We start from the raw sequence: 288,358 nt of genomic DNA, 5'->3' as shown, positions 1-288,358 counted from the left end.
AAACAACATGCTGTGTCTATCTTTTTTGATCTTGAGAAGGCTTATGACACAACCTGGAAATATGGTATTTTAAGAGACTTACATGACTTCGGCTTGCGAGGTCGTTTGCCTCAATTTATTGCCAACTTTTTACATAACAGACAGTTTCAAGTTCGAGTGGGTTCTACCCTGTCTGATCATTACAATCAGGATCAGGGTGTTCCACAAGGCAGTATTCTGTCAGTCACACTTTTTAGCATCAAGATAAATAGTTTATTAAAAGTTTTAAACGATTCAATTGATGGATCGTTATTTGTGGATGATTTTAATATTTCTTGTCGTGGTAAAAATATGCATACTATTGAACGGCAATTGCAGTTGTGCTTAAATAAAATAAATAAATGGTGTCTTGAAAACGGCTTTAAATTTTCTAAATCCAAAACTAATTGTATACACTTTTATCGAAAATATAAACCGCATAAAGATCCTGAACTGTTTCTAAATGGATCTCCCATAAAAAGTTGTAAAGGAGGTCAAGTTCTTGGGAATAATTTTTGACTCGCATTTAACGTTTCTACCACATATCAAATCCCTCAAAAGTAAATGCCTGAAGGCACTTGACTTGTTGAAAGTCGTTTCAAATTCTAGGTGGGGAGGGGATCAAGCTACCCTCCTGCAGCTCTATCGATCACTGATCCGATCAAAGCTTGATTATGGCTCCAATGTGTATGGTGGGGCCTCTAGAAGCAACCTAAAACTTTTAGATTCTGTTCATCACCAAGGTCTAAGACTTTGTCTTGGCTCATTGCGAACTTCACCTGTTGACAGCCTGTACGTTGAGGCTGATGAGCCATCTCTTGAGCAGCGACGTGTAAAACTAGCTTTACAGTATGTAACAAAATTATATTCTAGTGAGTCAAACCCTGCATATAACTGTGTTTTCAGTTCTCTGTATGAGGATGTATACAAAAAGAAATCTTCTCTTGTTCCGCCTCTTGGTTTAAGAATTAAACCATTTCTTTCTTCAGCCGGCATTGAGCTGGAATATATAGCTCCTTCCCGTCTTCTTTCTTCTCCTCCTTGGCAATTGGTTCGACCACAGGTTGACCTAACATTAACCACATCAGAAACGAATGAATTACAGTATAAACAAGAATATAATCAATTGAAACATAAATATAACAACTATAAATCCTTATTTACAGATGGGTCCAAGGACGGTGGCGCAGTTGCTTGTGCTACTGTCATTGGATCCAGAACAATATCTTCTAGATTACCAAATAACAGCTCTATTTTTACAGCAGAAGCTAACGCCATATTAACAGCTCTTAAATATATTCAAAGGCACCCTAAACGTGAACTTTTAATTGAATTTATTGAATTGTATAATAATCTTGCTACTGCCCAATGCGACATCGTCTTATGTTGGTTACCCAGCCATGTAGTCATTTCAGGGAACACAATGGCCGATCTTGCTGCCAAGGCAGCACTCAACAAATCTGTGACACCACTTCTTATTCCATACTCAGATTACAAAGCGAATATTAGAACTTATATACGTGATCTGATGCAAAAGAAGTGGGACACCCAAGTAGGTATAAATAAATTACATGAAATAAAACCGTATATTGGTTACACCTACTTGAGCTGTCAGTCCAGATTTGAAGAGGTCATTATGCGACGTTGTCGTATTGGTCACACCAGATATACGCATAAATACCTTTTGAAAGGTGAGGATCCTCCATTTTGTATCCCTTGTGATGAAAGAATCACGGTCAAGCATATCCTGCTTGACTGTGTTGAATTCTCCATCATAAGGGATCAATATTTCAATGTCAGAACCGTTAAGGATCTTTTTACCAGCGTTAATTCTCATTTAATTAAAGGTTTTTTAAAAGAAATTGATTTGTTGGTTGAATTTTGAATAGTATGTTTCTGTAAATAGACGTATTTTAATGATTGGTAGTTTGAATTAGTAATTTGATTTGTTAGTGGCTGTACCGTACCCTCAAAGGGGGTTGAAGTATTGTAAAATTATTGTCCGCCTGAGAGGGTACGTCAGTCCACAAACATTCACAGTAAATTTAAGTCTACCAGGTTTTTAATCGTAGTATTGATGTTCTTTTGATTTTGGCTAACTTTTCGTACAATCGCCAGCAGCTGAAGGGATGGTGTAAATCCAACTAGGGTCCATGTAGGTAGCAAAGGTACTGTATGTGCCCATTGTCCCCAGTGTGGTATTATGCCATCTACCTTCTGTTGTTGGCGATCTATAGTCTGTTTTTATATTGTATTGTCTAAATAGTGATATTTGTTTTAACGTTATGCTCTGTGGCATTGTACGTAGTTTTACTGTACTTCGTTGACAGGTCTTTACAAAGTATGTGCTATTAAGTCATTTGCATTTTTATAATTCATCGGTCTTGATACAACATGGCTGCAATATTACCGATGTGACGATAAATATAAACGCACTCACTCGGTAAATATTAAATCACCCACTCAATATTAATTATGTATGCGCATGGTCATATGTGGATGTATTCTGTGAATTTCAGTTTTTTGTAAACCGTTGCTTCAGAGATTTGTAGGAAAATGGTTTCATCAAGGACATATCGGGCAGTGGCTTGGTGAACTCGGGATGTCATCTTCACAATAAACAAGAGGTTGTGTGGTAGCCTAATGATTCCAAGTGAGTGAGTTTGATGAGTGGCGCTTTTACCAATATTGTGCCATCGGCGTATAGTGCAGTAGCTTCTGCGGTAAAAGTAGATAGGAATGGGAACTGTTTAAGTAGAGTTCGGATTTTCAAAGGACGATGTTGACAAAATAACATCACGTGACTGATCAATACTGTAACATTTTTATTGATTGGATGATGAATCATATATTTTACAGCCAAACATAAACCATGCTTGTTTGATATCCTGAAAATATTAGCAATAGTCCGAATAGATCTCACATGTTGCAACATGTCAAGATTTTTGGTAATCAGCAACCAATCTGGGTGGATTTTAGTGCTCTTTTAATATTGGCAGCTATCGTGGAGATTGGAGAAAATAGACCCAGGTTTCGGACACATCCCTAAATTATGTATGGGTGTGACAATCGTGAACTAACATTATCTGATTGTAAATAAAAGTGAGTAACAATCTTAGGTCGTGACCGAGAGTAAAGATGCAAGAATTGCTTCAGGGTGAAGTTTCGGTTTTGGTTTCCCATTTCAATTAAATTTAATTCATTTTAAGCTCATGTTACATACTTCTTTTTCTTGTGGTGAAGGCACCCGTGAAAGGTCACTTCCTCATGGTGGGTGCTGGGTAACGCTGAGAGCTCTTCACATCGTTGTTGACACGGGGGGATATTTGGTCCACCAACCCGTTTGCCGTGGGTTGCGGCCCTGTGTTGGTGGAGGAGGGGATCCTGGTGGTTGAAGGAAATGGGAGTAAGACCAGGATATGTGTAAATATACATGTGCAGGCTATACATAACCAACAACTGAAGGTAGATCACCATACTACAGACCTTGGGGACTTACAGTACTTCTGCTACCTGCATGGTCCCTAGCTGGATTTATACCATCCGTCAGCTGCTGGCGTCTCTTTGCAAGATTAGCCACAGATTAAAATGACAGAAATACCACGGATTAAATAAGGAAGATTAAATATGACTTCAAATGTTTTGGGACTTATGTTCCCTCTCAGGAGGACAGTAATTTTACAATACTTCAACCCCCCTCCAGGACACAGCCACTAACAATCTCAGTTACTAATTTAACTTCCAATCATGCTAAGCCCTGTACATGTAAATGTTGTTCACAAATTTGAGAAAATATGTAATTTTTTGTCTTGGCTTCATGATGATTCATTTGTATTTCGATTGTACAATTCAAATTTCGTAACTTGCCTAGAGTCCTATGTCCAGAAGGCAGTGGCTCATGGGCCAATCAAGTGGAATAAATACTTTTGTGTTATTCTGCTTGAGTATACCATCCGGGTATCCTTGGTGCTGCAGGCAGGAAACCCGCCTGCTTTTAGCATTGTCCTTGTGATAATCCGTGGCGGGTGGGGAGCTCGGATGATGAAACAATATAAACTTACCATGGCTTACGAAACTCCCCTCAAAAAAACAAAACGTCCTCTTGATACTACTGATCCTGATGTTGAAGACCAAGGACTGTCCACATCCATTGACTACTGGCCACGGTTTATTGTAATTGAGACCACTGACAACACTCCGTTAAAGCTGAACCCTTTTGCGGTATCAAAAGGCATACAGGGCATTGCAGGTGATGTTAGAAACGTTAGACGTCTACGAACAGGTTCTTTGCTTGTTGAGTGTAATACGAGGCAACAGGCAACCAATCTCCTTTCAACAAAATCATTTGTAGGCATTCCAGTGTCAGTCTCTCCTCACCGTACTCTTAACACTAGTAAGGGTATTGTGAGAGACCGTGATAGACTATTTGCGGATATGCTGGAAGTTGACATTGCTGCAGAGATGAAGGACCAAGGTGTGTTATTTGTGAAACGTTTCACAACCCGAAGAAACAACCAGATCCAACAAACTAACACCTATTTATTTTCATTTTCCACTCCAACGGCTCCAAAATCAATAAAGGCCGGCTACTGTCACATCAAAGTGGAAACGTTTATTCCTAATCCACTCAGATGTTTCAAGTGTCAAAAGTATGGTCACGGTGTAAATTCCTGCACATTGTCTGTTGTGTGTGCTCACTGCGGTGAGAAGACCCACACAACAGAAGATTGTGACAGTAATTACAAGAAATGCACCAATTGTTCAGGAGACCATTCGTCTTTCTCAAAAGAGTGTCCGATTTGGAAGTACCAGATGGAAATAAACAAACTAAAATTTACTCAAAATATCAGCTTTGCCGAAGCGAAACAACTTGTTCAAAGATGCGATCCACAAGAAACATATGCTTCTAAAACAAAACCATCATCTGAACCATCCTCTAAGGCTTCTACGTCTTCTTCAGATGCTCAAACAAACTTGACGTGGGTGCACACTGATTCCCCAGAGGTTTTTTCACCCGCTATTTCCACTCAGACCGCTGAGCTACTTCCTCGCATGTCGAAAAGTCAATCAGGGCCAGCTTCGGATTCATCATCACAGTCACCTGCAAGGTCTCAATCTTTGTCAAATGTCCAACAAATTCCTAAAGGAAAAACTACACCTATGCCTGCTTCTTCAAAAAAGCAAAGTGGCAGAGCCCCAAAAGGGTCTGAAAACAGAATTAAGCTTTATAATAAATACGGATCACTTGAGGACATGGACGTGTCCGAAAACGTCCAATCAAGGGCACACAGCTTGTCGCCCTCAAAAAAAGTACGGGGTAGATCCCCAATCAACCCGCCCAAACGATAATCCATTGCAAAAATATTGTACAGTGGAACTGTAGAGGCCTAAGGACCAATTTCAACGAGTTACAGCTACTTGTCCAGGATTTTGCACCATCCGCTTTCTGTCTCCAGGAAACCTATCTGAAGGAGACAGACGCTTTTGATCTACGTCAGTTCACTTCATATAATTGTTTTTCACCTCCAGGTGATAGGGCCACTGGAGGGTCTTCAATTCTTGTAAAACAGGATGTTATCCATAGTACTGTAACACTCACAACTAGTCTCCAAGCTGTTGCAGTGAGACTAACTCTTCACGTTACCTTTACACTATGCTCTTTATATATTTCACCTTCTTCAGCACTCCAGCAGTCTGATCTTCAAGCTCTCTATGACCAACTTCCTAAACCTTGTATTTTAATGGGTGATCTCAATGGACATAACCCGATTTGGGGTGGTACAAACACAAACTCTAAAGGTAAAATACTGGAAGATTTTATAGCCAATAATGACTTGTGTATATACAATGATGATTCAAGCACTTATCTGCAACCTGCAACTGGCACCTACTCTTCTCTGGATCTGTCTCTTGTAGACCCTTCTCTACTAAATGAATTTGAGTGGTCAGTCCACAATGATCTCTGTGGAAGTGACCACTTTCCAACTATCTTAACAGCAACTAATCCATCTGATTCTCCATCTTATACAAGATGGAATTTTTCCAAGGCAGACTGGTCATTATTTGAAACGTTATGCACATCTAAACTACGGCCGCAGTGTTTCAGTGAAGTAACTGATCCTATTCGGCTTTTTTCTGACACTTTAAATGAAATAGCTGATGAGTGTATACCTAGGTCTTCTACTGCTCCACATGTACGGAAACCATGGTTCAATTCCGATTGTAGGCAAGCCAGAAAAGCGAGGAAAAAGGCGGAAAACTATTTCCGCTATCATCCAACTGTCCACAACTTGAATAAGTTTAAAATCCTCAATGCGAAAGCCCGTCGTACCTTCAAACACAACAAACGGCAATCTTGGAGGAACTACGTTTCCAGGATTAATTCGCGCACGCCAATGTCCAAGGTATGGAACATGGTTCAAAGAATTAAAGGTTCTAAATCTTCAGTTCACCATCTCAAAGATGGTGATAATTTAATTACTGACAAGTCTCATATTGCAAATAAAATTGGCGAAACACTTGCCAAAAATTCTTCATCGGCAAATTATGTCCCTGAGTTTCAGAGATATCAGAAACAACAGGAAAAGAAAAAACTTAATTTCGAATCAAATAATGGTGAAGATTATAATGAAGTTTTCTCATTACATGAGTTATATACAGCTCTTGACCAAGCTCATGACACTGCAGCAGGCGATGACAATATTCATTATCAGCTACTGAAACATTTGCCTGAACCATGTCTGGTCACACTTTTAGATATATTTGACAAAATATGGACGTCTGGAGCATTTCCTCCTTCGTGGCGTAATGCCATTGTAGTCCCAATACCAAAACGTGGCAGGGATCATACAGATCCGTCGAATTACAGACCGATATCTCTCACTAGCTGTGTCTGTAAAACCATGGAACGTATGGTGAATAATAGATTAGTTTGGTATCTTGAAACCAATAATCTCATTACAAATATTCAGTGTGGTTTCAGGAAAAATCGCAGTACCATTGATCATTTGGTACGCTTAGAATCCTTCGTGAAAAATGCAATCGTAAATAAACAACATGCTGCATCAATTTTCTTTGATCTTGAGAAAGCTTATGATACGACCTGGAAGCATGGTATTTTGAGGGATTTACATGAATTTGGATTGAGAGGTCGTTTGCCTCTTTTTATATCAGAGTTTTTAAAAGACAGGCAATTTCAAGTCCGAGTAGGTTCTACCCTGTCTGATCATTATAATCAGGATCAGGGTGTCCCTCAAGGCAGTATTTTGTCTGTCACTTTGTTTAGTATTAAGACCAACAGTTTATCCAAGGTTTTAAATGATTCAATTGATGGATCATTATTTGTGGATGATTTTAATATTTCTTGTCGTGGTAAAAATATGCACACTATTGAAAGACAACTGCAGTTATGTTTGAACAAAATAAATAAATGGTGTCTTGAAAATGGCTTCAAATTTTCTAAATCCAAAACTAATTGCATACATTTTTGTAGAAAATATAAGCCGCATAAGGACCCTGAACTATCTTTAAATGGCACTCCCATCAAGGATGTAAAGGAGGCCAAGTTCCTGGGTTTAATTTTCGATTCTCATTTAACCTTCTTGCCACACATTAAATCCCTTAAAGCTAAATGTCTGAAGGCACTAGATTTGTTAAAGATTGTTTCAAATTCAAAGTGGGGAGGGGGTCAAGTTACCCTCCTTCACTTATACAGATCATTGGTACGATCTAAACTTGATTATGGCTCCATTGTGTATGGTGGAGCCTGTAAAAGCAACCTCAAACTATTAGATTCTGTCCATCACCAAGGTCTAAGACTTTGTCTTGGATCTTTTAGAACCTCACCTGTTGCCAGTCTCTATGATGAGGCTGATGAATCATCTCTTTCACAACGCCGTAGAAAATTGTCTTTACAATACATTACTAAACTATATTCTAATAAATCTAACCCAGCCTATGACTGTGTGTTCAATCCGCTTTATGAAAATTTGTATGACAAGAGGTCTTCTCTTGTTCCACCTCTAGGACACAGAATTAAACCCTTTCTTTCTTCGGCCAGAATTGAGTTGGAAAACATAGCTCCCTCCCGTCTCCTTTCTTCTCCTCCTTGGCAGTTGGTTAGGCCACAAGTTGACCTAACATTAACTTCATTTAAAAAATCAGAAACTAATGAATTACAATATAAACAAGAATATAATCAATTAAAACATAAATATAGCAATTACAAACCCTTATTTACTGATGGATCCAAGGACGGTGGTGCAGTAGCTTGTGCCACTGTCATTGGATCGAGAACAATGTCTTCTAGACTTCCCGATAACAGCTCTATTTTTACTGCAGAAGCAAACGCCATATTAACTGCTCTTCAACATATTCAAAGACACCGTAAACATAAACAGTATATAATCTATTCCGACTCTCTCTCTTGCCTTCAGGCTATTAAAAATATTTCTTGTAAACATCCACTTTTGATAGAAATTATTGAATTGTACAATAATCTTGCTACTGGCCAGTGCGACATTGTTCTTTGTTGGTTACCTAGTCACGTTGGCATTTCTGGTAACACAATGGCCGATCTTGCTGCTAAAGCAGCACTCAGCAAATCTGTGACACCACTTCTTATTCCATACTCAGATTATAAAGCTGCAATAAGATCTTATATCCGTGATCTGATGCAGAAGAAGTGGGACACCCAAGTGGGTATAAATAAATTACATGAAATAAAACCTTATATCGGTTATACTTACTTGGGTTGTCAGTCCAGATTTGAAGAGGTCAGTATGCGACGATGTCGCATTGGCCATACGAGGTATACTCACGAGTATTTATTAAAAGGTGAAGATCCTCCGTTTTGTATCCCTTGTGATGAAAGAATCACAGTCAAGCATGTCCTGCTTGACTGTGTTGAATACTCCATCACAAGGGATAAATATTTTAATTCAGGAACTTTGAAGGATCTTTTTAATTCTGTTAGCTCTCATTTAATTATTGCATTTTTAAAAGAATTAGATTTGCTAAATGAATTGTAAATAGATGAATATTTTATGCTTGGAAGTTTGAATTAGTAACTTAGAGTGTTAGTGGCTGTATCCTCGAGGAGGGGGTGGGGGTGGGGGGTGGTAAAGCACTGTAAAATTATTGTCCTCCTGAGAGGATACGTAAGTCCCAAAACATTTGAAGTCAAATTTGATCTTCCATTTTGTCTTAGCCGTAGAATATGTCATTTTAATTTGTGGCTAATCTTGCTTACAATCACCATCAACTGAGGGGATGATGTAAATCCAGCTAGGGACCATGCAGGTAGCAGAAGTACTGTAAGTCCCCATGGCCCCTAGTATGGTGATCTACCTTCAGTTGTTGGTGATCTATATAGCCTGTTTTTATATTTTATTGTCTGAATAGGAATATTAGTTTTAACTTTTCACGCTAGTTTTATTTCTTATTGTGATATTCTAGTTGTTTTACTGTCCTTTGTCGACAGGTTTTTATCATATACATAGATTCCTTTTTTAAGAATGCTCTCGTCACGATATGGCTGCAATACTGCCGATGTGACGTTAATGTTAACTCACTCACTCACTCACTGTTTCAACTGTCAAAAGTATGGACACGGTGTCACTACCTGTAATAACTCGGTAACATGCGCTCATTGCAGTGAGAAAACTAATGTTACTGAGGATTGCAATTAAAAATGTGCAAACTGCTCTGGGACACATTCATCTTTCTCGAAACAATGTCCCATCTGGATTCAACAAATGGAAATAAACAAAATTAAATTCACGCAAAATATTAGTTTTGCTGATGCCAAGAAACTTGTTCTTTCCCCAACAGACCAGACCGCTTCTTATGCCTCAGTTACGAGACTACCACAAAGCCACAAAGCAACTGCATCCACTTCATCAATGGAGTGCCAAACTGATCTGACATGGGTGGATACAGAGAGACCTGAAATATACACACCGAACCAGTCGACCCAGACCGCTAAATCACTTCCAAAAACACTTGCTCCATTTCAATCACGGTCATCTTCTCAAGAACAATCGTCCTCATCATCACAGCCTATGTCTAAGCCTCAATCACAAAATAATGGGAAATATATTACCAAAAATAAAATCAAAATCAAAAATGACATACAAAATTGTCAAAGTAGCAGAACCTCCAAAGGTTCAAATGACACCGTCAAACTTTTTAATAAGTTTGCATCCTTAGAGGACATAGATGTGTCCGAAAACATCCAATTTAGGGCACATAGCTTATCGCCCTCAAGGAAATCAAGGGGTAGATCCCCAATAAATTCCCCCAAGAAATAGTTTCTTCATATATTATTCAGTGGAATTGCAGGGGCCTAACGACTAATCTTAACGAGCTTCATCTGTTAGTCCAAGACTTCACACCATCAACATTCTGCTTGCAAGCAACGTATCTAAAGCAGACAAATACTTTTAACGTACGTCAATATAATGCATATCATCGCTTTTCCCCACCTGGTGATAGAGCCACTGGAGGATCTTCAATTCTTGTAAGACTTGATTTTATTCACAGTCCTGTTAAACTCAAAACTAATCTTCAAGCAGTTGCTGTGCGAATGACTTTGAACATTACGCTCACTTATGTTCATTGTAGATTCCACCTTCATCAACTCTTTTGCAGGCTGATCTACAAACTCCCTACGATCAATTGCCCAAACCATGTGCACTCAAGGGTGATCTAAATGGGCACAACCTACTCTGAGGTGGTGTAGCCACGAATACAAAAGGTCAGCTTCTGGAGGATTTCATTTTGAATAATAATTTATGTATATATAATGATGGTACAAATACATATTTACATCCTGGCACAGGAACATATACAGGTCTTGATTTGTCATTAACTGACTCCAACTCACTAAATGAATTTGAATGGTCAGTCCACAATGACCTCTGGAAGTGATCATTTTCCTACTATACTAAAATCTGTAACACCATCAAGATGGAATTTTAAAAAGGCTAACTGGAATTTATATGAAACGTTGTGTGCTGCCAGGCTTCAACCTGAATATTTTATTGATGCTGCTGACGCTATCAAAAGGTTTTCTGATGAACTAAAATTTATAGCTTATGAATGTATACCAAAGTCCTCTGTAGTTCCACACCTAAGAAAACCATGGTTCAGCGATGAATGCTAACAAGCAAGGGAGGCAAGGAAAAAAGCAGAACATTATTTCCCTCGCCATCATATGGTGCATGATTTAAATGAATTTAACACTTTAAATGCTTTAAATGCGGCGTACTTTTAAACAGAACAAACGCCAATCTTGGAAACATTATGTATCGAAAATAAATTCTCGGACACCCATGTCCAAGGTATGGAATATGGTCCAGAAAATTAAAGGTAAAGGTACTAAATCTTCTGTCCATCATCTTAAATATGGAGAGCAATTACTTACTGATAAATCAGATATTGTGAACACACTGGGTGAAACTCTCGCTAAACATTCTTCCTCTTCTAATTATATACCTAAATTTCAGCAATATCAAAAACAACTATTAATTTCAATTCTGATAATGGGGAAGATTATAATGAAACGTTTTCTATTCATGAACTCCATACTGCTCTTGATCAAGCTCATGACACTGCTACAGGAGCTGATAACATACATTATCAACTCCTGAAACATTTACCAGAATCCTGTCTGGAAACTCTCCTAAATAATTTTGATGATAGTTCTACATAGGGTAACCTTCCTCCTTCATGGCGTGACACCTATACCTAAACCTGGACGTGATCATATGGATCCATCTAATTATCGTCCGATTTTGGGACCCGTGGCGAGCCATCTCCTCGTGGTGGGTGCTGTGTAATGCTAAGAGCTCGCAGACACCCCCGTAGTGGACCCTGGGGGATATTTGGTCCACCAACCCGTTTGCCCTGTGTTGGTGGAGGAGGGGATCCCGGTGGTTGAGGGCAATGGGAGCAGGACCAGTGTTCCTATTGCTCAGCACACCACTTCGGCCCTGTCTTCACCTAGACGAATGGTTGAATGGGCCCGGTTCAACCAATTGGCTGGTCATGCCAAGCCCTGTACATGGATTTTATGTCATTGCACAGAATTTTATTTGGAATTGTTTACATTTTAGTCTTGGCTCCTTTTGTTCATAGAATATTATTGGACTTGATTTTTGATTACATGAACCTTGCCTAGAGTCTTATGCCCAGAAGGCGGTGGCTCATGGGCCAATCTGGTGGAAGAATTAATCTTTGGGTTTTTCTGCTGGAGTATATCATCCGAGTATCCTTGGTGCTGCCAGTTGGAGACCCACTTGCGTTTAGCATTGTGTTCATGATACTCCTTGGAGGGTGGGGAGCTCGGATGATGAATCTTAAAACACTAAACATGGATTACGAAACTCCCGTAAAGAAAACAAAACGTCCTCTCGACACTGACCCTGATCATGATGACCACACTCATCCAAAATCAATTGACTACTGGCCACTTTTTTCAGAAATGGAGACTAAAGATAACACACGATTGATCGCTGACATGTCCGAACTTGATATTGTTTCGGAAATGAAAGACCAAGGAGTCATTTACGTCAAGCGTTTTACATCACCCAAAAAACCACGAAACCGTTCAGACGTATGCTTACCGGTTTTTTCCCTTCTCCTAATGCTCCCAGATCAATAAAGGCAGGATATTGTAAAATGACCGTTGACACATACATACCAAATCCCTTGAGGTGTTTCAAATGCCAGAAATTTGGTCATGGTGTTAGTACTTGTACATTGTCAGTTGTATGTGCTCACTGTAGTGAGAAGACACATACAACAGAAGATTGCGAGAGTACCTTTATGAAATGTAACAACTTCTCGGGTGCTCACTCATCTTTTTTCCAAAGCTTGTCTAGTTTGGAAACAGCATATGGAGATCAACAAGATCAAATGTACTCAAAACATTAGTTTCTCTGATGCAAAAAAGATTGTCTTAGGTTCTGAGATTAAGGAAACGTATATGCTTCCATTGCAAAAACAACCTCGGATAAACCCCCCACAGTAACCATGTCATCTGATAGCTGTCAAACGAACTTGACTTGGCTTAAAACCGAATCTCCTACGATGTTACCGCCTGTAATATCTACACAAACTGTGGAACCAACGTCCTGACACGCCCCAAACCCAATCAGAACCATCTTCTGCTTCTGATACATCTTCTCAGGCATCTCAAATGATTCTGTCTAAGAGAAATGTTCAATCAGTTCTCAAAAGCAAAACCAAACCGAAACCAGATTCTTTCAAAACGCAAAGGGGCAGGGCCCCAAAGGGGTCAGATGATAAAATCAGATTATTTAACAGATACGGATCCCTTGAGGACATGGACGTGTCTGAAAACGTCCATTCTAGGGCACATAGCTTGTCGCCCTCGAAAAGGGTATGGGGTATATCCCCTATTAATCCACCTAAAAGATAGGTCCATCTCAGCATATCGTGCAGTGGAACTGTAGAGGACTACGAACAAATCTACAGTTGTTAATCCAGGATTTAGCACCATCAGTGTTCTGTCTGCAAGAGACATATCTGAAACAGACAGATAACTTTAGTTCACGTCAGTTTGAACCGTATTATTTTTTTCCCCTGCAGCTGATAGGGCCACTGGAGGTTCCACTATCCTTATACGACGGGATGTTATTCACAGGCCTGTTACACTTAAAACTAATCTACAAGCTGTTGCTGTGCGACTGACTCTGGGAGTAGCATTTACACTATGCTCTCTGTATATTCCGCCTTCGTCAAAACTACAACAGACTGATCTTCAATCACTCTATGACCAACTCCCGAAGCCATGTGTTATTATCGGTGACCTAAACGGTCACAACCCACTATGGGGCAGTACTAACACTAATACTAAATGCAAAATACTTGAAGATTTCATTTCAAATAATGATCTATGCATATTTAATGATGATTCAAGCACCTATATGCACCCTGCAACTGGCACTTTTTCTTCTCTAGATTTATCTCTTGCAGATTCTAACATCCTCAATGAATTTGATTGGCCTGTTCATAATGGCCTTTGAGGAAGTGACCACTTCCCAACTATCCTCTCAGAAATTACTCCATCTGATTCTCCATCGTTTATGAGATGGAACTTTTAAAAGGCTAACTGGTCTTTAAATCAAACTATGTGTGAATCAAAACTTGGACCTGAGTGTTTTAGTGATATAACTGACTGAGTGAGTGAGTTAATATTTAACGTCACATCGACAATGTCTCAACTATATTGTGACGAGAGCATTTAATACTGAAATGAAATACATATATAGTATAAAAACCTGTCAGCGAAGGACAACTAGAATGTCACAAATGAGATTAAAACTAGTGTGGAAAGTTAAAAATAATATAACTATTCGGAAAATACAATATAAAACCAGGCTATAGATTGCCAGCAACTGAAGGTAGATAACCATACTAGGGAGCATGGGGACTTACAGTGCCTTTGCTACCTGCATGGACCCTAGCTGGGTTTACATCATCCCCTCAGCTGGTAGCAATTTAGACACATCTAGCCAAAAATTAAAAATACACATATACTACGACTAAGAACAGTGGAAAGTTTAAATTGACTGTGAATGTTTTTGGACTTACGTGCACCCTCTCAGGAGGACAATAATTTTACGATACTTCAACCCCATTTGAGGGTACAGCCACCAACAATTCAAGTTACCAATCCAAACTTCCAATAAATAAAATACATCTATTTACACAACATAATTTCAAAATTCAACCAAAAATTTCTTTTAAAAAATCAATAATTAAATGAGACCTAACGCTGGTAAAAAGATCCTTAATGGTTTTAACTGTAAAATACTTATCCCTTGTGATGGAGAATTCAACACAGTCAAACAGGATATGCTTGACCGTAACTCTCTCATCACAAGGGATACAAAATGGAGGATCCTCACCTTTCAAAAGGTATGCATGAGTATATCTAGTATGGCCAATGAGACATCGTCTTAAAATAACCTCTTCAAATCTGGACTGACAACCCAAGTAGGTGTAACCAATATACGGTTTTATTTCATGTAATTTATTTGTACCTACATGGGCGTCTCACTTCTTCTGCATCAGATCGCGGATATAAGTTCTAATGCAAGCTTTGTAATCAGTGTATGGAACGAGAAGTGGTGTCACCGATTTGTTGAGTGCTACCTTCGCAGCAAGATCGGCCATTGCGTTACCAGAAATGCCAACGTGGCTGGGTAACCAACAGAATACGATGTCGCATTGGCCAGTAGCAAGTTTATTATACAATTCAATAATTTCTATTAAAAGTGGATGTTTACAAGAAATATTTTTAATAGCCTGAAGGCAAGAAAGAGAGTCTGAAAAGATTATATACTGTTTATGTTTAGGGTGTCTTTCAATATATTTAAGAGCTGTTAGTATGGCGTTAGCTTCAGCTGTAAAAATAGTGAGAGAGTGAGTTAGTATTTAACGTCACATCGGCAATATTTCAGCCATATCGTGACGAGAACAGATTTGAAATTGAAATGGGATATGGCTATATGATAAAAATCTGTCATCAAAGGACAGTAAAACGACTAGAATATCACAGTTGCGGGTAACACTAGTGTGGAACGGTAAAACTGATATAACTATTGGGACAAGACAAGGTAAAACACGAGCTATATACGTCACCAGCAGCTGAATGTAGATCACTATGCGAGGGTCCATGGGGACTTACAGTGCCTTCGCTACCTGCATGGATCCTGGTTGGATTTACACCATCCCTACAGCCACTGGCGATGATATGAAGATTTAGCCAGAAGTTAAAAGAACAAAAATACTACGACTAAAAAGTATGGCTGGGCAAAATTGACTTTGAAATTTTTGAATTTTTTGAAATTGACTCCTCTCGGGAGGACAATAATTTTGCACTACTTCAACCCCCTTTGAGGGTACAGCCACTAACGATCGCAGATGCTATTTGACAATACCATGATTAAAATACATATTATCTATGTACAATACATATTCAGAATTTATGTAGCAATTCTATTTCCTTTAAAAATTCAATTATTAAATGATGATTAACATTATAAAAAAAATCCTTTATAGTTTTCACATTGAAATATTTGTCCCTTGTGATGGCAAAATCAACACAGTCAAGCAGGACATGCTTGACCTTCAGCGATATGTCTCCAAGAGACATATTTAAAACAAACAGATACATTTGACCTTCGTCATTTTAATGCATATCATTCTTTTTCACCCCCGGGTGATAGGGCCACTGGAGGATCATCCATTCTAGTCAGACAAAACGTTATTCAAAGCCCTGTTTCACTTAATACTAATATGCAGGCTGTTGCTGTGAGAATTACTTTACATGTAGCATTTACGCTATGCTCTCTTTATATTTCGCCGTCTTCGACGTTTGCTAAAACCGATCTCCAAGCTCTATATGACCAGCTCCCGAAGCCCTGTATTATAATGGGAGATTTAAATGGGCACAACCCACTCTGGGGTAGTGTAACTACAAACACTAAAGGTAAATTGTTGGAGGACTTTTGTTCCGACAATGATTTATGTATTTATAATGATGGTTCCAACACATATTTACACCCTGGTACAGGGACTTATTCTGCTCTTGACTTATCAAAATTCAATTAAGAAATCAATTTCCTTTAAAAAAACCAATAATTAAATGAGCGCTGACTGTGTTAAAAAGATCCTTAACAGTTTTTACAGTAAAATACTTATCCCTTATGATGGAGAATTCAACACAGTCAAGCAGGATATGCTTGACCGTGACTCTCTCATCACAAGGGATACAAAACGGAGGATCCTCACCTTTTAAAAGGTATGCATGAGTGTATCTTGTATGGCCAATACGACAACGTCGCAAAATGACTTCTTCAAATCTGGACTGACAACCCAAGTATGTATAAACAATGTAGGGTTTTATTTCATGTAGTTTATTTATACCTACTTGGGTGTCCCACTTCTTCTGCATCAGATCACGAGTGTAAGCTTTAATGCTAGCTCTGTAGTCAGAATAAGGAATAAGAAGTGGTGTCACAGATTTGTTGAGTGCTGCCTTAGCAGCAAGATCAGCCATTGCGTTACCAGAAATGCCAAAGTGGCTGGGTAACCAACAGAAGACGATGTCGTACTGGCCAGTTGCAAGATCATTATACAATTCAATAATTTCAATTAAAAGTGGATGTTTACAAGAAAGAGAGTCGGAATAGATTATATATTGTTTATGTTTATGGCGTCTTTGAATATGTTTAAGAGCTGTTAATATGACGTTAGCTTCAGCTGTAAAAATAGAACTATTATCGGGTAATCTAGAAGATATTGTTCTGGATCCAATGACAGTGGCACAAGCTACTACGCCACCGCCCTTGGACCCATCTGTAAATAAGGATTTATAACTGCTATATTTATGTTTCATTTGATAATATTCCTGTTTATGTTGTAATTCATTAGTTTCTGATTTTTTAAATGATGTTAATGTTAGGTCCACTTGGGGCCTAACCATCTGCCAAGAAGGAGAAGAAAGAAGACGAGAGGGAGCTATGCTTTCCAGCTGAATGCCGGCTGAAGAAAGAAATGGCTTAATTCTATGTCCTAGAGGTGGAACCAGAGAAGATTTCTCGTTGTATAAATCTTCATAAAGGGGATTGAAGACACAATCAAATGCAGGGTTAGATTCATTAGAGTACAATTTCAATTTAGTAATGTACTGCAAAGCTAATTTTATACGGCGCTGCTCAAGAGATGGTTCATCAGCCTCAACGTAGAGACTGTCAACAGGTGATGTTCTAAAAGACCCAAGACAAAGTCTTAGACCTTGGTGATGGGCAGAATCAAGAAGTATCAGGTAGCTTTTGCAAGCACCACCATATACGATGGAGCCATAATCGAGTGTTGAACGGACAAGTGATCGCTATAAATGTAGGAGAGTTGCTTGATCACCTCCCCATTTTGAGTTGGATACCACTTTTAGTAAATCGAGTGCCTTTAAGCATTTTGTTTTTAGTGATTTGATATGCGGCAAAAACGTTAAGTGGGAATCGAAAATTAGACCCAAGAACTTGGCTTCATTTACAACTTTGATGGGAGAACCATTTAAAAATAGTTCTGGGTCCTTATGCGGCTTATATTTTCTACAAAAGCGTATACAATTAGTTTTTTATTTAGAAAATTTAAAGCCGTTTTCACGACACCATTTATTTATTATGTTTAAACACAACTGCAATTGTCTCTCAATAGTATGCATATTTTTAACTCGACAAGAAATATTAAAATCATCCACAAAAAGTGATCCATCGATTGAATCATTTAAAACCTTGGATAAACTGTTTGTCTTGATACTAAAAAGTGTTACAGACAAAATACTGCCTTGTGGGACACCCTGATCCTGATTATAATGATCAGACAGGGTTGAGCCCACTCGGACTTGGAATTGTCTGTTATTTAAATACTTGGCTATAAATTCAGGCCAACGTCTTGCCTGTCTTTTAAAAACTGTGATATGAAAAGAGGTAAACGACCCCTTAAACCGAAGTCATGTAAATCCTTCAAAATGCCATGCTTCCAGGTGGTATCGTAAGCTTTCTCGAGATCAAAGAAAATCGATACTGCGTGTTGTTTATTTACTAGAACATTTTTAACAAAGGATTCTAGGCGTACCAGACAATCAATGGTACTACGATTTTTCCGGAAACCACATTGAATATTTGTGATAAGGTTATTGGTTTCAAGATGCCAAACTAATCTATTATTCACCATTCGTTCCATGGTTTTACAGACACAGCTAGTGAGAGATATTGGTCTGTAATTTGACGGATCTGTATGATCCCGGCCAGGCTTTGGTATTGGGACCACAATGGCATTACCCCAGGAAGGTGGGAAATTCCCTGATGTCCATAATTCGGGCAAATGCTTCAGGAGCTGATAGTGGATATCATCAGCCCCTGTTGCTGTATCATGCGCTTGCTCAAGGGCGGTATGTAGCTCATGTATTGAAAATAATTCATTATAATCATCACCATTGTCTGAGTTAAAATTTAATCTTTCTTCTCCTGTTGTTTCTGAAACTTTTGAAACTCAGGGACATAATTGGAAGAGGATGAATGCTTGGCGAGAGTTTCACCAAGTCTATTTCCAATGTCAGTTTTGTTAGTTAATAAATTATTACCATCCTTTAGGTGATTTCGAACCTTTGCCCTTTATTCTTTGGATCATGTTCCACACCTTTGTCATTGGCTTGCGTAAATTTATTTTACTAACGTAATTTCTCCACGACTGAATGTTGTTTGAATGCCCGTCTAGCTTTGGCATTTAAAATTTTTACTTTATCTAGATTATGTACAGTGGGGTGTCGGCGAAAATACGTTTCAGCTTTCCTTCTACACTTTCTTGCCTGTTTACATTCATTATTGAACCACGGTTTACGAATGTGAGGAACTGCAGAGGACTTAGGAACAGACTGGTCAGCAATTTCATTTAACTGAGCAGAAAACTACTCTATCGGGTCTGATATATAGATACAATTTTCTGGTATTAATTTTTCCAAACACAATGCTTCATATAAAGACCAATTGGCCTTCTTAAAATTCCACCGTGATAAAGGTGGGTCATCGTCAGGTTTGATAGCTTTTAGGACAGTTGGGAAGTGGTCACAAAGGTCGTCATGAACAGACCAGTCAAATTCGTTGTAAATATTCGAATCAGCAAGAGACAGATCAAGTATAGAATAGGTTCCAGTTCCAGGATGTAAATAGGTGTATGATTCGTCATTAAAAACACACAAGCTATTATCACATATAAAATCCTCAATAACCTTGCCTTTATTGCTTGTACTTGTACTTCCCCACAGAGGGTTGTGCGCATTCAAATCGCCCATGATAATATAGGGCTTTGGTAACTGATCATATAGATTCTGAAGATCAGTTTGTCGAAGAGCAAACGAGGGTGGAATGTACAAAGAGTGACCGCAATGTGCAAGCTGAGGCGAATAGCTACGGCATGGAGATTTGTATTCAGGTGAACAGCGCTATGAATGATATTCTGTCTAACTAATATAGTTGAACCTCCAGTCGCTTTATCCCCAGGAGGAGAAAATGAATGATAAGAACAATACTGCCTTAAATCAAATGCATCGGTATGTTTGAGATACGTCTCTTGGAGACATAGTGCTGACGGTTTAAAGTCTTGAACCAACAACTGTACTTCATTTAAGTTATTTTTAAGTCCTCTGCAATTCCATTGTAATAGATTAGGTGAATAACCCATTGTGGTTTAAATATCTAAGGAGCAGTAACAGGAGATACTGCTCTCTCTTTCTTTTTCGGTGAGTGACCACTTGGATGGCCACCAGGGCTCACATGGGTGGATACTTCAGTATCCATATCTTCAAGCAATCCGTATTTATTGTGAAGTAGCACAGTGTCTTTTACTGCCTTCGGCACTCTATCTGACTGACTCTGCTTTTTCTTAATATCTACTTTGGCACACTTTGACATTTTGATTTGATGGGATTCTGTTTGTGTAGATGATGTTGTTCCTGTTGGTTTTAACGATGGCTGTTTTGAATCTGAGGCTGCTTTTTGAATCAGTACTGTTTCGGAAAGGGATGTTGGATGGTCCGATGTTACCCGTGGCGAAGTTAAATCAGTTTGACACGGAACAGACGTGGTCACTTTTTTGGCTGCTGAAGCATAAGATCTCGGTTCAGCATTTTCATGTATAAGTAGTCGTGTTTGTTGTCTGGCATCAGAGTAACTGATTCGTTTCTCATATTTCAGTTTCTGCACACTGGCCTCATATTTCCAAATGGGACAGTCTTTTGATGATGCCATGTGATCGCCTTTGCAATGTAAGCACTTAATGGTGTTAGTGCACATCTTCCCATCATGATCAGATTCTCCACATCTGAAAAAAGTCAGTTTATTCTTACAAGAATTTTGCCCATGACCAAACTTCTGGCAATTGAAACAACGTGTAGGGCGTGGAATAAAAAGATCCACAGGCATAGAGAAACATCCAACCTTAATAGAACTTGGCAGTACTGGCGTGTCAAAAGTCAAAAGGTATGTATTTGACGGGTACACACGGTCATCTTTACGATAAGTAAACCGTTTGGCATCAATGACACCTTGACTTGTAAGCTCTGATACGATTCCTTCAATAGATTCATCAGCAAGGCTTCGGTCTCTATCATGGATAAGACCCTTAGAGAAATTAAGGGTTTTATGTTCAGAACAGGTAATTGAAATGTCTGCTAATTTGGTTGAAGTCATAAGATTAACAACATGTGATTTCCTCGCACATTCAACCAAAAGACCTCCAGAGCGTAATTTTGTAACATCTTTCAAGACACCAGATTTACCTTGTAGACCCTTTTCCAAAAGTAATGGTGAGTAGGAAGAAAGGGCACGCTCACCCTTTGCTTCCAGCATAAGAAAGCGTGGCCAAGTATCCCTTTCAGAATACAATAATATGGTAACGATTTCATCTTCATCAGAATCAAGATCAGAATCGGATTCTGAAAGTTGACGTTTTGGTTTTTTTGGATTGTGTTTACCCATGTTGAAATGTATATTGGTTCAGCAAACCTAATCCCTGCCCGCCATGGAGCACCAACAAGGGCGATGTCATACGGACTTCCAGCAAACTGACACCAAAGGGTTACAGGAATGGTATACTCCAGTTATTCCAGAGGAATAACCAGATTGGCCCATGAGCCACCGCCTTCTGGCACAGGACTCTAGGCAATATAATATCAGGAATAATTGTAATTTCAAAAAGCCAAGACCAAATAATATATCAAATTTGTGCAATAATAAATCACTATGCACAGGGCCTGGCATGACCAGCTGATTGGTAGAACCGGGCCCATTCTACCACCCGTCTAGGCGAAGTCAGGGCCAAAGTGGTGTGTTGGGCAAGAGGAACGCGGTTCCAGGAACCTATTGCCCTCAACCACCAGGATCCCCTCCTCCACCGACACAGGGCCGCAACCCACGGCAAACGGGTTGGTGGACCAAATATCCCCCCGGGTCCACAGCAGGGCTGTTGGTGAGCTCTTGGCGTTACCCAGCACCCACCACGAGGAGGTGGCTCGCCACAGGTGCCATGAACAAAGGGAGCCAAGACTAAAATGTAAACAATTCCAAATCAAATTCTGTGCAATGACATAAAATCCATGTACAAGGCTTGGCATAAAATCGATGTACAGGGCTTGGCATGACCAGCCGATTGGTTGAACCGGGCCCATTCAACCACCCGTCTAGGTGACGACAGGGCCGAAGTGGTGTGTTGAACAATAGGAACACTGGTCCTGCTCCGATTGCCCTCAACCACCAGGGTCTCAATAATCAAAAAACGTGGCCAGTGATTAATTTCTATAGAGGGTCGATGTTGATCATCGTTTTCCAGTTGACGTTTTGTTTTTTTGTTAGGGGTTTGGTAATCCATGCTTATTGGTATAATGGTTCGTCATCCAAGCTCCCCACCCGCCACTGTGTATCACAAGGACAATGCTAAAGCAAACAGGCCTCCAGCTTACAGCACCAAGGATACTCAGATGATATACTCCAGCAGAAATATTAAAAATATTAAAAGTCCCACCAGATTGGCCCATGAGCCACCGCCTTCTGGGCATAAGACTCTATGCAAAGTTCATGTAATCAAAAATCAAGTCAAATAATATTCTAAGAACAAAGGGAGCCAAGACTAAAATGTAAACAATTCCAAATTTATCTGTTTGTTTTAAATATGTTTCTGGGAGACATAACGCTGAAGGTGTAAAGTCTTGGACTAATAGCTGTAATTCATGTAAATTAGTCCTCAACCCTCTGTAGTTCCACTGCACAATATTATTTGAATAAACTACCGCTTGGGGGATTTATTGGGGATATACCCCGCACTCTTTTAGAGGGCGACAAGCTATGTGCCCTAGAATGGACGTTTTCAGAAACGTCCATGTCTTCAAGAGACCCGTGTTTATTAAACAGTTGTATTATAGTTTGTGACCCATTAGGAGCTATGCCACTTTGTTGTTTTGAAGCATCATGCTTTGGCTTCTGTTTACTTTTCACCATTTGGTCACTATCAGCTGTCAATTGTGACTTTGAGTATGACTGAGATGATGATGTGTGATCAGAAGACGACTTTGAGGTACAAGGAAGTGATTCTTCTGTCTGTGATGATATAGCAGAGTGCAAAAACTGTGGAGAATCGCAATTTACCCACGTCAAGGTAGTTTGGCACCCTGTGGTTGATGTTGTTTTAGAGCTAGCCCCCGATGATGTTTTTGCGACTGCAGTATAACTTTCTGGAAGATCAGAACTCTTTACCAGTTTTTTGGCCTCAGGAAAAGAGATATTTTGAGTGAATTTTATGTTATTGATCTCTATTTGCTCTTTCCAGATTGCACACTGTTTAGAAAATGAAGAATGATCGCCTGAGCAATTGCTGCATTTTTTATAATCACTGTCACAATCTTCTGTTGTGTGTGTCTTCTCACCACAGTGAGCACACACAACAGACAATGTGCAGGTATTTACACCGTGTCCATATTTCTGGCATTTGAAAGATTTGAGCGGGTTGGGGATGTAGGTATCAACTGGAATATTACAATAGGCTGCCTTCACTGATTTGGGAGCATTAGGACATGAAAAAGTAAACAAATACGTATTTGTCGTGATGGTTTCGTTGTTTCTCCGAGTTGAAAAGCGCTTGACATAGAGCATACCTTGTTGCTACATTTCAGATCCTATATCAAGTTCCGACATATCATCAAACAATCGATCCCCATCTCTCATGATACCTTTGCTTGTGTTCAAGGTTTTATGCGGAGAGACCGTGACCGGAATGCCCACGAAAGATTTGATGTTCATAAGGTTGGTTGATTGTTGTCTTTTTCAATTCAATTAACAGCGCACCCGAACGTAAGTGTCTGATGTTCTTTACGTCCCCAGCAATACCTTGAATACCCTTAGATACTGCGAAAGGGTTCATTTTTAATGGTGTATTGTCCGGAGTCTCAAGAAAACGTGGCCAATACTCAATTGATATAGACGGTCAGTGGTCAGTATCAACAGGATCAATTTCAAGTGGACGTTTTGTTTATCTAGGGGTTATGTCATAAGCCATGGTTAGTCTAATTTGGTTCATCATCCGAGCTGCCCACCCACCACTGTGTATCACAAGGACAATGCTAAAGAAAGCGGGCCTCCAGCTTGCAGCACCAAGGATGCCCGGATGATATACTTCAGTAGAAGAATTATAACTAATTAGTCTACCAGATTGGCCCATGAGCCATTGCCTTCTGGCACAAAACTCTAGACAAAGTTCACATCATCATAATTTGGATATTTCACAATCAAAAAAGTTACACATCAACAGTAGTGCCAAGAGCAAAATTCACAACAATTACAAATCAAATTTACATACATAGTCCATGCACAGGGCTTGGCATGACCAGCCGATTGGTTGAATCGGGCCCATTCAACCACCCGTTTGGTGAAGTTAGGGCCGGAGTGGTGTTTCGGGCAAATGGAATGCAGTTAAAAGCCCAAATGCTCTCAACCACCAGGATGCTGTCCTCCACCTACATGGGACGCAACCCACGGCAAAGAGGTTGCCCAATTTAGTCAAGTCAAATATTTTTTTTTTTATTCCGTACGTAGGCCACAGGCCCATATACAATATACACGCAATTGTTAAAAATATAAGTTAAATATTACAGGGTATACACATCAATGGTACATGTGGATTGTATTAACAGATTCTTGTCACTATAAATATAACATTGTGATATAAACATATATACACACAAATGTAAATATATGGTTAAAATGTACGAACCGGTGGTTTGAAGAAAAATTATTGAAGTTTGATTGTCCTGCTTTTATAAGCATGATAGATATATTTACATAAATTTCTTAAAGTTGTTTCATTGTTCGTTGATAACAGAGACTTAAATTTATAGTAGTTTGGTTGTTTCTGATATATACATGGCAAGTATTTTAATCTTAGTGCGTTATATTCAGTACATATAAAGATGAAATGGTACTCGTCTTCTACACCTAGATTACACAGAGGGCAACTACGTTCAGCAACCTCGACATTCAACCATCTACCTTCATTATACTTTAGCCTTAATAATCCACATCGGAATTTGGTCAAAATATTTCGAAACTTTTTGTCCAATATACATGATAAATATTTTTCTGGAGTTAACAGACTTTTAAACTCACGGTACATATGGTATCGTGAACTGTTATTCAATGTACTGTTCCATGATTGAAAAAATATATTGATTGCAACAGTCTTGAATCTACTTAAAAATAAAGCTGCGTCACCAACTGTCTGGGACATCCAGACGTAACCAAACCCATGTGCAAAAAGTATTTCTCTTATGTAAGAAGCATATGTCTTGTAGCCACAGTTATCGTAATACACTTGCATTTTGTACACTTTCAAGGGGATTCTATCTTCATGCATATGAATAACCTTTACCCAATATTTCAAAGTTTTACACAATGCGTTTATATAGAGAGGATATCTTCCACATTCGCCATATACAATAGCAGTAGGTGTTTGAGGGCTGACATTCAAGAAACGTTTGCAGGCTATTAAATGGACCTTTTCTATTTCATAAAATCTATGCATTCCCCAGATTTCTGCTCCGTACAGTAATATCGGCTGTATCTGGGTATAAAAAATTTTGAAGTACACACTGGGGTCTATTATTCCAATTCCATTTAAATTACTTATTACTTCCATTACGGCCCGCTTGCCCCTCAATGCTAAATCAGTGATGCAATTTCTCATCTTGAATGTTGACGAAAATACAACTCCCAGATATTTATAAGTACTTAATGTTGTTATTGGCTGGCCATTTAAAAACCACTTTTCATTCCTTGCTAAGCGCCCTCCCCTTCTAAAAACAACTATATTTGTCTTGTCTAAATTTACCTCTAGACTTGAATATTCAGAGTAATTGTGCAGTATATTAAGTTGATTCTGTAAGCCTGTAATTGTATCAGATATAAGAACAACATCATCTGCAAACATAAGTAACATTATTCCTAATAGGTCGGGAAATAACTGCACTCCATATTTGCCATATCTAGATATGTCATCTGATAATCCATTAATGAAAAAGGAAAACAATACGGGGCTAAGAACACAACCTTGCTTTAAACCAATTGGACAATCAAAATATTCAGTATACCCATTATAACCTCTAACACAAGCTGTTACTGAACTATATATACTCATGATAGCAGATAGCATTTTCCCCTGAAGACCAGATTTGAATAAGCACTTGTATAACTTAGGACGGTCAATTGAGTCAAAGGCTTTTCTAAAATCAATAAAAGCAACATATAACTTTTTCCTTTTCTTAATTAGACATTTTTCTATAACACCATGTAAAGTAAAAATATGATCAATCGTAGAGTACCCTTGTCTAAAACCAGCTTGTGTTTCGGGAATTTTACTCCTTATATTTGCCCAGGTTCTGATGCGGACATTTAAAATGGACGTATATAATTTACTTAACATGCACAGTATTGAAATCCCTCTGTAATTATCTGGGTTTTTGCGATCGCCCTTTTTATGTAAAGGAATAACTATTGCTTTCGTCCAAGCCATGGGAAAAACGCCTGTATCAAAAATCTTATTAAACAATACCTTTAAAAAGGGCATAATAACATGCTTAGATGATTTCAACAGCTCAGTAATTACACCATCACTACCCGCTGACTTGCCATTTTTCAGATGGGAAAGACATGAACATATTTCCTCATCAGTGATAGAGGACTCAAGAATATAGCTATCAATATCATTTAAAGGAATATTCACATCAGGACAGAAAACATCATTCTCAGTGGTATCGTCAGCTAGAATTCTAGGTGTGAACAACCCTTTAAAATGATTATACAGTAAAGATTTGTCTAGTGGACAACGTGGACTCTTTGTAGCATTCAGACTTCTCAGCTCTTTCCAGAACGCAGAAGTGTTATGGATGGAAGATTTTAACTTAGAACTTTTCTTACGACAAGCAATGGGGTGCTGTGGACACATTCTGTCCCGGGTCCACACGGGAGGAGAGCACTTAGCGTTACCCATTACCCACCACGAGGAGGTGGCTCTTCATGGGTGCCTGTATTCCAAAAGGTTTCAACTTTATTGTGGTGTCATCCTTTCTCTGAATCACGAGAAAACGTGGCCAGAGAACGTGGGCAGTCCTTTGTCGTTTCCATCTGGATCAGTGTCAAGTTATTCTTTGTAATAGGAGTTCCAGACGCCATAGTTAGTGAGGAATGGTACTTCATCCGAGCCCCCCATACTCCGTGGAGTATCATAAGGAGAATGCTTAACACAAGCGGGTCAGCTACAAAGCACCAAGGATACCCAGGTGATATACTCCGGCAGAAAATATAAAGAATCTAGCAGATTGACCCATGAGCCACCGTCTTCTGGGCATAGGGCTTGCCATGACCAGCCGATTGGTTGAACTGGGCCCATTCAACCAACCGTCTAGGTGGAGTTAGGGCTTAAGTGGTGTGTTGAACAAAGGGGAAGCGGTGCTCCCAGAGCCCTCAACCACCAGGATCCCGTCGTCCACCGACGCAGGGCCGCTACCCACGACAAACGTGTTGATGGACCAAATATGCCCCTGGGTCAACGTGGAGGTTGGCGAGCTAATAACGTTACCCAACACCCACCACGAGGAGGTGGCTTGTCAGGGGGCCCCGCTGTGGTGACAAGCATTAGGGCAATGACTAGGACAGTAAAGTGTGCACACTGCAGCGGTAACCATATTGCCTCTTCCAAGTCTTGTACAGTGTGGCAAAGTGAATCAGAGATCTTAAAGGTCAAACACAGAAAATGTCTCCTTTCACGAAGCTAAGAAGACGGTCGCCAGTTTAACTGCAACTCCTCCAACCATCTTCTACTCTTCTGCCGTTTCTCGTCTGCCTATGACTACTGCAAGTATCTCTTGCCAGACCGATCTGGCATGGGTCACATTTTCTCAGCCTATCTCAGCCGATAAAAACCTCTGATTCACAAACACCCGCACGAATGTCCATAGCATGAAACGGAAAAGAAAGAAAAGAAACTGCAGAAACTAAGGCAGATAGAGCAACTGCCAAATCCCAATCCTCGATCACCATTGGAAGAACCATGAATCCACAAAACATGATTGAACAGAACTGCAGAGGACTTCAGAATAATTTTAATAAACTGCAGTTATTCATCCAAGATTTTCCAAGAAATCTGCCAAAACGAAAAGAACCAATAAGTTCGACATCCATTGGTGCAGTTCCTACCACTCCTTTTACCCTTTCGGTGTTAAAGCTACAGACTTCTGTCCTGTTCAGGCAGGGCATCCCCCACAGCCCTGTTCCACCAACCTACAAACTTTAGCTGTGTGCATCACTCTGAACATAGCGTTTACTATGTTCACTCGATCTTCCTGTATCCTCAACTGACTGCCTATCAGATCTTCAAAACATACATATTTTTACAAAACTCTTTATAATCATGGACGACTTCAACGGTCATAAGCCCCTAGTGGCGTAGTACTGACACAATCAACAAGAGAAAGGTTCTGGAACTTACTCTGTTCTCGATCTATCACTTACTGATTCTAATCTTCTAAACGAGTCTGAATGGTGGGTCCATGATGACCTTTGTGGAAGCGACCACAACCCCACATATCAGCAGGTAAAATTGATCTCAACACAATAGCACCTTACTGGTTTTTATCTTCAACGCTCTGGCAGATGGATCGAACGATGATGGCCAGGTTGCCAATTTGTCATTGGATCCACTGTCTCCTGAAGAATCTCAGACAACAGTTCCATCTTCACTGCGAGGCCAAGGCTATATTCACAGCTTTGCCCTATATGAAACACCAGAACCATTCGAAAAATAATATCGTTTTAACAGACTCATTATCTTGCCGTCAAGCATTTCAGAATGTTACTCTGTCACCCTATCATCTTGGACGTTTTCTACTGGTTGCCAGGTCACGTCAGCATTGCAGCTAAAACGAAGACCGATGCTGCAGTTCTTGATAAGTACTTCTCTGCACTGCTGATGCCCTACACTGACTTCAAACCCACTGTCATAACTTATTCTCAGGACCCTAAGCAAAAAACGGTTACACACCCAGGTAGGAAGAAATACACTTCATGGACTGAAGTGAACAATTGGATATACTTACTTGGGTTGTCAGGCAAGACTTGATGAAATGTTTTTTGCGGCGATGTCGTACTGGCCACAGCCGATTTACTAAGGACTATCTGCTGAAAACGGATGGGGATGTATCTCCCATGAAGTGTTCACCATCACACATATGTTGCTTGACTGTGTAAACCTATCTGTTGCAAGTAAGTCCCATTAAGATGTGAGAAATCTGAAAGATCTGTTTTCCCTGTAAGTGCGTATCATAGATTACCTGAGGACAGTTGACCTGTATCATATGCTTGCTTGTGTATTTAGTGCTATGTCATTTCCTGTTTTTAAATGGTAGTGAAATGAAAGGGTATGTTTTTGAAATAGGGCACTTTTGGACCATGGACTTTGAATGGTAATTCATGCAAAATTGATCTCGTCACCATATGGCTGGACTGAAAGATGTGCCGTTAAGCCCAGCTCAACTCATTGCAAGGGATAAAAACGGAGGATCATCACCTTTTAACAAGTGTTCGCGTTTATATCGCGTATGGCCAAGCGACATCGTCGCACAATGAGCTTCTCAAATCTGGACTGACAACCCAAGTAGGTGTAACCAGTGCAGGGTTTTATTGCATGTAATGTATTGACACCTACTTCAGTGTCCCACTTCTTCTGTATCAGATATAACATCTACATTTGTTGAGTGCTGCCATCATGTTTTCAGAAATGCCATCTTGGCTGGGTAACCAATGAAAGACGACGTCACACTGGCCAGTAGCAAGATCATTATGTAATCATTACATTTGAGAGGAAACCAGCAAAGGACGATGACGTACTGGCCTGTAGTAGTGAGTGAGTTAATATTTAACGTCACATCGGCAATATTGCAGCCATATCGTGACGAGAACGAATAAAATACAAATGAGTTAATAACAGCACGGACATTGCAAAACCCTGTCAGCGAAGGACAGTAAAACTGACTAGAATATCACAGAATAGAATATAAAACTAGTGAATAGACCTAAAGCAATGTATCAAAGAGGACAGTACAATATAAAAATGAGCTATAGGTTGCCAACAACTGAAGGTAGATCACCATACTAAGGACCATGGGGACTTACAGTACATTTGCTTCCTGCATGGACCCTAGCTGGATTTACATCATCCCTTCAGCTATTAGCAATTTAGACAAATCTAGCCATAAAGTAAAAACACACTTATTCTACGACTAAAAGGCTGGAAAACTGAATTTACTTCGAATGAGTCTGGATTTACGTACCCTCTCAGGAGGACAATTGTTTGACGGTACTTCAACCCCCTTTGAGGGTACAGCCACTAACAATTTGAGTTACAAATTTAATCTTCCAATTTTAAAATATTTATCTATTTACAGTTCAGTTAACAAATTTAATTCCTTTAAAAATGCAATAATTAAATGAAAACTAACACTGTTAAAAAGATCCTTCATAGTTTGTGAATTAAAATACTGACCCCTTGTGATGAAATACTCAACACAGTCAAGCAAGATATGCTTGACTGATTCTTTCATCACAAGGGATGCAGAACGGAGGATCCTCACCTTTCAAAAGGTATTCATGTGTATATCTGGTGTGGCCAGTACGACATCGCCGCATAATGACCTCTTCAAATCTGGACTGTCAACCGAAGTAGGTGTAACCAATGTAGGGTTTTATTGCATGTACTTTATTTATACCCACTTGGGTGTCCCACTTCTTTTGCATCAGATCACGTATATAAGATCTAATAGTAGGTTTAAAATCTGAGTACGGAATACGAAGTGGTGTTACAGACTTGTTGAGTGCCGCCTTTGCAGCAAGATCGGCCATCACATTCCCAGAAATGCCTACATGGCTGGGTAACCAACAGAATACGATGTCGTATTGGCCAGTAGCAAGATTATTATACAATTCAATTATTTCTATTAAAAGTGGATGTTTACATGGCATGTTTTTAATTGCCTGGAGGCAAGAAAGAGAATCAGAATAGATAGTATACTGTTTATGTCGGGGATGTCTTTCAATATACTTAACAGATGTTAATATAGCGTTTGCTTCTGCTGTGAAAATAGAACTATTATCTGGTAATCTGGAAGATATTGTTCTGGATCCAATGACAGTGGCACAAGCCACTGCGCCACCATCCTTGGACCCATCTGTAAATAAAGATTTGTATGTATTATACTTACTTTTTAACTGATTATATTCTTGTTTATGTTGTAATTCATTTGTTTCTGATTTTTTAAATGCAGTTAATGTTAGGTCAACTTGTGGCCTAACCAACTGCCAAGGAGGAGAAGAAAGAAGACGGGAAGGCGATATACTTTCCTGCTCAATACCGGCAGCAGATATAAATGGTTTAATTATGTGCGCAAGGGGTGGAACAAGAGAAGACTTTTTGTTATACAAATCCTCATAAAGGGGATTGAACACACAGTTATAGGCAGGGTTAGATTCATTAGAATTTAAAACTTGTCAGTGTTAGGTCAACTTCGGGTCTAACAAACTCCCAGATGGAAGTAGACGGGGAGGAGATATATTGGCTAGCTCAATGCCGCAAGCAGACAGAAAAGGTTTCACTCTAAGTCCCAGAGGCGGAACAAGAGAAGACTTTTTTTGTACAGATCCTCATAAAGAGGATTAAAAACACAGTTAAATGCAGGATTGGCTTCATTAGAATATAGTTTTGTTATATACTGTTAGGAGAGTTTTATACGCCGTTGAGTAAGAGATGGCTCATCGGCCTCGACGTAAAGACTGTCAATAGGAGAAGTTCTAAATGACCCAAGACATAGTCTTAGACCTTGATGGTGGATAGAATCAAGTAGTTTGAGGTTGCTTTTACAGGCTCCACCATAAACGATGGAGCCGTAATCAAGTTTCGAACGGATGAGAGATCTGTATAAGTGGAGTAGGGTAATTTGGTCTCCACTTTGAATTGGAAACAACTTTTAACAGATCAAGTGCCTTTAGGCATTTAGTTTTAAGGGATTTAATGTGGGGTAGAAAAGTTAGATGTGAGTCGAAAATAAGACCCAAGAACTTGGCCTCCTTTACAACTTTGATGGGGGTGCCATTTAAAAATAGTTCTGGATCTTTATGCGGTTTATACTTTCTGCAGAAATGCAAACAATTTGTTTTTGTTATAGAAAATTTAAACCCGTTTTCAAGTGACCATTTTTCAATTTTATTCAGACAAATTTGTAATTGCCTCTCTATTGTATGCATATTTCTACCTCTACAAGAAACATTAAAATCATCCACAAATAGTGATCCATCTACTGAATCACTGAAAACCTTAGAAAGACTATTGATTTTAATACTAAATAAAGTCACAGACAAAATACTGCCTTGTGGAACACCCTGATCGTGAGGAAAATAGTCTGAGAGGGTTGATCCCACACGTACTTGAAACTGTCTGTCATTTAAAAAATTGGATATAAACTGAGGCAAGCGACTTCTCAACCCAAAAGAATATAAATCTTTCAAAATACCATGCTTCCAAGTAGTATCATATGCTTTTTCGAGATCAAAAAAGATTGATACTGCATGTTGTTTTCTAATGAAAGAAATTTTTACAAATGATTCCAACCGAACAAAGTGGTCAATTGTGCTTCGGTTTTTACGAAAACCACATTGTATATCATTAATCAGATTGTTGGTTTCCAAAAACCAAACTAAGCTATTATTTACCATTCGCTCCATGGTTTTGCAAATAGTTAAGGAAATAGGTCGGTAATTTGATGGATCTGTATGATCCCTCCCAGGCTTTGGAATAGGAACAACTATGGCTTTTTTTGGATGATAATTTGAGGAGGACGAATGTTTAGCCAAAGTTTCACCCAACTTGTTTGCAATATCAGATTTTGCAGTTAGTATGTTATTATCATTTTTGAGATGCTGAATACTACTGGATTTGGAACCCTTGCCTTTAATTTTTTGGATCATATTCCATACCCTTGACATAGGAGTACGGGAATTCATTTTGAAAACGTAATTTTTCCAAGTATGACGTTTTATGTGTTTAAACGTTCGTCGAGCTTTAGCGTCACTGATGTTTACATTATTTAAGTTATGAACAGTGGGATGAAGACGAAAATATTTCTCTGCTTTCTTCCTCTTTTTCCTAGCCTGTTTGCATTCATCATTAAACCATGGTTTACGGATGTGCGGATTTACAGAGGACTTAGGAATAGTTTCATCAGCTATATGTTTTAGTTTGTCTGAGAACATTTTAATTGGATCAGGGACATCCATGAAAAGGTTTGGTTTAAGTTCCATAAGGCAGGTGGCCTGAAATAATGGCCAATTGGCCTTTGAAAAATTCCATCTTGTCACAGGCGGATCATCGGAAGGGTTAACTGCTGTAAGTACTGTAGGAAAATGGTCATTACCACAAAGATCATTATGGACTGACCATTCAAACTCATTATAAACGTTTGAATCAGTGAGTGACAGGTCTAAAGACGAATATGTTCCCGTTGCAGGATGCAAATACGTGTCAGAACCATCATTAAATATACATAAATTATTATCAAATATAAACTCTTTCCCTTTACTGTTGGTATCAGGACTTCCCCATAATGGGTTATGTCCATTGAGATCACCCATTATGATACAGGGTTTTGGTAATTGGTCATACAAATCTTGAAGATCATTCTGATGGAGAATGGAAGAAGGGGAGATATACAAGGAACAAAGAGTGAGAGTTATATGTAAAGTAAGACGAACAGCAACAGCCTGAAGATTGGTTTTAAGAAGAACAGGGCTATGAATAGTACCATGTCTCACCAGTATGGAAGATCCACCCGTGGCTTTGTCACCAGGGGGTGAAAAAGAATGATAAGAATGGTATTAACGCAGTTCGAACTTATCAGTATGTTTCAAGTACGTTTCTTGAAAACTAAATGCTGATGGTCCATAATCCTGTGCTAGTAATTGTACTTCATTAAAATTGGTCGTAAGTCCTCTGCAATTCCATTGGATTAAGGAATTATTGTTCATTTGATAGCAGGTGGTAGTACTGGGGACCGACTTTTCCCCTTCCGAGGTGAACTGCTTCTGTTTCGCGCACGGGGATGAGGAGAGACGTCCATGTCTTCTAAAAGTTGAAACTTGTTATAGACTTGTACAGGATCACGTGATCCCTTTAGTACTCGATCAGATTTTTGTCTATAATCTACTTTATGACAAGGATTTTTCACTGCAGGAGATATTGTTTGTGATTCGGTCTGACAAGCTGATGTGGCATGATTCTTAGCACCAGCAGAATCTGATGTACTTAAAGTTTGTTTGTCAGCTTTAACCCAGGTGATATCTGTCTGACATGAAACAGACAGCACAGATTTAGCATGAGGGCGAGCAACGACAGCAGAGTATGTTATACTTGATGACTGAGGCAAGGCTGCATTTACTAAACGTTTTGCCTCATGATAGGTGACATTCTTTTGAGTTTTGATTTTGATAATTTCATATTCACGTTTCCAGATTTCACATGACTTTGATGAAGACATATGGTCTCCCAGGCAATTAACACATTTTGGAGAAGACAAACAGTCAGAACCTTCATGATCTTCTTCACCACATCTGTAGCATGTTGCACGATTCCTGCAAGATTGGGCACCGTGACCAAACTTTTGACAGTTGTAACAACGAAGTGGATTTGGAATATATTGCTCCACCTCGATATTACAATATCCAGCTTTGATATACTTTGGATGTTTCGGGTGTGAAAAAGAAATCAAATAAGTATTTGGATTGAAAGTTTCTCCATTTTTCTTAAAAGTGAATCGTTTGACATGAGTGACTCCTTGATTTTGTAGTTCAGTGGCGATTTCTGTTTCACTCATGTGGGCAAGCCACCGGTCTCTGTCTCTCAAGATGCCTTTGCTGCTGTTCAAAGACTTATGGGGAGAAACAGATACTGCAGTATTTGCAAGCTGTTTTGTACCTATGAGGGTAGCTGATTGTTTCGCTGTTTTACACACAATGAGGAGAAACCCAGATCTATTTTTTGTAACAGCTTGGACATCCCCAAGAAGTTCATAAATTGCTTTTGGTGTGGCAAATGGATTGAATTTTAGAGGTTCACCGTTAGTAGAAGATACAACCAAAAAACTACTCCATGTATCAGGTAATCTGTTTGTAGCACTGTCCTCGTCCGAGGACAAACACTCATCTAGTGCTCGTTTATGTTTTTTGGGTTGACCCATGATTAATAATAGAAAGTTCACCATCCCAGCTCCCCACCCTCCACCGAGTATCACATGGACAATGCTATATACCAGTGGCTTTCCGACTGGCAGCACCAAGGATACTGGAATGGTATACTCCAGCAGAAGACCAATTCAAAATTAATCGATCCACCAGACTGGCCCATGAGCCACCGCCTTCTGGGCATAAGACTCTAGGCAAAGTTCTTAACATCGGTTTTCAAATCTAAAAGTTTTATATGAATGAAAAAGCCAAGGCCAAAATTGAAACAGTACAAAATCAAATCTGTGCAATTACATAAATAATCCACGCACAGGGCTTGGCATGACCAGCCGATTGGTCGAACCGGGCCCATTCGACCACCCGTCTAGGCGATGTCAGGGCCAAAGTGGTGTATTGAGCAACAGGAACACGGTTACAGGTCCCTATTGCCCTCAACCACCAGGATCCCCTGGTAACCCACGGCAAACGGGTTGGTGGACCAAATATCCCCCCGGGTCCACTACGGGGGTGTCGGCGAGCTCTTGGCGTTACCCAGCACCCACCACGAGGAGGTGGCTCGCCACGGGTGCCACTGGCCTGTAGTGAGACCACTATGTAATTCAATAATTTCAGTTAAAAGTAGATGTTCATAAGAAAGATTTTTAATCGCCTGAAGGCAAGAAAGAAAGTCAGAAAAGGTTGTAAATTGGTTGTATTTAGACTGTTTTAGATATATTTGAGAACTGTTAATATGGCGTTTGCTTCTGCTGTAAAAAGTAGAGCTGTTATCTTCTAATCGAGAAGAAACTGTGTGCCATTACATGGGATAACTAATTTAAATCACGACCTAGGAACAATTTTTCAATAATATTAGTTTACATTTAGTTATTGCATTTTTAAAGAAACAGATTTTGTAACTAGATAACTATTTTAATATTTTAACTTTACATTAGTAACTTAACACTTGTTTACGTGCACCAACTTAAAGAAATAATTATACTCAAATTTTTGTACTCTTTTAACCATTGCATATGAAAGACTTGTGGTTTGCCATATGCGGAACACCAAACTCATACTTAAAATAAAAATTCTCGCTAATTCATACCAAGCGATTAAAAGTTGCCAAAAAAGCGGTCTGCTTCACTCTCGACCGCCAACGAAACCACACAGGTTACGTAACTCTGTAGCCAGAGCCAGAGTGACATTATATGAGGATTTTGCAGTTAGTTATATGGGAAATGTGTAGGAAGCTCATCATTTTGCTGATTTCTCGACGTCAACAATGCCGAATAGTTGAGTTCCCGTCAATTGCTCCTTGGGGTCAGGTGATGGTGTCGCCATGCACAGATTTTCAAAAATTGTGATGTCACCGACCAAAGTTCGTTAGAATTAATAAGATTGTTGTTTGTTTTCATCAAGTTGGACAATCAAAACTACTTTCTAAAATAGTTAGGAATAGTTAGGAATAGTTACAATACGCATTTGAGTCATGGTCAAGAGGATTTGCATGACACAACTTGTAACATAACTGTTCTTCCACGGAAGCGAGGTGGGGGTCGAAGTGACAATACTGCGCGATATATTTCTTCAGTTGCTAAATTCACTTGGTTTATACACGTTGACTCACGAGTATGTAGACATTAGTCACTTTAATCCACATAAAAGTAATTAATCAATCAGCATGTTATGGATCCCTTGATCGATACAGACACAGGAAATGCCAAAATGGGAACCTTTGAGGGGTAATCTATGTGGTGTTACCACTAATTATACCTGTTATAAATTCACTAACTGAATATCAAGTGAATGACAAATAGTGTGTAGGTTACAACCTAGCGACACCAAATGATATTGACAGAATCGTGTATGAAAACAAGGGTTGTAACTCGAAAACTAGAAAGAAGGAAACAAAACTAAATAATATTATATTGTGAACATATGGCTTTCATTTTCCCCAACAGCTGTCGCGAGTTCAGGTTTGGACAAACCTGTATACGAACGAAATATATTTAGTCTCCTGAAATGTAGATGTATTTTGCATAGGCCTTCATAGCTATAACTCCATACCTATATACCCCCCAACCAACCCCCACCCCCACCCCCCCACACACCTTGTGATCTTTAAGCCCTGTTTATATCCACTCCTTTTACCCCTATTGGTGTTTTGCCCCTGGGTAAATTTACCCATATAGGGAAGAGGTAAAATTGACTTCACATTACAGCGATGAAGATATACGTCCACAATTCAATTTTGAGTCTGGGTTCATTAGTACGCAGAGAACGCACTGTTTGGGTGAGGAGGGTGAGTTAATAATTATTGTCATATCGGCAATTACTCAGCCATATCGTAATCAAAACAATTTAAATGAGAAAATGAAAGCATTTAGAAGAGCATATGATTTCACGATGGACACTAAAAATACTAGGGCATCACAGATATAGATTAGCATGGCAAAGGAAAACATTCTAGTAATTAAATTAGACTTTACACGGATTATAGCTCGACAACAACTGAAGGCAGATCACCATACTAGGGACATTGCGGTAAATTCGAAAGAAAGTCTACCGAGTTTTTGAAAGTAGTATTCTTGTTATTCTAATTTTGACTACCATTTCTTAAACTCAGCAGCGGCTGAAGGGATGATGTAAATCAAGCTAGCGTCCATGCAGGAAGCAAATGTACTGTAAGTCCTCATGGTCCCTAGTATGGGGATCTACATTTAGTTGTTGGTAATATATAGCCCGTATTTTATATTGTCTTGTCTAAATAGTGATATTTAGTTTTAACTTCCCACACTCGTTTTAAAGTGTGATATTCTATTTTACTGCCCTTTGACGACAGGTTTTTATGATACACGTATACATTGCATTTCAGTATTAACTGTTCTCGTTACGATATGGCTGAAATATTGCCGATGTGACGTTAAATATTAACTGACTCACTCTTCTTAAGTGACACTGCCTATGGTTCTGACCATGACAAGGAAAATGGTTATTGGTGCAATGCAGTAAGTGGGGACAAGACTGGTTCGAGTTACTGATTCATGACAATGAGCATATGCTGGATCAACAGGACACCGAGGTACTGGTGGATATTGGATGGATCACGGCTTGGCATATGGTCGATGAGTGTCCGTCTTTCTTGTTTATCAAGTTTTCTAAGTTCTCTGTTTTCTTTCTCCTCAACGATGTTCCTCATTTGTATCTCAATTCGGTTCTTTTTCAACCTTTCTCTAGACAATCTCATCGTAGCTCCAAAGTTGTTTGATTCTTTTTTCCTTTTTCCGTTCTGTTTCTTCTGAATTTCCTATTTTGTTCCGTCTATTTTCATGTAATCAATTTCTTGGTCATTTGTAACATTTTAAACATATCCATTATCTCCGGGGCACCCGGGTCAAGCTCCCTCCTCGTGGTGGGTGCTAGGTAATGCTCAGAGATCGCCGACACCCCCGTATTGGACCCTGGGGGGATATTTGGTCCACCAATCCGTTTGCCGTGGGTTGCGGCCCTGCGTCGGTGGAGGAGGGGATCCCGGTGGTTGAGGGCAATGGGAGCAGGACCAGTGATCCTGTTGTTCAACACACCACTTCGGCCCTGACTTCACCTTGACAAGAGGTTGAATGGGCCCGGTTCAACCAATCGGCTGGTCACGCCAAGCCCTGAGCATGACTGTATGTAATGTTGCACATAATGTTGAGAATTGTAATATCTATATATTAGGTCTTGGCCGATATTTTTTTATCTTCTCAATTTCAATTTTCCTTGTTCATGTCTTTGCCTAGAGTCATATGCCCAGAGGGCAGTGGCTCATAGGCCAATCTGGTGGAATTATTAATGTTTTAATTCTTCTACTGGAGTATATCATCCGGTTATCCTTGGTGCTGTAAGCTGGAGGCCCGCTGGCTTTAGCATTGTCCTTGTGATACTCCGTAGTGGGTGGGGAGCTCGGATGATGAAGCATATGACACCAACCATGGCTTATGAAATACCTAACAAAAAACCAAAAAAACAAAACGTCCACTTGAAATTGATCCTGTTGATACTGACCATAGACCGTCTCTATCGATTGAGTATTGGCCACGTTTCTTCCTATTGAGACTCCGGACAAGACACCTTTAAAGCTGAACCCTTTCGCAGTATCTAAGGGTATTCAAGGTATTGCTCGGGATGTGAAGAACATTAGACGCTTTCGTTCGGGTGCACTGCCATTTGAGTGTGGCAAGAAACAGCAAGCAACCAATCGGATGAGCATTGAATCTTTTGTGGACATTCCGGTCATGGTCTCTGCTCACAAGACCTTGAACACAAGTAAAAGTATCGTCAGAGATCTTGATCGGTTGTTTGCTGACATGTCCGAACTTGATATAGCATGCGGAGTGAAAGATCAAGGTGTGCTGTATGTGAAGCGCTTTTCCACCCGAAAAAACAATGAAACATTCCAAACGAATACATATCTGTTTTCTTTTCAAATGCTACCAAATCAGTGAAGGCAGGTTGCTGCAATATCCAAGTTGAAGCCTACATCCCCAACCCGCTCAGGTGCTTTAAATGCCAGAAATGATCACGGTGTATCTACCTGCACATTGTCTGTTGCGTGTGCTCACTGTGGTGAGAAGACACACACAACAGAAGATGATGGCAGTGATTATAAAAAATGCACCAACTGCTCAGGCGACCATTCATCTTCGTCAAAACAGTGTCCAATAGGGAAAGAGCAAATGGCGATTAACAAAATAAAGTTCACCCAAAATATCTCTCTTTCTGAGGCAAAGAAACTGGTGAAGAGATCTGACCTTCCAGACAGTTATGCTACAGTAGCAAAATCATCATCTGAGTCCAGCTTTAAAGTAACAAAATCATCCACAGGAAAACGTCCATTCCAGGGCACATAGCTTGTCGCCCTCCAAAAGAGTGCGGAGTAGATCCCCAATAAATCCCCCCAAAAGATAGTTTATTCCAATAATGTTGTACAGTGGAGCTGCAGAGGATTGAGGACTAATTTACATGAAATACAGCTATTACACCTTCAGCGATATGTCTCCAAGAAACATATTTAAACAAACAGATACATTTTCCTACTGTATTCAAAGCTGTAACTTCATCCGATATTCCTCCATCATCAAGACGTAATTTTTAAAAGGCTAACTGGGCTTCATACGAAAGATTGTGTGCTGAAAAACTTAAACTCGAACGTTTTATTGACGTTTCTGATGCTATTAAATGCTTTTCTGATGAACTGAACTGCATAGCTGTATACCACATTCTTCTCCGGTTCCACACATAAGAAAACCATGGTTCAACAATGAGTGCAAACAAGCTAGGAAGGCAAGGAAAAAGCCAGAACATTATTTCCGTCGCCATCCCATGGTGCATAATTTAAATGAATTTTAAATTTTAAATGCTAAAGCGCAGCGTACTTTTAACCAGAACAAACTCCATTCTTGGCAACATTATGTATCCAAAATACATTCTCGGACACCCATGTCCAAAATATGGAACATGGTCCAGAAATTTACAGCTAAAGGTACTAACTCTACTGTCCATCATCTTAAACATGGAGATCAATTGCTTACTGATAAATCAGATATTGCTAATAAACTAGGTGAAACCCTTGCTAAACATTCTTCCTCTTTAAATTATGTACCAAAATTCCAGGACTATCAAAAACAACAAGAAAACTCTCCTAAATATGTTTAATGATATTTGGACATCGGGTAACTATCCTTCTTCATGGCGTGACGCCATAGTAGTACCGATACCTAAACCTGGACGTAATCATACCGATCCATCCAATTATCGTCCCATTTCGTTAACTAGCTATGTTTGCAAGACCATGGAACGCATGATAAATAATCAACTAGTTTCGTACTTGGAAACAAATAACCTTATAACTGATATACAATGTGGTTTCCGCAAAAACAGAAGAGTAGTATAGGGAATGATAGTCCGAAAACACTTTTCAAAACCCCCTCTAAAAAGCCTCATTTACTAAATGAGGCTTTGGTGGGACCCTTAGCTCTTGCTATTATTACCCCTACTACAAAGCCACGCCATCACGTTTACCGTGACTTGGCAGGCGGTAACACTGTGCCGTACGGTACGATCAATAATTCTTCTCTTACAAACCCCCTACCCGGCCCACCCCTCAAGTAGTACAAGTTAGGTTCGTCGGCTTTCATATCCACTTTATCTATGTTGTAAGTTTTGACTGACCATATAGGATCGGTGGCTCGCTTACGGCTATCGCCCTCGTGTTCCCCCGGCTGGTATAGATACCTAACTAAGGCCCTATCTGGTATCTGTTTCTCCTTTCCACGCAATGGAGCGGCCGACTCTGCAACTATTGATTTTAGTTTGATAGCGTCTGCCGGTTTCTTACCGGTGAGACGGGTGACTTCATGGTTGATTGCCGACACCACCTTGGGTAACCTCGTGACCCATTCAGTCGATCGTTTTCCAGGGGTGGCCATCTCCCTAGCATACTGATAGCCGAACAAGCGCTCAGCCAAAGTCCTATTAAATCTCTCAACTATGGCTTGGCTGCGATGGGCTCCGGCCGTGCCACGTCTGACCTTTGTATCGTGTTTGGCTAGCAGTTGTGAAACGGCACCCATGAACTCCCGTCCGGGATCAACTTGCAGCTCTGTTGGCCAAGTCAGCGGGCTGCGTTTGTATATGCGTTCTAATCCTTTGGCTACTTTGGCCGAATCTTTCGTGGTCAAGGGTTCGGCTTCCTTGTAACGACTGGCTACGTCCACTACGGTTAAGGCATACTTGTACCTCTTATCATGAGGTAGGAACAGTAGGTCTGCCTGGTGAATGCTATTAGGTATGTTAATTCCGAAACTCCTTCTAGGTACGTAGCGTGGCGCCGGCAAATAGATCTGCCACAGGGCTTGTTTTTCAAGCCACGCTTTGGCTTTCTCTGGTGATACTCGTGCCATTTTAGATAGCTTATCTACTGCGCTAGCTCCTTTCCAATATCCACGCGGGCTGTAATAAATAGCCTCAAATTTTTTCATGTCCATACGCGTATGTGTTTATACCATCAATAGCTATCCAACGTTTCGTGTCCATAGGCGATAGGGACGTCTTGTTTATAGTCAGTCCGTATATCTTATGTCCATCACTTCTAAGCGTGTTCATCTTATGTCTAAAGGTACGGGTCTTGAACAGAGCCTCCTTGAATCTGACGTGTTTGATGTGTTGTTTCACCACATACTTCTTAACCCCCTTAGCCTTCCGGATCTCACTATTGTCGGCTTTCAATATGGAGTACATCTTAGGTCTCAAACCTATGTACTCAGCTATTGGCGTGCCAGCACACTCGTCCTTCATCTTACCTAGGACCTTTTTATTTACCGTGCTGTGTATAGTATGGGTCTTAGGATAGTCGCTGGTGTCGTATAAATCGAGGTGTTTCCCCATGTCCTCGTACACGTCCTCGGTTCGAATCTCCATCAGCAGGGAATCAGTGTCAGTGTACAACACTTCGCACCTGTCGCCGTACTGTTTCTTGAGCTCGTTGTAGTAAAAGTCGTACATCAGGTGTTTGGATAAATCGAGGATACTCATCCCAACGTAAACAGGTCGGTTGAATTTTATGTGGCTTTTCTTCATGTGTATGGCAACTAGGTCGTCTGTGAATATTTTATTACGGTTGAATGCCGGACTGGCTATCAATTTCCTGAGCTTGTCTTCCTCACTAGATCTAACCAGTTTCACGGTTACACGTTTCCTCAGGTTTTCCATAGTCTTACCAAACACCGAGTTGTTCATGAGCTTGTAGAGATTTTTCTCAAAATCACTGGTGGCTTTTTTTCGTAGGTCTGTGTTCATTCTGATGTAGGGCTCCATCCATGGGCTCTGGTCGAACATGAGCACCCTGTGTATTTTGGTCAGCCTCATACCCAATGATAGGTACAGCTGTAGGTTGCGATAGTGAACTATGTACTTGGTCTTATTCATTAAGTTAGGCACGAGTTTCTCAACGTCCGCCACACGACCACCTGACAAGTTATGTTGGTACTCAGACATCCAGTCTGTGTTAACCTTCATACGTTCGGGCGCAAGGGGATAGCTGTTGTGCGATGTGTGTAATTCCTTGGGATACTCTAAGTCAACTTCGAGGATATACCCTTTGTTAGAATCTGATGCAATGCTCATAACATCAACGTTTGGTACCCATTCGAATCCTCCTGTAGGTAGATACTGGCTCATGGCCCAGCCGTACAGGTTATTTGCGTCGAGGTAGAGAATGTGATTGGTTGGTTTGTTAGGATCGTAACCTTTCACGTATTGATTATTTGCTTTAGCGTATCGTTTGGATGCCATGGAAATCCCACCTCGCAAGCCTTTCTCAATGAATAGGTGCATGTCGTAATCTGTAAGCAATTCTAAATTAACTCCTGTCTTTTTAAGCAAGGCGTCCCACGACAGACCTGGGCTGGTGTAATACCATGCGGGGTCGAGTTTATACTGCTTGAAACATGTTTGCCGAAACGTCTCGAACACGTCGGCTAACAGCAGTACATCTGTCCTCAAGTACAGATCGTGATAATCGCCAAGGTTCTTACAACCCAGTTTATTCCATACGTTAATCGCGTGCGAGTAATCGTCTCGTGAGACGGACGCCTCATTCAGCTTGCTATAAAAGCAGTCGATAGGAGGTAGTCTGGTCTCTGTGAACTTAGCCCAACTATCCATGTACTCATATGGGTATACGCCCTTCCTCATGAGCAGGTGTCTAGTCTCGGCGTCTGTGTATCGATCTGTGATAGGGAAGGTATTGTTGGCCTTGACCAGACTGTCGAGTGACGACAGGAGGAATTGAAACGAGTCAATGAACCTAAGTCCGTTTAAGCTGAAGGAGATGTATCTCTCCATGTTGTTTGGGATGCACGATATATTACCATCGATTTTCGCGATGGCCTGCATGATCAAGTGAGAGTCGTATCCTCTCAAGTTGTGAAAGACAACGGGGATGTTTATTGTCTTAGGGTTGATTTTAAGCTTGAGGTTGCACGCGTTGTGAGCGGCGCCTCTATACTTACCAGTTATGTGGCAGTGATCTCTCACCGAATCACCGTTAAGTGGTGAGTCGCACACGTGACAGTTAGTGCTACTGGCGTGAGCTAGCATGTCGGCTCTGGTCATACGCATTGGAGCGATTTTATACAATGCATTCCTAATAATTTTTTCTTCCTCCTGCAAGCACTTTAGAAACCTTTCAGCCGCGTCAGGACCCCTATACACTACCGGAGCTTTCGTTTCCCCGTCACAACGGACGACAATGTATCCAAACGAACAGGCTTTATGCTCTTGTGTTTTGTGTGTGAAACTCCCACTAGTGGATGATTCCCCTACAATTAAGGCTTCGAAGTCGGCGTATATAATATAAGGCACAGACATTTGATTCTTGTGATTGTCGAATTTTAGGATATTTTCACCTTCCTTAGGCATGTCGACTCGTATGGCCGTCTGCCCAACACCTTGGCAATCCTCCAGGTGGGATTCTAATAAATCAGCCCGACTGAAACAGTGTAGGCATCGTACACAAAAGTGTTTTTCCCCAACGTGTTTCGACTGGTCGTGCAACAACCGGCTGAGATGTTTTATCCACGTGTAGTGATACGTTTCACCTTTTTGAATCATGAATAAATTAATAACTTGACAATCCTTCACCGGGCTGACCCTGTGTATTATTGTTGTATTACCTTCGTGTCCAAAGACATTTATAGCCAGATTATTCTGTTTTTCTACTTTAGTGATCTGGGATATTGGGGTGGGTTCATCTATACCATCCCAGTTGAGCCCATCGTCCTGTGGATAATTAGAAGGCCTGTTCGGATTAGTGGCAGCTGGAAATAAGGCTGACCTGATAGATAACCTCAAGCAATTGTTTCCTCTATTCTTAACGTTTACTATGGCTTGTTTGTTCTTATAGTAGGGAGGCAAGGCTAGGTATGACCCACCTCTGAACGGCACGTAGTTAGCTATATCTAGATAGACGTTATCGATTTTATCTACAGCCCACCCGGACCCCAAGTGTGTGTAGCGTTCTAGGTATTCTCGTATCTGCTGAAAACTTGTATCGATTGATGCGTCAATGGTCTCTGCATGTGTGACGACCTCTTGTTTGCCTCGGAAGTAAGGTTGAAAATACTCAGTGGTACTCCCAACCTGCTTATCGAGCGACATTTTCACTGTGATCTGAAACTTGATACTTCCTAGATTATTTAGTTCCTGGTTGACCTTATCAGCTATCAGAGGCTTAATATCTGTAATGTCTATGTTTCTATCAATGTGCATGCGCCAACCTCTCAAATAATTGCCTACGGCGTGCTCAGTGCGCACGAACTGTAGGTCAATAGCTCTATTCTGTCGTAATAATTCTACAAGCTGTGGTTTTCTCATACGAGAATACCCGCCTAAACCCAAATCGTGTGCCTCGGCTTTCAGTTGTTTTACAGTGGGAGGTTTTGCTACAGGGGTATGTGATAACAATGTGGTTAACCCGGCTTTCCCCAGTTTTGAATAACCCGTGTATCCAAGCTGTTTCGCTTGAGCTTTTAACTGTTTTACCGTAGGAGGGACTTCTAAACCTAGTAATCTCAACAATGCTGGCTTCCGCATTCTAGAATACCCGATAACACCTCTCTGCTTTGCGGCCCGCTTGAGCTCGCGCACAGTAGCCATAGTGTTTACACCTAAGAGAATCAATGTCTAATTGGTCGGCAGTAACTCTTAAAAAATATTTTCTGGTGGCCGGGTACAATTCTAGACATTCTGTCAAATCGTCCCACGTACCTGGTAAAATATATAGTGTGGCTGTTTCAATCCAGTACTCACCTTGGTTATAGTATTCCTTGTATTCACTTATACTCGAAAAACGTTCTATATGGTATTGAGACGCGATATCCCGCTCCCATTCGAAGGGGTGAGTATACTTAACACCCTCTTTAATCCATACCACGTCCACTATTATCTTAAATCTGAAGCTGCCCCATAAGGCCAGTTCATATTTGAATATGTTTTCCACAGACATAGCTATACGTAGGTGTGTATAATCTCTAATTGGAGTCTATCTTGAGCAGTCGCCTACGTTCTTTTATGTAGCCTTTTTTATTCTCGTATATGAGTTGATGTCTGACTACGTTCGCTCCGTGAGCTTTACATAAACAGTAGTGCCCTTTAACCCCGATACCACACACAGAACACGTGTAGTTAGGACTTCCCATATGGAAACAACAGAACCCCTGATTCCTGCATTTCCTACCACAGGCCTCGGTCTTCCCCATAAGTATATATTCGCATCGGTATGGAGCGGGTCTCATGTTTACTTATATAGGTATTTTAGTTTAATTGCTTCGCAACCAACGCAGTAGCTGCTATACCCAACACTATGAAGCCCAGTTCACGATTCATTTGTCCCTTGGATGGTGTGTAGTACTGAGCGAGTGTGGGTTTATTGAGCGCTTCCAATCGTTTACCAGTTAGTAGGTAGTATTCTTTCATTGCTTCATCGACATCTTTGAATGTTTGAACGGCATGGTTTTCACGCGTGAGTTGTTCATTAATAAAATCGATCCTCTGGAGGCGTTTTTTAGCGTACTCGGCCTGTGCTCTTTGTAATTTCTCAGTAGCGAGATCGTGTCGCTTCCTTTCTTCCTGTATTTCAGCCGCGTGATCATCTCGTAGTTTCGAGAAGAGGAAATTACTCCCGGAAAATGCCAGGGCATTCACTAACGCCCCACCGACCATCATAGCTATCGTGGCCATCCCTATATTTATTTCATTATATTATCAGGTATGATCCCTTGTTTTACTAGGATGTCTTTTGTGGCCATCGCCATACCAAGGTTCATTATGAGCATACCCATATCCTGCAGGTTGAAATCTAGCTTGATAGTTGGTTGTTTAAGCACCATTTTAGTCAACCGAGCGTACCCTACTGCTAGACTGGCTACCACTGTGGCGTGGTATGCGTCGTTGACGAACGTTTTCCCCTCAGACATTATGTATATGATATAAAATATTTTAAATTATAACATGATATGCGGGTCTACCATGGGGGATACCCCCATACCCCCACTGTTGGGGGTTACCTCACTGTTGGGTTGTGGCTCACTGTGGGAGGTGTATAACCATGTTATAACCACGGCAGCAGTTACACCTACAGCCAACAACAGTCGGGTTGGGTTGGTCATTTTATGTTGGTTACACCACCGTTTTTTACCGGCAGCTACTCTCTTAGGATTCTTCTGTCTGGTTACTGTGGGGGGTACCACCACTGGGGTCTCCACCGTCACTGGTTCCTGTGAATCCACTGGGGTCTCCTCCTGTGCAGCATCCATCTATACTATTATTATTATTCTTTCTCTCAAATTGGCAATGTTTTGCCGTGATAATCGCCGCCGTCACTGGAGCCAACAACATACCATATTTGTGATACAGCCCGCAGCTGATAGAGCTCACGGCGTGTTCGATAAAAGGGTCTTTCTCGAGGTCCTCCCACAGGTAAAGTCGGCGCTCTGGTGGAATGGGAAGGAATTGTGATACAATACCGGTGTATATCTGGGTCATAGCAGATCCTATTGTTTTTGTCATTTCTGCTCCGAGCCGGGACTCGTATCTAGCGTACAGCTTATCGATTTCTTCGGCTGACATTTTGTTAATTTTATCTGGAGTGTAGTCTCCAAAGTAATGTTTGGCTTTGCCTCCAACAGCCAACGCCACCAGTTTCTCTCGCTTGTCATCAGTGGGGCCTGCGGGCGGCGTGGGGGAACCCTCCACAGACAATTGTTCGAGCAATTCCTCACACTCCATCTTATAATATAACAAGTAAGATTTAGTTTTAACTATATAATACCCGATACAGACAAAACACAGAGAAATGAAGGTTAAGTTGCACACGACAAATACTTCGAATATCATAGCTATATGCTTAGCTTTGCTTAGCTTTAGCTTAGCTTTAGCTTAGCTTTGCTTAGCTTTGCTTAGCTTTGCTTAGCATACTATATAAGCCACGGGTTGGTCGGTCTTTAGCACGAGCTTAGCGTGTTTAGTTTCAGCGAGCTGTTTCTTCACCCGTTCCCGTTCTAATTTACTCATCACATCGTTCTCTCTCAAACACTCCTCAAACGAATCCCTATCCTTGCAGTGAAATAAGGCCACCCATCGCGTCTGCTCCCTGAGGTCTTTCAACACCGAGTTGAACTTCTGCGTTAGCACCCAGACGCTGTGATTTGCATGACGGCCGGAGAAGGCCAGGTACGATAGCATGTCTCTCTTTTTTGTTATCTCACGATTAGCGCTGCAGTCGTCCAGTATAAACAGCGTCGGTTCCCCTTTAAATTTCTCGTGAAGAGCTTTCAACCAGTCCTGCAGACGTGTTCCAGGGTCGATTTTGTGTACGTCCGGGTCCGTCATCACCCAAGGTCGCGCGTACGTTTTATTCATGCTCAGAGTAGGGCACATGATAACGATGTTATCGAACACATCCTTGTAGTAACCCTCCAACATATCCAACATGAAAACGGTCTTCCCACAGCCAGTCTGCCCGCATATGATAGCGCAGTGTGGGTCAGTGGGTAGGTGGGGCAGTTTATTGTGGGGGGGTGTGGGGGGGTACCCCCCATCAGTAGATGGCTTGCACGAATCTCCCATTGTCTATATTAAGTTGCGCGTCCATAATAACGTACAGATATAATTTCAACTTACCAGCGGTTTGAGCCTTCTTAGTAATCTGGATGGTTATCCCTTCGCTACCGTTATCTATACGGCGCCCGCTACCGTGCAGTTTATCATCATCCGTGGATCGCATATCCAACCATAGGGCGTACTTGGTGGTCAGGTATTCACCGATCTGCACGGAGCCGAGGTCCAGGTCCTTTGTTATATAATCCCCCACTGGTAGCTTTTTTATCTCATCCCACTGCTGGTGTGGTCTCATACCATGACTGAACAGCTGGTTGGGCACGCCCTCGATGGTCACTTCCACCTTTTCAATCTCGGGGTTGAAAAACTTCTCGCTGTCCCTCCGGAATGGATCGTAATCCTCCACGGGGACGACCAAGATACCTTTCATCGATCTCGCCGGCACATTCAGGTTGATATTCCACACAGTGTCGCTCTTGTCTCGCACGACTGATCTATGCCTCAGTACGCGATCGTATAGTATAGCCATCTTCCCAGAGTACTGGCTTCGAACCTGCCTGGCCAGCTCCGGGCTAGTGACCATGTCGAACTCCAGAGAGATGTTGTCTATGGCATAACTGGCCTCATCACCGTTCGGCGTACGCACTACTTTGCTATAGTCGTTAAACGTGAGCTCGTATTCTAGCCTATCACCCAGCGCGGCCTGGTAAAACGGCGCGTGTCCCGTGAGCAACTCGAAGTCGAGCGGCACGCAGAATCGATTCCCGTATGCTAGAGCGATAGCCTTTTCACCATCCGATAGCTTGTCTTGCTGGTCTGTCGTGAAGACATACCCTATGCGCGCCCGGGTTGATTTGCTGATGCCCTGGTACACATCATTGACTCGTTCTCTCTCGCTTTTCCAGAGATCCTTGTAGCAGTGAAACACGTCGCTGTCGTCGATGCTCAGTACCTCGTTACCGCTGATCTTGACGGTCGTTTTCTTGATGATAGCTCGACCCACGTTCCGCACTAGCTCGCGTTTGTCGTTGTCGGAGGTCAACGTGATATTAAACGCCAGTCGAACAGTGCCTGGTACAATGAGGTCATTCTCACCAAGGTTTGGAAATCTAACCAGCAGAGTTTGATTCTGGTCTATCTTGCTGGGGTTGTTGGTGATGGTCACCGACTGTCGCACGGCTCTGGCACCTAATGGCTCTCTCAATTTTCTGAAAGGATCTAATTTTCTACCGTACATTGTTATATATAAATAAAATATATTTAAATACTAATGGATGAAGACATACCTATGGATGATATGCGGGGCGCTAGTGCCCAGGTATACGATGATGAGCAGGAGACCTCATTTACTAGTTTGCCATTGAGCCAACAACTTTTAGAAACAACGGTAAATGATTATTACGAAGGATTAAAAAGCGATAAAAACTACGTTGAACCAAAGGGTCGAGACTACAATAATTTTTTTATTGATAAAAAGGGTGTTCTACGTCTTAAGTCTGCCCCAGAGGTCAACCTCTTTAACAAGATCAATAAAAAACCACTGGCCTTGTCAACTCTAGCCAGCCGCAATGGTGGTGGCGAATTTATCCATGAACATCTAAACATGCCTGATTACGGTGGTGCAATACCTAAGACCGTTAAAGAAGATCTGCAAGCTACCAGATCCCACCTCACCACTATAGATGAAATGACGCCAGAGCGTGCTACAGAAGCCTCGGACAGCATAGAAAAACTGTTGAGCACCTACTGGGACAAACCGTTACCGGGGTTTGACTTTCCGGTAAGGGAACTGTACGGCTTAGACGAAGCCGTGAAACGCGTGCGTGGAGAACTTGTGAACAACATGGGGAAACTGAACGAAATCGACGAGCACATCGCTAGGGAAAAAACCAAACTCACCGAAACTGACGACGATGATATGAAGAATCGTATCAATGAACGAATACGTGATTTAGAAGACGAGAGACGTACACGATTGGAAGCCGCTTCCTCGAATCGTGAACATCTTCGATCCCAGATCAGTCGTATTCGGGAAACAATCGATAGAATACTGAACGAAGATACAACTTTAGCCAACAGGATTCGGATATTGTTCCGGGAGCAAGGGATCACCATCGCCAGCATTCTGACTGCATTGGGTTTCATCATATCAACCCTGGTGGTGTCACTGGTGGGGGGTGCCCCCACACCCCCAAGTGCCGGCGGTGGAACTCCAGGCGGTGGTGGTGGTGTTAAAGACTGGATCAAAAAACTCGGGGAAGGCCTAGCTAAACTGGCTGGTAAAGCCGCCGAAGCCCTTCCCGGCATACTGGGTAGCATCGTCTCGTGGTTGTTGAGCGCTCTGTCTAAAACTGCCATGTGGCTCAGTCAAAACCTGTGGGCAGCCATCGTCGCCGTGGCGGGTCTGGTGTACGTAGCGGCTAAGAAATCTTTAACCAAATAAGTCCCAAAGTTACCCCACCAATCACTAAGGCTGTTTTATTATCAATATGCTGTTGATAGGTGGTGGAAACCCCCACACCCCCAGGGGGTACCTCCACATGAATTTTAGGCTCCGGTGGTGGCGCAACTATACCCGTTTCACGTGGTTGGGTGTGTGGGATATGTGGGGTGTTAATATCGGGGTTGATACCCAACTTTTGGTCCGCCGTGGCTATAACTATTTTGTTGTTATAACCCACCACTTTTTTTATTCTCAGTTGCATATCACTCGGAGCCATGTAAAACCCCACGCCGAACACGTAATTGACTTTCGATCTGGCGTATTCTAACACGTTTTGGTAACGGTCGATGGCCCGCGGGAGATCAACTGGAGAATTGATAGCATCCTCAACGTTGGAAACGAATTGTGTCTGAGCGTCGTAAGCAGTTCCCTTACCGAGGATGTTAGAACGCGTCATCGACTGCGCACCCAACACCGCCCACACGTACGTTCGAATCGAGTCGTTCAAGCGTATTGTACCAGCACGAGTGAATCCTTTCGATGTTTTTGAGATCATTTTAATCCAGGCTGTGGCTGCATCAGGACTGGTTTGTTTTATACAACTGACATGGATCTTTTCATTCGTTGTGGGGCCTGTAAATGTATGCCGGTTTGGGTTGTATGAACCATCTTTAGAACCGGCATAATATTTTCCGGACCTGTAGAAGTATACGAGAACTATACCGAGACCATGGTTCACACCAGGAAGGCGAAAGTCTTTATTCGTTGGAATCTCAAACTCCCCACAAATACGTTCATAAGCGCGTCTATCATAGGGGTTATTCGTCATACTCCACGCTTTATCTTGGGGAAGAGGAGCACTTATTTCCTTCAATATTCGTCTCGTTTGATAATAAATATGAAACAAAACAACCGCCTTACTCAGTTCGTCTATACCGTAGTCTGGTGTCACACCCGACCCTGTCGTCGCACACCACACAGCAAAGTTGAGTTGGTTCTGCCAAAACTGCATTGGGTTTTGATTCCAGTTTACCACCGCCTGCGCGTTATTAACGGACACGACATACTTTTCAAAGATATCAATAAAGGTTGTTTTAAACCCCGTACCATCTGCATTCACCACGATTTTCAAGTGTGCTAAATCCATATTATAATATATAAATTATATAATATAATATGTACATAACACTTCCAGGAATAACTAGCGGTGAGGCCGTTCAGCTGACGCACGCGATCGATAACACGTCAGGTCAACTCGAAGTCGCACTCTGCGATATCACCTACCTACCGCAATGGACTAACATTAATATCAGCAACAATAAGCTGTTCGTCAGTGGAACTCGCAGTCAAATAACTGACGGCTACTACAGCGTGTGCTCGCTAAACGACGAGGTCTTCAAACCCCTGGGAGCCGAACTCAAGATGAACGACTCAAACGGCACAGTGGTGTTAATCAACAACGGAAGAACCTCCTTGAGGCTCGGCCGACCATTAGCGAGGATACTCGGTATGTCTCCTGATGAGATAAAACCAACAACAACCGTCACAGGCACGAAGTTACCCGAACTAGTACCGTACCGAGAGCTATACATTCATCTCGGTCAGGTGAGCACAACGTATAACATTCAAGGAGGCCACCCTTCCACTATACTGAGAGCAGTGCCGGTGAAAACTGAGAAATTCAACGACGGTAGAACCGAGTCATTTTCACCACGGCAGTATAAGAGATTAACCCAGGGCAACATACCTGAGCTGACAATATCGGTGTTAGATATAAATCATAATCCTGTAAATATAGGATACCTCAGCTTAACGCTTCACGTAACATGACCAGCGCACAAGGGCCCGGAGTGAAAAAATGCGTCAATATCGGGATCTCCGACCTCGGAGACACACGCGGTTTCGACGCTCCCGGAGTAGATGGTAAATCGTACGCCTTACAACTAAAAAACAACATTTACAAACGCGTTGAAATCCCCTCCGGTGGAGCCCTAAGTGATATGATAGATACCACAGGGGCAACAGCAAACACTAAGTACGCCCTCGTCAACACCGGTGATGACAACTGGAGAATATACCCATCATTCGGAGGTAAACTGTTCGACTTAGGCGATGTTGAGAGCACTACCGTCGTCAAAAACAAACCATATATGCTCGTCTTCACTGAAGATGACAAGTGGGTGTTGTTACCCGATAACAAATGGTTTCTCAATATTAGACTCGTCTCCCCTTACGTGTTCACGGATAACAAAGACAACCACCTAAACAAAGTTGTGAACAATGGAACCCTGCTCGTGGCTTACATCCCAACTCAGAGACGTAGCATAGTCGTCAGCCCAGTCAACACTATAGCAGCCCACATGCTATCGAGTAAACCAGCCATACAAAACGTGAAATTGCAGTTGGTGTCTGAATTCGAAGGCGTGGTTAAGATACTAGAGAGTCTACCGGCAAACTCAACACTGTTCATCAAAGTCTACCTAGGGGAACCATCGGGGAATGATGTCGAGATCGTGAAGGGGATCAAACTCGGGTGGGTGAAACGACACCAGTTTCAAGTTTGCAACGTTTACGTGCGGGTGGGTGTCGACTCCAAGACCAGTCTGCAGGGGGTCAACGTGATCGTGGAAAATAAGATATCACTAATCAATATCTTCCTGCCTGACAACATACACTTCATGGGTATAAAGTTAACCCCTGAATTATTATCAGAAAACCAGTTGGAAATTATATCATAATAGTATAATAATGACTAATCATCATCCCAACACTACACTTAACGACCTGGGAGATACGGATGGATTCGATCAGCCTGGTGAGGAAGATGAATTATACATCCTACACTTCAAAGACAACGTGTACAGACCGGTGCCGTTACCAGATTTTAAAAAACCTAAATGGCTGATCAACTTAACACCCACCTCACCTTATATCACAATAGACGAAAATAATTGGATCACTAAGATTAGGAACAACGGTATCTGGGCCGGGGATTTCATTCCGGAGAGGGGATTAGCACCCAGACAATCTGATGGTTACGACAAAAATGGGTTATCAACTTACTTCGAAAATAAATTAACATTTAGTAATCCTGAAATAATAACCCCCCCTTTCACACTCATCATAGAAGTCTTCTGTACGGATTCATTCGATGAAGACTTCCCAATAGTACACCAAATTTTACCCGGGGTGTCAATACGCTGGTCTTACAGAGACAAATGTTGTCGTATTGTTATACAACAGGATACCACGGGTCCTATAAACCACTTAATAAGCCCCAGTGGGGTTTTTATTAGAATAGAATATTTTATTAGCCTCTCACCTATTGCCCTGACTAGTAGTCTAGAACTTATAGGCTTCAAATACATTGATAGATTTTTAACTGAACCCCAATTAAAATATCTTTCAAAATATATATTATAGGATGGGTCTGTACCCAGTCGTAGAGGAAGTAGCTAAGACGTTAGAAACCGTAGATGGGTTCCGCTTGAGGCAGTTATGTGATGTAAAACGTCAACTAGAACAAGACCGTGACACGCGGAAAGCACTATGTAAGAAGTACAATAGAGCTTTCAATATCGTGGACGGGGCTGACACTACCCTTATGACAACCAGCATGGGACTAGGGGCGGCAGGAGTTGTGTTGTTAACCACCATCGTGGCTGCACCTATAGTTCTAGGTTTTGAAATAACAGCTGGTATAGCGGGGGTGTTAGGGTTGACGCTTAAGTTGGTATCACGCAGACTGCATCGTAAGGCATTGAAACACGATGAGATCAGGGTTCTGGCCGAAGCAAAGCTGAACACAGTTAGTGAGCGTATTTCCACGGCACTCTCTGACAGTAAGATCTCAGAAGAGGAGTTTCGTTCAATCCTCTCTGAACTCAAAAAATATAACGGAATGAAACAAGATATTCGATCCAAGTCTCGTAAGTCTGCTATCAGCGAGGACGAGAAAAAAAAGTACATAGAACAGGGAATACAAAAAGCCCAGCAAGCCTTTATTATGAACACCAAAGAGATCGTAGGCGGTTCACGTTAAACTGTTTCATCGATATAAACATAACATAGCCATAAGCGAGCCACCGATCCTATATGGTCAGTCAAAACTTACAACAAATTATTGATCGTACCGTACGGCACAGTGTTACCGCCTGCCAAGTCACGGTAAACGTGATGGCGTAGCTTTGTAGTAGGGGCAATAATAGCAAGAGCTAATGGTCCCACCAAAGCCTCATTTAGTAAATGAGGCTTTTTAGAGGGGTTTTTGAAAAGTGTTTTCGGACTATCATTCCCTATACTACTAGAAGTACCGTCGAAAACTTAGTGCGTTTAGAATCATTTGTTAAAAACGCACTAATTAATAAACAACATTGTGTGTCTATCTTTATTGATCTAGAAAAAGCATATGACACAACCTGGAAATACGGTATTTTAAGAGACTTACATGACTTCGGTTTGCGGGGCAGTTTACGTCAATTTATAGCCAACTTTTTAAATGACACTGTTTCAAGTTCGAGTGGGTTCTACCCTGTCTGATCATTAGAATCAGAATCAGGGTGTTCCGCAGGGCAGTATTTTTTCTGTCACACTTTTTAGCATCAAGATAAACGGTTTATCAAAAGTTTTAAACGATTCAGTTCATGGATCATTATTTGTGGATGATTTTAATATTTGTTGTCGTGAGGAAAAATATGCATACTATTGAACGGCAACTGCAGCCTTGTTTAAACAAAATAGGTAAATGGTGTCTTTAAAACGGCTTTAAATTTTCTAAACCAAAAACTAATTGTATACATTTCCTGCAGAAAATATCAGCCACATTGAAAGTTGAAGTTGAAAGTTGTTTCCAACTCAAAGTGGTGAGGGGATCAAGCAACCCTCTTACACCTATATCGATCACTGGTCCGTTCGAAACTCGATTATGGCTCCATGGTATTTGGTGGAGCCTGCAAAAGCAACCTTAAACTTCTTGATTCTGTCCGCCATCAAGGCTTAAGACTTTGTCTTGGGTCTTTCAGAACTTCAGCTATTGATAGTCTCTACCTTGATGCCGATGAAGCATCTCTTACTCAACGTCGTATAAAATTGTCTTTACAATACATTACTAAATTATATTCTAATGAATCACACCCTGACTATAACTGTGTGTTCAATCCGCATTATGGGGATTTGTTTCACAAAAAGGCTTCTCTTGTTCCGCCTCTTGGGCAAAGAATTAAAACCGCTTACATGTGGCATCGCCCTTGTTGGCGCTCCGTGGCGGGCAGGGAGCAGGAATGCTGAACCACAATACATATAACCATGGGAAAACTAAATCCAAAAAAACCAAAGCGGCAATTGTCTGACTCAGATTCAGAACTAGATTCCTCTGATGATGAAACAGTTACCAAATTACTTTATTCTGAGAGGGATACTTGGCCTCGGTTTCTAGTCATTGAAGCTAAGGGTGAACGTACCCTTACTTCTTATTCACCATTTCTTTTGGAAAAAGGACTTCAAGGTAAAGCTGGAGATTTAAAGGATGTGACAAAACTGCGTTCAGGAGGACTTTTGGTGGAATGTGCTAGGAAGTCTCAAGCAATTAATCTTATGACTTCAACAAGATTGGCTGATATTCCAATTACCTGCTCTGCTCACAAGACCTTAAATTTTTCAAAAGGTCTAATACGTGATAGAGACCGAAGCCTTGCCAATGAATCAATTGAAGATATTGTGTCCGAACTCAGATGTCAAGGTGTCATCGATGCAAAACGTTTCACCTTTCGAAAAGATGACCGTGTGTTTCCATCAAACACATATCTACTAACTTTTGATTCTCCAGTGCTACCTAGTTCTATTAAAGTAGGATGTTTTAATATGCGTGTGGAACTTTTCATCCCACGACCAACACGCTGCTTTAATTGTCAGAAGTTTGGTCATGGGCAAAATTCTTGCAGGAATAAGCTCACTTGCTACAGGTGTGGAGAATGTGATCATGATGGTAAAACATGCACTAACAAAGTCAAGTGTTTGCATTGTGATGGCGACCACATGGCTTCATCCAAGGAATGCTCAGTGTTTAAACATGAGGCAACTGTTCAGAAACTGAAATGTGAGAAAAGAATCAGCTATGGTGAGGCCCGAAAACAAGCACGTTTACTCACATCTGAAACCATCAGTCGTCCTTCTTATGCCGCTGTAGCTAAAAAGGTAACGGCATCAGTTCCTTGCCAAACAGATCTGACTTGGATAACGTCAGAACATCCAACAAATGTTTCTGCAGTGGTACCTAGTGCGTCACATTCAGAAAGTAGTTCCAATCATACATCACAGAGTAAACACAGAGAATCGGCATCATCGACGCAGACTGAATCAAAGATTAAGCCATCTACATCCACCAAAGTGGACTCTAAAAAACAACAAATTCAACCAGATCGTGTGCCAAAGGCCCTGAAAGATGTCGTGCAACTCCATAACAGATATGGGTTGCTTGAGGACATGGATATGGAGGTATCCGCCCATGTCAGCACCAACGTCCATACCAATGGCCACTCACCCAAAAAGAAAGGGAGAGCATTGTCACCTGTTACTGCCCCTTAAATGACTAACACATCCTTAATTCAGTGGAATTGCAGGGGACTACGGACTAATTTCAATGATTTACAGCTTTTAGTGCAAGATTTTACACCGTCAGCAATCTGTCTACAGGAGACATATCTCAAACAGTCTGATGTTTTTGACCTGCGTCATTTCAATGCCTATCACTCTTTTTCCCCTCCAGGTATGAGAGCGACTGGAGGATCTTCCATCCTTGTTAAGCAAAATGTTATTCACAGCCCTGTTACGCTCAGAACTAATCTCCAAGCTGTTGCAGTGCGGCTTACGTTGCACGTTACTTTCACGTTATGTTCTCTATATATACCACCCTCTTCTGCTCTTCAACCGAATGATCTACAAGCTCTTTATGATGAACTTCCTAAACCCTGCATTATTATGGGTGATCTAAATGGCCACAACCCGCTCTGGGGTGGTTCAGCTACAAACGATAAAGGCACAGTACTGGAAGCTTTCATTTTAAATAATGATTTGTGCATTTATAATGACGGTTCAAACACGTATTTACATCCCGGCACAGGAACATATTCAGCCCTCGATATTTCAATCACAGACCCAAACCTATTAAATGAATTTGAATGGTCAGTCCATGATGACCTCTGTGGTAGTGACCATTTTCCAACACTATTAAAACCTGTAACCCCGTCAGATGTTTCTTCATCATCCAGATGGAACTTCAAAAAGGCTAACTGGGCTTTATATGAAATGTTGTGTGCAGACAAGCTTAAACCTGAACTTTTTATCAATATTCCTGATGCTATACAACGTTTTTCTGATGAACTGAATATCATTGCTGACGAATGTATACCACAGTCCTCTGCTATTCCACATATTCGGAAACCATGGTTCAACAATAATTGCAAACAGGCCAGAAAGGATCGGAAAAAGGCGGAACACTATTTCCGTCGACACCCCATGGTGCATAATTTAAATAAATTTAAAATTTTAAATGCTAAAGCACGGCGTACTTTTAAACAAAGTAAACGCCAATCCTGGCAACATTATGTATCGAACATTAATTCGCGTACGCCAATGTCTAAAGTCTGGAACATGATCCAAAAAATCAAAGGTAAGGGCTCCAAATCTAGCATTCACCATCTTAAAGATGGAAACCAGTTGTTAACTAGTAAACCCGACATTGCAAATAAACTTGGTGAAACTTTAGCAAAACATTCTTCCTCGTCAAATTATGAACCTAAGTTCCAAAAATACAAACTACAACAAGAAAAGAAAGCTATTAATTTCAGTTCCGATAATGGGGAAGATTACAATGAAACCTTTTCCATACACGAGCTTTATACCGCTCTTGACCAGGCTCACGATACTGCTTCAGGAGCTGATAACATACATTATCAGCTCCTGAAGCATTTACCAGAATCATGTCTAGAAACTCTGTTACATATTTTTGATGATATTTGGACATCTGGAAAATTTCCTACTTCATGGCGTAATGCTATAATTGTCCCTATCCCTAAACCTGGACGTGATCATACTGATCCTTCAAACTATCGACCAATTTCACTTACTAGCTGTGTTTGCAAAACCATGGAACGCATGATCAATAATCGGCTCGTTTGGTACTTGGAAACCAATAATCTTCTAACTGATATACAATGTGGTTTCCGTAAAAACCGTAGTACCATTGATCATTTAGTGCGTCTTGAATCTTTTGTTAAAAATGCCATAGTTAATAAACAACACTCAGTGTCGATCTTTTTCGATCTAGAAAAAGCATACGACACCACCTGGAAGTATGGTATTTTAAAAGATTTACATGATTTTGGATTACGGGGTCGTTTGCCTCAATTTATCTCAAACTTTTTAAATGATAGGCAATTTCAAGTCCGCGTGGGTTCTACCCTGTCTGATAATTACAATCAGGATCAGGGTGTCCCACAAGGCAGTATATTGTCCGTTACACTGTTTAGTATAAAGATAAATAGTTTGTCAAATGTTTTAAATGATTCAATCGACGGATCATTATTTGTGGATGATTTTAACATTTCTTGTCGTGGCAAAAACATGCATACTATTGAACGGCAACTGCAGTTGTGTTTAAACAAAATAAATAATTGGTGTCTTGAAAACGGCTTTAAATTTTCTAAATCCAAAACAAATTGTATCCATTTCTGCCGTAAATACAAACCACATAAAGATCCTGAACTATATCTAAATGGTAACCCTATCAAAGTTGTCAAGGAGGCCAAGTTGTTGGGTCTTATTTTCGATTCACATTTAACCTTCCTGCCACATATTAAGTCACTAAAAGCTAAATGCCTGAAGGCACTCGATTTGTTAAAGGTTGTTTCCAATTCAAAGTGGGGAGGGGATCAAACTACTCTCCTTCATCTATATAGATCACTCATTCGTTCCAAACTTGATTATGGCTCCATTGTATATGGTGGAGCCTGCAAAAGCAACCTTAAACTGTTAGATTCTATCCATCACCAAGGTCTAAGACTTTGTCTTGGTTCCTTTAGAACTTCTCCCGTTGACAGTCTCTACGTTGAGGCAGATGAACCATCTCTTGAACAGCGACGTATAAAACTATCCTTACAATATATTACAAAGTTATATTCTAACAAGTCTAACCCTGCTTTCAGCTGTATCTGTAGCCCCCACTACGAGGATTTATACAACAAGCAATCTTCTCTTGTTCCACCTCTTGGGCATAGAATTAAACCTTTCCTTTTTGATGCCGGCATTGAGCTGGAAAATATAGCTCCTTTGCGTTTGCTGTCTTCTCCTCCTTGGCAGTTGGTTAGGCCACAGGTTGACCTAACTCTCACACAGTTTAAAAAATCAGAAACTAATGAATTACAATATAAACAGGAATATCGTCAATTAAATAGTAAATATATCAATTATTATTATTATAATCCTTATTTACAGATGGGTCCAAGGGTGGTGGCACAGTCTCTTCTGCCACTGTCATTGGATCCAGAACCATCTCTTCTAGATTACCCGATGACAGCTCAATTTTTACAGCTGAAGCAAACGCCATATTCACAGCTCTTAAATATATTCAAAGACATCCAAAACATAAACAATATGTTATTTATTCTGACTCGCTTTCTTGTCTTCAGGCTATCAAAAACATCTCTTGTAAACATCCACTTTTAATTGAAATTATTGAACTGTATAATACTCTTGCTACTGGCCAATACGACATCGTCTTTTGTTGGTTACCCAGCCACGTAGGCATTTCTGGGAACACAATGGCCGATCTTGCTGCTAAGGCAGCACTCAACAAATCTGTGACACCACTTCTTATTCCATACCCTGATTATAAAGCCGGCATTAGAGCCTACATCCGTGATCTGAAGCAGAAGAAGTGGGACACCCAAGTAGGTATAAATAAATTACACGAAATAAAACCATATATCGGTTACACCTACTTGGGTTGTCAGTCCAGATTTGAAGAGGTCATCATGCGACGATGTCGTATTGGACATACGAGATACACTCATAACTACTTATTGAAAGGTGAGGATCCTCCATTTTGCATCCCTTGTGATGAAAGAATCACAGTCAAGCATGTCTTGCTTGACTGTGTTGAATATTCCATCACAAGGGCTAATTATTTCAAATCACGTTCTATGAACGATCTTTTTAGCAACATAAGTTCTCATTTAATTTTTGCATTTTTAAAAGACTTAGATTTGTTGGCTGATTTGTAAATATATCAATATTTTATGATTGGAGGTTTGAATTAGTAACTTAGATTGTTAGTGGCTGTATCCTCGAGGGGGGTTAAAGTACTGTAAAATTATTGTCCTCCTGAGAGGGTACGTAAGTCCCAGGACATTCCAAGTACATTTAAACGTTCCACTTTTTTAATCGTAGAATATGTGTAGTTTTAATTTATAGCTAGATGTGTCTCAATTGCTAACGACTGAGGGGATGATGTAAATCCAGCTAAGGTCCATGCAGGAAGCAAATGCACTGTAAGTCCCCATGGCCTTAGTGTGGTGATCGACCTTCAGTCGTTGGCAATATATAGCTGGCTTTTACCTTGTATTGTACTGTATGGTTAAACGTTTTTAGATCTAGTTGCTAGTTTTACATTAGAATCTGTGATAATCTAGTTGTTTTACTGTCCTTCGCTGACAGGTTTATACAAATTACCATTACTTATTATGTAGGAAATTAATTGTTCTCGTCACGGTATGGCCGAAATATTGCCGATGTGACGATAAATTTTAACTCACTCACTCACTCACAGAATTAAACCCTTTATTTCGTCTGCCGGGATAGAGCTGGAAAATATAGCTCCTTCCCGTCTTCTTTCTTCTCCTCCTTGGCAGTTGGTTAGGCCACAAGTTGACCTAACATTAACATCATATAGAAAAAATCAGAAAGAAATTACAATATAAACAAGAATATCATCAATTAAAATATAAATATAGCAATTACGAACCCGTATTTACCGATGGATCCAAGGACGGCGGCGCAGTGGCTTGTGCCACTGTCATTGCATCCAGAACAATATCTTCTAGATTACCAGATAATAGTTCTATTTTTACAGCTGAAGCTAACGCCATATATAACTGCTTTCAAATATTTTCAAAGACACCCTAAACATAAACAATATATAATCTCTTCCGATTCTCTTTCTTGCCTTCCAGCTATTAAAAATATTCCTTGCAAGCATCCACTTTTAACAGAAATTATTGAATTGTATAATGATCTTGCAACTGGCCAATACGACATCGTCTTCTGTTGGTTACCCAGCCATGTAGGCATTTCAGGTAACACAATGGCCGATCTTGCTGCCAAAGCAGCACTCAACAAATCCGTGACACCACTTCTTATCCCATATTCTGATTATAAAGCTAACATTAGATCTTATATCCGTGATCTGATGCAGAAGAAGTGGGACACCCATGTAGCCATCAATAAATTACATGACATAAAACCTTATATTGGTTATTCTTACTTGGGACATTAGTTTTGACTTTCCACACTAGTTTTAATCCCATTTGCGATGTTAGGGTTGTTTTACTGTCCCTCGTTGACAGGTCTTTATGGTATCCATATATTTCATTTCAGTATTTAACGTTCTCGTGATGATATGGCTGAGATATTGCCGATGTGACGTTAAATATTAACTCACTCACTCACTCATTATCTCCGGGTTCAGCAGGTTCGACACCATCAGCGATGTTGTCTGTATCATGACCATCGGTAACTTCGGGATAAGAAATGTCTGTAGCTGATGAAACCGACTGCTGAAGACTGAAAAAAATGACCTTTCCAGGTGATTTCGCAAGACAATTCATCATTGCCTTGTTCACCTTTAACTAAGCCAATCTATGTGTCAAGCATTATGAAGAAATATTGAACGGGTTTGGAGTTCTGCTCCGGAAAACATAAATGTGCACAGACGTTTCTTACGTGGTTTATTTCAGTTTGGAGTGAGTGAGTGAGTTTTGTTTTACGCCTCACTCAGCACTTTTGCAGCCATGTGGCGGTGGTATGTAAATAATATAGTCTGGACCAGACAATACAGTGATAGCAACATGAGCATCGATCTGCGCAATAGGGAACCGATGACATGCGTCATCCAAGTTAGTCGCCTCTTACGACAAGCACAGTCGCCTTTTATGGCAAGCATGGGTTTCTGGGGCCTACTCTACTCCGGGACCTTCACGGGTCCTATTTCAGTTTGGAGATGGTCAGAGTCGCAGACGGATTTGGCTCGTCTGGCTATGGTGGACACAATTCCACGTTTGATCCGGGGGATGATGGTTGGAGAGGTAGTGAATATACTGGTCGGTGTGGGTGGGTTTTCTGTAGACGGAGGATGTTGTTGGGGGTTCTGTCTGCAAGGACACATCTAGGAACAGTAGTTTCCGTTGTAGTGAGACTGTCTACATGACATGTTTAACTGAAATTCTGACCAGGGGAAGAATACATTTACCCCCGTGTTTGACACATTTAGACGAACATATTTGCCCCACAGGGCCCCTAGGTTTTTCCCCTTGGTTATTTTACCGCCGGGTGCAGAAGGGTGCATGTAAACAAGGCTATATATCCTCAAAGAGAGTTAAGAGTACTGTACTCAGGTCCTCCTGAGAGGATACATAATGCCCAAAACATTCCAAGTAAAAATAAAAGCACCATCCTTTTAATCGTATTATATTCGTCATTTTAGTATATGGCTAATCCTCAGCAAAATTGCCAATGGGTGAAGTTATGGTGTGAATCCAGGTAGATTCCATGCAGGTAAAAGTAAGGTAAATCCGTTTTGACCCTTGTATGGTGATCTCCGTTCACTTGTATTGTCCAAAATAAGTGTTTACGTTTAGAAATGTTAGCTTGTTTTAACTGATTAAATGATAATGTAGTAGTATTACTCTCCTTTCGTTGACAGGGTTTTATAAATTATGTGTATTTACTATGAAAACATAATTTGTTTCAGTCAAGAGACTTACTCAAAAGGTATTGGATCAGATGGAATTTAGTAATACATAACCGCCATAGACATTATACTCCTTAAATGGTGTATATGGTCTTTCTGACGTTTAACATATTCCCTCACTTGAGACGCTCTGACATTTAATACATTGTGCAATGACATGGATACTCTATCTCCATTAAAGTGAGTGATTTCAGTATTACGCCACCAATATTCCTGCTATATGATGGCGGTCTCTAAATAATCGAATCTGGACGAGACAATCCAGTGATCGACAACGTGAGCATCGATATGTGCAACTGGGAGTTTGATTTTACGCTGCGCTCAGCAATATTACAAACATATGGTGGCGGTATGTAAATAATCGAGTCTGGAACAGATAATCCAGTGATCAACAACATGAGCAACGATCTGCGCAACTGGGAACCAATGCCATGTGTCAACCAAGTCAGCAATCCTGACCTCATGATCGCGTTAGTTGCCTCGTACGACAAGCATTCACGGGTGTCTGCATTTAAGTCTCTGCTCCTGCCGACGTAAATGTTTACAATCATTATCAGCTCCTACCGTTTCATTAATTCATTAAATAGCCGTGATAGCACGCCCGCTAAAAGTGAAAGGACACTTATCTAAAAGATAACACACATCAGTTAGGTTTGGGTGGCAATATGCACGATTCTCTTTGATAGCTTTCTTTATGATAGTTCTAGGCGAACTTTCCACCAGAATCTCGGAATATACAGAAATTGGAATCTCAGATCCATCCAGTGCAATATCTCTAAGGATGTGGCTCACACCCTATCACCTAACAATCTTCCTGATATTCGTAGTGTCAATAGACCAACTGCGACTTTGCCATTCTCTAAGCTTCGCGAACATTGGCATCAAGCTATGTCAATGCAAGTCTGCAGAGTACGGCTGTCGCCGTATTCGATACACTATTGAGACTCTAACTTGTCATCTATCAGACATGGACTCTAATCAACTGATGGAGGAGACTGGGCACTTCGTTGGACATTTGCACCTTTCAAATGTAAGATTTCCGATGACTGTCTTTACGTTTGATTGATACAACTTTCGCATTTATTATATTCCAGTCCTGTCCAGTGATAAATAGGATCCAAGAAGCCATCGCAAGTAATAAGTATTTTATTGCAAAAAAGGTGAAATATCTGTTCAACAATATTAACCATCAATTAGTTAGAGAAATATAGGTGCAATTGAACCATTTCATACATTTTGATTCATGCGTTTGTAGAAAGGTGCTGGTAGTTACAATATCAATTTAGATTATTAGTCCTTCCTCAAGGGAGGTTGAAGTACTGTAAAATTATCGTCCGCCTAAGAGGATCCGTAAGTCTCAAAACATTCAAAGCAATATACTGTTTCACATTTTTACTCGTATCATTGTCATTTTAATTTTGGCTAAAGTTGCCTACTGTTGCCAGCAGATGGGGACATGGCTTGAATCCAGCTAGTGTCCATGCAGTGCAGTCAGTAAGTGAGTTAATATTTAACGTCATATCCTCAATATTTCAGCCATATCGTGACAGGAAAAAACTCTGAAATGGAATACATGTGTATTATAAAAACCTGTCAACAAAGTACAGTAAAACAACTGCATGAGAACATGGATGTAAGGTCTAATTCTCTCTTTGTAATCAGTGTATGGAACAAGAAGTGGTGTCACAGATTTGTTGCCTTAGCAGCACGATCGACCACTGCGTTACCGGAAATGGCTACGTGGCTGGGTAATCAACAGAACATGATGTCGTATTGGCCAGTACCAAGATTACTATACAATTCAATAATTTCAGTTAAAAGTGGATGTTTGCGAGAAGTATTTTTAATAGCTGGAAGGCAAGAAAGAGAGTCGGAATAGATTATATACTGTTTATGTTTAGGGTGTCGTTGAATATATTTAAAAGCTGTTAATACGGCGTTAGCTTCAGCTGTAAAGATAGAATTGTTGTCTAGCAATCTAGAAGATATTGTTCTGGATTCAATGACAGTGGAACAAACCTCTGCGCCACCTTCATTGGACCCATCTGTAAATAAGGTGAGTGAGTTAACATTTAACGTCACATCGGCAGTATTGCAGCGATATCGTGACGAGAACATTCTTGAAAAAAGTAATCTTTGTATATGATAAAAAACCTGCCGACGAGGGACAGTAAAACAACTAGAACATCAGAATAAGAAAGAAAACTAGCGTGAAAGTTAAAACATATATCCCTATTCAGACAATACAATATGAAAACAGGCTATATAGATCACCACCAACTGAAGGTAGATCACCATACTAGGGGCGATGGGGACCTCAGTACTTCTGGTACCTGCATGGTCCCTAGCTGGATTTATACCATCAACTCAGCTGCTGGTGATTGTATGCAAGATTAGCCACAAATTAAGATGACAGAAATACTGCGGCTAAAAATGAGTGAGTGAGTGACTGAGTGAATATTTAACGTCACATCGGCAATATTGCAGCCATATCGTGACGAGAACATAAATGACAAAAACGAATATATATGCATGTTATGAAGACCCTGTGGACGAAGGACAGTAAAACCACTAGACTATCACAGTTAGTATTAAAACTAGCGTCCTTCATAGTTCTTGATTTAAAATAATTGTCCCTTGTGATGGAATATTCAACACAGTCAAGCAAGACTGTATCACAAGGGATACAGTGAGTGAGTGGGTGAGTTAATATTTTACGTCACATCGGCAATATATCAGCCATATCGTGACGAAAACAACTAATATCAAAATCAATTATATGTCTACTATAAAACCACAAGGGATACAGAAAGGAGGATCCACACCTTTCAAAACATATTCGTGCGTATACCTAGTGTGGCCAATACGACATCGTCGTATAATGACCTCTTGAAATCTGGACCGACATCCCAAGTAGGTGTAAGCAACAAATGGTTTTATTGTATGTAATTTATTAATACCTACTTGTGTGTCCCACTTCTTCTGCATCAGATCACGGATGTAAGATCTAATGGTGGTTTTATAATCACTGTAAGGAATAAGAAGTGATGATACAGATTTGTTGAACGCTGCTTTAGCAGCAAGGTCAGCCAATGTGTTATCAGAGATTCCAACATGCCTGGGTAACCAACAGAAGAAGATGTGTTATTGGCCAGTAGCAAGAACGTTACACAGTTCAATAATTTCAAGTAAAGGTGGATGTTTACATGCTAGGTTTTTAATAGCCTGAAGGCAAGAAAGAGAGTCTGAATAGATTATGTACTGTATATGTTTAGGATGTCTTTGGATATATTTAAGAGCTGTTAATATGGCGTTAGCTTCTGCTGTAAAAAAAAAAATATATTTTCTGGTAATCTAGAAGATATTGTTCTGGATCCAATGACAGTGGCACAAGCCACTGCACCACCGTCTTTTGATCCATCAGTAAATAAGGGTTTGTAATTGCTATATTGATGTTTTAATTGTTTATATTCTTGTGTATATTGTATTGTTTAACTTGTGGCCGAACCTATTGCCAAGGAGGAGAAGAAACAAGACGGGAAGGCGATAAACTTTCCAGATCAAGAAATAAATGGTTTAATTCTTTGCCCAAGAGGTGGAACAAGAGAAGACTTTTTGTTATACAAATCCTCATAAGGGGGTTTGAACACACAGTTATAGGCAGGGTTAGATTCGTTAGAATATAATTTAGTAATGTATTGTAAAGACAGTTTTATACGACGTTGAGTAAGAGATGGTTCATCGGCATCAACGTAGAGACTATCAAAAAAAGTTCTGAAAGACCCAAGACAACGTCTTAGACCTTGATGGTGGACAGAATCAAGACGTTTAAGGTTGCTTTTGCAGGCTCCACCATATACGATGGAGCCATAATCAAGTTTCCAACGGACCAGTGATCGATATAGGTGTAAGAGGGTTGTTTGATCCCCTCCCCACTTTGAGTTGGAAACAATTTTCAACAAGTGACGACCCTTCAGGCATTTAGTTTTAAGGGACTTAATATGAGGCAGAAATGTTAAATGGGAGTCAAAGATTAGGCCTAAGAACTTGGACTCCTTTACAACTAGAGAGAGTTCAGGGTATTTATGTGGCTTATATTTTCTGCAAAAATGTATACAATTACTTTTGGATTTAGAAACTTTGAAGCCGTTTTCAAGACAGCATTTATTAACTTTCTTTAACCAAATAGTATGCTTAATAGAATGCATATATTTCCCACGGCAAGAAATATTAAAATCATCCACAAATAACGATCCATCAATTGAATCATTTAAACCTTTTGATAAACTATTTATCTTTATGCTAAAAAGTGTGACAGACAAAATACTGCCTTGTGGAACACCCTGATCCTGATTGTAATGATCAGACAGGGTAGAACCCACTCGAACTTGAAACTGTCTGTTATTTAAGAAGTTGCCTATAAATTGAGGTAAACGAGCTCGCAACCCCAAGTCATGTAAGTCTCTTAAGATACCATATTTCCAGGTTGTGTCATATGCTTTTTCAAGATAAAAAAAAGATACACACAGCGTGTTGTTTATTAATTAGTGCATTTTTAACAAATGATTCTAAACGCACTAAGGGATCAACAGTACTTCTGTTTTTCCGGAAACCACACTGTATATCAGTTAAAAGGTTATTTGTTTCCAAGTACCAAACAAGTCGATTATTTATCATGAGTTCCATGGTCTTGCAAAGACAGCTAGTTAACGAAATGGGACGATAATTGGATGGATCGGTATGATCACGTCCAGGTTTAGGTATGGGTACTACAATGGCATCACGCCATGATGGAGGAAAGTTACCCGATGTCCAAATATCATCAAAAATACTTCGGAGAGTTTCTAGGCACGATTCTGGTAAGTGCTTCAGGAGTTGATAATGTATGTTATCAGCTGCTGTAGCAGTATCATGAGCTTGATCATGAGCAGTATGGAGTTCATGAATAGGAAAAGTTTCATTATAATCTTCCCCATTATCTGAGATGAAATTAATAATTTTCTTTTCTTGTCAGAGGTCATCGTGGACTGACCATTCAAATTCATTTAGTATTTCTGAATTTGTCAATGACAAGACAAGAGCAGAATAAGTCCCTATACCATGATGTAAATATGTGTTGGAACCATCATTATAAATACATAAATTATTGTCAGAACAAAAGTCCTCCAACAATTTGCCTTTAGTGTTTGTAGTTACACTACCCCAGAGTTGGTTGTGCCCATTTAAATCTCCCATTATAATACACGGCTTCGGGAGTTGGACATACAGAGCTTGAAGATCAGTTTTGGCAAACGTCAAAGCCGGCGAAATATTTAGAGAGAGCATAGCGTAAATGCAACATGTAAAGTAATTCTCACTGCAACAGCCTGCATATTAGTATTAAGTGGAACAGGGCTTTAAATAACGTTTTGTCTGACTAGAATGGATGATCCTCCCGTGGCCGTATCACCCGGAGGTGAAAAAATGATATGCATTAAATTGGCGAAGGTCAAATGTGTCTGTTTGTTTTAAATGTCTGTTGGAGACATATCACTGAAGGTGAACAAACCTTCGACTAATATCTGTAATTCATGTAAATTAGTCCTCAATCCTCTCCAGTTCCAATGTACAATATTATTGGAATAAACTATCTTTTGGGGGGATTTATTGGGGATCTACCCCGCACTCTCTTGGAGGGCGACAAGCTATGTTCCCTAGAATGGACGTTTTCAGAAACCTCCATGTCTTCAAGACACCCGTATTTATTGAACAATTGAATGTTGTTCTGTGACCCTTTAGGAGCTCTGCCACTTTGTTGTTTTGAAGCATCAGGCTTTGGCTTCGGTTTACTTTTCATCGTTTGTTGACTATCAGCTGTCGATTGAGACTTTGAGTGTGACTGAGATGATGATTTGTGATCAGAAGAAGACTTCGAGGTACTAGGAAGTGATTCCTCAGTCTGTGATGATATAGCAGGGTACAAAAGTTTAATTTATCCAAGTCAAGGTAGTTTGGCAGCCTGTGTTTAATGTTGTTTTTGGAGTTAGATCCCGATGATGTTTTTGCTACTCTAGCATAACTGTCTGGAAGATCAGATCTCTTTACCAGTTTTTTGGCCTCGGAAAAAGAGATATTTTGAGTAAATTTGATTTTTTTATCTCCATTTGCTCTTTCCAGATAGGACATTGCTTAGAAAATGAGGAATTATCGCCTGAGCAATTGGTGTTTTTTTTAATAATCACTGTCACAATCTTCTGTTGTGTGTGTTTTCTCACCACAGTGAGCACACACAACAGACAATGTGGAGGTATTTACACCGTGTTCATATTTCTGGCATTTAAAACATCACAACGGATCAGTTTTTTCATTCACAAACTATGGAGGATCTTTTTAGCAATATTAGCCCTCATTTAATTATTGCATTTTTAAAGGAACTAGAGTTGTTAACTGAACTGTAAATAGATAAATATTTTATAATTGGAAGATTGAATTAGTAACTCAAATAGTTAGTGGCTGTACCCTCAAAGGGGGTTGAAGTACCGTAAAATAATTGTTCTCCTGAGAGGGTACTTAAGTGCAAAAACGTTTGAAGTAAATTTCAGTTTTCCAGCTTTTAATCGTAGGATAGGTGTTCTTTTACTATATGACTAGATATTTATAAATTGCTAACAGCTGAAGGGATGATGTAAATCCAACTAGGGTCCATGCAGGAAGCAAATGTAATGTAAGTCCCCATGGTCCTTAGTATGGTGATCCACCTTCAGTTGTTGGCAACCTATAGCTCATTTTATATATTACTCTCCTCTATAAATACATTGTTTTAGGTCTAATGACTAGTTTTACATTCTACTCTGTTATGTTCCAGTCAGTTTTACTGTCCTTCGTTGACAGGGTTTTACAATGTATGTGTAATTCATTTGTATTTTTATAATTAACCGTTCTTGTCACAATATGGCTGCAATACTGCCGATGTGACGTTAAATATTAACTCACTCAGACACTCACTTAAACCAAGAAGCAGAACAAGAGAAGATTTCTTATTGTATAAATCATCATAGTGAGGATTGACGACACAGTTTTATGCAGGGTGTGACGTGTTAGAATATAGTTTTGTTATATACTGCAAGGGTAATGTTGTACGGACCTGATCAAGAGATGGTGCATCAGGCACAAGTAACAAGTGAAGTTCAAAAGGACCCAAGACAAAGTCTTACACGTTGATAATGGACAGAATCTGATAGTTTTAGGTTGTTTTTGCAGACCTGATCTGAGCTGTATACTAATTTCTTGGCCTCTACAAAACTAATGCTTTGTGTGAATTTTATCTTATTGACTGCCATCTGCTGTTTCCATACGGGACAGTCTTTAAGAGTAAAATGAACAATGTGCACGTATTTACACCATGAACGATCTTTAATCATTTGAAGGACCGAAGGTGATTGGGAATATACTTTCCTCACTGATATTACAGTGCCGTGATTTTGGAACAGTACGTGACTGGAAAGAAAACATAGGCATTAGTTTGAATATTTGCTTTGTTTTACGGGTTGAGAACTGTTTAACCTCTAGTTCACCCTGATCTCTCTTGTCAGAAAAGCCATCAAGTTCAGGCATGTCTACCAGCGATTGCTCACGATCTCGAATGATTCCCTTACTCGTGTTTAGCCTTTTGTCGGCCATGACGATAACGGAGTGTCAACAAAAGTGTCCGTGTTTAACCGGTTGGTTGACTGTTGCCTTTTGGCGCATTCAGTCAACAGCGCACCAGAACGTAATCTTCCGATGTTCTTTTCACCGCTGTCAGTGCTTTTGATACCCTATAGACACAGTAAAAGGGTTTAAATGTTTTGGTCTCAATGACAAGAAAATGTGTCCAGTAATGAATGTGTTTGGGCGGTCTGGAGTCGTCAACAGGATCATCTTCAAGAGGTTGTTTGCTCTTTTTAGTTGGGGAATTGTAAGCCATGGTACGTTATTTAGATTTTATCATCCGAGCTCCCCACCCACCACGGAGTATCACAAGGACAATGGTTAAGAAATACAAAGAATACCAAGTGGATCTCCAGCGTGCAGCACCAAGGATTCTTCCGATGATATGCTCCAGCAGAAAATTTAAAATTGTCAAGTGTGTGGCTTTTTTTAAGAGTATGTAGATCCCTATGCCATTTCAGGTTTCCTTTGTTGGCAAGCTGAAATGGCTGAGTTAGCATTAAATAGTCTGTTTATATCATAGGTCAATTAGTGATAAGCATGCATCACTAAAATGACATAATAATGGATATAGAAAGTCATTTACTTCAACTCGCATCTCTCTTCAGGTCAAGGCTGCCACTTGTACATTGGGCGCATGCCGAGGGATGAGATGCCTAGAGACGAATTGTGGGAAGGCTGTCTGTGTGAAAGGTACTTACCATGATTTATTGTTAAAACGCAAAGGTTGGGCCATTCTAATATTGCTTATTTTCAAAAATAGTTTTGCAATTACCCTCTCAGTTGAGTTTATTTTCAGCATATTTGTATATTTATTCAGAAATTGCAGGCACCATTTCGGTGGATGCTGGGTAAGGCTGATAGCTCTTGACCACCGTGTGGATCTAGGGGCATATAGGCCACAGTACAATCAACCCCGAATTGGGCAACCTGTGTGCTCTGGGTTGCGTCCCTATGTCAGTGTAGGAAGGGATTCTGGTGGTTGCGGGCATTGGTTCCAGGTATACAATGTCGGGCCCGACTTTACCTTACTTGGATGAAAACGAAACACTGTGTTACAACTACGTGATGCTCAACATTGTTCTGCACTTCACGCAGTGCTACAAACAAAACAACACATATGGTATGCCATTTGCAGCTTATATTTTCCACTAAACTTCATCAACATTATCATAATCGCCATCGTCGTCATCGCCCTCAACATCAAGACCACGTCACGGAAACTTAGTCACCATATCATATTCATCATTGCAAGTTTTACAAGTTATGACTCTGTTGTTCGTCTAATACAGAAACAGGATTAAATCAGCTCAGATCATATACACATGCTCACAGACATCATCATGGGTCATCAGCACATAAAATATACAGACGTGTCGTGAAGGCTCGCCACTACCCACAGCATACAGTCTTATTACCATAGCGCGACAGCATATATAATGTACAGATTTATATACCACTACCTGCACATATTATAATGACTCATCAGTGTATACTCTAAGCCAGTAAATGACATTATGGCGCTACAATAAACTGTTGAAACACAAGTGATCACCACATCGTGGCGGGCGCTGGGTAAGGCTAAGTGCTCAATCCCCTGTTGTGAACCCGTGGGCACATTTGGTCCACCAACCTGTTAGTCGAGGGTGACGGCCCTGTGTCTGTGGATCAAGCGATCCTAGTGGTTGAGGGTATAGGAGCAACACACCGCTTGGACCCTTACTTCACCTAGACGGGCCGTTGAATGGTCCCGGTTCAACCAGTCGGCTGGTCCTAAACCCCTTAGATGTTTTACATGCTAACAGTTTGGGCACGATGTTTAAATATTTGCATATCTGTTGTGTGTGATCACTGCAGTGAAAAGACACACTCAGCATGGATTGACAGTATTGATTGTGAGAGTAATGTAAAACAATACATATACTGCAAAGATGAACACCCGTCATTCTCAAATTATCCTGTTTGGAAAATGGACGAAAAATCAAATGGATGTCAATAGAATAGAAGTTACACAAACCTTTTGTTTTAAAGACAGAAAGAAACCGGTACAAAGCTAAGAACAAACACAAAGGTATGCTTCCATTGCCAGTACGTCAACAGCCACTTCCACAGTTACTAAATTATGTGCAGTTTGTCAGACAAACGTAACATGGATGACAACAGATACTCCTCAACCTATTTCACCTGCCATGTCTACTGAAACAGCAGAACCACTTCCTAGTACATCCCAAATCCAGTCAGACACATCCTCTGATCATGAACCATCCCCTCAGTCAACAGTGAACTCTCAACAAATCGCTACAACCGAAGTTAAAAACCAGATTCCTCTCGAGACAGCTCAATAACATAATCCTTCAAGGATTTCAAAATAAAATTTCGTTGGTCAACATATATGGATCTCTTGAGAATATGAACTTGTGCGACAACGTCTGGTCTAGGACACACAGTTTCTCACCCACTAAAAATGTGCGGGGTAGATCCCCAGTAAATCCCCCTTAAACATGGGTTATCAGAATAACATTGCTTGGTGGAATTGGAGTGGACTAAGGTATAATTACAACAAATTACAGTTAGTAGTCCAGGATCATACGCCATCAGCATTATGTCGGCAGGAGACAGAACACAGAAAAATCCTTTGCGCCTATGTGGTTTCAATGTTTATCATTATTTCTCACCTTCGTGTGACAGGGAAACTGGAGGATCTTAGTGAAAACGAGTATTATAAATAGCCAAATTACATTTAATTCTAATCTTCAAGTAATTGCCTTCCTAATCGCTTTACATGGTACACTCACATTGTGTTCATTGTATATCTCACCGTCTTCAACTCTTTAGAAGACTGAACTACGAATTCTATATGACCAACTCCCAGAACCGCGTATTATTATGGGAGATTTGAATGGCCAAAACCCAGTCTGTGGTGGAACAACTACTAATGCTAGAGGTAGTGAGTGAGTGAGTTAATATTTAACGTCACATCGGCAATATTTCAGCCATATCGTGACGAGAACATTTTGACATTGAAATGAAATATGTATACATTATAATCACCTGTCGTCAAAGGACAGTAAAACAACTAGAATATCACAGTTACAATTAAAACTAGTGTGGAGAGTTAAAACAAATACCACTATTTGGACAATACAACATAAAATACGGGCTGTAGATCGCCAACAACTGAAGGTAGATCACCATGCTAGGGACCATGGGGACTGACATTACTTTTGCTACCTGCATGGTCCCTAGCTGGATTTACACCATCCCCTCAGCCGTTGGTGATTGTAGGAAAATGTAGCCGAAATTTAAAATGACAAAAATACTACGTTTAAAAATTGGTCAGTTTAGATTTCACTTTGAAAGTTTTGGGACTTACGTATCCTCTCAGGGGGACAATAATTTTACTTTACTTTAACCCCCTTTGAGGGCACAGCCACTAACGATCGCAGTTGACAATTCTTACCACCATGGTTAAAATATCAGCTTTCTATTTACAATACCTATTTTTCAAAATTTATGTAATAATTCTATTTCCTTTAAAAATTCAATGATTAAATGATAATTAACATTAAAAAGATCCTTCATTGTTTTGACATTAAAATATGTATCCCTTGTGATGGCAAAATCAATACAGTCAAGCAAGATATGCTTGACTGTGATTCCCTCATCACAAGGGATACAAAACGGAGGATCCTCACCTTTAAGCATATATTCGTGAGTATATCTAGTATGGCCAATGCGACATCGTCGCATAACAACCTCCTCAAATCTAGACTGACAACCCAAGTAGGTGGAACCAATATAGGGTTTTATTTCATGTAATTTATTAATACCCACTTGGGTGTCCCACTGCTTCTGCATTAGATCACGGATATAAGATCTAATTGTAGCTTTATAGTCTGCGTATGGAATCAGAAGTGGTGTCACAGATTTATTGAGTGCTGCCTTAGCGGCAAGATCAGCCATTGTGTTGCCAGAAATGCCAACGCGGCTGGGTAACCAACAAAAGACGATGTCGCATTGGCCAGTAGCAAGAACATTATATAACTCAATAATTTCTGTTAAAAGTGGATGGTTACAAGATATGTTTTTAATAGCCTGAAGACAAGAAAGAGAGTCTGAAAAGATTATATACAGTTTATATTTAGGATGTCTTTGAATATATTTAAGAGCTGTTAGTATTGCGTTTGCTTCTGCTGTAAAATAGAGCTATCATTAGGTATTCTAGAAGAGATTGTTCTGGATCCAATGACAGTGCCACAAGCTACTGCGCCACCATCCTTGGACCCATCTGTAAAGAAGGATTTGTATGTATTATATTTATGTTTTAATTGAATGAATTCTTGTTTATATTGTAGTTCATTAGTATCTGATTTTTTAAGGAGGAGAAGGAGAAATAGTCTTCAACTCAATGCCAGCAGCAGAAATGAATTGCTGGATTCTGATCCCAAGAGGTGGAACAAGTGAAGTTTTTTTTATTATACAAATCCTCATAAAGAGGATTAAAGACGCAGTTGTGAGCAGGATTGGATTCATTAGAATATAACTTTGTGATATATTGTAAAGACAATTTGATACGGCGAAGTTTTAGAGATGGTTCATCGGCCTCAACGTAGAGACTGTCAATGGGAGATGTTTTGAAAGATCCAAGACATAGCCTCAGACCTTGGTGATGTACAGAATGTAATAGCTTTAGGTTGCTTTTGCAGGCTCTACCATAAACAATGGAACCGTAATCAAGTTTCGATCGAACCAGAGATCTATATAAGTGAAGGAGGGTAGTTTGGTCCCCTCCCCACTTTGAATTAAAAACAACTTTTAACAAATCGAGTGCCTTCAGACATTTGGCTTTGAGGTACTTAAAGTGGGGCAGAAAGGTTAGATGCGAGTCAAAGATGAGACCAAGAAATTTAGCCTCATTCACAACTTTGATGGGTGTGCCATTTAATGATAATTCGGGGTCTTTATGGGGTTTGTATTTCCTACAAAAATTTATACAATTGGTTTTAGTTTTAGAAAATATAAACCCGTTTTCCAGACACCATTTATGAATTTTGTTTAGACAAATTTGTAACTGTCTCTCAATAGTTCGCATATTGTTACCACGGCAAGAAATATTAAAATCATCCACAAATAATGATCCATCAATGGAATCACTTAAAACCTTTGAAAGACTATTTATGTTAACAGCGTGACCGACAAAATACTACCTTGTGGGACACCCTGATCCTGATTATAATGAGCAGACAGGGTTGAACCCACTCGGACTTGAAACTGCCTGTCGGTTAAAAACTGTGATTTAAAGAGAGGCAAACGACCTCGTAAACGAAAATCATGTAAATCCTTTAAAATGCCATGCTTCCACGTAGTATCGTATGCTTTCTCAAGATAAAAAAATATAGATACTGCGTGTTGTTTGGTGATAATAGCATTTTTGACGAAGGATTCTAAACGTACTAAATGATCAATAGTACTTCGATTCTTCCGAAAACCACATTGAATATTTGTAATGAGGTTATTGGTTTCCAAATACCAAATTAATCTGTTATTTACCATTCGTTCCATGGTTTTACAGACGCAGCTGGTTAAAGATATCGGTCTGTAATTTGATGGGTCCGTGTGATCCCGGCCAGGTTTTGGTATTGGAACTACAATGGCATTACGCCACGAGGGAGGAAAAATTCCAGACGTCCATATTTGGTCAAATATATCTAAAAGTGTGACCAGACATGGTTCAGGCAAGTGTTTCAATAGCTGGTAATGAACATTGTCATCACCTGCTGCAGTATCATGAGCTTGATCAAGAGCCGTGTGGAGCTCATGTAACGAAAACACTTCATTATAGTCTTCACCATTATTGGAATCGAAATTAACTTTTGTCTTTTCCTGGTGTTTCTGATACCTCTGAAACTCAGGAACATAATTTGCTGATGATGAGTTTTTGGCAAGAGTTTCGCCAATTTTATTTGCAATGTCTGCTTTGTTAGTTACTAATTTGTCACCATCTTTAAGATGGTGAACAGCAGATTTTGAACCTTTGCCTTTTATTCGCTGAACCATGTTCCACACCTTAGACATGGGTGTACATGAATTAATTTTTGAAACATAGTTCCTCCAAGATTGGCGCTTGTTTTGCTTATACGTACGTCGTGCCTTAGCACTAGTAATTTTAACGTTGTTGAAGTTATGAACAGTAGGATGTCTGCGAAAATATTTTTCTGCTTTCTTCCTACGTTTTCTTGCCTGTTTGCATTCGTCAGTAAACCATGGTTTACTAATATGAGGAGTTGCAGAGGACTTAGGAATGGTTTGATCAGCAATTTCATTCAGTTGTGTTGAGAACATCAAGATGGGATCTGGTACATTACTGCAGTAATCAGGTGTTAATTTTTCAACGCATAATTGCTCATATACATGCCAATTTGCCTTAGTGAAATTCCACCGGGATGAAGGTGGATTGTCACCTGGTGCTATAAATTTCAGGAGCGTAGGGAAGTGATCGCTTCCGCAAAGGTCATCATGTACAGGCCATTCAAATTCATTGACAATGTTCGACTCTGTGAGAGTTAGATCAAGTGCAGAATACGTTCCAGTGGCTGGATGCAAGTAAGTATTGGAATCAGCATTAAAAACACATAAATTATTATCGGAAATAAAATCTTCAATAACTTCCCCTTTATTGTTTGTAGTTGTACTACCCCATAGAGGGTTGTGCCCATTTAAGTCGCCCATAATGATGCAGGGCTTTGGTAGCTGGTCATACAAACTTTGAAGGTCAGTTTGACGAAGAACTGATGAAGGTGGTACATACAGTGAGCACAAAGTAAGAGCAATGTGCAAGGTCAGCTGGATAGCAACAGCTTGAAGATTAGTATTCAGCGGAACGGCACTATGAATCATGTCCTATCTGACCAGGATACTAGATCCTCCTGTAGCTTTGTCCCCCTGGGGAGAAAATGAATGGTAGCCACTATATTGTCTTACGTTAAAAACATCAGTATGTTTCAGATACGTCTCCTGTAGACACAATGCTGAAGGTTTAAAGTCCTGTAACAATAGAAGAATCTCATTATAATTCTTCCTCTTCTAATTATTTACCTAAATTCCAGCAGTATCAAAAACAACAAGAAAAGAAAACTATTAATTTCAACTCAGTTAATGGGGAAGATTATAATGAAACTTTTTCTATTCATGAGCTCCATACTGCCCTTGATCAAGCTCATGATACTGCTACAGGAGATGATAACATACATTATCAACTCCTGAAGCAGTTACCAGAATCCTGCCTAGAAACTCTTCTAAATATTTTTGATGAGATTTGGACATCGGGTAACTTTCCTCCCTCATGGCGGGACGCCATAGTAGTACCAATAACTAAATCTGGACGTGATCATACGGATCCGTCCAATTATCGACCTATTTCACTAACAAGCTGTGTTTGCAAGACCATGGAACGCATGATAAATAATCGACTTGTTCGGTACTTGGAAACAAATAACCTTATCGCAGACATACTATGTGGTTTCCGAAAAAACAGAAGTACAGTCGATCACTTAGTGCGTTTAGAATCATTTGTGAAAAATGCGCTGATTAATCAACAACATGCTTTGTCCATCTTTTTTGATCTTGAGAAGGCATATGACACTACTTGGAAATATGGCATTTTGAGAGATTTACATGATTTCGGTTTGCGAGGTCGTTTGCCTCAATTCATAGCCAACTTTTTAAATAACAGACAATTTCAAGTCCGAGTGGGTTCTACAATGTCTGATCATTACAATCAGGATCAGGGTGTTCCACAAGGCAGTATTTTGTTCGACTCTATGAGAGTTAGATCAAGTGCAGAATACGTTCCAGTGGCTGGATGCAAGTAAGTATTGGAATCAGCATTAAAAACACATAAATTATTATCGGAAATAAAATCTTCAATAACTTCCCCTTTATTGTTTGTAGTTGTACTACCCCATAGAGGGTTGTGCCCATTTAAGTCGCCCATAATGATGCAGGGCTTTGGTAGCTGGTCATACAAACTTTGAAGGTCAGTTTGACGAAGAACAGTGAGCACAAAGTAAGAGCAATGTGCAAGGTCAGCTGGATAGCAACAGCTTGAAGATTAGTATTCAGTGGAACGGCACTATGAATCATGTCCTGTCTGACCAGGATACTAGATCCTCCTGTAGCTTTGTCCCCCATGGGGAGAAAGTGAATGGTAGCCACTATATTGTCTTACGTTAAAAACATCAGTATGTTTCAGATACGTCTCCTGTAGACACAATGCTGAAGGTTTAAAGTCCTGTAACAATAGAAGAATCTCATTATAATTCTTCCTCTTCTAATTATTTACCTAAATTCCAGCAGTATCAAAAACAACAAGAAAAGAAAACTATTAATTTCAAATCAGTTAATGGGGAAGATTATAATGAAACTTTTTCTATTCATGAGCTCCATACTGCCCTTGATCAAGCTCATGATACAGCTACAGGAGATGATAACATACATTATCAACTCCTGAGGCACTTACCAGAATCCTGCCTAGAAACTCTTCTAAATATTTTTGATGAGATTTGGACATCGGGTAACTTTCCTCCCTCATGGCGGGACGCCATAGTAGTACCAATAACTAAATCTGGACGTGATCATACGGATCCGTCCAATTATCGACCTATTTCACTAACAAGCTGTGTTTGCAAGACCATGGAACGCATGATAAATAATCGACTTGTTTGGTACTTGGAAACAAATAACCTTATCGCAGACATACTATGTGATTTCCGAAAAAACAGAAGTACAGTCGATCACTTAGTGCGTTTAGAATCATTTGTGAAAAATGCGCTGATTAATCAACAACATGCTGTGTCCATCTTTTTTGATCTTGAGAAGGCATATGACACTACTTGGAAATATGGCATTTTGAGAGATTTACATGATTTCGGTTTGCGAGGTCGTTTGCCTCAATTCATAGCCAACATTTTAAATAACAGACAATTTCAAGTCCGAGTGGGTTCTACAATGTCTGATCATTACAATCAGGATCAGGGTGTTCCACAAGGCAGTATTTTGTCAGTCACTCTTTTTAGCATCAAGATCAACAGTCTATCTAAAGTTTTAAATGATTTAATAGATGGATCGTTATTTGTGGATGATTTTAATATTTCTTGTCGTGGTAAAAATATGCATACCATTGAACGGCAATTGCAGCTGTGTTTAAACAAAATAAATAAATGGTGTCCTGAAAACGGCTTTACATTTTTTAAATCAAAAACCAATTGAATACACTTCTGTCGTAAATACAAACCCCATAAAGACCCAGAACTATATCTCAGTGGTACGCCAATCAAAGTGGTCAAGGAGGCCAAGTTCTTGGGAATTATTTTCGACTCACATTTGACCTTTATGCCGCATATTAAATCCCTTAAAGCCAAATGCCTGAAGGCACTCGATTTATTAAAGGTTGTTTCAAATTCAAAATGGGGAGGGGATGAAACTACCCTCCTTCACTTATATACATCACTGATCAGATCTAAACTTCATTACGGTTCCATTGTATTTGGTGGCACTTGTCAAAGCAACCTAAAACTACTTGATCCTGTGCTCCACCGAGGCCTAAGACTTTGTCTCGGTTCTTTTAGAACCTCTCCTATCGACAGTCTATACGTCGAAGCTGATGAGCCTTCTCTCAACTTACGTTGTATCACACTATCTTTACAATACATAACAAAATTAGCTTCTAATGAGTCTAACCCCGCATCTAATTGTGTTTTTAATCCTCTCTATGAGGATTTGTATAACAAAAAGTCTTCCCTGAGCCTCTTTGGCTCAGAATTAAGCAATTTCTTGCTGCTTCTAGCATTGAGCTGGAAAGTATAGCTCCTTCCCGTCTTCTTTCTTCTCCTCGTTGGCAGTTGGTTAGGCCACAAGTTGATCTAACATTAAGTACATTTAAAAAATCAGAAACCAATCAATTACAGTATAAAGATGAATATAACCAATTCAAAACATAAATATAGCAATTATAAATCCGTATTTATAGATGGGTCCAAGGACCATGGCGCAGTTGCTTGTGCCACTGTCATTGGATCCAGAACAGTATCTTCTAGATTACCCGATAATAGTTCTATTTTTACAGCTGAAGCTAACGCCATATTAACAGCTCTTAAATATGTTCAAAGACACCCTAAACGTAAACAATATATAATTTATTCAGACTCTCTTTCTTGTCTTCAGACTATTAAAAATATTTCTTGTAAACATCCACTTTTAATAGAAATTATTGAATTGTATAATGTTCTTGCTACTGGCCAATACGACATCGTCTTCTGTTGGTTACCCAGCTATGTAGGCATTTCTGGTAACACACTGGCTGACCTTGCTGCTAAAGCAGCACTCAACAAATCTGTGACGTCTCTTCTTATTCCATACACTGTTTACAAAGCTGCATTAGAACGTATATCCGTGATCAGATACAGAAGAAGTGGAACACCCAAGTAGGTATAAATAAATTACATGAAATAAAACCGTACATTGGTTACACCTACTTGGGTTTTCAGTCCAGATTTGAGGAGGTCATCATGCGACGATATCGCATTGGCCACACAAGATATACACATGGATATCTGCTTAAAGGTGAGGATCCTCCTTTTTGTGTCCCTTGTGATGAAAGAATCACGGTCAAGCATGTCTTGCTTGACTGTGTTGAATATTCCATCACAAGGGACACACATTTCAAATCCCGAACTATGAAGGATCTTTTTAATAATGTCAGTTATCATTTAATTATTGCGTTTTTAAAAGAAATAGATTTATTAAGTGACTAAATAAATAATTAGTAAATAATTATATATTTTATTATTGATAGTGTAGATTAGTAACTGATATTGTTAGTGGCAGTACCCTCAAAGGGGGTTGAAGTATTGCAAAATTATTCTCCTCCTAAGAGGGTACGTAAGTCCGAAACATTCAAAGTGAATTTAAGGTTACCAGGAGTTTTAAATGTACATTCTGTTTCTTTATTAGCCAAAACTAAAATTTCTGTTATTTTAGTTTTGGCTAAGATTTCCTACAATCGTCAGCAGCTGAAGGGGTGGTGTAAATCCAGCTAGGGTCCATGCAGGTAGCAAAGGCACTGTAAGTTCCCATGGTCCCTTGTGTGGTGATCTACCTTCAGCAGTTGGCGATCTATAGCCTGTTTTATACTGTGTTGTCCCTTCTGGGTAAACTGTTTTATATATAATTACTACTTTTGCATGTGTATCTGTTATATTCTAGTTATTTTACTGTCCTTTGACGACAGATTCTTTAACATATGCATATATTCCATTTAAATGTGAAATGTTCCCGTCACGATATGGCTGAGATATTGCCGATATGACGTTAAATATTAACTCACTCACTCCGACATATCATCAAGCAATCGGTCTCGATCTCGAACGATACCTTTGCTTGACTTCAAGGTTTTGTGTGGAGAGACCATGACCGGAATGCCAACGAAAGATTTGATGTTCAGCAAATTAGCTGCTTGCTGCTTCTTCCCGCACTAGCAGGGCACCCGAACGTAAGCGTCTTATGTTCTTCACATCCCCAGCAATACCTGGAATACTATTGGATACAGCAAAGGGGTTCAGTTTTAACGGTGTCTTGTCTCAATCACAATGAAACGCTGCCAATATTCAATCGATGCAGACGGTGTATGGTCAGTATCAACAGGATCAGTATCAAGTGGACGTTTTGGGTTTTCTTCGTTGGGTTTTCATAAGCCATAGTTAGTGTAAATTGTTCATCATCCGAGCTCCCCACCCACCACGGAGTATCACAAGGACAATGCTAAAGGAAGCGGGCCTCCAGCTTGCAGCACCCAGGATACCCGGATGATATACTCCAGCAGAAGAGTTATAAATAATTAATCTAACAGATTGGCCCATGAGCCACCACGCTCTGGGCATAAGACTGTAGGTAAAAGTTCAGAACTTCACCAATGCAATCTAAAATCAGAAAAAGCTCAATGAACAAACAGACCTATAAAATTTGTGCAATGACATATATATATATATATACTCCCTTGGCATGACCAACCGATTGCTCGAACCGGGCCCATTCAACCACCCGTCTGGGCGAAGTCAGGGCCAAAGTGGTGTATTGAGCAACAGGAACACAGAACACCACCAGGATCCCCTCCTCCACCCACACAGGGCCGCAACCCACGGCAAACGGGTTGTTGAACCAAATATCCCCCCGAGTTCACTACGGGGGTGTTGGCGAGCTCTTAGCATTACCCAGCACCCACCACAAGGAGGTGGTTCGGTTTCCGATGGTTAGTGGAGTTGAGCACCTCTGAAGATTAAACCTTTTGTTGTGTCCAAGGCTGATGAAGGGGTTCGTGGAGATGTCAAGAATGTAACGCGTCTCAGAAATGGATCTCTGCTTGTCGACTGTTCACTACATCAACAGCCAATTAATCTCCACAAAGCAGATCATTTTGAAACTACTGAAATCGGAGTCTCTGTTCACAAATATCTAACTTCGTGTAAGGGTGTCATCCGTGATCGTGCGTTTGTACTTCCCAAAGTACCATCATCAATTAAGGCTAGTTATTTCAACATCGGAGTGGATGTATATACACCAAATCCACTATGATGTTATAATTCTAAAAAGTTTGGGCATGGGGCCAGGTCGTGTACTAAGTCCCCAACTTGCTCCCGTTGCAGTAAAGATCACGAAGGCACTACCTGTACAGATGCCATTAGGTCTGCTAACTGCCACGGCGAGTACTTCTCCTCATCAAAATCCTGTCCTGTCTATCAGAAACAATCACGAATACAGAAACTCATGTATACCAATAATATTTTTTACACAGGAAGCGAACGCCCTAAACATAAACAATGTATAATCTATTCTAGACATCAATAAATTACATGCTATAAAACCCTATATTGGCTACACCTACTTGGGTTGTCAGACAGGATTTGAAGAGATCATCATGCAACGATGCCACTGAAGATATACACATAAATATGTGCTTAAAGGAGAGGATTATCCGTTTTGTACCCCTTGTGATGAAAGAATCACAGTCAAGCATATCCTGCTTGACTGTGTTGAATATTCCATCACGAGATATCAATATTCACGAACGATGAAGGATCTTTTTAGCAATATTAGTCCTCTTTTAATTTTTGTATTTTGAAAGGAATTAGATTTGTTAACTGAACTGTAAATAGATAAATATTTTAAAATTGGAATATTTTATCAGTAAGTCAAATCGTTAGTGGCTGTACCCTCAAAGAGGGTTGAAGTACCGTAAAATAATTGTCCTCCTGAGAGGGTACATAAGTCCAAAAACATTTGATGTAAATTTAAGTTTTACATCAGTTGATGGGATAATGTAAATCCAGCTAGGGTCCATGCAGGAAGTAAATGTTCCGTAAGTCCCAATGGTTCTTAGTATGGTGATCTGCCTTCCGTTCTGGCAAAGTATAGCTCATTTTTATATTGTATTGTCCTTTATACATACACTGATTTAGGTCTAATCACTAGTTTTACACTACATTACTCAGTGATGTTCTAGTTAGTTTTCTGTCCTTCGTTGACAGTTTTTAGGTGCTATTAATTTATTTGCAATTTTTATAATGAATAGTTCTCGTCACGATATGGCTGCAATATTCTCGGTATGACGTTGAATATTAACTTACTCACTCACTCACTCAAATAACTATTGAATCCCTGTATACCTCTGTTTCAGCTCTGTAGATGTACAGCATTTTGGGGTGCGTGGAGCGTAATGGGTTAAATTAACATGGGTCTAAAACTGAAAACTGTGTCATGTTTTCATCGTTTCTTTCAGATGAACATCATCAAACACATAACCGGGCCTTCGTTAACACTACTCTTATTGATGCCTGCAGAATAGGAGACTTGCATCAAGTTAAATACTTATTGTCTCATGATCCTGCCAACGTCAACTCGAGAGGACAAGCTGGTAGGACGCCAGCAATGATAGCGGCAGTAGCAGGACACAGGACATTGCTGGAATTACTTGTGGAGAAAGGCGCAAATTTGACCGTATTAGATGATGCGAATAATAATATCTTACACGTCGCCTGTATGGAGGGAAATCTGGGGATAGTGAAGTACATCCACTCACTGAAGATCATAGACATTGAAAGTAGGGGAGGAAACGGGACAACGGCTTTGATGTCAGCAGCACTGTTTGGGAAGAAGGACGTGTTTTGTTTCCTTATGAAAATAGGAGCTGATATATCAAAAGAGAACGATCATTGTGAAAATATCCTCCATGTATCCTGTCAGGGAGGAAATGTAGATATAGTGAAATATGTCCTAAAACATAACGTTCTGTATATAAACAGTACAGATGACAAGGGCATTGCACCATTGTTGTTGGCAGCTGGTTATGGGATTAAAGTTGTGTTTCACTTTCTGATAGAGAGAGGAGCTGACACCTTAACAAAGGATAGTACAAACAGAAATATTCTTCACTGGGCCTGTCAAGGAGGAAGTGTGAATATTGTGAAATATATCCTGACACAAAACATTGTTGACATTAACGGCAACGATGAAAATAACATGACTCCATTGTTGTTAGCCGCATATCATGGGAAAAAAGATGTGTTTGGGTTATTGATAGAAAAAGGTGCGAATACTTTAGCAGTGAACCAGAAAAGTAGAAACAGTCTCCATCTTGCCTGCATTGGAGGACATGTGGACACAGTGAAGTATGTTCTGAACCAAACCAGTGTGGACATAAATAGTAAAGATTGTGAAGAAATGACTCCAGTGCTACTTGCAGCATATCATGGGAAAAGAGAACTATTTGATATTCTTGTCAAAAAGGGAGCTGATCTGTCAGTAATTGACGAGGATGGCGACAACATCCTTCATTGGGCTTGTCGAGGAGGAAATCTAAAGATAGTGACTTACATCCTGATGCAAAACATTGTGGAAATAAATGGTAAAGGGGATGAAGAAATGACACCAGTGATGCTTGCAGCATATCATGGGAAAACCGAAGCATTTGATATCCTTGTCCAAAAAGGAGCTGATCTGTCAGAAATTAACGACGATGGTGACAACATCCTTCATTCGGCTTGTCGAGGAGGAAATGTTAAGATAGTGACTTATATCCTGATGCAAAACATTGTGGATATAAACTCTAAAGGGGATGAAGAAATGACACCAGTAATGATTGCGGCATGTCTTGCAAAAAACGAAGCATTTGATATTCTCGTGAAAAAAGAAGCTGATCTGTCAGTAATTGACGGGGATGGAGACAATATCCTTCATTTGGCTTCTCGAGGAGGACATGTTAAGATAGTCAATTATATCCTGATGCAAAATATTGTGGATATAAATGCAAAAAACAATGATGGAGTGACACCAGTGATGATTGCAGCATGGTGTGCGAAAAGAGAAGTATTTGATAATCTGGTGAGGAAAGGAGCTGATCTGTCAGGATTTGAAAATGATGGTAAGAACATCCTTCATTTGGCCTGTGAGGGAGAAGATGTGGAGATAGTCAAGCGTATCCTCAGGTTACACATTGTGGATATAAACTGTAGATTTAATGATATGACACCACTACTGTTAGCGGTAAAATATCAGTCACGCAATGTGTTTCAGTTGCTACTGGAAAGCGGAGCGGATCCTTCTTTAGTAAATAGAGATGGTGACAACGCCCTTCATTTGGCCTGTATGCGAGGGGATGAGGAGATAGTGAAGCATGTCCTGAAGCTACACACTCTGGACATAAACTGTAGAGGATCGAAAGGGAGGACACCACTGCTGTTAGCAGCAAAGTGCAGCACATATGGCGTGTTTAAATTGCTACTAGAGGGTGGAGCGAATCTTTCAGCAGTAGATAATGATGGTAACAGCATCCTTCATTTCGCCTCTATGGGAGAAAATGAGGAAATAGTGAAGCATATCCTCAAGCTACACACTCTGGACACAAACTGTAGAGGATTTAAAGGGAAAACACCACTGCTGGTAGCAGCAGAGTACAGTACATATGGCGTGTTTAAATTGCTACTAGAGGGTGGAGCGAATTTTTCAGCAGTAGATAATGATGGTAACAGCATCCTTCATTTCGCCTGTATGGGAGAAGATGAGGAGATAGTGAAGCATATCCTCAAGTTACAGGTTGTTGATATAAACTGTAGAGGGTCGAAAGGGATGACACCACTGCTTTTAGCAGCAAGACAAAGTACATTCGGTGTGTTTGAATTGCTACTAGAGAGTGGAGCGAATCTTTCAGTAGTAGATAGTGATGGTAACAGCATCCTTCATTTCGCCTGTATGGGAGAAGATGAGGAGATAGTGAAGCATATCCTCAAGTTACAGGTTGTTGATATAAACTGTAGAGGGTCGAAAGGGATGACACCACTGCTTTTAGCAGCAAGACAAAGTACATTCAGTGTGTTTGAATTGCTACTAGAAGGTGAAGCGAATCTTTCAGTAGTAGATAGTGATGGTAACAGCATCCTTCATTTCGCCTGTATGGGGGAAGATGAGGAGATAGTGGAGCATATCCTCAAGTTACACGTTGTTGATATAAACTGTAGAGGGTCGAAAGGGATGACACCACTGCTTTTAGCAGCAAGACAAAGTACATTCGGTGTGTTTGAATTGCTACTAGAGAGTAGAGCCGATCCTTCAGTAGTAAATAGTGATGGTGAAAATGTCCTTCATATCGCCTGTACACACGGAGATGAAGACATGGTGAATTATGTACTGTCAAAGCGAATTGTAGATTTAACCACGAGGAATAATCATGGCTTAAATGCTAGCGAGGTAGCGAGTAAATGTGGGTACGTGTCTATAACAAAGCTACTATTACAAGCCTGCCAGTCAGAGCGTGAGTGAGGGACTACGAATGCCATATCAGTCATATCGTGCATATAAAAGCTATATAAAAACGCATAAAATGTTTGCCTGCATCAAGAACTTTTAGAAAAAAACATCGAAATGGATAGAATATCATAGGTGTATATTTAAACTTGTCCAGTAAAAAAAACAACTGATAGTTATTACAGTGGGAGTCAACCAGTGACGCAGAACGATATATTCTGCCGTGATGCATAAAAGAATGTTTCCGATAACAGGCAACAATACGTTCTATAAAAAAGTTGATGATTGCCAACAGTCTTCATATCACATTTAATACCGAAACTTCTTTCAAAACAGTGTGCCCAACAGTGTGTCTGTATAAGAAGAGCTTTGTTCAGTGTTTATGTCCAAATAACCAAGAACTGATTTCAGTCACCGAAATATTACACATGAACAGGTGAACAATTTGAAATCTATACAGGTAAATATAGTTTAAGGTAAATGGCAATAATTTAGGCGTCTTTCATTCTTCGATAGTTATTTGGTTCATGACAGCTTCCTTTGTTAGAGTAGAATGCCAACAGTAAAACTGCCAGGGAAAATGCCGCAATCTAGAATAGCTTTAAACAAGTTTACTATGAGCACGTTTGTATAAATCGGGTGGTGTTCCATCAATATATATGGATTTATCAGATTTCAACATTTTGATTGTATTTTCTATGTCCGTTCTTGAAACTGACGCAGACAAAAAGTCAGTATTGTCACAGTCCGTAATGTGTTTCCACTCCATGACTCAAGAAGCAGCAACAGCCTATTCTTCCCTTCGTGTTTGGCTATAGTAAACTTTTTGCATACGTAGACTCCTTCCAGGACGTCGGCAGCTTTTCGATGTTCACTGCATGGTGGTGCTGCTACTTCCAACCCCTTTGGCCCACCGTAGTTCCGTAATTGGCGCGGTATAATTTCCAAATTAAACCCTTGAGCGGGTTCTGATTCTCCTGATAGTAGCCGGTAAATACATTGATCATTCCTACACATGCTGTTCTTTGCTAAATTTCTAACGAGTTTTGTATATCGTAGGGCCCATCCAACACAGGCCTGATCATATAAATTTCCAATATTTTGGAGAAACTCGTGTATGATTAGGCATTCTGCAACCTCAAGTGGGAGGCGGCCCTGATGTTTGTAGTCTACGTCTATATTTTTTAATAAAACACATTGCTTTCTTCCAACGGGGTGATCAGTTGCACTAACATGTTAAGTTGTCTCAGGCTCCGAGCAGTTTGAGAGCATAACTAGCAGTTTTCCATTAAATGCGTGAAATTGGTTTTTTGGAAGAGGTGAACGAAATCAATTGTTTTGAAATTTGGTATCGTTCGTAGAATATGTATCCTGATCGCTCAAGGATTTGCTTCTCGCGGTCAGAGAGAAATACATGTGAAACACCTACATTTTTTCCACTTTAGAAGCGGCCCTTATTGGGGGTAGTGAGTGAGTGAGTTAATATTTAACGTCACATCGGCAGTATTGCAGCCATATCGTGACGAGAGCATTCTTAAAAAAGAATCTATGTATATGATAAAAAGCTGTCAACGAAGGACAGTAAAACAACTAGAATATCACAATACAAAATAAAACTCAGCGTGAAAAGTTAAAACTAATATCCCTATTCAGACAATATAATATAAAAATAGGCTATATAGATCACCATCAACTGAAGGTAGATCACCATACTAGCGGCGATGGGGGCTTACAGCACTTCTACTACCTTTCATGGTCCTTAAGCTGGATTTACACCATCCCCTCAGCTGCTGGTGATTGTATGTAAGATTAGCCACACATTGAAATGACAGAAATACTACGAATAAAAGAAATGGCAGATCAAATTTGACTTCAAATGTTTTTGGACTTACGTACCCTCTGAGGAGGACAATAATTATACAGTCTTTTAACCTCCCTCAAGGATACAGCCACTAACATACTAAGTTCCTAATTCAAACTTCCAAGCATAAAATATTTATCTATTTACAATTCATTCAGCAAATCTAATTCTTTTAAAACTGCAATAATTAAATGAGAGTTAACATTATGGCATGCTTGACTGTGGTTCTTTCATCACAAGGGATACAAAACGGAGGATCTTTTAATAGATAATCGTGAGTATACCTCGTATGGTCAATGCGATATCGTCGCATATTGACCTCCTCAAATCTGGACTGACAACCCAAGTAAGTATAACCGATATAATGTTTTACTGCATGTAATTTATTTATACCTACCTGGGTGTCCCACTTCTTCTGCATCAGATCACGGATAGAAGATCTTACTGTAGCTTTATAATCTGAGTATGGAAAAAGAAGTGGTGTCATAGATTGTTGAGTGCTGCCTTGGCAGCAAGATCGGCCGTTGTGTTACCAGACATGCCAACGTGACTATGTAACCAACAAAGGACGATGCACAGCTGTTTAGGACCAGGCATCTTAGTTGATACACACAGCGTGGCTGGCTGAGTCAGGAAGGCAGAGAGAGACAAGGCAGTGCGGTTGGACTGTACATTCCTGAGCCCTGATCTAGACCGCACATGCTATATAAAACCTGCACGTGTGTTGCGGGTATTCCCTTTAGGCACTAATATACAATGGAATTTGGTCAAGGTTGTCACATACATCACTGCTATCTACTATTGTTTAAGAAATGTATGTATGTATTGGATTTATTCAGGCAGAAAGCTGACATTCAGTACATTTTCAAAACATTATAATAAGAAGAATCTGTTCATTTTCAAATCACTTTAAGAGGTCTTTGTAGAGATTTTCCTGCAATTCAGTATATATGCACATTGAGTGTGTTATCTAATTCTACCAATACAGTCATGCAGTCATATTCAAGCAGGGTATTTGGCCTCAAAATTATAAGGAATTTGGACTCACTGTTTTGAAACTGATAAATCCATCCACTGCAGTTAATAGCACATTTTCGGCACAGTAATTCCAGTTTTTTAAAAGTGATTTTCACATATTCTTTCCATTTTGAGTACAAATTCCAACGAAAATAACACTTAAACTTGCTCCATATAGAATACATAAAATTCAGCTTCAAACCTTCTCGGAAGTGCTACTAGAATGTTCAACAACCAGCGTACTCTGTCTGCCACACTGTATGAATGAAACCTATGTTTGCGATAGATTCATGTGAAAACAAACCCTGCTTGAATAAACTGTGTTAATTTCATCTGAAAGATGGTAATTGAGGCTTTACGACACCGTAAACAGTTTCCTGTAGAAAACCCAGATAAGATAATTGTGACACTTCAAGTAAACATACTTTTCAGTTTTACAGCATTCCAGACTGGGTTTGTTTACTGTGACCTCCCTTGTCAAGATTTCTACAGACAGTCATTAATCTTCATTTATGGTTTGCCACAAAGTAAAGTGTTAAGATAACACCAATTATGTTAATACAAACAATGTTAGAGTGGAGAAATAGTGTGAGTTAAGCTTCAGATGGAAAGGGTTGCTAACATGGCCGCCATCTGTAAATGATGATGCCAGCCATAGCAACAGTTAGTACACGCATGCGCAAGCCATGACTGATTACTCTCCTCGCTCTCAGCAGAAGGCAGACTAAAGAGCCTGCCTGGGCCAGATATAAACAGCTGTGGATGTCGCACTGACCAGTAGCAAGATTATTGCACAATTCAATAATTTCAATTAAAAGCGGATGTTTACAAGAAATATTTCTAATAGTCTGAAGGCAAGAGTGAGTGAGTTAATATTTAACGTCACATCGGCAATATCTCAGCCATATTGTGACGAGAACATTCAACAATGAAAAAGAGCATATATACATTATAAAAACCCGTCAACGAAGGATAGTAAAAAAACTAGAATATCACAATTTCAATTAAAACTAGCATGGAAAGTTAAAACTAACATCACTATTCGGACAATACAACATAAAATCAGGCGAGCGATTGACAACAACTGAAGGTAGATGACCATACTAGGGGCCATGGGGACTTACAGTACCTTTGCTACCTGCATGGACCCTAGATGGATTTACATCATCCACTCAGCTGTTAGCAATTTAGTCACATCTAGCCAAGAATTAAAAATACACATATACTACCATTAAAAACAGTTGAAGACTAAACCTACAGGAAATGTTTTGGGACTTACGTACCCTCTCAGGAGTACAATTATTGAACAATATTTTAACCCCCTTTGACTGTACAGCCACTAACAATTCACGTTACTAATCTAAACTACCATGAATTAAAATGCAACTACCTACAGAACATAATAATCAAAACTCAATGATGAAGTCAATTTCTTTTAAAAATCCAAGAATTAAATGAGAACGAACGGTGTTAGAAAAGCCCTTGATTGTCTTGACATTGAAATATTTATCCCTTGTGATGGATGATTCAACACAGTCAAGCAGAATATACTTGTCCGTGGTTCTCTCATCACAAGGGATGCAAAACGGAGGATCCTCACCTTTCAATAGGTATGAATGAGTATATCTAGTAAGGCCAATACGACATCGCCGTATGATCACCTCTTCAAATCTGGACTGACAACCCAAGTAGGAATAACGATTTTATTACATGTAATTTATTGATGCCTACCTGGGTGTCCCACTTCTTCGGCATCAGATCACGGATATGAGATCTAATGTTAGCTTTATAATCAGTGTATGGAATAAGAAGTGGTGTTACAGATTTGTTGAGTGCTGCTTTGGCAGCAAGATCGGCCATTGCGTTACCAGAAATGCCCACGTGGCTTGATAACCAACAAAAGACGATATCATATTGGCCTGTAGATTATTGTACAATTCAATAATTTCAATTAAAAGTGGATGTTTTCAAGAAATATGTTTAATAACCTGAAGGGAAGAAAGAGATTCGGAATATAGTATATACTGTTTATGTGTAGGGTTTCTTTGTATGTATTTGAGAGACGTTAGTGTGGCGTTAGCTTCTGCTGTAAAAGTAGAACTATAATCTGGTAATCTAGAAGATATTGTTCTGGATCCAATGACAGTGGCACAAGCCACTGCGCCCCATCCTTGGACCCATCTGTAAATAAGGATTTATGATTGCTATATTTCAATTAATGCTATGTTTCAATTAATGATATTCTTGTTACACTGTAATTCATCCGTTTCTGATTTTTTAAAATGTAGTTAATGTAGTTAATGTAAGGTCTACTTGGGGCCTAACCAACTGCCAAGGAGGAGAAAAAAGAACACGGGATGGAGCTATGTTTTGCAACTCAATGCCGGGCGAAGAAAAAAAGGGTTTCATTCTGCGCCCTAGAGGTGGTACAAGAGAAGACGTCTTGTCGTACAAATCCTCATACAGTGGATTGAACACACAGTTATATGCAGGGTTAGATTCATTAGAGTATAATTTAAAAATGTAGTGTAAGGATAATTTAATACGACGTTGTGTAAGAGATAGTTCAACATAGAGACTGTCAACAGGTGAAGTTCTGAAGGAACCAAGACAAAGTCTTAGACCTTGGTGATGGACAGAATCTAATAGTTTCAGGCTCCTTTTGCATATACGATGGAGCCATAATCAAGTTTAGAGGGGACCAGTGATCTATATAAGTGAAGGAGGATAGTCTGATAACCTCACCGCTTTGAATTAGAAATATCCTTTAATAAATCGAGTGTGTTCAAGCATTTGATTTTAGGGATTTAATATGGGGCAAAGAGGTCAAATGTGAATCGAAAATAAGTCCCAGGAACTTGGCCTTCTTGACCACTTTGATTGGAGTATCACGTAGAAATAGTTCTGGGTCTTTATGGGCTTTGTATTTACAACAGAAGTGTATGCAATTGGTTTTTGATTTAGAAAATCTGAAGCCGTTTTCAAGACACCATTTATCTATTTTATCTAAACACAACTCAAGTCTTTGAAGGGCATTTAGAAGTGAAATGCATAAGAATGAAGATTTTATGGATATCAACTTCTTTATATGAGAACACAACGTTTCGGAGTTAATGCTTACTCCTTCATCGCTAAGGCATTTCAAAATCAAATTTAACACAAATATATTTTAAAAACTAAATTGATTGTTTATTTCTTTGTAAATGTTTGTAACGTTCTCAGGCAAGATATTCTTATACGATGCTGTATTAGCAGTATTCGACTTTATTTAAGACTTTAGTTGTAATACCTGCTAGTCATGTTTTTAGGTTAGGTTTTTCAAAATGCTAATTACATTTTTCCCATGAATTTACTTTCACATACAACTGTGAGGCAGACTCTACGGAATGATGAGTCTGTAAGAGGAATGACCCTAAATCCACAACAGACGTAAGAATATACTTTAATATGATTTAAATACAGTAACTGCAAGAGTTTCAATGCATTAAACCATTCAACAAGTAAAACTTCAGGTGTTTCTACAATAACCTCGACATGAATTTATCTTCATTGTGCTGACAATAGTTTAGAATTGTATTTTTTCTGGTTTGAAACAGGACAGAATATGAGGACGCTAAGGCAGCCCTCCCTGTTATTCCGCACGCTGAGTTTCAAGGTATTGCAGTTCTGCTTAATGCTCTGTCCTATACGCATCAGTGTACAACAAAAAATGAGCACAACCCACTGTCATTTAATTAAGAATGCTCATTTCTTGAGCTCCAAACGTGACTTTTGTTGCACAGAAAAATTATGCACCTAAATGTGATGTTCATAGGCGATTTTGTTCAACCGCTTGAATCGTGTGCATGTGTTTGGTAACGACTTCTTGTTATAATTTTGTAATCACCCTATAATATACGTCAGTTTTGTTGAAACATAAAGTTTCTGTCAGGGTATTGTATTTTGTTTGTTGCAGTGGCTACGACAAGATTTTTGCAGACAAAAAAGGAAACCGTCTCAAGAAAGTGAGTGAGTGAGTTAACATTTAATGTCACATCGGCAGTATTGCAGCCATATCGTGACGAGAGCATTCTTAAAAAGGAATCTATGTATATCATAAAAACCTGTCAACGAAGGACAGTAAAACAACTAGAATATCACAATAAGAAATAAAACTAATATTCCTATTGAGACAAAACAATATAAAAACAGGCTATATAGATCACCAGCAACTGAAGGTAGATCATACTAGGGGCCATGGGGACTTACAGTACTTCTGCTACCTGCATGGTCCCTAGCTGGATCCCCTCATCCCCTCAGCTGCTGGTGATTGTATGCAAGATTAGCCACAAAATAAAATGACACATATTCTACGGCTAAGACAAAATGGAAGATCAAATTTGACTTCAAATGTTTTGGGACTTACGTACCCTCTCAGGAGGACAATAATGTTACAGTGCTTTAACCCCCCTCGAGGATACAGCCACTAACACTCTAAGTTACTAATTCAAACTTCCAAGCATAAAATATTTTTCTATTTACAATTCATTTAGCAAATCTAATTCTTTAAAAAATGCAATAATTAAATGAGAGCTAACAGAATTAAAAAGATCGTTCAAAGTTCGTGAATTAAAATATTTATCCCTTGTGATGGAATATTCAACACAGTCAAGCAGGACATGCTTGACTGTGATTCTTTCATCACAAGGGATACAAAACGGAGGATCTTCACCTTTTAATAGTATACCTCGTATGGCCAATGCGACATCGTCGCATAATGACCTCCTCAAATCTGGACTGACAACCCAAGTAAGTATAACCGATATAAGGTTTTATTTCATGTAATTTATTTATACCTACTTGAGTGTCCCACCTCTTCTGCATCAGATCACGGATATACGTTCTAATGCAAGCTTTGTAATCTGAATATGGAAGAAGAAGTGGTGTCACAGATTTGGTGAGTGCTGCCTTGGCAGCAAGATCGGCCATCACATTCCCAGAAATACCTACGTGACTGGGTAACCAACAAAAGACGATGTCGTATTGGCCAGTAGCAAGAGTATTATACAGGTCCATAATTTATATTAAAAGTGGATCTTTACAGGAAATATTTTTAATAGCTTGAAGGCAAGAAAGGGAGTCTGAATATATTATATACTATTTACGTTTCGGGTGTCTATATTTGTGGCCATTGTGTTCCCTGAAATGCCTACATGGCTGGGTAACCAACAGAAGACGATGTCGTATTGGCCAGTAGCAAGATTATTATACAATTCAATAATGTCAATTAAAAGTGGATGTGTACATGATAAATTTTTAATCACCTGAAGACAAGAAAGAGAGTCTGAATAGATTATATATTGTTTACGTTTTGGTGCCTTTGAATATATTTTAGAGCTGTTAATATGGCGTTAGCTTCTGCTGTAAAAATAGAACTATTATCGGGTAATCTAGAAGATATTGTTCTGGATCCAATGACAGTAGCACAAGCAACTGCACCACCGTCCTTGGACCCATCTGTAAATAAGGATTTATAATTGTTGTATTTATCCTTCAATTGATTATATTCTTGTTTATACTGTAATTCATTGGTTTCTGATTTTTTAAATGTAGTTAATGTTAGGTCAACCTGTGGCCTGACCAACTGCCAAGGGGGAGAGGAAAAAAGACGGAAAGGAGCTACATTGTTCAGCTCACTGCCAGCAGCAGCAATAAACGGCTTTATTCTGAGCCCAAGAGATGGAACAAGAGAAGACTTTTTGCTATACAATTCCTCATAAAGAGTATTGAAGACACAGTTATATGCAGGGATAGATTCGTTAGAGTATAGTTTTGTGATATCTTGTAAAAATAATTTGATACGGCGTTGTGCAAGAGATGCTTCATCGACCTCAACGTAAAGACTGTCAATAGGTGAAGTTCTGAAGGACCCAAGACAAAGTCTTAGACCTTGGTGATGGAGAGGATCAAGAAGTTTAAGATTGCTTTTGCAGGCTCCACCATATACGATGGAGCCATAATCAAGTTTAGAACGAACGAGTGATCGATACAGGTGGAGAAGAATAGCTTGATCCCCTCCCCATTTTGAATTTGAAACTACTTTCAACAAGAGCTTTCAGGCATTCAGTTTTAAGTGATTTAATATGTTATAAAAACATTAACTGTGAATCAAAGATTAGACCCAAGAATTTGGCTGCCTTCACAACTTTAATGGGTGTCCCATCTAGAGACAGTTCCGGGCCTTTATGTGGTTTGTATTTACGACAAAAATGTATGCAGTTAGTTTTCGATTTAGAAAATTTAAAACCGTTTTCAAGACACCATTTATTAATCTTCTTTAAACACAACTGCAATTGCCGTTCAATAGTATGCATATTTTTACCACGACAAGAAATATTAAAATCATCCACAAATAAGGATCCATCAATTGAATCGTTTAAAACTTTTGATAAACTGTTGATCTTGATGCTAAAAAGTGTGACTGACAAAATACTGCCTTGTGGAACACCCTGATCCTTACTGTAATGATCAGACAGGGTAGAACCCACACGGACCTGGAATTGTCTGTTATTTAAAAACTTGGCAATAAATTCAGGCAAACGACCTCGTAAACCGAAGTCATGTAAATCTCGAAAATTGCCATATTTCCAAGTAGTGTCATATGCTTTTTCAACATCAAAAAAGATAGACACAGCGTGTTGTTTGTTAATTAGTGCGTTTTTCACAAATGATTCTAAACGCACTAAGTCATCGACAGTACTTCTATTTTTACGGAAACCACATTGTATTTCTGTGATAAGGTTATTAGTTTCCAAATACCAAACAAGTCGATTATTTATCATGCGTTCCATGGTCTTGCAAACACAGCTAGTTAACGAAATCGGCCGATAATTGGACGGATCCGTATGATCACGTCCAGGTTTAGGTATTGGTACTACTATGGCATCACGCCATGAAGAAGGAAATTTCCCGGAAGTGCAAATGTCATCAAATATATACAAGAGCGTCTCTAAACAGGATTCTGGTAAGTGCTTCAGGAGTTGATAATGTATGTTATCAGCTCCTGTAGCAGTATCATGAGCTTGATCAAGAGCAGCATGGAGTTCATGAATAGAAAAAGTTTCATTGTAATCTTCCCCATTATCTGAGTTGAAATTAATAGTTTTCTTTTCTTGTTGTTTTTGATATTGCTGGAATTTAGGTAAATAATTAGAAGAGGAAGAGTGTTTAGCGAGGGTGTCGCCCAGTTTATTTGCGATATCTGATTTATCAGTAAGTAACTGATCTCCATGTTTAAGATGATGGACAGTAGACTTAGTACCTTTGCCTTCAATTTTCTGGACCATGTTCCATACCTTGGACATGGGTGTCCGAGAATTTATTTTGGATACATAATTTTGCCAAGATTGGAGTTTGTTCTGTTTAAAGGTACGCCGTGCTTTAGCATTTAAAATTTTAGATTTATTTAAATTATGCACCATAGGATGACGACGGAAGTAATGTTCTGCTTTTTTCCTTGCCTTCCTAGCTTGTTTACACTCATCGTTGAACCATGGTTTTCTTATGTGTGGAACTGCAGAGGACTTTGGTATACACTCATCAGCTATGGAATTCAGTTGATCAGAAAAGCATTTAATAGCATCGGGAACGTCAATAAAACCTTCAGGTTTACGTTTTTCAGCACACAGTGTTTCATATAAAGTCCAGTTAGCTTTTTTTAAATTTCGTCTTGATGATGGAGGAACATCGGATGGTGTTACAGCTTTTAATATAGTAGGAAAATGGTCACTTCCACAGAGTTCATGATGGACTGACCATTCGAATTCATTAAGTAGTTCTGAATTTGTCAATGGCAAGTCAAGAGCAGAATAGGTCCCTGCCCCAGGATGTAAATATGTGCTGGAACCATCATTATAAATACATAAATCATTGTCAGAACAAAACTCCTCCAACAATATACCTTTAGTGTTTGTAGTTACACTACCCCAGAGTGGGTTGTGCCCATTTAAATCTCCCATTATAATACAGGGCTTCGGGAGCTAATCATATAGAGCTTGAAGATCAGTTCTGGCAAACGTCGAAGACGGAGAAATATAAAGAGAGCATAGCGTAAACGCTACATGTAACGTAATTCTCACGGCAACAGCCTGCATATTAGTATTAAGTGAAACAAGGCTTTGAATAAAGTTTTGTTTGACTAGAATGGATGATCCTCCAGTGGCCCTATCACCCGGAGGTGAAAAACAATGATATGCATTAAACTGACGAAATTTAAATGTATCTGTTTGTTTTAAATATGTCTCTTGGAGACATATCGCTGAAGGTATAAAATCTTGGACTAATAGCTGTAATTCATGTAAATTAGTCCTTCATCCTCTGCAGTTCCACTGTACAATATTACTGGAATAAACTATCTTTTGGGGGGATTTATTGGGGATCTACCCCGCATTCTTTTGGAGGGCGACAAGCCATGTGCCCTAGAATGGACGTTTTCAGAAACGTCCATGTCTTCAAGAGACCCGTATTTATTGAACAATTGAATTTTGTTCTGTGACCCTTTAGGAGCTCTGCCACTTTGTTGTTTTGAAGCATCAGGCTTTGGCTTCGATTTATTTTTCACCGTTTGTTGACTATGAGCTGTGGATTGAGACTTTGAGTGTGACTGAGATGATGATTTGTGATCAGAAGAAGACTTTGAGGTACTAGGAAGTGATTCATCAGTCTGTGATGATATAGCTGGGTACAAAAGCTGTGGAGAATCGCAATTTACCCAAGTCAAGGTAGTTTGGCAGCCTGTGGTTGATGTAGTGTTAGATTTAGATCCCGATGATGTTTTTGCTACTGTAGCATAAATTTGTGGAAGATCAGATCTCTTTTTATCATTTTTTTGGCCTCGGAAAAAGAGATATTTTGAGTAAATTTGATTTTATTGATTTCCATTTGCTCTTTCTAAATAGGACATTGCTTACAAAATGAAGAATGGTCGCCTGAGCAATTGGTGCATTTTTTATAATCACTGTCACAATCTTCTGTTGTGTGTGTCTTCTCGCCACAGTGAGCACACACAACAGACAATGTGCAAGTATTCACGCCATGTCCATATTTCTGGCATTTAAAACACCTGAGCAGGTTGGGGATGTAGGTATCAACTTGTATGTTACAATAGCCTGCCTTCACTGATTTAGGAGCATTTGGACATGAAAAAGTGAGTGAGTGAGTGAGTTAATACTTAACGTCACATTGGCAATATTTCAGCCATATCGTGACGAGAACATTTTGATACTGAAATGAAATATGTATACATTATAAAATCCTGTCGTCAAAGGACAGTAAAGCTACTAGAGCATCACATTTACAATTAAAACTAGTGTGGAGAGTTAAAACAATTACCACTATTCGGACAATACAACATAAAATACGGGCTGCAGATCGTCAACAACTGAAGGTAGATCACCATACTAGGGGCTATGGGGACTTACAGTACCTTTGCTACCTGCGTGGACCCCAGATGGATTTACACCATCCCCTCAGCCGTTGGCGATTATACTGAAAGTTAGCCATTATTAAAAACAACAAATATACTACGATTAAAAGTTTGGTCGTACTAAATTTACATAGAATGTTTTGGACTTACGTACCCTCTCAGGAGGACAATAATTTTACAATACTTCAACCCCCCTCGAGGGCACAGCCACTAACAATCTCAGTTATTAATCTAGACTACCAATAATAAAATATTTATCTATTTACAATTCTGATAACAAATCTAATTCTTTTAAGAAGGCAGTAATTAAATGAGAGCTGGTATGAGTAAAAAGATCCTGCATAGTTCGTGAGTTAAAATACTGATCCCTTGTGATGGAATACTCTACACAGTCAAGCAGGATATGCTTGACTGTGATTCTTTCATCACAAGGGATGCAGAACGGAGGATCTTCACCTTTCAAAAGGTATTCATGAGTATATCGTGTATGGCCAATACGACATCGCCTCATAATGACCTCCTCAAATCTGGACTGACAACTCAAGTGGGTATAACCAATATAAGGTTTTATTGCATGTAATTTATTCATACCCACTTGGGTGTCCCACCTCTTTTGCATCAGGTCTCGGATGTACGATCTGATTGTAGCTTTATAATCAGAGTATGGGATAAGAAGTGGAGTCACGGGTTTCTTGAGTGCTGCCTTGGCAGCAAGATCAGCCATTGTATTGCCAGAAATGCCTACATGGCTTGGTAACCAACAAAAGACGATGTCGTATTGGCCAGTAGCAAGATTATTAATTAATTCAATTATTTCTATTAAAAGTGGATGTTTACAAGAAATATTTTTGATGGCCTGAAGGCAAGAAAGAGAGTCGGAAAAGATAATATATTGGTTATGTTTAGGGTGTCTTTGAATATATTTGAGAGCTGTTAATATGGCGTTCGCTTCTGCAGTAAAAATAGAACTGTTATTTGGAATTCGAGAAGATATTGTTCTTGATCCAATGACAGTGGCACAAGCTACTGCTCCACCGTCTTTGGAACCATCTGTAAATAAGGGTTTGTAATTGCTATATTTAATTTTTAATTGATTATATTCTTGTTTATATAGTAATTCATTAGTTTCTGATTTTTTAAATGAAGTTAATGTTAGGTCGACTTGAGGTCTAACCAACTGCCAAGGAGGAGAAGAAAGAAGACGGGATGGAGCTATTTTTTCCAGCTCAATGCCGGCCGAAGAAAGAAATGGTTTAATTCTATGTCTTAGGGGCGGGACAAGAGAAGACTTTTTGTTGTATAAATCCTCACAAAGGGGATTGAAAACACAGTTATAGGCAGGGTTAGATTCATTAGAGTATAATTTAGTAATGTACTGTAAAGCTAACTTTATACGGCGCTGCTCAAGAGATGGTTCATCAGCCTCAACGTAGAGACTGTCAACGGGAGAAGTTCTAAAGGACCCAAGACAAAGTCTTAGACCTTGGTGGTGGATAGAGTCTAGAAGTGTTAAGTTGCTTTCACAAGCTCCACCTTATATGATGGATCCGTAATCTAGTTTTGAACGGATAAGTGATCTATATAAGTTAAGCAGGGTAGTTTGATCTCCTCCCCATTTAGAATTTGAAACAACCTTTAACAAATCTAGTGCCTTCAGACAGTTGGCCTTAAGTGATTTAATATGCGGCAAAAACGTCAAGTGGGAGTCGAAAATAAGACCCAAAAACTTGGCCTCCTTTACAACTTTGATAAGTGTATTGTTTAAATACAGTTCAGGGTCTTTGTGCGGTTTGTATTTGCGGCAAAAATGTATGCAGTTAGTTTTAAAGCCATTTTCTAAACACCATTTATTTATTTTGTTTAAACATAACTGCAGTTGCCGTTCAATGGTATGCATATTTTTACCACGACAAGAAATATTAAAATCATCCACAAAAAGTGATCCATCAACTGAATCGTTTAAAACCTTGGATAAACTATTGATCTTAATGCTAAACAATGTGACAGACAATATACTACCCTGCGGAACACCTTGATCCTGACTATAATGGTCAGACAGGGTAGAACCCACTCGAACTTGAAACTGTCTGTCATTTAAAAAGTTCGATATAAACTGAGGCAAACGGCCTCGTAATCCAAAATCATATAAATCTTTTAAAATCCCATGTTTCCATGTTGTGTCATATGCTTTTTCTAAATCGAAAAAGATTGACACTGCGTGTTGTTTATTAATTATGGCATTCTTAACAAAAGACTCCAAACGCACCAAATGATCGATAGTACTTCTGTTTTTACGGAAACCACACTGTATATCTGTTATTAGGTTATTGGTTTCCAAGTACCAAACAAGTCGATTATTTATCATGCTCTCCATGGTCTTGCAAACGCAGCTAGTTAGTGAAATTGGCCTATAATTGGAAGGATCAGTGTGATCACGTCCAGGTTTGGGAATGGGAACAATTATAGCATCTCGCCAAGACGAGGGAAAGTTTCCAGACGTCCAAATATCATCAAAAATGTTTAAGAGCGTTTCTAAACATGATTCTGGTAAGTGCTTCAGGAGTTGATAATGCACGTTATCAGCTCCTGTAGCAGTATCATGAGCCTGGTCAAGAGCAGTACGAAGCTCATGGATCGAAAATACTTCATTGTAATCTTCCCCATTATCTGAAGTGAAATTGATAGGTGTCCTTTCCTGTTGGTTTTTATACTTTTGAAACCGGGGTACATAATTCGACGAGGAAGAGTGTCTGGCCAAAGTTTCTCCAAGTTTATTTGCAATGTCAGATTTACTAGTTAATATTTGGTCTCCGTCTTTAAGATGTTTAATGCTAGATTGTGAGCCCTTGCCCTTGATTCTCTGGATCATGTTCAATACTTTTGATATCGGCGTACGCGAATTGATTTTCAACACATAGTTTCGCCAAGATTGACGTTTATTTTGTTTGAAGATACGTCGTGCTTTTGCATTTAATATTTTGAATTTGTTCAAATTATGGACCATAGGGTGGCGACGGAAATAATGCTCAGCCTTTTTCCGTGCCTTCCTAGCCTGTTTGCAGTCGTTGTTGAACCATGGTTTTCGTATGTGTGGAATCGTAGAGGACTTTGGAATGCAGTCATCGGCTATTTTGTTCAGTTCATCAGAAAAGAGTTGGACGGGGTCAGGAACTCCCATGAACAGTTCAGGCTTCAATCTGTTGGATGAAAGTGATTCAAACAAAAGCCAGTCAGCTTTGGTAAAGTTCCTTCGTGACAAAGGAGGGACGTCAGATGGACATATAGCTTTAAGAATAGTTGGAAAATGGTCACTTCCACACAAGTCGTCATGGACTGATCATTCAAACTCACCCAGCAGAGTAGAGTCAGTAATTGATAAGTCAAGGGAAGAATATGTTCCTGTACCAGGATGTAAATAAGTGTTGGAATCATCATTAAAGAGACAGATATTGTTGGCAGAAAGAAAATGTTCTAGTATGTTACCTTTGCTGTTTGTATGTGTACCTCCCCACAAGGAAGTTGGTCATAAAGTGCCTGCAGATCGCCAGGCTGCACAGGAAAGGAAGGAGGAAGATAGAGAGAGCACAATGTAAAAACAATGTGCATCGTTACACGGACAGCAACGGCTTGAAGATGGGTATTTAGAGGAACAGGACTGTGAATGGTGGCCTGTCTCACTAATATTGAAGAACATCCAGTTGCTTTCGGCCCAGGAGGAGAAAAGCAGTGATATGGAGTATACTGTCGTATATCGATGTGATCGTTTTCTTTAAAATATGTTTCTTGTAAACAAAATGCCGATGGCTTGAAATCTTGTATAAGTAAATGTATATCATTAAAATTGTTCTTCAGTCCCCTACAATTCCATTGAATAATAGTATTGGAAGTGTTCATGGAGGCTTAACTGGAGATCGTGATTGGGAGGAGTGTTCACTCCTATGAATTGATTGTGAAGGAGGAACGTCTATCTCCAGAGGTTCATACGAGTTATGAACCTCAACAGATGCAAGAACTTGAGTGGGCGTCTCCACGTTAGTGAGCGCCTTTCGTCTTTTCTGTACTTTCTTTTTCTCTTTTCTAGTTAAAGTTGCATCATCGGTATGTGTACTTTCCATGGAGTGAGATGGTACATCACGAGTAGGATTGTCTGGTTGTGAAGTGGTTGATTTCATATTACTTTTCTGAGATATGTCAGAGGGTTGGTGCAGTACAGTCTGGTCATCCTTGACCCAGGAGATGTCGGTCTGACATGACACGGAGACTGTCTTACAAACTCGAGTGGAGGATGCAATTGCTGCGGAATATGTTTTTACATATGTTTGAGCAGGAGATGGTACTAGTTTTTTTTTGCTTCTTGGTAGGTTATGTTGTTTGTGTGCTTAATTCTTAAGATTTGGGCTTCAAATTCAAACGATGGACAGGATTTAGAAGACGCCATGTGATCACCATTGCAGTTAGCACATTTGAGGTCATTTGTGCACTCAGAGCTATCATGGGCTCCAGTGCAACGGCAGCATACTACAATCTTGCTACGGCAGAACTTAGCACCTTGACCAAACTTTTGACACTTAAAACATCGGAGTGGATTTGGTACATAAACCTCCACCCCGATGTTGAAATATCCAGCCTTTAGTGATTTGGGTATTACAGGTTGAGAAAAAGTGAAAAGATAGGTGTTGGTTCTAACAAAGACACCATCTTGTGCTTTTCTGGAAAAACGTTTTACATGTGTGACTCCTTGAGATTTTAATTCAACAGCAATTTCCTCCTCGCTCATATCAGAAAGACAGCGAGCAACATCTTTCACAATGCCTCTGCTCGTGTTCAGTGTCTTGTGCACTGAAACAACAACGGGAGTAATAACAAATTGTTGTAAACCCAACAGATTGACTGATTGTTGTTTCCTCAAACACTCCACTAGTAAGGCACCAGTCCGTAGTCGTGTGACATTCTTAACATCTCCACAGACACCTCTAATGCCCAGTGAGATAGCAAACGGGTTTAGTTTTAAAGGACTTCTGTCAACTGATGCAATTGTGATAAACCGTGGCCAAGAATCAGAAATATCTGGAGCTACCTCCTCATCAAACGAGAGCACATCTACATGTCTGCGTTTAGTTGCTTTGCAGGAACCAGGTGAATTGTATTGAGACATGGTATAACATACGAATTCAGCACCCCTGCTCCCCACCCACCTTGGAGTGTCAACAAGGACGGTGTCAATTTGCACCGGATCTCCAGGATGCTAACACCAGGGATACAGGGGCGGTATACTCCAGTAAATATGACATGAATAGCTATATTTGTCCAAAAGATTAGTTGTCAGGCTGGTTCGGCCCATAACAATAATCCAAAGACATATAGAATTCAGCGGTCAACATCACCAGATTGGCCCATGAGCCACCGCCTTCTGGCATAGGACTCTAGGCAATTTCCTCGATGCAGAGAAATAAAATCTGACTTTGAACAAGACCCAAGACCCAACAGTACAATGAAAATGTGCAAAAATAATCCCCATGCACAGGGCCTGGCGTGACCAGCCGATTGATAGAACCGGGCCCATTCTACCACCCTCTAGGTGAAGTCAAGGCCAAAGTGGTGTGTTGAGCAATAGGAACACTGGTCCTGCTCCTATGCCCTCAACCACCAGGATCCCCTTCTCCACCGACACAGGGCCGCAACCCACGGCAAACGGGTTGGTGGACCAAATATGCCCCCGGGTCCACAACGGGGGGTTGGCGAGCACTTAGCGTTACCCAGCACCCACCACGAGGAGGTGGCTCGCCACGGGTGCCGACATGAAAAAGTAAACAGATAGGTATTAGTTTGAAATGTTTCATTGTTTTTTCGGGTTGAAAAGCGCTTCACATACAGTACACCTTGATCTTTCATTTCTGATCCTATGTCAATTTCGGACATATCAGCAAACAATCGATCACGATCTCTGATGATACCTTTACTAGTATTCAAGGTCTTGTGAGCAGAGACCGTGACCGGAATGCCCACGAAAGATTTCATGTTCATCAGGTTCGTTGCTTATTGCTTTTTCCCGCATTCGACTAGCAGGGCACCCGAACGCAAGCGTCTAATGTTTTTCACCTCTCCAGCAACACCTTGAATACCCTTGGATACAGCAAAGGGGTTCAACTTTAACGGTGTCTTGTCAGGAGTCTCAATAACAACGAAACGCGGCCAATATTCAATCGATGCAGACGGTCTATGGTCAGTATCAACAGGGTCAATATCAAGTGGACGTTTTGTTTTTTTGGTTGGGGTTTCATACGCCATAGTTAGTGTAATATGGTTCATCATCCGAGCTCCCCACCCACCACGGAGTATCACAAGGACAATGCTAAAGCAAGCTTGCCTCCAGCTTGCAGCACCAAGGATACCCGGATGATATACTCCAGTAGAAGAATTACGAAGAATTAATCCACCAGATTGGCCCATGAGCCACCGCCTTCTGGGATAAGACTCTAGGCAAAATTCAGAACTTCAAATACATTCCAAAACCCGAAAAGTCGATGAATAATTCGGCCAAGACCGAAATTAAAAGTACAAATAAAATTTGTGCAACGACATACATATATAATCCATGCACAGGGCTTGGCATGATCAGCCAATTGGTTGAATCGGGCCAATTCAACCACCCGTCTAGGTGAAGTAAGGGCCAAAGTGGTGTGTCGGGCAAATGGAAAGCAGTTAAAAAGCCCAAATGCCCTCAACCACCAGGTTCCCGTCCTCCACCGACACGGGACGCAACCCACAGCAAACAGGTTGCCCAATTAAGTCGCCTAGCAATGGGGTGCTGTGGACACATTCTGTCCCGGGTCCACACGGGAGAAGAGCACTTAGCATTACCCAGCACCCACCACCAGGAGGTGGCTCTTCATGGGTGCCTCTCAAGAAAGAACAAACAACCAAAACAAACACAATGATGTCATGAGAAAATAGTCCAGAAAAACTACAGTAAGTAAGCATGAAAACCAATTTAACTAGCTTTCGGGAATCAAGAATTAGATGAAACTAAGACATCACCTGTGTTCTAATGCACTAAATACACAAGTATCAATTGTATTTTGTTTGTAGCAGTGGCTATGACAAGATGTTTGCAGACAAAAAAGGAAACCGTCTCAAGAAAGAAAAACAACCAAAACATGAGAAAATGTTCCAGTAAAAACTGCAGTAAGTAAACATGAAAACCAATTTAACTAGCTTTCGGGAATCAAGAATTCGATGAATCTGTTTTAAGAGGATGCATTATGTAACTTGGTTTACCACCAACAAGGAAGAAGGCATGTTAATTGATGAATCTTAACTGAGATTAGGCCTTTAGTGAATCGCTTGAACTTTTTCCATCACGTTTTTTTTCTTTATAGGTTGAATTGGCATTTTTTATGATTTGTTCTATTTTTTATATATGTTCTAATTCATGCTTTGTAATCTGAATATGGAATAAGAAGTGGTGTCACAGATTTGTTGAGTGCTGCTTTTGCAGCAAGATCGGCCATCACATTCCCAGAAATACCTGGACACCCGTGGCGAGCCACCTCCTCGTGATGGGTGCTGGGTAATGCTAAGAGCTCGCCAACACCCCCGTTGTGGACCCGGGGGGATATTTGGTCCACCAACCCGTTTGCCGTGGGTTGCGGCCCTGTGTCGGTGGGGGACGGGAGTCTGGGGGTTGAGGGCACTGGGGGCCTGTAATTGTGTTCCCTTTGCTCAACACACCCCTTCGACCCTTACTTCACCTAGACGGGAGGTTGAATGGGCCCGGTTCAACCAACCGGCTGGTCATGCCAAGCCCTGTGCATAGACTATAAGTTTATTTACCATTGCACAAGTATGATTTGGAACTGATTTTGATTGATTTTGGTCTTGGCTTTAATATCTAAAACATATTTGATGTTGAATTATGTTGCTTTGAACTTTGCCTAGAGTCTTATGCCAGAAGGCGATTGCTCATGGGCCAATCTGCTAGACTAATTATTTCTAATTCTTCTACTGGAGTATATCATCCGGGTATCCTTGGTGCTGCAAGTTGGAGACCCACTTGTTTATATCATTGTCCTTGTGATACTCCGTGGTGGGTGGGGAGCTTGGATGATGAACCTTCTACACTAACTATGGAATACAAAACCCCCCAAAAACGAAACAAACGTCAACTGGACAGTGATGATGATGACCAACGACCTTCTAACTCAACTGAATACTGGCCACGATTTTTAGTTCTTGAGACACTTGACAAGTCATCTTTAAAATTAAACCCGTTTGCAGTGTCAAAAGGTATACACGGTATTGCAGGTGAAGTCCCAAACATCAAACGACTGAGATCAGGCTCTTTGCTCATCGAATGCAGCAGGAAACAACAAACAACAAATTTGATGTTAATACAGCTTTTGGTTGGAATACCGGTTTCGGTATCTCCACATAGAACTTTGAACACTAGCAAAGGAATTGTCAGAGACCGGGATCAACTATTTGCCGATATGAGTGAATTAGATATAGCCACAGAAATGAAAGAACAAGGAGTGATTTTTGTGAAACGATTCACAACCCGAAAAAACTCAGAGACTAAACCAACAAACACCTACCTATTCCATTTTTCTTCTCCAACTGCTCCAAAAGCAAATAAAGCAGGATATTGTCATCTCAATGTCGATACTTATATTCCTAACCCGTTGAGATGTTTCAAATGCCAAAGGTATGGTCATGGTGTTACGAACTGCACAAATGCTATTACATGCGCTCACTGCAGCGAAAAAACTCATGTTACTGAAGACTGTGACAGCAACTTTAAAAAATGCACCAACTGCTCTGGAACACATTCATCTTTTTCAAAAGAATGTCCGATCTGGAAACAACAAATGGAAATTAATAAAATCAAATTCACAAGGAATCTTAGTTTTGCTGATGCAAAGAAAATTGTTGTTCACACATCAGAACCAAACGAGTCCTATGCTTCAGTTGCGGGAACATCAACAAATCAAACTGTAACTTTAACAGTGTCCACTTCATCAACGCAATGCCAAACTGATTTGACATGGGTTGACACTGTTGCACCCGAAATCTACAGTCCTGACCTGTCAACGCAAACTGTTGTATCTACATCAACAACTGTTAGAGAAGAAGTTCAGTCTCGGCCATCTTCCGAGGAACAATCATCATCACAGTCCATTTCCAAGCCTTCAACTGGGAATAATGGGAAGCAACTACCAAAACAAAAAATCAAACCAATAAATGAGTACCATTAGGGCAGAACCTCAAACCGGCAGAAGATACAATCCAAATGTGTAATAAGTTTGGATCTCTTGAAGATATGGATGTTTCTGACAACATCCTGTGTAGAGCTCGTAGCTTGTCACCCACAAAAAAGACAAGGGGTAGATCCCCAATCACTCCCCCATAGAAACAGTTTCTCCATGTATTGTCAAGTGGAATTGTAGGGGACTAAAAACCAACTTGAATGAATTACAGCTGTTGACTCAGGATTTACAGCCATCAGCTTTCTGCTTAGAGGAAACTTACCTGAAGCAGGCAGACAATTTTAACTTACGTCAGTTCATTGGGTATCATTCTCTTTCTCCTCCAGGTGATAGGGCCACAGGAGGATCTTCAATCCTTGTAAATCAGAATGTTATACCTTGTTCAACACTTCAACTGTCTGATTTGCAAGCTCTCTATGACCAACTTCCAAAACCCTGTATAATAATGGGTGATCTCAATGGTCATAATCCACTGTGGGGTGGTACAAATATAAACACTAAAGGTAAAACACTGGAAGATTTTATTTTCAATACTGATTTGTGTATATGTAATGATGATTCGATCACATATCTGCATCCTGCAACCGGCACCTACTCTTCTCTGGATCTGTCTCTTGCAGACTCTAATCTATTTAATGAATCTGAATGGTCAGTCCACGATGACCTTTATGGAAGTGACCATTTTCCTACTATACTAAAATCTGTCACTCCATCTGCTGTTCCTTCATCATCAAGGCGCAATTTTAAGAAAGCTAACTGGGCTTTATATGAAACACTGTGTGACGAAAAACTTAAACCTGAACGTTTTATTGACGTTCCCGATGTTATTAAGTGCTTTTCTGTTGAATTGAACTCCGTAGCTGATGAGTGTATTCCAAAGTCCTCTGCAGTTCCACATATTCGAAAACCATGGTTCAACGATGAATGCAAACAAGCTAGGAAGGCAAGGAAAAAAACAGAACATTATTTCCGTCGCCATCCTATGGTGCATAATTTAAATAAATTTAAACTTTTACTTTTACTTTTAAACATAACAAACGCCAATCTTGGCAAAATTATCTATCTAAAATAAATTCTCGGACACCCATGTCCAAGGTATGGAATATGGTCCAGAAAATTAAAGGTAAAGGTACTAAATCTACTATCCATCATCTTAAACATGGAGATCAATTATTTACTGATAAATCAGATATTGCGAACACACTGGGCGAAACTCTCGCTATACATTCTTCCTCTTCTAATTATATACCGAAAATTTCAGCAGTATCAAAAGCAACAAGTAAACAAAACTATTAATTTCAATTCTGATAATGGGGAAGATTATAATGAAACGTTTTCAATTCATGAACTCCATACTGCTCTTGATCAAGCTCATGACACTGCTACTGGAGCTGATAACATACATTATCAACTCCTGAAGCATTTACCAGAATCCTGTTTAGAGACGCTCTTGTCAATTTTTGATGATATTTGGACTTCCGGGAAATTTCCTTCTTCATGGCGTGATGCCATAGTAGTACCAATACCTAAACCTGGACATGATCACACGGATCCGTCCAATTATCGTCCGATTTCACTAACTAGCTGTGTTTGCAAGACCATGGAACGCATGATAAATAATCGACTTGTTTGGTACTTGGAAACAAATAACCTTATCACAGATATACAATGTGGTTTCCGTAAAAATAGAAGTACTGTCGATGACTTAGTGCGTTTAGAATCATTTGTTAAAAACGCACTAATTATTAAACAACACGCTGTGTCTATTTTTTTTTATCTTGTAAAGGCTTATGACACAACCTGGAAGTATGGCATTTTGAGAGATTTACATGATTTCGGTTTGCGAGGTCGTTTGCCGCAATTCATAGCCAACTGACAGACAATTTCAAGTCCGCGTGGGTTCTACCCTGTCTGATCATTACAATCAGGATCAGGGTGTTCCACAAGGCAGTATTTTGTCAGTCACACTTTTTAGTATCAAGATAAATAGTTTGTCAAAAGTTTTAAGCGATTCATTTGATGGATCTTTATTTGTGGATGATTTTAATATTTCTTGTCGTGGTAAAAATATGCATACTATTGAACGGCAACTGCAGCTGTGCTTAAATAAAATAAATAAATGGTGTCTTGAAAACGGCTTTAAATTTTCTAAATCCAAAACTAATTGTATACACTTTTGTAGAAAATATAAACCGCATAAAGATCCTGAACAGTTTCTAAATGGATCTCCCATAAACGTTGCAAAGGAGGCCAAGTTCTTGGGAATAATTTTTGACTTGCATTTAACGTTTCTACCAAATATCAAATCCCTCAAAACTAAATGCCTGAAGGCACTTGACTTGTTGAAAGTCGTTTCGAATTCTAAGTAGGGAGGGGATCAAGTTACCCTCCTGCAGCTCTATCGATCACTGATCCGGTCAAAACGTGATTATGGCTCCATTGTACATGGTGGAGCCTGTAAAAGCAACCTAAAACTTTTAGATTCTGTTCACCACCAAGGTCTAAGACTTTGTCTTGGCTCATTTCGAACTGCACCTGTTGACAGTCTGTACGTTGAGGCTGATGAGCCATCTCTTGAGCAGCGACGTGTAAAACTAGCTTTACAGTATGTAACAAAATTATATTCCAGTGAGTCAAACCCTGCATATAACTGTGTTTTCAGTTCTCTGTATGAGGATGTATACAAGAAGAAATCTTCTCTTGTTCCGCCTCTTGGTTTAAGAATTAAACCCTTTCTTTCTTCAGTCGGCATTGAGCTGGAATATGTAGCTCCTTCCCGTCTTCTTGCTTCTCCTCCTTGGCAATTGGTTCGACCACAGGTTGACCTAACATTAAGTACATTTAGAAAATCAGAAACGAATGAATTACAGCATAAACAAGAATATAATCAATTGAAACATAAATATAACAACTATAAATCCTTATTTACAGATGGGTCCAAGGACGGTGGCACAGTTGCTTGTGCTACTGTCATTGGATCCAGAGCAATATCTTCTAGATTACCAGATAACAGTTCTATTTTTACAGCAGAAGCTAACGCCATATAAACAGCTCTAAAATATATTCAAAGGCACCAAAACGTAAACAATATATAATCTATTCAGACTCTCTTTCTTGTCTTCAGGTGATTAAAAATTTATCATCCACTTTTAATTGACATTATTGAATTGTATAATAATCTTGCTACTGGCCAATACGACATCGTCCTCTGTTGGTTACCCAGCCATGCAGGCATTTCAGGGAACACAACGGCCGATCTTGCTGCCAAGGCAGCACTCAACAAATCTGTGACACCACTTCTTATTCCATACTCAGATTACAAAGCGAACATTAGAACTTATACGTGATCTCATGGAAAAGAAGTGGGACACCCAAGTAGGTATAAATAAATTACATGAAATAAAACCGTATATTGGTTACACCTACTTGGGCTGTCAGTCCAGATTTGAAGAGGTCATTATCCGACGATGTCGTATTGGTCACACCAGATATACGCATAAATACCTTTTGAAAGGTGAGGATCCTCCATTTTGTATCCCTTCTGATAAAAGAATCACGGTGAAGCATGTCTTGCTGGAGTGCGTGGAATATTCCATCACAAGGGATTCCTATTTTAAATCACGTAGTGTGAAGGACCTTTTTACTAATATCAGTTCTCATTTAATTATTGGATTTTTAAAAGAATTAGATTTATTAAATGAATTGTAAATAGATAAGTTTTTATTATCGGAAGTTTAAATTGGTAACTGTGCTCAGAGGGGATTGAAGTACTGTAAAACTATTGTCCTCCTGAGAGGGTACGTAAGTCCACAAACATTCAAAGTAGATTCAAAATTTCCATGTTTTTAATCGTAGAATAAGTGTCTTTTTACTGAATGGCTAGATTTCCCGAATTGCTGACGCCTGAGGGGATGATGTAAATCCAGCTAGGGTCCATGCAGGTAGCCACGGTACTGTAAGTCCCCATGGTCCCTAGTATGGTGATCTACCTTCAGTTGTTAGCAATCTATAGCCCATTTTTATCTTCTATTGTCCTCTATAGATCAATTGTTTTAGGTATAGGTACTAGTTTTATATGTTACTCTGTGATATCCTAGTTGTTTTACCGTCCTTCGTTGACAGGTTTTATAATACGCATATATTTCGTTTGAGAATTAAATGTTCTTGTCACGATATGGCTGAGATACTGCCGATGTGACGTTAAATGTTAACTCACTCACTCACTCACCAGAAATACCTACGTGACTGGGTAACCAACAAAAGACGATGTCGTATTGGCCAGTCGCAAGATAGTTATAAAGTTCAATAATTTCTATTAAAAGTGGATGTTTACATGTTAGGTTTTTAATAGATTGAAGGCAAGAAAGAGAGTCTGAATAGATTATGTATTGTTTATGTTTAGGATGTCTTTGGATATATTTAAGAGCTGTTAATATGGCGTTAGCTTCTGCTGTAAAAATAGAACTATTATCTGGTAGTCTAGAATATATTGTTCTTGATCCAATGACAGTGGCACAAGCCACTGCGCCACCATCCTTAGACCCATCTGTAAATAAGGATTTATAATTGCTATATTTATGTTTCAATTGATTATATTCTTGTTTGTATTGTAATTCATTAGTTTCTGATTTTTTAAATGTAGTTAATGTTAGGTCAACCTGTGGTCGAACCAATTGCCAAGGAGGAGAAGCAAGAAGACGGGAAGGAGCTACATATTCCAGCTCAATGCCGACTGAAGAAAGAAAGGGTTTAATTCTGTGCCCGAGAGGGGGAACAAGAGAAGACTTTTTGTTGTACAAGTCCTCGTAGAGAGGATTGAAAACACAGTTATATGCAGGGTTAGATTCGTTAGAGTATAGCTTTGTTATATATTGTAAAGATAATTTTATACAGCGTTGTGTAAGAGATGGTTCATCGGCTTCAACATACAGACTGTCAACAAGAGAGGTTCTAAAGGACCCAAGACAAAGTCTTAGACCTTGATGATGAACAGAATCTAATAATTTTAAGTTGCTGTTGCAGGCTCCACCATATACGATAGAGCCATTATCAAGTTTAGAACGGAGAAGTGATCGATATAGATGGAGGAGGGTAGCTTGATCACCTCCCCATTTAGAATTTGATACCACTTTCAACAATTCAAGTGCTTTCAGGCATTTAGTTTACAGAGATTTAATATGAGGCAGAAACGTTAGGTGTGAGTCAAAAATTAATCCCAAGAACTTGACCTCCTTGACAACTTTAATGGGAGTGCCATCTAGAGATAGTTCAGGGTCTTTGTGTGGTTTATATTTACAACAAAAATGTATGCAATTAGTTTTGGATTTAGAAAATTTAAAGCCGTTTTCAAGACACCATTTATTTATCTTGTTTAAACACAACTGCAACTGCCGCTCTATGGTATTCATATTTTTACCACGACAAGAAATATTAAAATCATCCAGAAATAAGGATCCATCAATTGAATCGTTTAAAACTTTTGATAAACTGTTGATCTTAATGCTAAAAAGTGTGACTGACAAAATACTTACTTGTGGAACACCCTGATCCTGATTGTAATGATCAGACAGGGTAGAACCTAAGCGCACTTGGAATTGTCTGTCATTTAAAAAGTTGGCTATGAATTGCGGCAAATGACCTCGCAAACCGAAGTCATGTAAGTCTCTTAAAATACCATATTTGCAGGTTGTGTCATATGCTTTTTCTAAATCAAAAAAGATAGACACAGCGTGTTGTTTTTTAATTAGTGCGTTTTTAACAAATGATTCTAAACGTACTAGGTGATCGACAGTACTTCTATTTTTGCGGAAACCACATTGTATATCAGTGATAAGGTTATTAGTTTCCAAGTACCAAACAAGTCGATTATTTATCATGCGTTCCATGGTCTTGCAAACACAGCTAGTTAGTGAAATAGGTCGATAATTGGACGGATCGGTATGATCACGTCCAGGTTTAGGTATTGGTACCACTATAGCGTCACACCATGAAGACGGAAATTTACCTGAGGTCCAAATATCATCAAAAATAGATAAGAGTGCCTCTAAACAGGACACTGGTAAGTGCTTCAGGAGCTGATAATGGATGCTATCAGCTCCAGTAGCAGTGTCATGAGCTTGATCAAGAGCAGTATGGAGTTCATGAATAGAAAAAGTTTCATTATAATCTTCCTCATTATCTGAGTTGAAATTAATACTTGTTTTTTCTTGTTGTCTTTGATACTGTTGGAATTTAGGTACATAATTAAGAGAGGAAGAGTGTTTAGCGAGGGTTTCACCCGGTTTAATAGGAATATCTGATTTATCAGTAAGCAATTTGTTTCCATGTCTAAGATGATGGACACTAGATTTAGTACCTTTACCCTTAATTTTCTGGACCATGTTCCATAACTTGGACATGGGTGTCCGAGAATTTATTTTGGATACATAATTTTGCCAAGATTGGCATTTGTTCTGTTTAATAGTACGCCGTGCTTTTGCATTTAAAATTTTAAATTTATTTAAATTATGCACCATAGGATGACGACGGAAGTAATGTTCTGCTTTTTTCCTTGCCTTCCTAGCTTGTTTGCACTCATCACTGAACCATGGTTTCCGGATACGTGGAACTGCAGAAGACTTTGGTATACATTCATCAGCTATGGAGTTCAGGTCATCAGAAAACCATGTAATAGCATCGGGAACGTCAATAAAAAGTTCAGGTTTCAGTTTTTCAGGACACAGTGTTACATATAAAAAACCCAGTTAGCCTTTTAAAACAAATTCCGCCTTGATGATGGATGAACATCAGATGGAGTTACAGATTTTAGTATAGTAGGGAAATGGTCACTTCCACAGAGGTCAACGTGGACTGACCATTCGAATTCATTTAGTAGTTCTGATTTTGTGACTGACAAGTCGAGAGCAGAATAAGTTCTTGTACCAGGATGTAAATATGTATTGGAGCCATCATTATAAATACATAAATCATTATCTGAACAAAATTCCTCCAGTACTTTACCTTTACCATTTATTGTTGCACTACCCCAGAGTGGGTTGTGTCCATTTAAATCTCCCATAATAATGCGGGGGTTTGGGAGTTGATCATATAAAGTTTGAAGATCGAGTTTGTGAAAAGTTGAAGACGGAGAAACATACAGAGAACATAATGTAAACGCAACGTGCAAAGTTAGTCGCACTGCAACAGCCTGAAGATTAGTAGTAAGTGTAACTGGGCTATGGATAACCATCCGTTTAACTAGAATGGAAGACCCTCCAGTGGCCCTGTCACCCATAGGCGAAAAACAATGGTATGCACTGAACGAACGTAGGTTAAGAACATCTGTCTCTTTCAAATATGTCTCCTGCAGACAAAACGCTGAGGGTGATAAATCTTGGATTAAAAGTTGTAATTCATGGAAATTTTTCCTTAGTCCCCTACTGTTCCATTGTATAATAGGATTATGATAATCTATCGTTTGGAAGGATTTCTTGGGGATCTTCCCCGTACCTTTTTGGATGGCGACAAGCTGTGTGCCCTGGAGCGGACGTTTTCAGTCACGTCCATGTCCTCAAGGGATCCATATTTTTTGAATAAATTGATTTTATTGTCTGACCCTTTGGGGGCTCTACCACTAAGTTTTTTCAAAGAATCTGGCTTTGCCTTTAGAGAGTTGTTTAGACTTTGTAGGCTGAGATGATGCGTTAAGATCAGAGGATGTTTCACATAGGCTTTGAGATGTACTAGGAACTGATTCTGTTGTTTGGGTAGATATTGCAGGTGAGAATATCAGAGGAGATTCCGTTTTAACCCAGGTCAGGTTTGTCTGACAGCATACAGATGTCGTTGTTGTTTTAGCGGTTACTGCTTCTGACGATGTTCTGGTGATAGAAGCATAGCTCTCCTTATGTTCTGAGCTTTGAACTAGCTTTTTAGCTTCCGCAAAACTAACGTTTTGAGTGAATTTTATCCTATTTATATCGATTTGATGTTTCCAAACAGGACAACTTTTAGAGTAGGAGGAGTGGTCACCCGCACAGTTTGTACATTTTTTAACATTATTGTCACAATCTTCTGTTGTATGTGTCTTTTCGCCACAGTGAGCACATACAACAGACAATGTGCAAGTATTGACGCCATGACCGAACTTTTGACATTTAAAACACTGCAAAGGGTTTGGAATGTACGGTTCCACATTGATGTTACAATAACCTGCTTTAAGAGATTTTGGAGCAGTTGGTGAGGAAAAGGAGAACAGGTAAGTATTGGTGTTAGTTACAACATCATTCTTCCGGATTGTGAAACGTTTTACATTGAGTACACCCTGATCTTTCATCTCAGTGATAATGTCAAGCTCTGTCATATCCGCAAACAATCGTTTACGATCTCTGATGATTCCCTTGCTCGTATTTAGTGTTTTATGAGCCGTAACCGTGACTGGAACGCCGACAAACAATTCTGTGCTCATAAGGTTTGTGGCTTGTTGCCTTTTCCCACATTCAACCAACAAAGCACCGGAACGCAAACGTCTAATATTCTTGACATCACCTGCAAGGCCCTGTATACCCTTGGATATGGCAAAAGGGTTCAACTTTAATGGAGTCTTGTCAGCAGTTTCAATTGCAAGAAATCGTGGCCAGTATTCAATTGACGTGGGCAGTCTTTGATCAGTATCAGTTGGATCAGTGTCTAGTTGTTGTTTGTTTTTTTTAGGAGGGTTTTCATAAGCAATGGTTAATTTCCAATAGTTCGTCATCCGAGCTCCCCAACCACCACGGAGTATCACAAGGGCAATGCTAAAACACGTGGGTCTCCAGCTTGCAGCACCAGGAATACTCGGATGATATACTCCAGCAGAAGAGTTATTAATAACACATCTACCAGATTGGCCCATGAGCCACCGCCTTCTGGCATAAGACTCTAGGCAAAGTGCAAAACATCAAACATCAAAATCATAACCATGTTTAGAGAACAATTCTGCCAAGACCACAAGTAACACATTTTCCAAACAGATTAGTGTATTGACAAAAATTGAAGTCCATACACAGGGCTTGGCGTGACCAGCCGATTGATAGAATCGAGCCAATTCTACCACCCGTCTAGGTGAAGTAAGGGCCAAAGTGGTGTGTTGGGCAAATGGACGCAGTTTAAAGCCCATCTGCCTTCAACCACCAGGATCCCGTCCTCCACCGACACGGGACGCAACCCACGGCAAACAGGTTGCCCAATTTAGTCGCCTCTTACGACAAGCAATGGGGTGCTGTGGCCACATTCTGTCCCGGGTCCACACGGGAATCGTTCCATGAGATAACCTATCAAAATACTACAACATATCAATAATGCCCTATGTTCCAGGGTGGGCAGTTCTCTCTGGAGGTCTTGATATTTCTTTTTCTTTGGGAGCAGTGTCTGGCCAGCACTATGTTGCACCATGTTCAGTTTATTAATTTGCGTCTCCAGTCCAACATGAAATTTATCATCTCGAAAACGTTGGGATGGGCTTTTCCAACAAGTTACTTTAACCTCCCATGCCAACCTCCAACCTGTTATTTGTCCAGGGCACATTTCTGTCATGGGGTTCCATTACTGAAGGTTATTGTTTAGTAATGTTAAATATAGCAGTATGTGTTAACTGCAACTAGCCCGTGTACAAAAGGTGTAGTCCCACGAAGCCTAAAATTATTCAGTTAGGTACAGTTCATTCGGCTTATGGAACTTCATGCCTCAATGATTTTATGGGATTATGGTGGAGTGAGTGAGTTAATATTTAACGTCACATCGGACCCGTGAAGGTCCCGGGGTAGAATAGGCCTTCAGCAACCCATGCTTGCCATAAAAGGCGACTCAGCTTGTCGTAAGAGGCGACTAACGGGATCGGGTGGTCAGACTCGCTGACTTGGTTGACGCATGTCATCGGTTCCCAATTGCGCAGATCGATGCTCATGTTGTTGATCACTGGATTGTCTGGTCCAGACTCGATTATTTACAGACCGCCGCCATATAGCTGGAATATTGCTGAGTGCGGCGTAAAACTAAACTCACTCACTCACTCACTTAACGTCACATCGGCAATATCTCAGCCATATCGTGACGAGAACATTTATTACTGAAATGAAATATATGTATAGTAAAAACCAGTCAACGACGGACAGTAAAACAACTAGAAGATCACAAATGGGATTAAAACTAGTGTGGAAAGTTAAAAGTTATATCACTATTCGGACAATGCAATATACAATCAGACTATAGATTGCCAACAACTGAAGATAGATCACCATACTAGGGACCATGGGGACTTGCAGTGCCTTTGCTACCTGCATGGTCCCTAGTTGGATTTACATCGTCCTCTTAGCTGTTAGCAATTTAGACACATCTAGCCACAAATTAAAAATACACATATGCTACGACTAAAAACAGTGGAAAGTGTAAATTTAGTGTAATGTTTATGGACTTATATACCCTCTCAGGAGGACAATAATTTTACTTTACTTCAACCCCCTTCAAGGATACAGCCACTAACAAGCATTTACGAAATGAAACTTCCAATAATTAAAATACATCTATCTACAGAAGACATCATTCAAACCTCAACCACAAAATCAATTTCTTTTAAAAAAAACAATAATTAAATAACAACTGACGTTTGTAAAAAGATACTTAACGGTTTTGACATTGAAATATTGATTACTGATTATGGTGGATTGTTGCTTGGCTGACCACAGAAATCAACAGAAACAACAAAAATCAAATATGATTGTGAAATATTCAAAAGGTGACCTATCCCATCTGTATCACTGGTACTATTGGTAAAAGTTGGATCGACCACATGATTCATAACAACATATACTGTCATGTGTTATGTTATCACAACACAATCTGTACCATTTAGCATATTATCAGAGGTGACAAGGTGATATTGTTTATGGATATTGTTATTCACTGTTCCCAAACACAAAATAAATGGGACACTGAGTCGGAATTCTTTTCTAAACAGCTTGCGCATAGTGAAAGAAACACCCATCTTCACTTCACCGAACACTGTAGTAAGAGCATCAGCATCCTACCCCTAACAGAGTGATCCCTGTCCACTGAACAGTGGTCTGTCCCACTCTTATTTCACGTCCCAGTTGCCTCATTAATTATGTCGAGGGGTCAAACTGTAATTAGCCTTTGGGATTTATTAGGTGTGAATTTCAGGCCTTGCAGACCGTTTTACTATCACCCACCAGTTATTTCTCCTTGTGTATCTCTCCTAATTGTAAATGTCTTGTAAACATCATCTTTCTAAAATTGTAAATGTCTTGAAAACATCATCTTTACAAAAGATTTACAAGCTTAAAAAGGTGAACTTTTTTCCAGTGACCCACGCGGACTTGAAATTATCTGTTATTCAAAAAGTTGGCGATGAATTCAGGCAAACAACCTCGCAAACCGAATCATGTAAATCTCTCAGAATGCCATATTTCCAGGTTGTGTCACATGCCTTCTCCAGATCAAAAAAGATAGACACAGCGTGTTGTTTATTAATCAGCGCATTTTTCATAAATGATTCTAGGTGATGGACAGTATTTCTGTTTTTACGGAAACCACATTGTATATCTGTTATGAGGTCATTTGTTTCCAAGTACAAAACAAGTCGATTATGTATCATGCTTTCCACGGTCTTGCAAACACAGCTAGTTAATGAAATCGGACGATAATTGGATGGATCCGTATGATCACGTCCAGGTTTAGGTATGGGTACTACTACGGCTTCCCGCCATGAAGAAGGAAATTTCCCGGAAGTTCAAATATCATCAAAAAGTGATTCTGGTAAGTGCTTCAGGAGTTGATAATGTATGTTATCAGCTCCAGTAGCAGTGTCATGAGCTTGATCAAGAGCAGTATGGAGTTCATGAATACAAAACGATTCATTATAGTCTTCCCCATTATCAGAATTGAAATTAATAGTTTTCTTTTCTTGTTATTTTTGATATTGCTGAAATTTAGGTTCATAATTAGAAGAGGAAGAATGTTTAGCGAGAGTTTCTCCCAGTGTATTCGCAATATCTGAATTATCAGTAAGTAATTCATCTCCATGTTTAAGATGATGGACAGTAGTTTTAGTACCTTTACCTTTAATTTTCTGGACCATGTTCCATAACTTGGACATGGGTTTCCGAGAATTTATTTTGGATACATAATTTTGCCAAGATTGGCGTTTGTTCTGTTTAAAAGTACGTCGTGTTTTAGCATTTAAAAGTTTAAATTTATTTAAATTATGCACCATAGGATGGCGACGGAAATAATGTTCTGCTATTTTCCTTGCCTTCCTAGCTTCTTTACATTCATCGTTGAACCATGGTTTTCGAATATGTGAAACTGCAGAAGATTTTGGTATACACTCATCAGCTATGAAATTCAGTTCATCAGAAAAAGATTTAATAGCATCAGGAACGTCAATGAAACGTTGGGGTTTAAGTTTTTCAGCACACAGTGTTTCATATAAAGCCCAGTTAGCCATCCGCCTTGATGATGGAGGAACATCAGATGGAGTTAGAGTTTTAATATAGTAGGAAAATGGTCACTTCCACAGAGATCATCGTGGACTGACCATTCGAATTATTTTAGTAGTTCTGAATTTGTGAGTGACAAGTGGAGAGCAGAATAAGTCCCTGTACCAGGGTGTAAATATGTATTGGCACCATCATTATAAATACATAAATCATTGTCAGAACAAAAGTCCTCCAACAATTTCCCTTTAGTGTTTGTAGTTACACTACCCCAAAGTGCGTTGTGCCCATTTAAATCATTATAATACAGGGCTTCGGCAGTTGGTCATACAGGGCTTGAAGATCAGTTTTGGCAAATGTCGAAGACGGTGAAATATAAATAGAGCAGAGGGTAAACGCTACATGTGAAGTAATTCTCACGGCAACAGCCTGCATGTTAGTATTAAGTGAAACAGGGCTTTGAATAACGTTTTGTCTGACTAGACTGGATGACCCGCCAGTGGTCCTATCACACGGAGATGCAAAACAATGATATGCCTTAAAATGACGAAGGTCAAATGTATCTGTTTTAAATATGTCTCTTGGAAACATATCGCTGAAGGTGTAAAATCTTGGACTAACCGTTTGTTGACTATGACCTGTCGTTTGAGACTTTGAGTGTGACTGAGATGATGATTTGTAATCAGAAGAAGACTTTGAGGTACTAGGAAGTGATTCCTCAGTTTGTGGTGATATAGCAGGGTACAAAACCTGTGGAGAATCACAATTTACCCAAGTCAAGGTAGTTTGGCAGCTTGTGGTTGATGTTGTTTTAGAGCTAGACCCCGATGATGTTTTTGCCACTGAAGCATAACGTCTTTACAATCACTGTCCCAATTTTCTGTTGTGTGTGTTTTCTCACCAAAGTGAGCACACACAACAGACAATGTGCAAATATTTACACCGTGTCCATATTTCTGGAATTTAAAACACCTGAGCGGGTTGGGAATGGAGGTATCAACTGGAATGTTACAGTAGCCTGCCGTCACTGATTTCGGAGCATTTGGACACGAAAAAGTAAAAGGATACGTGCTCGTTTTGATGGTTTCATTGTTTTTGCGAGTTGAAAATCGCTTGAAGTAGAGTACGCCTTGATCCTTCATTTCAGATCCTATATCAAGTTCCGACATATCATCAAACAATCGGTCTAGATCTCTAACAATACCTTTGCTTGAGTTCAAGGTTTTGTGTGCAGAGACTGAGACCGGAATGCCCACAAAAGAATTGATGTTCAGCAAATTAGTTGCTTACTGCTTTTTCACGCACTCTACTAACAGGGCACCTGAACGTAAGCATCTTATGTTCTTCACATCCCCTGCAATTCCCTGAAAACCCTTGGGTACAGCAAAGGGGTTCAACTTCAACGGTGTCTTGTCACAATGAAACGCGGCCAATACTCAGTCGATGCAGACGGTCTATGGCCAGTATCAACAGGGTCAATTTCAAGTGGACGCTTTGTTTTTTTGGTTGGGTTTTCATAAGCCATGGTTAGTTTAAATGGTTCATCATCCGAGCTCCCCACCCACCGCGGAGCATCACAACGACAATGCAAAAGTAAGCGGGCCTCCAGCTTACAGCACCAAGGATACTCGGATGACATACTCCAGCAGAACAATAAAATCATTAATAATTCCACCAGATTGGGCCATGAGCCACCGCCTTCTGGGCATAGGACTCTAGGCAAAAACATGAATTAGTAAAATTTTAAATTCAGAAGATCCAAAACTCGGCCTAGACCTAATTGTATTCATATTACAATTCTCAAAATTTTGTGCAACATTACACATAGTAATTCTCAGGGTTTCACGTGACCAGCCGATTGGTTGAACCGGGCCCATTCAACCTCCCGTGTAGGTAAAGTCAGGGCCAAAGTGGTGTGTCCTGCTCCAATTGCCCTCAACCACCAGGATCCCCTCCTCCACCGACACAGGGCCGCAACCCACAGTAAACTGGTTGGTGGACCAAATATCCCCCCGGGTCCACAACGGGGGTGTCGGCGAGCTCTTGGCGTTACCCAGCACCCAGCACCCACCACGAGGAGGTGGCTCGCCACGGGTGCCTAAAAATAAATAAAAATAAACAAATAAAATGATCTTTCCACTGGTCAATACGATATTGTCTTTTGCTGGTTACCCATCCAAATAGGCATTTCTGGGAAAGCGATGGTCGATCCTGCTGCGAAGCAGCAGTCAAGAAATCTATGATACTATTTCTTACTCCATACATTTGTTGTAAAGCTCTGATTAGATCATACATCTGAAGCCAAACTGGGACACTCAAATAGGTATTAATAAATTTCATGAAATAGAACGTATGATACCATTTCTTACTCCATACATTTGTTGTAAAGCTCTGATTAGATCATACATCTGAAGCCAAACTGGGACACTCAAATAGGTATTAATAAATTTCATGAAATAGAACGTAATAGTGTTCTTCGGTTGTCAGTGCTGCTTTCAAAATGTCGTCATGTGACATGTCGTACTGAGAGCGCAAGATATACTCATGAATGTCTATTGAAACAGTCCGGATCCTCCATTTTGTATTCCATGGTGATGAATGAGTCACGGTCAAGCTTTTCTTGTTATCTTCTTATTCCATTACAAAGGAAAACCATTTTAAGTCATATACTATGAACAATCTTTTTAATAATATCAGGTTTCCTGTATTTATTACTTTTTAAAGGAAACAGATTGGGATGGTGTAAATTCAGCAAATGGTCCAGTAAAGAAAGTCTCCATGTACCCTAATATGGTGATGTATCTTCAATAGTTAATGCATTATCCAAAATAGTTAACTCACTAAGATACATGTTAACTAGTTTTAACTCCTTAAGTGGTAATCTAATAACTTTACTGTCCTTCATTGACAGGTTTTTACAAATATTGTGTGTTTATCCTGAACGTGTGTTTTAGACACGCTACTGATGGAAGAGAGTCGAGTGAGATATTGAAACTGCCTCAAATGGATTTTAGTGATGCACAAACCTCGTTGACGTTATATTCCTGAAATACTGCCTATGTTCTACGTGAAATTTAACTTTCTCTCCCGCTTGAAACACTTCCATCACAAGTAATAAATATTTCAATGTCAAAACTATCAAGGATCTTTTTACCAGCGTTAGTTCTCATTTAATCATTGTTTTTTTAAAAGAAATTGATTTTTTGGTTGAATTTTGAATAATATGTTCTGTATATAGATGTGTTTTAATTATTGGTAGTTTCGATTTGTAACTGGAATTGTTAGTGGCTGTACCCTCAAAGGAGGTTGAAGTATTGTAAAATTATTGTCCTTCGGAGAGGGTACGTAAGTCCAAAAACATGCATAGTAAATTTCCACTGTCCTTAATCATAGCATATTTGTTTCTTTATTTGTTTCTTTAATAACGTTTAAATTGCTAACAGGTGAAGGGATGATGTAAATCCAACTAGGGTCCATGGAGGTAGCAAAGGTACTGTAAGTCCCCATGGTTCCTTGTTTGGTCATCTACCTTCAGTTGTTGGCAATATATAACCTGTTTTTATATTGTCTTGTCCGAATAGTGCTATTAGTTTTAACTTTCCACGCTAGTTTTAATTCCATTTGTGATATTCTAGTTGTTTTATTGTCCTTCGCTGACAGGTTTTTTATAATGTGCATATGATCCTTTTTCATTGTTGAATGTTCTCGTCACGATATGGCTGAGATATTGCCGATGTGACGTAAAATATTAACTCACTCACTCACTCTAACATTTTGAACTCTGTGTAATAGCATCAGCTGGATACTATGACAATTACTATCGGTCGTTACTGTTTCATTAATTCATTTAAACACTCTTGATAACATGCCTGCTAAAGGTGAGAGAAGACTTATCAAACTTTGGATGCAAACATGGTTCCTTTTGGTTTCTGAGAAAGATTTTATCACCAAAGATAACTCAGATCAGTGGGGTTTGGTTCACAATACACTCTATGCTCATATATAGCTTTCTTTATGTTAGGTCTGGTCGAATTTGCCTCCCGATACTGAATATACAAAAAATGTGGTCTGTCATGAATCTCATGTACACACATTGCAATGTATTTTAAGATGTGGCTCACACTCCAACACCTAACAGTCTGCTTGATATTAATAGTGTCAATAGACCAACTGCAGTTTGTCGACTCTGTAAGCTTCACGAACACTGGCGTCAAACTATGCCAATACAAGTGTGTACAGTATGGCTGTAACTGTTGTGGATACACTATTGAGACTCTAACTTGCCATCTATCAGCAATGGATTCGGATCAACTCAAGGAAGGAACTGGACACTTCGTTGGACTTTTGCAACTTTCAAATGTAAGATTTCCTAGCCGTGACGGACGTTGATACAATAGGTTGATTGATTGGTTGACTGATACAAGAGGTTGATTGATACACTATCAGTATTATGTAACAACAGTATGTTGTTTCTACTCATGGACGTAGGTTGACCATGTAAGAAAGCCATCACTATAGTTAAAATTTCAATGTAAAGCAGTTGAGGGTAATTTTGGCAACATTAACTATCATTTAGTAACTGTTGTTGAACTTTTAGAGTAAATGGAACTGTTTCATACATTGTGATGCATAAGTCGTATACATGTACGTAATTTGCATTTTATTATATGCTTTACGCTAAATTATCAACGTAAATTATTAGTGTTTCCTCAAGGAAGCTGACATACCATGGAATTATTGTCAGGATGTGGAAATCGCACAACGTTTGAAGCAAAATACAAACTTACACATATTTCCTCATGCTATCATTGTTATTTTAATGTGGGCTATTTGTTTTCAATTAGCGGTTTTATATTTACATCAGTGACATTCTTACCGTTTTACTGTCCTAACTGACAAGTGTTTATAATTTGCCTTTAATTATCATGACATAGTAACTTGGTTTCGTCACGATACGGCTGAAATACTGTCGATGTGACTTAATATTGTTTCCTCAGTAACTATCTACTCACTATTCATCAGCGCATTCAAATAAAGGTTACAGGATATCTTTATCCAGGATTGGCATTTATCTATTTCTGCGTCACGTTTTCTGTCGTTATACTCGAGATTTAAAACTGATTTTAACACAGAAAGATATATCACTTGTCTTCAAGACAAGTTTTTGCTATGTGTATTTTGTAAATTTAGAATAGCATTGAACAATCCGATGGTAAATACATAAAGGAAGGAGAAACATCTGCTGCTATAACATCTGTTGTGAATATTGTGCGAATCTCTATATCGAAGATGAAGTCCACATACTATTTAGCTGTCCAAAATTTTCTGCACTCCGAACGAAATATTTACCATGGTTAGCTTCTTTTGTGCCAAACAAATGTAACTTAATCAAACTTATTTGTTTACTATCATTATATTTAAAGCATATAATTGAAGCATGCCGTTCTTAATTGTTAGTTTATTCTTCATATCAATTCCACGTGGCAAAATAATATGCTGTTGTGTAATTGTACCCTAGGTCACATTGCATGCAGTATTGAAAAAAACAAGTCTGTCTGTCAAAACTACAAGACACCATTAGTGCACTGGCAGATTGAGGTTGTGTACTTGTACATGCACTGTTGTCATGTCAGTCAAGTTACTGAAGTTGATGAACTTATGCTGTATTGCATAATTATACTGTCTTCACCGTCAGTTTAATGTTGTATCGTGTCATCATCTTCAGTAAGCAAAAAACCTTGGATAAAGTCACAAACTCACCCATTTAGCACGACCGGGTCTGGTGGAAATCTGTGCATAGTGACACCATCACTGAGCAGCAATTGCCGGCAACACAACAATTCGGGATGTCTTTGTGTACGTCGAGAAATCAGCAAAATGACGAGCTACCTACACATTTTCTATGCAACTAAATGACAATCGTCATCATCAAATACCGTCACTGCAGGGCACGGGCGACAGAGTTAGTAAACTATCTGTTGTTTCTTTGCGGGTAAGAGTGAAGCAGACGGGTTTTTTTGGTTGCTTTTAAGCGCTTGTTATGAATTAACCCCACAAGTGTTTTATTTATTTTTTTTTAAAGAATGAGTCTGGTGTTCTGCTTAAGACTAACCACAGTGCCGCCTGACACTCCATGGTGGGTTGGGAGTCAGGAGGACGAAACACTAATCTATTACCATGGCAAATCCAAACCCCAAGAAGCAAAAACGTTATCATTGATACTGATTATGAGACCAGACTTTGTTACTTTGAACGTACCACATGGCCTGGATTCATTGTCACTGAATCAAGTGAGAAAAAGTTAACTTCTAGTTCTCCCTTTCTACTAGAGAAATCAATTCAAGGAATTACTGTGACTGTCAAGAATGTTAACAAAACTAGATCTGGTTCAATGTTCTTAGAATGTCTAAAGAGAGAGCAAGCAGCTAATCTTCGGGAAGCAAAATCATTCACAAATATTTCTGTAAAATGCAATGCACACAAGTCTTTAAATTTCACTAAAGAAATCAACCGTGACGGAACTAAGAGTCGTGCTGATCTCTCCATTGCTAAAATTGTACGTCAGGGATGTATGTAAGGAGTGGTCGAGGCTTAGCGGTTCACTTTTAAGAAGGATGGAATATATTCACCCTCGAATACTTACTTGCTTATGTTTGGTGTATCCAGTTTACCTCACTCAATTAGAGTAGGATGCTTCTCTTTGAGAATTGACATGTATGTTGCAAATCCACTGAGGTGTTTTCACTGTCAGAAGTTTGTAAAAAAAATCATGCTTCCCGTTCTTGCTGTGCTGCCGAAGATCACGACAGCAACACATGTTCGTCTGAAATCAAACGTATAACTTGTTCTGGCTCTCACATGTCATCTTTTAAAGAGTGTCCAGTATGACATTTTGAAATGAGTGTCCAACGTAATCAAACTGAAAAAAATGCAAGCTTTCCAGAAGCAAGGAAGCTGGCAACTTCAGGTACACCCTCTGGTAACACTTTATTGAGAGGTAAGTCAGCATATGCAGAGGTGACGAGACCTTCCACTAAATCTATTGACTGCCAAATAGACTTGACCTGGCTGACAGCTCGGACACCTATGAGTATTCAGGACCCTCTTTCTGTTTCTTCCTGTTGAAAAACATCATAATTCTCTGAAACTCAAACAGCACCTACACCAGTTAACAAAAAGAAGAATGTACACAAATTACATGAATTAAAACCGTGTATTCGTTACACCTACTTGGGTTGTCAGTCCAGATTTGAAGAGGTTATTTTACGACGATATCGTATTGGCCATACACGATATACTCACGCATAACTATTGAAAGGCGAGGATCCCCCTTTTGATGAAAGAATCACAGTCAAGCATATCCTACTTGACTGTGTTGAGTATTCCATCACAAGGGATCCGTATTTTGATTCACGAACTATGAAGGATCCTTTTAATAACACAAGTTCTCATTTAATCATTCCATTTTACAGGAATTAGATTTTTTAACTGAATTGTAAACAGATACATATTTTATTATTGGAAGTTTAAGTTCATATCTGTGCCTGTTTGTGGCTGTATCCTCAAGGGGGGTTGAAGTAATGTAAAACTAGTGTCCTCCTAAGAAGGTACGTAAGTTCTAAATTTCCAGGATTTTAATCGTAGAATAAGTGTATGGCTAGATTTCAAAAATTGCTGACGGCTGAGGGGACGATATAAATCCAGCTAGGGTCCATGCAGGTAGCAAAAGTACTGTAAGTCCCCATGGTCCCTAGTATGGTGATCTACCTTCAATTGTTAGTTCCCGTGTGGACTCGGGACAGAATGTGTCCGCAGCACCCCGTTGCTTGTCGTAAGAAGCGACTAATTTGGGCAACCTGTTTGCCGTTGGTTGCTTCCCGTGTCGGTTGAGGACGGGATCCTGGTGAGGGCAGTTCTTCTTTTAACTGCGTTCCATTTGCCTAACACACCACTTTGGCCCTTACTTCGCCTAGACGGGTTGTAGAATCCGCCAGTTTCTATCAATCGCCTGGTCACGCCAAGCCCTTTGTACGGACTTAAATTTTTGTCACTACACTCATCTGTTTGGAAAATGTTGTTACTTGTGGTCTTGGCCGAATTGTTCTCTGAACATGTTTATGTTTTGATGTTTGATGTTTGCACTTTGCCTAGAGTCTTATGCCAGAAGGCGGTGGCTCATGGGCCAATCTGGTAGATGTGTTATTAATAACTCTTCTGCTGGAGTATATCATCCTAGTATCCTAGGTGCTGCAAGTTGAAGACCCACTTCTTTTTAGCATTGTGTGTCCTTGTGATACTCAGTGGTGGGTGGGGAGCTCGGATGACGAACTATTGGAAATTAACCATGGCTTTTGAAAAAAAACAAAAACAAACGACAACTAGACACTGATGCAATTGATACTGATCAAAGACTGCCCACGTCAATTGAATACTGGCCACGATTTCTTGTAACTGACTCCATTAACGTTGAACCCTTTTGCCATATCCAAGGGTATACAGGGCCTTGCAGGTGATGTTACGAATAGACGTTTGCGTTCCGGTGCTTTGTTGGTTAAATGTGGGAAAAGGCAACAAGCCACAAATCGAATGAGCACAGAATTGTTTGTAGGCGTTGCAGTAAAAACACTCATAAAACACTCAATACGAGCAAGGGGATCATAAGAGATCGTGACCGATTGTTTGCGGATATGACAGAGCTTGATATCATCTCTGAGATGAAAGATCAGGGCGTATTCAACGTAAAACGTTTCACAATCTGGAAGAATGATGTTGTTACAAACACAAACACTTACCTGTTCTCCTTTTCCTCACCAACTGCTCCAAAATCTCTTAAAGCAGGCTATTGTAACATCGATGTGGAACCGTACATTCCAAACCCTCTGAGGTGTTTTAAATGTCAAAAGTTCGGTCATGGCGTCAATACTTGCACATTGTCTGTTGTATGTGCTCATTGTGGCGAAAAGACACATAAAACAGATTGTGACAGTAATGTTAAAAAATGTACAAACTGTGCTGGTGACCACTCCTCCTACTCTAAAAGTTGTTTGAAAACATCAAATGGAGATAAACAGAATACAATTCATTCAAAACGTTAGTTTTGCGGAAGCTAAAAAGCTAGTTCAAAGCTCAGAACATAAGGAGACCTATGCTTCTATCACCAGAACACGGTCAGAAGCAGTAACCGCTAAAACAACAACGTCATCTGTATGCTGTCAGACAAACCTGACCTGGGTTAAAACGGAATCTCCTCTGATATTCTCACCTGCAAATATCGACCCAAACAGCAGAATCAGTTCCTAGTACATCTCAAAGCCAATGTGAAACAACCTCTGATCTTAACGCATCATCTCAGCCTACAAAGTCTAAACAACTCTCTAAAGGCAAAGGTACAAAGCCAGATTCTTTGTAAAAACTTAGTGGCAGAGCCCCCAAAGGGTCAGACAATAAAATCAATTTATACAACAAATATGGATCCCTTGAGGACATGGACGTGACTGAAAACGTCCGCTCCAGGGCACACAGCTTGTCGCCATCCACAAAAGTACGGGGAAGATTCCAAATAAATCCTCCCAAACGATAGCTTATCATAATCCTATTGTACAGTCGAAATGTAGGGGACTAAGGACTAATTTCCATGAATTACAACTTTTAATCCAAGATTTATCACCCTCTGCGTTCTGTCTGCAGGAGACATATTTGAAAGAGACAGATGTTCTTAACTTACGTCCGTTCAGTGCATACTATTGTTTTTCGCCTATGGGTGACAGGGCCACTGGAGGGTCTTCCATTCTAGTTAAACGGATGGTTATCCACAGCCCAGTTACACTTACTACTAATCTTCAGGCTGTTGCAGTGCGACTCACTTTGCACGTTGCGTTTACATTATGTTCTCTCTATGTTTCTCCGTCTTCAACGATTCACAACTCGATCTTCAAGCTCTATATGATCAACTCCCAAAGCCCCGCATTATTATGGGAGATTTAAATGGACACAACCCGCACTGGGGTAGTACAACAAAACATAAATTAAGCTGAAATACTGGAGGAGTGAGTGAGTGAGTTAACGTCACATCGACAATATTTCAGGCATATCTTGACGAGAACATTTAATACTGAAAAGGAAGATATGTATTTCATAAATAAACCTGTCGTCAAAGGACAGTAAAACAACTAGAACATCACAGTTACAATTTTATCTGGACAAAACAATATACAAACAGACCACAGATCTCCAACGACTGGAACCTTGGCTACCTGCATGGACCCTAGTTGGATTTACATCATCCCTTCAGCCGCTGGAGAGTGTATGAAATGCTAGTCAAGATTAAAATAACACGAATACTACGATTAAAAGCCTGGTAGACATATGTTTACATCAAATGTTTGTGGACTTGCGTACCCTCTCAGGAGGACAATAATTTTACAATGTTTCAACCTCCTTTGAGGGTACAGCTACTAACAATTCAAGTTACTAATCTAAACTACCAATCATTAAAATATATCTATCTACAGAAACATATTGCTCGAAACTCGACCATGAAATCAATTTCCCTTAAAAAAACAATGATTAAATGACAACTAACAGTGGTAAATAGGTCCTTGATAGTTTTGACATTGAAAAATTTATCCCTTGTGACGGAGAATTCAACACAGTCAAGCAAGATATGCCTGACCGTGACTCCTTCATCACAAGGGATAAAGAACGGAGGATCCACACCTTTTAGTATATATTCTTGTGTGGCCAATGCGACATCGTCGCATGATGTCCTCTTCAAATCTGGACTGACAACCCAAGTAGGTATAACCAATACAGGGTTTTATCGCATGTTATTTATTTTTGCCTACTTGGGTGTCCCACTTCTTTTGCATCAGATCACGGATATAAGAGTGGGTGAGTGAGTGAGTTAGTATTTAACGTCACATCGGCAGTATTGCAGCCATATCGTGACGAGAACGATTAATTATAAAAATACAAATGAATTACTAGCACGGACATTGATAAACCCTGTCAACGAAGGACAGTAAAACTGACTAACTAGAATATCACAGAATAGAATATAAAACTAGTCAATAGACCTAAAACAATGTATCTATAGAGGACAGTACAATATAAAAATGAGCTATAGCTTGCCAACAACTGAAGGTAGATCACCATACTAAGGACCATGGGGACTTACAGTACATTTGCTTCCTGCATGGACCGTAGCTGGATTTACATCATCCCTTCAGCTCTTAGGAATTTAGACACATCTAGCCATAAAGTAAAAACACACTTATTCTACGATTAAAAAGCTGGAAAACTGAAATTTACTTCAAATGTTTTTGGACTTACGTACCCTCTCAGGAGGACAATTATTTTACGGTACTTCAACCCCCTTTGAGGGTACAGCCACTAACGATTTGAGTTACTAATTTAATCTTCCAATTTTAAAATATTTATCTATTTACAGTTCGGTTAACAAATTTAATTCCTTTAAAAATGCAATAATTAAATGAGGACTAACACTGTTAAAAAGATCCTTCATAGTATGTGAATTAAAATACTGATCCCTTGTGATGGAATACTCAACACAGTCAAGCAAGAGAGTATGTAATTTATTTATGCCCACTTGTGTGTCCCACTTCTTCTGCATCAGATCACGGATGTAAGTTCTAATGCTAGCTTTATAATCAGTGTATGGAATAAGAAGTGGTGTCACAGATTTGTTGAGTGCTGCTTTAGCAGCAAGGTCACCCAATGTGTTACCAGAGACCCCCACATGGCTGGGTAACCAACAGAAGACGATGTCGTATTGGCCAGTTGCAAGATCATGATACAATTCAATCATTTCTATTAAAAGTGGATTTTTGCTAGAAATATTTTTGATAGCCTGAAGGCAAGAAAGAGAATCGGAATAGACTATATATTGTTTACGTTTAGGGTGTCGTTAGCTTCAGCTGTAAAAATAGAACTATTATCTGGTAATCTAGAAGATATTGTTCTGGATCCAATGACAGTAGCACAAGCAACTGCGCCACCGTCCTTGGATCCATCTGTAAATAAAGGTTTGTAATTGCTATATTTATGTTTTAATTGATGATATTCTTGGTTATATTGTAAATCATTTGTTTCTGATTTTTTAAATGATGTTAATGGTAGGTCAACTTGTGGCCTAACCAATTGCCAAGGAGGTGAAGAAAGAAGACGGGAAGGCGATATACGTTCCAGCTCAATACCGGCAGAAGAAATAAATGGTTTAATTCTGTGACCAAGAGAAGCCTTTTTGTGATACAAATCCTGATAAAGCGGATTGAACACACAGTTATACGCAGGATTATATTCATCAGAATATAATTTAGTAATGTATTGTAAAGACAGTTTTATACGACGTTGTGTAAGAGTTGGTTCATCGGCCTCAACGTATAGACTTTCAATGGGTGAAGTTCTGAAAGTCCTCAGACAAAGTCTTAGGCCTTCTACTTACTGATAAATCAGATATCGCAAATAAACTGGGCGAAACCCTCGCTAAACACTCTTCCTCTTCTAATTATTTACCTAAATTCCAGCAATATCAAAAACAACAAGAAAAGAAAACTATTAATTTCAACTCAGATAATGGGGAAGATTACAATGAAACTTTTTCTATTTATGAACTCCATACTGCTCTTGATCAAGCTCATGATACTGCTACAGGAGCTGATAACATACATTATCAACTCCTGAAGCACTTACCAGAATCCTGTTTAGAGACGCTCTTGTATATATTTGATGATATTTGGACTTCCGGGAAATTTCCTTCTTCGTGGCGTGATGCTATAGTAGTACCAATACCTAAACCTGGACGTGATCATACGGATCCGTCCAATTATCGGCCGATTTCGTTAACTAGCTGTGTTTGCAAGACCATGGAACGCATGATAAATAATCGACTTGTTTGGTATTTGGAAACAAATAACCTTATCACAGATATACAATGTGGTTTCCGGAAAAATAGAAGTACTGTCGATCACTTAGTGCGTTTAGAATCATTTGTAAAAAACGCACTAATTAACAAACAACACGCTGTGTCTATCTTTTTTGATCTTGAAAAAGCATATGACACTACCTGGAAATATGGCATTTTACGAGATTTACATGACTTCGGTTTGCGAGGTCGTTTGCCTGAATTTATTGCCAAGTTTTTAAATAACAGACAATTCCAGGTCCGTGTGGGTTCTACCCTGTCTGATCATTACAATCAGGATCAGGGTGTTCCACAAGGCAGTATTTTGTCAGTCACTCTTTTTATCATCAAGATCAACAGTTTATCAAAAGTTTTAAACGATTCAATTGATGGATCCTTATTTGTGGATGATTTTAATATTTCTTGTTGTGGTAAAAATATGCATACCATTGAACGGCAATTGCAGTTGTGTTTAAACAAGATTAATAACTGGTGTCTTGAAAACGGCTTTAAATTTTCTAAATCGAAAACTAACTGCATACATTTTTGTCGTAAATACAAACCACATAAAGACCCTGAACTGTCTCTAGATGGGACGCCCATTAAGGTTGTGAAGGAAGCCAAATTCTTGGGTCTAATCTTTGATTCACATTTAACGTTTTTACCACATATTAAATCACTTAAAACTAAATGCCTGAAAGCTCTTGACTTGTTGAAAGTAGTTTCAAATTCAAAATGGGGAGGGGATCAAGCTACTCTTCTCCACCTGTATCGATCACTCGTTCGTTCTAAACTTGATTATGGCTCCATCGTCTATGGTGGAGCCTGCAAAAGTAATCTTAAACTTCTTGATCCTGTCCATCACCAAGGTCTAAGACTATGTCTTGGGTCCTTCAGAACTTCACCTATTGACAGTCTTTACGTTGAGGCCGATGAACCATCTCTTGCACAACGCCGTATCAAATTATCTTTACAATATATCACAAAACTATACTCTAACGAATCTAACCCTGCATATAACTGTGTCTTCAATCCTTTTTATGAGGATTTGTATAGCAAAAGGTCTTCTCTTGTTCCACCTCTTGGGCTCAGAATAAAGCCGTTTATTGCTGCTGCTGGTATTGAGCTGAACAATATAGCTCCTTTCCGTCTTCTTTCCTCTCCCCCTTGGCAGTTGGTCAGGCCACAGGTTGACCTAACATTAACTACATTTAAAAAATCAGAAACCAATGAATTACAGTATAAACAAGAATATAATAAATTGAAACATACATGTAACAATTACAAATCATTATTTACAGATGGGTCCAAAGACGGTGGTGCAGCTGCTTGTGTTACTGTCATTGGATCCAGAACAATATCTTCTAGATTACCAGATAATAGTTCTATTTTTACAGCAGAAGCTAACGCCATATTAACAGCTCTTAAATATATCCAAAGACACCCGAAACGTAAACATTATATAATATATTCCGACTCTCTTTCTTGCCTTCAAGCTATTAAAAATATTTCCGGTAAACATCCACTTTTAATAGAAATCATGGAACTGTATAATACTCTTGCTACTGGCCAATACGCCATCGTCTTTTGTTGGTTACCCAGTCACGTAGGTATTTCTGGGAATGTGATGGCCGATCTTGCTGCCAAGGCAGCACTCAACAAATCTGTGACACCACTTCTTCTTCCATATTCAGATTACAAAGCTTGCATTAGAACGTGTATCCGTGATCTGATGCAGAAGAGGTGGGGCACTCAAGTAGGTATAAATAAATTACATGAAATAAAACCTTATATCGGTTATACTTACCTGGGTTGTCAGTCCAGATTTGAGGAAGTCATTATACGCCGATGTCGCATTGGCCATACGAGGTATACTCACGAGTATGTATTAAAAAGTGAAGATCCTCCGTTTTGTATCCCTTGTGATGAAAGAATCACAGTCAAGCATGTCCTGCTTGACTGTGTTGAATATTCCATCACAAGGGATAAATATTTTAATTCACAAACTTTGAAGGATCTTTTTAATTCTGTTAGCTCTCATTTAATTATTGCATTTTTAAAAGAATTAGATTTGCTAAATGAATTGTAAATAGAAAAATATTTTATGCTTGGAAGTTTGAATTAGTAACTTAGGGTGTTAGTGGCTGTATCCTCGAAGGGGGTTAAAGCACCGTAAAATTATTGTCCTCTTGAGAGGGTACGTAAGTCCCAAAACATTTGAAGTCAAATTTGATCTTCCGTTTTGTCTTAGCCGTAGAATATGTGTCATTTTAATTTGTGGCTAATCTTGCATGCAATCACCAGCAGCTGAGGGGATGATGTAAATCCAGCTAGGGACCATGCAGGTAGCAGAAGTACTGTAAGTCCCCATGGCCCCTAGTATGGTGATCTACCTTCAGTTGTTGGTGATCTATATAGCCTGTTTTTATATTGTTTTGTCTCAATAGGAATATTAGTTTTAACTTTTCACGCTAGTTTTATTTCTTATTGTGATATTCTAGTTGTTTTACTGTCCTTCGTTGACAGGTTTTTATGATATACATAGATTCCTTTTTAAGAATGCTCTCGTCACGATATGGCTGTAATACTGCCGATGTGACGTTAAATGTTAACTCACTCACTCACTCACTCTTAGGCCTTGATGGTGGACAGAATCAAGAAGTTTAAGGTTGTTTTTGCAGGCTGCACCATATACGATTGAGCCATAGTCGAGTTTTGAACGGACCAGTGATCGATATATGTGTAAGAGGGTAGTTTGATCCCCTCCCCACTTGGAGTTGGAAACAATTTTCAACAAATCAAGTGCCTTCAGGCATTTAGCTCTGAGGGATTTAAAGTGCGGTAAGAAGGTTAAATGAGAATCGAAAATTAAACCCAAGAACTTGGCCTCCTTGACAACTTTGATGGGAGAGCCATTTAAAGATAATTCGGGGTCCTTATGCGGCTTATATTTTCTACAAAAATGTATACAATTAGTTTTGGATTTAGAAAATTTAAATCCGTTTTCAAGACACCATTTGTTTATTTTATTTAGACACAACTGTAGTTGTCGTTCAATAGTATGCATATTTTTACCTCGACAAGAAATATTAAAATCATCCACAAAAAGTGATCCATCAATGGAATCGTTTAAAACCTTCGACAAACTGTTGATCTTAATACTAAATAATGTAACAGACAAAATGCTGATTATAATGATCAGACAGGGTTGAACCTACTCGGACTTGAAATTGCATGTCTTTTAAAAACTCTGATATAAAAAGAGGCAGAGGGCCTCTCAAGCCAAAGTCATGTAAATCCTTCAAAATACCATGCTTCCAGGTCGTATCATAAGCTTTTTCGAGATCAAAGAAAATCGATACTACGTGTTGTTTATTGACCATAGCATTTTTCACGAAGGATTCTAAACGGACCAAATGATCAATGGTACTTCGATTTTTTCTGAAACCACATTGAATATTTGTGATCAGGTTATTGGTTTCAAGATACCACGTTAGTCTATTATTAACCATACGTTCCATGGTTTTACAGACACAGCTAGTGAGAGATATCGGTCTATAAATTGATGGATCTGTATGATCCCTGCCAGGTATGGGTATCGGGACTACAATGGCATTACGCCATGAAGGAGGAAATTTTCCAGACGTCCATATTTTATCAAATATGTCTAAACGTGTGACCAGGCATGGCTCAGGTAAGTGTTTCAGTAACTGGTAATGTATATTATCATCACCCGTTGCAGTGTCATGAGCTTGCTCAAGAGCAGTATGTAGCTCATGTAATGAAAACACTTCATTATAATCTTCACTGTTATTTGATTCTAAATTAAGTTTTGTCTTTTTCTGTTGTTTCTGATATCTCTGAAACTGAGGAACATAATTTGCTGATGAAGAATTTTTGGCAAGAGTTTCGCCAATTTTATTTGCAATTTTACATTTATCCGTAATTAAATTTTCACCATCTTTAAGATGGTGAACAGCCGATTTTGTGCATTTGCCTTTTATTCTCTGAATCATGTTCCATACTTTGGACATAGGCTTTCGTGAATTAATTTTGGAAATATAGTTCCTCCAGGATTGCCGTTTGCTTTGCTTGAAGGTACGACGTGCCTTTGCATCTATTATTTTAAATTTATTTAAGTTATGGACAGTTGGGTGTTGACGAAAATATTTCTCTGCCTTTTTCCTTGCTTTCCTAGCATTTTTGCAGTCTGCATTAAACCATGGCTTCCGTACATGTGGAGCTGTAGAGGACCTTGGTATACACTCATCAGCAATTTTATTTAAGGCATCAGAAAACACCTGAATAGGATCAGCAATATCCAAGAAACATTCGGGTCTTAGTCTAGATGTGCATAAGGTTTGAAATAAGGACCAATCTGCTTTGGAAAAATTCCATCGTGTGTGAGATGCAGAATCAGTTGGAGAAGTTCCTGATAGTATCGTAGGAAAGTGATCACTTCCACAAAGGTCATTGTGGACTGACCATTCAAATCCATTAAGTACAGTAGAGTATGCAAGAGACAAATCCAGAGAAGAGTAGGTGCCGGTTGCAGGATGCAGGTAAGTACTCGAACCATCGTTGTATATACACAAATCGTTATTGGAGATAAAATCTTCCAGTGTTTTACCTTTAGTGTTGGTATTTGTATCACCCCAGAGTGGATTATGGCCATTAAGATCACCCATTATAATGCAGGGTTTCGGAAGTTGATCATAAAGAGCTTGAAGATCGGACAAATGAAGTGTGGAAGAAGGCGGAATATACAGTGAGCATATTGTAAAAGCAATATGAAGAGTTAGTCTCACTGCAACGGCTTGAAAGTTAGTTTTTAGTGTTACTGGGCTGTGAATAACATTCTGCTTAACAAGGATCGATGATCCACCGGTGGTTCGATCACCCGGAGGTGAGAAAGAATGATATGCATCAAACTGACGTAAAGTAAAAGTATCTGTCTGTTTGAGGTACGTCTCCTGTAGGCAGACAGCTGATGGTGCAAAGTCTTGGACTAGTAGCTGTAATTCATTAAAATTAGTCCTTAATCGTCAACAATTCCACTGTACAATATTGTTGGAAGACATTATCTTTTAGGTGGGTTGATCAGGGATCTACCCCGAACTTTTTTGAGGGCGACAAACTGTGGGCCCTAGAATGGACGTTTTCGGAGACGTCCATCACTACAAAAATGACTTGGTTTCCAGAAACCTGGAAACCATCCGTAATGTGGGTAATTGCGGAATCCAGTTCGTTTCCATTCCCTGAAACTCACTAACTGAGTTTCCAACTAGATTCCATTTTGGAAATGTGATTTTGGTATTTCTGTAAATGGAAACCAAAATGAAACTAAGTTCAGGGGTTTCATGTTGGTTTCCATACCTGCAATTTGCAACTCTCAGATCTCACTAAGTGGAAATCAACATAAAAGTAGAAAATGTAGTTTCATGTTGGTTTCCATTGCGCTGTTTTGAACTAAGTAACATAAAATGTGTAATTGTTTACCATCCTGACATCCTGACATCCTGACGTCCAGTTGGTATCCATTCAGTAAAACTGGGTGACCTAGTTTCCAAATAGAATCCATAATGTATACTCTAAGCTCCGGTGATGGAAACTGACACGAAGCTATGGTCATGTGTTGGTTTCCATTCCTGACTGAAACTTAGCTTTCACGAGGTATTATAATTCAATCTGAATGTGCCTGGGGAAGGAATAGTAGATTCGTATCATTGCTTAGATGACAAGACAACAAAAGTAAATTGTTGACGCATCATTCTGTGGATATCACAATGTTAAATGTGGCTTCAAACTGATGATACAAGAACAAACTATACACTTTTTTCCTTCACATTCTTGTTTATTCGTAATGTAATGATTAAATGCTAAAGCAAGGCGTACTTTTAAACAAAATAAACGCCAGTCATGGCAAAATTACGTTTCAAAAATAAATTCACGTACGCCAGTTTCAAAGGTATGGAACATGATCCAGAAAATAAAAGGTAAGGGCTCTAAATCTAGTATTCACCATCTTAAAGATGGGAATCAGTTATTGACTCATAAATCAGATATTGCTAATAAACTTGGTGAGACTTTGGCGAAAAATTCTTCCTCGTCAAATTATGTACCTGAATTCCAAAAATATCAAAAAACAGCAGGAAAAGAAATATATTAATTTTACTTCGGAGAATGGGGAAGATTACAATGAAACCTTTTCAATACATGAACTTCATACTGCTCTTGACCAAGCTCACGATACTGCTTCTGGAGCTGATGGTATACACTATCAACTTCTGAAGCACTTGCCAGAATCCTGTTTAGAGACACTTTTACAAATGTTTGATGACATTTGGACAACTGCAAAATTTCCTCCTTCGTGGCGAGATGCCATAATTGTACCCATCCCTAAACCTGGACGTGATCATACTGATCCATCGAATTATAGACCAATTTCGCTAACCAGCTGCGTTTGCAAAACCATGGAACGCATGATAAATAATCGACTTGTTTGGTACTTGGAGACTCGTAACCTAATAACAGATATACAATGTGGTTTCCGTAAAAACAGAAGTACCATCGATCATCTCGTGCGTTTAGAAACTTTTGTTAAGAATGCCATAATTAATAAACAACATATTGTGTCAATTTTTTTCGATCTAGAAAAAGCATACGATACGACATGGAAACATGGGATTTTAAAAGATTTACACGACTTTGGCCGCTTGCCTCAATTTATATCCAACTTTTTAAATGACAGGCAATTTCAAGTCCGAGTGGGTTCAACCCTGTCTGACCATTATACTCAGGATCAGGGCGTCCCACAAGGCAGTATTTTGTCTGTCACTCTGTTTAGTATTAAGATCAACAGCCTATCAAAGGTTTTAACTGATTCAATCGATGGATCACTATTTGTGGATGATTTTAATATTTCTTGTCGTTGTAAAAATATGCGCACCATTGAACGGCAATTACAGTTGTGTTTAAATAAAATAAATAAATGGTGCCTTGAAAACGGCTTTAAATTTTCTCAAACAAAAACTAATTGTATACACTTTTGTAGAAAATATAAACCGCATAAGGACCCAGAGCTATCTTTAAATGGCACTCCCATCAAAGTTGTAAAGGAGGCTAAATTCTTGGGTATAATTTTCGATTCTCATTTAACCTTCTTACTACACATTAAATCTCTTAAAGTTAAATGCCTGAAGGCAACCTTCAACAGATCGAGAGCCTTCAGGCATTTAGTATTAAGGGACTTCTTATGAGGCAGAAATGTTAAATGGGAGTCAATGATTAGGCCCAAGAACTTGGTCTCCTTTACAACTTTGATGGGAGTGCCATCTAGAGATAGTTCTGGGTCCGTATGTGGCTTATATTTTCTGCAAAAATGTATACAATTAGTTTTGGATTGAGAGAATTTGAAGCCGTTTTCAAGACACCATTTATTTATTTTCTTTAAACACAACTGCAGTTGCCGTTCAATAGTATGCATATTTTTCCCACGACAAAAAATATTAAAATCATCCACAAATAACGGTCCATCGATTGAATCGTTTAAAACTTTCGATAAACTATTTATCTTGATGCTAAAAAGTGTGACAGACAAAATACTGCCTTGTGGAACACCCTGATCCTGATTGTAATGATCAGACAGGGTAGAACCCACTCGAACTTGAAACTGTCTGTTATTTAAAAAGTTGCCTATAAATTGAGGCAAACGACCTCGCAAGCCGAAGTCATGTAAGTCTCTTAAGATACCATATTTCCTGGTTGTGTCATATGCTTTTTCGAGATCAAAGAGATCACAACATGTTGTTTATTAATTAGTGCATTTTTAACAAATGATTCTAAACGCACTAAGTGATCGACACAGTACTTCTGTTTTTTTCCGGAAACCAGACTGTATATCAGTTATAAGGTTATTTGTTTCCAAGTACCAAACAAGTCGATTATTTATCATGCGTTCCATGGTCTTGCAAACACAGCTAATTAACGAAATCGGCCGATAATTGGATGAATCGGTATGATCACGTCCAGGTTTAGGTGTGGGTACTACAATGGCATCGCGCCATGATGGAGAAAAGTTACCCGATGTCCAAATATCATCAAAAATATTGAGAAGAGTTTCTAGGCAGGATTCTGTAAGTGCTTCAGGAGGTGATAATGTATGTTATCAGCTCCTGTAGCAGTATGATGAGCTTGATCAAGAGCAGTATGGAGTTCATGAATAGAAAAAATTTCATTATAATCTTCCCCGTTATCTGAGATGAAATTAATAATTTTGTTTTCTTCTTGTTTTTGATACAGCTGGAATTTAGGTAAATAATTAGAAGAGGAAGAGTATTTAGCAAGGGTTTCACCCAGTTTATTTGCGATATCTGATTTATCGGTAAGTACTTTATCTCCATGTTTAACATGATGAACACTAGATTTAGCACCTTTACCTTTAATTTTCTGGACCATATTCCATATTTTGGACATGGGTGTCCGAAAATGTATTTTAGATACATAGTTTTGCCAAGATTGGCGTTTGTTCTGTTTAAAAGGTACGCCGTGCTTTAGCATTTAAAATTTTAAATTTATTTAAATTATGCTCCATAGGATGGCGACGGAAATAATGTTCTGCTTTTTTCCTTGCCTTCCTAGCTTGCTTGCATTCATCGTTGAACCATGGTTTTCTTATGTGTGGAACTGCAGCGGACTTTGGTATACACTCATCAGCTATGGACGTCAGTTCATCAGAAAAGCATTTAATAGCATCAGGAACGTCAATAAAACGTTCAGGTTTAAGTTTGTCAGCACACAATGTTTCATGCAAAGCCCAGTTTACCTTTTTAAAACTTTGCCTTGATGATGGAGGAACATCGGATGGAGTTACAGCTTTGAATACAGTAGGAAAATGGTCACGTCCACAGAGGGCATCGTGGACTCACCATTCAAATTCATTTAGTAGTTCTGAATTTGTCAATGACAAGTCACAGCAGAATAAGTCCTTGTACCAGGATGTGAATATGTGTTGGAACCATCATTATAAATACATAAATCATTGTCAGATCAAAAGTCCTCCAACAATTTACCTTTAGTGTTTGTAGTTACACTACCCCAGAGTGGGTTGTGCCCATTTAAATCTCCCATTATAATACAGGGCTTCGGGACTTGGTCATATAGAGCTTGAAGATCAGTTTTGGCAAACGTCGAAGACGGCGAAATATAAAGAGTGCATAGCGTAAATGCTACATGTAAAATAATTCTGACTGCAACAGCCCGCATATTAGTATTAAGTGAAACAGGGCTTTAAATAACGTTTTGTCTGACTAGAATGGATGATCCGCCCGTGGCCCTATCACACCGAGGTGAAAAACAATGATATGCATTAAACTGACGAAGGTCAAATGTATCTGTTTGCTTTAAATATGTCTCTTGGAGACATAACGCTGAAGGTGTAAAATCGTGGACTAATAGCTGTAATTCATGTAATTTAGTCCTCAATCCTCTGCAGTTCCACTGTACAATATTATTGGAATAAACTATCTTTTGGGGGAATTTATTGGGGATCTACCCCGCACTCTTTTGGAGGGCAACAAGCTTTGTGCCCTAGAATGGACGTTTTCAGAAAAGTCCATGTCTTCAAGAGACCCATATTTATTGAACAGTTGAATTTTGTTCTGTGACCCTTTAGGAGGTCTGCCACTTTGTTGTTTTGAAGCATCAGGGTTTGACTTCGGTTTACTTTTCACCGTTTGTTGACTATGAGCTGTCGATTGAGACTTCGAGTGTGACTGAGGTGAATATTTGTGATCAGAGGAAGACTTTCAGTTACTAGGTAGTGATTCCTCAGTCTGTAATGATACAGCAGAGTACAAAAGCTGTGGAGAATCGCAACTTACCCAAGTCAAGGTAGTTTGGCAGGCTGTGGTTGATGTTGTTTTGGAGTGAGATCTCGATGATGTTTTTGCTACTCTAGCATAACTGTCTGGAAGATCAGATCTCTTTACCAGTTTTTGGGCCTCGGAAAAAGAGATATTTTGAGTAAATTTGATTTATTGATCTCCATTTGCTCTTTCCAAATAGGACATTGGTTAGAAAATGAGGAATGGTCGCCTGAGCAATTGGTGCATTATTATAATCACTGTCACAATCTTCTGTTGTGCGTGTTTTCTCACCACAGTGAGCACACACAATAGACAATGTGCAAGTATTTACACCGTGTCCACATTTCTGGCATTTAAAACAGCTGAGCGGGTTGGGGATGTAGGTATCAACTTGTATGTTGCAGTAGCCTGCCTTCACTGATTTCGGAGCGTTTGGACATGAGAAAGTGAACAGATACGTATTTGTTTTGATGGTTTCGTTGTTTCTGCGAGTTGAAAAGCGCTTGACATATAGTACACCTTGATCCTTCATTTCAGATCCTATATCAATTTCCGACATGTCATCAACCAATCGATCTCAATCTCTCACGATACCTTTACTTGTATTCCAGGTTTTGTGTGCAGAAACTGTGACGGGAATGCCCACGAAAGATTTAATCATCAGATTTGTTGCTTGCTGCTTTTTCCCGCATTCGACTAGTAGGACACCCGAACGTGAGCGTCTGATGTTCTTCACATCACCAGCAATGCCTTGAATACCTTTGGATACTGCTAAGGGGTTCAACTTTTAAGGTGTCTTGTCAGGAGTCTCGACAACAAGGAAACGTGGCCAATACAATAATCGATGTAGACGGTCTATGGTCAGTATCAACAAGATCAATATCAAGTGGACGTTTTTGGGTTTTTTGTTGGAGTTTCATAAGCCATGGTTAGTGTAATATGGTTCATCATCCGAGCTCACCAAACACCACTGAGTATCACAAGGACAATGCTAAAGCAACCGGGCCTCCAGCTTGCAGCACCAAGGATACCCTGATGATATACTCCAGCAGAAGAATTATAAATAATTAATCTACCAGAGTGGCCCATGAGCCACCACCTTCTGGGCATAAGACTCTGGCAAAAGTTCAGAACTTCAAGAATGCATTTTATAATCAGAAAAGCTCAATGAAGAAGTAGACCAAGACCGAAAGTAAAAATCCAAATAGAATTTGTGCAATGATATATATACACCATGCACAGGGCTTGGCATGACCAGCCGATTGGTCGAACCGGGCCCATTCGACCACCCGTCTAGGCGCAGTCAGGGCCAAAGTGGTGTATTGAGCAACAGGAACACGTTTGCAAGCCCCTATTGCCCTCAACCACCAGGATTCCTTCCTTCTCCGACACAGGGACGCAACTCACGACAAACGGGTTGGTGGATCAAATATCCCCCCAGGTCCACTACGGGGGTGTCGACGAGCTCACGAGGAGGTGGTTCGCCACGGGTGCCGGATACAATAGAGAGGCACTTACAAATTTGTCTCAATAAAATTGAAAACTGGTCACTTGAAAACAAGTTTAAATTTTCTGGAACAAAAACAAATTGTTTGCATTTCTGCAGAAAGTATAAACCGCATAAAGATCCTGAATTATATTTAAATGGCACAGCCATCAAAGTAGTATAGGAGGCTAAGTTCTTGGGTCTTATTTTCGACTCACATCTAACTTTTCTACCCCACATTAAATCCCTTAAAACTAAATGCCTGAAGGCACTTGATTTGTTAAAAGTTGTTTCCAATTCAAAGTGGGGAGGAGACCAAACTACCCTACTCCATTTATACAGATCTCTCATCCGTTCGAAACTTGATTATGGCTCCATCGTTTATGGTGGAGCCTGTAAAAGCAACCTCAAACTTCTTGATTCTGTCCACCATCAAGGTCTAGGTCTATGTCTTGGGTCATTTAGAACTTCTCCTATTGACAGTGATGAGCCATCTCTTACTCAACGACGTATAAAACTCTCCTTACAGTATATAACAAAACTATATTCTAATGAGGCCAATCCTGCATTTAACTGAGTTTTTAATCCTCTTTATGAGGATCCACACAATAAAAAGCCCTCTCTTGCTCCGCCTCTGGGACTTAGAATGAAACCTTTTCTGTCTGCTTGTGGCATTGAGCTAGCCAATATATCTCCTTCCCGTCTACTTTTGTCTCAACCTTGGCAGTTGGTTAGACCCGAAGTTGACCTAACACTGACGAGGTTTAAAAAACCAGAAACAAATGAATTACAATACAAACAAGAATATAATCAATTAAAAAGTAACTATAATACATACAAATCTTTATTTACAGATGGGTCCAAGCATGGTGGCGCAGTGGCTTGTACCACTGTCATTGGATCCAGAACAATATCTTTCAGATTACCGGATAATAGTTCTATTTTCACAGCAGAAGCAAACGCTCTTAAATATATTGAAAGACATCCTAGACATAAACAGTATATTGTCTATTCCGATTCTCTTTCTTGTCTCCAGGCAATTAACATCCTCTCATGTAAACATCCACTTTTAATAGATATAATTGAATTATATGATAACCTTGCTACTGGCCAATACGACATCATCTTTTGTTGGTTACCAAGCGATATAGGCATTTCTGCCAAACAACACTCAACAAATCTGTGACTCCACTTCTTATTCCATACTCTGATTATGAAGCTACAATTAGATCGTATATCCGTAATCTAATGCGAAAGAAGTTGGACACCCAAGTGGGTATCAATACATTACATGCAATAAAACCTTATATTATACCCGCTTGGGATGTCAGTCCAGATTTGTCTAGGTCGTATTGGCCATACGAGATATACTCATAAATACCTTTTGAAAGGCGAGGATCCTCCGTTCTGCATACGTTGTGATGAAAGAATCACATTCAAGCATATCTTGCTTTACTCTTTTGAGTATTCCATCACAAGGGATCAGTATTTTAATTCACAAACTATGATGGATCGTTTTAGCAATATTAACCCTCATTTGTTTATTGCATTTTTAAAGGAACTAGATTTGTTACCTGAACTGTAAATAGATAAATATTTTAAAATTGGAAGATTGAATTAGTACCTCAAATCGTTAGTGGCTGTACCCTCAAAGGGGGTTGAAGTACCGTGAAATAATTGTCCTCCTGACCTGAGAGGGTACTTAAGTCTCAAAACATTTGAAGTAAATTTCAGTTTTCCAGCTTTTAATCGTAGAATAGGTGTTCATTTACTATATGGCTAGATTTTTCTAAATTGCTAACAGCTGAAGGGTTGATGTAAATCCAACTAGGGTCCATGCAGGAAGCAAATGTACTGTAAGTCCCCATGGTCCTTAGTATGGTGATCTACCTTCAGTTGTTGGCAACCTATAGCTCATTTTTATATTGTACTGTCCTCTATAAATACATTGTTTTAGGTCTAATGACTAGTTTTACATTCTACTCTGTTATGCTCCAGTCAATTTTACTGTCCTTCGTTGACAGGGTTTTACAATGTATGTGCAATTCATTTGTATTTTTATAATTAACCGTTCTTGTCACGATATGGCTGCAATACTGCCGATGTGACGTTAAATGCTAACTCACTCAGACACTCACTTAAACCAAGAGGCAGAATAAGAGAAGACTCTTTATTGTATAAATCATCATAGTGAGGATTGACGACACAGTTATATGCAGGGTGTGACTTGTTAGAATATAGTTTTGTTATATACTGCAAGGGTAATTTTATACGAACCTGATCAAGAGATGGTGCATCAGGCACAAGTAACAAGTGAACCTCACAAGCACCCAAGACAAAGTCTTACACGTTGATAATGGACAGAATCTGATGGTTTTAGGTTGTTTTTTGCAGACCTGATCTGAGCTGTGTACTAATTTCTTTGCCTCTACAAAACTAATGCTTTGTGTGAATTTTATCTTATTGACTGCCATCTGCTGTTTCCATACGGGACAGTCTTTAAGAGTAAAATGAACAGACAATGTGCACGTATTTACACCATGAAAGATCTTTAATCATTTGAAGGACCGAAGGTGACTGGAATATACTTTCCACACTGATTTCACAGTGCCGTGATTTTGGAACAGTAGGTGACTGGAAAGAAAACATAGCCATTAGTTTGAATATTTGCCTTGTTTTACGGGTTGAGAACTGTTTAACCTCTAGTTCAGCCTGATCTCTCTTGTCAGAAACGACATCAAGTTCAGGCATGTCTACCAGCGTTTGATCACGATCTCGAATGATTCCCTTACTCGTATTTAGCGTCTTGTCGGCCATGACATAACGGAGTGTCAACAAAAGTGTCCGTGTTTAACCGGTTGGTTGACTGTTGCCTTTTGGTGCATTCAATCAACAGCGCACCAGAACGTAATGTTCCGATGTTCTTTACATCGCTCTCAGTGTCTTGGATACCCTTAGACAGAGTAAAAGGGTTTAAATGTTTTGGTCTCAATGACAAGAAAATGTGTCCAGTAGTAATCAATGTATTTGGACGGTCTGAAATGGTCAACAGGATCATCTTCAAGAAGTTTTTTGCTCTTTTTAGTTGGGGAATTGTAAGCCATGGCAAGTTATTTAGGTTTCATCATCCGATTTTATCATCCGAGCTCCCAAACCCACCACGGAGTATCACAAGGACAATGGTTAAGAAACACAAAGAATACCAAGTGGATCTCCAGCATGCAACACCAAGGATTCCTCCAATGATATGCTCCAGCAGAAAATTTAAAAGTGTCAAGTGTGTGGGTTTTTCAAGAGTATATAGATCTCTATGCCAGTTCAGGTTTCCTTTGTTGGCAAGCCAAAATGGCTGAGTTAGCATTAAATAGTCTGTTTATATTATAGGTCAATTGGTGATAAGCATGCATCACTAAAATGACTTAATAATGGATATAGAACGTCATTTATTTCAACTGGCATCTCTCTTCAGGTCAAGGCTGGCACTTGTACATTGGGCGCATGCCGAGGGTTGAGATGCCTAGAGACGAATTGTGGGAAGGCTGTCTGTGTGAAAGGTACCTACCATGATTTATTGTTAAAAAGCAAAATTGGGCCATTTTAATATTGCTTCTTTTCAAAAATAGTTTTGCAATTACCCTCTCAGTTGAGTTTTTTTTCAGCATATTTGTATATTTATTCAGAAATTGCAGGCACAATTTCGGTGGTTGCTGGGTAAGGCTGATGACCACCGTGTGGATCTAGGGGCATATAGGCCACAGTACAATCAACAGCGAATGGGGCAACCTGTGTGCTGTGGGTTGCGTTCCTATATCAGTGTAGGAAGGGATTCTGGTGGCTGCGGGCATTGGTTCCAGGTATACAATGTCGGGTCCGACTTCACCTCAGTTGGATGTAAACGATGCTCAACATTGTTCTGAACTCCACTCAGTACTACTAACAAAACAACATATATGGTATGCCATGTGCAGCTTATATGTTCCACTAAACTTCATCAACATTATCATAATCACCATCGTCGTCATCGCCATCGCCCTCAACATCAAGACCGGGCGGCACCCGTGAAGAGCCACCTCCTCGTGGTGGGTGCTGAGTAACGCTAAGTGCTCTTCTCCCGTGTGGACCCGGGGCAGAATGTGTCCACAGCACCCCATTGCTGGTCGTAAGAGGCGACTAAATTGGGCAACCTGTTTGCCGTGGGTAGCGCCCCTGTGTCGGTGGAGGAGGGGATCCTGGTGGCTGAGGGCATGGGAGCAATGAATAGTGTTACTGTGCCCAACACGCCACTTTGGCCCTAACTTCACCTAGACGGGTGGTAGAATGTTCCCGATTCTATCAATCGGCTGGTCACGCCGAGCCCTGTGGTATGTAATTTTGTTATATCTTGACTCGGTACCTTCACTCTGAATACTCAGAACGTTCATGAATTTGTTTTATGTTCTTGCCTAGAGCTTATTCCCAGAAGGCGGTGGCTCATGGGTGGCTCATGGGCCAATCTGGTTGATCCTTTGGATTAACTGGAGTATATCATTTCTGTAACCCTTTGGTGTCAGTTTGCTGGAACTCCGCTTACGCATGACACCGCCCTTGTAGGCGCTCCATGGTGGGCAGGGAACAGATTTGATGAACCATTCTACTATTCATTATGAGTAAGCAAAATCCCAAAAAACCAAAACGGCAACTTTCAGAATCTGATTCTGAGCTTGACTCTGATGAAGATGATGTTGTGACGAAATTGTTATATTCTGAGAGGGCCACGCTTTCTTGTTTTGGAAGCAAAAGGTGAACGAACCCTTGCTTCCTATTCCCCATTTCTGTTAGAAAAAGGCCTACAAGGTAAAGCTGGTGAGTTGAAGAATGTTTCCAAATTACGGTCTGGGGGTCTTCTGGTTGAATGTGTCAGGAAGTCACAGGCCATTAATCTCATGACGTCAACCAAACTAGCTGACATTCCAATTACATGTTCAGCACACAAGACACTTAACTTTTCCAAAGGACTAATCCGTGACAGAGACCGAAGTCTCGCTGACATTTCTGTTGAAGACATTGTCTCTCAACTCAGAAGTCAAGGTGTCATTGAGGCAAAAAGATTCACATACCGTAAAGATGACCGTGTATTCCCGTCCAATACATATCTTTTGACTTTTGACACCCCAGTTCTGCCTCCTTCTATTAAGGTTGGATGTTTCTCCATGAGTATACATCTCTTTATCCCACGCCCTACTCGTTGTTTTAACTGTCAGAAGTTCGGCCATGGGCAAAACTCTTGTAGGAATAAGCTAGCTTGCTTTAGATGCGGAGAACCTGACCATGATGGGAAAACATGTACCAACACCATCAAGTGTTTAAATTTCAAAGGAGACCATATGGCATCTTCTAAAGACTGTCTTTGGAAATATGAGGCCACTGTGCAGAGATTAAAAAGTGAAAAACGACTGAGTTACTCTGATGCCAGAACACAAGCCAGACTTCTTGCACCTATTTCAGAAAGTCCATCATATGCTTCAGTAGCTAAAAAGGTCACGGTGTCTATACCCTGTCAGACAGATCTTTCCTGGGTACATTCCGACCATCCCAAATCCTTTTCAGATCAATTACAAAATACCGTAAGTTCCAAACAGGTCACAGATCCATCACCAAAACAGAAAGGAACATCTTCTACACAGACAGACTCAAATCAAATCAAACCGTCCAAATCAACCAAAGTGGATACAAAGAAAAACATGTTCAGTCTGACAGATTGCCCAAAGCACTAAAAGATACAGTGCAATTTCATAATAAATATGGATTGCTCGAAGATATGGATACCGAAGTATCCACCCGTGTGAGCGCTGGTGGCCATTCAAATGGTCACTCACCCAAAAAGAAAGGTAGAGCACTATCTCCTGTTACTGCTCCTTAGATACTTATCCCTCCATGAGCCATTCAGCTAATCTAGTACAATGGAATTGCAGAGGACTTAAACATAACTTTAATGAACTACAGTTGTTAGTGCAAGACCTTAAACCGTCAGCACTATGTCTCCAAGAGACGTATCTCAAACATACTGATACATTTGATTTAAGGCAGTACACTTGTTACCACTCTTTTTCTCCTCCAGGGGATAAAGAGACTGGAGGTTCATCGATATTAGTTAGACGTAACATCATTCACAGCATGTTAATTTGAATACCAATCTCCAAGCCGCAGCTATTCGCCTCAGCCTGCACATTGCGTTTACTCTGTGCTCTTTGTACATTCCACCTTCATCTGTTCTCCGACAAACTGATCTCCAAAATCTCTATGATCAATTACCAAAGCCCTGTATCATCATGGGCGATTTGAATGGGCACAACCCTCTATGGGGAAGTACGAGCACAAACCATAAAGGTCATATTATTGAGGATTTTATATTTGATAATAGCTTGTGTGTTTTTAATGACGAATCAAACACCTATTTACATCCTGGAACAGGAACCTATTCTGCACTTGATCTGTCCCTCGTTGATTCGAATGTTTACAACGAATTTGACTGGTCTGTTCATGATGACCTTTGCGGAAGTGACCACTTCCCAACTGTCCTAAAAGCTATCAAACCCGATGATGATCCCCCTTTATCACGGTGGAATTTTAATAAAGCTAATTGGCCTTTATATGAAATAATGTGTATGGAAAAATTAATACCGGAAAACTTTATGAATGTATCAGATCCGATAGAGTTAAATGAAATCGCTGACCAATCAATTCCTAAGTCCTCTGAAATTCCACACCTTCGTAAACCATGGTTCAACAAAGAATGTAAACAAGCAAGAAAGTGTAGGAAGAAAGCAGAAAAATACTTTCGCAGATATCCTACCGATCACAACTTAAATACTGTTAAAATTACGAGTGCCAAAGCACGACGAACTTATAAACAAAACAAGCGCCAGTCTTGGAGGAAATATGTTTCCAACATTAATTCGCGCACACCCATGTCTAACGGGTAGAATATGGTCCAAAGAATAAAAGGCAAAGGTTCCAAATCCTCTGTTAAACATCTTAAAGAAGGTGATAAATTGATAACTGGTAAGGGTGATATTGGCAATAAAATTGGTGAAACTCTTTCCAGAAATTCATCATCATCAAATTATATACCTGAATTTCAGAAATATAAAAATCGACAAGAAAAACAAAGAATTAACTTTGACTCTAATAACGGTGAAGATGATAATGAAGTATTTTCATTACATGAGCTACATACTGCTCTCGAGCAAGCTCATGATACTGCAGCTGGTGATGACAACATTCATTACCAATTACTGAAACATTTACCTGAGACATGTCTTTTGACACTTTTGGAAATATTTGACCGTATTTGGATTTCAGGAAATTTTCCTCAGTCGTGGCACAATGCCATTGTAATCCCCATACCAAAGCCTGGCCGGGATCATACAGATCCCTCAAATTACCGCCCTATATCGTTAACCAGTTGCGTTTGTAAAACCATGGAACGAATGGTAAACAATAGATTAGTCTGGTATTTGGAAACGAATAATCTTATCACAGATATTCAATGTGGTTTCCGGAAAAACCGAAGTACTATTGATCATTTAGTACGATTAGAATCCTATGTTAAGAATGCTATTGTAAATAAACATCACGTTGTATCAATTTTCTTCGATCTGGAGAAAGCATATGATACCACTTGGAAGTATGGCATTTTAAAGGATTTATATGATTTCGGTTTGAGAGGTCGTTTGCCTCATTTTATCTCACAATTTTTAAAAGACAGGCAATTTCAAGTCCGAGTGGGATCATCCCTGTCTGACCATTATAATCAGGATCAGGGTGTTCCCCAAGGCAGTATTTTGTCTGTAACACTCTTTAGTATCAAGATCAACAGTTTATCCAAGGTTTTAAATGATTCAATCGATGGATCACTTTTTGTGGATGATTTTATTATTTCTTGGCGTGGAAAAATAATGTATACTATTGAACGGCAACTGCAGTTGTGCTTAAACAAAATTAACAAATGGTGTCTTGAAAACGGCTTTAAATTTTCTAAATCGAAAACCAACTGTATACATTTCTGTAGAAAATACAAACTGCATAAAGATCCAGAATTGTTTTTAAATAACACTCCCATCAAAGTCGTCAAGGAGGCAAAGTTCTTGGGTCTGATTTTCGACTCACATTTAACGTTTCTCCCCATATGAAATCTTTAAAAAATAAATGCCTTAAGGCGCTGGATTTATTAAAAGTCGTTTCTAATTCAAAGTGGGGAGGTGATCAAGCTACCCTCCTACACTTATATCGATCACTTGTCCGCTCAAAACTTGACTATGGTTCCATCGTGTATGGCGGAGCCTGCAAAAGCAACCTGAAACTATTAGATTCTGTCCATCACCAAGGTCTAAGACTTTGTCTTGGGTCCTTCAGAACTTCACCTATCGACAGTCTCTACGTTGAAGCAGACGATCCATCTCTTACCCAACGCCGTATAAAATTATTCTGATGAGTCTAACCCTGCATTTCACTGTGTCTTTAATTCCCCTTATCAAGATTTATATAACAAGAAATCATCTCTTGTTCCACCTCTTGGGCTGAGAATGATGCCTTTCATTACTGCTGCCGGCATTGAGCTAGATAATATAGCTCCTTCCCGTCTTCTTTCTTCGCCTCCTTGGCAGTTGGTTAGACCACAAGTTGACTTAACGTTAACTACATTTAAAAAATCAGAAACTAATGACTTACAATATAAACAAGAATATCATCAATTAAAAAACAAATATAACAATTACAAATCCTTATTTACAGACGGATCCAAGGACGATGGTGCAGTAGCTTGTGCCACGGTCATTGGATCCAGAACAATATCTTCTAGAATACCATATAACAGCTCTATTTTTACTGCAGAAGCAAACGCCATATTAACAGCTCTCAAATATATTCAAAGACGCCCTAAACATAAACAGTTCATAATTTTCTCTGACTCTCTTTCGTGCCTTCAGGCTATTAAAAACCTATTATGTAAACATCCACTTTTAATTGAAATTATTGAATTGTATAATTATCTTGCCACTGGTCAATACGACATCGTCTTCTGTTGGTTACCCAGCCATGTTGGAATCTCTGGTAACACTTTGGCTGACCTTGCTGCTAAGGCAGCACTCAACAAATCTGTGACACCACTTCTTATTCCCTATACTGATTATAAAGCTACCATTAGATCTTACATCCGTGATCTGATGCAGAAGAAGTGGGACACCCAAGTAGATATCAATAAATTACATGAAATAAAACCATATGTTGGTTACACCTACTTGGTTTGTCAGTCCAGATTTGAAGAGGTCATTATACGGCGATGTCGTATTGGCCACATCAGGTATACGCATGAATATCTTTTGAAAGGTGAGGATCCTCCGTTCTGTGTCCCTTGTGATGCGATAGTCACAGTCAAGCATGTCCTGCTTGACTGTGTTGAATATTCCATCACAAGGGACAATTATTTCAAGCCAAGAACTATGAAGGACCTTTTTAGTAACGTAAGTTCTCATTTAATTATTGCATTTTTAAAAGAATTGGATTTATTGACTGACATGTAAATAAATATGTATTATGATTGGAAGTTGAATTAGTAACTGAGATTGTTAGTGGCTGTATCCTCGAGAGGGGTTGAAGTACCGTAAAATTATTGTCCTCCTGAGAGGGTGCGTAAGTCCAAAAACATTTGAAGTCAAATTTAGTCTTCCATTTCCTTTTAGCCGTAGTATTTCTGTCATTTTAATTTGTGGCTAATCTTGCGTACAATGGCCAGCAGCTGAGGGGATGGTGTAAATCCAGCTAGAGACCATGCAGGTAGCAGAAGTACTGTAAGTCCCCATGGCCCCTAGTATGGTGCTCTACCTTCAGCTGTTGGCAATCTATAGCCTGTTTTTATATTGTATTGTCTCAATAGTGATATTGTTTTTTAATTTTTGACGCTAGTTTTAATTCTTATTGTGATATTCTAGTTGTTTTACTGTCCTTCGTTGACAGGTTTTTACCATATACATAACTTCCTTCTTCCAAGAATCTTTTCGTCACGATATGGCTGCAATATTGCCGATGTGACGTTAAATATTAACTCACTCACTCACTCACTCAAGACCACGCCACGGAAACTAAGTCACCATTTCATGTTCATCATTGCAAGTTTCACAAGTTATGACTCTGTTGTTCGTTTAATACAGAATCAGGATTAAATCAGTTCAGTCCATATACACATGCTCACACGTATCATCATGGCTCATCAGCACATGAAATATACAGACGTGACGTGAAGGCAAGCCACTACGCACAGCATACAGTCTTATTACCATAGCTCGACAGCATATATGATGTACAGATTTATATACCACTACCTGCACATATTATAATGGCTCGTCAGTGTATATTCTAAGCAAGTGACATTGTGGCGCTACAGTAAACTGATGAAACACAAGTGATCACCACATCGTGGAGGGCGCTGGGTAACACCAAGTGCTCAATCCCCTGTTGTGAACCCGGGGGCATATTTGGTCCACCAACGTGTTAGCCGAGGGTGACGGCCCTGTGTCTGTGGATCAAGGGATCCTGGTGGTTGAGGGTATAGGAGCAACACACCACTTGGACCCTTACTTCACCAAGACGGGCCGTTGAATGGTCCCGTTTCAACCAATTGGCTGGTCCTAAACCCCTTAGATGTTTTAAATGCCAAAAGTTTTGGCACGATGTTTAAATATTTGCACATTGTCTGTTGTGTGTGATCACTGCAGTGAAAAGACACACTCAGCATGGATTGACAGTATTGATTGTGACAGTAATGTAAAACAATACACTTACTGCAAAGGGGAAAAACCATCATTCTGAAAAAAGATTACCCTGTTTGTAAAATGGATGAAAAATCAAATGGATGTCAATAGAATAGAATTTAAACAAAGCATTTGTTTTAAAGACAGAAAGAAACCGGTACAAAGCTGAGAACAAACACAAAGGTATGCTTCCATTGCCAGTACGTCAGCAGCCACTTCCACAGTTACTAAATTACGTGCAGTTTGTCAGACAAACGTAACATGGATGACAACAGATACTCCTCAACCTATTTCACCTGCCATGTCTACTGAAACAGCAGAACCACTTCCTAATACATCCCAAATCTAGTCAGACACATCCTCTGATCATGAACCATTCCCTCAGTCAACAGTGAACTCTCAACAAATCGCTACAACCGAAGTTAAAAGCCAGATTCCTCTCGAGACAGATCAGTAACATAATCCTTCAAGGATTTGAAAATAAAATTTCGCTGTTTAACAAATATGGATCTCTTGAGAATATGAACGTGTCCTACAACGTCTGGTCTAGGACACACAGTTTCTCACCCGCCAAAAATGTGCGGGGTAGATCCCCAGAAAATCTCCCTTAAAGATGGGTTATCAGAATAATATTGCTCGGTGGAATTGCAGTGGACTAAGGTATAATTACAACGAATTACAGTTAGTAGTCCAGGATCACACGCCATCAGCATTATGTCGACAGGAGACTTATTTGAAACAGAAAATCCTTCCGACCTATGCGGGTTCAATGTTTATCGTTATTCCTCACCTTCGTGTGACAGGAGGATCTTCAGCCTCATTCAAAAAGAGTATTATACATAGCCAAATTACACTTAATACTAATCTTCAAGAAGTTGCCTTCCTAATCGCTTTACATGGTACACTCACATTGTGTTCATTGTATATCTCACCGTCTTCAACTCTTTAGAAGACTGAACTACGAAATCTATAAGGCCAACTCCCAGAACCGCGTATTATTATGGGAGATGTGAATGGCCAAAACCCAGTCTGTGGTGGAACAACTACTGATGATAGAGGTAAACTACTGGAAGAGTTCTGTTCAGTTAATGATTTAGACATATATACTGACGGTTACAATATATATTTACATCCTGGCTCGGGAATCTATTTACCTCTACCTTATATCACTTACACACTCAGACCTATTGAGTGATTTCAAATTGTCAGTGCATGATGACTGATGGGGAAGTGACCATTTTCCAAGTGGGTGAGTCAATATTTAACGTCACACCGGCAATATTACAGCCATATCGTGACGAGAACGATTATCTATAAAATACAAATGAATTAATAGCACACACCCATTGTAGAAACCTGTCAACGAAGGACAGTAAAAATAACTAGAATATCACAGAGTAGAATAAAATTAAAGATTAGACCTAAAACAATGTATCTATAGAGGACAGTAGAATATAAAAATGAGCTATAGGTTACCAATAACCGAAGGTAAATCACCAAACTGGGTACCATGGGGACTTACAGTACATTTGCTTCCTGCATGGACCCTATTTGGATATACATCATCCATTCAGCTGTTAGCAATTTAGACAAATCTTCCCGTGTGGACCCGGGACAGAATGTGTCCACAGCACCCCATTGCTGGTCGTAAGAGGCGACCAAATTGGGCAACCTGTTTGCCGTGGTTTGCGTCCCGTGTCGGTGGAGGACGGTAGTCTGGTGGTTGAGGGCAGTAGGAGAATGAACCATTTTGCTCTTATTGCTCAACTCACCACTTTGGCCCTTACTTCACCTAGACGAGTGGTCGAACTGGTCAAGTTCTATCAATCGGCTGGTAACGCCATGCCCTGAGCTATAACTATTTCATGCTCAAAATTTAAAAAAAAGATAGACACACCATGTTGCTTATTAATCAGCACGTTTTTCAAACATGATTCTAAACGCACTAAGTGATCGACAGTACTTCTGTTTTTACGGAAACTACATTGTACATCTGTGATAAGGTTATTTGTTTCCAAGTACCAAACAAGTATATTATTTATCATGCGTTCCATGGTCTTGCAAACACAGTTAGTTAATGAAATCGGACGATAATTGGATGGATCCGTATGATCACGTCCAGGTTTAGGTATTGGTACTACTATAGTATCACGCCATGAAGAAGGAAAAATCGCGGAAGTCCAAATATCATCAACAATTGATAAGAGCGTCTCTAAACAGGATTCAGCTCCTGTAGCAGTGTCATGAGCTTGATCAAGAGCAGTATACAGTTCATGAATAGAAAGGCACCCGTGGCGGGCCACCTCCTCGTGGTGGGTGCTGGGTAACGCCAAGAGCTCGCCGACACCCTCGTAGTGGACCCGGGGGGATATTTGGTTCACCAACCCGTTTGCCGTGGGTTGCGGCCCGTGTCGGTGGAGGAAGGGATCCTGGTGGTTGAGGGCAATAGGTCCCTGCAACTGTGTTCCTGTTGCCTAATACACCACTGTGGCCCTGACTTCACCTAGACGGGAGGTTGAATAGGCCCGGTTCAACCAATCGGCTGGTCATGCCAAGCCCTGAGCATTGTCATTGTTTTTGCTCAAATGTGACTTTTTCAAATGTTTGTAAATGGGCCTTTGTCATATAGCTTGTAGACCAGTAATATCTATTGATATATTGATGCCACATTAACCAAACTGTTATTACCTAGAGTCTAATGCCCAGAAGGCGATGGCTCATGGGTCAATCTGGTGGATTTATTGATCTTGAATTGATACTTCTGCTGGAGTATATCATCCCAGTATCCTTGGTGCTGTCAGTAGGAAACCCACTGGCATATAGCATTGTCTTTATGATACTCCGTGGTGGGTGGGGAGCTGGGATGATGAAGTTCTATGACTTTACCATGATACCCCCAAAACAACTCAAACGTACATTAGAGGATAGTTCATCTTCTGATGATGACACAGTCTCCAAAGGCAAATCTGACCATTGGTCTCGTTATTTAGTGATTTCTTCTTCAGATGATGGTCCGTTGAAACTGAATCCGTTTGTCCTGTCAAAAGCGATTTATGGCATTGCTGGTGACGTTGTGTCAATGAAAAAGATGCGATCTGGTCTTATATTACTTGAATGCAAATCAGCGTTTCAATCATCTACACTCTTAGCTGTTAAGCATCTCATGTCCGTACCCGTTACTGTGTCTCCACACAAAACTCTCAACAGTTCTAAAGGCATTGTCAGAGACCGAGAACGTTGTCTGCTAGACATGTCTGAAGATGAGATAGCGTTTGAACTAAAAGACCAGGGTGTAACAGGTGTAAAACGTTTTACAAGTCGGCAAAATGGTCAGATTGTAAACTTAAACACGTATCTGCTCAACTTTTCTGTTCCATCCATCAAAGCAGGGTACTGCAATATCAATGTTGATAAGTACATACCGAACCCGCTTCGGTGTTACTCATGTCAAAAGTTTGGTCATGGTGCTAAATCTTGTACCAACAGCAAGAAATGTCATCGCTGTGGAGAACTTGCTCATGACACGTTAGATTGTCCAAACAACCCTAAATGCGTTAATTGCTCTGGCGATCATGCTGCCTCATCAAAATCTTGCCCTGTCTGGCAACAACAACATCAGATAGTGAAACTTAAACATGAAAGAAACATTACTTTCGCAGAGGCTAAACGTTTGGTTGCACATGACAACACTCCAGTTGCAACTGTGTCATACTCTGCAGCTGTTACCCGTCAATGTACTAAGACTGTTAAATCAGTTGAATGCCAGACTGAAATCACTTGGGTGAATACTGAGACTTATTCTACGTGTGAAATGCAAACTGTTGCTTCCACGCAAACAGCATCACAATCCCGTCCACCATCACCTGTTATCGTGAATGCTAGCAAGACAGTGAACTATTCAAAAAAGTCAGATCGGGTTCCAAAGAGTCAACGGAATCCGGTACAAATATTTAATAAATATCAACTTCTGGAAGATATGGATGTCACTCCTCACCACCGTGTGCGCCAAAAAAGTCATTCGCCACGGTCCAGGAACAGATCGCCCGTGTTGCCACCTAATGTAACATGAATAATACACTTATCCAGTGGAACTGCAGAGGCCTTAGGATCAACTTAAATGAAATACAATTATTAGTACAAGATTTTCAACCATCAGTTTTCTGTTTCCAGGAAACCTATCTTTAGCAGACTGATAAATTTGACTTACGTCAGTACAGCTCTCACCATTCCTTTTCTCCTCCGGGTGACAAAGCCACTGGAGGCTCCTCTATCTCGGTGAGGCAGGGTATAACACACAGCCCTGTTGATCTCACTACTAACCTTCAAGCTGTTGCAGTTCGGATTTCGTTACACATTGCGTTTACTTTATGCTCTTTGTATATCCCTCCATCTTCAAACCTCCAGAAATCTGACCTTCAAGCTCTGTATGATCAGCTTCCTCATCCCTGCACACTCATGGGTGATTTGAATGGACATAATCCCTTATAAGGGAGTAATGTTATCAATACCAAGGGGGAAATAATAGAAGATTTTCTTTCTGACAACAGTCTCTGCATATTTAATGATGGTACACACACATATTTACACCCTGCTACAGGTAGCTATTCTGCCTTGGACGTTACACTCACAGATGCAGATCTTCTGAATGAATTTTCATGGTCAGTTCATGATGATTTATGTGGAAGTGACCATTTCCCAACACTTCTCTCAGTCAATAACCCGTCTGATGTTCCACCCTCATCAAGGTGGAATTTTTCAAAGGCTAACTGGTCTAAATTCACATCATTGTGTACTGAGAAACTCAAACATGAAACGTTCCAGAATATTGCTGACCCCATTCAATTGTTTTCAGATACACTGCATACTGTAGCTACCGAAACGATTCCTAAGTCCTCTGTGCATCCACGCATTCGTAAGCCATGGTTTGATGGCGATTGCAAACAGGTTAGGAAAAACAGGAAGAAGGCGGAAAAATATTTTCGCAAACATCCAACTGTACATAATTTGAATAATGTTAAAGTAACCAGAGCTAAAGCTCGACGTACATTCAAGCAAAATAAACGGAAGTCATGGAGAGCCTATTTCTCCAAGATTAACTCCCGCACACCTATATCAAAGGTGTGGAATATGGTACAAAGGATCAAGGGCAAGGGTTCCAAAACAAGCGTTAAACACCTTAAAGACGGAGATCACATTTTGGAAGATGCTTCAGACATTGCAAACAAACTTGGTGAAACATTAGCTAAACATTCGTCTTCATCAAACTATCTTCCTGAATTCCAGAGGTACCAGAAGTTAGAAGAAAAGAAAATCATTAATTTCACCTCTGACAATGGTGAAGACTACAACGAAGTATTTTCCTTACATGAACTACAAACTGCTCTAGTGCAAGCTCATGATACAGCAACAGGGGCTGATAATATTCACTATCAGCTCTTGAAGCATTTGCCTGATTCATGTCTTGAGGTACTTTTAGACATATTTGATGAAATTTGGAAAGATATCAAACGATTGCGATCAGGTTCACTGCTGATTGAATGTAGCAGAAAACAACAAGCTACCAACCTATTATCAACTGATATGTTTGTCGGAGTCCCGGTATTAGTTTCTGCCCACAGAACACTGAATACAAGCAAAGGCATAGTTCGAGACCGTGAGCGTCTTCTAGCAGACATGACTGAGCTCGACATAATGTCCGAGATGAAAGATCAAGGAGTATCTTTCGTCAAACGTTTCACAACACGGCGAAATAATGAGACTGTCCAAACCAACACATATCTGTTTTCATTTTCAGCTCCAACACCTCCAAAGTCAATCAAAGCAGGTTACTGCAATCTGAATGTTGACTTATATATTCCAAATCCTCTGCGCTGCTTTAAGTGTCAAAAGTACGGACATGGTGTTAATACTTGCACATTGTCTGTTACATGTGCTCACTGTGCTGAGAATACACATGTAACCGAAGATTGTGACAGTATTCACAAAAAATGTGCAAACTGTTCAGGAAACCATTCATCCTTCTCGAAAGAATGTCCCATTTGGAAAAGGCAAATGGAAATTAACAAAATCAAATTTTCCAGGAACGTCAGTTTTGCTGAAGCAAGAAAGATTGTACAATCTACTGAGCACACTGAAACTTATGCCTCTGTCACAAAAACATATGAAACCTTATCAAAAGGAACAACTACGCCAGTACTAACTTCGTCAAGCTCATGTCAGACCGACCTGACATGGGTAAATTCAGATATTCCTGAGTCTATCTCTCCTGATCCTCCACAGTCTATCTCAGAACAGTCTACTCAGACAGACACAGCTCAGTCTACACAAAAGACCATATCTCCTTCATCAAAGTCTTCTTCAGATCACACATCATCATCATCACCATCTCAGTCACACTCAAAGTCTCAATCGACAGCTGATAGTCAGCCACCTGTTAAAAGTAAACCGAAGCCTAAGCCTGATGCTTCAAAACAACAAAGTGGCAGAGCTCCTAAAGGGTCACAGAACAAAATTCAATTGTTCAATAAATATGGGTCTCTTGAAGATATGGACGTTTCTGAAAACGTCTATTCTAGGGCACATAGCTTGTCGCCCTCCAAAAGAGTGCGGGGTAGATCCCCAATAAATCCCCTCAAAAGATATTTTATTCCACTAATATTGTACAGTGGAACTGCAGAGGACTGAGGACTAATTTACATGAATTACAGCTATTGGTCCAAGATTTTACACCTTCAGCGATATGTCTCCAAGAGACATATTTAAAACAAACAGATACATTTGACCTTCGTCAATTTAATACATATCATTCTTTTTCACCTCCGGGTGATAGGGCCACTGGAGGATCATCCATTCTAGTCAGACAAAACGTTATTCAAAGCCCTGTTCCACTTATTACTAATATGCAGGCTGTTGCAGTGAGAATTACTTTACATGTAGCGTTTACGCTATGCTCTCTTTATATTTCTCCGTCTTCGACGTTCACTAAAACTGATCTTCAAGCTCTATATGACCAACTCCCGAAGCCCTGTATTATAATGGGAGATTTAAATGGACACAACCCACTCTGGGGTAGTGTAACTACAAACACTAAAGGTAAATTGTTGGAGGAATTTTGTTCTGACAATGATTTATGTATTTATAATGATGGTTCCAACACATATTTACACCCTGGGACAGGGACCTATTCTGCTCTTGACTTGTCATTGACAAATTCAGAACTACTAAATGAATTTGAATGGTCAGTCCACGATGACCTCTGTGGAAGTGACCATTTTCCTACTGTATTAAAATCTGTAACTCCATCCGATGTTCCTCCATCATCAAGACGAAATTTTAAAAAGGGTAACTGGGCTTTATATGAAACACTGTGTGCTGAAAAACTTAAACCTGAACGTTTTATTTACGTTCCTGATGCTATTAAATGCTTTTCTGAAGAACTTAACTCCATTGCTGATGAGTGTATACCAAAGTGCTCTGCAGTTCCACACATAAGAAAACCATGGTTCAACGATGAGTGCAAACAAGCTAGGAAGGCAAGGAAAAAAGCAGAACATTATTTCCGTCGCAATCCTATGGTGCATAATTTCAATAAATTTAAGATTTTAAATGCTAAAGCACGGCGTACTTTTAAACAGAACAAACGCCAATCTTGGCAACATTATGTATCCAAAATAAATTCTCGGACACCCATGTCCAAGGTATGGAACATGGTCCAGAAAATCAAAGGTACAGGTACTAAATCTACTGTCCATCATCTTAAACATGGAGATCAATTGCTTACTGATAAATCAGATATTGCTAATACACTAGGCGAAACTCTTGCTTAACACTCTTCCTCTTCCTCACTCTTCCTCAGCAATATCAAAAACAACAAGAAAAGAAAACTATTAATTTCAATTCTGGTAATGGGGAAGATTATAATGAAACTTTTTCGATTCATGAACTCCATACTGCTCTTGATCAAGCTCATGACACTGCTACTGGAGCTTATATCATACATTATCAACTCCTGAAGCACTTACCAGAATCCTGCCTAGAAACTCTTCTCAATATTTTTCATGATATTTGGACATCGGGTAACTTTCCTCCCTCATGGCGTGACGCCATAGTAGTACCAGTACCTAAACCTGGACGTGATCATACGGATCCGTCCAATTATCGACCTATTTCACTAACTAGCTGTGTTTGCAAGACCATGGAACGCATGATAAATAATCGGCTTGTTTGGTACTTGGAAACCAATAACCTTATTGCAGATATACAATGTGGTTTCCGTAAAAACAGAAGTACTGTCGATCACTTAGTGCGACTGGAATCATTTGTTAAAAACGCACTAATTAATAAACAACATCTTTTTTGATCTTGAAAAAGCATATGACACAACCTGGAAACATGGTATTTTGAGGGATTTACATGACTTTGGTTTGCGATGTCGTTTGCCTCAATTTATTGCCAACTTTTTAAATGACAGACAATTCCAGGTCCGTGTCGGTTCTACCCTGTCTGATCATTACAATCAGGATCAGGGTGTTCCACAAGGCAGTATTTTATCTGTCACTCTTTTTAGCATCAAGATCAACAGTTCATCAAAAGTTTTAAACGATTCAATTGATGGATCATTTTTCGTGGATGATTTTAATATTTCTTGCCGAGGTAAAAATATGCATACTATTGAACGGCAACTGCAGTTGTGTTTAAACAAAATAAATAAATGGTGTCTGGAAAACGGCTTCAAATTTTCGAAGTCCAAAACTAATTGTATACATTTTTGCAGAACATATAAGCCACATAAGGACCCAGAACTATCTCTAGATGGCACTCCCATCAAAATTGTAAAGGAGGCCAAGTTCTTGGGATTAATTTTTGACTCACATTTAACGTTTCTACCACATATCAAATCCCTCAAAACTAAATGCCTGAAGGCACTTCACTTGTTGAAAGTCGTTTCAAATTCTAAATGGGGAGGGGACCAAGCTACCCTCCTGCAACTTTATCGATCACTGATCCGGTCAAAACTTGATTATGGCTCCATTGTATATGGTGGAGCCTGTAAAAGCAACCTTAAACTTTTAATTTCTGTTCACCATCAAGGTATAAGACTTTGTCTTGGATCATTCCGAACTTCTCCTGTTGACAGTCTATACCTTGAAGAAGACGAACCTTCTCTTGGCCACCGTCGTATTAAATTATCTTTACAGTATCTCACTAAACTGTATTCAAATAAGTCCAATCCTGCATATAACTGTGTCTTCAATCCCCCGTATGGGGATTTGTACAATAAGATGTCTTCTCTTGTTCCGACTCTTGGACTGAGAGTTAAACCTTTTCTTTCTGCTGCTGGCATTGAGCTGGATAATATAGCTCCTTCTCGCTTGTTTTCTTCTCCTCCTTGGCAACTGGTTAAACCACAAGTTGACCTTACATTAAGTAAATATAAAAAATCAGAAACTAATGACTTACAATACAAACAGGAATACAATCAATTAAAAAGTAAGTATAGTACATATAAATCCTTATTTACAGATGGGTCCAAGGATGGTGGCGCAGTTGCTTGTGCTACTGTCATTGGATCCAGAACAATATCTTCTAGATTACCAAATAGCAGTTCCATTTTTACAGCAGAAGCACATGCCATATTAACAGCTCTAAACTATATTAAAAAACACTTTAAATATAAACAATATATCATTTATTCAGACTCTCTTTCATGCCTCCAGGCTATTAAAAATGTATCTTCTCAGCATCCACTTTTAGCTGACATTGTTGAATTGTATAATGAACTTGCTACTGGCCAATATGACATCGTCTTCTGTTGGTTACCCAGCCATGTTGGAATCTCTGGTAACACAATGGCCGATCGTGCTGCCAAGGTAGCACTCAACAAATCTGTGACACCACTTCTCATACCCTATTCAGATTATTCAGATCATATATCCGTGATCTAATGCAAAAGAAGTGGGACACTCAAGTAGGTATCAATAAATTACATGAAATAAAGCCCTATATCGGTTATACCCACTTGGGTTGTCAGTCCAGATTTGAAGAGGTTGTTATACGACGATGTCGCATTGGTCATACGCGATATACTCACGAACACTTGTTAAAAGGTGAGGATCCTCCGTTTTGTATCCCTTGTGATGAGAAAATCACTGTCAAGCATATCCTGCTTGATTGTGTTGATTTTGCCATCACAAGGGATAAATATTTCAATGAGAAAACTGTAAAGGATCTTTTTTATAACGTTAATCATCATTTAATAATTGAATTTTTAAAGGAAATAGAATTGCTACATAAATTCTGAATATGTTTTGTACATAGATAATATATCTTTTACGCATGGTATTGTAAATTAGCAACTGCAATCGTTAGTGGCTGTGCCCTCGAGGGAGGTTGAAGTAGCGTAAAATTATTGTCCTTCGAAGAGGGTACGTAAGTCCCAAAAACTTTCAAAGTCGATTTTGCTCAACCATACTTTTTAGTCGTAGTGTGTTTGTTGTTTTAAATTCTGGCTAAATCGTCCTATCATCGCCAGTGTCTGAAGCGCTGGTGTAAATCCAGCCAGGGTCCATGCAGGTAGGAAAGGTACTGTAAGTCCCCATGGACCCTGGCATGGTGATCTACCTTCAGCTGCTGGTGATGTGTATAGCCCGTGTTTTATCTTGTCTTGTCCAAATAGTTCTATCAGTTTTACCGTTCCACACTAGTTTTATCCGTAGCTGTGATATTCTAGTTGTTTTACTGTCCTTTAACGACAGTTTTTTTTTATAGTATGCACATTTCCCATTTCAATTCTCAATCTGTTCTCGTCACGATATGGCTGAAATATTGCCGATGTGACGTTAAATATTAACTCACTCACTCATGAATAGAAAACGTTACGCTATACTTTTCCCCGTTATCAGAATTGACATTAATAGTTTTCTTTTCTTGTTGTTTTTGATATTGCTGAAATTTAGGTATATAATTAGAAGAGGGAGAATGTTTAGCGTGAGTTTCGCGAAGTTTCTTCGCAATATCTGATTTATCAGTAAGTAATTGATCTCTATGCTTAAGATGATGGACAGTAGATTTAGTACCTTTACCTTTAATTTTCTGGACCATGTTCCATACCTTGAACATGGTGTCCAAGTCCAAGAATTTATTTTGGAAACATAATTTTGCCAAGATTGGCGTCTGTTCTGCTTAAAAGAACGCCACGTTTTATCATTTAAAATTTTAAATTTATTTAAATTGTGCACCATAGGATGTCAACGGAATTAAGGTCCTGCTTTTTGTCTTGCCTTCCTAGCTTGTTTGCGTTCATCACTGATCCATGGTTTACGAATATGTGGAACTGCAGAGGACTTTGGTATACACTCATCAGCTATGGAATTCAGTTCATCAGAAAAACATTTAATAGCATCAGGAACGTCAATAGAACGTTCAGGTTTAAGATTTTCACCACACAGTGTTTCATATAAAGCCCAGTTAGCCTTTTTAAAATTCCACCTTGATGATAGAGGAACATCAGATGGAGTTACAGGTTTTAATATAGTAGGAAAATGCTCACTTCCATAGAGGTCATCGTGGACTGTCCATTCGAATTCATTTAGTTGTTCTGAATTTGTCAGTGGCAAGTCGAAAGCAGAATAAGTCCCTGTACCAGGGTGTAAATATGTGTTGGAACCATCATTATAAATACATAACTCATTTCAGAACAAAAGTCCTCCAACAATTTACCTTTAGTGTTTGTAGTTACACTACACCAGAGAGCGTAGCGTAAACACTACATGTAAAGTAATTCTCTCTGCAACAGCCTGCAGATTAGTATTCAGTGAAACAGGGCTTTGAAGAACGTCTTGTCTGACTAGAATGGATGATCGGCCAGTGGCCCAATCACCCGGGGGTGCAAGCTAATGATATGCATTAAACTGATGAAGTGTCAAATGCATCTGTTTGTTTTAAATATGTCTCTTGGAGACATATCTCCGAAGGTGTACAATCTTGGACTAATGGTTGTAATTCATGTAAATTAGTCCTCAATCCTCTGTAGTTCCACTGTACAATATTATTGGAATAAACTATCTTTTGGGGGAATTTATTGGGAATCTACCCCGCACTCTTTTGGAGGGCGACAAGCTATGTGCCCTAGAATGGGTGAGTGAGTGAATGAGTTAATGTTTAACGTCACATCGGCAATATCTCAGCCATATCGTGACGAGAACATTTAAATTAAATATATGCATATGGAAAAATCTGTCAACGGAGGACAGTAAAACAACTAGCATATCACAATTTTAAGTAAAACTAGTATGGAAAGTTAAAACTAATAGCCCTATTTAGACAATACATAATAAAAACAGACTATAGATCGCCAACAAGTGAAGGTAGATCACCACACTAGAATGGACGTTTTCAGAAATGTCCATGTCTTCAAGAGACCCGTATTTATTGAACAATTGCATTTTGTTCTGTGACCCTTTAGGAGCTCTGCCACTTTTCACCGTTTGTTGACTGTCAGCTGTCGATTGACACTTTGACTGTGGCTGAGATGATGATTTGTGATCAGAAGAAGACTAGGAAGTGATTCCTCACTCTGTGATGATATAGCAGGACACAAAAGCTGTGGAGAATCGCAATTTACCAAATTAGTTTGGCAGCCTGTGGTTGATGTTGTTTAAGAGTTAGACCCCGATGATGTTTTTGCCACTGTAGCATAACTTTCTGAAAGTTCAGATCTCTTCACCAGTTTTTTGGTCTCGGAAAAAGAAATATTTTGAGTAAATTTTATTTTATTTATCTCCATTTGCTCTTTCCAAATTGGAGACTGTTTCGAAAATGAAGAATGGTCACCTGAGCAATTGGTGCATTTTTTATAATCACTGTCACAATCTTCTTTTGTATGTGTCTTCTCACCACAGTGAGCACACACAAGAGACAATGTGCAGGTATTTACACCGTGTCCATATTTCTGGCATTTAAAACACCTTAGAGGGTTGGGGATGTAGGTATCAACTGGAATGTTACAGTACCTGCCTTCACTGATTTGGGAGCATTAGGACATGAAACAGTAAACAGATACGAGTTCGTTTAGATGGTTTCACTGTTTCTCCGAGTTGAAAAGTGCTTGACACAGACTACACCTTGATCCTTCTTTTCAGATCTGATGTCAAGTTCCGACATATCATCAAGCAATCGGTCTCGATCTCGAATGATACCTTTGCTTGAGTTCAAGGTTTTGTTGTGCAGAGACCATGACCAGAATACCAACTAAGATTTGATTTTGAAAGACCTAAAAAGTTTGTGCAATGACATATATATATATATATACTCCATGCACAGGGCTTGGCATGACCAGCCGATTGGTCGAACCGGGCCCATTCGACCACCCGTCTAGGCGAAGTTAGGGCCAAAGTGGTGTATTGAGCAAGAGGAACACGATTGCAGGCCCTTATTGCCCTCAACCACCAGGATCCCTTCCTTCACCGACACAGGGCTGCAACCCACGGCAAACGGGTTGGTGGACCAAATATCCCCCCGAGTTCACTACGGGGGTGATGGCGAGCTCTTGGCATTACCCAGCACCCACCACGAGGTGGTGGCTCGGTTTCCGGTGGTTAATGGAGTTGATGGAGCACCTCTGAAGATTAAACCTTTTGTTGTGTCCAAGGCTGATGAAGGGGTTCGTGGAGATGTCAAGAATGTAACGCGTCTCAGAAATGGATCTCTACTTGTAGAATGTTCACTACATCAACAGTCAATTAATCTCCACAAAGCAGATCATTTTGCATTACTGAAATACTGTCTCTGTTCACAAATATCTAACTTCGTGTAAAGGTGTCATCCGTGATCGCACGTTTATACTTCCCAAAGTACCATCATCAATTAAGGCTAGTTATTTCAACATCGGAGTGGATGTGTATACTGTCAAAGGTTTGGGCATGGAGCCAGGTCGTGTACTAAGTCCCCAACTTGCTCCCGTTGCAGTAAAGATCATGAAGGCACTACCTGTACAGATGCCATTAGGTCTGCTAACTGCCACGGCGAGTACTTCTCCTCATCAAAATTCTGTCCTGTCTATCAGAAAAAATCACGAATACAGAAACTCATGTATACCAATAATATTGTTTTACACAGGAAGAGAACGCCCTAAACATAAACAATGAATAATCTATTCTAGACATCAATAAATTACATGCTATAAAACCCTATATTGGCTACACCTACTTGGGTTGTCAGACAAGATTTGAAGAGATCATCATGCGACGATGTCGCATTTGCCACTGAAGATATACACATAAATATTTGCTTAAAGGAGAGGATTCTCCGTTTTGCATCCCTTGAGATGAAAGAATCACAGTCAAGCATATCCTGCCTGACTGTGTTGAATATTCCATCACAAGGGATCAATATTCACGAACGATGAAGGATCTTTTTAGCAATATTAGTCCTCTTTTAATTCTTGTATTTTTTAAGGAATTACATTTGTTAACTCAACTGTAAATAGATAAATATTTTAAAATCGGAATATTTCATTAGTAACTCAATTCGTTAGTGGCTGTACCCTCAAAGAAGGCGGAAGTACCGTAAAATAATTGTTCTCCTGACAGGGTACATAAGTCCCAAAACATTTGATGTAAATATAAGTTTTACATTAGTTGAGGGGATGAGGTAAATCCAGTTAGGGTCCATGCGGGAAGTAAATGTTCTGTAAGTCCCAATGGTTCTTAGTATGGTGATCTACCTTCCGTTCTGGCAACGTATAGCTCATTTTTATATTGCATTGTCCTTTATACATCCACTGATTTAGGTCTAATCACTAGTTTTACATTACATTACTCAGTGATATTCTAGTTAGTTTTCTGTCCTTCGTTGACAGTTTTTACAATATAGGTGCTATTAATTCATTTGTATTTTTATAATGAATCGTTCTCGTCACGATATGGTTGCAATATTCCCGATATGACGTTGAATATTAACTTACTCACTCACTCACTCAAATAACTATTGAATCCCTGTATAACTCTGTTTCAGCTCAGCAAACTCTATAGATGTACAGCACTTTTGGGTGCGTGGAGGGTAATGGGTTAAATTAACATGGGTCTAAAAATGAAAACTGTGTCATGTTTTCATCGTTACTTTCAGATGAACATCATCAAACACATAACCGGGCCTACGTTAACACTACACTTATTGATGCCTGCAGAATAGGAGACTTGCATCAAGCTAAATACTTGTTGTCTCATGATCCTGCCAACGTCAACTCGAGAGGACAAGCTGGCAGGACGCCAGCGATGATAGCGGCAGTAGCAGGACACAGGGCATTGCTGGAATTACTTGTGGAGAAAGGGGCAAATTTGACCCTATTAGACGATGAGGATAACAATATCTTACACGTCGCCTGTATGGAGGGAAATCTGGGGATAGTGAAGTACATCCACTCGCAGAAAATCATAGACATTGAAAGTAGGGGAAGAACCGGGACAACACCTTTGATGTCAGCAGCGATGTTTGGGAAGAAGGACGTGTTTTCTTTCCTTATGAAAATAGGAGCTGATATATCAAAAGAGGATGATGATGGTGAAAATATCCTTCATGTATCCTGTCAGGGAGGAAATGTAGATATAGTGAAATATGTCCTAAAGCATAATGTTCTGTATATAAACAGTACAGATGACAAGGGCATTGCACCATTGTTGTTGGCAGCTGGTTATGGGAACAAACTTGTGTTTCACTTTCTGATAGAGAGAGGAGCTGACACCTTCACAAAGGATAGTACAAACAGAAATATTCTTCATTGGGCCTGTCGAGGAGGAAGTGTGAAGATTGTGAACTATATCATCACACAAAACATTGTTGACATTAATGGCAGCGATGAAAATAACATGACACCATTGTTGTTAGCCGCATATCATGGGAAAATAGATGTGTTTCGGTTATTGATAGAAAAAGGTGCTAATACTTTAGCAGTGAATCAGAAAAGTAGAAACAGTCTCCATCTTTCCTGCATTGGAGGACATGTGGAAACAGTGAAGTATGTTCTGAACCAAACCAGTGTGGACTTAAATAGTAAAGATTGTGAAAAAATGACTCCAGTTCTACTTGCAGCATATCATGGGAAAAGAGAACTATTTGATGTTCTTGTCAAAAACGGAGCTGATCTGTCAGTAATTGACGAGGATGGTGACAACATCCTTCATTGGGCTTGTCGAGGAGGAAATGTTAATATAGTGACTTATATCCTGATGCGAAACATTGTGGATATAAATTGCAAAGGGGATGAAGAAATGACACCAGTACTGATTGCGGCAGATCATGGAAAAAAAGAAGCATTTGATATTCTCGTGAAAAGAGGAGGTGATCTGTCAGTAATTGACGAGGATGGAGACAATATCCTTCATTTGGCTTGTCGAGGAGGACATGTTAAGATAGTCAATTATATCCTGATGCAAAACATTGTGGATATAAATGCAAAAAACAGTGGTGGAGAGACACCAGTGATGCTTGCAGCAAATAGTGGGGAAAGAGAAGTATTTGACATTCTGGTGAGGAAAGGAGCTGATCTGTCAGTAATTGACAATAATGATGACAATATCCTTCATTCGGCTTGTGGAGGAGGAAATCCTAAGATAGTGACTTATATCCTGATGCAAAACATTGTGGATATAAATTGTAAAGGGGATGAAGAAATGACACCAGTACTGATTGCGGCATATTATGCAAAACACGAAGCATTTGATATTCTCGTGAAAAAAGAAGCTGATCTGTCAGTAACTGACGGAGATGGAGACAATATCCTTCATTTGGCTTGTCGAGGAGGACATGTTAAGATAGTCAATTATATCCTGATGCAAAACATTGTGGATATAAATGCAAAAAACAGTGGTGGAGAGACACCAGTGATGCTTGCAGCATGGTGTGCGAAAGGAGAAGTATTTGATGGTCTGGTGAGGAAAGGAGCTGATCTGTCAGTAATTGACGAGGATGGTGACAACATCCTTCATTGGGCTTGTCGAGGAGGAAATGTTAAGATAGTGAATTATATCCTGATGCGAAACAGTGTGAATATAAATAGAAAAGGCCGTGGTGGATTGACACCAGTGATGCTGGCAGCATGGCGTGCGAAAAGAAAAGTATTTGATAGTCTGGTGAAAAAAAGTGCTGACCTGTCAGGATTTGGAAATTGTGGTAAGAACATCCTTCATTTGGCCTGTGAGGGAACAAATGTGGAGATAGTCAAGCGTATCCTCAGGTTACACATTGTGGATATAAACTGTAGATTTAATGAGATGACACCACTACTGTTAGCAGTAAAATATCAGCCACGCAATGTGTTTCAGTTGCTACTGGAAAGCGGAGCAGATCCTTCTTTAGTAAATAGAGATGGTGACAACGCCCTTCATTTGGCCTGTATGAGAGGGGATGAGCAGATAGTGAAGCAGGTCCTGAAGCTACACTCTCTGAACATAAACTGTAGAGGATCGAAAGGGAGGACACCACTGCTGTTAGCAGCAGAATACGATTCATACAATGTGTTTGAATTGTTAATGGAGAGTGGAGCTGATCCTTCAGCAGTTAATAGAAATGGTGACAATATCCTTCATGTGGCCTGTAAGGGAGACCGTGAGGAGATAGTGAAGCATGTCCTCAAGTTACACACTCTGGACATAAACTGTAGAGGAGATAAAGGGAAAACACCACTGCTGGTATCAGTAGAGTACAGTACATATGGCGTGTTTAAATTGCTACTAGAGGGTGGAGCGAATCTTTCAGCAGTAGATAATGATGGTAACAGCATCCTTCATTTCGCCTCTATGGGAGAAAATCAGGAAATAGTGAAGCATATCCTCAAGCTACACGTTGTCGATATAAACTGTAGAGGGTCGAAAGGGATGACACCCCTGCTTTTAGCAGCAAGGCAAAGTACATTCGGTGTGTTTGAATTGCTACTAGACAGTGGAGCAGATCCTTCAGTAGTAAATAGTGATGGTGACAATGTCCTTCATTTGGCCTGTGTACAAGGAGATGAAGACATTGTGAAATATGTACTGTCACGGTGTATGGTAGATTTAACTACAAGGAATAATCAGGGCTTTGATGCAACGGAGATAGCGAGGGAACGTGATTTCTTATCAATAACAAAGTTACTGTTACAATACTGAATATAGGCCATGTCGTGCATATGACGACTATATAGTAATGGATACATTAACCTATACCAAGACCTGTTAACAAGGATATACAGAACATTACAGATGTAGATTTAAATTGATCCAGTAAAAAAACAAAACAAATGATAGTTATTATAATAGACGCAGAACAACATGTTTGTGACATTTCCTGCCGTGATGCACAAACGTGTCCTTCGGATAACAGGCAACATCAACACATTCTTTGAAAAGATGATAACATCAAAGAGACTTCGTATCGCATTCGCTAGGGTCCATGTAGGTAGCAAAAGTTATGTAAGTCCCCGTGGTCGTTAGTGTGGTGATCTACCTTCAGTTGTTGGCAATCTATAGCCCATTTTCATATTGTATTGTCCTCTATAGTTGAACTGTTTTAGATCTGAACACTAGTTTTACATTTTATGTGATATTCTAGTTGGTTTTACTGTCCTTCGTTGACAGGCTGATGGAAAGTGGACTGAAACTTAAGTTTCCACTTAGAATCCAGTGAGTTTCTGTTCGTTTACACTGAGCTTTCACAATAACGGAAACTTCCAATTACCCACTTTCTAAGGGTTTCCGTACGGTATCCGTTACCCTCTTTCCAACAGGTTTCCCTTGAGTTACAAAAGATATAGCACTAATTAACAGATCAACATGTATAACAAAAATGTTTCCAAAAACATGCGATGGCTAACATTCACTTGCATCCATTTACAGTCATCCTCACACTGACAGAGACAAACACACCAAAGTCAGTCACTACTATTGCTAACCATATAATAACACACAGCTTGCAATACAATACAATAAGAAAATGTAATAAAGAACTCTGAAAACAAATAAAAGTGTATTTCAAAATAAATATAGGTCTATTTGAAAATAAACACAAATTAAGCCCACTCAGGGGCATCGTTGGGCGGATATCCCTCTGTCATTATGGTTTGGGTGCCTCATCCTGGCCTTCATGATGGCCTTGTAAATTGTGGATGAGTCCTGTGCAGACCTGTACGTCCTCACTTTACTGGATTCCCAGGTAAATGGGATCGAGAGCAATAAATTGGTATCTTCTTCATCACTCACAAATGGTGAAGTCTATTCCAAGGTGAGTATAGTTGAAACCTGGGGTTTTCATGCTTTTTGCACGTGTCTGAAAATCTATATGACACAAAAATCAATCAACATATAAACCTTAATGCCAAGAAGGATTATTATAATGCAAATTATTAAAAAGGAAGTTGTCATCAATTTCTTACTTGAATAATCACCCCCAACACAAATTCAGCAGTTCACACTTATCCTATTTCCTTATGAACAAGCAATCTGTTGCTCTGAAGTGACATGTAGTCACTGAAGTGTAGTAAGATGTTTATATGTTACATATCATTGACTGACATTTCTACTAATTATGGCTCACATTAATATTGTTCGCTCAATCATCTCCATCTAATTTTGTGTATAGAGACTGTAGGGATTGTGCAAATACGATGATTCTTATGTTACGATCTATGAAATAATCATCCAAATCATGCGTTACATGTCTTACAAATGTCAAAACAACAAATCCATAAATGTTTAAATGTATATGTTTGGAACATAGTATCTGTCATCAGACGTTGTGATGAGTGAGTGAGTGAGTTAATATTTAACGTCACATCGGCAATATTGCCGCCATATCGTGACGACAATGACTAATTATGAAAATACAAATGCATTGATAGCGCATATATTGCAAAACCCTATCAACGAACGACACTAAAACTAACTAGAATATCACAGAGTAGAAGGTAAAACTAGTGAAGAGACCTAAAACAATGTATCTATAGAGGAGAGTACAATATAAAAATGAGCTATAGGTTGCCAACAACTGAAGGTAGATCACCATACTAAGGACCATGGGGACTTATAGTACATTTGCTTCCTGCATGGACCCTAGTTGGATTTACATCGTCCCTTCAGCTGTTCGCAATTGAGACAAATTCTGCCATAAAGTGAAAACACATGATTAAAAGTTGGAAAACTGAAATTTACTTCAAATGTTTTGGGACTTATGTACCCTCTCAGGAGGACAATTATTTTACGGTGGTTCAACCCCCTTTGAGGGTACAGCCACCAACAATTCAAGTTACTAATTCAAATTTCCAGTCATTAAAATACATCTATTCACAGAAACATATTATTCAAAATTCAACCAAAAACTCAAGTTCTTTTAAAAAGCCTATAATTAAATGAGAATGAACGCTGGTAAAAAAGATCCTTCATTGATTTAACTGTGAAATACTTACTCCTTGTGATGGAGAATTCAACACAGTCAAGCAGAATATGCTTGACCGTGACTCTCTCATCATAAGGGATACAAAATGGAGGATCCTCACCTTTTAACAGGTACGCATGCGTATATCTAGTGTGGCCAATACGACATCGTCGTAAAATAACCTCTTCAAATCTGGACTGACAGCCCAAGTGGGTATAACCAATATAAGGTTTTATCTCATGTAATTTATTGAAACCCACTTGGGTGTCCCACGTCCTTTGCATCAGATCACGGATATAAGATCTAATGGTGGCTTTGTAATCACTATAAGGAACAAGAAGTGGTGTCACAGATTTATGGAGTGCTGCTTTCGCAGCAAGGTCAGCCAATGTGTTACCAGAAATGCCTACATGGCTGGGTAACCAACAGAAGACGATGTCGTATTGGCCAGTAGCAAGATCATTATACAATTCAATAATTTCTATTAAAAGTGGATGTTTGCAAGATATATTTTTAATAGCCTGAAGGCAAGACAGAGAATCAGAATAGATTATATATTGTTTACGTTTAGGGTGTCTTTGGATATATTTAAGAGCTGTTAATATGGCGTTAGCTTCAGCTGTAAAAATAAAACTATTATCTGGTAATCTAGAAGATATTGTTCTAGATCCAATGACAGTGGCACAAGCCACAGCGCCACCGCCCTTGGACCCATCTGTAAATAAGGGTTTGTAATTGCTATATTTATGTTTTAATTGATGATATTCTTGTTTATATTGTAAGTCATTTGTTTCTGATTTTTTAAATGATGTTAATGGTAGGTCAACTTGTGGCCTAACCAACTGCCAAGGAGGAGAAGAAAGAAGACGGGAAGGCAATATACTTTCCAGCTCAATACCAGCAGAAGAAATAAATGGTTTAATTCTGTGCCCAAGAGGTGGAACAAGAGAAGACTTTTTGTTATACAAATCCTCATAAAGGGGATTGAACACACAGTTATAGGCAGGGTTTGATTCATTAGAATATAATTTAGTAATGTATTGTAAAGACAATTTTATATGACGTTGAGTAAGAGATGGTTCATCGGCCTCAACGTAGAGACTGTCAATAGGTGAAGTTCTGAAAGATCCCAGACAAAGTGTTAAAGCTTGATGGTGGACAGAATCAAGAAGTTTAAGGTTGCTTTTGCAGGCTCCACCATATACGATGGAGCCATAATCGAGTTTCGAACGTACGAGTGATCGTTACAGGTGTAAGACGGTTGCTTGATCCCCTCCCCACTTTGAATTGGAAACGACTTTCAACAAGTCAAGAGCCTTCAGGCATTTAGTTTTAAGGGACTTGATCATCTAGAGATAGTTCCTTATGTGGTTTATATTTTCTGCAAAAATGTATGCAAATAATTTTGGATTTAGAGTGAGTGGGTGAGTTAATACTTAACGTCACATCGGCAATATCTCAGCCATATCGTGACGAGAACATTTAATACTGAAATTTTATATATATATATATATATATATATATATATATATATATATATATATATATATATATATATATATTATAAAACCTGTCAACGAAGGACAGTAAAACAACTAGAATATCACAGATGAGAATATAAAACTAGTAACTATACCTAAAACAGTTTATCTATAGAGGACAATACAATATAAAAATGGGCTATAGATTGCTAACAACTGAAAGTAGATCACCATACTAGGGACCATGGGGACTTACAGTACCTTTGCTACCTGCATGGACCCTAGCTGGATTTACATCATCCCCTCAGCCATCAGGAATTTGGGAAATCTAGCCATGCAAATAAAACGACACTTATGCTACGATTAAAAACGTGAAAGTTTGAATTTACATTGAATGTTTGTGGACTTACGTACCCTCTCAGGGGGACAATAGTTTTGCAGTACTTCAACCCCCTTTGATGATACAGCCACTAACAAGCACAGTTACAAATTTAAAATTCCAATAACAAACTATTTATCTATTTACAATTCTGTCAATAAATCTAATTCTTTTAAAATTGCAATGATTACATGAGAGCTTGTGTTATTAAAAAGATCCTTCAGAGTTGGTGGATTAAAATACTGGTCCCATGTGATGGAATGCTCGACACAGTCAAGCAGGATATGCTTGACTGTGATTCTTCCATCACAAGGGATACAAAACGGAGGATCCTCACCTTTAAGCAAATACTTATGTGTATATCTTGTGTGGCCAATACAACATCGTCGCATGATGACCTCCTCAAATCTGGACTGACAACCCAAGTAGGTGTGGCCTATATACAGTTTTATTTCATGTAATTTATTGATACCTACTTGAGTGTCCCACTTCTTCTGCACGGATATACGTTCTAATGCAAGCTTTAAAATCTGAATATGGAAGAAGAAGTGGTGTCACAGATTTGTTGAGTGCTGCCTTGGCAGCAAGATCAGCCATCACATTCCCAGAATTACCTACGTGACTGGGTAACCAACAAAAGACGATGTCGTATTGGCCAATAGCAAGAGTATTGTACAGTTCAATAATTTCAATTAAAAGTGGATGTTTACAAGAAATATATTTAATAGCCTGAAGGCAAGAAAGAGAGTCGGAATATATTATATACTGTTTACGTTTCGGGTGTCTTTGAATACATTTGAGAGCTGTTAATATGGCGTTAGGGCCTGGGGGAGAAGAATGCACTTCCAAGTTTTGTATGGCCCTAGCCTGTCTTCTCATTTGTTTCTTTTCTGTCTTCGACAATTGCGAGGGAGTTTCTCTTGTAACATTGTCTGATTCTGAGTGTTGTGTCAGTTGGACATCTGTTTGTGTTTCGGTTACTGATGTGTCTGCTTCAGAAGAAACTTGTTCCAGAATGATCTGATCATCATTCACCCAACTGATCGACGTTTGGCATTGAGTAGAAACTCTGGAAGGTTTGACAACAGGTAGAGGAGGAGAAGAAACTACAGCTGAGTAAGTAATAGACGAAGTCTGAGATGAAACAGAAACTAACCGTTTTGCTTCGTGATAAGAAACATCGTTTGTATGTTTAATTTTCAGTATTTTGGATTCTTGTTCAAAGACAGGGCAAGATTTAGATGAGGCTGCATGCTCCCCGTCACAGTTGACACAACTGTATGATTCATTTGTGCATTCAGAACTTTCATGAGTGCCACCACAACCGTAGCAAACAGAACTCTTTGCCTGACAAGACTTCGCACCATGCCCAAACCTTTGACATTTGTAACATCTGGATGGATTAGGCACGTATGCGTCCACTGCAATGTTGAAGTAACCAGCTTTAATAGACTTTGGAAAGGTCGGACAGTTAAATGTAAACAGGTAGGTATTTGTCTGTATTATAGTGTTGTCTTGCTTTTTGGTAAAACGCTTCACAGCTGTAACACCTTGGGTTTTCAGTTCAGCTACAATTTCCTCCTCACTCATAAACGAAAGACATTTCGCCCTATCTCGAACGATTCCTCTACTTGAGTTCAATGTTCTGTGCACTGATACGACAACCTGTGTATTAACAAACTGCTTAACACCGAGGAGATTGACAGATTGTTGCCTCGGAGCACATTCAACTGAAAATGAACCATTTCGAAGGCAGGTGACATTTTTCACTTCTCCGCAAGCACCTTCAATACCCTTGGAGATAGCAACTGGGTTGAGTTTCTGTGGGGTACCGTCAGCAGAAGCAACAACGATAAACCTAGGCCAAGAATCAGATTTTTCAGTCGATATTTCATCATCAGAATCAACATGTCGACGTTTGTTAGCTTTTGCAGAACCAGAGTGAATGTGGAGTGACATGATGGGATAAATACATTTGACAACTCTGCTCCCCACCCGCAATCGAGTGTCAACAAGGACGACATTACAGTGGAAACCAGCCTGTGCCACAGAGGCTACAGAGGTGTTATACTCCAGTGAATAAAGACATGAATAGCCATGATATCTAAAAGAACATATGCCAGGTTGGTTTGGCCCATGACACATTTCTCAAGAAACATAGAATTCAGGGGTCAATATCACCAGATTGGCCCATGAGCCACCGCCTTCTGGCATAGGACTCTAGGCAATTGTTATTTACAATAGAATACCCTCAATATTCAGTGTCAAAATACAATGTAAGGGATATATATTGTCAACATGTCCATGCACAGGGCATAGCGTGACCAGCCGATTGATAGAAGCGGGCCAGTTCTACCACCCGTCTAGGTGAAGTCAGGGCCAAAGTGGTGTGTTAGGCAACAGGAACACGGTTCCAGGCCCCTATTGCCCTCAACCACCAGGATTCCTTCTTCCACCGACACGGGACGCAACCCACGGCAAACAGGTTGCCCAATTTAGTCGCCTCTTACGACAAGCAATGGGGTGCTGTGGAAACATTCTGTCCCGGGTCCACACGGGACCTCAATTTATAGCCAACTTTATAAATGAAAGACAGTTTGAAGTTCGGGTTGGTTCTACCCTGTCTGATCATTATAATCAGGATCAGGGTGTTCCACAAGGCAGTATTTTGTCTGTCACACTTTTTATCATAAAGATAAATAGTTTATCAAAAGTTTGAAACGATTCAATTGATGGATCGTTATTTGTGGATGATTTTAATATTTCTTGTCGTGGGACAAATATGCATACTATTGAACGGCAGCTGCAGCTTTGTTTAAACAAAAGAAATAAATGGTGTCTTGAAAACGGCTTTAAATTTTCTAAATCCAAAACTAATTGTTTACATTTTTGCAGAAAATATAAACCACATAAGGACCCTGAACTATCTCTAGAAGGCACTCCCATCAAAGTTGTAAAGGAGGCCAAGTCCTTGGCCTAATCTGTGACTCCCATTTAATATTTCTGCCTCTTATTAAGTCCCTTAAAACTAAATGCCTGAAGGCTCTTGACTTGTTGAAAGTTGTTTCCAATTCAAAGTGGGGAGGTGATCAAGCAACCCTCTTACACCTATATCGATCACTTGTCCGTTCGAAACTCGATTATGGCTCCATCGTATATGGTAGAGCCTGCAAAAGCAACCTTAAACTTCTTGATTCTGTCCACCATCAAGGCTTAAGACTTTGTCTTGGGTCTTTCAGGACTTCACCTATTGATACTCTCTACGTTGATGCCGATGAACTATCTCTTACTCAAAGTCCTATAAAATTGTCTTTACAATATGTTACTAAAATATATTCTAATGAATCTAACCCTGACTAAAACTGTGTGTTCAATCCCCTTTATGAGGATTTGTTTAACGAAAAGTCTTCTCTTGTTCCACCTCTTGGGCACAGACTTAAACCATTTAATTCTTCGGTCGGTATTGAGCTGGAAAGTATATCGCCTTCCCGTCTTCTTTCTTCTCCTCCTTGGCCATTTGTTAGGCCACAAGTGGACCTAACATTAACATCATTTAAAAAATCAGAAACAAATGAATTACAATATAAACAAGAATATCATCGATTAAAACATAAATGTAGCAATTACAAACCCTTATTTACAGATGGATCCAAGGACGGTGGCGCAGTGGCTTGTGCAGCTGTCATTGGATCCACAACATCTTCAAGATTACCAGATAATAGTTCTATTTTTACAGCAGAAGCTAACGCCATATTAACAGCTCTCAAATATATTCAAAGACATCCCAAACGCAAATAAGATATAATCTATTCCGATTTTCTTTTTTGCCTTCAGGCTATTAAAAATATTTCCTGTAAACATCCACTTTTAATAGAAATTATTGAACTGTATAATGATCTTGCAACTGGCAAATACGACATCGTCTACTGTTGGTTACCCAGCCATGTAAGGATCTCAGTTAACACATTGGCTGACTTTGCTGCTAAAGCAGCACTCAACAAATCTGTGACACCACTGCGTATTCCTGACAGTGATTACAACGCCACCATTAGATCTTATATCCGTGATCTGATAGAAGAAGTGGGACACCCAAGTGCGTATAAGTAAATTGCATGAGATAAAACCTAATATCGGTTATACCTACTTGGGTTGTCAGTCCAGATTTGAAGAAGTTATTTTACGACGATGTCGTATTGGCCATACAAGATATACTCATGCATACCTATTGAAAGGTGAGGATCCTCCATTTTGTATCCCTTGTGATGAGAATCACAGTCCAGCATATTCTGCTTGACTGTGTTGAATTCTCCATTACAAGGAATCAGTATGTTACAGTTAAAACAATGAAGGATCTTGTTACCATCGTTAATTCCCATTTGATTATAGGTTTTTTAAAAGAAATTGATTTTTTGGTTGAATTTTGAATAGTGTGTTTCTGCAAATAGATGTATTTTAATGATTGGTAGTTTGAATTTGTAACTTGAATTGTTGGTGGCTGTACCCTTAAAGGGGGTTGAAGTATTGTAAAATTATTGTCCTTTTGAGAGGGTACGTAAGTCCAAAAACATTGATATTAAATGTAAGTCTACCAGGATTTTAATCGTAGTATTCCTGTTGTTTTAATTTTGGCTAGCATTTCGTACACTCACCAGCAGCTGAAGGGATGGTGTAAATCCAACTAGGGTCCATGCAGGTAGCAAACGTACTGTAAGTCCCCATGGTCCCTAGTATGGTGATCTACTTTCTGTTGTTAGCAATCTATAGCCTGTTTTTATATTGTATTGTCTAAATATTGATATTAGTTTTAACTTTCCATGCTAGTTTTAATTCAAATTGTGATACTGTAGTTGTTTTACTGTCTTTTGTCGACAGGTTTTATAACACACATATATTCGTTTTCAGTGTTTTGTTCCCGTCACGATATGGCTAAAATATTGCCGATGTGACGTTAAATATTAACTCACTCACTCACTCTTTTAATAAAATTTAATATGTCATCGCAAGAGACGAATGTGTGATGATTTCGATATTTAAGCAGTTTTATTAATACACCCATCAGTTAAAACTAGTTGCAGCATAGATACCTTTATAGATATCATGCAGAAATAAGCCAGTGTGATAGACAGCTTTATTCTTTGCATTCATAATGACAAAGGAGTAGCAAGGTAATAATAAAATTACAAATATAATTATCGTTAGATATATATGTATGCATCCCCTTTTAGTTGCAATATTGACACAATCTGTCATCTCTTCCATTACAGTATACCTGATCGCTTGTTTGTTTGCTAACGCCGCAATGTGCAATATTACGCCTCTCGGCAAATTATCGTCTGGACCAGATAATCCAGTGATTGAGGACATGGGCCCCGATCTACACCTAGTGGGATACGATGACATGTGTCACTCAAGTCAGCGAGTCCACCCGATCTGTTGGTAGCCTCTTACACGGGCAGCACTCACCATTTCTGATTCTCTCTAACACCCTTGGTCATTTGCTGAGTTGCATAAATTGGGAGAAGAAAGTCTATGGAGTAGGGTGATTAAAAGAACTCTCAGGCATTAACTCATGAACGACAGATTGTGTCCGTTAATTCTCCCACAGTAAGTTCGAAATCAAGCATCAGCGGAGTCATGTGTATCAGGGTGTGAATAAATCATGTTATTTGTCAGTGGAGATGTACTTCAAACAAGTTACTGTTATGGAGGCTAGTTGGTTATTCTTTAAACACGTCACTGCATTATCAACCGTTAGTTGAGCTGTCTGTGGGGACGTAGAAAGGGGAAACAGTGATGAACTTTCTACTGCTGTCAGTTCTAACGAAGTGTTTATTACTAGCTGTCTATTACTACGTGAAATGACCCGACAGCCCAGAGGTTAAAGTGTTAAAGACTGGGCTCAGAGGTAAACAATGTCAAGCCCAATTCTGCTGCCATGTAGCTCTCTCTCTCTCTCTCTCTCTCTCTCTCTCTCTCTCTCTCTCTCTCTCTCCCACTCCACTCAGAACTCCGTCAATTTACTAAAGCAGAAATCTTAAAAGGTTTCTTGTTTCGGGTACGTTCAGATAACAGATTAAAAACTTCTCACTGGCGGAAACAGAGGTGTGTGACTGTTGACATAATATTGGCCATTTATCGCGATACATCGACAACACAATATTACCATGGATAGTCTCAGCTGAGTGTGAGACGTTAGAAGGTCAATAGGCACGTGCCTTATCCCACAAGGTACCCATGTTCTGCTGAGTGAAGGTGAGACCACATGCATCACTTGCCTGTCTAGTCAAGACTCGATTATTCACAGACCACATACCCTAAATACTGCTGAGTGCGGCGTAAAACTAAACTCACTCACTCATTACCAATGCTGCTTAATTCCAACTGATTTGTGTTGGCCCTTCCATCATATATTGCTGGAGGAAAAGGAATATTTCATAATCTGCGCCCATTAATCCCTTTGGCTATTCGATAATGATTTCTTTATTCACTGAACATGGTAAAATGCTCGCCTGTAGCACATGGAAATGTTTCATCTTATATATTCATATATTAATGTCAAACTTCTTTACATAATTGATCGATGCTCATGATGTTGACCACTAGATTGTCTGGTCCAGACTCGATTAGTTAGGGAACACCGGCATAAAGGTACAATATTTATGAGTGCATCATTAAGATAAACTCACTCACTCAGATATACTGTTTATAGAGGTCAGATACATGCTAACTTTGGTAGATTTAGATTACCGGGTGTCTTCAGTGTGGTTTGTGTAGCTTGGGGTTAAAGGTATTCTCTGGAATTATAAGTTTACAGATTGACTTGACATAAAATACTATATTTTCAAACTTCTGTATCAGCAATATTCGTTTATTCACAGCTTCAGTGATTCTTTCATTCAGAATCTCCAGTATAAAGAGTCATCCCTTTATGGTTTATAGTAGGAATGGGACTGGAAATTGTCTTGCATGATCCATAGATCAAAATGTCCAATGACTGGTTATAGGTGGGCCTCAGTAACCGATGCTTGTCGTAAGAGGCGGCTAACGGCTGACTAGACTCATGCATGTTATCGTATCCCAATACTGCCTACAGATCAATGCAAATGATGCTCATCACCGAATTGTCTGGTATGGCTGAACTAGTGAGTGAGTAAGTTTAGCTTTACGCCGCACACAGCAATGTTCCAGCTACATGGGTGGTCTGTAAATAATCGAGTCTGGACCAGACAATCCAGTGATCAACAGTATGAGTATTGATTTGCGCAACTGGGAACTGATGGCAGAGAGGCTGACCACCCGGTGCCGTTATCTTAGCCTGTTGTGTCGATTTAGTCTATTTTGTTTTGATTTTGCTCACATAAGGACAGCAGTAGTGCATTCTGAAGGCGGCAGCTTACTGCTTATTGCACTCTCGCATCAGTTCGTTGTGAATTGTTAAATACTGAATACCGAGCAGTTTGAATTCCTGTAGCGGCACTAATTAGAAGTTGGCGTTTTGAACAATGAGTAATGTTCTATGGATATGCAAATTATTATTACTGATAAAGAAGTTGTTCATCTATAACTGGCACCCGTGGCGAGCCACCTCCTCGTGGTGGGTGCTGGGTCACGCCAAGAGCTCGCCAACACCCCCGTAGTGGACCCGGGGGGATATTTGGTCCACCAACCCGTTTGCCGTGGGTTGCGGCCCGTGTCGGCGGAGGAAGGGATCCTGGTGGTTGAGGGCAATAGGAGCTTGCAACCGTGTTCCTGTTGCTCAATACACCACTTTGGCCCTGACTTCGCCTAGACGGGTGGTCGAATGGGCCCGGTTCGACCAATCGGCTGGTCATGCCAAGCCCTGTGCATGGAATCTATGTATATTTATCATTGCACAAGAATAATTTGAAATTGATGTAATTTTGGTCTTGGTTTTATTTTTATAAACATGTTTGATTTGAATTCTGACGTTCAAAACTTTGCCTAGAGTCGTATGCCCAGAAGGCGATGGCTCATGGGCCAATCTGGTGGATCAATTATTCATAATTCTTCTGCTGGAGTATATCATCCGGGTATCCTTGGTGCTGCAGGCTGGAGGCCCGCTTTCTTTAGCATTGTCCTTGTGATACTCCGTGGTGGGTGGGGAGCTCGGATGATGAAACCTAAATAACTCACCATGGCTTACGAAACCCCCACTAAAAAGAGTAAACGTCCTCTTGAAAATGACCCTGTTGATGACCTCAGAACGTCTAAGCACATTGACTACTGGCCACGTTTTATTGTCATTGAGACCAAAGATAATGCACCTTTAAAGTTAAACCCTTTTGCAGTGTCTAAAGGTATTCAAGGCATTGCCGGTGATGTAAAGAACATTAGAAAATTACGTTCTGGTGCACTGTTGATCGAGTGCGCCAAAAGGCAACAGTCAACGAACCTTTTGAACACTGACACTTTCGTTGGCACTCCGGTTACTGTCACGGCCCACAAAACACTATACAAGAGCAAGGGAATCGTACGTGATCGAGATCGCTTACTGGCAGACATGTCTGAACTTGATATCGCTTCCGAAATGAAAGATCAGGGTGTATTATATGTCAAACGTTTCACAGCCCGTAAAAACAACACAACTATTCAAACTAATACCTATCTGTTTTCTTTCTCATCACCTACTGCTCCAACATCACTTAAAGCTGGATACTGTAATATCAGTGTGGAAAAGTACATTCCGAATCCCCTTCGGTGTTTCAAATGCCAAAAGTTCGGCCACGGTGTCAATACTTGCACATTGTCTGTTGTGTGTGCTCACTGCAGTGAAAAGACACACACAACAGAAGATTGTGACAGTAACGTCAAAAAATGCACCAACTGCTCAGGCGACCACTCCTCATTTTCAAAACAGTGTCCTGTTTGGAAAGAGCAAATGGAGATAAACAGAATAAAGTTTACTCAAAATATCTCCTTTTCTGAGGCAAAAAAATGGTAAAGAGGTCTGATCTTCCAGAAAGTTATGCTACAGTAGCAAAAACTTCATTGGAGTCTACCCCTAAAATAACAAAATCAGCCACAGGCTGCCAAACTACCTTGACTTTATAATAATAATATTGCACAGTGGAACTGCAGAGGATTGAGGACAAATTTACATGAATTACAGCTATTAGTCCAAGATTTTACACCTTCAGCGATATGTCTCCAAGAGACATATTTAAAACAAACAGATACATTTGACCTTCGTCAATTTAATGCATATCATTGTTTTTCACCTCCGGGTGATAGGGCCACTGACGGATCATCCGTTCTAGTCAGACAAAACGTTATTCAAAGCCATGTTTCACTTAATACTAATATGCAGGCTGTTGCAGTGAGAGTTACTTTACATGTAGCATTTACGCTATGCTCTCTTTATATTTCGCCGTCTTCGACGTTCACTAAAACTGATCTTCAAGCTCTACATGACCAGCTCCCGAAGCCCTGTATTATAATGGGAGATTTAAATGGACACAACCCACTCTGGGGTAGTGTAGCTACAAACACTAAAGGTAAGTTATTGGAGGATTTTTGTTCTGACAATGATTTATGTATTTATAATGATGGTTCCAGCACATATTTACACCCTGGTACAGGAACCTATTCTGCTCTTGACTTGTCACTCACAAATTCAGAACTACTAAATGAATTCGAATGGTCAGTCCACGATGACCTCTGTGGAAGTGACCATTTTCCTACTGTATTAAAAGCTGTAACTCCATCTGATGTTCCTCCATCATCAAGGCGAAATTTTAAAAAGGCTAACTGGGCTTTGTATGAAACACTGTGTGCTGAAAAACTTCAACCTGGGCTTTTTATTGAAGTTCCCGATGCTATTAAATACTTCTCTGATGAACTGAATTCCATAGCTGATGAGTGTATACCAATGTCCTCTGTAGTTCCACACATAAGAAAACCATGGTTCAACGATGAGTGCAAACAAGCTAGGAAGGCAAGGAAAAAAGCAGAACATTATTTCCGTCGCCATCCTATGGTGCATAATTTAAATGAATTTAAAATTATAAATGCTAAAGCACGGCGTACTTTTAAACAGAACAAACGCCAATCTTGGCAAAATTATGTATCCAAAATAAATTCTCGGACACCCATGTCCAAGGTATGGAACATGGTGCAGAAAATCAAAGGTAAAGGTACTAAATCTACTGTCCATCATCTTAAACATGGAGATCAGTTACTCACAGATAAATCTGATTTTGCAAATAAACTGGGTGAAACCCTTGCTAAACAGTCTTCCTCTTCCAACTATTTACCTAAATTCCAGCAATATCAAAAACAACAAGAAAAGAAAAGTATTAATTTCAATTCTGATAATGGGGAAGATTATAATGAAACATTTTCGATTCATGAGCTCCATACTGCTCTTGATCAAGCTCATGACACTGCTACAGGAGCTGATAACATACATTATCAACTTCTGAAGCACTTACCAGAATCCTGTTTAGAGACGCTCTTGTATATATTTGATGCTATTTGGACTTCCGGGAAATTTCCTTCTTCATGGCGTGATGCAATAGTGGTACCCATACCTAAACCTGGACGTGATCATACGGATCCGTCCAATTATCGTCCGATTTCATTGACATGCTGTGTTTGCAAGACCATGGAACGCATGATAAATAATCGACTTGTTTGGTACTTGGAAACTAATAACCTTATCACAGATATACACTGTGGTTTCCGTAAAAACAGAAGTACAGTCGATCACTTAGTTCGTTTGGAATCATTTGTAAAAAACGCATTAATTAACAAACAGCACGCTGTGTCTATCTTTTTTGATCTTGAAAAAGCATATGACACAACTTGGAAATATGGCATTTTACGAGATTTACATGGCTTCGGTTTGCGAGGTCGTTTGCCTGAATTTATAGCCAAGTTTTTAAATAACAGACAATTTCAGGTCCGTGTGGGTTCTACCCTGTCTGATCATTACAATCAGGATCAGGGTGTTCCACAAGGCAGTATTTTGTCTGTTACACTTTTTAACATAAAGATAAATAGTTTAGCAAAGGTTTTAAAGGATTCAATTGATGGATCGTTATTTGTGGATGATTTTAACATTTCCTGTCGTGGTAAAAACATGCATACTATTGAACGGCAACTGCAGTTGTGTTTAAACAAAATAAAAAAATGGTGTCTTGAAAACGGCTTTAAATTTTCTAAATCCAAAACTAATTGTATACATTTTTGCAGAAAATATAAGCCACATAAGGACCCTGAACTCTCTCTAGATGACACTCCCATCAAAGTTGTGAAGGAAGCTAAGTTCTTGGGTCTCATTTTTGACTCACACTTAACGTTTCTACCACATATTGAATCACTTAAAACTAAATGCCTGAAAGCACTTGACTTGTTGAAAGTGGTTTCAAATTCAAAATGGGGAGGGGATCAAGCTACCCTTCTCCATCTATATCGATCTCTCGTGCGTTCGAAACTCGATTATGGCTCCATTGTCTATGGTGGAGCCTGCAAAAGCAACTTAAAACTATTAGATTCAGTCCATCATCAAGGTCTAAGACTTTGTCTTGGCTCCTTTAGAACTTCACCTGTTGACAGCCTGTCTTTTGAGGCTGACGAACCATCTCTTGAGCAGCGACGTATAAAATTAGCTTTACAGTATGTAACAAAACTATATTCAAATGAGTCCAACCCTGCATATAACTGTGTTTTCAATCCCCTGTATGAGGATTTATGCAAAAAGAAATCTTCTCTTGTTCCGCCTCTTGGTTTAAGAATAAAACCACTTATTTCTGCTGCCAGCATTGAGCTGGAAAACATAGCTCCTTCCCGTCTTGTTTCTTCTCCTCCTTGGCAGTTGGTTAGGCCACAAGTTGACCTAACATTAACGACTTTTAAAAAATCAGAAACCAATGCATTACAGTATAAACAAGAATATAATCAACTGAAACATAAATATAGCAATTATAAATCCTTATTTACAGATGGGTCCAAGGACGGTGGCGCAGTTGCTTGTACCACTGTCATTGGATCTAGAACAATATCTTCTCGATTACCAGATAATAGTTCTATTTTTACAGCAGAAGCTAACGCCATATTGACAGCTCTCAAATATGTTCAAAGACACCCTAAACGTAAACAATATATAATGTATTCCTACTCTCTTTCTTGCCTTCAGGCTATTAAAAATATCTCTTGTAAACATCCACTTTTAATAGAAATTATTGAATTGTATAATACTCTTGCTACTGGCCAGTACGACATCGTCTTTTGTTGGTTACCCAGTCACGTAGGTATTTCTGGAAATGTGATGGCCGATCTTGCTGCCAAGGCGGCACTCAACAAATCTGTGACACCACTTTTTCTTCCATATTCAGATTACAAAGCTTGCATTAGAACGTATATCCGTGATCTGATGCAGAAGAAGTGGGACACTCAAGTAGGTATAAATAAATTACATGAAATTAAACCTTATATTGGTTACACCTACTTGGGTTGTCAGTCCAGATTTGAGGAGGTCATCATGCGACGATGTCGTATTGGCCACACAAGATATACACATAAATATTTGCTTAAAGGTGAGGATCCTCCGTTTTGTATCCCTTGTGATGGAAGAATCACAGTCAAGCATATCCTGCTTGACTGTGTCGAGTATTCCATCACAAGGGATCAGTATTTTAATTCACGAACTCTGAAGGATCTTTTTAATAACACAAGCTCTCATTTAATCATTGCATTTTTAAAAGAATTAGATTTATTGTCTGAATTGTAAATAGATAAATATTTTATGATTGGAAGTTTAAATTCAGAACTGTGCTTGTTAGTGGCTGTATCCTCAAAGGGGGTTGAAGTACTGTAAAACTATTGTCCCCCTGAGAGGGTACGTAAGTCCACAAACATTCAAAGTAAATTCAAACTTTCATGTTTTTAATCGTAGCATAAGTGTCTTTTTATTTGCATGGCTAGGTTTCCCAAATTGCTGCCAGCTGAGGGGATGATGTAAATCCAGCTAGGGTCCATGCAGGTAGCAAAGGTACTGTAAGTCCCCATGGTCCCTAGTATGGTGATCTACCTTCAGTTGTTAGCAATCTATAGCCCATTTTTATCTTGTATTGTCCTGTATAGATACATTGTTTTAGGTACAGTTACTAGTTTTATATTCTGATCTGTGATATTCTAGTTGTTTTACTGTCTCTTGTTGACAGGTTTTATAATAGATATATATATTTCATTTCAGTATTAAATGTTCTCGTCACGATATGGCTGAGATATTGCCGATGTGATGATAAATATTAACTCACTCACTCATCTATAGCTTTCTCCAGGCTGGTCACTTAAAATTCGGTAATGCAAAGTCAAATGCCCGTTGACACAACGACGAAGTCCGTTTATAATTATAAGTTCATTTGTACAAGGTCATTGTAATAATAAGGAAAGAATAATCCATGATGTAACATACGTGAGTGAGTGAGTTAATATTTAACGTCACATCGGTAGTATTGCAGCCATATCGTGACGAGAACATTCTTGAAAAAAGAATTTATGTATATTTATGTATATTTATTTATATATAACAATGCCCCAAACACCCCTGTCGCGTCTGGTAGAAAATCCATGGCGTCAAAGTTTGCAAAGTAACAGGTGCTCGGTTAGGCCATACAACGCAGAATTTCTGTTTTCGGTTATCTGTCCTGTTTCAGCATCTCCTACAAATGACTTTTAGCAGAATTATTCAGCACTGAGTGTTTCTGTTACTGAAACAGTGCAACAGAAGAAGCCTGATACTGGACAAGGTTAGCTCAGTGGAGGGCATAACGGGAGTGGGGGTAATACTTGATTACAAGGAGCGCTATGGTTACTTTGGTATCCGGCTCCCAGGGGTAGTTAGACTTCAGTGTGGTTGGTTGTGTGGCCTACACCTCTTGGCAGCATTTAGACAGATTGAACCAGCACAAATTAGATGGCAAGCTGAGTCACCTGTGGTACTGTTGGGGGTGTATAGAGCGAGTACCAATATTGTTAACCCCTCCCCAAGTTGTTATACAAGTACATGGGAACCGCTACGCAACGCCTTGGTCACCATCTTCGTCTACATTTCTTTATGTTTTTAGTTCTAAAGATTTAGTGCTTAAAACCGAAAACCAAATAATATTTTCTTGATGGAAACAAATGAGCTCCAACTTCTTGTGTAAAGTCCGGTGAATTTAACTGGCCAATCAGTGATGGCCATGACATATATTTCTGTCACGTGTGCTTATCAATCACTGCAGTTTTGAGCGGGACTATAAAAGAAAGCGCCTGGGTAAGTGCGCCATTTTGCTCTTTCTTTCGAAGACACGAACGTCATGTCTCGAAGGCGAAATGACCGGCGCGGCTCTCAGTGGATCGGTCTACACAGTGCAAGTGTCCATTCCTCTCCAGGTTCGCCAATCTGTTCGCTCCAAGCTCGGACAACAGTGTCATCCCAACCTTGGATCTCTTCGCAGAGTACAAGGCCAAGGTGGCAGCCTGGACTGAAGACAAGAATCTCCGTGATCTCGCCGACAGACGCCAAGCCTTCACTTCCCAGTTCCGGGTGGTCGCCATCAACTTAGTGAGTGAGTGAGTTAATATTTAACGTCACATCGGCAATATTTCAGCCATATCGTGACGAGAACATTTAATACTAAAATGAAATATATGTCTATTATAAAACCTGTCAACGAAGGACAGTAAAACAACCAGGATATCACAGAGTAGAATATAAAACTAGTAACTAGAACAGATTGGAAATTGAAATGGGAAATGTGCATACTATAAAACAACTGTCGTAAAAGGACAGTAAAACAACTAGAATATCACAGCTACGGATAAAACTAGTGTGGAACGGTAAAACTGATAGAACTATTTGGACAAGACAAGATAAAACACGGGCCATACACATCACCAGCAGCTGAAGGTAGATCACCATGCCAGGGTCCATGGGGACTTACAGTACCTTTGCTACCTGCATGGACCCTGGCTGGATTGACACCAGCGCTTCAGACACTGGCGATGATAGGACGATTTAGCCAGAATTTAAAACAACAAACACACTACGACTAAAAAGTATGGTTGAGAAAAATCGACTTTGAAAGTTTTTGGGACTTACGTACCCTCTTGGGAGGACAATAATTTTACGCTACTTCAACCTCCCTCGAGGGCACAGCCACTAACGATTGCAGTTGCTAATTTACAATACCATGCATAAAAGATATATTATCTATGTACAAAACATATTCAGAATTTATGTAGCAATTCTATTTCCTTTAAAAATTCAAGTATTAAATGATGATTAACGTTATAAAAAAGATCCTTTACAGTTTTCTCATTGAAATATTTATCCCTTGTGATGGCAAAATCAACACAATCAAGCAGGATATGCTTGACAGTGATTCTCTCATCACAAGGGATACAAAACGGAGGATCCTCACCTTTTAACAAGTGTTCGTGAGTATATCTAGTATGGCCAATGCGACATCGTCGTATAACAACCTCTTCAAATCTGGACTGACAACCCAAGTGGGTATAACCGATATAGGGCTTTATTCCATGTAATTTATTGAGACCTACTTGGGTGTCCCACTTCTTTTGCATTAGATCACGGATATATGATCTTATGACAGCCTTATAATCAGAATAGGGTATGAGAAGTGGTGTCACAGATTTGTTGAGTGCTACCTTGGCAGCACGATCGGCCAGTGTGTTACCAGAGATTCCAACATGGCTGGGTAACCAACAGAAGACGATGTCACATTAGCCAGTAGCAAGTTCATTATACAATTCAACAATGTCAGCTAAAAGTGGATGCTGAGAAGATACATTTTTAATAGCCTGGAGGCATGAAAGAGAGTCTGAATAAATGATATATTGTTTATATTTAGAGTGTTTTTTAATATAGTTTAGGGCTGTTAATATGGCATGTGCTTCTGCTGTAAAAATGGAACTGCTATTTGGTAATTTAGAAGATATTGTTCTGGATCCAATGACAGTAGCACAAGCAACTGCACCACCGTCCTTGGACCCATCTGTAAATCAGGATTTATATGTACTATACTTACTTTTTAATTGATTATATTCCTGTTTGTATTGTAAGTCATTAGTTTCGGATTTTTTATATTTACTTAATGTAAGGTCAACTTGTGGTCTAACCAGTTGCCAAGGGGGAGAAGAAAACAAGCGAGAAGGAGCTATATTATCCAGCTCAATGCCAGCAGCAGAAAGAAAAGGTTTAACTCTCAGTCCAAGAGTCGGAACAAAAGAAGACATCTTATTGTACAAATCCCCATACAGGGGATTGAAGACACTGTTATATGCAGGATTGGACTTATTTGAATACAGTTTAGTGAGATACTGTAAAGATAATTTAATACGACGGTGGCCAAGAGAAGGTTCGTCTGCTTCAACGTATAGACTGTCAACAGGAAAAGTTCGGAATGATCCAAGACAAAGTCTTAGACCTTGGTGATGGATAGAATCAAGTATTGTGAGGTTACTTTTACAGGCTCCACCATAGACAATGGAGCCGTAATCCAGTTTAGATCTGATGAGTGACCTGTATAAATGTAGGAGGGTTGTTTGGTCTCCTCCCCACTTTGTATTTGAAACGACTTTCAACAAATCGAGCTCCTTCAGGCATTTGGTTTTTAGGTATTTAATATGTGGCAGAAAGGTTAAGTGTGAGTCAAAGATGAGACCAAGGAACTTAGCTTCCTTGACAACTTTGATGGGTGCACCATTTAAAAATAAGTCAGGGTCTTTATGAGGTTTGTATTTTCTGCAGAAGTGAATGCAGTTTGTTTTAGATTGAGAAAATTTAAACCCGTTCTCAAGGCACCATTTATGAATTTTGTTGAGACAGATTTGTAACTGTCTCTCAATGATATGCAGAAGAAGTGGGACACTCAAGTAGGTATCAATAAATTACATGAAATAAAACCGTATATTGGTTACACCTACTTGGGTTGTCAGTCCAAATTTGAGGAGGTCATTTTGCGACGATGTTGCATTGCCCATACGCGGTATACACATGAGTACTTAAAAGGTGAGGATCCTCCGTTTTGCATCCCTTGTGATGAAAGAATTACAGTCAAGCATGTTTTGCTTGACTGTGTTGAATATTCCATCACAAGGGATAACTATTTTACATCACGAAGTATGAAGGATCTTTTTAGTAATGTTAGTTGTCATTTAATCATTGCGTTTTTAAAAGAATTAGATCTGTTCCAGTAAATAGATAAACATTTTGTGGCTAATCTTGCATACAGTCGCCAGCAGCTGAGGGATGATGTAAATACAGCTAGGGACCATGCAGGTAGCAGAGGTACTGTAAGTCCCCATGGCCCCTAGTATGGTGATCTACCCTCTGTTGTTGGCGATCTATGGCCAAATAGTGTACTGTCCAAATAATGATACTATTACTTTTTTGAGTTTCCACACTAGTCTTTATAATAGCTGTGATAGTCTAGTGGTTTTACTGTCCTTCGTCGACAGGTTCTTCATAATATACATATATATTCTTTTTGTTACGTATGTTCTCGTCACGATATGGCTGCAATATTGCCGATGTGACGTTAAATATTAAGTCACTCACTCAAAGTCTCAATCGACAGCTGATAGTCAGCAAAGTGTTCACAGTAAACCGAAGCCTAAACCTGATGCTTCAAAACAACGTAGCAGACCTCCTAAAGGATCACAAAATAAAATCAACTGTTTAATAAACATGGGTCTCTTGAAGACATGAACGTTCCTGAAAACGTCCATTCTAGGGCACATAGCTTGTCGCCCTCCAAAAGAGTGCGGTGTCGATCCCCAATAAATCCCCCCGAAAGATAGTTTATTTCAATAATATTGTACAGTGGAACTGCGGAGGACTGAGGACTAATTTACATGAATTACAGTGATAAGTCCACGATTTTCCAAATTCAGCGTTATGTGTCCAAGAGACATATTTAAAACAAACAGTTACATTTGACCTTCGTCATTTTAATGCATATCATTGTTTTTTCCCTCCGGGTGATAGGGCCACTGGTGGATCATCCATTTTATTCAGACGAAACGTTATTCAAAGACCTGTTTCACTTATTACAAATATGCAGGCTGTTGCAATGAGAATTACTTTACATATAGCGGATACGCTATGCTCTCTTTATACTAGTGTTACTACAAACACTAAAGGTAAGTTGTTGGAGGACTTTTCTTCTGACAATGATTTATGTATTTATAATGATGGTTCCAACACATATTTACACCCTGGTGCAGGGACCTATTCTGCTCTCGATCTGTCACTCACAAATTCAGAACTACTTAATGAATTCGAATGGTCAGTCCACGATGACCTCTGTGGAAGTGACCATTTTCCGACTATGCTAAAATATGTAACTCCATCTGATGTTCCTCCATCGTCAAGGCGAAATTTTAAAAAGGCTAACTGGGCTTTATATGAAACACTGTGTGTGGAGAAAGTTAAACCTCAACGTTTTATTGACGTTCCTGATGCTATTAAATGTTTTTCTGATGAATTGAACTCCATAGCCGATGAATGTATACCAAAGTCCTCTGCAGTTCCACACCTAAGAAAACCATGGTTCAACGATGACTGCAAACAAGCTAGCAAGGCAAGGAAAAAAGCAGAACATTATTTCCGTCGCCATCCTATGGTGCATAATTTGAATAAATTTAAAATGTTAAAGGCTAAAGCGCGGCGTACTTTTAAACAGAACAAACGCCAATCTTGGCAAAATTATGTATCTAAAATAAATTCTCGGACACCTATGTCCAAGGTATGGAATATCGTCCAGAAAATTAAAGGTAAAGGTACTAAATCTACTGTCAATCATCTTAAACATGGAGATCAAGTACTCACCGATAAATCAGATATCGCAAATAGACTGGGTGAAACCCTTGCTAAACACACCTCCTCTTCTAATTATGTACCTAAATTCCAGCAGTATCAAAAACAACAAGAAAAGAAAACTATTAATTTCAACTGAGATAATGGGGAAGATTATAATGAAACTTTTTCTATTCATGAGCTCCATACTGCTCTTGATCAAGCTCATGATACTGCTACAGGAGCTGATAACATACATTATCAACTCCTGAAGCACTTACCAGAATCCTGCCTAGAAACTCTCCTAAATATTTTTGATGATATTTGGACATCGGGTAACTTTCCTTCATCATGGCGTGACGCCATAGTAGTACCCATACCTAAACCTGGACGTGATCATACCGATCCATCCAATTATCGTCCGATTTCGTTAACTAGCTGTGTTTGCAAGACCATGGAACGCATGATAAATAATCGACTTGTTTGGTACTTGGAAACAAATAACCTTATAACTGATATACAGTGTGGTTTCCGTAAAAACAGAAGTACTGTCTATCACTTAGTGCGACTGGAATCATTTGTTAAAAATGCACTGATTAATAAACAACATGCTGTGTCTATCTTTTTTGATCTTGAGAAGGCTTATGACACAACCTGGAAATATGGTATTTTAAGAGACTTACATGACTTCGGCTTGCGAGGTCGTTTGCCTCAATTTATTGCCAACTTTTTACATAACAGACAGTTTCAAGTTGGAGTGGGTTCTACCCTGTCTGATCATTACAATCAGGATCAGGGTGTTCCACAAGGCAGTATTCTGTCAGTCACACTTTTTAGCATCAAGATAAATAGTTTATTAAAAGTTTTAAACGATTCAATTGATGGATCGTTATTTGTGGATGATTTTAATATTTCTTGTCGTGGTAAAAATATGCATACTATTGAACGGCAATTGCAGTTGTGCTTAAATAAAATAAATAAATGGTGTCTTGAAAACGGCTTTAAATTTTCTAAATCCAAAACTAATTGTATACACTTTTATCGAAAATATAAACCGCATAAAGATCCTGAACTGTTTCTAAATGGATCTCCCATAAAAGTTGTAAAGGAGGTCAAGTTCTTGGGAATAATTTTTGACTCGCATTTAACGTTTCTACCACATATCAAATCCCTCAAAAGTAAATGCCTGAAGGCACTTAACTTGTTGAAAGTCGTTTCAAATTCTAGGTGGGGAGGGGATCAAGCTACCCTCCTGCAGCTCTATCGATCACTGATCCGATCAAAGCTTGATTATGGCTCCATTGTGTATGGTGGAGCCTGTAGAAGCAACCTAAAACTTTTAGATTCTGTTCATCACCAAGGTCTAAGACTTTGTCTTGGCTCATTGCGAACTTCACCTGTTGACAGCCTGTACGTTGAGGCTGATGAGCCATCTCTTGAGCAGCGACGTGTAAAACTAGCTTTACAGTATGTAACAAAATTATATTCTAGTGAGTCAAACCCTGCATATAACTGTGTTTTCAGTTCTCTGTATGAGGATGTATACAAAAAGAAATCTTCTCTTGTTCCGCCTCTTGGTTTAAGAATTAAACTATTTCTTTCTTCAGCCGGCATTGAGCTGGAATATATAGCTCCTTCCCGTCTTCTTTCTTCTCCTCCTTGGCAATTGGTTCGACCACAGGTTGACCTAACATTAACCACATCAGAAACGAATGAATTACAGTATAAACAAGAATATAATCAATTGAAACATAAATATAACAACTATAAATCCTTATTTACAGATGGGTCCAAGGACGGTGGCGCAGTTGCTTGTGCTACTGTCATTGGATCCAGAACAATATCTTCTAGATTACCAAATAACAGCTCTATTTTTACAGCAGAAGCTAACGCCATATTAACAGCTCTTAAATATATTCAAAGGCACCCTAAACGTGAACTTTTAATTGAATTTATTGAATTGTATAATAATCTTGCTACTGGCCAATGCGACATCGTCTTATGTTGGTTACCCAGCCATGTAGTCATTTCAGGGAACACAATGGCCGATCTTGCTGCCAAGGCAGCACTCAACAAATCTGTGACACCACTTCTTATTCCATACTCAGATTACAAAGCGAATATTAGAACTTATATACGTGATCTGATGCAAAAGAAGTGGGACACCCAAGTAGGTATAAATAAATTACATGAAATAAAACCGTATATTGGTTACACCTACTTGAGCTGTCAGTCCAGATTTGAAGAGGTCATTATGCGACGTTGTCGTATTGGTCACACCAGATATACGCATAAATACCTTTTGAAAGGTGAGGATCCTCCATTTTGTATCCCTTGTGATGAAAGAATCACGGTCAAGCATATCCTGCTTGACTGTGTTGAATTCTCCATCATAAGGGATCAATATTTCAATGTCAAAACCGTTAAGGATCTTTTTACCAGCGTTAATTCTCATTTAATTAAAGGTTTTTTAAAAGAAATTGATTTGTTGGTTGAATTTTGAATAGTATGTTTCTGTAAATAGACGTATTTTAATGATTGGTAGTTTGAATTAGTAACTTGATTTGTTAGTGGCTGTACCGTACCCTCAAAGGGGGTTGAAGTATTGTAAAATTATTGTCCGCCTGAGAGGGTACGTCAGTCCACAAACATTCACAGTAAATTTAAGTCTACCAGGTTTTTAATCGTAGTATTGATGTTCTTTTGATTTTGGCTAACTTTTCGTACAATCGCCAGCAGCTGAAGGGATGGTGTAAATCCAACTAGGGTCCATGTAGGTAGCAAAGGTACTGTATGTGCCCATTGTCCCCAGTGTGGTATTATGCCATCTACCTTCTGTTGTTGGCGATCTATAGTCTGTTTTTATATTGTATTGTCTAAATAGTGATATTTGTTTTAACGTTATGCTCTGTGGCATTGTACGTAGTTTTACTGTACTTCGTTGACAGGTCTTTACAAAGTATGTGCTATTAAGTCATTTGCATTTTTATAATTCATCGGTCTTGATACAACATGGCTGCAATATTACCGATGTGACGATAAATATAAACGCACTCACTCGGTAAATATTAAATCACCCACTCAATATTAATTATGTATGCGCATGGTCATATGTGGATGTATTCTGTGAATTTCAGTTTTTTGTAAACCGTTGCTTCAGAGATTTGTAGGAAAATGGTTTCATCAAGGACATATCGGGCAGTGGCTTGGTGAACTCGGGATGTCATCTTCACAATAAACAAGAGGTTGTGTGGTAGCCTAATGATTCCAAGTGAGTGAGTTTGATGAGTGGCGCTTTTACCAATATTGTGCCATCGGCGTATAGTGCAGTAGCTTCTGCGGTAAAAGTAGATAGGAATGGGAACTGTTTAAGTAGAGTTCGGATTTTCAAAGGACGATGTTGACAAAATAACATCACGTGACTGATCAATACTGTAACATTTTCATTGATTGGATGATGAATCATATATTTTACAGCCAAACATAAACCATGCTTGTTTGATATCCTGAAAATATTAGCAATAGTCCGAATAGATCTCACATGTTGCAACATGTCAAGATTTTTGGTAATCAGCAACCAATCTGGGTGGATTTTAGTGCTCTTTTATTATTGGCAGCTATCGTGGAGATTGGAGAAAATAGACCCAGGTTTCGGACACATCCCTAAATTATGTATGGGTGTGACAATCGTGAACTAACATTATCTGATTGTAAATAAAAGTGAGTAACAATCTTAGGTCGTGACCGAGAGTAAAGATGCAAGAATTGCTTCAGGGTGAAGTTTCGGTTTTGGTTTCCCATTTCAATTAAATTTAATTCATTTTAAGCTCATGTTACATACTTCTTTTTCTTGTGGTGAAGGCACCCATGAAAGGTCACTTCCTCATGGTGGGTGCTGGGTAACGCTGAGAGCTCTTCACATCGTTGTTGACACGGGGGGATATTTGGTCCACCAACCCGTTTGCCGTGGGTTGCGGCCCTGTGTTGGTGGAGGAGGGGATCCTGGTGGTTGAAGGAAATGGGAGTAAGACCAGGATATGTGTAAATATACATGTGCAGGCTATACATAACCAACAACTGAAGGTAGATCACCATACTACAGACCTTGGGGACTTACAGTACTTCTGCTACCTGCATGGTCCCTAGCTGGATTTATACCATCCGTCAGCTGCTGGCGTCTCTTTGCAAGATTAGCCACAGATTAAAATGACAGAAATACCACGGATTAAATAAGGAAGATTAAATATGACTTCAAATGTTTTGGGACTTATGTTCCCTCTCAGGAGGACAGTAATTTTACAATACTTCAACCCCCCTCCAGGACACAGCCACTAACAATCTCAGTTACTAATTTAACTTCCAATCATGCTAAGCCCTGTACATGTAAATGTTGTTCACAAATTTGAGAAAATATGTAATTTTTTGTCTTGGCTTCATGATGATTCATTTGTATTTCGATTGTACAATTCAAATTTCGTAACTTGCCTAGAGTCCTATGTCCAGAAGGCAGTGGCTCATGGGCCAATCAAGTGGAATAAATACTTTTGTGTTATTCTGCTTGAGTATACCATCCGGGTATCCTTGGTGCTGCAGGCAGGAAACCCGCCTGCTTTTAGCATTGTCCTTGTGATAATCCGTGGCGGGTGGGGAGCTCGGATGATGAAACAATATAAACTTACCATGGCTTACGAAACTCCCCTCAAAAAAACAAAACGTCCTCTTGATACTACTGATCCTGATGTTGAAGACCAAGGACTGTCCACATCCATTGACTACTGGCCACGGTTTATTGTAATTGAGACCACTGACAACACTCCGTTAAAGCTGAACCCTTTTGCGGTATCAAAAGGCATACAGGGCATTGCAGGTGATGTTAGAAACGTTAGACGTCTACGAACAGGTTCTTTGCTTGTTGAGTGTAATACGAGGCAACAGGCAACCAATCTCCTTTCAACAAAATCATTTGTAGGCATTCCAGTGTCAGTCTCTCCTCACCGTACTCTTAACACTAGTAAGGGTATTGTGAGAGACCGTGATAGACTATTTGCGGATATGCTGGAAGTTGACATTGCTGCAGAGATGAAGGACCAAGGTGTGTTATTTGTGAAACGTTTCACAACCCGAAGAAACAACCAGATCCAACAAACTAACACCTATTTATTTTCATTTTCCACTCCAACGGCTCCAAAATCAATAAAGGCCGGCTACTGTCACATCAAAGTGGAAACGTTTATTCCTAATCCACTCAGATGTTTCAAGTGTCAAAAGTATGGTCACGGTGTAAATTCCTGCACATTGTTTGTTGTGTGTGCTCACTGCGGTGAGAAGACCCACACAACAGAAGATTGTGACAGTAATTACAAGAAATGCACCAATTGTTCAGGAGACCATTCGTCTTTCTCAAAAGAGTGTCCGATTTGGAAGTACCAGATGGAAATAAACAAACTAAAATTTACTCAAAATATCAGCTTTGCCGAAGCGAAACAACTTGTTCAAAGATGCGATCCACAAGAAACATATGCTTCTAAAACAAAACCATCATCTGAACCATCCTCTAAGGCTTCTACGTCTTCTTCAGATGCTCAAACAAACTTGACGTGGGTGCACACTGATTCCCCAGAGGTTTTTTCACCCGCTATTTCCACTCAGACCGCTGAGCTACTTCCTCGCATGTCGAAAAGTCAATCAGGGCCAGCTTCGGATTCATCATCACAGCCACCTGCAAGGTCTCAATCTTTGTCAAATGTCCAACAAATTCCTAAAGGAAAAACTACACCTATGCCTGCTTCTTCAAAAAAGCAAAGTGGCAGAGCCCCAAAAGGGTCTGAAAACAGAATTAAGCTTTATAATAAATACGGATCACTTGAGGACATGGACGTGTCCGAAAACGTCCAATCAAGGGCACACAGCTTGTCGCCCTCAAAAAAAGTACGGGGTAGATCCCCAATCAACCCGCCCAAACGATAATCCATTGCAAAAATATTGTACAGTGGAACTGTAGAGGCCTAAGGACCAATTTCAACGAGTTACAGCTACTTGTCCAGGATTTTGCACCATCCGCTTTCTGTCTCCAGGAAACCTATCTGAAGGAGACAGACGCTTTTGATCTACGTCAGTTCACTTCATATAATTGTTTTTCACCTCCAGGTGATAGGGCCACTGGAGGGTCTTCAATTCTTGTAAAACAGGATGTTATCCATAGTCCTGTAACACTCACAACTAGTCTCCAAGCTGTTGCAGTGAGACTAACTCTTCACGTTACCTTTACACTATGCTCTTTATATATTTCACCTTCTTCAGCACTCCAGCAGTCTGATCTTCAAGCTCTCTATGACCAACTTCCTAAACCTTGTATTTTAATGGGTGATCTCAATGGACATAACCCGATTTGGGGTGGTACAAACACAAACTCTAAAGGTAAAATACTGGAAGATTTTATAGCCAATAATGACTTGTGTATATACAATGATGATTCAAGCACTTATCTGCAACCTGCAACTGGCACCTACTCTTCTCTGGATCTGTCTCTTGCAGACCCTTCTCTACTAAATGAATTTGAGTGGTCAGTCCACAATGATCTCTGTGGAAGTGACCACTTTCCAACTATCTTAACAGCAACTAATCCATCTGATTCTCCATCTTATACAAGATGGAATTTTTCCAAGGCAGACTGGTCGTTATTTGAAACGTTATGCACATCTAAACTACGGCCGCAGTGTTTCAGTGAAGTAACTGATCCTATTCGGCTTTTTTCTGACACTTTAAATGAAATAGCTGATGAGTGTATACCTAGGTCTTCTACTGCTCCACATGTACGGAAACCATGGTTCAATTCCGATTGTAGGCAAGCCAGAAAAGCGAGGAAAAAGGCGGAAAACTATTTCCGCTATCATCCAACTGTCCACAACTTGAATAAGTTTAAAATCCTCAATGCGAAAGCCCGTCGTACCTTCAAACACAACAAACGGCAATCTTGGAGGAACTACGTTTCCAGGATTAATTCGCGCACTCCAGTGTCCAAGGTATGGAACATGGTTCAAAGAATTAAAGGTAAAGGTTCTAAATCTTCAGTTCACCATCTCAAAGATGGTGATAATTTAATTACTGACAAGTCTCATATTGCAAATAAAATTGGCGAAACACTTGCCAAAAATTCTTCATCGGCAAATTATGTCCCTGAGTTTCAGAGATATCAGAAACAACAGGAAAAGAAAAAACTTAATTTCGAATCAAATAATGGTGAAGATTATAATGAAGTTTTCTCATTACATGAGTTATATACAGCTCTTGACCAAGCTCATGACACTGCAGCAGGCGATGACAATATTCATTATCAGCTACTGAAACATTTGCCTGAACCATGTCTGGTCACACTTTTAGATATATTTGACAAAATATGGACGTCTGGAGCATTTCCTCCTTCGTGGCGTAATGCCATTGTAGTCCCAATACCAAAACGTGGCAGGGATCATACAGATCCGTCGAATTACAGACCGATATCTCTCACTAGCTGTGTCTGTAAAACCATGGAACGTATGGTGAATAATAGATTAGTTTGGTATCTTGAAACCAATAATCTCATTACAAATATTCAGTGTGGTTTCAGGAAAAATCGCAGTACCATTGATCATTTGGTACGCTTAGAATCCTTCGTGAAAAATGCAATCGTAAATAAACAACATGCTGCATCAATTTTCTTTGATCTTGAGAAAGCTTATGATACGACCTGGAAGCATGGTATTTTGAGGGATTTACATGAATTTGGATTGAGAGGTCGTTTGCCTCTTTTTATATCAGAGTTTTTAAAAGACAGGCAATTTCAAGTCCGAGTAGGTTCTACCCTGTCTGATCATTATAATCAGGATCAGGGTGTCCCTCAAGGCAGTATTTTGTCTGTCACTTTGTTTTAGTATTAAGACCAACAGTTTATCCAAGGTTTTAAATGATTCAATTGATGGATCATTATTTGTGGATGATTTTAATATTTCTTGTCGTGGTAAAAATATGCACACTATTGAAAGACAACTGCAGTTATGTTTGAACAAAATAAATAAATGGTGTCTTGAAAATGGCTTCAAATTTTCTAAATCCAAAACTAATTGCATACATTTTTGTAGAAAATATAAGCCGCATAAGGACCCTGAACTATCTTTAAATGGCACTCCCATCAAGGATGTAAAGGAGGCCAAGTTCCTGGGTTTAATTTTCGATTCTCATTTAACCTTCTTGCCACACATTAAATCCCTTAAAGCTAAATGTCTGAAGGCACTAGATTTGTTAAAGATTGTTTCAAATTCAAAGTGGGGAGGGGGTCAAGTTACCCTCCTTCACTTATACAGATCATTGGTACGATCTAAACTTGATTATGGCTCCATTGTGTATGGTGGAGCCTGTAAAAGCAACCTCAAACTATTAGATTCTGTCCATCACCAAGGTCTAAGACTTTGTCTTGGATCTTTTAGAACCTCACCTGTTGCCAGTCTCTATGATGAGGCTGATGAATCATCTCTTTCACAACGCCGTATAAAATTGTCTTTACAATACATTACTAAACTATATTCTAATAAATCTAACCCAGCCTATGACTGTGTGTTCAATCCGCTTTATGAAAATTTGTATGACAAGAGGTCTTCTCTTGTTCCACCTCTAGGACACAGAATTAAACCCTTTCTTTCTTCGGCCAGAATTGAGTTGGAAAACATAGCTCCCTCCCGTCTCCTTTCTTCTCCTCCTTGGCAGTTGGTTAGGCCACAAGTTGACCTAACATTAACTTCATTTAAAAAATCAGAAACTAATGAATTACAATATAAACAAGAATATAATCAATTAAAACATAAATATAGCAATTACAAACCCTTATTTACTGATGGATCCAAGGACGGTGGTGCAGTAGCTTGTGCCACTGTCATTGGATCGAGAACAATATCTTCTAGACTTCCCGATAACAGCTCTATTTTTACTGCAGAAGCAAACGCCATATTAACTGCTCTTCAATATATTCAAAGACACCGTAAACATAAACAGTATATAATCTATTCCGACTCTCTCTCTTGCCTTCAGGCTATTAAAAATATTAAACATCCACTTTTGATAGAAATTATTGAATTGTACAATAATCTTGCTACTGGCCAGTGCGACATTGTTCTTTGTTGGTTACCTAGTCACGTTGGCATTTCTGGTAACACAATGGCCGATCTTGCTGCTAAAGCAGCACTCAGCAAATCTGTGACACCACTTCTTATTCCATACTCAGATTATAAAGCTGCAATATGATCTTATATCCGTGATCTGATGCAGAAGAAGTGGGACACCCAAGTGGGTATAAATAAATTACATGAAATAAAACCTTATATCGGTTATACTTACTTGGGTTGTCAGTCCAGATTTGAGGAGGTCATTATGCGACGATGTCGCATTGGCCATACGAGGTATACTCACGAGTATTTATTAAAAGGTGAAGATCCTCCGTTTTGTATCCTTTGTGATGAAAGAATCACAGTCAAGCATGTCCTGCTTGACTGTGTTGAATACTCCATCACAAGGGATAAATATTTTAATTCAGGAACTTTGAAGGATCTTTTTAATTCTGTTAGCTCTCATTTAATTATTGCATTTTTAAAAGAATTAGATTTGCTAAATGAATTGTAAATAGATGAATATTTTATGCTTGGAAGTTTGAATTAGTAACTTAGAGTGTTAGTGGCTGTATCCTCGAGGAGGGGGGGGGGGGGGGGGTAAAGCACTGTAAAATTATTGTCCTCCTGAGAGGATTTGATCTTCCATTTTGTCTTAGCCGTAGAATATGTCATTTTAATTTGTGGCTAATCTTGCTTACAATCACCATCAACTGAGGGGATGATGTAAATCCAGCTAGGGACCATGCAGGTAGCAGAAGTACTGTAAGTCCCCATGGCCCCTAGTATGGTGATCTACCTTCAGTTGTTGGTGATCTATATAGCCTGTTTTATATTGTGTTGTCTGAATAGGAATATTAGTTTTAACTTTTCACGCTAGTTTTATTTCTTATTGTGATATTCTAGTTGTTTTACTGTCCTTCGTCGACAGGTTTTTATCATATACATAGATTCCTTTTTTAAGAATGCTCTCGTCACGATATGGCTGCAATACTGCCGATGTGACGTTAATGTTAACTCACTCACTCACTGTTTCAACTGTCAAAAGTATGGACACGGTGTCACTACCTGTAATAACTCGGTAACATGCGCTCATTGCAGTGAGAAAACTAATGTTACTGAGGATTGCAATTAAAAATGTGCAAACTGCTCTGGGACACATTCATCTTTCTCGAAACAATGTCCCATCTGGATTCAACAAATGGAAATAAACAAAATTAAATTCACGCAAAATATTAGTTTTGCTGATGCCAAGAAACTTGTTCTTTCCCCAACAGACCAGACCGCTTCTTATGCCTCAGTTACGAGACTACCACAAAGCCACAAAGCAACTGCATCCACTTCATCAATGGAGTGCCAAACTGATCTGACATGGGTGGATACAGAGAAACCTGAAATATACACACCGAACCAGTCGACCCAGACCGCTAAATCACTTCCAAAAACACTTGCTCCATTTCAATCACGGTCATCTTCTCAAGAACAATCGTCCTCATCATCACAGCCTATGTCTAAGCCTCAATCACAAAATAATGGGAAATATATTACCAAAAATAAAATCAAAATCAAAAATGACATACAAAATTGTCAAAGTAGCAGAACCTCCAAAGGTTCAAATGACACCGTCAAACTTTTTAATAAGTTTGCATCCTTAGAGGACATAGATGTGTCCGAAAACATCCAATTTAGGGCACATAGCTTATCGCCCTCAAGGAAATCAAGGGGTAGATCCCCAATAAATTCCCCCAAGAAATAGTTTCTTCATATATTATTCAGTGGAATTGCAGGGGCCTAACGACTAATCTTAACGAGCTTCATCTGTTAGTCCAAGACTTCACACCATCAACATTCTGCTTGCAAGCAACGTATCTAAAGCAGACAAATACTTTTAACGTACGTCAATATAATGCATATCACCGCTTTTCCCCACCTGGTGATAGAGCCACTGGAGGATCTTCAATTCTTGTAAGACTTGATTTTATTCACATTCCTGTTAAACTCAAAACTAATCTTCAAGCAGTTGCTGTGCGAATGACTTTGAACATTACGCTCACTTATGTTCATTGTAGATTCCACCTTCATCAACTCTTTTGCAGGCTGATCTACAAACTCCCTACGATCAATTGCCCAAACCATGTGCACTCAAGGGTGATCTAAATGGGCACAACCTACTCTGAGGTGGTGTAGCCACGAATACAAAAGGTCAGCTTCTGGAGGATTTCATTTTGAATAATAATTTATGTATATATAATGATGGTACAAATACATATTTACATCCTGGCACAGGAACATATACAGGTCTTGATTTGTCATTAACTGACTCCAACTCACTAAATGAATTTGAATGGTCAGTCCACAATGACCTCTGGAAGTGATCATTTTCCTACTATACTAAAATCTGTAACACCATCAAGATGGAATTTTAAAAAGGCTAACTGGAATTTATATGAAACGTTGTGTGCTGCCAGGCTTCAACCTGAATATTTTATTGATGCTGCTGACGCTATCAAAAGGTTTTCTGATGAACTAAAATTTATAGCTTATGAATGTATACCAAAGTCCTCTGTAGTTCCACACCTAAGAAAACCATGGTTCAGCGATGAATGCTAACAAGCAAGGGAGGCAAGGAAAAAAGCAGAACATTATTTCCCTCGCCATCATATGGTGCATGATTTAAATGAATTTAACACTTTAAATGCTTTAAATGCGGCGTACTTTTAAACAGAACAAACGCCAATCTTGGAAACATTATGTATCGAAAATAAATTCTCGGACACCCATGTCCAAGGTATGGAATATGGTCCAGAAAATTAAAGGTAAAGGTACTAAATCTTCTGTCCATCATCTTAAATATGGAGAGCAATTACTTACTGATAAATCAGATATTGTGAACACACTGGGTGAAACTCTCGCTAAACATTCTTCCTCTTCTAATTATATACCTAAATTTCAGCAATATCAAAAACAACTATTAATTTCAATTCTGATAATGGGGAAGATTATAATGAAACGTTTTCTATTCATGAACTCCATACTGCTCTTGATCAAGCTCATGACACTGCTACAGGAGCTGATAACATACATTATCAACTCCTGAAACATTTACCAGAATCCTGTCTGGAAACTCTCCTAAATAATTTTGATGATAGTTCTACATAGGGTAACCTTCCTCCTTCATGGCGTGACACCTATACCTAAACCTGGACGTGATCATACGGATCCATCTAATTATCGTCCGATTTTGGGACCCGTGGCGAGCCATCTCCTCGTGGTGGGTGCTGTGTAATGCTAAGAGCTCGCCGACACCCCCGTAGTGGACCCTGGGGGATATTTGGTCCACCAACCCGTTTGCCCTGTGTTGGTGGAGGAGGGGATCCTGGTGGTTGAGGGCAATGGGAGCAGGACCAGTGTTCCTATTGCTCAGCACACCACTTCGGCCCTGTCTTCACCTAGACGAATGGTTGAATGGGCCCGGTTCAACCAATTGGCTGGTCATGCCAAGCCCTGTACATGGATTTTATGTCATTGCACAGAATTTTATTTGGAATTGTTTACATTTTAGTCTTGGCTCCTTTTGTTCATAGAATATTATTGGACTTGATTTTTGATTACATGAACCTTGCCTAGAGTCTTATGCCCAGAAGGCGGTGGTTCATGGGCCAATCTGGTGGAAGAATTAATCTTTCGGTTTTTCTGCTGGAGTATATCATCCGAGTATCCTTGGTGCTGCCAGTTGGAGACCCACTTGCGTTTAGCATTGTCTTCATGATACTCCTTGGAGGGTGGGGAGCTCGGATGATGAATCTTAAAACACTAAACATGGATTACGAAACTCCCGTAAAGAAAACAAAACGTCCTCTCGACACTGACCCTGATCATGATGACCACACTCATCCAAAATCAATTGACTACTGGCCACTTTTTTCAGAAATGGAGACTAAAGATAACACACGATTGATCGCTGACATGTCCGAACTTGATATTGTTTCGGAAATGAAAGACCAAGGAGTCATTTACGTCAAGCGTTTTACATCACCCAAAAAACCACGAAACCGTTCAGACGTATGCTTACCGGTTTTTTCCCTTCTCCTAATGCTCCCAGATCAATAAAGGCAGGATATTGTAAAATGACCGTTGACACATACATACCAAATCCTTTGAGGTGTTTCAAATGCCAGAAATTTGGTCATGGTGTTAGTACTTGTACATTGTCAGTTGTATGTGCTCACTGTAGTGAGAAGACACATACAACAGAAGATTGCGAGAGTACCTTTATGAAATGTAACAACTTCTCGGGTGCTCACTCATCTTTTTTCCAAAGCTTGTCTAGTTTGGAAACAGCATATGGAGATCAACAAGATCAAATGTACTCAAAACATTAGTTTCTCTGATGCAAAAAAGATTGTCTTAGGTTCTGAGATTAAGGAAACGTATATGCTTCCATTGCAAAAACAACCTCGGATAAACCCCCCACAGTAACCATGTCATCTGATAGCTGTCAAACGAACTTGACTTGGCTTAAAACCGAATCTCCTACGATGTTACCGCCTGTAATATCTACACAAACTGTGGAACCAACGTCCTGACACGCCCCAAACCCAATCAGAACCATCTTCTGCTTCTGATACATCTTCTCAGGCATCTCAAATGATTCTGTCTAAGAGAAATGTTCAATCAGTTCTCAAAAGCAAAACCAAACCGAAACCAGATTCTTTCAAAACGCAAAGGGGCAGGGCCCCAAAGGGGTCAGATGATAAAATCAGATTATTTAACAGATACGGATCCCTTGAGGACATGGACGTGTCTGAAAACGTCCATTCTAGGGCACATAGCTTGTCGCCCTCGAAAAGGGTATGGGGTATATCCCCTATTAATCCACCTAAAAGATAGGTCCATCTCAGCATATCGTGCAGTGGAACTGTAGAGGACTACGAACAAATCTACAGTTGTTAATCCAGGATTTAGCACCATCAGTGTTCTGTCTGCAAGAGACATATCTGAAACAGACAGATAACTTTAGTTCACGTCAGTTTGAACCGTATTATTTTTTTCCCCTGCAGCTGATAGGGCCACTGGAGGTTCCACTATCCTTATACGACGGGATGTTATTCACAGGCCTGTTACACTTAAAACTAATCTACAAGCTGTTGCTGTGCGACTGACTCTGGGAGTAGCATTTACACTATGCTCTCTGTATATTCCGCCTTCGTCAAAACTACAACAGACTGATCTTCAATCACTCTATGACCAACTCCCGAAGCCATGTGTTATTATGGGTGACCTAAACGGTCACAACCCACTATGGGGCAGTACTAACACTAATACTAAATGCAAAATACTTGAAGATTTCATTTCAAATAATGATCTATGCATATTTAATGATGATTCAAGCACCTATATGCACCCTGCAACTGGCACTTTTTCTTCTCTAGATTTATCTCTTGCAGATTCTAACATCCTCAATGAATTTGATTGGCCTGTTCATAATGGCCTTTGAGGAAGTGACCACTTCCCAACTATCCTCTCAGAAATTACTCCATCTGATTCTCCATCGTTTATGAGATGGAACTTTTAAAAGGCTAACTGGTCTTTAAATCAAACTATGTGTGAATCAAAACTTGGACCTGAGTGTTTTAGTGATATAACTGAGTGAGTGAGTGAGTTAATATTTAACGTCACATCGACAATGTCTCAACTATATTGTGACGAGAGCATTTAATACTGAAATGAAATACATATATAGTATAAAAACCTGTCAGCGAAGGACAACTAGAATGTCACAAATGAGATTAAAACTAGTGTGGAAAGTTAAAAATAATATAACTATTCAGAAAATACAATATAAAACCAGGCTATAGATTGCCAGCAACTGAAGGTAGATAACCATACTAGGGAGCATGGGGACTTACAGTGCCTTTGCTACCTGCATGGACCCTAGCTGGGTTTACATCATCCCCTCAGCTGTTAGCAATTTAGACACATCTAGCCAAAAATTAAAAATACACATATACTACGACTAAGAACAGTGGAAAGTTTAAATTGACTGTGAATGTTTTTGGACTTACGTGTACCCTCTCAGGAGGACAATAATTTTACAATACTTCAACCCCATTTGAGGGTACAGCCACCAACAATTCAAGTTACCAATCCAAACTTCCAATAAATAAAATACATCTATTTACACAACATAATTTCAAAATTCAACCAAAAATTTCTTTTAAAAAATCAATAATTAAATGAGACCTAACGCTGGTAAAAAGATCCTTAATGGTTTTAACTGTAAAATACTTATCCCTTGTGATGGAGAATTCAACACAGTCAAACAGGATATGCTTGACCGTAACTCTCTCATCACAAGGGATACAAAATGGAGGATCCTCACCTTTCAAAAGGTATGCATGAGTATATCTAGTATGGCCAATGAGACATCGTCTTAAAATAACCTCTTCAAATCTGGACTGACAACCCAAGTAGGTGTAACCAATATACGGTTTTATTTCATGTAATTTATTTGTACCTACATGGGCGTCTCAATTCTTCTGCATCAGATCGCGGATATAAGTTCTAATGCAAGCTTTGTAATCAGTGTATGGAACGAGAAGTGGTGTCACCGATTTGTTGAGTGCTACCTTCGCAGCAAGATCGGCCATTGCGTTACCAGAAATGCCAACGTGGCTGGGTAACCAACAGAATACGATGTCGCATTGGCCAGTAGCAAGTTTATTATACAATTCAATAATTTCTATTAAAAGTGGATGTTTACAAGAAATATTTTTAATAGCCTGAAGGCAAGAAAGAGAGTCTGAAAAGATTATATACTGTTTATGTTTAGGGTGTCTTTCAATATATTTAAGAGCTGTTAGTATGGCGTTAGCTTCAGCTGTAAAAATAGTGAGAGAGTGAGTTAGTATTTAACGTCACATCGGCAATATTTCAGCCATATCGTGACGAGAACAGATTTGAAATTGAAATGGGATATGGCTATATGATAAAAATCTGTCATCAAAGGACAGTAAAACGACTAGAATATCACAGTTGCGGGTAACACTAGTGTGGAACGGTAAAACTGATATAACTATTGGGACAAGACAAGGTAAAACACGAGCTATATACGTCACCAGCAGCTGAATGTAGATCACTATGCGAGGGTCCATGGGGACTTACAGTGCCTTCGCTACCTGCATGGATCCTGGTTGGATTTACACCATCCCTACAGCCACTGGCGATGATATGAAGATTTAGCCAGAAGTTAAAAGAACAAAAATACTACGACTAAAAAGTATGGCTGGGCAAAATTGACTTTGAAATTTTTGAATTTTTTGAAATTGACTCCTCTCGGGAGGACAATAATTTTGCACTACTTCAACCCCCTTTGAGGGTACAGCCACTAACGATCGCAGATGCTATTTGACAATACCATGATTAAAATACATATTATCTATGTACAATACATATTCAGAATTTATGTAGCAATTCTATTTCCTTTAAAAATTCAATTATTAAATGATGATTAACATTATAAAAAAAATCCTTTATAGTTTTCACATTGAAATATTTGTCCCTTGTGATGGCAAAATCAACACAGTCAAGCAGGACATGCTTGACCGTGATTCTTTCATCACAAGGGATACAAAACGGAGGATCCTCACCTTTTAACTCATTAAGGCCGAGAGCCGCATATATGCGGCAAATTAATTAGCTTCTCACAGCGAGAGCCGCGTAGTGGGGGTAATAAAAAGCACCTCTTATTCAGCGAGAGCCGCATATTGGGGGTTTTACATTTTATATTCGTACATTACCTATAATTTCAATCCATTTAGCAGTAATGATCAAAGATTAGCCTTTCTTACGAGAGAGATTACTTTCTGTGTTAATCAGAAGAACTATTAATGTGTTTTGATAACAATTGCTTGCAATGTCGGGGGCTTATACAGGCAAATGAACACATGTCTGCGAGAAAAGGGATTATCAGATGTTGTTTCAGGAGGTACGTGTTTGTTACTCGTCATTGGGAGTGAATACTAAGATACTATGTTTGCACATTGATTGAATTAACGGTGACAAGGTTACAAAACCTTCTTCTAAATTAAATAATTCATTCATTCATTGAAATAGTTCATATAATGAATCGTAGACATAAATAGCAATATTATATTACACTCATGTTCGTGTAGATTTGAAATAAACCAAGCTACTAATTTAGACCTAATTCATTTGCGACTATTGATTTTTAAAGTTGACAATAATACATAATCGAATATGAAGTGATAACTCTTGCATCTACTCATAATATACATATATAGTACACATAAACCATACAAAGGTAACTGGGGTATTTTGTTCAAGCTGTTTCATGCTTATTTGAAATGTGATTTTTCAATGCAATTTACATAAGCATTGTGTAAGAAACGTTTGTATTTGATCTCTGTAATTATCTTATCCTGTGTAATGGTCACGTGTATCAGATCCATCGTCAATAAAAGGAAGAGAATATATCAGTTACGGAACTGATGCGTATAATCATTCAATCAGACAACACTAAATATATGAACACCTCTTTCAACCTCAAAATAACAGCCTCTAGTCGAATGCATGTCCAGGTAAACTTTTGTCCTGTGACAAGTGTAAAACAAACTTATGCGCTCTTACATCATTGGACAACCTGTTTTGTGGAGTCACGCCCATTGTCAATCTTCTGAACCTCGTTTGCTTTCAAAACAAATATAAGTATGCCCATCTTCATAAATATTTGGGGAGATTCAACTGCAAGTGTATACATCACAATAAATCAGTATCGTTTTACTTTTTTGAATTCTATAATACATGTACTTGAATTATGATATTTATTCATAACAATGTACAGATTATATTGAAATGTTCAGCAAGCCATTATGTTTGATGTACAAGTAGTGTGCGCAAAAAGTATACGCAAATAAATACTATCTCTACTCAATGATTGGATTGGGTTATCCGGGGTAAAAATAATCGGACTGTAGCGCTTTGAACGCTTAGAAAAAAATAAACTCGTCAAAGTATTTGTTAGTCCTGCGTGTACATTTCAGGCATCCTTACGATTATGTATGTTCACGATACACAAAGTTTTTCATGATAGCTAGAGGTGATGAAGCCGAAATCTAGCATATCGATTGGTCAACGATCTAACCAATAGTCAATCTGTATCCAAGTTGTCTAGTGACCGAACGTACTCTTCAGAAATTTAGCCCACGCCCCATCACCTGTCATTTCCAATGCGACAGGTATCTCATGATACGATTGGTCATAGATAACAAATCAGGGACTACATTGAACAGTTAAGATACAAAACGTCCTATTCGGGAACTTTAATGACGCCCATCCCATGACCCTTTGTCTTATATATGTGCATATATACATTCATACATCATTACAGTAACTGATGTTATGTTTACAATACACAAATTGTTGCATGATAGTTGATACAGCTGAAACACAACATAGCCATTGGTCAACGATAAAGCCAATAACCAATCTCTACCCTATCACTTTGAGTGTCCAAACGTGCTCTTCAGAAATTTAGGCCACGCCCCATCACCTTGCCCTTCCTATGTGACAGGTTCTCACGATACGATTGGTCAAAGTATCAGCCAATATAATGAGTAACTGAGATATAATGCGTTACATTCGGGATATTTTATCCCTTCACGTGACGGGAAGCTTTGTTTAGCATCGAGTAATGATAAATGTATCATGCAGTATGTATGTGTATGAATGGTGATGTATGTTTGCAGCGTTAAGTTCAGATGAACAAAGTGACAAACTATAAATCTCTATATGTTCCATGTTACTTACACACCTATTGATACTTTCCTTGAAATAGTCAGTAAGCACGAGCAATGTATTGGCAAAAAATATAGACGATTATAATGCAAGCCCCCCTCTTTTAAACTCTATTATAAATAATATATCATCATTCAGTCCATATGATGAGAGAAACAAGAGGAATTTGTATATTTGTTCATCTCGTACGTACAAAGACCGCGTAGGTGTTGATAAAAATACAGCACACACTGGCAAAGGGGTATGAGAGACTCAGGTAATAAATTACATGAAATGCTGTAATATATGTATTCACATCGGCCTCTTTCCCATTTACATCTTTACGACACAATTAAATAATCAGTACTTGTTTGTGAGACTAGACAGTCTCCTGTCATATGCGAGACCTGCCAGGGAAATCAGGCATGATTAGCACTAATTAGCCTCTCGTCGCAGCAATCAGGCAGTCAGCGATGGGTGCCAGGTGTTGGGCAGTGGAGCGGCTCCAGGGCTTAATGAGTTAACAAGTATTCGTGAGTATATCGCGTATGGCCAATGCGACATCGTCGCATAATAACCTCGTCAAATCTGGACTGACAACCCAAGTAGGTATAACCGATACAGGGCTTTATACCATGTAATTTATTGATACCTACTTGGGTGTCCCACTTCTTTTGCATTAGATCTCGGATATATGATCTTATAACGGCTTTATAATCAGAATAAGGGAACAGAAGCGGTGTCACAGATTTGTCGAGAGCGGCCTTGGCAGCAAGATCGGCCATTGTGTTACCAGAGATTCCAACATGACTGGATAACCAACAGACGACGATGTCGCATTGGCCAGTAGCAAGATCATTATACAAGTCAACGATGTCAGCTAAAAGTGGATGTTGAGAAGATACATTTTTATTAGCCTGGAGGCATGAAAGAGAGTCTGAATAAATGATATATTGTTTATACTTAGGGTGTTTTTTGATATAGTTTAGGGCTGTTAATATGGCATGTGCTTCTGCTGTGAAAATGGAACCGTTATTTGGTAATCTAGAAGATATTGTTCTGGATCCAATGACAGTGGCACAAGCTACTGCACCACCATCCTTGGACTCATCTGTAAATAAGGATTTATAATTGCTATATTTATGTTTTAATTGATTATATTCTTGTTTATATTGTAATTCATTCGTTTCTGCTTTTTTATATTTACTTAATGTAAGGTCAACTTGTGGTCTAAGCAGCTGCCACGGAGGAGAAGAAAACAAGCGAGAAGGAGCTACATTTTCTAGTTCAAGGCCAGCAGCAGAAAGTAAAGGTTTCACTCTTAGCCCAAGAGGTGGAGCAAGAGAAGATTTCTTATTGTACAAATCCCCGTACACGGGATTGAAGACACAGTTATATGCAGGGTTGGACTTATTTGAAGACAGTTTAGCGAGATACTGTAAAGATAGTTTAATACGACGGTGGTCAAGAGAAGGTTCTTCTCCTTCAATGTATAGATGGTCAACAGGAGAAGTTTGGAATGATCCAAGACAAAGCCTTAGACCTTCGTGATGGATAGAATCAAGTATTTTGAGGTTGCTCCACCATAGACAATGGTATTTAAGATGTGGCAGAAAGGTTAAGTGTGAGTCAAAGATGAGACCAAGGAACTTAGCTTCCTTGACAACTTTGATGGGTGCACCATTCAAAGATAAGTCAGGGTCTTTATGAGGTTTGTATTTTCTGCAGAAGTGAATGCAGTTGGTTTTAGATTGAGAAAATTTAAACCCGTTCTCAAGGCACCACTTATGAATTTTGTTGAGACAGATTTGCAACTGTCTCCCAATGGTTCGCATGTTTGTGCCACGACAGGAAATATTAAAGTCATCCACGAAAAGGGAACCGTTGATTGAATCTGTTAACACTTTTGAAAGACTATTTATTTAAATACTAAATAAAGTGACAGACAAAATGCTGCCCTGATCCTGATTGTAATGATCAGACAGGGTAGAACCCACGCGGACTTGAAATAGCCTGTCATTTAGAAAGTTGGATATAAATTGGGGCAAGCGGCCTCGCAATCCAAAGTCATGTAAGTCTCTTAAAACCCCATGTTTCCAGGTTGTGTCGTATGCTTTTTCTAAATCGAAAAATACTGACACTGCATGTTGCTTATTAATGATGGCATTCTTCACAAACGATTCTAAACGCATAAATGATCAATAGTACTTCTGTTTTTACGGAAACCACATTGAATATCTGTTATTAAGTTATTCGTTTCCAAGTACCAAACAAGTCGATTATTTATCATGCGTTCCATGGTCTTGCAAACGCAGCTAGTTAATGAAATCGGCCTATAATTGGAAGGATCAGTGTGATCACGTCCAGGCTTAGGAATGGGCACAATTATAGCATCACGCCATGATGAAGGAAATTTCCAGACGTCCAAATACCATCGAAAATATGAAGAAGCGTCTCTAAAGATGATTCTGGTAAATGCTTCAGGAGTTGACAATGTATGTTATCAGCTTCTGAAGCAGTATCGTGAGCCTGGTCAAGAGCAGTATGGAGTTAATTAATCGACAATACTTCATTATAATCTTCACCATTATCGGAAGTAAAATTAATAGGTTTCCTGCTGATTTTGATACTTTTGAAATTGAGGTACATAGTTTGATGAAGAAGAATGTTTCGCCAGTGTTTCACCAAGTTTATTAGCAATATCGGATTTATTTGTCAGCAACTGGTTTTCGTCTTTAAGATTGTGAATGCTAGATCTAGAGCCCTTACCCTTGATCCTCTGGATCATATTCCATACTTTAGAAATTGGTGTACGTGCATTGATTTTAGAGACATAGGTTCGCCAAGATTGGCGTTTATTTTGCCTAAAGGTACGCCGTGCTTTTGCATTTAAAATTTTCAATTTGTTCAAGTTATGGACCATTGGATGGCGACGGAAATAATGCTCAGCTTTTCTCCGTGCCTTTCTGGTTTGTTTGCAGGTATCATTAAACCATGGTTGTCGAATGTGTTGATTTGTGGAGGACGTAGGAATACATTCATTTGCTATCTTCTTCAGTTCATCTGAAAATAATTGTACAGGGTCGGCGATGTCAAGAAATAGATCAGGTTTAAATGTACTAGAAGCAAGCAGTTGAAGTAAAGACCAGTTGGCCTTGGAAAAGTTCCATCTTGTAGTAGGAGGAACATCTGAAGGAGTCACAGTTTTCACAATAGTGGGGAAGTGGTCACTTCCACAGAGATCCTCGTGGACAGACCATTCAAATTCGTTTAATAATGCTGCATCTGTAATTGCTAAATCAATAGCAGAGTAAGTTCCTGTGCCTGGATGTAAATAGGTGTTTGAGCCATCATTAAGTATACATAAGCTATTATTAGAAATGAAATCTTCTATGAGCTTCGGCACCCGTGGCGAGCCACCTCCTCGTGGTGGGTGCTGGGTAACGCCAAGAGCTCGCCGACACCCCCGTTGTGGACCCGGGGGGATATTTGGTCCACCAACCCGTTTGCCGTGGGTTGCGGCCCTGTGTCGGTGGAGGACGGGAGTCTGGGGGTTGAGGGCACTGGGGGCCTGTAATCGTGTTCCCTTTGCCCAACATACCCCTTCGACCCTTACTTCACCTAGACGGGTGGTTGAATGGGCCCGGTTCAACCAATCGGCTGGTCATGCCAAGCCCTGTGTATGGACTATATATATGTTAATGCACAAATTTTAATTGGAATTGTTTGATTTTCGGACTTGGCCTTATTATTACAGTGACATTATTTGGATTTTGCAATATGATAATTTGTACTTGAATTTTGCCTAGAGTCTTATGCCCAGAAGGCGGTGGCTCATGGGCCAATATGGTGGATTAGTTATTCATAATCCTTCCGCTGGAGTATATCATCTGAGTATCCTTGGTGCTGCAAGTCGGAGACCCACTTGCGTTTAGCACTGTCCTTGTGATACTCCGTGGTGGGTGGGGAGCTCAGATGATGAAATCTAACTAACTAAACATGGCTCACGAAACCCCTCAAAAAAAGAGCAAACGTCAACTTGATACTGATCCTGTTGAAACTGACCACAGACTGCCCAACTCAATTGATTACTGGCCACGTTTTCTTCTTGTTGAGACTATTGACAAGACCCCTTTAAAGTTGAATCCTTTTGCCGTAGCTAAAGGTATACAAGGCATCGCTGGTGATGTTAAAAACATTAGGCGATTACGTTCCGGTGCCCTTCTGGTTGAGTGTGCAAAAAGACAGCAAGCCACCAATCTTATGAGCATAAAATCTTTTGTCGGCATTCCAGTTACGATCTCGGCTCACAAAACACTTAACACGAGCAAAGGAATTGTCAGGGACCGTGAACGTTTGTTTGCTGACATGTCAGAACTTGACATCGCCTCAGAGATGAAGGAGCAAGGTGTCCTTTTTGTCAAACGTTTTACAACCCGTAGAAATGATGCTACTGTCAACACAAACACATATTTGTTTTCTTTCTCTTCTCCAAATGTTCCAAAATCACTGAAAGCAGGATACTGTAACATCCAGGTTGAAATGTACATTCCAAACCCTCTTCGATGTTTCAAATGCCAAAAGTTCGGCCATGGGGTTAATAACTGCACATTGTCTGTTGTTTGTGCTCACTGTGGTGAAAAGACACATACAACAGAAGATTGTGACAGTAACGTTAAGAAATGTACAAACTGCACTGGTGCCCATTCATCCTTTTCTAAACAATGTCCTGTCTGGAAGTTTCACATGGAGATCAACAAACTAAAATTCACCCGAAACATTAGTTTTGCAGATGCCAAAAAACTGGTCCAAAGTTCTGAACCTAAAGAAAGCTATGCTTCTATAACTAAAACAACGTCAGAAGCAAGGATTACAAAATCAACCACAAGCTGTCAAACTGACTTGACGTGGATTACTTCAGAAGCTCCTCTGATTACTTCACCTACAATATCTACCCAAACGCCAGAGTCACATTCGTCCCAAATCCAATCAGTAGCATCATCTGATCATGAGGCATCTTCTCAGTCAACTCCAAAATCTTCGGAAACCGTTAAAACTAAACCTAAAAGGCCAGATCCTTTGAAAAAACTAAGTGGCAGAGCCCCGAAAGGGTCACAAAACAAGATTCAGTTGTTTAATAAATATGGGTCACTTGAAGACATGGACGTTTCTGAAAACGTCCATTCTAGGGCACATAGCTTGTCGCCCTCCAAAAGAGTGCGGGGTAGATCCCCCATAAATCCCCCTAAAAGATAGTTTATTCCAATAATATTGTACAGTGGAACTGCAGAGGATTGAGGACTAATTTACATGAATTACAGCTATTAGTCCAAGATTTTACACCTTCAGCGATATGTCTCCAAGAGACATATTTAAAACAAACAGATACATTTGACCTTCGTCATTTTAATGCATATCATTCTTTTTCACCCCCGGGTGATAGGGCCACTGGAGGATCATCCATTCTAGTCAGACAAAACTTTATTCAAAGCCTTGTTTCACTTAATACTAATATGCAGGCTGTTGCTGTGAGAATTACTTTACATGTAGCATTTACGCTATGCTCTCTTTATATTTCGCCGTCTTCGACGTTTGCTAAAACCGATCTCCAAGCTCTATATGACCAGCTCCCGAAGCCCTGTATTATAATGGGAGATTTAAATGGGCACAACCCACTCTGGGGTAGTGTAACTACAAACACTAAAGGTAAATTGTTGGAGGACTTTTGTTCCGACAATGATTTATGTATTTATAATGATGGTTCCAACACATATTTACACCCTGGTACAGGGACTTATTCTGCTCTCGACTTGTCATTGACAAATTCCGAACTATTAAATGAATTCGAATGGTCAGTCCACAATGACCTGTGTGGAAGTGACCATTTTCCTACTATATTAAAAGCTGTAACTCCATCTGATGTTCCTCATCAAGGCGGAATTTTAAAAAGGCTAACTGGGCTTTATATGAAACACTGTGTGCTGAAAAACTTAAACCCGAACGTTTTATTGACGTTCCTGATGCTATCAAATGCTTTTCTGATGAACTGACTTCCATAGCTGATGAGTGTATACCAAAGTCCGCTGCAGTTCCACACATAAGAAAACCATGGTTCAACGATGAATGCAAGCAAGCTAGGAAGGCAAGGAAAAAAGCAGAACATTATTTCCGTCGCCATCCTATGGAGCATAATTTAAATAAATTTAAAATTTTAAATGCTAAAGCACGGCGTGCTTTTGGACGGGGCAGACGCCAGTCTTGGCAAAGTTATGTATCCAAAATAAATTCTCGGACACCAATGTCCAAGGTGTGGAATATGGTCCAGAAAATCAAAGGTAAAGGTACTAAATCTACTGTCCATCATCTTAAACATGGAGATCAGTTGCTTGCTGATAAATCAGATATTGCTAATAAACTGGGTGAAACCCTTGCTGGACACTCTTCCTCTTCAAATTATGTACCTAAATTCCAGCAATATCAAAAACAACAAGAAAAGAAAACTATTAATTTCAATTCTGATAGTGGGGAAGATTGTGGTGAAACGTTTTCTATTCATGAACTCCATACTGCTCTTGATCAAGCTCATGACGCTGCTACAGGAGCTGATAACATACATTGACAACTCCTGAAGCACTTACCAGAATCCTGCCTAGAAACGCTTCTCAATATTTTTGATGATATTTGGACATCGGGTAGAAGTGGCGCCATAGTAGTACCAATACCTAAACCTGGACGTGATCATACGGATCCGTCCAATTATCGACCTATTTCACTAGCTAGCTGTGTTTGCAAGACCATGGAACGCATGATAAATAATCGACTTGTTTGGTACTTGGAGACAAATGATCTTATCACAGATATACAGTGTGGTTTCCGTAAAAACAGAAGTACTGTCGATCACTTAGTGCGACTGGAGTCATTTGTTGAGGACGCACTAATTAATGGGCAGCGTGCTGTGTCTGTCTTTTTTGGTCTTGAGGAGGCGTGTGACGCAGCCTGGAAACATGGTATTTTGAAGGATTTGCATGACTTTGGTTTGCGAGGTCGTTTGCCTCAATTTATTGCCAACTTTTTAAACGACAGACAATTCCAGGTCCGTGTGGGTTCTGCCTTGTCTGATCATTACAATCAGGATCAGGGTGTTCCACAAGGCAGTATTTTGTCTGTCACTCTTTTTAGCATCAAGATCAACAGTTTATCAAAAGTTTTAAACGATTCAATTGATGGATCGCTTTTCGTGGATGATTTTAATATTTCTTGCCGAGGTAAAAATATGCATGCTATTGAACGGCAACTGCAGTTGTGTTTAAACAAAATAAATAAATGGTGTCTTGAAAACGGCTTCAAATTTTCGAAGTCCAAAACTAATTGTATACATTTTTGCAGAATATATAAGCCACATAAGGACCCTGAACTATCTCTAGATGGCACTCCCATCAAAGTTGTGAAGGAGGCCAAGTTCTTGGGATTAATTTTTGACTCGCATTTGACGTTTCTACCACATATCAAATCCCTCAAAACTAAATGCCTGAAGGCACTTGACTTGTTGAAAGTCGTTTCAAATTCTGAATGGGGAGGGGACCAAGCTACCCTCCTGCGGCTTTGTCGATCACTGATCCGGTCAAAACTTGATTATGGCTCCATTGTATACGGTGGAGCCTGTAAAAGCAACCTGAAACTTTTAGATTCTGTTCACCATCAAGGTCTAAGACTTTGTCTTGGCTCATTTCGAACTTCACCTGTTGACATCATGTACGTTGAGGTCGATGAGCCATCTCTTGAGCAGCGACGTATCAAATTGGCTTTGCAGTATGTAACAAAATTATATTCCAGTGGGTCAGACCCTGCATGTAGCTGTGTTTTCAGTCCTCTGTGTGAGGACTTATACAATATGAAATCTTCGCTTGTACCGCCTCTTGGTTTAAGAATTAAACCATTTCTTGCTGCTGCCGGCGTTGAGCTGGAGGGTGTGGCTCCTTCCCGTCTTCTTTCTTCTCCTCCTTGGCAGTTGGTTAGGCCCGCAGTGGACCTAACATTGACGAGGTTTAAAAAATCAGAAACTAATGAATTACAGTATAAACAAGAATATAATCAATTGAAACATAAATATAGCAGTTATAAATCCTAATTTACGGATGGATCCAAGGACGGCGGCGCAGTAGCTTGTGCCACTGTCATTGGATCCAGAACAATATCTTCTAGATTACCCGATAATAGTTCTATTTTTACCGCAGAGGCTAACGCCATATTAACAGCCCTTAAATATATTCAAAGACACCCAAAACGCAAACAATATATAATTTATTCCGACTCTCTTTCTTGCCTTCAGGCTATTAAAAATATTTCTTGTAAACATCCACTTTTAATAGAAATTATTGAATTGTATAATGATCTTGTTACTGGCCAATACGACATCGTCTTCTGTTGGTTACCCAGTCATGTAGGGATCTCTGGTAACACATTGGCTGACCTTGCTGCTAAAGCAGCACTCAACAAATCTGTGACATCACTGCTTATTCCTTACAGTGATTACAAAGCCACGATTAGATGTTATATCCGTGATCTGATGCAGAAGAAGTGGGACACCCAAGTGGGTATGAATAAATTACATGATATAAAACCTTACATTGGTTATACCCACTTGGGTTGTCAGTCCAGATTTGAAGAGGTTATTCTACGACGATGTCGTATTGGACACACTCGATATACTCATGCGTACCTGTTAAAAGGTGAGGATCCTCCTTTCTGTATCCCTTGTGATGAGAGAGTTACAGTCAAGCATATTCTGCTTGACTGTGTTGAATTTTCCATCACAAGGGATATGTATTTTACAGTTACAACAATGAAGGATCTTTTTAGCAGCGTTAGTTTTCATTTAATTCTTGGTTTTTTAAAAGAAATTGATTGTTTGACTGAACTTTGAGCAATATGTTTCTGTAAAAAGATGTATTTTAATAATTGGTAGTTTGGATTAGTAACTAGAATTGTTAGTGGCTGTACCCTCAAAGGGGGTTGAAGTATTGTAAAATTATTGTCCTCCTGAGAGGGTACGTAAGTCCAAAAACATTGATAGTAAATTTAAGTCTACCACTGTTTTTAATCGTAGTATTCCTGTTGTTTTAATTGTGGCTAGCATATTGTACACTCGCCAGCGGTTGAAGGGATGGTGTAAATCCAACTAGGGTCCATGCAGGTAGCAAAGGTACTGTAAGTCCCCATGGTCCTAGTATGGTGATCTACCTTCAGTTGTTGGCGATCTATAGCCTGATTTTATAGTGTATTGTCCAAATGATGATGTTATTTCTAACTTTCCATGCTAGTTTTAATTCCATTTGTGATATTATAGTTGTTTTACTGTCCGTCGTTGACAGGTTTTATAGTAGACATATAACTTGATTTTGATATAAGTTGTTCTCGTCACGATATGGCTGAGATATTGCCGATGTGACGTAAAATATTAACTCACTCTATGAGCTTCCCCTTAGTATTCGTCTGAGCACAAGCCCAAAGGCTGTTGTGTCCGTTTAAATCACCCGTAATAATGCAGGGCTTGGGGAGTTGGTTATAGAGATCTTGAAGTTCAGACTGTTGTATAGAAGCAGATGGTGGAAGGTACAGTGAACACAATGTAAATGCAATGTGCAAAGTTATACGGAGTGCTACAGCTTGAAGCGGAGTATTCAGATGGACAGGACTATGGATGATGCCATTTTTAAATAAGATGGTTGAACCTCCAGTCGCTTTATGCCCAGGAGGGGAAAAAACATTATAGGAAGTATAGCCTCTTACGTCAAATTTATCAGTGTTTTTGTAGTATGTCTCTTGTAAACAGATGGCCGATGGTTGAAAATCTTGAATTAAGAGTTGTAAATCATCTAAATTATTCCTAAGACCTCTACAATTCCACTGTATTACTTGATTGGTGGTCATTTAAGGTGGAGTTATGGGAGATCGCTCACGATCTTTTTTCTTTGGAGAATGACTCTGGGAGCGGGTGTTTTGAAGAGGGGACACGTCCATGTCCTCTAGCACCCCAAACTTGTTACACAGAAAAGTGGTGTTTTTCTGTGCTTTAGGAACACGATCAGATTGTGTTTTTTTCTTCGATTAATTAACATTTACCGTTAGTGTTCTTATCTCTGGAAACAGGAGTTGTCTGTGAAGCAGATGTCCTCTAACCGGGTTGAATCTGGATAGGTGGAGGCAGTAAAGTAGGAGCCGAAGAGTCAGTCCAAGTGTAGTCAGTCTGGCAACCAACGGAATTGCACGAAATGGCTCTAGAATCTGTGCTAGAAGTTAGAGTGGACGTGGAAACAGCAGCAGCGTATGATGGCCCTGGTGATTCTTGGGCAAGAACAAGTTTCTTTGCATCAAGGAAAGATATGTTACGTTCATGCTTGATGCGTGAAATTTTAGATTGTACCTTCCAAGTTGGACATTCTTTGGATGAAGAAGGATGATTGCCAGAACAGTTTACACAAGAAGGAGATTTGTCACATACTGTGCTATTGTCACATTTCCCACCACATCTATGACAGGCAGCTCGGTTTCGGCAAGATTTTGAGCCATGTCCATATTTTTGACAAGAGTAGCATCTAAGGGGATTTGGTATAAAAGCATCTACCCTTTAATTGCAATAGCCTGCTTTGAGTGAATCCGGGTGTGTTGGGACACCAAAGGTAAACAAATACGTATTGGTGTTCGTGACTTCATTGTCTTTTCTGGATGTGAATCGCTTTACATCAGTTACTCCTTGTGAGTGAAGTTCTGAAACAATGTCATACACATTCATGTCTGATAGGCATCGTCCAACATCGCGTACAATGCCTTTACTGTTGTGTAAGGTGCTATGCGGTGAAATCTCAACAGGAACATTTGCCAGTGATTTGGAAGAGAGTAAAATTTGAGACTGGATCGGTTTCTTACATTCTATCAGTAGAAGTCCAGATCGAAGCTTTTTGACCTCCTTTACGTCTCCAGCTAAGCCTTCAATGCCCTTAGCAATGGCAAAGGGATTTAACTTGAGAGGACTACCATCGGGAGAAGACATAACGAGAAACCGTGCCCAATGATCAAGATGTAGTAGCTTGTGCTTGTAGCTTTGGCACACTTCAACAGTCCGTCAAAGACTAGAGACAGTCAAGACTCGACTTCTTCAAGCGAACGTACAAGCAACAGAGAAGTGAGTAACAATCAGAATACTTAGTCTTTGGCCTTTTTTGTGCATCATTTTTTAAAACATTGTTCGAAACGTTTTATCATAACTTTAATTATTTCAGATAAACAAAGAAGTTGGCGCAGAAAAAAGCATGCAATAGTGAATCGTATTCAAATTTTATAGTAGGTGAATAACAACAAATAACAAAATGTCTGAGCAAACTACATGTCCTGTCTTCCAATGTGAAATTTGCAGACATTGTTTCAAACAGAAATGTCATTTGTTAAGACATCAGAGACATTGTGAACGAGTGGGCATATTGTTTACCTGCAACCATTGCCATCGATCGTTTAATCGGGAAGACAATTTAAAACGTCATGTCAAAAGTTGTTCCGAAAATGTTTATTGTCGTCAATGTCCACATTGCTTTGAAAGGTTTAACAGCAAATTCGGTTATCAACGACATTCATGTAACTGTAAAACATCTGCTCCTGATGAACATATTTGTCAAACGTATCATCAATCTTTCCCAACCTCTAAAGCATTAAGAATGCACACACATAAAACTGACCATGACATGTCGGGTGGTGGCAGAGGTAAACGTAGACAAAGGGCTAAAACGGCTACGCTATCTGTCCCTCCTCCTCCCCCACCTAACGCCCCTCCCGCCACCAATATCGCCTCACGTCCATGTTCAAGCCACTCCCTACAGGGAGATGTTAGAGACTATGACTTTGACGGACGGAATAGCACGGACCCACTGAATTTCATGATTAGTGAACAAAGTCAGGTTATTGATACAATTGAGGATGAAGTTCGTGAGAAAAAAGCCGTAAAATGGGGGTTGTGTCTCCATATTAGAACGGCCAAACCTAGTCGGGAAGATGAGAGCACAAGTTACCATGAGGCTTATTTCAGAAGTGTCATGACTATAGCTACAGAGGGTAGTGACTTAAATGAACAGTATCTTGAAGCCGTACACAAGATGCTTCAGACGCTGGATGATTATGAGGGGGTTCATTCTGGTTTGAATATCTCCGCCGTCGTACTTTTGCAACTCACTGTGGTAAAGTTTGAACCTTTCAAAGGAGGTAGTTATATTCCACTACCACAAACTCTTGTCAAGAAATCCAAAAGTATTATCAACATAAAAAATGGCGATAATCTTTGTTTTGCTTACAGCATTTTAGCAAAACTGTTTCCGGCTTCTCATAACAAAGAACGCGAGGGAAATTATCGTCCTTATTTAAACCGTTTGAATTTAGAAGGATTCACCTTTCCCATGACTTTAAAACAAATTCCTCGATTTGAAGAAGCCAATGAGTTGAGTATCAACGTGTATGGGTTTGAAGATAATACTTTGTATCCCATGTACATCAGTAATAGGCTGGATGCAGATGAAAACAGGAAGATTGATTTGTTGTTGCTTTCACAAGAAAGTGAGTCGGATGATTTTGAAGGCATCCTAGGGTTAGAAGAACATGAACGCATGGACGTAGACGTTAAACCAAATACACATTACTGTCTCATTACCAGTTTAAGTGGGTTAGTCAGAAACAAGCAACGTAATAACCGCACTCAGTTCATCTGTCGCAAATGTCTTTGGTGTTATACATCACAACAATGTCTGGATAAGCATAAAGACTACTGTTATGACAAAGCACAAAGAGTCGTTATGCCTAGTCCAGAGGATGCGGTGTATCAGTTTAGATTACGTTCTCAAAGCAAAACAGAACGAGCCACGTTTGTTATCGTGGCTGATTTTGAGTCCTTGCTCATTCCAGAAAGCAGCCCGGGTAGTTCACGACTGAATAAACATGTACCTTGTGCTTATGCTTACAAAGTGGTGTGCACGGAGGAACGGTATTCGAAACCTGTACAAACCTATGTAGGAGAACAGGCAGCTGAGCATTTTATTGAAAGTATTTTAAGGGAATATGACAGCATCCAGACATTGTTGGATTCTATCAAACCCATGCAGCTCACTGTCCAAGATAAGATAACCATCGCCAATGCTACTCATTGTGGTTTGTGTAGTGAACTGTTAGGTACTGATCGAGTGTTAGACCACGATCACCTGACAGGACGTTTTCGACAAGTTTTGCATAATCGATGTAACCTGAATTTTCAGTTACGCAAGAAAGTGGTTGTCATGCTTCATAACTCTGAACGTTATGATTCTCACTTGATACTGGAAGTAGCACAACACTTTGGTGACAGAGACATTACAGTCATCCCTCACAACTCAGAACAGTTTCTATCGTTTACAGTGGATAACAATTTGGTCTTTTTGGATAGTTACAAATTTCTGCAAAGTTCCTTAGATGCACTGACACAAAACCAACTGAACAAAGGCGTGGATTCATTTGTCTATTTGAAAGAACACTTCCCCCATCATGGAAACATGTTAACAAGGAAACTTCCCTTTCCTTATGAATACATGGATGACTGGGGAAAACTGAATGAGACTTGTTTACCTTCTCAAGCATCCTTCTTCAGTTCTTTGTCTGATGAAAATATTAGTCAGGAAGACTATACATTTGTTCATGAATTATGGAAGGAGTTTGACTGTGAAACCATGAGCGACTTTGTCCGGTTGTATGTGAGTGTTGATGTGCTGCTATTAACCGACATCATAGAGACCTTCAGAACAGGGTGTTTGACTGACTATGGTCTTGACATTTGTCATTATTACTCCATGCCAGGTTTTTGTCTGGATGCTGCTATGAAAATCACAGATGCCAAACTTGATCTGTTCACTGATGTCGACACTTACAATTTCATTGAAAATTCCATTCGTGGTGGGGTGTCTATGATTAGTAAGAAATATGCAGTTGCTAACAATTATCACCTATCGGGTTTTGATCCACTGAAAGACACCTCCTTTCTTCTCTACTTTGATGTTAACTCTCTGTATGCAACAGTCATGCTACAACCGCTCCCCATTGGAAACTATCGCTTCATCAGTTCTGAAGAGTATGACAGCATTGACTGGACAACTGTCGATACAGAAGGAGATACAGGTTACATCCTTGAAGTCGATTTGTTGTATCCCAAACACTTACACAAAGCTAATGCTGCTTTTCCCATGGCTCCTACACATGATGACATTCCCTATGATGAGTTTTCACCTGCTCACCAGAAACTGTTAACTCATTTCAACCCACTCAAAAAATCGTTGCGTAAAGGTTCAAAGAAATCATCCGGTAAAAAACTGTTCACTACTCTAAAAGATCGTTCCCACTACGTGGTTCACTTCAAAACGTTACAGCTGTACCTGAGACATGGATTGATATGTACAAAAATACACAGAGTGTTAAAATTTAGACAAGGAGCATGGTTGAAACCTTACATCGATCTTAATTTGAGTAACCGCAAAAATGCCAAGGATGACTGTGATAAAGATCGTTATAAACTCATGAACAACTGTGTGTTTGGACGGTTCTGCATGAATAAACGAAAGCATAAAACAGTTCAGTTGGTAACACAGAGATCTAAACTTCGAAAATGTGCAGCGAAAAGTAACTTCAAACAGGTCAAAATTTTTTCAGAAGACGTGACTGCAGTAGAGTTGGAGAAATTATCTGTACATTTAGATCAACCCATTGCTGTTGGCTTCACCATCTTGGATTTAGCCAAATATGAAATTTACACTTTCTATTATGATGTCATGCAAATGCAGTATGGGCCAGAAAGACTTGACCTTTTGATGACGGACACGGACAGTTTGTTTATGCATGTACATGCACCTTCACATGAACCCCTTTTGAATCCTTATGTGTTCATGAAATACAATCAACATTTGTTTGACACTTCCAACTATGCACCTGATGATCCAAAAGGGTTATACTCGGATGAAAATCGCAAGGTAACTGGTAAAATGAAGGATGAAGCAGGCGGGAGCATCATATTAGAGTTTGTGGGACTAAAAAGCAAAATGTACTCTTTTCTGATGCAAAAATCTAAAAACGTCATCGAAAAAAAGACAGCTAAAGGCATTAAGAAATCTGTCATCAAGAAATTTCTCAGACATGATATGTATAAACAATCATTATTTGAACAGAAGAGGTTCAGTTGTTCCTTTCACTTGATTCGATCATACAATAACACTTTGTACACTGAGAGACAAAACAAAGTGGCATTGACACCAGTTGACGACAAGAGGTATCTGTTAGATGATGCTGTTCACAGCGTTCCATATGGATATTCACCAATCTAAAAAAAATTGTATACATTCACTATGTATGTGAAGACATCTTTCCACAAGAAAACAGTGCTCAACAGGTATGTGCTTCCTTTACGCATTTGCCATGTATGGAGTCCTTTACTCATTCACCATATATTGCTTCCTTTACTCATTCATTATATATAATTTATCTAATTATATATATATTGCTCCTTTTATCTAACTATTTATCTAATCATTAATTTATTTTCAGCGTCAAAATGAATGTTCAGAGATATATGTACAGACTGATCGGTGCCAATGGTGAAACGCTGCGTGAAGGACAAACCTTAAGAAGAACACGAATGGCTGCTTATCAAGCAGCACAGAGGGTTCTGCAGCGGGTCATGGAACAGGGTGTGATCCCTGCTAACACTGTATATCCTGTGGAAGTGCGTGAAATTAACACCACAAGGCGGTCTCTTGAGCGTGCACGTGACTTGAGACACCATCGTCAAATGTTCGAGTCTATTCTCAAAACGCTCTACCTGAATGAACTCAAGACAAAAATCACCAAATTGTGTGAAGACGATTGCTATGGATGTGAAACTGGTCATCCGTTTCAAATCAATCACCAGTGTGTGATGCTGAATAGTGATGAAAAGGTGGAGCGCTATTTTGAAGAAGCTCTGAGTGGAATATCTCATCAAAACATGTTAGAAAGTGCACGTCATCAACGTACACAACTCAGACTAGACTTCCATGATAGATACACCGACTGGTATGACAACATTAACAGTTTGAACGCTGGTTTGCTTTCCAACACAGGAAAAGAGAAACTGCTGATGCTGACCAAACTCAACATGCATTTACGATAAACAACAAGACCAACTAGTCATTTAGTAATCCATTTTTTTATTTCCTTGTACATAATATGTATAGAAGAATGGATGTACATTAAAATGGTTCGATTGTTTTCCTTACGTTTGTCACACCAGGCACACCATGAGACGCTTTGCGTTTTATATATAAAGTATTTACAGTCTTCTTCTTTTTGTCTTTATTTTGCCTGCTTTTCATGAGATGTTTAGGAATGTGTAAATGTCTCAAAAGTTTATAAAACTCTCTATATCCCACTGGTCGGTGACTCTCAGCACCTGCTTTCATGATGAGAAAGCGGAGCAAGTCCACTATATTTGAACCATGTAATACCTCACCATTAGGTAACACAAGTCTTAGATCTCCTGTTAGTCCTATTTGACCATTCAGAATATTTTCTTTCACAAATATCCACAAGCTCATTAACTTCCCAATGGTCTTTGTAGACGAAACCCCTCGAATGATCTGCTCGGGGACACGAAGCATAAAGTCCATGTTATGTTCCATGACAGATGCAACCGTTTCATCACTAGAACCCTTATTATGATTCATCATCTTCAGATCTTGTCTCGTCAGAGGATTCTGATTCAGTATCTGATTCGCTGTCTGAGGAAGAATCTGTTCTTCTTGATTGTTCATCAACCTCTGGTAGGTCTCTCTTGTCAGAAGAACCATAGGCTTGCTCATTGTGAATCGATGAGAGGTATACTTGAAAGGATTTTATGCAAATGGGTAGAACCGAATGATGTGTCAGAATCAGCTCACGTTTCTCGCGACTACTAACTGTCTTGCTGGCTAAAGATCGAATGCACTTCTTGTAGCGTGAGAGACGCATTTTATCACTGTGTGGTAAGGGTATGATTCCTCTCAAAATGTTAAATATAAGAGTAATCACTGACATAAGCTGTTCACGTGAGGCATGTATTAACAAAGCCTTTCTTTGCCTGACACTAGCTTGTTCCAACATCATAAGAAAAGCTGAACGTTTTTGGAGCAGACCACTCATGTTGATGCTGTATGGTAGCTGTTCCACTCTCAAATGAAGACACACATCTTTGGTTAGTGTTATTTATCTAGAAACCCAAAATCGCATCTTCTTTGTTGTCATCTTCTTTGCACTGACTACAATCATGAGGAGGATCTCTTTGCCAACTTTCCAACAAATCTTCACCCTTAACAGACACAGTGGTGCTGTGTTTTGAGTCTTCGTAATCTTGTAAAGACATAGCCTTTCGAAAAATATTATTAGCAACCACTCGCTCGTTTTCACTACAGAAACATTCGTAGTCTACCCTTCCATCTATCCATATGTCTTCATCTAATATGTTGGGACACAGTCTGTTATTCCACAAGAAGTCTTTAATGACTTCAGTCCATGAGTCATAGTGATGTTCTGTTTGTAAAGCAGCGTAATCGTCTCCCCACACTGACACTGTAAACAACATTCGAGAAGCTGTTTCTTTCAATGTTGCATCATCCTTTCTGTGTTTTTCGATAATGTTGATCAGACAATTCCTTTCTTTCACTGCATACATTCTGAGGGAGGGCTGACTGTACTATGGCTGAAGTGACGTGAATTGGTTGTTATATGGAAGGTTGTCAGTTTGAAAAACTACGGTGATTAATATTTATTCAAAGTTGCTCACGTCTAACCTTTCTTGGTATCCATGGGTTCAGACACCATGTGTATATAGTTACAGTGTGGAGACAGTCTGAAGTGTTCAGTCATGGGATCATCATCGGGTATCCATTGATGTACACGAAGCCTACATTTGAAGCAGTAGACTTTATCAGACTGTCCTGTGTAAATAAATCCTGCTTCAGCCATGGCTTTTGGCGACTGTTTCATTTGAACAGGCCAGTTGTTGAACGACTTCAATCTGTCACTAAACTTATAGCCATACTCCTCAGTGTAACGCTCTGTTTCAACACAGTCTGCGAGCACATCATTGAACCGTCCGCACACATCCATGGTTCTGTTCAACTTCAGCGGTGAGTGTGAAATGATGAAAACACTTGTAGAGAGACGAATATATCATTTCAGTCCTACTTCTGGGACTGTTGTAAGTAGACTGTACATACTTCATCATCAGGAAATATGTTTGTGCGTAAACGTCCATAGCGTTCATCAGCATGGGGTGAAGCATCCAAAACAAGATACCCATATTGTTTTCTCCCAACTGCATCTTGGAAGGATTCCATAAAATATTTAATTTGACCTGGAAATATTTGCGATGCCAAAATTCTGTATTCATGTGCTGAACGCGGGTTAGACAACAGAACAAAGTAATGGGTGTTTAGAGACATGGTTCTGTTACATTCGCCTTTAGGAAAGGCTGACTGTTGAATGTTAATGACAGTAATTCCCAGATGATGAGATAGTGGTATAAAGATGTAAAAACAGAGGGTTCTTACAAATGTCTTGCATGAAGTCATCTACTACCAGTACACACCGTTTATCGGATTCCGAAGAATATGATTTTAACTCCTCTTCTGTAGGTAGTGCATCTTTAAATCGAATGTTGGGAATCGTCTTCTCAAGTTCGCTGTAGGCATCCTGCCACACGGCATAGCAATACACAATCAGGTTGGGTGGTGGATCGAACATGCAGCTAGCTTGTTTTAAGAGCTGTGCAACCCAAAAGGTTTTCCCACTTGAAGATCCTCCCACAACCGATATTGTAGTAGGAGTTTGAAATGGTAACACACATTCTCCCATGATGTATTCAGATCGCTCTTTAGCACAGAACTGCAATACTAGGCTTGATACCGTGGTATTTATACACAACACAAACCTAATCTCATCTACACTAGTTTTATTGATATTTTTTTTTCATACATAGATATAACATCAGTTACAATCTAGACAAGAAGCAGAGCAGTATTTGAAATAATTACAAACATATTCAGATACAAAGGCGTCATTCCACATGAAGTTGTGTACATCAAACTGATGAAGTATATGGTTTAGACTCAGGCATGCTTTAAATTTACATAATACATAGTACAAACAATAGAACCCACACACATTTGAATTCACAGATTGTAACCGGTGATTACTGCGTAAGTAAGAACCAGCATAAGTCTTTAAATAGCGATCAAATGTAACATCAACAGGATCTGCTAAACTATCGAAGAATTCTGCTGTATTGTTTTTAAAGTACATAGCAACCCAGTGGCGACCACTGTTCTGACTGGACTCAGTATTCACAATAAATCCTACACCTTGTCTTTGCATGAAAGGTGCGATTATAGGAAGCGTATCTCTGGCATACACCCCCAAGACGTGAGTCTGTAAGGTTGAATCACACTGAAGGGCGCACATCAACTGTGAAGCTTTCATCTCTGTGTTTACTTGATGAAGACGTTTCGCGCTTGATCGATTTCGATGATGGAGTTTCTTTCACTGAGAATGATGCAGCTCAGCGTTTTGGTTAGTGCAGCTTTGAACTCGATTTCCAACCGCACATTTCCAGTCTTCACCAGATTGAGGTACTCGGATTCTCCACACAACTCTTCCAGTTCAAAGACAAACAGTGCATTTCCTAACAAAAATTCTCCCCTGGATATGAAATTTCCTCGATTTTCTCTCCAAAACCCCATGCCATCAAACATGTTTACGTAGCTGTTCACATCATCAGCTCGAGTTGGACGCCCAGGTACACTGACACCATTCACATAGAGACTGACAGTTTTGAGCATGCTGGATTGAAAGTTGAAAGGATTCTTGTCATATGACCCATTCAGACTCTTGCTTTCCACAAAGGCGATGATGTAACGATTAGCAATGGGGTTGGACACATTATCAATGGTATGCGTCAGTTGAGAAACAGGGATGCTGTTGACCTTGACCTCAGACTTGGTGAAAGGGTAGAGTGCATTGGAGTTATTTTCGAACAGGGTGTTGTGAGCTAGAATCAGCGCCGGGTTGCCTTTGAGTTTGCATACTTGAAGATAAGCATCGAGTAGCTCAATGGTATACTCTTGGTTGGCTTTACCGCTCATCAAACAGAAAGTAGGTGATGATCTGTACAATTTCAAAGTCAAATCTACTCCATTGATTAAATGTCTTTTCATGCTAAACACATCTTCATACAAAGGTCCAGACATGGTCAGTTCATTGCTCTTCTTGATGTAGGTACCACGTGCAATCAAACCGTAATTGGTTCCAGTGACACAATCAGTTGTTTCAATGGCATCATTATCTTCACCCTCATCTTTGTAAAACAGCTGCGATGTCATTTGAGAGCTTTTCGCATCAGCTCCATAGTTTAGCAAGGTCTTCATCATGCTCTTGTAAGCATAATGATTGTTGGTCGAAGACACCAACTGGTTCTGCATATACACTGAAATTTGAGAAAACAGTGCCTGCAAAAGCAAATTGACAGGTGCCACGTGTTCGTCTGCATCCAATACCGATCCATCCGCATGGGTGACTTTGAGTTTTACATGCAGTTTTGTTCGCTTCAAATCAATGTAATCACTACCCGAATTGGATATGTGAAATTCCAGTGGAGAAGAGTCATTAATTTGACTGAGTGGGCGTACATCTACAAAATAGTGTTGCTGGATACTGGTCTGATATGGAGGTAAGGTAAATAGGTTGAGCGAATCCGGTACCAACTCTTCAAAAGTTTTGCTATTCAATAAAGACATGATGCTCAACTGAAGATGTCGTTTTCTTTCACAGGAGTACACTTGAGCACTTTAGCTGTCTTGGAGGCGATGTTACGTGTCTGACGTATCTTCTTGGTTGTGGCAATCTGTTCACCTGCAGCTCTTTTTAAAGACCTATGACGCTTTTCTTTAGCATCCGCTCTCTCCACAACACTTTGTTGTTCTGAAGTCATCTGCAGTTCGATTTTGAGAAACAGATCGGTGAGATGGAATAACTTTAGGGGGAGCTTTTCCATTCACAACACGAGAAGTACTTGTCATGTGTTTCTTGAAGTAATTCTGCCATTTGCTATAATCTGGGATATACAGAGGGAGGGAATCCATGTTCAGTCAGCAAAGGGATAACGTCTCAAGTGAAGTGTTGCATAAGTCTGCTCTTTCAAGAATGACAGTGGTGTTCCACTGCTCGCTTTTATACAGATTTCAATGTCAGGTGACTCTTTGACCATCACATGGATATTGTATTCATTAGCAAAGGAAAAGTTGGGTCCATTCCTCAGATCAATGCGTCTTAACAGTGGTAACTGGGTATTACCCACCAGTGAACTATCGCACAGGTTACACAGTATATCTACATAAGGATCGTTCACATGAGTGAGGTCTATCTTTCCAAAGTTTAACTCGGATAAAGACACGACCCAAAATCCATCAAACAGCAGTCTTTGATTGAGCTTAATGCGAAAATGATAAGGGCTGTTATCCTTGAAATAAGAATTTTTTGTGTCAGAACTCTTGAGAAACACATATTTCTCCATCATAGGTTTTTCAGTTGACTTTCTACCACATATGAATCAAAAGAACTAGGCCAACCTAACCAACGAACCAAAACATACGTTTTTCCTCTCATGCGTTTCTTCTTTAAGATCTTTTCCACTTGCCACTCAATATCGTCTCCTTTGTTAACCTTTTGCAGTTCGGCAGTGTAAAAACTCCCTTTAATAAGTTCACCATGAAAATCTTTAATTCTGTACAGAGGTATGTCTTGTTTCTTGAAACGTTCTGTTACTTTGAAAAGTTCTTCCGTCCACTTCAGATCAAGTTCTTTGCTGAACGGTTTCCTCAGGTATGGGATGCGAACAAGATCACCAACTTTATATCTGTATTTCTTTATCACTTGACCTTTTTTTTCCTTTGACTTCAACAAGGGTTTGACATACAAGTGTTGCCAAACTTTCAATTCATTGCTTTTATTGACTTGAGCAGGTGATAGAAGGGGTAAAGACGAATGTGGGGTGTTATTGTAGTTGTACACCAAATCAGGTAGAACACTGAGATAATGCTTGGTGTTCTTACGTGTCATGTAACGTGTGATCAACGACTTCAGTGTTCTGTTGAAGCGTTCCACATAATTACTTTTAATGTTTTCGTTGCGTGCAATAGTAATGGTAATATTTTGTTTTTCCAAAAAAGATTTGAACACTCCCTTAAACTCACTACCACCATCTACGCGTACTTTTCTTGGTTTTCTTTCTTGAAGTATTTTTTTAAAGGCTTTCAACACGGACTCTGGCCTTTTATTTTCCAAAGGAAGGACAAAAGTAAACCTACTCAGTATGTCAATCACGACAAGCAAATACCGGATACCCTCATTTTCTTTGCTGTAGCGTGAAAGATCAGCAAGGTCCACATCCCACATTTCGTCCATGGAATTCACTCTGACTTTCATCCTTTTAAATCTATGCTTGACTGGTTTGTGTAAACTGTAAGGATCTTGGTTGTTGACAAACCATTTCACCTTCCTGAGCTTAACATCAGGTTGAGGTGTTGTCTTCAATACCCGTCGGAGTTTGGACGGACCATAGTAGGCTCCTGGATTGTGAGGGTCATAATAATACTTTTCTAATGCTTTTTCGTGCCTCTCTAACAATACCCTGTTCATCTTTTGTGAACTCACACACGTACTGAATGAAACCAGTTGTAACAGGCAATATATAACATGAAGGTACGAATAGGAAGGAACATATGCTTTAATTAATAGAATTCATTCATGTATACATTCACAATTATTGAAAGCGATTTTCTAACAACAGCATCTTAACCACACGTTGCTTCAGATCATGAAGCCACTCTGATGTTTTAAAATGAGTGTCCCGAAAGTCTTTGCAGCGGTATGAAACTATGTTCACGTAATTCAGAGATGTGTCATCACTAAATACTTCCAACCATTTATCAATCACGTGTTCATCATTTATTTCACTCATGGCCGTCATGAAAAGACCATCAACGTGATCCTGTTCTAGCATGTGCTTACACGTGTGCTCCAGTTCTCCCTCAGGTTCAAACATACATCCAAAACACAAATCACAGGATAACCGTCTAAGAATCTTAGCCAGTTCCAAAGTGTAACACAAAGTGAGAAGATTTTCCGCAAGCTTTATGTGATTTCCACTATCAACTTCGTCGACACACAAGAACAGTTTTCTTGTCTTCTTGATGATGATTCTTTTCGTTGACCTAGAATCATCTTGAAACTTTCTCTTAGCATCCTTGACACATTCACTGCGATCTTGAAACCATTCGTTAGATTGCATGACAACTGTTTCGTGCAAGGTGTGTGATGATTGTAGAACTTGCTTCCAGGAATAGAAAGCTGCTTTACCATTCAGTTGACTGTAAACAAGAATTTAACACTTTTCACTCTCAACAACTTTGTCCATAAGCTCTTGTCTGACCTCCATCAAAGCTTTCCCCAACCAGTTTTGTCCCTTCCAGTTAGATGGATTTAATAGCTTGGGACCGTGAAGAGAGAGTCCAACACCCCACCGTCTATCATATGGACTGGCTTCAGCTAATATTTTTGTGGAGGTGTTCATTAATGCATGTCGAAGAGTGGAGGACTGAGTAAACTTAGCCAGGGTAACTTTCTTCACAACATGGTAACTCACAACATCCCATTTGTGTTGAATAAAGTTTTTCACACATCTTCCTAATCTCTTCTGCATAACAGCAGAAGAGGCTCTTAAAATGTGTTCAGCTGTAACCACATCGCCAAACGTCATTGCCTTCATGTACATATAATACTGCTCAGCACAGTTGAAGATTTTACCATCAACTTCAATCCTAACAGGATAGTACTGGCTAAATGGTGAAGATTTTGTATAAAAGAATACGAACCGATCTGTAACTCTTGTTCCCATGATGTCTGTTCAGCAAAGACACACCTTGTCTGTTGCTTGGACTCAGTTGGAATAACATTGCTGTAAGCAGTGATGGATGCGAGCATGCGCACATCTATTGGTGAATTCAAACTATGTCATTGGACAACACACAATAATCACCATCGCTCATTGGTAGATTTATAGACGTAGTGGAACGTGTGTTTTTTAAAAAAAGAATGTGAAAGGGATGACTAATCATGACATGGCACTATTCAAAGGTTTAAGTTTCATCATCCAGTCATGCTACCCCTGGCTTGTTGATTCTATATATAGAGTACACCGTGCACTGGGTATCAACCGGTCATGCCACCCTGTCGTGACTGTTCTGTATAAACAACTTATTTGAATAGACGTGAAACATCCATTGATAATTTCTCCTTAAACGTCATTAACTTCTTTTCACCATGGTGATATTATGTATCACTAGGCTTAATGAAATTGATATGTTTAGATAATGACTGTCACGTGTAGCTATTTTTGGGATGAAATGTGGGACAAATGAGGGATGAGGGATAAATGAGGGATGAGGGATTTACGGTCACTGGTTTCATTGTCTTTGCTAATTGGAGCACGAAATGAGGGATGAGGGATGTGGGTCATGGGCTATTGTTTTAGCTAATTACCGCATTGTTTTAGCATTGTTTTGACATAGTTTCTATTGTCTGTGCTGTAGAATGAAATTTATATCTACTTCTGTCACCCTATCATCTTGGACGTTTTCTACTGGTTGCCAGGTCACGTCAGCATTGCAGCTAAAACGAAGACCGATGCTGCAGTTCTTGATAAGTACTTCTCTGCACTGCTGATGCCCTACACTGACTTCAAACCCACTGTCATAACTTATTCTCAGGACCCTAAGCAAAAAACGGTTACACACCCAGGTAGGAAGAAATACACTTCATGGACTGAAGTGAACAATTGGATATACTTACTTGGGTTGTCAGGCAAGACTTGATGAAATGTTTTTTGCGGCGATGTCGTACTGGCCACAGCCGATTTACTAAGGACTATCTGCTAAAAACGGATGGGGATGTATCTCCCATGAAGTGTTCACCATCACACATATGTTGCTTGACTGTGTAAACCTATCTGTTGCAAGTAAGTCCCATTAAGATGTAAGAAATTTGAAAGATCTGTTTTCCCTGTAAGTGCGTATCATAGATTACCTGAGGACAGTTGACCTGTATCATATGCTTGCTTGTGTATTTAGTGCTATGTCATTTCCTGTTTTTAAATGGTAGTGAAATGAAAGGGTATGTTTTTGAAATAGGGCACTTTTGGACCATGGACTTTGAATGGTAATTCATGCAAAATTGATCTCGTCACCATATGGCTGGACTGAAAGATGTGCCGTTAAGCCCAGCTCAACTCATTGCAAGGGATAAAAACGGAGGATCATCACCTTTTAACAAGTGTTCGCGTTTATATCGCGTATGGCCAAGCGACATCGTCGCACAATGAGCTTCTCAAATCTGGACTGACAATCCAAGTAGGTGTAACCAGTGCAGGGTTTTATTGCATGTAATGTATTGACACCTACTTCAGTGTCCCACTTCTTCTGTATCAGATATAACATCTACATTTGTTGAGTGCTGCCATCATGTTTTCAGAAATGCCATCTTGGCTGGGTAACCAATGAAAGACGACGTCACACTGGCCAGTAGCAAGATCATTATGTAATCATTACATTTGAGAGGAAACCAGCAAAGGACGATGACGTACTGGCCTGTAGTAGTGAGTGAGTTAATATTTAACGTCACATCGGCAATATTGCAGCCATATCGTGACGAGAACGAATAAAATACAAATGAGTTAATAGCACGGACATTGCAAAACCCTGTCAGCGAAGGACAGTAAAACTGACTAGAATATCACAGAATAGAATATAAAACTAGTGAATAGACCTAAAACAATGTATCAAAGAGGACAGTACAATATAAAAATGAGCTATAAGTTGCCAACAACTGAAGGTAGATCACCATACTAAGGACCATGGGGACTTACAGTACATTTGCTTCCTGCATGGACCCTAGCTGGATTTACATCATCCCTTCAGCTATTAGCAATTTAGACAAATCTAGCCATAAAGTAAAAACACACTTATTCTACGACTAAAAGGCTGGAAAACTGAATTTACTTCGAATGAGTCTGGATTTACGTACCCTCTCAGGAGGACAATTGTTTGACGGTACTTCAACCCCCTTTGAGGGTACAGCCACTAACAATTTGAGTTACAAATTTAATCTTCCAATTTTAAAATATTTATCTATTTACAGTTCAGTTAACAAATTTAATTCCTTTAAAAATGCAATAATTAAATGAAAACTAACACTGTTAAAAAGATCCTTCATAGTTTGTGAATTAAAATACTGACCCCTTGTGATGAAATACTCAACACAGTCAAGCAAGATATGCTTGACTGATTCTTTCATCACAAGGGATGCAGAACGGAGGATCCTCACCTTTCAAAAGGTATTCATGTGTATATCTGGTGTGGCCAGTACGACATCGCCGCAAAATGACCTCTTCAAATCTGGACTGTCAACCGAAGTAGGTGTAACCAATGTAGGGTTTTATTGCATGTACTTTATTTATACCCACTTGGGTGTCCCACTTCTTTTGCATCAGATCACGTATATAAGATCTAATAGTAGGTTTAAAATCTGAGTACGGAATACGAAGTGGTGTTACAGACTTGTTGAGTGCCGCCTTGGCAGCAAGATCGGCCATCACATTCCCAGAAATGCCTACATGGCTGGGTAACCAACAGAATACGATGTCGTATTGGCCAGTAGCAAGATTATTATACAATTCAATTATTTCTATTAAAAGTGGATGTTTACATGGCATGTTTTTAATTGCCTGGAGGCAAGAAAGAGAATCAGAATAGATAGTATACTGTTTATGTCGGGGATGTCTTTCAATATACTTAACAGATGTTAATATAGCGTTTGCTTCTGCTGTGAAAATAGAACTATTATCTGGTAATCTGGAAGATATTGTTCTGGATCCAATGACAGTGGCACAAGCCACTGCTCCACCATCCTTGGACCCATCTGTAAATAAAGATTTGTATGTATTATACTTACTTTTTAACTGATTATATTCTTGTTTATGTTGTAATTCATTTGTTTCTGATGTTTTAAATGCAGTTAATGTTAGGTCAACTTGTGGCCTAACCAACTGCCAAGGAGGAGAAGAAAGGAGACGGGAAGGCGATATACTTTCCTGCTCAATACCGGCAGCAGATATAAATGGTTTAATTCTGTGCGCAAGGGGTGGAACAAGAGAAGACTTTTTGTTATACAAATCCTCATAAAGGGGATTGAACACACAGTTATAGGCAGGGTTAGATTCATTAGAATTTAAAACTTGTCAGTGTTAGGTCAACTTCGGGTCTAACAAACTCCCAGATGGAAGTAGACGGGGAGGAGATATATTGGCTAGCTCAATGCCGCAAGCAGACAGAAAAGGTTTCACTCTAAGTCCCAGAGGCGGAACAAGAGAAGACTTTTTTTGTACAGATCCTCATAAAGAGGATTAAAAACACAGTTAAATGCAGGATTGGCTTCATTAGAATATAGTTTTGTTATATACTGTAAGGAGAGTTTTATACGCCGTTGAGTAAGAGATGGCTCATCGGCCTCGACGTAAAGACTGTCAATAGGAGAAGTTCTAAATGACCCAAGACATAGTCTTAGACCTTGATGGTGGATAGAATCAAGTAGTTTGAGGTTGCTTTTACAGGCTCCACCATAAACGATGGAGCCGTAATCAAGTTTCGAACGGATGAGAGATCTGTATAAGTGGAGTAGGGTAATTTGGTCTCCACTTTGAATTGGAAACAACTTTTAACAGATCAAGTGCCTTTAGGCATTTAGTTTTAAGGGATTTAATGTGGGATAGAAAAGTTAGATGTGAGTCGAAAATAAGACCCAAGAACTTGGCCTCCTTTACAACTTTGATGGGGGTGCCATTTAAAAATAGTTCTGGATCTTTATGCGGTTTATACTTTCTGCAGAAATGCAAACAATTTGTTTTTGTTATAGAAAATTTAAACCCGTTTTCAAGTGACCATTTTTCAATTTTATTCAGACAAATTTGTAATTGCCTCTCTATTGTATGCATATTTCTACCTTTACAAGAAACATTAAAATCATCCACAAATAGTGATCCATCTACTGAATCACTGAAAACCTTAGAAAGACTATTGATTTTAATACTAAATAAAGTCACAGACAAAATACTGCCTTGTGGAACACCCTGATCGTGAGGAAAATAGTCTGAGAGGGTTGATCCCACACGTACTTGAAACTGTCTGTCATTTAAAAAATTGGATATAAACTGAGGCAAGCGACTTCTCAACCCAAAAGAATATAAATCTTTCAAAATACCATGCTTCCAAGTAGTATCATATGCTTTTTCGAGATCAAAAAAGATTGATACTGCATGTTGTTTTCTAATGAAAGAAATTTTTACAAATGATTCCAACCGAACAAAGTGGTCAATTGTGCTTCGGTTTTTACGAAAACCACATTGTATATCATTAATCAGATTGTTGGTTTCCAAAAACCAAACTAAGCTATTATTTACCATTCGCTCCATGGTTTTGCAAATAGTTAAGGAAATAGGTCGGTAATTTGATGGATCTGTATGATCCCTCCCAGGCTTTGGAATAGGAAAAACTATGGCTTTTTTTGGATGATAATTTGAGGAGGACGAATGTTTAGCCAAAGTTTCACCCAACTTGTTTGCAATATCAGATTTTGCAGTTAGTATGTTATTATCATTTTTGAGATGCTGAATACTACTGGATTTGGAACCCTTGCCTTTAATTTTTTGGATCATATTCCATACCCTTGACATAGGAGTACGGGAATTCATTTTGGAAACGTAATTTTTCCAAGTATGACGTTTTATGTGTTTAAACGTTCGTCGAGCTTTAGCGTCACTGATGTTTACATTATTTAAGTTATGAACAGTGGGATGAAGACGAAAATATTTCTCTGCTTTCTTCCTCTTTTTCCTAGCCTGTTTGCATTCATCATTAAACCATGGTTTACGGATGTGCGGATTTACAGAGGACTTAGGAATAGTTTCATCAGCTATATGTTTTAGTTTGTCTGAGAACATTTTAATTGGATCAGGGACATCCATGAAAAGGTTTGGTTTAAGTTCCATAAGGCAGGTGGCCTGAAATAATGGCCAATTGGCCTTTGAAAAATTCCATCTTGTCACAGGCGGATCATCGGAAGGGTTAACTGCTGTAAGTACTGTAGGAAAATGGTCATTACCACAAAGATCATTATGGACTGACCATTCAAACTCATTATAAACGTTTGAATCAGTGAGTGACAGGTCTAAAGACGAATATGTTCCCGTTGCAGGATGCAAATACGTGTCAGAACCATCATTAAATATACATAAATTATTATCAAATATAAACTCTTTCCCTTTACTGTTGGTATCAGGACTTCCCCATAATGGGTTATGTCCATTGAGATCACCCATTATGATACAGGGTTTTGGTAATTGGTCATACAAATCTTGAAGATCATTCTGATGGAGAATGGAAGAAGGGGAGATATACAAGGAACAAAGAGTGAGAGTTATATGTAAAGTAAGACGAACAGTAACAGCCTGAAGATTGGTTTTAAGAAGAACAGGGCTGTGAATAGTACCATGTCTCACCAGTATGGAAGATCCACCCGTGGCTTTGTCACCAGGGGGTGAAAAAGAATGATAAGAATGGTATTAACGCAGTTCGAACTTATCAGTATGTTTCAAGTACGTTTCTTGAAAACTAAATGCTGATGGTCCATAATCCTGTGCTAGTAATTGTACTTCATTAAAATTGGTCGTAAGTCCTCTGCAATTCCATTGGATTAAGGAATTATTGTTCATTTGATAGCAGGTGGTAGTACTGGGGACCGACTTTTCCCCTTCCGAGGTGAACTGCTTCTGTTTCGCGCACGGGGATGAGGAGAGACGTCCATGTCTTCTAAAAGTTGAAACTTGTTATAGACTTGTACAGGATCACGTGATCCCTTTAGTACTCGATCAGATTTTTGTCTATAATCTACTTTATGACAAGGATTTTTCACTGCAGGAGATATTGTTTGTGATTCGGTCTGACAAGCTGATGTGGCATGATTCTTAGCACCAGCAGAATCTGATGTACGTAAAGTTTGTTTGTCAGCTTTAACCCAGGTGATATCTGTCTGACATGAAACAGACAGCACAGATTTAGCATGAGGGCGAGCAACGACAGCAGAGTATGTTATACTTGATGACTGAGGCAAGGCTGCATTTACTAAACGTTTTGCCTCATGATAGGTGACATTCTTTTGAGTTTTGATTTTGATAATTTCATATTCACGTTTCCAGATTTCACATGACTTTGATGAAGACATATGGTCTCCCAGGCAATTAACACATTTTGGAGAAGACAAACAGTCAGAACCTTCATGATCTTCTTCACCACATCTGTAGCATGTTGCACGATTCCTGCAAGATTGGGCACCGTGACCAAACTTTTGACAGTTGTAACAACGAAGTGGATTTGGAATATATTGCTCCACCTCGATATTACAATATCCAGCTTTGATATACTTTGGATGTTTCGGTTGTGAAAAAGAAATCAAATAAGTATTTGGATTGAAAGTTTCTCCATTTTTCTTAAAAGTGAATCGTTTGACATGAGTGACTCCTTGATTTTGTAGTTCAGTGGCGATTGCTGCTTCACTCATGTGGGCAAGCCACCGGTCTCTGTCTCTCAAGATGCCTTTGCTGCTGTTCAAAGACTTATGGGGAGAAACAGATACTGCAGTATTTGCAAACTGTTTTGTACCTATGAGGGTAGCTGATTGTTTCGCTGTTTTACACACAATGAGGAGAAACCCAGATCTATTTTTTGTAACAGCTTGGACATCCCCAAGAAGTCCATAAATTGCTTTTGGTGTGGCAAATGGATTGAGTTTTAGAGGTTCACCGTTAGTAGAAGATACAACCAAAAATCTACTCCATGTATCAGGTAATCTGTTTGTAGCACTGTCCTCGTCCGAGGACAAACACTCATCTAGTGCTCGTTTATGTTTTTTGGGTTGACCCATGATTAATAATAGAAAGTTCACCATCCCAGCTCCCCACCCTCCACCGAGTATCACATGGACAATGCTATATACCAGTGGCTTTCCGACTGGCAGCACCAAGGATACTGGAATGGTATACTCCAGCAGAAGACCAATTCAAAATTAATCGATCCACCAGATTGGCCCATGAGCCACCGCCTTCTGGGCATAAGACTCTAGGCAAAGTTCTTAACATCGGTTTTCAAATCTAAAAGTTTTATATGAATGAAAAAGCCAAGGCCAAAATTGAAACAGTACAAAATCAAATCTGTGCAATTACATAAATAATCCACGCACAGGGCTTGGCATGACCAGCCGATTGGTCGAACCGGGTCCATTCGACCACCCGTCTGGGCGATGTCAGGGCCAAAGTGGTGTATTGAGCAACAGGAACACGGTTACAGGTCCTTATTGCCCTCAACCACCAGGATCCCCTCCTCCACCGACACAGGGCCGCAACCCACGGCAAACGGGTTGGTGGACCAAATATCCCCCCGGGTCCACAACGGGGGTGTCGGCGAGCTCTTGGCGTTACCCAGCACCCACCACGAGGAGGTGGCTCGCCACGGGTGCCACTGGCCTGTAGTAAGACCACTATGTAATTCAATAATTTCAGTTAAAAGTAGATGTTCATAAGAAAGATTTTTAATCGCCTGAAGGCAAGAAAGAAAGTCAGAAAAGGTTGTAAATTGGTTGTATTTAGACTGTTTTAGATATATTTGAGAACTGTTAATATGGCGTTTGCTTCTGCTGTAAAAAGTAGAGCTGTTATCTTCTAATCGAGAAGAAACTGTGTGCCATTACATGGGATAACTAATTTAAATCACGACCTAGGAACAATGTTTCAATAATATTAGTTTACATTTAGTTATTGCATTTTTAAAGAAACAGATTTTGTAACTAGATAACTATTTTAATATTTTAACTTTACATTAGTAACTTAACACTTGTTTACGTGCACCAACTTAAAGAAATAATTATACTCAAATTTTTGTACTCTTTTAACCATTGCATATGAAAGACTTGTGGTTTGCCATATGCGGAACACCAAACTCATACTTAAAATAAAAATTCTCGCTAATTCATACCAAGCGATTAAAAGTTGCCAAAAAAGCGGTCTGCTTCACTCTCGACCGCCAACGAAACCACATACAGGTTACGTAACTCTGTAGCCAGAGCCAGAGTGACGTTATATGAGGATTTTGCAGTTAGTTATATGGGAAATGTGTAGGAAGCTCATCATTTTGCTGATTTCTCGACGTCAACAATGCCGAATAGTTGAGTTCCCGTCAATTGCTCCTTGGGGTCAGGTGATGGTGTCGCCATGCACAGATTTTCAAAAATTGTGATGTCACCGGCCAAAGTTCGTTAGAATTAATAAGATTGTTGTTTGTTTTCATCAAGTTGGACAATCAAAACTACTTTCTAAAATAGTTAGGAATAGTTAGGAATAGTTACAATACGCATTTGAGTCATGGTCAAGAGGATTTGCATGACACAACTTGTAACATAACTGTTTTTCCACGGAAGCGAGGTGGGGGTCGAAGTGACAATACTGCGCGATATATTTCTTCAGTTGCTAAATTCACTTGGTTTATACACGTTGACTCACGAGTATGTAGACATTAGTCACTTTAATCCGCATAAAAGTAATTAATCAATCAGCATGTTATGGATCCCTTGATCGATACAGACACAGGAAATGCCAAAATGGGAACCTTTGAGGGGTAATCTATGTGGTGTTACCACTAATTATACCTGTTATAAATTCACTAACTGAATATCAAGTGAATGACAAATAGTGTGTAGGTTACAATCTAGCGACACCAAATGATATTGACAGAATCGTGTATGAAAACAAGGGTTGTAACTCGAAAACTAGAAAGAAGGAAACAAAACTAAATAATATTATATTGTGAACATATGGCTTTCATTTTCCCCAACAGCTGTCGCGAGTTCAGGTTTGGACAAACCTGTATACGAACGAAATATATTTAGTCTCCTGAAATGTAAATGTATTTTGCATAGGCCTTCATAGCTATAACTCCATACCTATACACCCCCCAACCAACTCCCCCCCCCCCCCCCCCCCACACACACACACCTTGTGATCTTTAAGCCCTGTTTATATCCACTCCTTTTACCCCTATTGGTGTTTTGCCCCTGGGTAAATTTACCCATATAGGGAAGAGGTAAAATTGACTTCACATTACAGCGATGAAGATATACGTCCACAATTCAATTTTGAGTCTGGGTTCATTAGTACGCAGAGAACGCACTGTTTGGGTGAGGAGGGTGAGGTAATAATTATTGTCATATCGGCAATTACTCAGCCATATCGTGATCAAAACAATTTAAATGAGAAAATGAAAGCATTTAGAAGAACATATGCTTTCACGATGGACACTAAAAATACTAGGGCATCACAGATATAGATATAAAACTAGCATGGCAAAGGAAAACATTCTAGTAATTAAATTAGACTTTACACGGATTATAGCTCGACAACAACTGAAGGCATATCACCATACTAGGGACATTGCGGTAAATTCGAAAGAAAGTCTACCGAGTTTTTGAAAGTAGTATTCTTGTTATTCTAATTTTGACTACCATTTCTTAAACTCAGCAGCGGCTGAAGGGATGATGTAAATCAAGCTAGCGTCCATGCAGGAAGCAAATGTACTGTAAGTCCTCATGGTCCCTAGTATGGGGATCTACATTTAGTTGTTGGTAATATATAGCCCGTATTTTATATTGTCTTGTCTAAATAGTGATATTTAGTTTTAACTTCCCACACTCGTGATATTCTATTTTACTGCCCTTTGACGACAGGTTTTTATGATACACGTATATATTGCATTTCAGTATTAACTGTTCTCGTTACGATATGGCTGAAATATTGCCGATGTGACGTTAAATATTAACTAACTCACTCTTCTTAAGTGACACTGCCTATGGTTCTGACCATGACAAGGAAAATGGTTATTGGTGCAATGCAGTAAGTGGGGACAAGACTGGTTCGAGTTACTGATTCATGACATTGAGCATATGCTGGATCAACAGGACACCGAGGTACTGGTGGATATTGGATGGATCACGGCTTGGCACATGGTCGATGAGTGTCCGTCTTTCTTGTTTATCAAGTTTTCTAAGTTCTCTGTTTTCTTTCTCCTCAACGATGTTCCTCATTTGTATCTCAATTCGATTCTTTTTCAACCTTTCTCTAGACAATCAGTAGTATAGGGAATGATAGTCCGAAAACACTTTTCAAAAACCCCTCTAAAAAGCCTCATTTACTAAATGAGGCTTTGGTGGGACCATTAGCTCTTGCTATTATTACCCCTACTACAAAGCCACGCCATCACGTTTACCGTGACTTGGCAGGCGGTAACACTGTGCCGTACGGTACGATCAATAATTCTTCTCTTACAAATCCCCTACCCGGCCCATCCCTCAAGTAGTACAAGTTAGGTTCGTCGGCTTTCATATCCACTTTATCTATGTTGTAAGTTTTGACCGACCATATAGGATCGGTGGCTCGCTTACGGCTATGTTATGTTTATATCGAGGAAACAGTTTAACGTGAACCGCCTACGATCTCTTTGGTGTTCATAATAAAGGCTTGTTGGGCTTTTTGTATCCCCTGTTCTATGTACTTTTTTTTCTCGTCCTCGCTGATAGCAGACTTACGAGACTTGGATCGAATATCTTGTTTCATTCCGTTATATTTTTTGAGTTCAGAGAGGATTGAACGAAACTCCTCTTCTGAGATCTTACTGTCAGAGAGTGCCGTGGAAATTCGCTCACTCACTGTGTTCAGCTTTGCTTCAGCCAGAACCCTGATCTCATCGTGTTTCAATGCCTTACGATTAAGTCTGCGTGATACTAACTTAAGCGCCAACCCTACCAACCCTGTCACCCCAGCCGTTATTTCAATACCTAACACTATAGGTGCAGCCACGATGGTGGTTAACAACCCAACGCCTGCCGCCCCTAGTCCCATGCTGGTTGCCATAAGGGTAGTGTCAGCCCCGTCCACGATATTGAAAGCTCTATTGTACTTTTTACATAGAGCTTTCCGCGTGTCACGGTCTTGTTCTAGTTGGCGTTTCACATCACATAACTGCCTCAAGCGGAACCCATCTACGGTTTCCAACGTCTTCGCTACTTCCTCTACGACTGGGTACAGACCCATTCTATAATATATATTATGAAAGATATTTTAATTGGGTTTCAGTTAATAGTCTATAAATGAATTTGAAGTCTATAAGATCTATCCTATCAGTCAGGGTAATAGGTGAGAGACCAATAAAATTTCCTGTTGTAATAAAAACCCCACTGAGGTTTATTAAGCGGTTTATAGGACCCGTGGTATCCTGTTGTATAACAATACGACAATATTGACCATGGTGTTCTTTATACCAGTGTATTGACACCCCGGGTAAAATTTGGTGTCCTCGTGAGGTGTTTTCATCGTCTGAATACAATAAGACTTCTATGATGAGTGTGAAAGGGGTTGATATGCTAGGAAGATATCTGCTATAACCACTATTACTAAATGTTAATTTATTTTTTCCAACAGACTTTAACTTATGTTTTTCGATACCAACAGTTATCATGTATGATTTACTCTCTGGAATGAAATCCCCGGGCCAGATACCGTTGTTCCTAATCTTAGAGATCAATACATCTTCGCTTAATGTGATATAAGGTGAGGCGAGTGTTAAGTTGATCAGCCATTTAGGCTCTTTAAAATCTGATAACGACACCCGTCTGTACACGTTGTCTTTGAAGTGCAGGATGTATAATTCATCTTCCTCACCAGGCTGATCGAATCCCTCCGTATCTCCCAGGTCGTTAAGCGTAGTGTTGGGATGATGACTGGTCATTATTATACTATTACGATATAATTTCCAACTGGTTTTCTGATAATAATTCAGGGGTTAACTTCATACCCATGAAGTGTATGTTGTCAGGCAGGAAGATATTGATTAGTGATATCTTGTTTTCCACGATCACGTTGACCCCCTGCAGACTGGTCTTGGAGTCGACACCCACCCGCACGTAAACGTTGCAAACTTGAAACTGGTGTCGTTTCACCCACCCGAGTTTGATCCCCTTCACGATCTCGATATCATTCCCCGATGGTTCACCTAAGTAGACTTTGATGAACAGTGTTGAGTTTGCCGGTAGACTCTCTAGTATCTTGACCACGCCTTCGAATTCAGACACCAACTGCAATTTCACGTTTTGCATGGCCGGTTTACTCGATAGCATGTGGGCTGCTATAGTGTTGACTGGGCTGACGACTATGCTACGTCTCTGAGTTGGGATGTAAGCCACGAGCAGGGTTCCATTGTTCACGACTTTGTTTAGGTGGTTGTCTTTGTTATCCGTGAACACGTAAGGGGAGACGAGTCTAATATTGAGAAACCATTTGTTATCGGGTAACAACACCCACTTGTCATCTTCGGTGAAGACGAGCATATATGGTTTGTTTTTGACGACGGTAGTGCTCTCAACATCGTCTAAGTCGAACAGTTTACCTCCGAATGATGGGTATATTCTCCAGTTGTCATCACCGGTGTTGACGAGGGCGTACTTAGTGTTGGCTGTTGCTCCTGTGGTATCTATCATATCACTTAGGGCTCCACCGGAGGGGATTTCAACGCGTTTGTAAATGTTGTTTTTTAGTTGCAAGGCGTATGATTTACCATCTACTCCGGGAGCGTCGAAACCACGCGTGTCTCCGAGGTCGGAGATCCCGATATTGACGCATTTTTTCACTCCGGGTCCTTGTGCGCTGGTCATTTTACGTGAAGCGTTAAGCTGAGGTATCCTATATTTACAGGATTATGATTTATATCTAACACCGATATTGTCAGTTCAGGTATGTTACCCTGGGTTAATCTCTTATACTGCCGTGGTGAAAATGACTCGGTTCTACCGTCGTTGAATTTCTCAGTTTTCACCGGCACTGCTCTCAGTATAGTGGAAGGGTGGCCTCCTTGAATGTTATACGTTGTGCTCACCTGACCGAGATGAATGTACAGCTCTCGGTACGGTACTAGGTCGGGTAACTTCGTGCCTGTGACGGTTGTTGTTGGTTTTATCTCGTCAGGAGACATACCGAGTATCCTCGCTAATGGTCGGCCTAGCCTCAAGGAGGTTCTTCCGTTGTTGATTAACACCACTGTGCCGTTTGAGTCGTTCATCTTGAGTTCGGCTCCCAGGGGTTTGAAGACCTCGTCGTTTAGCGAGCACACGCTGTAGTAACCGTCAGTTATCTGACTGCGAGTTCCACTGACGAACAGCTTATTGTTGCTGATATTAATGTTAGTCCATTGCGGTAGGTAGGTGATATCGCAGAGTGCGACTTCGAGTTGACCTGACGTGTTATCGATCGCGTGCGTCAGCTGAACGGCCTCACCGCTAGTTATTCCTGGAAGTGTTATGTACATATTATAATATATAAATTATATAATATAATATGGATTTAGCACACTTGAAAATCGTGGTGAATGCAGATGGTACGGGGTTTAAAACAACCTTTATTGATATCTTTGAAAAGTATGTCGTGTCCGTTAATAACGCGCAGGCGGTGGTAAACTGGAATCAAAACCCAATGCAGTTTTGGCAGAACCAACTCAACTTTGCTGTGTGGTGTGCGACGACAGGGTCGGGTGTGACACCAGACTATGGTATAGACGAACTGAGTAAGGCGGTTGTTTTGTTTCATATTTATTATCAAACGAGACGAATATTGAAGGAAATAAGTGCTCCTCTTCCCCAAGATAAAGCGTGGAGTATGACGAATAACCCCTATGATAGACGCGCTTATGAACGTATTTGTGGGGAGTTTGAGATTCCAACGAATAAAGACTTTCGCCTTCCTGGTGTGAACCATGGTCTCGGTATAGTTCTCGTGTACTTCTACAGGTCCGGAACATATTATGCCGGTTCTAAAGATGGTTCATACAACCCAAACCGTCATACATTTACAGGCCCCACAACGAATGAAAAGATCCATGTCAGCTGTATAAAGCAAACCAGTCCTGATGCAGCCACAGCCTGGACTAAAATGATCTCAAAAACATCGAAAGGATTCACTCGTGCTGGTACAATACGCTTGAACGACTCGATTCGAACGTACGTGTGGGCGCTGTTGGGTGCGCAGTCGATGACGCGTTCTAACATCCTCGGTAAGGGAACTGCTTACGACGCTCAGACACAATTCGTTTCCAACGTTGATGATGCTATCAATTCACCAGTTGATCTCCCGAGGGCTATCGACCGTTACCAAAACGTGTTAGAATACGCCAGATCGAAAGTCAATTACGTGTTCGGCGTGGGGTTATACATGGCCCCGAGTGATATGCAACTTAGAATAAAAAAAGTGGTGGGTTATAACAACGAAATAGTCATAGCCACGAAGGATCAAAAGTTGGGTATCAACCCCGATATTAACACCCCACATATCCCACACACCCAACCACGTGAAACGGGTATAGTTGCGCCACCACCGGAGCCTAAAGTTCATGTGGAGGTACCCCCGGGGGGTGTGGGGGTTTCCACCACCTATCAGCAGCATATTGATAATAAAACAGCCCTAGTGGTTGGCGGGGTAACTTTGGGACTTATTTGGTTAAAGATTTCTTAGCCGCTACGTACACCAGACCCGCCACGGCGACGATGGCTGCCCACAGGTTTTGACTGAGCCACATGGCAGTTTTAGACAGAGCGCTCAACAACCACGAGACGATACTACCCAGGATGCCGGGAAGGGCTTCGGCGGCTTTACCAGCCAGTTTAGCTAGGCCTTCCCCGAGTTTTTTGATCCAGTCTTTAACACCCCCACCGCCACTTAGAGTTCCACCGCCGGCACTTGGGGGTGTGGGGGCACCCCCCACCAGTGACACCACCAGGGTTGATATAATGAAACCCAATGCAGTCAGAATGCTGGCGATGGTGATCCCTTGCTCCCGGAATAATATCCGAATCCTGTTGGCTAAAGTTGTATCTTCGTTCAGTATTCTATCGATTGTTTCCCGAATGCGACTGATCTGGGATCGAAGATGTTCACGATTCGAGGAAGCGGCTTCCAATCGTGTACGTCTCTCGTCTTCTAAATCGCGTAGTCGTTCATTGATACGACTCTTCATATCATCGTCGTCAGTTTCGGTGAGTTTGGTTTTTTCCCTAGCGATGTGCTCGTCGATTTCGTTCAGTTTCCCCATGTTGTTCACGAGTTCTCCACGCACGCGTTTCACGGCTTCGTCTAAGCCGCGCAGTTCCCTTACCGGAAAGTCAAATCCCGGTAACGGTTTGTCCCAGTAGGTGCTCAACAGTTTTTCTATGCTGCCCGAGGCTTCTGTAGCACGCTCTGGCGTCATTTCATCTATAGTGGTGAGGTGGGATCTGGTAGCTTGCAGATCTTCTTTAACGGTCTTAGGTATTACACCACCGTAATCAGGCATGTTTAGATGTTCACGGATAAATTCAGCACCACCATTGCGGCTGGCTAGAGTTGACAAGGCCAGTGGTTTTTTATTGATCTTGTTAAAGAGGTCAACCCCTGGGGCAGACTTAAGACGTAGAACACCCTTTGTATCAACAAAAAAATTCTTATGGTATATACCCTGTGGTTCAACGTAGTTTTTATCTCTTCTTAAACTTTTGTAATAATCATTTACCGTTGTTTCCAAGAGTTCTTGGCTCAATGGTGAACTAGTAAATGAGGTCTCCTGCTCATCATCGTATACCTGGGCACTAGCGCCCCGCATATCATCCATAGGTATGTCTTCATCCATTAGTATTTAAATATATTTTATTTATATATAACAATGTACGGTAGAAAATTAGATCCTTTCAGAAAATTGAGAGAGCCATTAGGAGCCAGAGCCGTGCGACAGTCGGTGACCATCACCAACAATCCCAGCAAGATAGACCAGAACCAAACTCTGCTGGTTAGATTTCCAAACCTTGGTGAGAATGACCTCATTGTACCAGGCACTGTTCGACTGGCGTTCAATATCACGTTGACCTCCGACAACGACAAACGCGAGCTAGTGCGGAACGTGGGTCGAGCTATCATCAAGAAAACGACCGTCAAGATCAGCGGTAATGAGGTACTGAGCATCGACGACAGCGACGTGTTTCACTGCTACAAGGATCTCTGGAAAAGCGAGAGAGAACGAGTCAATGATGTGTACCAGGGTATCAGCAAATCAACCCGGGCGCGCATAGGATACGTCTTCACGACAGACCAACAAGACAAGCTATCGGACGGTGAAAAGGCCATCGCTCTAGCATACGGGAATCGATTCTGCGTGCCGCTCGACTTCGAGTTGCTCACGGGACACGCGCCGTTTTACCAGGCCGCACTGGGTGATAGGCTCGAATACGAGCTCACGTTTAACGACTATAGCAAAGTAGTGCGTACGCCGAACGGTGATGAGGCCAGTTATGCCATAGACAACATCTCTCTGGAGTTCGACATGGTCACTAGCCCGGAGCTGGCCAGGCAGGTTCGAAGTCAGTACTCTGGGAAGATGGCTATACTGTACGATCGCGTACTGAGGCATAGATCAGTCGTGCGAGATAAGAGCGACACTGTGTGGAATATCAACCTGAACGTGCCGGCGCGATCGATGAAAGGTATCCTGGTCGTCCCCGTGGAGGATTACGATCCATTCCGGAGGGACAGCGAGAAGTTTTTCAACCCCGAGATTGAAAAGGTGGAAGTTACCATCGAGGGCGTGCCAAACCAGCTGTTCAGTCATGGTATGAGACCACACCAGCAGTGGGATGAGATAAAAAAGCTACCAGTGGGGGATTATATAACAAAGGACCTGGACCTCGGCTCCGTGCAGATCGGTGAATACCTGACCACCAAGTACGCCCTATGGTTGGACATGCGATCCACGGATGATGATAAACTGCACGGTAGCGGGCGTCGTATAGATAACGGCAGCGAAGGGATAACCATCCAGATTACTAAGAAGGCTCAAACCGCTGGTAAGTTGAAATTATATCTGTACGTTATTATGGACGCGCAACTTAATATAGACAATGGGAGATTCGTGCAAGCCATCTACTAGTGGGGGGTACCCCCCCATACCCCCCAATAAACTACCAACCTCTGGGGGGTGTGGGGGTCTCCCCCTCCCCACTGACCCACACTGCGCTATCATATGCGGGCAGACTGGCTGTGGGAAGACCGTTTTCGTATTGGATATGTTGGAGGGTTACTACAAGGATGTGTTCGATAACATTGTTATCATGTGCCCTACTCTGAGCATGAATAAAACGTACGCGCGACCTTGGGTAATGACGGACCCGGACGTACACAAAATCGACCCTGGAACACGCCTGCAGGACTGGTTGAAAGCTCTTCACGAGAAATTTAAAGGGGAACCGACGCTGTTTATACTGTACGACTGCAGCGCTAATCGTGAGATAACAAAAAAGAGAGACATGCTATCGTACCTGGCCTTCTCCGGCCGGCATGCAAATCACAGCGTCTGGGTGCTAACGCAGAAGTTCAACTCGGTGTTGAAAGACCTCAGGGAGCAGACGCGATGGGTGGCCTTATTTCACTGCAAGGACAGGGATTCGTTCGAGGAGTGTTTGAGAGAGAACGATGTGATGAGTAAATTAGAACGGGAACGGGTGAAGAAACAGCTCGCTGAAACTAAACACGCTAAGCTCGTGCTAAAGACCGACCAACCCGTGGCTTATATAGTATGCTAAGCAAAGCTAAGCAAAGCTAAGCAAAGCTAAGCTAAAGCTAAGCTAAAGCTAAGCAAAGCTAAGCATATAGCTATGATATTCGAAGTATTTGTCGTGTGCAACTTAACCTTCATTTCTCTGTGTTTTGTCTGTATCGGGTATTATATAGTTAAAACTAAATCTTACTTGTTATATTATAAGATGGAGTGTGAGGAATTGCTCGAACAATTGTCTGTGGAGGGTTCCCCCACGCCGCCCGCAGGCCCCACTGATGACAAGCGAGAGAAACTGGTGGCGTTGGCTGTTGGAGGCAAAGCCAAACATTACTTTGGAGACTACACTCCAGATAAAATTAACAAAATGTCAGCCGAAGAAATCGATAAGCTGTACGCTAGATACGAGTCCCGGCTCGGAGCAGAAATGACAAAGACAATAGGATCGGCTATGACCCAGATGTACACCGGTATTGTGTCACATTTCCTTCCCATTCCACCAGAGCGCCGACTTTACCTGTGGGAAGACCTAGATAAAGACCCTTTTATCGAACACGCCGTGAGCTCTATCAGCTGCGGGTTGTACCACAAATATGGTATGTTGTTGGCTCCAGTGACGGCGGCGATTATCACGGCAAAACATTGCCAATTTGAGAGAAAGAATAATAATAATAGTATAGATGGATGCTGCACAGGAGGAGACCCCAGTGAGTCCCGAGGTGACGGAACCAGTGAGTCCCGAGGTGATACCCCCAACAGTAACCAGACAGAAGAATCCTAAGAGAGTAGCTGCCGGTAAAAAAAGGTGGTGTAACCAACATAAAGTGACTAACCCAACCCGACTGTTGTTGGCTGTAGGCGTAACTGCTGCCGTGGTTATAACATGGTTATACACCTCCCACAGTGAGCCACAACCCAACAGTGAGGTAACCCCCAACAGTGGGGGTATGGGGGTATCCCCCATGGTAGACCCGCATATCATGTTATAATTTTAATATTTTATATCATATACATAATGTCTGAGGGGAAAACGTTCGTCAACGACGCATACCACGCCACAGTGGTAGCCAGTCTAGCCGTAGGGTACGCTCGGTTGACTAAAATGGTGCTTAAACAACCAACTATCAAGCTAGATTTCAACCTGCAGGATATGGGTATGCTCATAATGAACCTTGGTATGGCGATGGCCACAAAAGACATCCTAGTAAAACAAGGAATAATACCTGATAATATAATGAAATAAATATAGGGATGGCCACGATAGCTATGATGGTCGGTGGGGCGTTAGTGAATGCCCTGGCATTTTCCGGGAGTAATTTCCTCTTCTCAAAACTACGAGATGATCACGCGGCTGAAATACAGGAAGAAAGGAAGCGACACGATCTCGCTACTGAGAAATTACAAAGAGCACAGGCCGATTACGCTAAAAAACGCCTCCAGAGGATCGATTTTATTAACGAACAACTCCAGCGTGAAAACCATGCCGTTCAAACATTCAACGATGTTGATGAAGCAATGAAAGAATACTATCTACTAACTGGTAAACGATTGGAAGCGCTCAATAAACCCACACTCGCTCAGTACTACACACCATCCAAGGGACAAATGAATCGTGAACTGGGCTTCATAGTGTTGGGTATAGCAGCTACTGCGTTGGTTGCTAAGCAATTAAACTAAAATACCTATATAAGTAAACATGAGACCCGCTCCATACCGATGCGAATATATACTTATGGGGAAGACCGAGGCCTGTGGTAGGAAATGCAGGAATCAGGGGTTCTGTTGTTTCCATATGGGAAGTCCTAACTACACGTGTTCTGTGTGTGGTATCGGGGTTAAAGGGCACTACTGTTTATGTAAAGCTCACGGAGCGAACGTAGTCAGACATCAACTCATATACGAGAATAAAAAAGGCTACATAAAAGAACGTAGGCGACTGCTCAAGATAGACTCCAATTAGAGATTATACACACCTACGTATAGCTATGTCTGTGGAAAACATATTCAAATATGAACTGGCCTTATGGGGCAGCTTCAGATTTAAGATAATAGTGGACGTGGTATGGATTAAAGAGGGTGTTAAGTATACTCACCCCTTCGAATGGGAGCGGGATATCGCGTCTCAATACCATATAGAACGTTTTTCGAGTATAAGTGAATACAAGGAATACTATAACCAAGGTGAGTACTGGATTGAAACAGCCACACTATATATTTTACCAGGTACGTGGGACGATTTGACAGAATGTCTAGAATTGTACCCGGCCACCAGAAAATATTTTTTAAGAGTTACTGCCGACCAATTAGACATTGATTCTCTTAGGTGTAAACACTATGGCTACTGTGCGCGAGCTCAAGCGGGCCGCAAAGCAGAGAGGTGTTATCGGGTATTCTAGAATGCGGAAGCCAGCATTGTTGAGATTACTAGGTTTAGAAGTCCCTCCTACGGTAAAACAGTTAAAAGCTCAAGCGAAACAGCTTGGATACACGGGTTATTCAAAACTGGGGAAAGCCGGGTTAACCACATTGTTATCACATACCCCAGTAGCACGTCCAACTGTAAAACAACTGAAAGCCGAGGCACACGATTTGGGTTTAGGTGGGTATTCTCGTATGAGAAAACCACAGCTTGTAGAATTATTACGACAGAATAGAGCTATTGACCTACAGTTCGTGCGCACTGAGCACGCCGTAGGCAATTATTTGAGAGGTTGGCGCATGCACATTGATAGAAACATAGACATTACAGATATCAAGCCTCTGATAGCTGATAAGGTCAACCAGGAACTAAATAATCTAGGAAGTATCAAGTTTCAGATCACAGTGAAAATGTCGCTCGATAAGCAGGTTGGGAGTACCACTGAGTATGTTCAGCCTTACTTCCGAGGTAAACAAGAGGTCGTCACACATACAGAGACCATTGACGCATCAATCGATAATAGTTTTCAGCAGATACGAGAATACCTAGAACGCTACACGCACATGGGGTCCGGGTGGGCTGTAGATAAAATCGATAATGTCTATCTAGACATAGCTAAATACGTGCCGTTCAGAGGTGGATCATACCTAGCCTTGCCTCCCTACTATAAGAACAAACAAGCCATAGTAAACGTTAAGAATAGAGGAAACGATTGCCTGAGGTTATCTATCAGGTCAGCCTTATTTCCAGCTGCCACTAATCCGAACAGGCCTTCTAATTATCCACAGGACGATGGGCTCAACTGGGATGGTATAGATGAACCCACCCCAATATCCCAGATCACTAAAATAGAAAAACAGAATAATCTGGCTATAAATGTCTTTGGACACGAAGGTAACACAACAATAGTACACAGGGTCAGCCCGGTGAAGGATTGCCAAGTTATTAATTTATTCATGATTCAAAAAGGTGAAAAGTATCACTACACGTGGATAAAACATCTCAGCCGGTTGTTGCACGACCAGTCGAAACACGTTGGGGAAAAACACTTTTGTGTACGATGCCTACACTGTTTCAGTCGGGCCGATTTATTAGAATCCCACCTGGAGGATTGCCAAGGTGTTGGGCAGACGGCCATACGAGTCGACATGCCTAAGGAAGGTGAAAATATCCTAAAATTCGACAATCACAAGAATCAAATGTCTGTGCCTTATATCATATACGCCGACTTCGAAGCCTTAGTTGTAGGGGAATCATCCACTAGTGGGAGTTTCACACACAAAACACAAGAGCATAAAGCCTGTTCGTTTGGATACATTGTCGTCCGTTGTGACGGGGAAACGAAAGCTCCGGTAGTGTATAGGGGTCCTGACGCGGCTGAAAGGTTTCTAAAGTGCTTGCAGGAGGAAGAAAAAATTATTAGGAATGCATTGTATAAAATCGCTCCAATGCGTATGACCAGAGCCGACAAGCTAGCTCACGCCAGTAGCACTAACTGTCACGTGTGCGACTCGCCACTTAACGGTGATTCGGTGAGAGATCACTGCCACATAACTGGTAAGTATAGAGGCGCCGCTCACAACGCGTGCAACCTCAAGCTTAAAATCAATCCTAAGACAATAAACATCCCCGTTGTCTTTCACAACTTGAGAGGATACGACTCTCACTTGATCATGCAGGCCATCGCGAAAATCGATGGTAATATATCGTGCATTCCCAACAACATGGAGAGATACATCTCCTTCAGCTTAAACGGACTTAGGTTCATTGACTCGTTTCAATTCCTCCTGTCGTCACTCGACAGTCTGGTCAAGGCCAACAATACCTTCCCTATCACAGATCGATACACAGACGCCGAGACTAGACACCTGCTCATGAGGAAGGGCGTATACCCATATGAGTACATGGATAGCTGGGCTAAGTTCACAGAGACCAGACTACCTCCTATCGACTGCTTTTATAGCAAGCTGAATGAGGCGTCCGTCTCACGAGACGATTACTCGCACGCGATTAACGTATGGAATAAACTTGGTTGTAAGAACCTTGGCGATTATCACGACCTGTACTTGAGGACAGATGTACTGCTGTTAGCCGACGTGTTCGAGACGTTTCGGCGGACATGTTTCAAGCAGTATAAACTCGACCCCGCATGGTATTACACCAGCCCAGGTCTGTCGTGGGACGCCTTGCTTAAAAAGACAGGAGTTAATTTAGAATTGCTCACAGATTACGACATGCACCTATTCATTGAGAAAGGCTTGCGAGGTGGGATTTCCATGGTATCCAAACGATACGCGAAAGCAAATAATCAATACGTGAAAGGTTACGATCCTAACAAACCAACCAATCACATTCTCTACCTCGACGCAAATAACCTGTACGGCTGGGCTATGAGCCAGTATCTACCTACAGGAGGATTCGAATGGGTACCAAACATTGATATTATGAGCATTACACCAGATTCGAACAAAGGGTATATCCTCGAAGTTGACTTAGAGTATCCCAATGAATTACACACATCGCACAACAGCTATCCCCTTGCACCCGAACGTATGAGGGTTAACCCAGACTGGATGTCTGAGTACCAACATAACTTGTCAGGTGGTCGTGTGGTGGACGTTGAGAAACTCGTGCCTAACTTAATGAATAAGACCAAGTACATAGTTCACTATCGCAACCTACAGCTGTACCTATCATTGGGTATGAGGCTGACCAAAATACACAGGGTGCTCATGTTCGACCAGAGCCCATGGATGGAGCCCTACATCAGAATGAACACAGACCTACGAAAAAAAGCCACCAGTGATTTTGAGAAAAATCTCTACAAGCTCATGAACAACTCGGTGTTTGGTAAGACTATGGAAAACCTGAGGAAACGCGTAACCGTGAAACTGGTTAGATCTAGTGAGGAAGACAAGCTCAGGAAATTGATAGCCAGTCCGGCATTCAACCGTAATAAAATATTCACAGACGACCTAGTTGCCATACACATGAAGAAAAGTCACATAAAATTCAACCGACCTGTTTACGTTGGGATGAGTATCCTCGATTTATCCAAACACCTGATGTACGACTTTTACTACAACGAGCTCAAGAAACAGTACGGCGACAGGTGCGAAGTGCTGTACACTGACACGGATTCCCTGCTGATGGAGATTCGAACCGAGGACGTGTACGAGGACATGAAAAAACACATCGATTTATACGACACCAGCGACTATCCTAAGACCCATACTATACACAGCACGGTAAATAAAAAGGTCCTAGGTAAGATGAAGGACGAGTGTGCTGGCACGCCAATAGCTGAGTACATAGGTTTGAGACCTAAGATGTATTCCATATTGAAAGCCGACAATAGTGAGATCCGAAAAGCTAAAGGGGTTAAGAAGTATGTGGTGAAACAACACATCAAACACGCCAGATTCAAGGAGGCCCTGTTCAAAACCCGTACCTTTAGGCATAAGATGAACACGCTTAGAAGTGATGGACATAAGATATACGGACTGACTATAAACAAGACATCCCTATCGCCTATGGACACGAAACGTTGGATAGCTATTGATGGTATAAACACATACGCGTATGGACATGAAAAAATTTGAGGCTATTTATTACAGCCCGCGTGGATATTGGAAAGGAGCTAGCTAAAATGGCGCGAGTATCACCAGAGAAAGCCAAAGCGTGGCTTGAAAAACAAGCCCTGTGGCAGATCTATTTGCCGGCGCCACGCTACGTACCTAGAAGGAGTTTCGGAATTAACATACCTAATAGCATTCACCAGGCAGACCTACTGTTCCTACCTCATGATAAGAGGTACAAGTATGCCTTAACCATAGTGGACGTAGCCAGTCGTTACAAGGAAGCCGAACCCTTGACCACGAAAGATTCGGCCAAAGTAGCCAAAGGATTAGAACGCATATACAAACGCAGCCCGCTGACTTGGCCAACAGAGCTGCAAGTTGATCCAGGACGGGAGTTCATGGGTGCCGTTTCACAACTGCTAGCCAAACACGATACAAAGGTCAGACGTGGCACGGCCGGAGCCCATCGCAGCCAAGCTATAGTTGAGAGATTTAATAGGACTTTGGCTGAGCGCTTGTTCGGCCATCAATATGCTAGGGAAATGACAACCACTGGAAAACGATCGACTGAATGGGTAGCGAGGTTACCCGAGGTGGTGTCGGCAATCAACCATGAAGTAACCAGGCTCACTGGTAAGAAACCGGCAGACGCTATCAAACTAAAATCAGTGTTAGCAGAGTCGTCTGCTCCATTGCGTGGAAAGGAGAAACAGATACCAGATAGGGCCTTAGTTAGGTATCTATACCAGCCGGGGGAACACGAGGGCGATAGCCGTAAGCGAGCCACCGATCCTATATGGTCGGTCAAAACTTACAACATAGATAAAGTGGATATGAAAGCCGACGAACCTAACTTGTAATACTTGAGGGATGGGCCGGGTAGGGGTTTTGTAAGAGAAGAATTATTGATCGTACCGTACGGCACAGTGTTACCGCCTGCCAAGTCACGGTAAACGTGATGGCGTGGCTTTGTAGTAGGGGCAATAATAGCAAGAGCTAATAGTCCCACCAAAGCCTCATTTAGTAAATGAGGCTTTTTAGAGGGGTTTTTGAAAAGTGTTTTCGGACTATCATTCCCTATACTACTCAATCTCATCGTAGCTCCAAAGTTGTTTGATTCTTTTTTCCTTTTTCCGTTCTGTTTCTTCTGAATTTCCTATTTTGTTCCGTCTATTTTCATGTAATCAATTTCTTGGTCATTTGTAACATTTTAAACATATCCATTATCTCCGGGGCACCCGGGTCAAGCCCCCTCCTCGTGGTGGGTGCTAGGTAATGCTCAGAGATCGCCGACACCCCCGTATTGGACCCTGGGGAGATATTTGGTCCACCAATCCGTTTGCCGTGGGTTGCGGCCCTGCGTCGGTGGAGGAGGGGATCCCGGTGGTTGAGGGCAATGGGAGCAGGACCAGTGATCCTGTTGTTCAACACACCACTTCGGCCCTGACTTCACCTTGACAAGAGGTTGAATGGGCCCGGTTCAACCAATCGGCTGGTCACGCCAAGCCCTGAGCATGACTGTATGTAATGTTGCACATAATGTTGAGAATTGTAATATGTATATATTAGGTCTTGGCCGATATTTTTTTATCTTCTCAATTTCAATTTTCCTTGTTCATGTCTTTGCCTAGAGTCATATGCCCAGAGGGCAGTGGCTCATAGGCCAATCTGGTGGAATTATTAATGTTTTAATTCTTCTACTGTAGTATATCATCCGGTTATCCTTGGTGCTGTAAGCTGGAGGCCCGCTGGCTTTAGCATTGTCCTTGTGATACTCCGTAGTGGGTGGGGAGCTCGGATGATGAAGCATATGACACCAACCATGGCTTATGAAATACCTAACAAAAAAACAAAAAAACAAAACGTCCACTTGAAATTGATCCTGTTGATACTGACCATAGACCGTCTCTATCGATTGAGTATTGGCCACGTTTCTTCCTATTGAGACTCCGGACAAGACACCTTTAAAGCTGAACCCTTTCGCAGTATCTAAGGGTATTCAAGGTATTGCTCGGGATGTGAAGAACATTAGACGCTTTCGTTCGGGTGCACTGCCATTTGAGTGTGGCAAGAAACAGCAAGCAACCAATCGGATGAGCATTGAATCTTTTGTGGACATTCCGGTCATGGTCTCTGCTCACAAGACCTTGAACACAAGTAAAAGTATCGTCAGAGATCTTGATCGGTTGTTTGCTGACATGTCCGAACTTGATATAGCATGCGGAGTGAAAGATCAAGGTGTGCTGTATGTGAAGCGCTTTTCCACCCGAAAAAACAATGAAACATTCCAAACGAATACATATCTGTTTTCTTTTCAAATGCTACCAAATCAGTGAAGGCAGGTTGCTGCAATATCCAAGTTGAAGCCTACATCCCCCACCCGCTCAGGTGCTTTAAATGCCAGAAATGATCACGGTGTATCTACCTGCACATTGTCTGTTGCGTGTGCTCACTGTGGTGAGAAGACACACAACAGAAGATGGTGGCAGTGATTATAAAAAATGCACCAACTGCTCAGGCGACCATTCATCTTCGTCAAAACAGTGTCCAATAGGGAAAGAGCAAATGGCGATTAACAAAATAAAGTTCACCCAAAATATCTCTCTTTCTGAGGCAAAGAAACTGCTGAAGAGATCTGACCTTCCAGACAGTTATGCTACAGTAGCAAAATCATCATCTGAGTCCAGCTTTAAAGTAACAAAATCATCCACAGGAAAACGTCCATTCCAGGGCACATAGCTTGTCGCCCTCCAAAAGAGTGCGGAGTAGATCCCCAATAAATCCCCCCAAAAGATAGTTTATTCCAATAATGTTGTACAGTGGAGCTGCAGAGGATTGAGGACTAACTTACATGAAATACAGCTATTACACCTTCAGCGATATGTCTCCAAGAAACATATTTAAACAAACAGATACATTTGGCCTTCGTCATTTTAATTTATATCATTGTTTTTAACCTCCGGGTGGTAAAGCCACTGACGGGTCATCCGTTCTAGTCAGACAACACGTAATTCAAAGCCCTCTTTCACTGAATACATGTACTAATATGCAGGCTCTTGCAGTGAGAATTACTTTACATGTAGCGTTCACACTATGCTCTCTCTATATTTCTCCATCTTCGACATTTGCCAAAACTGATCTTCAAGCTCTATATGACCAACTCCCAAAGCGCTGTATTATAATGCGACATTTAAATGTGCACAACCCACTCTGGGGTAGTGTACGCAGAAACACTAAAGGTATATTGTTGGAGGAGTTTTGTTCTGACAAAGATTTATGTATTTATAATGATGGTTCCAACACATATTTACACCCTGGTACAGGGACCTATTCTGCTCTCGGCTTGTCATTGACAAATTCAGAACTTCTTAAAGAAATTCGAATGGTCAGTCCACGATGACCTCTGTGGAAGTGACCATTTTCCTACTGTATTCAAAGCTGTAACTTCATCCGATATTCCTCCATCATCAAGACGTAATTTTTAAAAGGCTAACTGGGCTTCATACGAAACATTGTGTGCTGAAAAACTTAAACTCGAACGTTTTATTGACGTTTCTGATGCTATTAAATGCTTTTCTGATGAACTGAACTGCATAACTGTATACCACATTCTTCTCCGGTTCCACACCTAAGAAAACCATGGTTCAACAATGAGTGCAAACAAGCTAGGAAGGCAAGGAAAAAGCCAGAACATTATTTCCGTCGCCATCCCATGGTGCATAATTTAAATGAATTTTAAATTTTAAATGCTAAAGCGCAGCGTACTTTTAACCAGAACAAACTCCATTCTTGGCAACATTATGTATCCAAAATACATTCTCGGACACCCATGTCCAAAATATGGAACATGGTCCAGAAATTTACAGCTAAAGGTACTAACTCTACTGTCCATCATCTTAAACATGGAGATCAATTGCTTACTGATAAATCAGATATTGCTAATAAACTAGGTGAAACCCTTGCTAAACATTCTTCCTCTTTAAATTATGTACCAAAATTCCAGCACTATCAAAAACAACAAGAAAACTCTCCTAAATATGTTTAATGATATTTGGACATCGGGTAACTATCCTTCTTCATGGCGTGACGCCATAGTAGTACCGATACCTAAACCTGGACGTAATCATACCGATCCATCCAATTATCGTCCCATTTCGTTAACTAGCTATGTTTGCAAGACCATGGAACGCATGATAAATAATCAACTAGTTTCGTACTTGGAAACAAATAACCTTATAACTGATATACAATGTGGTTTCCGCAAAAACAGAAGTACCGTCGAAAACTTAGTGCGTTTAGAATCATTTGTTAAAAACGCACTAATTAATAAACAACATTGTGTGTCTATCTTTATTGATCTAGAAAAAGCATATGACACAACCTGGAAATACGGTATTTTAAGAGACTTACATGACTTCGGTTTGCGGGGCAGTTTACGTCAATTTATAGCCAACTTTTTAAATGACACTGTTTCAAGTTCGAGTGGGTTCTACCCTGTCTGATCATTAGAATCAGAATCAGGGTGTTCCGCAGGGCAGTATTTTTTCTGTCACACTTTTTAGCATCAAGATAAACGGTTTATCAAAAGTTTTAAACGATTCAGTTCATGGATCATTATTTGTGGATGATTTTAATATTTGTTGTCGTGAGGAAAAATATGCATACTATTGAACGGCAACTGCAGCCTTGTTTAAACAAAATAGGTATATGGTGTCTTTAAAACGGCTTTAAATTTTCTAAACCAAAAACTAATTGTATACATTTCTGCAGAAAATATCAGCCACATTGAAAGTTGAAGTTGAAAGTTGTTTCCAACTCAAAGTGGTGAGGGGATCAAGCAACCCTCTTACACCTATATCGATCACTGGTCCGTTCGAAACTCGATTATGGCTCCATGGTATTTGGTGGAGCCTGCAAAAGCAACCTTAAACTTCTTGATTCTGTCCGCCATCAAGGCTTAAGACTTTGTCTTGGGTCTTTCAGAACTTCAGCTATTGATAGTCTCTACCTTGATGCCGATGAAGCATCTCTTACTCAACGTCGTATAAAATTGTCTTTACAATACATTACTAAATTATATTCTAATGAATCACACCCTGCCTATAACTGTGTGTTCAATCCGCATTATGGGGATTTGTTTCACAAAAAGGCTTCTCTTGTTCCGCCTCTTGGGCACAGAATTAAACCCTTTATTTCGTCTGCCGGGATAGAGCTGGAAAATATAGCTCCTTCCCGTCTTCTTTCTTCTCCTCCTTGGCAGTTGGTTAGGCCACAAGTTGACCTAACATTAACATCATATAGAAAAAATCAGAAAGAAATTACAATATAAAACAGAATATCATCAATTAAAATATAAATATAGCAATTACGAACCCGTATTTACCGATGGATCCAAGGACGGCGGCGCAGTGGCTTGTGCCACTGTCATTGCATCCAGAACAATATCTTCTAGATTACCAGATAATAGTTCTATTTTTACAGCTGAAGCTAACGCCATATATAACAGCTTTCAAATATATTCAAAGACACCCTAAACATAAACAATATATAATCTCTTCCGATTCTCTTTCTTGCCTTCCAGCTATTAAAAATATTCCTTGCAAGCATCCAGTTTTAACAGAAATTATTGAATTGTATAATGATCTTGCAACTGGCCAATACGACATCGTCTTCTGTTGGTTACCCAGCCATGTAGGCATTTCAGGTAACACAATGGCCGATCTTGCTGCCAAAGCAGCACTCAACAAATCCGTGACACCACTTCTTATCCCATATTCTGATTATAAAGCTAACATTAGATCTTATATCCGTGATCTGATGCAGAAGAAGTGGGACACCCATGTAGCCATCAATAAATTACATGACATAAAACCTTATATTGGTTATTCTTACTTGGGACATTAGTTTTAACTTTCCACACTAGTTTTAATCCCATTTGCGATGTGAGGGTTGTTTTACTGTCCCTCGTTGACAGGTCTTTATGGTATCCATATATTTCATTTCAGTATTTAACGTTCTCGTGATGATATGGCTGAGATATTGCCGATGTGACGTTAAATATTAACTCACTCACTCACTCATTATCTCCGGGTTCAGCAGGTTCGACACCATCAGCGATGTTGTCTGTATCATGACCATCGGTAACTTCGGGATAAGAAATGTCTGTAGCTGATGAAACTGACTGCTGAAGACTGAAAAAAATGACCTTTCCAGGTGATTTCGCAAGACAATTCATCATTGCCTTGTTCACCTTTAACTAAGCCAATCTATGTGTCAAGCATTATGAAGAAATATTGAACGGGTTTGGAGTTCTGCTCCGGAAAACATAAATGTGCACAGACGTTTCTTACGTGGTTTATTTCAGTTTGGAGTGAGTGAGTGAGTTTTGTTTTACGCCTCACTCAGCACTATTGCAGCCATGTGGCGGTGGTATGTAAATAATATAGTCTGGACCAGACAATACAGTGATAGCAACATGAGCATCGATCTGCGCAATAGGGAACCGATGACATGCGTCATCCAAGTTAGTCGCCTCTTACGACAAGCACAGTCGCCTTTTATGGCAAGCATGGGTTTCTGGGGCCTACTCTACTCCGGGACCTTCACGGGTCCTATTTCAGTTTGGAGATGGTCAGAGTCGCAGACGGATTTGGCTCGTCTGGCTATGGTGGACACAATTCCACGTTTGATCCGGGGGATGATGGTTGGAGAGGTAGTGAACATACTGGTCGGTGTGGGTGGGTTTTCTGTAGACGGAGGATGTTGTTGGGGGTTCTGTCTGCAAGGACACATCTAGGAACAGTAGTTTCCGTTGTAGTGAGACTGTCTACATGACATGTTTAACTGAAATTCTGACCAGGGGAAGAATACATTTACCCCCGTGTTTGACACATTTAGACGAACATATTTGCCCCACAGGGCCCCTAGGTTTTTCCCCTTGGTTATTTTACCGCCGGGTGCAGAAGGGTGCATGTAAACAAGGCTATATATCCTCAAAGAGAGTTAAGAGTACTGTACTCAGGTCCTCCTGAGAGGATACATAATGCCCAAAACATTCCAAGTAAAAATAAAAGCACCATCCTTTTAATCGTATTATATTCGTCATTTTAGTATATGGCTAATCCTCAGCAAAATTGCCAATGGGTGAAGTTATGGTGTGAATCCAGGTAGATTCCATGCAGGTAAAAGTAAGGTAAATCCGTTTTGACCCTTGTATGGTGATCTCCGTTCACTTGTATTGTCCAAAATAAGTGTTTACGTTTAGAAATGTTAGCTTGTTTTAACTGATTAAATGATAATGTAGTAGTATTACTCTCCTTTCGTTGACAGGGTTTTATAAATTATGTGTATTTACTATGAAAACATAATTTGTTTCAGTCAAGAGACTTACTCAAAAGGTATTGGATCAGATGGAATTTAGTAATACATAACCGCCATAGACATTATACTCCTTAAATGTTGTATATGGTCTTTCTGACGTTTAACATATTCCCTCACTTGAGACGCTCTGACATTTAATACATTGTGCAATGACATGGATACTCTATCTCCATTAAAGTGAGTGATTTCAGTATTACGCCACCAATATTCCTGCTATATGATGGCGGTCTCTAAATAATCGAATCTGGACGAGACAATCCGGTGATCGACAACGTGAGCATCGATATGTGCAACTGGGAGTTTGATTTTACGCTGCGCTCAGCAATATTACAAACATATGGTGGCGGTATGTAAATAATCGAGTCTGGAACAGATAATCCAGTGATCAACAACATGAGCAACGATCTGCGCAACTGGGAACCAATGCCATGTGTCAACCAAGTCAGCAATCCTGACCTCATGATCGCGTTAGTTGCCTCGTACGACAAGCATTCACGGGTGTCTGCATTTAAGTCTCTGCTCCTGCCGACGTAAATGTTTACAATCATTATCAGCTCCTACCGTTTCATTAATTCATTAAATAGCCGTGATAGCACGCCCGCTAAAAGTGAAAGGACACTTATCTAAAAGATAACACACATCAGTTAGGTTTGGGTGGCAATATGCACGATTCTCTTTGATAGCTTTCTTTATGATAGTTCTAGGCGAACTTTCCACCAGAATCTCGGAATATACAGAAATTGGAATCTCAGATCCATCCAGTGCAATATCTCTAAGGATGTGGCTCACACCCTATCACCTAACAATCTTCCTGATATTCGTAGTGTCAATAGACCAACTGCGGCTTTGCCATTCTCTAAGCTTCGCGAACATTGGCATCAAGCTATGTCAATGCAAGTCTGCAGAGTACGGCTGTCGCCGTATTCGATACACTATTGAGACTCTAACTTGTCATCTATCAGACATGGACTCTAATCAACTGATGGAGGAGACTGGGCACTTCGTTGGACATTTGCACCTTTCAAATGTAAGATTTCCGATGACTGTCTTTACGTTTGATTGATACAACTTTCGCATTTATTATATTCCAGTCCTGTCCAGTGATAAATAGGATCCAAGAAGCCATCGCAAGTAATAAGTATTTTATTGCAAAAAAGGTGAAATATCTGTTCAACAATATTAACCATCAATTAGTTAGAGAAATATAGGTGCAATTGAACTATTTCATACATTTTGATTCATGCGTTTGTAGAAAGGTGCTGGTAGTTACAATATCAATTTAGATTATTAGTCCTTCCTCAAGGGAGGTTGAAGTACTGTAAAATTATCGTCCGCCTAAGAGGATCCGTAAGTCTCAAAACATTCAAAGCAATATACTGTTTCACATTTTTACTCGTATCATTGTCATTTTAATTTTGGCTAAAGTTGCCTACTGTTGCCAGCAGATGGGGACATGGCTTGAATCCAGCTAGTGTCCATGCAGTGCAGTCAGTAAGTGAGTTAATATTTAACGTCATATCCTCAATATTTCAGCCATATCGTGACAGGAAAAAACTCTGAAATGGAATACATGTGTATTATAAAAACCTGTCAACAAAGTACAGTAAAACAACTGCATGAGAACATGGATGTAAGGTCTAATTCTCTCTTTGTAATCAGTGTATGGAACAAGAAGTGGTGTCACAGATTTGTTGCCTTAGCAGCACGATCGACCACTGCGTTACCGGAAATGGCTACGTGGCTGGGTAATCAACAGAACACGATGTCGTATTGGCCAGTACCAAGATTACTATACAATTCAATAATTTCAGTTAAAAGTGGATGTTTGCGAGAAGTATTTTTAATAGCTGGAAGGCAAGAAAGAGAGTCGGAATAGATTATATACTGTTTATGTTTAGGGTGTCGTTGAATATATTTAAAAGCTGTTAATACGGCGTTAGCTTCAGCTGTAAAGATAGAATTGTTGTCTAGCAATCTAGAAGATATTGTTCTGGATTCAATGACAGTGGAACAAACCTCTGCGCCACCTTCATTGGACCCATCTGTAAATAAGGTGAGTGAGTTAACTTTTAACGTCACATCGGCAGTATTGCAGCGATATCGTGACGAGAACATTCTTGAAAAAAGTAATCTTTGTATATGATAAAAAACCTGCCGACGAGGGACAGTAAAACAACTAGAACATCACAATAAGAAAGAAAACTAGCGTGAAAGTTAAAACATATATCCCTATTCAGACAATACAATATGAAAACAGGCTATATAGATCACCACCAACTGAAGGTAGATCACCATACTAGGGGCGATGGGGACCTCAGTACTTCTGGTACCTGCATGGTCCCTAGCTGGATTTATACCATCAACTCAGCTGCTGGTGATTGTATGCAAGATTAGCCACAAATTAAGATGACAGAAATACTGCGGCTAAAAATGAGTGAGTGAGTGACTGAGTGAATATTTAACGTCACATCGGCAATATTGCAGCCATATCGTGACGAGAACATAAATGACAAAAACGAATATATATGCATGTTATGAAGACCCTGTGGACGAAGGACAGTAAAACCACTAGACTATCACAGTTAGTATTAAAACTAGCGTCCTTCATAGTTCTTGATTTAAAATAATTGTCCCTTGTGATGGAATATTCAACACAGTCAAGCAAGACTGTATCACAAGGGATACAGTGAGTGAGTGGGTGAGTTAATATTTTACGTCACATCGGCAATATATCAGCCATATCGTGACGAAAACAACTAATATCAAAATCAATTATATGTCTACTATAAAACCACAAGGGATACAGAAAGGAGGATCCACACCTTTCAAAACATATTCGTGCGTATACCTAGTGTGGCCAATACGACATCGTCGTATAATGACCTCTTGAAATCTGGACCGACATCCCAAGTAGGTGTAAGCAACAAATGGTTTTATTGTATGTAATTTATTAATACCTACTTGTGTGTCCCACTTCTTCTGCATCAGATCACGGATGTAAGATCTAATGGTGGTTTTATAATCACTGTAAGGAATAAGAAGTGATGATACAGATTTGTTGAACGCTGCTTTAGCAGCAAGGTCAGCCAATGTGTTATCAGAGATTCCAACATGCCTGGGTAACCAACAGAAGAAGATGTGTTATTGGCCAGTAGCAAGAACGTTACACAGTTCAATAATTTCAAGTAAAGGTGGATGTTTACATGCTAGGTTTTTAATAGCCTGAAGGCAAGAAAGAGAGTCTGAATAGATTATGTACTGTATATGTTTAGGATGTCTTTGGATATATTTAAGAGCTGTTAATATGGCGTTAGCTTCTGCTGTAAAAAAAATATATATTTTCTGGTAATCTAGAAGATATTGTTCTGGATCCAATGACAGTGGCACAAGCCACTGCACCACCGTCTTTTGATCCATCAGTAAATAAGGGTTTGTAATTGCTATATTGATGTTTTAATTGTTTATATTCTTGTGTATATTGTATTGTTTAACTTGTGGCCGAACCTATTGCCAAGGAGGAGAAGAAACAAGACGGGAAGGCGATAAACTTTCCAGATCAAGAAATAAATGGTTTAATTCTTTGCCCAAGAGGTGGAACAAGAGAAGACTTTTTGTTATACAAATCCTCATAAGGGGGTTTGAACACACAGTTATAGGCAGGGTTAGATTCGTTAGAATATAATTTAGTAATGTATTGTAAAGACAGTTTTATACGACGTTGAGTAAGAGATGGTTCATCGGCATCAACGTAGAGACTATCAAAAAAAGTTCTGAAAGACCCAAGACAAAGTCTTAGACCTTGATGGTGGACAGAATCAAGACGTTTAAGGTTGCTTTTGCAGGCTCCACCATATACGATGGAGCCATAATCAAGTTTCCAACGGACCAGTGATCGATATAGGTGTAAGAGGGTTGTTTGATCCCCTCCCCACTTTGAGTTGGAAACAATTTTCAACAAGTGACGACCCTTCAGGCATTTAGTTTTAAGGGACTTAATATGAGGCAGAAATGTTAAATGGGAGTCAAAGATTAGGCCTAAGAACTTGGACTCCTTTACAACTAGAGAGAGTTCAGGGTATTTATGTGGCTTATATTTTCTGCAAAAATGTATACAATTACTTTTGGATTTAGAAACTTTGAAGCCGTTTTCAAGACAGCATTTATTAACTTTCTTTAACCAAATAGTATGCTTAATAGAATGCATATATTTCCCACGGCAAGAAATATTAAAATCATCCACAAATAACGATCCATCAATTGAATCATTTAAACCTTTTGATAAACTATTTATCTTTATGCTAAAAAGTGTGACAGACAAAATACTGCCTTGTGGAACACCCTGATCCTGATTGTAATGATCAGACAGGGTAGAACCCACTCGAACTTGAAACTGTCTGTTATTTAAGAAGTTGCCTATAAATTGAGGTAAACGAGCTCGCAACCCCAAGTCATGTAAGTCTCTTAAGATACCATATTTCCAGGTTGTGTCATATGCTTTTTCAAGATAAAAAAAAGATACACACAGCGTGTTGTTTATTAATTAGTGCATTTTTAACAAATGATTCTAAACGCACTAAGGGATCAACAGTACTTCTGTTTTTCCGGAAACCACACTGTATATCAGTTAAAAGGTTATTTGTTTCCAAGTACCAAACAAGTCGATTATTTATCATGAGTTCCATGGTCTTGCAAAGACAGCTAGTTAACGAAATGGGACGATAATTGGATGGATCGGTATGATCACGTCCAGGTTTAGGTATGGGTACTACAATGGCATCACGCCATGATGGAGGAAAGTTACCCGATGTCCAAATATCATCAAAAATACTTCGGAGAGTTTCTAGGCACGATTCTGGTAAGTGCTTCAGGAGTTGATAATGTATGTTATCAGCTGCTGTAGCAGTATCATGAGCTTGATCATGAGCAGTATGGAGTTCATGAATAGGAAAAGTTTCATTATAATCTTCCCCATTATCTGAGATGAAATTAATAATTTTCTTTTCTTGTCAGAGGTCATCGTGGACTGACCATTCAAATTCATTTAGTATTTCTGAATTTGTCAATGACAAGACAAGAGCAGAATAAGTCCCTGTACCATGATGTAAATATGTGTTGGAACCATCATTATAAATACATAAATCATTGTCAGAACAAAAGTCCTCCAACAATTTGCCTTTAGTGTTTGTAGTTACACTACCCCAGAGTTGGTTGTGCCCATTTAAATCTCCCATTATAATACACGGCTTCGGGAGTTGGACATACAGAGCTTGAAGATCAGTTTTGGCAAACGTCAAAGCCGGCGAAATATTTAGAGAGAGCATAGCGTAAATGCAACATGTAAAGTAATTCTCACTGCAACAGCCTGCATATTAGTATTAAGTGGAACAGGGCTTTAAATAACGTTTTGTCTGACTAGAATGGATGATCCTCCCGTGGCCGTATCACCCGGAGGTGAAAAAATGATATGCATTAAATTGGCGAAGGTCAAATGTGTCTGTTTGTTTTAAATGTCTGTTGGAGACATATCACTGAAGGTGAACAAACCTTCGACTAATAGCTGTAATTCATGTAAATTAGTCCTCAATCCTCTCCAGTTCCAATGTACAATATTATTGGAATAAACTATCTTTTGGGGGGATTTATTGGGGATCTACCCCGCACTCTTTTGGAGGGCGACAAGCTATGTTCCCTAGAATGGACGTTTTCAGAAACCTCCATGTCTTCAAGACACCCGTATTTATTGAACAATTGAATGTTGTTCTGTGACCCTTTAGGAGCTCTGCCACTTTGTTGTTTTGAAGCATCAGGCTTTGGCTTCGGTTTACTTTTCATCGTTTGTTGACTATCAGCTGTCGATTGAGACTTTGAGTGTGACTGAGATGATGATTTGTGATCAGAAGAAGACTTCGAGGTACTAGGAAGTGATTCCTCAGTCTGTGATGATATAGCAGGGTACAAAAGTTTAATTTATCCAAGTCAAGGTAGTTTGGCAGCCTGTGTTTAATGTTGTTTTTGGAGTTAGATCCCGATGATGTTTTTGCTACTCTAGCATAACTGTCTGGAAGATCAGATCTCTTTACCAGTTTTTTGGCCTCGGAAAAAGAGATATTTTGAGTAAATTTGATTTTTTTATCTCCATTTGCTCTTTCCAGATAGGACATTGCTTAGAAAATGAGGAATTATCGCCTGAGCAATTGGTGTTTTTTTTAATAATCACTGTCACAATCTTCTGTTGTGTGTGTTTTCTCACCACAGTGAGCACACACAACAGACAATGTGGAGGTATTTACACCGTGTTCATATTTCTGGCATTTAAAACATCACAACGGATCAGTTTTTTCATTCACAAACTATGGAGGATCTTTTTAGCAATATTAGCCCTCATTTAATTATTGCATTTTTAAAGGAACTAGAGTTGTTAACTGAACTGTAAATAGATAAATATTTTATAATTGGAAGATTGAATTAGTAACTCAAATAGTTAGTGGCTGTACCCTCAAAGGGGGTTGAAGTACCGTAAAATAATTGTTCTCCTGAGAGGGTACTTAAGTGCAAAAACGTTTGAAGTAAATTTCAGTTTTCCAGCTTTTAATCGTAGGATAGGTGTTCTTTTACTATATGACTAGATATTTATAAATTGCTAACAGCTGAAGGGATGATGTAAATCCAACTAGGGTCCATGCAGGAAGCAAATGTAATGTAAGTCCCCATGGTCCTTAGTATGGTGATCCACCTTCAGTTGTTGGCAACCTATAGCTCATTTTATATATTACTCTCCTCTATAAATACATTGTTTTAGGTCTAATGACTAGTTTTACATTCTACTCTGTTATGTTCCAGTCAGTTTTACTGTCCTTCGTTGACAGGGTTTTACAATGTATGTGGAATTCATTTGTATTTTTATAATTAACCGTTCTTGTCACAATATGGCTGCAATACTGCCGATGTGACGTTAAATATTAACTCACTCAGACACTCACTTAAACCAAGAAGCAGAACAAGAGAAGATTTCTTATTGTATAAATCATCATAGTGAGGATTGACGACACAGTTTTATGCAGGGTGTGACGTGTTAGAATATAGTTTTGTTATATACTGCAAGGGTAATGTTATACGGACCTGATCAAGAGATGGTGCATCAGGCACAAGTAACAAGTGAAGTTCAAAAGGACCCAAGACAAAGTCTTACACGTTGATAATGGACAGAATCTGATAGTTTTAGGTTGTTTTTGCAGACCTGATCTGAGCTGTATACTAATTTCTTGGCCTCTACAAAACTAATGCTTTGTGTGAATTTTATCTTATTGACTGCCATCTGCTGTTTCCATACGGGACAGTCTTTAAGAGTAAAATGAACAATGTGCACGTATTTACACCATGAACGATCTTTAATCATTTGAAGGACCGAAGGTGATTGGGAATATACTTTCCTCACTGATATTACAGTGCCGTGATTTTGGAACAGTACGTGACTGGAAAGAAAACATAGGCATTAGTTTGAATATTTGCTTTGTTTTACGGGTTGAGAACTGTTTAACCTCTAGTTCACCCTGATCTCTCTTGTCAGAAAAGCCATCAAGTTCAGGCATGTCTACCAGCGATTGCTCACGATCTCGAATGATTCCCTTACTCGTGTTTAGCCTTTTGTCGGCCATGACGATAACGGAGTGTCAACAAAAGTGTCCGTGTTTAACCGGTTGGTTGACTGTTGCCTTTTGGCGCATTCAGTCAACAGCGCACCAGAACGTAATCTTCCGATGTTCTTTTCACCGCTGTCAGTGCTTTTGATACCCTATAGACACAGTAAAAGGGTTTAAATGTTTTGGTCTCAATGACAAGAAAATGTGTCCAGTAATGAATGTGTTTGGGCGGTCTGGAGTCGTCAACAGGATCATCTTCAAGAGGTTGTTTGCTCTTTTTAGTCGGGGAATTGTAAGCCATGGTACGTTATTTAGATTTTATCATCCGAGCTCCCCACCCACCACGGAGTATCACAAGGACAATGGTTAAGAAACACAAAGAATACCAAGTGGATCTCCAGCGTGCAGCACCAAGGATTCTTCCGATGATATGCTCCAGCAGAAAATTTAAAATTGTCAAGTGTGTGGCTTTTTTTAAGAGTATGTAGATCCCTATGCCATTTCAGGTTTCCTTTGTTGGCAAGCTGAAATGGCTGAGTTAGCATTAAATAGTCTGTTTATATCATAGGTCAATTAGTGATAAGCATGCATCACTAAAATGACATAATAATGGATATAGAAAGTCATTTACTTCAACTCGCATCTCTCTTCAGGTCAAGGCTGCCACTTGTACATTGGGCGCATGCCGAGGGATGAGATGCCTAGAGACGAATTGTGGGAAGGCTGTCTGTGTGAAAGGTACTTACCATGATTTATTGTTAAAACGCAAAGGTTGGGCCATTTTAATATTGCTTATTTTCAAAAATAGTTTTGCAATTACCCTCTCAGTTGAGTTTATTTTCAGCATATTTGTATATTTATTCAGAAATTGCAGGCACCATTTCGGTGGATGCTGGGTAAGGCTGATAGCTCTTGACCACCGCGTGGATCTAGGGGCATATAGGCCACAGTACAATCAACCCCGAATTGGGCAACCTGTGTGCTCTGGGTTGCGTCCCTATGTCAGTGTAGGAAGGGATTCTGGTGGTTGCGGGCATTGGTTCCAGGTATACTATGTCGGGCCCGACTTTACCTTACTTGGATAAAAACGAAACACTGTGTTACAACTACGTGATGCTCAACATTGTTCTGCACTTCACGCAGTGCTACAAACAAAACAACACATATGGTATGCCATTTGCAGCTTATATTTTCCACTAAACTTCATCAACATTATCATAATCGCCATCGTCGTCATCGCCCTCAACATCAAGACCACGTCACGGAAACTTAGTCACCATATCATATTCATCATTGCAAGTTTTACAAGTTATGACTCTGTTGTTCGTCTAATACAGAAACAGGATTAAATCAGCTCAGATCATATACACATGCTCACAGACATCATCATGGGTCATCAGCACATAAAATATACAGACGTGTCGTGAAGGCTCGCCACTACCCACAGCATACAGTCTTATTACCATAGCGCGACAGCATATATAATGTACAGATTTATATACCACTACCTGCACATATTATAATGACTCATCAGTGTATACTCTAAGCCAGTAAATGACATTATGGCGCTACAATAAACTGTTGAAACACAAGTGATCACCACATCGTGGCGGGCGCTGGGTAAGGCTAAGTGCTCAATCCCCTGTTGTGAACCCGTGGGCACATTTGGTCCACCAACCTGTTAGTCGAGGGTGACGGCCCTGTGTCTGTGGATCAAGCGATCCTAGTGGTTGAGGGTATAGGAGCAACACACCGCTTGGACCCTTACTTCACCTAGACGGGCCGTTGAATGGTCCCGGTTCAACCAGTCGGCTGGTCCTAAACCCCTTAGATGTTTTACATGCTAACAGTTTGGGCACGATGTTTAAATATTTGCATATCTGTTGTGTGTGATCACTGCAGTGAAAAGACACACTCAGCATGGATTGACAGTATTGATTGTGAGAGTAATGTAAAACAATACATATACTGCAAAGATGAACACCCGTCATTCTCAAATTATCCTGTTTGGAAAATGGATGAAAAATCAAATGGATGTCAATAGAATAGAATTTACACAAACCTTTTGTTTTAAAGACAGAAAGAAAGCAGTACAAAGCTAAGAACAAACACAAAGGTATGCTTCCATTGCCAGTACGTCAACAGCCACTTCCACAGTTACTAAATTACGTGCAGTTTGTCAGACAAACGTAACATGGATGACAACAGATACTCCTCAACCTATTTCACCTGCCATGTCTACTGAAACAGCAGAACCACTTCCTAGTACATCCCAAATCCAGTCAGACACACCCTCTGATCATGAACCATCCCCTCAGTCAACAGTGAACTCTCAACAAATCGCTACAACCGAAGTTAAAAACCAGATTCCTCTCGAGACAGCTCAATAACATAATCCTTCAAGGATTTCAAAATAAAATTTCGTTGGTCAACATATATGGATCTCTTGAGAATATGAACTTGTGCGACAACGTCTGGTCTAGGACACACAGTTTCTCACCCACTAAAAATGTGCGGGGTAGATCCCCAGTAAATCCCCCTTAAACATGGGTTATCAGAATAACATTGCTTGGTGGAATTGGAGTGGACTAAGGTATAATTACAACAAATTACAGTTAGTAGTCCAGGATCATACGCCATCAGCATTATGTCGGCAGGAGACAGAACACAGAAAAATCCTTTGCGCCTATGTGGTTTCAATGTTTATCATTATTTCTCACCTTCGTGTGACAGGGAAACTGGAGGATCTTAGTGAAAACGAGTATTATAAATAGCCAAATTACATTTAATTCTAATCTTCAAGTAATTGCCTTCCTAATCGCTTTACATGGTACACTCACATTGTGTTCATTGTATATCTCACCGTCTTCAACTCTTTAGAAGACTGAACTACGAATTCTATATGACCAACTCCCAGAACCGCGTATTATTATGGGAGATTTGAATGGCCAAAACCCAGTCTGTGGTGGAACAACTACTAATGCTAGAGGTAGTGAGTGAGTGAGTTAATATTTAACGTCACATCGGCAATATTTCAGCCATATCGTGACGAGAACATTTTGACATTGAAATGAAATATGTATACATTATAATCACCTGTCGTCAAAGGACAGTAAAACAACTAGAATATCACAGTTACAATTAAAACTAGTGTGGAGAGTTAAAACAAATACCACTATTTGGACAATACAACATAAAATACGGGCTGTAGATCGCCAACAACTGAAGGTAGATCACCATGCTAGGGACCATGGGGACTGACATTACTTTTGCTACCTGCATGGTCCCTAGCTGGATTTACACCATCCCCTCAGCCGTTGGTGATTGTAGGAAAATGTAGCCGAAATTTAAAATGACAAAAATACTACGTTTAAAAATTGGTCAGTTTAGATTTCACTTTGAAAGTTTTGGGACTTACGTATCCTCTCAGGGGGACAATAATTTTACTTTACTTTAACCCCCTTTGAGGGCACAGCCACTAACGATCGCAGTTGACAATTCTTACCACCATGGTTAAAATATCAGCTTTCTATTTACAATACCTATTTTTCAAAATTTATGTAATAATTCTATTTCCTTTAAAAATTCAATGATTAAATGATAATTAACATTAAAAAGATCCTTCATTGTTTTGACATTAAAATATGTATCCCTTGTGATGGCAAAATCAATACAGTCAAGCAAGATATGCTTGACTGTGATTCCCTCATCACAAGGGATACAAAACGGAGGATCCTCACCTTTAAGCATATATTCGTGAGTATATCTAGTATGGCCAATGCGACATCGTCGCATAACAACCTCCTCAAATCTAGACTGACAACCCAAGTAGGTGGAACCAATATAGGGTTTTATTTCATGTAATTTATTAATACCCACTTGGGTGTCCCACTGCTTCTGCATTAGATCACGGATATAAGATCTAATTGTAGCTTTATAGTCTGCGTATGGAATCAGAAGTGGTGTCACAGATTTATTGAGTGCTGCCTTAGCGGCAAGATCAGCCATTGTGTTGCCAGAAATGCCAACGCGGCTGGGTAACCAACAAAAGACAATGTCGCATTGGCCAGTAGCAAGAACATTATATAACTCAATAATTTCTGTTAAAAGTGGATGGTTACAAGATATGTTTTTAATAGCCTGAAGACAAGAAAGAGAGTCTGAAAAGATTATATACAGTTTATATTTAGGATGTCTTTGAATATATTTAAGAGCTGTTAGTATTGCGTTTGCTTCTGCTGTAAAATAGAGCTATCATTAGGTATTCTAGAAGAGATTGTTCTGGATCCAATGACAGTGCCACAAGCTACTGCGCCACCATCCTTGGACCCATCTGTAAAGAAGGATTTGTATGTATTATATTTATGTTTTAATTGAATGAATTCTTGTTTATATTGTAGTTCATTAGTATCTGATTTTTTAAACATTGTCAGTGTTAGGTCAACTTGTGGCCGAACCATTTGCCAAGGGGGAGAAGAAAAAACCGGGAAGGAGAAATAGTCTTCAACTCAATGCCAGCAGCAGAAATGAATTGCTGGATTCTGATCCCAAGAGGTGGAACAAGTGAAGTTTTTTTTATTATACAAATCCTCATAAAGAGGATTAAAGACGCAGTTGTGAGCAGGATTGGATTCATTAGAATATAACTTTGTGATATATTGTAAAGACAATTTGATACGGCGAAGTTTTAGAGATGGTTCATCGGCCTCAACGTAGAGACTGTCAATGGGAGATGTTTTGAAAGATCCAAGACATAGCCTCAGACCTTGGTGATGTACAGAATGTAATAGCTTTAGGCTGCTTTTGCAGGCTCTACCATAAACAATGGAACCGTAATCAAGTTTCGATCGAACCAGAGATCTATATAAGTGAAGGAGGGTAGTTTGGTCCCCTCCCCACTTTGAATTAAAAACAACTTTTAACAAATCGAGTGCCTTCAGACATTTGGCTTTGAGGTACTTAAAGTGGGGCAGAAAGGTTAGATGCGAGTCAAAGATGAGACCAAGAAATTTAGCCTCATTCACAACTTTGATGGGTGTGCCATTTAATGATAATTCGGGGTCTTTATGGGGTTTGTATTTCCTACAAAAATTTATACAATTGGTTTTAGTTTTAGAAAATATAAACCCGTTTTCCAGACACCATTTATGAATTTTGTTTAGACAAATTTGTAACTGTCTCTCAATAGTTCGCATATTGTTACCACGGCAAGAAATATTAAAATCATCCACAAATAATGATCCATCAATGGAATCACTTAAAACCTTTGAAAGACTATTTATGTTAATACTAAACAGCGTGACCGACAAAATACTACCTTGTGGGACACCCTGATCCTGATTATAATGAGCAGACAGGGTTGAACCCACTCGGACTTGAAACTGCCTGTCGGTTAAAAACTGTGATTTAAAGAGAGGCAAACGACCTCGTAAACGAAAATCATGTAAATCCTTTAAAATGCCATGCTTCCACGTAGTATCGTATGCTTTCTCAAGATAAAAAAATATAGATACTGCGTGTTGTTTGGTGATAATAGCATTTTTGACGAAGGATTCTAAACGTACTAAATGATCAATAGTACTTCGATTCTTCCGAAAACCACATTGAATATTTGTAATGAGGTTATTGGTTTCCAAATACCAAATTAATCTGTTATTTACCATTCGTTCCATGGTTTTACAGACGCAGCTGGTTAAAGATATCGGTCTGTAATTTGATGGGTCCGTGTGATCCCGGCCAGGTTTTGGTATTGGAACTACAATGGCATTACGCCACGAGGGAGGAAAAATTCCAGACGTCCATATTTGGTCAAATATATCTAAAAGTGTGACCAGACATGGTTCAGGCAAGTGTTTCAATAGCTGGTAATGAACATTGTCATCACCTGCTGCAGTATCATGAGCTTGATCAAGAGCCGTGTGGAGCTCATGTAACGAAAACACTTCATTATAGTCTTCACCATTATTGGAATCGAAATTAACTTTTGTCTTTTCCTGGTGTTTCTGATACCTCTGAAACTCAGGAACATAATTTGCTGATGATGAGTTTTTGGCAAGAGTTTCGCCAATTTTATTTGCAATGTCTGCTTTGTTAGTTACTAATTTGTCACCATCTTTAAGATGGTGAACAGCAGATTTTGAACCTTTGCCTTTTATTCGCTGAACCATGTTCCACACCTTAGACATGGGTGTACATGAATTAATTTTTGAAACATAGTTCCTCCAAGATTGGCGCTTGTTTTGCTTATACGTACGTCGTGCCTTAGCACTAGTAATTTTAACGTTGTTGAAGTTATGAACAGTAGGATGTCTGCGAAAATATTTTTCTGCTTTCTTCCTACGTTTTCTTGCCTGTTTGCATTCGTCAGTAAACCATGGTTTACTAATATGAGGAGTTGCAGAGGACTTAGGAATGGTTTGATCAGCAATTTCATTCAGTTGTGTTGAGAACATCAAGATGGGATCTGGTACATTACTGCAGTAATCAGGTGTTAATTTTTCAACGCATAATTGCTCATATACATGCGAATTTGCCTTAGTGAAATTCCACCGGGATGAAGGTGGATTGTCACCTGGTGCTATAAATTTCAGGAGCGTAGGGAAGTGATCGCTTCCGCAAAGGTCATCATGTACAGGCCATTCAAATTCATTGACAATGTTCGACTCTGTGAGAGTTAGATCAAGTGCAGAATACGTTCCAGTGGCTGGATGCAAGTAAGTATTGGAATCAGCATTAAAAACACATAAATTATTATCGGAAATAAAATCTTCAATAACTTCCCCTTTATTGTTTGTAGTTGTACTACCCCATAGAGGGTTGTGCCCATTTAAGTCGCCCATAATGATGCAGGGCTTTGGTAGCTGGTCATACAAACTTTGAAGGTCAGTTTGACGAAGAACAGTGAGCACAAAGTAAGAGCAATGTGCAAGGTCAGCTGGATAGCAACAGCTTGAAGATTAGTATTCAGTGGAACGGCACTATGAATCATGTCCTGTCTGACCAGGATACTAGATCCTCCTGTAGCTTTGTCCCCCATGGGGAGAAAGTGAATGGTAGCCACTATATTGTCTTACGTTAAAAACATCAGTATGTTTCAGATACGTCTCCTGTAGACACAATGCTGAAGGTTTAAAGTCCTGTAACAATAGAAGAATCTCATTATAATTCTTCCTCTTCTAATTATTTACCTAAATTCCAGCAGTATCAAAAACAAC

At 39.7% G+C, this 288,358-nt stretch overlaps 3 protein-coding genes across 3 annotated transcripts; 2 read left to right on the top strand and 1 right to left on the bottom strand.

The window, feature by feature from the left end:
* Nucleotides 1-24,891: 24,891 nt before the first annotated feature.
* Nucleotides 24,892-25,794, bottom strand: LOC137259443 (uncharacterized). Its single transcript, XM_067797099.1, has one exon. It carries the CDS (start codon nt 25,792-25,794, stop codon nt 24,892-24,894), a length of 903 nt encoding a protein of 300 aa, XP_067653200.1.
* Nucleotides 25,795-86,797: 61,003 nt separating this feature from the next.
* On the top strand, nt 86,798-170,780 carry LOC137259442 (putative ankyrin repeat protein RF_0381). The gene is made up of 2 exons (XM_067797098.1): nt 86,798-88,570; nt 170,679-170,780. Exons 1-2 carry the CDS (start codon nt 86,798-86,800, stop codon nt 170,778-170,780), a joined length of 1,875 nt encoding a protein of 624 aa, XP_067653199.1.
* A 1,354-nt stretch (nt 170,781-172,134) lies between these two features.
* LOC137259441 (serine/threonine-protein phosphatase 6 regulatory ankyrin repeat subunit B-like) lies at nt 172,135-219,617 on the top strand. The gene is made up of 5 exons (XM_067797097.1): nt 172,135-172,240; nt 173,339-176,238; nt 194,218-194,348; nt 194,876-195,051; nt 219,472-219,617. Exons 1-5 carry the CDS (start codon nt 172,135-172,137, stop codon nt 219,615-219,617), a joined length of 3,459 nt encoding a protein of 1,152 aa, XP_067653198.1.
* Nucleotides 219,618-288,358: the final 68,741 nt, after the last annotated feature.

Source organism: Haliotis asinina, chromosome 13 (assembly GCF_037392515.1).
Source record: "Haliotis asinina isolate JCU_RB_2024 chromosome 13, JCU_Hal_asi_v2, whole genome shotgun sequence".
Classification (NCBI taxonomy): Eukaryota; Metazoa; Mollusca; class Gastropoda; order Lepetellida; family Haliotidae; genus Haliotis; species Haliotis asinina.
Note: the sequence above shows the minus strand (reverse complement) of the source record. Positions and strands in the feature narration are given on the sequence as shown.

What these genes read in the sequence shown, in the direction of transcription:
- LOC137259443 (XM_067797099.1), bottom strand. Translation starts at nt 25,794, where the DNA reads ATGGAAGTAATAAGTAATTTAAATGGAATTGGAATAATAGACCCCAGT.
- LOC137259442 (XM_067797098.1), top strand. Translation starts at nt 86,798, where the DNA reads ATGACTCCATTGTTGTTAGCCGCATATCATGGGAAAAAAGATGTGTTT. An exon ending in AGCATATCCTCAAGTTACAG is followed by an intron (nt 88,571 to 170,678) that starts GTTGTTGATATA and finishes GTGACCCTTTAG; the next exon opens with GAGCTCTGCCACTTTTCACC.
- LOC137259441 (XM_067797097.1), top strand. Translation starts at nt 172,135, where the DNA reads ATGGAGCCAGGTCGTGTACTAAGTCCCCAACTTGCTCCCGTTGCAGTA. An exon ending in TCTGCTAACTGCCACGGCGA is followed by an intron (nt 172,241 to 173,338) that starts GTACTTCTCCTC and finishes CGTTACTTTCAG; the next exon opens with ATGAACATCATCAAACACAT. An exon ending in GGTCGCCATCAACTTAGTGA is followed by an intron (nt 195,052 to 219,471) that starts GTGAGTGAGTTA and finishes TGGTCTAAGCAG; the next exon opens with CTGCCACGGAGGAGAAGAAA.